Genomic DNA, 276,423 nt, shown 5'->3' on the forward strand with positions numbered 1-276,423 from the left:
TGCTCCTGCTGCTGCTTTAAAAAGTGTGTCTCAAATCATAGCGCACGGACACTGAGAATCTCCCCGGTGTGAGTGAGGGAGGCCGACCTTGCTCGGGATTCCGAGGCAAGTGGAGCCACAGTTCCTGCGATCACTGTTACATTGCTTCTATAGCTTCATTTTGGTGATTTCGAAAACGTTTTGGTTTAGCCATATTTGTTTGTTGTAGTACAGAGTTATACTGATAACTTTAATCTAAATTGTCTTAGGGTTTCGATTTAAAGCTTTCGTGACTGCAGGGATTCATATTCTTGGTTCTTTTGGTAAAGTCGCGTAGAAGGGAAATAATAAAACAATAAAATTATTACGACGTTTCGATTGCAACACAAGTAATCATCATCAGGTGTGGTTTTATTGTTTTATTTTTATTATTTTATTATTTCGCTTCTACGTGACTTTACCGAAAGAACCAAGAATATGTCTTAGGGTTGTTATTGTTTGACTTGCATCCCACTGGGATTTTTGCACACATCATTGATATACGGTGCTTTTTCTGGAAGACTTTGCTGTTTTTTCCTGGATGTTTCTGTTGCGTGTAGTCACTTTAAGATGTTCCTTGTTCATGTTTGTGTTTGTTGCGGTTGCACCCGAGTCAAGAGCCGCATGGCTCACAGGGCTCCACCTAACACATGAACTGAGCTGCCACTAGAGTAGCCCACCCAGCGACCCGTGTCTCCAGCAAGCACGCCACGCCTGGCCTGCTGACGAGACACTGCATCTCAAAGCCGGTGCCACCATGTCGCGTTTGCTTGGCGTTGCACCAAAAGCCGCTGACACGATGCACTCCTGGAAAGCCGTGCGCCTAACGGCACGTGTCAAGTAGTAATCGCCTTTTGTATTTGTGTGTGTTTGTGTTCATCTGGTGGAACGGACACATGAGGTGTCTGCTGCGGGCGCATCTCGTCAGCAGGCGTGACGACCGGGGCTGGAGGGTGACATTCCACTCAGGAATGCCGCCTGGTGAAGATTGCCTCTTGCACGGAGGGAGGAGGAGGAGGGAGGAGGGGGAGGTGGCGCTGTGAGTGAAACATTTCGCGCACACGCCGGAGTGGGATGAGTTCCTCTTATTGGCGGCGTCTCTCGGCGTCTCTCGCCCTCCTCGTCTGCCTCTGCTCCGCTGGCGATGTCCGCCTACGTGGTGACCGTGGCCACGGGCACGCAGTACTTCGCGGGTACCGACGACTACGTGTACATCACGCTGGTGGGAGCCAGAAGGTCCACTGACAAGCACCTGCTCGACAAGCCGTGGTACAACGACTTCGAGAATGGCGCGGTGAGTGGGGATGGGCTCGCTCACAGCCACTTGCCGCTCGCAACCCGATACAGGGGGGGGTGGGTCTTTGTAGGCATTTGTGTCCGTATAGGTGTGCGTGTGTGTCTGTCCTTGCAGGTATAGTTGTGTGTGTAGGTGTAGCTGTGTGTGTATAGGTATAGTTGTGTGTGTAGGTGTAGCTGTGTGTGTGTAGGTGTAGCTGTGTGTCAGAGGCGTAGCTAGGGGGGGGGGCAGAGGGGTACATATGTCCACGGGCGCCAAGGTAAAGGGGCGCCAAAATGAGGCTTACAACGTTACATAACTTATTGCGGCGGGCGCGGCAGCCTGAAACTGCTGCGTGTGTAGGTGTAGCTGTGTGTGTGTGTAGGTGTAGCTGTGTGTGTGTGTGTAGGTGTAGCTGTGTGTGTAGGTGTAGCTGTGTGTAGGTGTAGCTGTGTGTGTGTAGGTGTAGCTGTGTGTAGGTGTAGCTGTGTGTGTGTGTAGGTGTAGCTGTGTGTGTGGGTGTAGCTGTGTGTAGGTGTAGCTGTGTGTGTGTGTAGGTGTAGCTGTGTGTGTGTAGGTGTAGCTGTGTGTAGGTGTAGCTGTGTGTGTGTGTAGGTGTAGCTGTGTGTAGGTGTAGCTGTGTGTGTGTGTAGGTGTAGGTGTGTGTAGGTGTAGCTGTGTGTGTGTGTGTAGGTGTAGCTGTGTGTGTGTAGGTGTAGCTGTGTGTAGGTGTAGCTGTGTGTGTGTAGGTGTAGCTGTGTGTGTGGGTGTAGCTGTGTGTAGGTGTAGCTGTGTGTGTGTGTAGGTGTAGCTGTGTGTGTGTAGGTGTAGCTGTGTGTAGGTGTAGCTGTGTGTGTGTGTAGGTGTAGCTGTGTGTAGGTGTAGCTGTGTGTGTGTGTAGGTGTAGCTGTGTGTGTGTAGGTGTAGCTGTGTGTGTGTGTAGGTGTAGCTGTGTGTGTGTAGGTGTAGCTGTGTGTAGGTGTAGCTGTGTGGGGGGATAGAAAGGCAGGGATAGTGGGGGGGGGGGGGGTAGAGAGGGGGATAGGGGGGGCAAAGGGGGGGGGGGGGCTCCATGGGCGCGGCACGGGCTGCAGCAGAGATGGAGGCTGTTGTTGGTGCACGAGGATGTGGAGCTGAGTCGACTTGCCGATGACCGGTAGCCAGCGGCCTCAAGATCGGCCTCTGCAGAGGTGGAGGAAGTTGGTGAAGGACGCCACTGCTGCTGCTGCTGGGCACTTGGAGGCGGTCGCCCTCCAGCAACGACGGAGGGCAGAGGGGGCGACGCTCACAACAACGAGTGGAGCGCCGGGCGACTAAACGCAGCGAGTTGGCACAGAGGGATGCTGATGCGTCTGCCGATCAGTCGACCCATGGCACGTGCTGGGTCTGTCCCGTGACCTCGTGGCCAGCGAGTCTTCGACACTTCACGTGGCCTCAAAGTGCACCTAGCCTGGCACCTGCGCCGTGGTGACGTCACCGCCACTTAGCTGTGAACGGTGGTGGTGGTTGTTGTTGTGGTTGTTGTTGTGGTGGTGGTTGTTGTGTTTGTGCAGCTGGAGGTGTGGAGAGCGGTAGCGCGCTGCACCACGAACCCGGGTTCGATTCCCGCTCATGGCCAACACCAGTGACGATTATCTGAACCGGTACTGTACCGGGCTTCCCCTAGGTCGACTCAGCCTCAAATGAGTACAGTATCTGGTGTGGTGCGTAAAGACTGCGGAGACAAAGGCGGCTGGGGCGTGGTTGCTGGTCACTCACCCCTCGTGTGCTCACGAGCAGCACTTGCCCCAACAGCCTGGTAAAGGCTACACGGGGGAACTGTATCTCTGTTAACCACGTGCATGCTGCATGTCTTGGCATCAATGTGCTTCAGAGTTGCCTCTGCTGTGAATATTCGGTCTAAAATAATCATCATAACTATTCTAGCAAATCGCCAGATGACGCTGGATGTGATTGCCAGCGAAACGTCGTACTCAAACATTTTTAATGTTGTGGATTCACTCGTCAAGATACCGGTGGGCTAAAGTAGTGAACTATTTGTCTTTTGTCAACGTGACACTTTTTTACTGATTGGCCATGTTGGGTGGTGGAGGGTTACGACACATTTATACTTGCGCGATCTAACCCAACAACCTTTATTATGAATAATGTTGGTCGCGTTAAACTAGAACAGTGATTATGAGCTGCAATATCCGTGAATGATAAACCTCAAGCTCAATGGTGCAACTTCCCTCGCCAACCGCGGCCACTCCGTCGGTTCCGTTTCGTTGCGCATGGCCGTCTCGGGGCGACTCCTCTGCTGGCTTCATCACAGTCCAGTCGGGGCTGGAGTGGGTCTCCCTTCCCACCGCAGACCAAACCCGGGCACGTTCCTCAGTCAGCCTGGGTCTAACAAATGCGTTGCAGTAAACTGTGATGGAGTTCAACGCAATAATATCAATGACATTCCTGCCAAGTTGGTTTTGTTTAACGAGACATGAGTGACCTGGATCTGTGCCCTTGCTAAAGGAGGCTATTCTGGTCTCCACGGAACTTGTTATGAGATCTAGGCAAGCAAAGGTCGATGAATAAAACATAATAGCCTGGAGAAAATAATTCCATCCAACCTTGATTTGAAACTTTCGTGACTGCAGGAATTACTCTTTGGTTCTTTCGGTAAAGTCATGTAGGAAAGAAAATAAATAAATAATAGGATGCGACGTTTCGATCGCAACACAAGCAACCATCATCAGGTAGAAAACAAACCTAGTGAACTTAGAAATACAATGCAATACAACACAGAGAGTCGGCTAACACAACAGTCAGCACCTCACCTGGTTGATGACGTTCTTCCAAAGATTGCTAAATTTGAGAGACAAAACACAGACACGGAGACACACAGACAGACACACAAGCAGAGAGCGACAACACAGAGACACACAGAGAGAGGCACACAACATAGACCAGAGTAATTCCATCCAGTTTATTTCATACAGCCTTCTTCATAAACATCTCCATGCCACAAATTAAATTTAAAAAAATTCCACTTTTTTGGTTTCAGCATTGCCATGGTGACCACGTGGCCCTGCCCATTAGTTACTACTTCAGCACGCCCGTGTGTTGGAGATTAAAACTCACAAAATGTAGAATTATAATAACTAATTGGCGGGTTTTGTTTGCGTGCCAAACCTTACGAAATGGCGTTGTCGAGTGGTGGCGGGTTTAACAAAACATTTATATTTACGCGATCTAACCCAAAACAACTATTAAATTGGTCGCGAAAGCATACGTGTTCAACTGCGTGAAACAAGATTGGTATGAATGGTTGTATTCCTGAAATACAAACCCTTATGAAGTACTCGTTAGATAGTTTATCGTTAGATAGTTTACTCTTGTTGACTCGCTACTCCTTCGAAGTGGTCTCTCCTGTCCACCATCAGCGCAGCCCCAAGCGTAATGCTGTGCACCTCGTGATGTACTCCTGAATGGCTGCTGGTGGTCTTGCTGCTGCGTCACGCTCCCATGTGTTTTTGGGTTGTACCGCACGCACGTTCGCTTGGAATGACCTTCCCCAAGAAGCTCCCAGCACGTGGAACAAAACGTTGGACATGCGCCAGGGCACTCGACGGCTATTAATATCACAAAGATGTACGTGAAACACATTTGTAATGACACAACGGTCTAATTACAAATTCCCTTCACTTTCTCACTCTCTACTGATACCTGCCATATTGGTGCACTAGGCCCATCCCTAACCACCGCCATTGCATGGAAGCGATGTGTGCAGCCTGCAGCCACAATGCTTCTCGCAAACCTGCCTCGTCTGCATAGCCTCGAGGGGCAAATCATTTACTGTGATTGGCGGATTTCTACTCCTGTATACGGATAATAGAATACTCATGAAAGTAAGGTGCGTCCCAATCTCTGGAGCCATTTAGATTTAAATAATACATCTCAGATATTCTGACGTCCCGGGAAAGCGGGCACCATGGGCGTAAAATATAACGTCACGAAACCTAGAGCGCACTCTGGGGAGAAAGTTGAGTTGTATCATTGCTACAATAAACACTCTGGAGCAGTTTGATATTCAGTGTCCCGTCGACAAAGTCAGGCTTGCTCGAATCTATAGTGGTAAATACCAGATGTTTATAGGCAAGGACCCTCTCGGTCTGTTGGACATGGGGCCTAGTTCGACGCAAAGACTTTGTATTGTTTGGAGGTTCAGGATTTTCCTACGAGCGAATAGTTCCAGGCGGCCATTGGTTGAGGATTACAGTCACTGGTTATCTGCTCGTTCTATATGGACCACTGTGCGTGTGTGGTGGCCGTGGGTGTTGTGCTGAGCAGGGACGCAACGTTTGCTCGCTCTCTCACAACGCCCACGGTGGCCCCAGCAATGCAATGTCCCACACCTCGCAGACCAATCATCGCCTGCTCGAGTACTGTCCAGGAGTAAGGCTTCCAGGGACAGTCTATCGCACACCTACAACGTCAAAGTCGTGTCGATTACACAACTCGGCACGTTCGTCAGTAACACCGTCACCTTCACGGGAAAAAAATATTTACTGACGTTTCGAGCAATAAGCAAAAAGGCACCCACGTTGGGAGTCAACCCAGGAACCTCTTGCTGCCGCCCTATAAAAAAGGAAGCTGACAAAGGAGGAAATTCGAATTTCGCAAAGCCACTGTGGCGTCAGAGAGACACTGCACATCCTGGCTGCTGAACCTCAGATATCCTTACACCGAGTCGACACGCACAGAGCATTGATTCATATCCCAGAGGCCCTAATTATACCACATCAGCTGTTAGCAGGCACCTCGTCAGGTAGTCAAGGCTGCATGACATTGGCGGTGTGGCCAGCACAATACCCAGCCACCTTTGTCTCCCCAGTGTTGACGTTCTCTCGCCAGAGCAGCTACAAATTTGAGGCCGATCCTGCCTACGAGAGGTTCAGAAGTTGATCCCAGGACACTGGGAAAGCACTGAAATGCTAATCGCAGTGCCACCCTCTGGTACAGGGATCCAAGTGTAATAAACCTTCTTGAGACGGCTTCAGGAATCAGTCCTTTTTATTTTCAACTTCCACAGTTACACTTCACACACTCCCCGTTGCTGACAGACAACGGAAAGCGGGCAGACTTCCCGCCAAGTCCCCACCGCGCACGTGGCACCCAGAGCCCCGTACACGCGTGACTCCTGCTCTTGTCGTTCCCAAGTCTGCCCCCGACTCCTCTGTCTCCCTCTCTCTCTTAATCCCTTCGTCACGTGGTACCCCCCAGCCAATCCTCCGTAGACAGCGTTGACCGTTCCCTGTCAATCCCGGGACCACGCCTCTGATCCGGCTTCCCATTAGCTGAGGCCCCGATTGGCCAGGCCAATCACCCCTGCTAACATGCCGTGATCACGCCGAGGCCATGCTCCCTGGCTCACCCCTTATTGGCTACAAAGCGGGACCGGCAAGCCAATCCCCACGTGAACCCTCTATGGCTGTTATTACACAAGTAATTACAGTATATGCCATGGAGTGGTGGCTCAGTGGTTAGCGCTGTGCTATTGTAGCAGACACTCTCCTCACCAACACGCCGATATGGGGTCAGGGTTCCAGTCCGTTACTCACAGCTCCCTCCTTCATCCACCACTCTCTCTCCTGCCGCCACTCCAACTCAAGTTGACTCTGATGCCAACTGCGTGTTTTCGCGATTGTGCTGCAGTGTGTCTCTCCGATGTGCTTGCTGCGTGTTGCTTGTCCGACGTTTCACCCCACATGGCTGGGAGCATTTTAGGAACTGAAGAGGTTCGCAAAATACATGGGAAAGCAAATCACTTACGACTTCACCGAGCCTCATCAGCCTGTTAAATAATTACCGTGTATCCCACATAACCCACTCACTAGTCAACCTACTGTTGCCAGGTTCCCACTTGGAAACGGTGGGCGCCATGGAGACGAGATGTTAGCTACCTCGCCTGGTATACAGGAGGTCGTGGGTTCAATCCTGACTTTGATGCTTGCTGTATATTTGGAGTTTGCATATTCGCGTGGATTTTCCTTAGGGTCCTCTGGATTTCCCTCCACGTTTAGAATCAACGTGCTTTTAAAAGTAATTGGCTGCTATACATTTGCACACGACAAGCCACTGCGTTGAGCTATCATTTGTGGCCAGGTCGCTTCTGAAAAAGAGCTATACAGCTCATTGGGCCTTTACCTGGTAAAATAAAAATAAAGTTTAATTTTAGTATCGTTAGTACTTGGTACATTTAAAAAATTCGCACCATTTGTTTCAACTGCCGCTTCGGGAGATCGAACCGGCGACCAGCGGGTTGCGAGCTCCAGCGCGCCGACCGCTGCGCCGCTGCTCATCGTGCCTGTGTCTGGTCCCGGCATTCCCTGCTGGCCTATGTTCCCCGCAGCCGTTTTGGGGGGGCTCTTTTGCATGTCCAGCGCTCGTAACAAGCGTCCGTGCCATAGGTGGACTCATACACGCTGGAGGCCGAGGAAGAGCTCGGGGACATCCTGCTCGTGAAAATTCAGAAGCGCGGTTTCATCTTCGGCGACGACTGGTACTGCAAGTACGTCCACGTGAAGACCCCGAAGGGAGAGCACATGGAGTACCCCTGCTACAGGTGGTTCATCGACGACAAGGAGATCGTGCTTCGCGAGGGCAAAGGTCGGTGCCGCGCGGAATTATCATCACCACCATAATCGTCATCACAGTTCGAACAAGGAAGCCTCACCGAACGTCCTGACTTTTTCAGGAGGATCCCGCCAAGTTTTTTTCCAGGATAGGGCGATGATTGCTGTGTTTTCCAAATGAGTAATTTTCGAGCCGGTAGTCCAGCGCTGTGGGAGGCAGCGAGGGTTGGTGGATCACACAGATGTTGTGCAACTCCCTTCCCATGGACATCGAGGGCGCGCCATACCCTGGTTCTCCAGGAGAAGGCGGTACAGCAAGTGTTGACTAATTTACATTTGTTCCAGCTGTATGAGACAGAGCGTTGCCCTCTCGCATGCATGGGCTTTCTCCGGGTGCTCCAGTTTCCTCCGACATGTCTAAACACTCATTTAATTGAGTTAAAACATCAGACTATCTATGCTCCTCCATGTGTTGCAGATTGTGCGGTGTAGTGAGATGCAGTTTGCATGAATGATGCTGCAATATAAACGCTTTGATTTAAATAAAAAAGTGGTACTTGGTGCGATTCCTATTTCTTTTGGGCTATACCACATGCGGAGGCGAGATGTTAACTGCCTCTCCTGGTATACAGGAGATTGTCGGTTCAATCCTAGCTCTGATGCCTGTATATTTGGAGTTTCCATGTTCTCCCCGTGGTCACGTGGATTTTTCTCCGGGTCCTCCAGTTTTTTCCTCCACATTTAGAAAATGGGTTTAGAGTATTTTGCTGCTATAAATCTCCAAATAAGCCACTTCGTTGGGCTATCATTTGTGGCCAGGTCACTTCTAAAAAAAGAGCTATATAACTCAGTGGGCCTTACCTAGTCAAATAAAAAGTTTTAAAATAAAGTTTTGTATTTATGCCAAAATTCTTGCCATAAACCTCCACCAACTGACAATATTGTCACATTTACAAAGATATTATTTGTACATGGCCAAAGTAGATTTCCAATTCTGAACAATAAAACTCCCCCTCCTCACCCGTTGCTTGAGACTTCTCACGACTGAATTTTACACCAACGTACCTCGACATTTTACTCAAAACTCTTTGAGCTTCATCAGCTTATGAACTCGGAAATCGAGCGAGGCTGCATGACCAGTGTGACTCTGCTCTTGAAGTACCGGCCGTGACATCACCAACTTGCTAAGGAATGGCTCATCTCCACTGGTTCGTAGTTGGCTACATTATTAGTTGGTTAAAGGGTTGATGCACGGCGTGCGGTGTCTGTGTGCAGCCCGACTAGCGCATCAGGACACGCTCCAGGTGCTCAAGCAGCAGCGTCTGCGCGAGCTGGAGGAGCGGCAGCAGCTCTACCGGTCAGCACCGCCTCCTCTCGCGCACTTACTCGCGAACACAGCACCCGCTGCGCCGCCACACGACGGCAGGGAACCGGTGACGCTCGTGGCAAGAAGATCCTGGGTTCAATTCCCGGCTCAGGCACCTTTCTGTGTAGAGTTTATATGTTCTCCCCTGTTCTGTACAGTGTGTGAGTGTGTGAGAGTGTATGAGTGTGTATGTGAGTGTATGTATTTGGAGTATGAATGTTCTTCCCCCGTTTTCCATGAGTTTCCTCTGAGTTGTCCGGTTTCCTCCATCGCAAAGAAACCAAACATAATGTAAATGGTATTTGCCAAAAAATCTCAGTGCTAAAAATTCTGCAATTTTCTTAATTGGGATTACACATTGAAGCAAAATCTCCCCCTCCTCTCGAAAACGTGCCAGGACCCTTCTGAAAAAGAGTTGAGACTTGGTGAGACTTCCCTGGGTAAAACAGCATCAAAATAACAATAATCAGGGTCAGAACTGTTGGGCTATGTGATACGGTAGGAAGGTGTCCTCTGTGAACATTGTGGGACCTGTTCAGTGCAAAACAATATATCTGTACAAAATCTCATTCAGTCATGGAATTAAAACACGTCAGTTCATGATTACAAACACCAGAACACATTTATGCTATATAAAGAATAGTTAAATTATAAAACTGTTGCTGTGACTCGTAATTTGTAAATCTCTCCGAGTGAAGACGCTCGTGCGTGTGACTGTAAATCCGAAAGCCTTCGCTCACGGCACGCTCCCTACGTGCGCAGGTGGCAGGAGTGGCAGCCTGGCTTCCTGGGCAGCATTGATGTGGCGCGCCACAGGGACCTGCCACGGGACATCCAGTTTGACAGCGAGAAAGGAATCGACTTCCTCCTCAACTACACCAAAGCGTACGTCGCGTTGCGGCCACGCGGGCACGGTCAGGGCACGACCGGGCACGGAGCCTTTAGGCGTGCTAGAGTTTTATCACGCGATAGATTGGCACGGGCCCCCACGCACCCCTCGCACATGAGCAGCTTGAAGATGGTGGCAAGTCATACTGGAAGCGAGAGTTGTGGGGGGGCAGCACTCGCACCACAGATAACGCGCGAGTGCCCCCCCAAACTCACATGCCCCCCCTCCGCACTGCCCACCAGACTCCAGAGCGCCGACACTGCGATGCCACTGCCCCCCACCCCAACCTCGTGGTTGCTGCGGCCTGATCATGCTGCAACAGAAATAGTGCCACGGAGAAAGGCGTTTTTCGCTAGCCATAAGCAACTTGAGAAAAATATTTGGCTCCAAAAAAACTTAAGGGGCCACAGATTCATAAAAAAAGAGAAATTGTGGTGAGGCAAATATCAGCTCAAAACAAATGGAAGTAGAGCAAGTCGATGTATCTCCATCTGTTTCCATTTGTACAGGGAAAGAGAAGTACTTCCCTCTTGCGCGTGGGCTTTCTCCAGGTGCTCTGGTTTCCTCCAACTTGTGTAAACACTTCTTGATGGTGTTGGCAAAACATCCCAACGGTGGACCACAGAGCTGGGGCACCTGTTTAAGGAATTCTGGCCCACATAAGGGGCCATTCATAAATGACGTCACGCGATTTTGGGCGATTTTTTTACCCCCCCCCCTCCTCATCACACGGCATTACAAAAAGTCAGACCCCCCCTCAAATATGACGTCACAAAGCTCTGCCCCCACCCCCCCCCCAAAACCATATTTCCATTTTGAAAATAACACATGCTTCAAATCTCTTTAAACTATTGTCATTGGAGTGCGTATTTAATGTGGCGCTGCACTCTGATGTTGTAGGAGAAAACATTTATTATAAAGGAGGCGTTGGAAAGCTTAAATTTAGTATAAAATTCACTTGAAAATATTCAACGTCTAACTAAAACTGCAGATGTTCAGAATATTATATTGAAATTATCTTATAATTATAAAATATTAAAAGTAATTATAACTATAAAAAATACTTGAAACTTTGTAGTAGAACGAAGCAAAATGGAGAGTACAATTATAACAATCATATATTCATTCCACAGAATAAAAAGCCCTGGTAGAATCATTAGAATCAAAATGTTTAATAACAATCATTAAAAAATGTTCCAAATGGATGCTTCTCCATTCTCCCATGGAGAAGCAAAATGATCCTCCATGTGTAGGACTTGAGATGACACGCGCCACGCGTTTGGTTGCTATGCGAGCATGCAGCGGACAGTGGGGGCAACTGAGGACATACAGTTGTTGTTGCGCCAATTAAGGGGTGAGGTCATTAAGAGACGCCACAGGTGTTAAGAGTAACTGAGGACGCAGGCCGGTGATTGGTCGAGAGGGTAAGTGTCTGGGACTGGCGTCGGGGTGTCTACGAAAACAACATCACGGGACATCACGTGAGGCTGGGGACCATGGGGGCGAAGGGAGGAGCGGGGGATGACATAACTAATTGGGACTAATTGGTTCGGGGGATAAAGGCAGAGCGTAGCGGAGATACGGGAGTCATTGTTAGTGTCGGAGTCCAGTAGGAGTCAGCGTTGGAGTTGGTGCCTAGGACAAGAGTGTATAGCAGAGGTGTGGACTCGAGTCATGTGACTTGGACTCGAGTCAGACTCGAGTCATGAATTTGATGACTTGCGACTCGACTTGGACTTGCATAACAATGACTTTGTCCCACCTATGAGATGTGGACTCGAGTCATGTGACTTGGACTCGAGTCACAAGACTCGAGTCATGAATTTGATGACTTGCGACTCGACTTGGACTTGCATAACAATGACTTTGTCCCACCTCTGGTGTATAGTATAGGGTAGCAGTGGACAAGAGTGTATAGTATAGGGTAGCAGTGGACAAGAGTGTATAGTATAAGGTAGCAGTGGACAAGAGTGTATAGTATAGGGCAGGGGTCGGCAACCTACGGCTCTGGAGCCGCATGCGGCTCTTTACGGGCTGCTTCTTGACAATATGTACGTATGTACAGTATGTACTCAGATGCATTGCGGCTCTTGAAATACTGAATTTTGTACCGAATTGGAAAGAAATGGCTCTTCTTGTTATTTTGGTTGCCGACCCCTGGTATAGGGTAACAGTGGACAAGAGTGTATAGTAGGAGATAGCAGTGGACCAAGAGAATACAGTATACGGTAGCAGTGGAGAGAGAGTACGGAGTAGCAAGGACGGAGCGAGTAGAGCGTAGAAGCAGCAGAGTAACGGACCTTGGTGGAGAGAGAGAGCGAGCGAACGGAGGGACATTGAGTGGGGTTGATGAGGAATTGTACATTGAAGAGTATGGAGGAACATTGAACGATGCTGTTGGAGATGTGAACTATATGCGAAATAAAAGGAACGAGAAAGACAAAGAAGTTGTTGCGTCAGTAAGAGTCCTACACATGGAATAAATAATAATGAAAGTAAAAAAAGTAGTTGTTATAACAATCTATATTTATTTAAAGTTGCACATTTTAATGTGAGGTCACATTTCTCAACCCCCCCCCCCCCTTGTCACACATCGTCACAAATGTCTGACCCCCCCCCCCCCTAGTGCGTGACGTCATTTATGGACGGCCCTGAATGAATGAACGTGTTGAACTTGTTAATTTGCATATGGTTTTGTGTTCCTCTGTGAAGGATGGAGAACCTGTGTGTCAATCAGTTCATGCACATGTTCCAGTCGTCCTGGAGTGACTTTGCCGACTACGAGAAAATCTTTGTGAGAATAAAAAACACCATATCTGGTGAGACCTCTCTTCATCAGGGGCACACAAACACCACGGACATTTAGAAACGGCTGACACATCATTTTATTGTAAACATTTTATTCAGCTGCCATTAGTCCACCAATAGCTAAATCAATTGTTGTACTGTACGATGCTCCAATCTCTACACTCCCCAACGTCACTGACTCGCATGGACCAAACTCGTGAAACAAGTTCATTAAGTGCAGCCCGTCAAAAAGCTGGCCTGCTAAAGCAATGCGTCAAACTCCTAGCCAATCAATCTGCATCATCCGCAACCTCCAAGTAGCACACATTCATCACCCCTGTATTTATTCCTGCGATTGTTTGTACCCTTCTACCCCCATTCACGTTGTTAATGAATGCACAGTTAAGAACATGAAGCAATACGGGAGACTAAAATACAACCTTGACGAACACCCGCGCCAAATATCAACCCATCATGCCTCACCACCTATGTCTACACAGAGCCAGAAACACAGCAAACTTATTATTCTTAAGCAGCCGACATGCCAAATAAAGTGCACGTTTTGACCTGGTTAAATTAAATTGGGCCTTAGCCTGCAGGTTGCGACTGTATTACGCTCCGAAATGCCACAACAGGAAACAGAAAACACTTGTAAGGAAATGCTGTGTGCGAGTCACAGGCGAAGTCTACAAGCTCGAGGTCTGTGCGTGGTTTCTAGGGGTGACGTCATCAACCCCACCACCTCAGCCAATAAGCTGCCAGGAACATTACCCCCACGCAACATGGCCGCCGTGAAGTCACTCACGCAACATGGCAGCCGACGTAATTGCTTGGCTGAGGTAAACACATTTTTAAAATCAAACCTGTCAACCCCTTATCAGAGCCTATCTTATTACAGACCAATTCAGATCTTATTGGTCACCCCGTGCCCTTATAAATCTCAACGTGCATCCGACAAAGTTCCAGCGCAAGGGAGAAACACAAACAGATAAAACATTGTGTTGCCCGTATTGAAACGACCGTACCCGCGTATGGACCTCAAAACTCAATTTATCTGTACAAGAATACGGGTAAACCGTATGGGTTGACAGGTATTAATTGTATGCTATTAATTATTAACACAACATTATATTATTGATGCCAATCAAATGTTGTATTTTTAAATAATGTGCACGAAATAACAGCAGTCCAGGGTTTGCTCACATTGAAACAATTCTGCTGGGAGACATTCACTCCCCAAGGGGCCGAGTGGCTGCTGGGAGACATTCACTCCCCAAGGGGCAGAGTGGCTGCTGGGAGACATTCACTGACCGAGGGGCAGAGTGGCTGCTGGGAGACATTCACTCCCCAAGGGGCAGAGTGGCTGCTGGGAGACATTCACTCCCCAAGGGGCAGAGTGGCTGCTGGGAGACATTCACTCCCCAAGGGGCAGAGTGGCTGCTGGGAGACATTCACTGACCGAGGGGCAGAGTGGCTGCTGGGAGACATTCACTCCTCAAGGGGCCGAGTGGCTGCTGGGAGACATTCACTCCCCAAGGGGCCGAGTGGCTGCTGGGAGACATTCACTCCCCAAGGGGCAGAGTGGCTGCTGGGAGACATTCACTGCCCGAGGGGCCGAGTGGCTGCTGGGAGACATTCACTCCCCAAGGGGCAGAGTGGCTGCTGGGAGACATTCACTCCCCAAGGGGCAGAGTGGCTGCTGGGAGACATTCACTCCCCAAGGGGCAGAGTGGCTGCTGGGAGACATTCACTGCCCAAGGGGCCGAGTGGCTGCTGGGAGACATTCACTCCCCAAGGGGCAGAGTGGCTGCTGGGAGACATTCACTCCCCAAGGGGCAGAGTGGCTGCTGGGAGACATTCACTCCCCAAGGGGCAGAGTGGCTGCTGGGAGACATTCACTGCCCAAGGGGCAGAGTGGCTGCTGGGAGACATTCACTCCCCAAGGGGCAGAGTGGCTGCTGGGAGACATTCACTCCCCAAGGGGCAGAGTGGCTGCTGGGAGACATTCACTGCCCAAGGGGCCGAGTGGCTGCTGGGAGACATTCACTCCCCAAGGGGCAGAGTGGCTGCTGGGAGACATTCACTGCCCGAGGGGCAGAGTGGCTGCTGGGAGACATTCACTCCCCAAGGGGCAGAGTGGCTGCTGGGAGACATTCACTGCCCGAGGGGCAGAGTGGCTGCTGGGAGACATTCACTGCCCGAGGGGCAGAGTGGCTGCTGGGAGACATTCACTGCCCAAGGGGCAGAGTGGCTGCTGGGAGACATTCACTGCCCGAGGGGCAGAGTGGCTGCTGGGAGACATTCACTGCCCAAGGGGCAGAGTGGCTGCTGGGAGACATTCACTGCCCAAGGGGCAGAGTGGCTGCTGGGAGACATTCACTGCCCGAGGGGCAGAGTGGCTGCTGGGAGACATTCACTCCCCAAGGGGCAGAGTGGCTGCTGGGAGACATTCACTGCCCAAGGGGCAGAGTGGCTGCTGGGAGACATTCACTGCCCGAGGGGCAGAGTGGCTGCTGGGAGACATTCACTGCCCAAGGGGCAGAGTGGCTGCTGGGAGACATTCACTCCCCAAGGGGCAGAGTGGCTGCTGGGAGACATTCACTGCCCGAGGGGCAGAGTGGCTGCTGGGACGCGTCCCAGCGAAACTCTTCTTGTTGTGTGTGGATCTTCTGCCGGTACATCCTCAGTGGAGTCTCCACAACGGCGCGAACGATTGTGTTGCATTACGGTATTGCGGTTGTCTTCAGCGGGCAGCTACTCATCCTAATGGACTCTGGTTAAAGGCGCAGACCTGCAATCTCTTGCTCATGCCACTGCTGCGGAAGGTCCATTTGCTAGAGGGAGTCAAAGGAGGGCCGCTCAAGAGGTTAATGTGTTGGCCTACTCGTCCACGCTGGCCACACATCTTGGGAACAGATGGGAACTGGGGTAGGACTTTAAGATGGAATCAAACCAGCGACTTGTGGATTGCGATTCCAGTTTGCGAACCATGGACACCATGTAGATTGAATAATACCCAGTGTGCGATCCATGGACACCACTTAGATACACCGTGTGCGGCACTAGATCTCTCAGCCTCATCCAGACCACAAAAATAACTGTGGCCAATTTGTTGTTTAGACCACCGACTCAAAGAATGGAGAAAATGTGGCCATCCCAACAGATTTGAATCATTTAGATGACAGCGACATCCCACGTGCTGTGACGTGGTAATACAAAGGGCGGTGTTGATTGAACGTGTGCCCGTGCGTTTCCAGAGTATGTCATGAAGCACTGGCAGGAGGACTTCATGTTTGGCTACCAGTTTCTGAACGGCTGCAATCCCGTCGTCTTCAAGAAGTGCACCGAGATCCCTGAGAAACTGCCGGTCACTCACGAGATGGTGGAAGCGTGTCTGGAGCGCTCCATCTCCCTGGAGGAGGAGGCAAAGGTGCGTGGGTGACTGCAGCACAGCGGCCACCATCGCCAACGCACATCGTGTCACCGTCATTCGTTGTTGTTGTTTACGGGCAGACCTCGACTTACGAGCGAGTTTTGTTCCTGTGACCCGTTCGTAAGTCGACGGTTCGTAAGTTGAAACACAAATGTCCTCCATTTATATGCACATACGGTCAATTATAAAATGTGTTACGGTTCAACAAAAAAGGGAAGCAGTGTTAAATTCATAAGTAGAATGATTGTAAATGTGCATCTAACACTGTAAGAAGATACTGTATAGTAAATCAAACATAAAATAAAGTAACATAAATAGAAAATATATCTGTTTTGTTTTCACCTATCTTGAGTCCCGATGCCGACTTTCTTGTCAAAAGGGGCGCAATGAATCCCCACAATTACACACACACAGAGACACACACAGAGACACACACAGAGACACACACAGAGAGAGACACAGAGACACACACAGAGACACACACGGAGACACACAGAGACACACACAGATACACACAGAGACACACACAGAGACACACACGAACACACAGAGACACACACGAACGCACAGAGACACACACAGAAACACACACACACACAGAGACACACACAGAGATACACACACAGAGACACACACACAGAGAGACACACACGGAGACACGCACGGAGGCACACACAGAGACACACACTTTCACACACAGAGAGAGACACACAGAGACACACAAAGAGACACACACACTTTCACACACGCACACACGAACACACAAACACTCCCCCGAGGCTGACTCGTTCCATCTAACGGATGATCTCTCTGCTGATCATCCGTTCCACGGTTCAGTTTGAAAGTGCGAGTTCGTGTTTTAAGTCGATGGGTTTTAAGTAGAAATTCGAAGACTGCCCGAATTGTGCTCGTTTACTCATGGGATGCCTCACCGAGTCTCAGGTCTTTTTTCACAATGTTCCTGCCAAGTGTTTTCACAGTAGGGGGTTGCTGCTGCTGTGTAAACCCCAATTGAGTGACTTGCAGTTAAACATTATTTTTAAGGTTTACGAAATGTAACCACTCCCAGCAGGACAATGGCGCGTGTCAACGACAATAGATTGCCAGTGAGATAACAGACAGTTACCAAACGAATTGTGAGGCTTGTTTATACTCAGCAGGAAAGCATCTCCTGGTTCTCGAGACTTTACTTCAGGAGGGTCTTCTGCTTAGTTTTTGCAGTCAGGGGTGATGTTGCTGCTGCCGCTGCTTCTGTATGTAATCCCAATTTGCGTAATTTTCAACATTGGGATGTTTGCCCAATGCCAGTTACACTGTATGGTTTTTTTTGCATTGGGAAGAAACTGCAGAACCCAGCGGAAGCCCATGCAGAACAGGGGGAGACAGAGATGATATACAAACTCCACGGAAATAGGTGCCCGAGTCAGGAGCTGAACCCAAGGGCGTCTTGCTGTGCGACACAAGCATTAGGCGCCACCCTCGTCCCCATAGGTGACATAGCCGACTGCACTAATTGACACATTGTTGTGTAATTGCACTGCGTGGGTTTCCGCAGTTCCACACAGCTGCCCAGTGTGATTGCTGGCCATACCATGCACTGTTTGGCATAATGTCCGACGTTTCGCTCCACGCTCTGGTAGCTGCTTCAGGAACTGAATTCAGGCGGTTGTTCCTCTTGGGAAAGGGTTGCATGTCGTGCGTCGGGATCACTTGGTGGCCCATGCTTGCGTGCTTTTCAGCAAGGGAATATCTTCATCGCCGACTACAGCATCATGGACGGAATCCAGGCCAATGCCACTGACCCGTGCACGATGCAGTACGTGGCGGCGCCCATCTGCCTCTTGTACAACAACGTCAACAAGAAGTTAGTTCCCATCGCCATCCAGGTGAGGGCGACGCCATCTCCTCTCTACATCACGCTCCCGCTCAGACGCTGAGCTCCTTCAACTGTAACCATCTCCCAGATGAACTAAAACATTCTACCAGTCTCAACTCGTTTAAAGCATGGCACAGGCGACTCTCACAGCTGGAGTGGCGAGCTGTTACATCCCTTGCCTAGCATGTTGGTGAACTTGGGTTCGATCCCGACCCAGGCGATGCCTGCGTGCATGTTCTCTCCGAGGTCGCGTAGATTTTCTCCAGGTCCCCAGTTTTGCCCCCCACATTTTGAAACATGCGTTTAGGTTATTTGGCTCCTATAAATTCCCACATATGACACTTTGATGAGCTATTATATGTGGCAAACTTACTGGTGATTGATTTTGATAGCGTTTAAGTGTTGTGTAAAACTAATTATTACTGGCCAAGACTGATTAGAGAATCGATTGAAATTGAGAGAAACAGAAATAACTTTAATCGCTCTGACAGCTACAGGCTTAGTGCGGCCTGGAAGCGTATTATTAAATAATACATATTACAATTCCTTATAGGGAAACACATACTAATTAACTGATTACTAACGCAGTATATAATTACAATAACACACATTGCAACTAATTACTAATCTACAATGTATTAATAATCATAATACTTAACTGATTACTAATCTATTATATAACCCCCCCTCACCTTTAATTTCTGCACTTGATTGGTTATAGTAATTGGGTTCAGTTAAATAATACACATTAACACTAATTACTAATCTACAACTGCCTCATGCCTGCAAGCCGTGACTCTCGGGTGGGAATCTCCTCGGCCTGTTGGCTGTTACTGCGGCCGCGAGGGCAGTGGACAGAGCTCCCGCGGGCTCCGCACAGACGGCCCCTTCCTTGGCAATGGAGCAGAAATCATAGCTGCCCCCGTTCCGGCTTTTCGCAGAAATTAAGTCACTTTTGAGTTGTTTTGGGCCGTGGGGATTGCTTAGGCACAGGCTCCCAAGCTGGTGTGAGGACCACCACTGTTCCACGCCATGGATGCCCAATAATTGCGCGGGTGGGGTGGCGTTGTGGTGACACGCGAGAGGGACCTGGGTTGGATTCCCGACCTGGGCACTTTCTGCGTGCATTTTTTAATGTTCTCCCCCCTGGATGTTTTGGTTTCCTGCCACGGCAAAATAAAAACCAACGTTAACTGGTATTGGCCAAAAATGCCAATGGTGGAACATGAGCTTGCACATTATTTAATTGGGATTGGCACGTAGAAATATCGCCCTCTTCTGCAAAAAAACTTGGCAGGACCCTTCTTAGATGAGTTGAGACTCAGCAAGGCTTTCCTGGGTAAATAATCAAAATACATAAATCTGTAACAGCAGTATTTCTCGTCCTGTTATCCACAATGTTTACATGCACTGGTGAGCCACGGATATTTTAAATAATCATCGATAACAATGTAATTAAAGTCATTTAGGAATGATATCATTTATTCTATTCACAGGTATCTTACGACTATAATTCAATTTATGGTACGTACTTTTATACAAATATTTCTGCTTGTATATGTCTGCCCAACAGCTGCAGCAGACCCCAGGCTCAGACAACCCCATCTTCCTGCCAACCGACTCCAACAACGATTGGATGTTGGCCAAGATGTGGGCGAGGTCCTGTGACTTCCACGTGCACCAGACGGTGTCCCACTTGCTGCACACACACCTCATCTCCGAGGTGTTCGGGATCGCCATGTTCCGACAGCTGCCGGCCGTCCACCCCATCTTTAAGGTGCCACGCTGCTAAACGCACCGAGACGACTTGTTGTTGTGTGCTGCCACCACGGTCGTGCGCTTATCCGGTGCCAGGCACGTGATGATGATATAGCCGGCCAGTTAATAGACCACGGCATGCCATGGTGATGATGTGTCCCAATGTGTAACCTTGGCGTAGCCTCCCATGGTGCACGGCTCTGCTACCAGGAGCCCACAGACCAATAGGCGCTCTACAGTCTGCATCTCACCGCAGTCACACAGGCCAGTGTATGTTGACTCTTGACCTGCTGATTCGCATTCCAGGTGAGTGGCTGGGTGGGTGAGTGTGTGAGTGGGTGGCTGCTGCTGTTTTTGTGTAATTCCTGGTACACCTCACTGTTCGGCCTCGTTAAGTCGATGCGCTGCGAGCATCAACTAAACGAATGGACAGACAATAACAATAATAAGCTACGCAGCACCACAAGTGGTGCAGAGAACCGCGGTCCCATGGAGTTTGTAAATGCGCGTTGCAGACCCGTGCTTGCCTGTGGATACTCAACACTTCCAGGCCGCAATTCGTAAATTGGGAAACAGATAATAAACCGTGTGCACATGATTTTCCGCGGTTGGCAAGTCCGTGTTTGGCGAGGGATTGCTGTATAACTCCTTACTCGTTGTGCTCCCCATACCATGCACGCAGGAATGTGTTTGGGTACACTGGTACGCATGCAAACGAGTCTCCAGACGCAGTGCGGCTGTGTAAACAAGTGTCATAATAAATAATAATACATCAAAGCCGTTGAGAAACAAACATTCTGGCCTCGAATTGCAACAAGCAGCAGCATCAGCTGGTTGTGTGTGAAGGAGATGCCGGCATCGACCTGCAGCGGAGCATGCGCTTGTCCCTACAGCTGCTGGTGCATCACACGCGCTTCACCATCGCCATCAACACAAAAGCCAGGGAGGAGCTCATCTGCAAGTGTGGCCTCTTCGACAAGGTAGCGACGGGGGTCTGGCGCATCCTACAGCCCACCGCAGTCCACCGACAGGCAGTCTCCCTGCACCGCCACCATCACCGCTCCACTTCCGAGCTCGCTGGTGGGCAAAGGCCGAGCAGTTTGAGCAAAACTTGACGCTACGTTGATGTTGAATTAAGTCGTAAGAATTCTCCAGCCACTTTTGAGGAGGAGCTCTTTTGGTGAGAACTTGATCATTACATTGGCACTCGTAAATAAGCATAAGTGTAGCAATCGTGTTGGGTGGTAGAGGGCTCGTGACAATCATTTTGGTATAAAACTACTGCTGTACATGGCCTAACCCAAACACAAATATGGGTTAGTCGCATTCCACTTAACACAAAAATATCTGGAATCTGGACACGAGCAAGCCGGGAATTGGGACCATACTGGGAAAGGCGACCAACAACACAAATAGACAAAACCGCTCTGGCCAGAATGTGCGCAATGAGCGTGGCGCTCACAGCGATGGCTCTCGTGCGCTAGATCGCTCCTCTAAATCACTTGCAAGCATTTGAGTTCCTGTTATAGCCATTTAACTTCTTTTAAAATCCATTTAGTTTACTTAAACACTACATACATATACAAAAAAAGTGATAGGGCAAACAGGTGATCACCAGGCGATGTGATGAACCGATGCGATCCGGGGTGAACCTGTTCCCTTGGACGCTCCCGTCACCCACGTGCTCCGCGACTGCTCTCTGGGAGATGTTCACATCGAAGTTGCGTTTGTTCTACGGGACCTTTGCTTCCAGTGTTAAGATTATGATAAAAAGAAGACATGGCAATAGAGGCTGTCTCTGGTGTAGGCCAATCAGTTTCGAGGACAATGCACACATTATCTAAGCATGTGTGTTTGCATGTTTTATCACAAGTAAAAACTAATAACTGTTTTATTTTACCAGGTAAGGGCCACTGAGCTATGTAGCTCTTTTTCAAAAGCGACGTGGCCACAAATGAGAGCTCAATTAAGTGGATTATCCTCACGTGGAAATTGATTGCAGCCAAATACTCTAAACGCACGTTTCTAAATGTGGCGGGAAAACCCGAAGGACCTGGAGGAAAATTTACGTGACTGTAGGGAGAACATGCAAATTGCAAATATACAGCAGGCGTCAGGGTCAGAATCAAACCCACGAGACCTGGACACCAGGCGAGGTCGTTAACATCTCATGCAGACTTAATGCTTTGTAATAGGTGTTTATTTGGTGTTATAACATTTTAATACCTCCTGTTTTATTACCAAAAATCGTTTTCTTCTCTCATTTGATTAAATGTTACATTTTATATATCGGTTGTGCAAATAACTATTTTAACAACCATCCTGATGATGTAAACAGATTATTTGGTTGTTCTGCTTTTCCAGTGATGCAGACACTCCTCTGATTTGCACGGTTGGCTACGTACGGTGTGAAAGAAGTTCAACATACATACAAACTTTTGCCAATAAGACTTGTCTTAAAAGACAAAATATATCATAGGCAACGTTTTGGGCAATGGCCATTTTTATTTGTATGTGCCATGGAGAAGGTCCATGGCCGGAAATATCATCTATTAAATATTTTTCTTTTAAGGTCACACACACCACAGTGTTTCTGACAAACGTGTTGAGTTTCTAAACACTGCATTCCTGTGCTAACACCGTCTGCGCCCTGCGTGTTACAGGCGAATGCAACAGGGGGAGGCGGCCACGTGCAGCTCGTGCAGAGGGCTGTGAAGGAACTAAGATACGAACATCTGCAGTTTCCCAAGAACATCCAGATGCGTGGCGTGGACAGTGAGGAGAGCCTTCCCTATTACTTCTACCGCAAAGATGGCCAGCAAGTCTGGAACTGCACGGCACAGTAAGGGCGATATACACGAGGCCGAACCGGCGTCATTACCATTAGATCGTCTCAATCCTGGAGTACGCATCCCACCTCGCGCATTTCCATCATTATCCTCAGCACCGTGGGCTGTCACCGCGAGCAACAGCGTCGTATCGTACCCCACCGAGTCCAGTTGTGGAGCATTGTGGCTCATAAATCAAATACAAACTGTAATAGACACTAATAGCCAATTGCAAGACAAATCAATCATGGACGCTTCGCCTGCAGCAAAGGGATACATGGTCCATGGCAGTATGTGCTATCGCATTACCATTCCTACCCACTACTCACTCATTCCCAGGTGTGCATACTTTCATGAGTTCATGAATGCAGAGACTCCAACCTGGATCCCTCAATTTGACATTTGAGCCGCGAGGGAATTCTTCTCCCTGACAATGCTGCTGCTGCTCACACAGCGGGTCGGTGTGACGCCACTTCACTCGTGGTGATCACGCGGCGTGAATGTGAAGAGCAATGAATAGAGGAGTGCGGTGGCGCGCGCAACGCGGCGCGGTGGTGGCGATGCACGTTCGCCTGTAATCCAGTTCCGTGGAGGCAGTGAGGGTTGGTGGATCACCGCACAAATGTTGTGAAACTCTCTTCCCGTGGCTTTCAAGGTGCCATACTCTGACTCCCCAGAAGAAAGCAGTGCAGCAAGTGGACTAATCGCCATCTGTTTCCATCTGTACGGAGACATAGCATTGCCCCCTCCCATGCGTGGGTTTCCTCCCACTTGTATAAACACTCATCATTCATTGGCTGAAAACAACTTAACAAAATCCTCCTGCAAAAGTTCGACGACTCAGTGTGGCTTTCCTGGGTAATTAATTAATACAAAAAATTCCGAAAAATTCCCAAACTTCTGTTGTCCATCTGTTAACTTCCCTCCACCCCCACCCCCCACTCCAGAATCTTTTGATTTACCTCATCGATCTCTTAAGTCCCCCTCGTTTTCCTATTCAAACCCGCTAGGCAATCAAGTGGCCCTTAGCCAATCCGGACATTAAAGCCGAGTGATCCAATCAGGGCTAACCAGGCTCTGAACACCGCTGGTGAACACTTCCTGCGCCACTTAAAGTGACAGAGCTGGTGAAGATGCTTGTGGGCGGGCGGCTCTCATTAGGTGGGGATCGCCTCTGGGCGTCCCTGACACATGCAAAGCATTATGGGAGTTGTGCCTTCCTGCTGCTTATGAGCAGCACCTGCACGTGCTGTTAAATCTCTTGAGCTGGTGGTCGAGACAAGGCAGAGAGCATTGCACATGTGATGTGGCTCTCACATAGCAGGCACACGTGGCCAATGGGTGGGCGTTATGCTTCCCTGCTGGGTGTTAGCAGCGCCTGTGCGTGATGCTACTGATATTTGTGTCTGGCCTGCGCTCGTTCCCCTCCTGCGGTGGGGTTTGTCATCATGAACACAGAGGGCTGGGTTTGCATAAAGCCGAGTGTACGTTGCAGGTTTGTGAAGGAAGTGCTTGCCGTCTACTACCCCGACGACAAGACCGTCAAAATGGACTCCGAGGTGCAGGCCTGGATCAACGACATCTTTGTCTACGGGTTCCGGAACAACAAGGATTCAGGTAGACGGAGCTCCCTGCATCGTGATTCGTAGTGTCGACAGCAAATACACACGTTGTGCACGGCTCCTTTCTCCTCGATTGGCATCACACGCACAGCGATCATCGCCCCTTTACTGGCAGACTCATGCCCATTTTTAGGCCAGCTGATAAAATCACCTTTTGATCAGGGACAGATACCACCGGGGGGGGGGGGGGGGGGTCCCTTACAAATGTGTTGAGGTGAGATGTGATGCAAGTGACCTATCACGTATGCGGCGCTCCGAAACATCCCGGTGTAAAAGAGGGTGATGATCAGACGTAAGTCATTGTTGTTATTCCTTACTACAATCCATATCGCTGCATGCGATCGTCAATCACTATGTTTCGACGCATGGCCCAGGACCTTCTGAGGGGTTCCAGGAGGGGGCGTGGTTAAGGGCGGAGCCGGGCAGGTGGCACGTGGAGATCGGCCCAGGACCTCCTGGAAGGTTCTAGAAGTTGGCATGGCCGAGGACGGAGCCAGGCCACGCTGAGGGGCATAAAAGGGAAGCCCCGAGGCTGAATCAGGGCTGTCTACAGGTGGAATGGAACCCGAGGTGCTACGTCTTCGTCTCCGGCGTCGTGGGTCGGACAGCTTGTTGGCTGCTTTGACCCGTAATTAGTTATCCTGTGTGTGAACAGTGTGTAAGATATATAGTGTAGAATAAACGTTGTTGCCAATGGCAGAACCAGTATTTTCAGGTAGAGGGGGCAACCCCTCCAGCAATGAAAAATTATAGGAGTTATTAGTAAGGACTTGTCCCTTGCTTTTTATTCGACACGTGTGCGGTGATGGCGCGGCCATCGATCGAGGGTCAAATTCGAACCGCGTTGTGCGATCGGCATCGCGCTCGCTGAAGGTGTTGATGCCTTCAGGGAAGTCGTGTCCTGTATACGCAACTACGCACAATTCTGTAAGTCACTTATAACTGCTTTGCCGTTACTTATTACCAATTATGGACTCAGACTATTGTCCTATCGTCTCATAGAGTCCCTGGCACCTAATAATATGCTACACCGTGGTAGTGGGGGTCGCAAAATGCCGATTTACTACTAATAAACCCCAATGATCCGATCGAAATTAGGGATTTCGACGGGATCATTGGGGGGGCACGTGCCAACCCCCCCCCCCCCCCACATGCTCCGCCAGTGGTTGTTTCCTCCTAAAAGTGTCTCACAAGTGACTCACTACTTTAGCTGGATATTGGGGTATATTGCTGTGGATACAAGTGCCACATTGGCGTGTTGCAGGAATCCCCCAGTCGTTTGAAACACTGGAGGAGCTGGAGTTGTTCATCACCACGGTGATATTTGCCACATCAGCGAATCATGCCGCTGTCAACTTTGGGCAGGTGAGAGCTTTGCACGAACATTTCTGGCAAAACATTTTACTGCACATAATTAAATACCGAGTGGTCCCAAAGAACCACTTGGTATTACATTTTTTCTGGGCTCACTGACCCAGTGCTTAGCATTAGTAGTTCATTTGGACTTCTTTTAGGCAAGGTCTTTAGAAGTTATTTCTTTTGAGAAACTGTTGCACATCAGTTACAAAATTCGTGTGAAAGTTAAACTAAATATTGTTGACAGTCATTGTTCTCATCATTTTCATTGGCAATGCTGCTGTAAAGGACAGATGTCAAACTCTCCGTATATTTTCACTGATCTCACGTAAATCTCTGTACAAATCACATTCATAATCCACATCCCACACGACACGAGCAGTGCCGATGCGCTTACTCGATTTGCTCGGCCACGTTGCCCAGCGGAGTACCATAGCGTCGCTTCCAGCAGTGTGGCTCGGGTGGCTAAATTGATGATTTATTCGGGTAAGGGTGTTGAAGGGCAGCGCCGTCCTACGACGCAGGTTGATGAGCTCGACGGGTTCTGTGGGACACTGCAGTCGTTATTGTGCATCAATTTGTGAGTGTCGGTGGGGCAGGAATGCGCTGCTCCAACCCGTCTCATCCGCTTTGCAGACCGAGCGCGATTGGTTGGCTCGACCAGCAGGTGGAGTGAGCGTGCCGTCACCATTCACGGCCCCAAATTCCAGTCAGCCCTCTCCCAGCTGCTGATTGGTCACAGGGTATTTTGTGCAATGGAGCTCCACCCATTCCAAAGGGTGAAATGTGGCAAAAAACTATCACGTGAATTTGGTTGAATTAATTTTGCCAAGTTACCGCACAATGCTGAAATTAAGAAAGTGTGCGGAGTCAAACTCCACTTGATCAAGTCCCCGGTGTTGCCGTTGTGTTGTGCGTTCTCAGTACGACTGGTATTCCTGGATCCCGAACGCCTCTCCAACGATGAGACAACCTCCACCGACTGAGAAGGGAGTGACAACCATGGACTACATCATCGCCAGCCTGGCTGACCGCGGTCGCTCCTGCTGGCACCTTGGTGCAGTCTGGGCCCTCAGCCAGTTTCAGGAGAATGAGGTGGGTGGGAACTTTACCATGACAACTCATACGAAATCAAGAGAGTTGAACATTCAACATAAAAAAAAATCCAAACAGCGTATTCTCCAGATTATTAAGATGCTCTGGAAAGTAAGATGCACCCTAAATTTGTGTCCGATGTAAAAATATTGCACACGCAGCGACCAGGTTATAATACGCATCCAAAGTGTGTCGTAGAATCCAGTATACAGTTTCACATTCTGGCTGTGCCATCAGCCCTGGGTCTGTAAAAACACTGACAACTTATCCAAATAATTCTCACTGACAATTTCTGGACCATCTTGACAGCTGTTCCTGAAAAATGTCACAAAGAGGGTTACCATATATGCTATGTTGTGTGGCCACCAGTCAGATTTGGTGCAATACAGAGGTCGCCGGCACGATCTCCTCGCGTGGCAGTTCGAGCAACTGTGCAAGTTCATGAAATCCCCACCGCCTGTGTGTGCCCAGCTGTGCAGAGGGGTACGGCACAGTCAGTCGATTGGCAGGCCACGTGTGGTGGAATAAAGTGTGGGCATTCCCACCTCTTCCAAGATGGTCTGTCCATTGTGGAAGAGTAGGCCAAAATACCCACTCGAGGGCATCTCGAGAGCGGTCTCCAGTGGAGGCCCTTCCACCAGCAGAACACCTCAAATTAGCACGGTTGACTATGTACGGTGCAAAAGAAGTTCAGCATACATACAGTGGGTGTTAGCAGTCAATTGCAGGGCTGCATCTTTACCTCTTGCCTTTGCTGCAGTATTATGAAGATAAACCTTGCACTGAACCAACATCATGGGCACATCTGCCATCTACAAATGTCTCACTGGGGTCAGTGGGGAATTTTTAAAAGGACTTTTTCAATTTTCTTTCATTTCCAGATTTTCTTGGGTAATTACCCCGACCAGCACTTCACAGAGATGCCAATCCTGGAGGCCATCGCGAGGTTCAAGGTGCGCCTCCAGGAAATCACCTCCAGCATCACGGAGAGGAACCGGGGGAAGAAGCTTCCCTACTACTACTTCTCTCCAGACCGCATCCCCAACAGCGTTGCCGTCTAATGGCAGCCTCACCGAGGGTCGCCACCTTGCCTGGGTTTGATCCGGACAGTCCAAGAATTGGCATCTGTGTTCGGGCCGCGGGAATTGTTGTGTTGTTGAACTTTATTATTAATATCATCTAGAGGACAGTTTTGATAGACCTTGGTGCTGGCTGAGCAATACATCTGGGTTTGGCCTACAGTGACAAAGGCGGCAACCCGAGTCCCATCACGCACGGCACACACCGTGGCTAATTCAAATGTAACGTCCATCATCTGAAACAATTCTCACCGTTCATTCTAGACTTGAAGTTTTCGTGACTGCAAGGATTCAAACAAAACACGACGTTTCGGGCGCAACACAAGCGTCCGTCATCAGGCGGGGACAACCACAGCGAGAACAACCGCTGAAGTGATGACTGTGACAAGGGATTATATAGCTGAGGGGGGGGACCAGGCTGAGTGTGGGGGCGGGGCGTGGGCTGGAGGAGAGCGGCCAGGGTGGTCCGAGAGCTCGACCTAAAGGGCGACCTCAAGCTGTGACACGTTGGGGGGGGGGGGGGGGGGGGTTGGGAGGGGTTGGGGGAGAAACCCTGCACGGCAAATTGCCAAGTGATGGGAGTGAGCAGGGCTGGGAGTAAAAGACTGGAGATGCAGATATGAATATAAACTATAAGGCAGCTTCTAGTTTATATTCATATCTGCATCTCCATCACTTGGAAATTTGCCGTGCAGTGTTTCGAGCCTGCAGAGTATTTCTCCAACCCCCCCCCCCCAAATCGTCACAGCTTGAGGTCGCCCTTTAGGTCGAGCTCTAGGACCACCCTGGCCGCTCTCCTCCAGCCCACGCCCCGCCCCCACACTCACCCTGACTCCCCCCCCCCCCCCCTTAGCTATATAATCCCTTGTCACAGTCATCACTTCAGCGGTTGTTTTCGCTGTGGTTGTCCCCGCCTGATGACGGACGCTTGTGTTGCGCCCGAAACGTCGTGTTTTGTTTTATTTGTATTTTCTCTGCCTACGTGATTTTACCGAAAGAACCAAGAGTATAATTCTCACCGTGACATTGTGCAACCACTGAATATATATACAGTACGAGCTTCACTACCCGGCTTCGCCCAAGACTTGGATTCTTGTCTTGGATTATTACACGGCCTACGCGGAGGGTGGGGGGGGTGACGTCAGCAGCTGCCGCATGCGGGTGACATCACAGATGTGACGTCACCACTCACTTGCCGTGCAAAATATATCCATTATTGCACCCCCCCCCCCCTCTAAATACAAAAGTTTATTTTTATACTTTTTGCATTGTGTACAGCCTGGAAGCTACCCACATGCCAAATTTGTTGCATGTCGGGAAGTATGCTAAACATTTCGAACAGACACATTAACAAATTTCCCTTTTATATATCAATAGATGTGCCTGGCGTAGTTACGTCTCATGCAGACAGCACAGTGGCGGCTCATGGTAACCTCTACCTCGAGGCCCAACTTCCCCTCCCAGCATCCATCACGCAGTGGCTGAATTTACTTTATTGGACTGCATAATAATAATAATGCAAGAAAATAAGAATATGCAACTATACATGAAAACAAATATAGTTTCCGTTTTGATTTATAAAAAATGCTGTTTTACTTGCTTCATTTCTCAATGTTCTAACATAAAATTGTCAAACTAATTTACGGACGAGTCGATTCCCTTGTTAACCTTACGCTCTTCGTGTGGCTGATGTTGATTTAGAGCAGCAGATAAAATGTTACTTTGCAGTGGTTGAGCCAAATAACTGTGTCAGAAATAGCGGGGTGGTGCAACCGCTGTGATAATGCCTCCATCGTCTTTGTGATTTGGAAAGTCGTTCGATGTTCCATGGTTCTGTTCTGGGAGACCACAGTCGCTGCACACAGCGGCAAGTTCAACATTGTTCACTTGTGCTTCAAGTGTCTGTGGCCTCATAAGCTTCGCAGTAGGTCGAAGCTAAGGATCTTCGTATCGTTGATTCTTTCACGAGGTGTTTGTGACTTGTTGTGAACTCCATTCGGATTTTTAAGCATCATTGGGGTTCAAGCTGCATCGTTGAAGGTTTAAGCGTTTAGGTCAAAACTGTTTGGACGACATCAATCGGTGGTGAGGGCTACTGTTGAAATCCTGGTGGATGGGGAGAAGTTTTACCTGAACCAAGCACGTGTTTTGTAGCTAGAATCTGATATTTGTTTGGTGTTTATGTATGTGACATATCTTTAGCATCAATTGTGTCAATGAAAAATCCAATACATTCACCTTAAAAGGAAATATGTAACACGCAACATTTTGGGCAATGGCCATTCCCCATCAACAGTTGCACCACTGCCAACGCGGCATAACCAAATAAAAAATGTATCAATGGCCTCATCTAGATTGTAAGTTTTCGTGACAGCAGGGATCCATACTCTTTGGTTCTTTCGGTAAAGTCACGTGGGTAGAAAATAAATTAAATCAGGTGGAACAACTACAGCAAGAAACAATTGCTGAAGTGGGCAAAAGTTGCTGCTGCAACAAGAGGCCATATAGGCAAGGAAGGGGGAGGAGCAAGTGGGGATAGATAAAGGGGGAGGGGGTGCGAGAACGTTTAAAGGACGAGCAGACAAAATGCGGGGGGGGGGCTGAAGAAAGTGGAGATGCGGTTATAAGGGGGGGGTAGGGGAAGTGGGGCGCTGCTGGAGGGAGTGCAGGAGGGCGAGCACGGCAAAATGCCTGGTGGGGGGGGGGGGTATGTGCTCCTCCTCCTCTTGCCTATTTGCCTGTACGGCCTCTTGTTACAGCAGCAGTCCTTTGCCCACTTCAGCAATTGTTTCTTGCTGTGGTTGTCCCACCTGATGACGGACGCTTGTGTTGCGCCCGAAACGTCGTGATTTAATGTATTTTATACCGTGACTTTACCGAAAGAACCAAAGAGTATGTATCAATGGCCTGTTTTCAAAAGACATTGCCTCGTGAAAGCCAAAGCAACTGTTGCTGTTTCCACCACCAATGGGAAGAGGGCCAGCTCAGGTCACCACGAGTGATGATGGGAACTCGGCATCGGTTCACATTCCCATTGATACTCGAATAGCCCTCCCATTGACCATACACGTATGGCCAGGTGTCCCTCGCTTCGTTAAACTTCACATCAGGGCTGTGTTTTAAAAGAATGCTGAGCAGAAATTACAAAAGATTGATATTCAAGTAATAACTGTTAAACATTTGTCATTCTACTGCTGGATGAAGGCCTCCCTCTCCACATTGTGTTGATGGAGATTCACGTAGGAAAAAATAATAAAAAATAAAATAATAATAAATGAAAATAAATCAATTAAATCACGACGTTTCGGCGGCAACACAAGCTTCCTTCATCAGGTGTAAAAAAGGCACAGCAAAATAACTGTAGCGAGTAATTATTTTATTTGTATTCTTTTTTACCTACGTGACTTTACCGAAAAAACCTACGAGTATGAATCCTTGCAGTCACGAAAGCTTCAAATCTAGAATTGATGGAGATTGTTTGATCATACTTCGCCACACGGGTCAGTGCCGATTGGTGGAATGGCAGCAACCAACACAGTTCACTTATTACTTGCCATTGACGTTACCGTGGCCAGGAATTGAGCTGGGGAACCAGGTAAGCACTGCACCACCACTCAACCTGTAGAACTGAAGGATCTACTCGGGTAGGGAACTATGGGAAGCTTCTATGATGCATTTAGAATGCGGATTTGTTGAGACTCGTGATTCACGATCCACGTGCACTTCACCGCCAACTTTAGTGCCCCTCAGTGGTTCGAGACCGAGTTTGGCACAAAACTTCCATTTGCGTCTCCTGAGCAGCTCCCACCATTGGGGACAGTCTGCCATCTCCAGGGTACACGGGGCATGATTCTCGCTCCGGTCCCAAGTCCGATTCTGGCTCCAAGGACCTGGTCATGGTTACAGCTCCAGTTGCAGCCATGGTCCCAAACCTGGTCTCAACCCTCGCCCTGGTCTCTGCTCCCCGGGACCGGTTTTAGCTCCAGGAAAGGGCCCAGGAACTGTCACGGGGCCAGAACCTAGACGAGGGCTGTGACCTGGTTCAAGAGTCTACCGGGACTGGAGCCAATGACATGTTTTTTACCAGTCACTCTTTTAATGGCCACTCTTTTTCAACCGGTCACTTTTTTTATTGCCATTTCTTTTTTTACTGGCCATTTTTTTTGACCAGTCACTAGTTTTTTTAAAGGCCACTCTTTTTTTGACCTGTCACTTTTTTTAATGGCCACTCTTCAACGGGTCACTTTTTTTTACTGGCCAAAACAAGTGGCCATTTGTTTACATATATAAAACTGGCATAAACACTCTCACTCTGCACTCTCATGCTCACATGTCCTTTGGATTGCACTGTCATGCTCACATGCCCTACAGTCAATCTACCACAATCGCTGGCCCCACCATCTTGCCCGATGTGGCAACCCTCCCCCCCCTCCCCCGCTCGGGTCAATATAATGCCTCGTCCACAGCAGTCTGATTCTCTCACCTGAAGACGGTCGCTTGTTGTTGCGATCGAAACGTCGTGATCTATTGTTTTATACCTACGTGACTTTACCGAAAGAACCAAAGAGTATGGATCAGTGTTATGTACTTGGGCTCCCATAGGGTTCAGTGCTACTCATTGGGTCGATGGGCTCTTCCCTGCTCACTTGCCATTACTGTAGGAATCCTGGTTAGTTTCTTAGTAATAAGCTTAAATTCAACAGGTCACCATGTCTGATCTGAGGTCGCACCGCGACGCGCAAGTCACGGGGGGGCTCACACACGGAGAGCGCCCGAGGGCCGGCCCGCACACACGAGCGCGACGGGGCTCAGCACAGACGCACATCTCCAGCATGTGCGAGGCCACCGGACGCGTCCACCGCCTTCAGGCCTCTCTGCTGCTGCCACCGTTGAGCGCGGCAGGCGCGGCGCCACCCGCCGCTGCGTCAGTCCGCTGCCTCTCCCCTTCAGGGAACGAGGTGCACAAGAGCGCCGCGACACCCCAGTTGCACACCACCCACTTTTGAGCAGGAGGGCGATTGATAAATGGGTGACCCTCAGACAGGCGTGGCCCCGGGAAGGAACCCCTAGGACCGCAATGTGCGTTCAAAGTATCGATGATCAATGTGTCCTGCAATTCACATTACTTCTCGCAGCTGGCTGCGTTCTTCATCGATGCACGAGTCGAGTGATCCACCGCCAAGTCGTCATTGGCTCGCAGGTTCTCCCCCTCTCCTCTCACAAGCGCAAGGCAGGGAGAAAGGGGGGGGGGGAGGGAGAAAGGGGGGGGGACTGGGGGTCCTTGACTATGCTCTTGAACTTCAGTATGACCTTCTGGGTCAAATTCTCCAAATAGATAGGCCACAAGCCCCAGATTTAAGAGAAGCATTGGCAGCCAAAGGCCTTTTTTAACATTACTTCTCTGTGGCCTTGTCTTACATATCGTGTAACAGCAAACTTGGATCCTCTGTGACTGAGGATTTTATGCAGCATCATCCACTGAGCTATGGCTGGCTCCACTGATGGAAGTAGCATTAAAGCCTCCTCTGGTCATTATTGTACTGCTTCTCGACCACCCCAGGAATTAAGAAAACATTCCCAGCTTTCCCCATCTAATGGTGCGGCATGTCTGGCATATGCTGATCCAAGGGGAAGCACTTGGCTTTTAAGGGAGCTGGTTCATCATAGACCGGTTGCATATTTAGCTTTATATGTTTTATCTACTGCCTGAGTGAGTAGGTAAAACTTCCAAGCCTATCAACAACGGCTTTCTCTACAGCTCTATGTCCTCATGGAGGAAATGCTTCGCCAAATGCCTCATCCCCTGCTGTGTTAGACTCATCTTTCATTTCTAGATAGGGCACCTCATCCAAGTCATCCCCCTCTACCCTAGAACCCTTCTTAACAGAGTGGTAAAAAAACTCCACGATAGGACGAACTTGTGTCCCTATTAACTTTAGACGGAGTGCCTCTGCTTTCTCACGTATGTTAAAGCCACTTGATTGAGACGAAATATTTTTTGATGCACCAAGCAGCAGAAACTCTTTTACATGGACGAATGCAGAGGGAGCCACATGGGTTGGTCAGTTCACCCACATCCACCTCACCCACGTCCTGCCCCTAGGGGAATAATTCGTCAAATTCTTTGATTGATTCATTACATGTTTGGGGTGTTTTGTACAAGATGGATTTCATTGGTGATCAGAGCGTGTCAGTGACCACCGCATGAATAATCACTCATGAGCATTTGTAGAGAAATGTGTGGGTGCTGTTTATTTCATGAATGCCACTCATTTGATTTCCAGTTTATCCCCGAGTGGTATTAGAAAGCATCTCTTATGACCCCAAAGTGGCCCCACAACACCAACGGGACCCGAGGCAGAGTAAACAAAACTAAACTTTTTTTATTTTACCAGGTAAGGCCCACTGAGCTATGTAGCTTCTTTTCAGAAGCAACCTGGCCACAGATCATAGCTCGACCAAGTGGCTTATCACGTGGAAATATATGGCAGGCAAATACTCTAAACGCACGTTGATTCTAAATGTGGCGGGAGAAAACCAGAGGACCTGGATAAAAATACACGCAATCACAGGGAGAGAGACACGCAAACTCCAAATATACACCAGGCGTCAGGCTTGGGATCGAACCCACGACCTTTTGTATACCAGGAGAGGTAGTTAACATCTCGCCACCATTGCACCCCACTCGGTGGGCCAGCTGAAATTGGTGTGCTCATGGGCACAGGCGGGAGGATTGTTGTGGTGCCATGTCAGCTTCTCTGCGAGAAGTGGTCCAGGGCAGCCCTTAGCTCTGGGTCAACAGCTGTCAGCCACGCCTGCAGTGAACACCAAGACACGGAAACAACAAGATGACAGGTCTTCACCTGTCACAAGCTCCTCTTGCTCAAGACATAATGAAGGCCATCCGCATGGGATTCACAGTAAAGAGGTTTTGAAAGTATTTTCTATTTTGATGTAATATTATCTTAACGTAATTTATATAGCGCCTTAACCGAGGCTCTTTACAGAGGGTTAAGAAGGGTGTACAACGCGTGTGTGTAACGGTGGAGATGAGGTGAATAGAATAAATGAGAGAGGAAGCAATGGGGGCGAGTCCGTAATGATGCATGAAATTGATGACGGTAAATGATAATGAATGGATAATGAATGGATTGAGTGAATATAGTTTGTTTTGATGTTCAAGGCCCTGAAGGGGATTGTCTCCCATACACCTCATTCATCTGCTGAAACTTACTCCGATGTGCAGCGACGTCAGTCCGTGGGTAACAAGAAAACCTGGGGGTGTGACTTGGACAAAGTTGCGATCAATAAGAGCCTTCACAGCAGCCATGAACCTCATTTGTGGAACGCTCTTCTCTAGCACATTAGAAACTCGCAGTCCGTTGAGTCTTTTGAGTATCGTTTTGAAACATATTCCGTTTCTCTTGCGTACCCATCTGTGTAGGTTATGTGCTTTTTACATGGGTTTTTTTTCTTTTTAGTTTTATTTTACAGGGTTTTTTGTTTGTTTAGGGTTTGCATTGAGTTTTATTTCAAGGGTTTTTATTCAGTTGTATATAAGTGCTTTAAAAATTCTGGTTTATTTTATCTGAAGCGAAGTGTGGGCTTTTTTTAATGGTGCTGCATACTCTTTGGTTCTTTCGGTAAAGTCACGTAGGTATAAAATAAAATAGATCACGACGTTTCGCGCGCAACACAAGCGTCCGTCATCAGGTGGGAAAGCGTGGTCTGCTGCTGATGCAGACTGTTTTAAAAGGTTTGAAATGGGTGTAGCCCAAGGGTCATAAAGAAGTGGCCGGGTCTAGTGATGTTAATGTGAGAAATTAGCATGTAAATGGGCACGGAAGTAGCGATGATACGGACGCTTGTGTTGCGCCCGAAACGTCGTGATCTATTTTATTTTATACCTACGTGACTTTACGGAAAGCTTCAAAATCAAGATTACTACGTCTCATGGCAAGACACCAATAGCATGATTTGGATTACATTTCTAACATGTAAAAAATGTGGCTGGTGGATTAAGATGCGGCTGACAAGACTTGCCTCTTGTGAGCGCGCTGGACAGGGGCACCGGGGAATGAGCCTCAAAAGCAGCTGCTTGCTCCTGTGAATCAGATCCAATGGCAGGAACTGCGGACAGGAGACAAGTTTGGTGAGAATGAAGGAGAAAAACTGAGTCAGAATACTGAAGTCCCTCGCTTAATGCTTTTTAATCCGTTCCACGAAAACTACGGTTAACTGAAATAACTGTTAATCGAATTCATTTTTCAGTTTAAAATAAGTAAAAATCCCCGAGTCTGCAAGAGAGCTGTTTCCAATGCCATCACAGAAAGCGTAATGTAAACAAAGCCAATTGAGGTCTTACCGCTCACGAATGGGCGTCGCTGATTGGATGAGGGCATGGCTCAGGCCTACTTTTGAGCACTCGGATTGGCCGAAATTGGCGCCCACGTGCATAGCGTGAACGTACCGCTCGTCAAAATGTTAACGTGAGTCGATACCATGGGGGGGGAGTCCTATGCGAGGCGAAAAGTTCACCTATAAACCGTTCACCGATGTCACTGTTAACCGAGGGACGACTGTATTACAGTGAGAATGATTGTGGCAGGGTGGCACGGTGGTAAGACTGGTGCTTCATAGCAAGGAGGGCCTGGGGTTGATTCTCAACTCGAGCCCCTGTGTGGAGTGTGTTTGTTCTGCCCCTCTTCTGCATGGGTTTCCTCAGGGTTGTCGACTTCCCCCCCATCCCCCATAGATATTGGCCAACATTTCCAATGCTATGAAAAATAAGAATAGGTTTTACCCTTTCTGGCAATACAACAGGAGTTGTGTTAAGATGTTTAAACACCAAATAGATATATTTTGCAAGGAATCAAGTCTGCATTAACCACACGTACTTGTGGTAATAATATCTGCATTGTCTTTTAAACTGATTGGCCTACACCAGAGAGAGCCTTCAGAATGGCCTTGTCTCACCACCAGTGTCAGACCAGAGAACACCAAAAGGCGAACAGTACAGAGACCATGCACGCGTCAGAGCACTCACAGCTTGGGTTGTGCAGTGATATCAAGAGACCTGTTTTGGCAGTGTCGAAGTATGACAAAAAAAATTAAGGTTTATCCAATGCTGAAAAACTACCTGCAAAATGTGTCAATTGGGATTACACATGGTATCACTGCCGCCAGGTGAACAAACTAATTCTTTATATTGGCCATGGATGCCTAAAGGTATAACATTTAAAATCAATGTTTCAGCGTTTCCACAACTGTTTGTCTAAAAGTCTGTACCATAAAATGTTTATATTCTTTGGGTCTTCGGTAAAGTCACGTAGATAGGTTCAAATTAATACAAATAAAAGAAACAAACAACGACGAATGAGGGGGAAAGCTACTGCAGTAGACGGTCAAGAACAGTCTACCTCAGCAGCTTCCCCACTCTTTCTTCCTCCTGATTACGATCGCCTGTGGTGTGATCGAAACGTCGTAGTTTTTATTTTATTAATTTGAACCTATCTACGTGACTTTACCGAAAGACCCAAAGAATATGAATTCCTGCACTCATGAAAGCTTTAAGTCAAGATCACAAAATATTTCACAACCATAAGAGCAGAGAGCATTCATCCTGAAGAACTCCGTTGAAATGCCATTGTATAAAGTGCGAGTGAGCCTCATTGTGGAGCTGGATATTTTAAAAAAATGCCAATTGGACGGACGCATCATAAGTGCGTCTGTGTGACGTCACCTTCCGGGGCCGTCCCCTTTCGCGACATCGTGAGGCTCTTGCGTCGAGTTCGAGAAGGAAATTTCACCTCCGGCAAGTCCGACGGCAAGACAACAGTCCATGAGCGGTGGGTGGACGAGTGAGTGAGTAATGAGCGAAATGGAACAACACACCGTGTCAGACAAATGCAGGCTGCCTGTGCTCTCTCTCTGCGGGGATGCGAAGAGGGAGGCGAGGGATGAGTGCATCTCCACGGCCACCACCAGGAGGTCCACGTCAGTCACAGTTGGCTGCAGAGCCGGTTCGGAGCGCCCCTCTGGCCACGTGGCCACAAGAGCCTCCAGCAAGCTGCCCAGCACCAGAAATAGTCCCGTAACGAGAGCACAAGTTCATACAACACCTTGCTACTATGACACTCGCTTACCCAGGAGAGCCTCACCTGGGTGTTAAAGAATAATGTGCATGAGTAATGCACATGGGTGATATATATGTAATGACCGAGGCAACAGACCACTTACCTCACATAAGCTTACATGTCAATGGACAGTCAGGAAGTAAATCAAGGCCTCCGATTGGTGCAGGGAGGCCTCAAAGACGATTGGTTAGGATACGAGATTCAAATGAATTGGAGAAATTAAAACGTAAAAGGCGGGGAATTAAGGTTGACCGTAGGGGCGACGATTGACAACCGTTGGAGGAGGAGGACGAGGATTGGCTGAGGGAAATGGGGTCAGCGAAGCTTCCAGAAAGGGGGCTCAGACAATATAACAAGTGAGTTACTTCTGAGACACTATAAAATAGTCGTACCATAGGTAATCCTTATTGAAGTATGGTGGTCTGTATAAGCATGCATTTAAAATTGTATTATTTGATTATTTGCTTCCAAGCAACACTAAGTCGGTAGCAATCCGAACGATTCCATTTTTTTTTATTTCTTTCAATTTCGATAGATTTTAAAATTATTTTTGGCCATTAGTAACTCTTTTGTTGGCACACGTATTCTGCTACTGCTGACAGTTGTATTTGGGAGTATTTCATATTTATTTGGTGTTCTTTTAGTCGCGTGCTGATCATTCGTCCTGTTTGCCAAACATAGCATTTGCCACAAGTGCAATTAATCCGCTACACCTTCTGTTGATAGCGTCGGTAATACAGCTTTTGTACCAGATATTACTGGTAGGAACCTCCTGGTTACACCAGCCCACAGGGGATTATTGTGTCCGTCGTGCAGGGAGGGGCTGGGTGGGGAGGGGAGGGTGGGGAGGGGCTGGGTGCGGAGGGTGGGGCTGGGTGGAGAGGGGAGGGTGGGGAGGGGCTGGGTGGGGAGGGGCTGGGTGGGGAGGGGAGGGTAGAGAGGGGCTGGGTGGGGAGGGTGGGGCTGGGTGGGAGGTGGGAGGGGTGGGGCTGGGTGGGGAGGGGCTGGTCACCCCGTGGTGCCCTTATAAAACTCAACGTTCAACCTACTCACGTCGGCTTGTGCCCGCCCTCACAGTCGGGCATATTTGCGGAATACACCACACCGCCGTTGACCCTGGCCATTGACCGAGCAACCCAACGTTCCTACCAGCTCCCTCGGCAGGAATGTGTTAATTTCTGTATTATCTGTACCGTACCAAATCTGCCTCGGATGTTTTGTTTTTCCAAACATCTGGCGAGTTTATCAGCTCCTCCTTCAATGTACGGTATTTTAATAGTTTTAATTACTTCTAAATTATAAGTGGACTAAAAATGGCAAAATGGCCACAAATTCAGTTCTGTTGAGCTGGTGGTCTTCATAAAAGCCAAGAGCTTTTATACATAAAATGCTGCGACACATATTGTGTCGTTAAGTAAACAGAGAAAGTAATGACAGACATGGAGTAGCAAGACTGTGGTCATATGATACCTTAAGAAGATCACCGGGGCTCCCTTAAGCAGCGCATCCGAGTTGAGGCTTCTCCATCGCACAAAGTCCAACCTGGACTCCACTGCTGCACGGGGAGAGAGTGAGGCAAGGTTCAGGGAACAATGTCCGAGAGGATGCACATCTAGGAGATGAAATTATGAAATCAGTTTGTGTGAACTGACCCCTTAATCTCCCCCTCATAACAATCGCCATCGCCACTAAGTGGTGGTGACGTGACGACGGCGCTTGTGCCAGGCTATGTGCACTTTATAACCTCCATAACCACCACTACTGCTCCTGTTCCCTTCTTCGTATTCTCCTTAAATGGCGACCAATCATTCCCCCAATTCATTCAATTCATTCATCATCATTACCTTCATCAATTTCGATTTCACCGAATTCACGCATCATCACGGACTCGCCCCCATTGCTTCCTCTTTCATCAATTCTATTCACCTCATCTCCACCGTTGCACACACACACACACGTTGTACACCCTTCTTAACTCTCTGTAAAATGCCTTGGTTAAAGCGCTATATAAAATATGTTAAGACAAGATGGACTGTTGTGTTGCGGGCTCGTGAGAAGTGGCAGTGGGCCTGGGAAGGTGTTCATCCAGCTCCTGGTTGACGATGGTGAAAGGCGAGGGGGAGTTTGACTTAAGGTGAGAGGTTTAAGATTGTAAATAGAGAAAGGAGTTCAGATCCACTTCGTTGAAATGTCATTTGTGATATCCAGGTCGCTTCTGAAAAAGAGCGACATTGCTCAGTGGGCCTTGCGTGGTAAAATAAAAAATAGTTTCGAGTTTAGTTTCAACCTCCACGATGTGTCAAGGATTACGGGATCCACAATATGGGCCTCCATATCACTGTGGATTCTTGGCATTATGCTGTAATCGTTATTTTACCTCAATACAGTGATCCCTCGGTTTACGATGACATCGATTAATGATATTTCAATTCACGATCCGCCTCCCATAAGGTCCCATATTTTCTAGTAACGATATGTTTTGCAATATCACGCGGCCGCCAATTTCAGCCATGTTTTCCTTTATCCATGTTTCTATTAATATTAATACTTTAATAAGTTATTATAACGTTTATTTATTAAAATTACGTATTTAAATATTAGAAACCATGTTTTTATGGTTAAAAAGGTCAACTTCCAATCGTCTTGGAACAAATTAAGCCTTTAACGTGCATTTCCAAAATTCAATTAATGATCATTTCGATTAATAATGATTTCTGTGGAACCAATTAATACCGTTAACTGAGGGACCACTGTACAGGCATACCTCTAATAGCGCTGCCGCTATTTTGCTATTCCAATATTTTGTCTTAAAGGAAAGTTCCTGCATGGATCAGCCCATACGTGGTCTTGTGGAACCTGAATCGAGGCGTCTATTATACCGATTTTGCTCACAGTCGATCCGACAGCCACGTCAAAGTATCGATTCATCGAGGGTTAATCACTGTATCAATTCATTGGCAATCCGTGGCTAGAGTAATCCCATTGGTTAGTAAGGCATCCAGCAGACAAACGATGGGAGCAGTGTGGAATTCCAGACCACAGTGGCTGGAGGAGAGACAATGGTTTAGAGCAAGAAAATCTCTGCAAGTCGTGATTTTAATTAAGCTCTAAGTGCAGGAAGACACTGGCCCATTAATCCAAAAAACATGGCAATGGTGGTCTCTGCGGAGCTGTTTGTGTTGCCTTCAGATTTAAGGTGGTGGGCGCTGGATGGTAATGTGGCATTGTCCATGGCCACTGACATACTAAATTATAAAAGACCGTCGATGACGCCGAGCCCATCAATCTCTCTGCGCACGACAAACTTTATTAAGTCGGCAGGGGGCAGGCGCTCAGACAGTCACGTGTTAACTTGGTGACAAAGTCGTCAGCTCCTTGAGAGTAACACTTTGTTCCCAGGGTGTTGCAGCGGCGCTTCGCAGCGGTTCCCACAGAGACGTCGCACAGCCCGAGCCATTTGGCCACCTGAGCCACAACTTTAAACAATTTAAATAACAAAACGAGCACTCGCCTTCAGACTTAAAGAATGAAACCCACGAGACTCCTCTCCTGCCAAGCTCCAGTGCGAGGACATTCAGCTCCACGAGCTTCTCTCTCCAGATGTCTTCTGTGAACTGTGGAGAAAAACACACGATTATTTATTATATTATTACGCTTGTTCAGCCAGCAAAGCCTTATTGAGTCTCAATACTTCTCTTTGAGATAGGTCCTGCCAAGTTTTCACAGGAGGGTAACGATGCCGCTGTGTGGTGCAATCCCAATTGAGCAATTTACAGGTAAAGTGATTCTTCAGGATGGCAACCTTGGCCAAATGCGAGTTACCGTTGCAGACTTTTAGCTGTGAGAGGAAACCAGAAAACCTGGGGGAAATCACGTGCTGAACAGGAGGGTGACATACAAACTCCACACAGTGAGGGGCCCGAGTCAGGAATCGAACCTAGGCCCTTCTTGCCCCATTGTCATTTCATGTTGCTGTGCACGGCGCCCAACAATTTGCTCCACATGCTGGGGATCTTCTTCGGTCCCTGAAGAAATATCTCATGACAGGTGGAGTGCAAAGTCAGCCATGCCCAGACAACACATGGGGGAGTTAGAGATGGCACAACCGTGATAACAAATATATATAAACACAATGCCCTTCAACTCTCAGTGATCAGTGTCAACACGACATTGGGTGTGATTCACATGTTGACAGAAATCGGTTTAAGCGTAGGCAGAGCACTCCATCTCAAGTTTGTTTTATCAGGAGATGACTCAAGAGACCAGGATGAGTTGTCATATTGCCTGGATCGGCAATATGACAACGCATGAACATCACAGCCAAGTACAACAATGAACCAAATAGAAATTAGACATAAAAACAAACAAGAACTTTACAGAACATGGATAAGATCACAGACATGTATAAACCCACTGCTGTACTGAAATATCATGGCCATCCCACAGCCCAGCATGTTTTACAAATCTACGCGACTCAATGCAACTTGTGTTGTCTTCAGCCATCTTCGATCCAAGAGTTGGCCGCACCATGGGCCATCTCGCGATTGTCCGTAGTGCTGTTTGGGGAAATAAGATGGGAGGTCCCCTCATCTTTCCATCTCGCAGTAAGGAAGCATTTTACCAGTTGAACTAGATATGCCTTTCCATCTTCACAAGCTGGCCGTTACCAAAACATGTCGTCCTCCGCCCAACTCGTGATAGAAAACATGCCCAAGTCTTCGCCGCCCACGTGAGCCAACTATTTTCAGAGTTCCTGTTGAGCCTGTCCACCTTGCGTAACGCCCTAGGTGGTACTTCAGTCACAGACTATCACACCCCTGATGGCATCGCCTCAACAGGCAATCTCTTACTTAGCTGTTCACCCCTTCACGACGTTGAGGTGTGGGTCGGACATGGAATAGGATGCAACTGGTATTGGTACAAAAAAACCCCAACACAGGCTGAGCACTACCCGACTGTGTTTATCACTTGCTGCAATACCTCGCACACGGCTGTGCTGCAGATCTGGTCAGTCCTTCTTCCACCCTACATCCACACGATCACGGAAGAGCACCTTCATCGCCATGCTGCTGCTGCTGATGTCGGGTAACGAGGCAAACCCTGAACCAGGTCTCCTCAACGATGGATTGGTCAACGCACGCTCCATAGTCACAAGAAGGCACTCAAGTGTCACCATGTGATTTTATCTGACATCCTTTAGGGATCTCTCTTACCACCACCACCACCACCCACCACCACCACCACCACGTGTTAGCTGTGAAGACGAGCCACTGGCTCTGTGTCTCATGACTGAGAGCTGGGGATAGGCCAAATCAAGATACAATCCTCAGTCTGCAGTGCACCCTTTTTGTATCGTTATTCCTGATTGGGCCAAGTCGTTTAACAGTGTGAGAATCCAGTAGCCGAGCGGGTGGCAAAAAAGGGATCTCAGAGGTGTCTCTGAGATCTGTGCTCCCATGGCCCCGTTCTCTCGCACAAAGGGTTGCACTGTTTTACAAGAAATCCGAATTGGATGCTTTGTCTCATGCTGCTAATCAGACAATTGGGATAAATCGAGGGACATTAAACAAATTCTCGTTTAAAGTCAGTATCTTCCTAATTCAGATAGGACACCCACTGGTGGCCCTGAGCCAGTGGTGGAAATTTAATTCCACGGTTGTATGGCAGGGGCCAGTTTGTCCACGGCACAACTGCTACCGACTCCCAAAAAGTGGTGCCATATTCTATTCACCCGAAAAAGATGATTGGCCGAGTTGACTCCGAATGGGGATATACAAGATCCTAGACTTCCAAGTGCAAGTCGGGGATCTGTGCCCTCAGTCCCCCCTGATGATCGCACGGCGGGGAAACTCACCCTGGAGCAGAGGGTGAGGCTCAGCGAGTCACCGAGGGCGAGCTGAAAAAGAGCCACGAGGACCTGGCGGGAGGGAGAGACGAACAGAGAGGGGCCACTGTGGAGGTCCCAGCAACGCGGTTCCAGCAACGAGGTCCCAGCAATGAGGTCCCACCAACAAGGTCACAGCAACACGGTCACAGCAATGAGGTCCCAGCAATGAAGTCCCAGCTACAAGGTCCCAGCAACAAGGTCCCAGCAACACGGTCCCAGCAACAAGGTCCCAGCAACAAGGTCCCAGCAACAAGGTCCCAGCAACACGGTCACAGCAACAAGGTCCCAGCAACAAGGTCCCAGCAACACGGTCACAGCAACAAGGTCCCAGCAACAAGGTCCCAGCAACAGGGTCCCAGCAACAAGGTCCCAGCAACACGGTCACAGCAACAAGGTCCCAGCAACAAGGTCCCAGCAACACGGTCACAGCAACAAGGTCCCAGCAACAAGGTCCCAGCAACAGGGTCCCAGCAACAAGGTCCCAGCAACACGGTCACAGCAACAAGGTCCCAGCAACAAGGTCACAGCAACAAGGTCCCAGCAATGAGGTCCCAGCAACAAGGTCCCAGCAACAAGGTCCCAGCAACACGGTCACAGCAACAAGGTCCCAGCAACAAGGTCCCAGCAATGAGGTCCCAGCAATACGGTCACAGCAACACGGTCACAGCAACAAGGTCCCAGCAATGAGGTCCCAGCAACACGGTCACAGCAACAAGGTCCCAGCAACAAGGTCCCAGCAACACGGTCCCAGCAACAAGGTCCCAGCAACAAGGTCCCAGCAATGAGGTCCCAGCAATACGGTCACAGCAACACGGTCACAGCAACAAGGTCCCAGCAATGAGGTCCCAGCAACACGGTCACAGCAACAAGGTCCCAGCAACAAGGTCCCAGCAACACGGTCCCAGCAACACGGTCCCTGCAACAAGGTCCCAGCAATGAGGTCCCAGCAACACGGTCACAACAACATGGTCCCAGCAACAAGAGCCAAGGGTACCACACACGCATTGCCAGAGCAGAGATTCACAGCCATGATCACCGCCAATGCAAGTCTACTTACTACACATGCAAAACTTCCAAACGTGCTTAAGGTTAAATATGCGACCGTACCATTGCTGAAAGCACTTCCATTTGAGAGAGCTCTCCAGAAGCACTTTTGAGAGTATTTGGGAATACTCTGCCAAACCTCTATTGTGGATGATATTGGTCGCGAAAGCCTACGTGTTAAACTGACTAACCTCTATGGGGAGGATACTTTTCTTCAAACCAGAAAATTGGAAAAACTCCGAATTAAGCGGATGAAGCTGTTGTCTTCACTGGCGTTCTTCAAAAGATGCAGAGATTCAAAAGTAATACCATATGCAGTTAAAGTAACTCATCACATGAAGTCACCTAAAGCAAATCAAATATGACATAAAGCTCGTGAATTGTTGCTAAAAGAGAGAATACAGCACAATAGAAATGAACTAAGTCCCATTTCTAAATCACTTATGCCCTTGCACGTAAAAATGGGTAAGTGCCTCTACAGATCACTGGAATATAATCGACACAATTACACAGCAATCAGCTGATAATAAAGTAACATTTTCTAAACAAAACAGTTATCAACATGACTAACGTTGAATTATCCAGCAATATGGTTTCAGTCCTGTCTAAAGGTCTTAACGTTGCTGTTGCCCCACGTACAATCTCTGTCGATGAGATAATTGCTGAAGTGGAATCAGCAGTTAGATATCTCCCCATAATCAAGCCAAGATGACTTGGCATGAGGTTGCAAAAACTGAGAACAGCAAATTGCCAAAAACAAATATTAACTTCAGTGAAGCAAAAGCCTTAAGAGAATTGAGAGAAAATAAAGATATCCAAATTCTTGCTACTGATAAGGGCCGATCAACTGTAGTGATGCCATGTGAGGACTACGATAATAAAATCAAAGATTAAACGAGACCCAACCAGCACCATGGAACATAAAACAACGGCAATCATTGGCAAGTCATCAATTCCCAAGGAGGAGCAATACCTGATCAAACCAAGGGCATCAAAACCACCAAGACTTTATGGGCTATCAAAAATTCACAAACCTGATGTCCCATTAAGACCCATAGTTAGTACAATAGGCTCTGCCACATACAAATTAGCACAATATGTAACGAATCAAATACAGCCCTATATCGGTAGGACCTCTTCGTTCATCAACATCTCGTAAATATAATTCAAGATATTAAGTTTAACCCTAATGATATTCTCGTAAGATTTGATGTGACCTCTCTGTTCACGAGGGTTCCGGTCAACGAGTCAATTAAATTACTCGACACTCTGGTAACGAACAAAGGTTTAGCCAAAGATATCCCAAGACAAGCTGAACGCTGTCTAAAGAACACATTTCTTGTGGAAAGGTGACTTCTATAAACAAAAGGAAGGAGCAGCAATGGGCTCTCCATTGTCTCCTGTGATAGCAAATGTGTACATGTGTAGTGGCATAGAATAGTAGTGTAGTGGCATAGAAGAGTAGTGTAGTGCTGGCTGCTGGCAGGGAAGGGGATCCGCGGCTTACGGCAGCTCTGACGTCAGCAGGCCAGGATATACACCGGAACGGGATCTAAGGGAAAGGTCACAGAAGGGGCACACCAAGAACCCGCTGGTAGGTTCTAGAAAGGGGGCATGGCCAGGGGCGGAGCCAGGCCACGCTGACAGTATAAGATGGGCCCCTGTGGGAGACCTCGGGGCGGTTGTGTGGAGAGGGATCCCCGTCGTGCTGCTGAAGTCTTGTCACCGTTCTTCTCGTCGTCGTCACCATCATTCTTGTCGTTATCTTCATCATCCTTCTCGTCGTCGTCACCATCCTTCTTGTCGTCATCTTCACCATCCTTCTTGTCGTCGTCACCATCCTTGTCGTCATCTTCACCATCATTCTTCTCGTCATCTTCACCATCATTCTTGTCGTCATCTTCACCATCATTCTTCTCGTCATCTTCACCATCCTTCTTGTCGTCATCTTCACCATCCTTCTTGTCGTCATCTTCACCATCATTCTTGTCGTCATCTTCACCATCATTCTTGTCGTCATCTTCACCATCATTCTTATCGTCATCTTCACCATCCTTCTTGTCGTCATCTTCACCATCATTCTTGTCGTCATCTTCACCATCCTTCTTGTCGTCATCTTCACCATCATTCTTGTCGTCATCTTCACCATCATTCTTCTCGTCATCTTCACCATCATTCTTGTCGTCATCTTCACCATCATTCTTGTCGTCATCTTCACCATCATTCTTGTCGTCATCTTCACAATCATTCTTCTCGTCATCTTCACCATCCTTCTTGTCGTCATCTTCACCATCATTCTTCTCGTCATCTTCACCATCCTTCTTGTCGTCATCTTCACCATCATTCTTGTCGTCATCTTCACCATCATTCTTGTCGTCATCTTCACAATCATTCTTGTCGTCATCTTCACCATCATTCTTGTCGTCGTCTTCACCATCCTTCTTGTCGTCATCTTCACCATCATTCTTGTCGTCATCTTCACCATCATTCTTGTCATCTTCACCATCATTCTTGTCGTCATCTTCACCATCATTCTTCTCGTCATCTTCACCATCCTTCTTGTCGTCATCACCATCCTTCTTGTCGTCATCTTCACCATCATTCTTGTCGTCATCTTCACCATCATTCTTGTCGTCATCTTCACCATCATTCTTGTCATCATCTTCCCCATTCTTCTTGTCGTCATCTTCACCATCATTCTTATCATCATCTTCACCATCATTCTTGTCGTCATCTTCACCATCCTTCTTGTCGTCATCTTCACCATCATTCTTGTCGTCATCTTCACCATCATTCTTGTCGTCATCTTCACCATCATTCTTGTCGTCATCTTCACAATCATTCTTCTCGTCATCTTCACCATCCTTCTTGTCGTCATCTTCACCATCATTCTTCTCGTCATCTTCACCATCCTTCTTGTCGTCATCTTCACCATCATTCTTGTCGTCATCTTCACCATCATTCTTGTCGTCATCTTCACAATCATTCTTGTCGTCATCTTCACCATCATTCTTGTCGTCGTCTTCACCATCCTTCTTGTCGTCATCTTCACCATCATTCTTGTCGTCATCTTCACCATCATTCTTGTCATCTTCACCATCATTCTTGTCGTCATCTTCACCATCATTCTTCTCGTCATCTTCACCATCCTTCTTGTCGTCATCACCATCCTTCTTGTCGTCATCTTCACCATCATTCTTGTCGTCATCTTCACCATCATTCTTATCATCATCTTCACCATCATTCTTGTCATCTTCACCATCATTCTTGCCGTCATCTTCACCATCATTCTTGTCGTCGTCTTCACTATCATTCTTGTCGTCGTCTTCACCATCCTTCTTGTCGTCATCTTCACCATCATTCTTGTCGTCATCTTCACCATCATTCTTGTCATCTTCACCATCATTCTTGTCGTCATCTTCACCATCATTCTTCTCGTCATCTTCACCATCCTTCTTGTCGTCATCACCATCCTTCTTGTCGTCATCTTCACCATCATTCTTGTCGTCATCTTCACCATCATTCTTGTCGTCATCTTCACCATCATTCTTGTCATCATCTTCCCCATTCTTCTTGTCGTCATCTTCACCATCATTCTTATCATCATCTTCACCATCATTCTTGTCGTCATCTTCACCATCCTTCTTGTCGTCATCTTCACCATCATTCTTGTCGTCATCTTCACCATCATTCTTGTCGTCATCTTCACCATCATTCTTGTCGTCATCTTCACAATCATTCTTCTCGTCATCTTCACCATCCTTCTTGTCGTCATCTTCACCATCATTCTTCTCGTCATCTTCACCATCCTTCTTGTCGTCATCTTCACCATCATTCTTGTCGTCATCTTCACCATCATTCTTGTCGTCATCTTCACAATCATTCTTGTCGTCATCTTCACCATCATTCTTGTCGTCGTCTTCACCATCCTTCTTGTCGTCATCTTCACCATCATTCTTGTCGTCATCTTCACCATCATTCTTGTCATCTTCACCATCATTCTTGTCGTCATCTTCACCATCATTCTTCTCGTCATCTTCACCATCCTTCTTGTCGTCATCACCATCCTTCTTGTCGTCATCTTCACCATCATTCTTGTCGTCATCTTCACCATCATTCTTATCATCATCTTCACCATCATTCTTGTCATCTTCACCATCATTCTTGCCGTCATCTTCACCATCATTCTTGTCGTCGTCTTCACTATCATTCTTGTCGTCGTCTTCACCATCCTTCTTGTCGTCATCTTCACCATCCTTCTTGTCGTCATCTTCACCATCATTCTTGTCGTCATCTTCACCATCATTCTTGTCATCATCTTCCCCATTCTTCTTGTCGTCATCTTCACCATCATTCTTATCATCATCTTCACCATCATTCTTGTCATCTTCACCATCATTCTTGCCGTCATCTTCACCATCATTCTTGTCGTCGTCTTCACTATCATTCTTGTCGTCGTCTTCACCATCCTTCTTGTCGTCATCTTCACCATCATTCTTGTCGTCATCTTCACCATCATTCTTGTCGTCATCTTCACCATGATTCTTGTCGTCATCTTCACCATCATTCTTGTCATCTTCACCATCATTCTTGTCGTCATCTTCACCATCATTCTTGTCGTCGTCTTCACCATCATTCTTGTCTTCATCTTCACCATCATTCTTGTCATCGTCTTCACCATCATTCTTGTCGTCGTCTTCACCATCATTCTTGTCGTCATCTTCACCATCATTCTTGTCGTCATCTTCACCATCATTCTTGTCATCATCTTCCCCATTCTTCTTGTCGTCATCTTCACCATCCTTCTTGTCGTCATCTTCACCATCATTCTTGTCGTCGTCTCCGTCTTCACCATCTCGGGGCGTCACCAGTCAGGCAGCCTACCAACTGTCCTGACTGAGTAGCGTCGCCGACAATAGACGGACTAATTCTTTACCCCAATGGTGCTTGTTAATAAAGAAGTGCCTCCAAGTCTTATCGTCTCCCAGTTAGTCACTACATTTGGTGTCAGAAGTGCTAAAGTAAAACAAGAAATTTGTGATCCCCTCAACAGCCCCAGAACCTTGAACTCCGCTGATGTCTCCCGAGGCGGTGATGCCTGCGGAGCAGCAGGAGAGGGACGTCGGCCCCTTGCAGCCGCCGGTCAGAGAAGGGTGGCGCGACCTCACTGGGCGCCTCGCGGGCCTGCTCTCTGTCGCAGCGGAGCGGTCGTCCAGCTCGGGTCACGCGGCGCCTGCCAGAGATGCTGCAGCACGAGGCAGCAGGCGGACGGGACTCAACTTTCGCTGTGCCCTGTCTTTTGGGCACCGATTTTCTCGGGAGGATGCCCCTTAAGATTCTTGTTGATCAAGGTTGTATTGAATTGCCGTCGGGACGGCGGTCGGCCTTCCCGAGGTCTCCGACCCGGTTAGAAAGGGCCAACGCCACGGTTCAGGCCCTGGCAAAAGAAACTGTTACGGTTCCTCCAGGTGCTCAGATGTTGGTGCCCTTGAGATTGCGAAAGTAACTTGAAGGGGTCCTCTTTTCACCCCTTCGAAGAAGGCGATTCAGGGTCTCGCGTTGGTGGGGGCCCAAACTATAGTAAGAGGGGACCAGGAGCCCTTTTTGCAAGTGCTGAACGTCAGGCTGGGGGCTGCGGTGGTCCGAGCGGGTACAGTTTTGGCCCACGCAACGGCCGTGCGATGCGAGGAGGCCTGCGAGGGGGCTGCAGAGGTCGTTGCCATGGTGGAGCGGGGAGGCAAGTCGGATGGGGCTTGGATAGACGCGTTGTGTGGGGAAAACTCTAAATTGTCCGGGGAACAACGGGGCGAGTTGCGTGCCTTGCTCCGAGAATGAGGATATTTTTAGCCAGGAGAAAAATGTGATATTGGCCGCACGTCACTATTGCAACATCGCATCGACACGAATAACGCTGCTCCAATGTGGCAGAATTCGTACAGGCTCAGTCCCAAGGAGAAGGGCCAAGTTCACCAGGCAGTTGACAAAATGTTGCCCTTGGACATTATCTCCCCTTCCGCCAGTCCATGGGGGGCTCCCGACTTCTGTAAATTGAATAAACTTTCTGTGGCGGACGCGTACCTGCTCTCCCAGATGGATGACTCCTTGGACGGCTTGTCGGGTTCACGGTTTTTCTCGACCCTCGACTTGTTGTCGGGGTTTTGGCAACTGCCCTTGGATGAAGGATCCAGGCTTAAAACCGCGTTCTGGACACCAACTGGGTCTTCACTCTGCTCCGGCCACGTTTCAGCGGCTGATGGAATTGGTCTTGGCAGGTCTTCAATGGGACTCGTGCCTCATTTACTTGGACGACGTAATTGTGTTCGGGTGCACGTTTAAGGAGCATCTGCAGCGTTTGTGGTCAGTATTTAGCAGGGTGCGAGCGGCCAATCTCAAATGAAAATCACAGAAGTGCCATCTTTTACAAAGATCGGTGCGGTATTTTGGCCACATTGTTAGTGATTCCGGGATAGCCACGGATCCCGACAAAATGCATGCATGCACACATGGCCAACCCTCACGTCGGTGGGTGAAGTCCGCAGTTTTGTCGGGTTCGTGTTGTATTATCGCCGGTTCGTCCCCAAGTTCGCGACGATCGCTAAGCTCCTCCAAGCACTCACTTCCAAGGGCCAGAGATTTCGGTGGGGGGAGGAGGCCGTGTTTGTCATGCTGCGCGATGGCCTCGCCAATGCGCCTCCCCCCCCCCCCCTTGGATACCCCGATTTCTCTCTGCCCTTTGTGTTGGATACGGACGCCAGCGACACCGGAATCGGCACTGTACTGTCCCAGGTCGTGAACGGTGCAGAGAGGGTTGTGGCCTATGGGAGCTGTGTGCTGTCCCCCGCAGAGCAGCGTTACTGCGTGACGCGCAGATATTTGTTGGCCAGAGTGCACTTTGTGCAGCAGTATAGGCCGTACCTTTACGGATGGAACTTTGTCGTGCGAACAGACCATTCAGCTCTTCAATATGCCTTATGGGTTGACCAGCCTTCCGGCCAACTTTCCCGCTGGTGAGAGATTTTGCAGGACTACTCCTTCACGGTCACCTACAAGAAGAGTGTACGGCACTGCAACGCGGATGCGCTGTCCCGGTTACCACCGAGGGACCAGTGTGCATGTCTAATGGGTGCCGGCTGATGTAACCATCGGCTGCGGAATTGCCGTGCACTGTTGTGGTGTCCGTAGATGGACCACCACCCGTGACAACTGCTCCTTGTGACGACACAATTGGTCTCACGCATTGGGACGAGGGGTAGTAAAAATGTGCCAGCGGGAATGTCCCTTATAGCCCTCCATGACGGGCTTTTGATGAGGTGGGATGAGGAGCTGCAAAGTTTTTGCATTGTGGTGCCGACTGCTCTGCGGGGTAAACTTAAATGGGCTGTCCACGTGAAATTAATGCACCTTGGGGCGCGTACAACTTTGCTGACACTGAAGCGTGACTTCTTTTGGCCCGGGATAACGGACGACGTGTACCACATGGTCAGTGCATGTGTAGTGGTGGTGTTGACGCGCGCCGACAGTGAGAGATCACGGGGCGGCGCGGGGTGCGTGGTTGTGCGCGCTGACACAAGGTGGGAAATAGGATCGTGGGCAGCGCGCAGTGATTGGTCAACTGGGGTGGGTGCTCTCAGCGACGTCCGCATGAGGGACTATAAAGGGGGACGCGCGGGAGCACTCGGGAAGTTGTTAACCAGTTGAAGATCGAAGACGGAGTTGAAGAGGTAGGGCCCTGAGACCCCTAGTCCCGCTGTCCTTGTAAGGGCCGGGGCCCTGTGTGGCTCGGAGGCGAGACTGTGGGACCCGTGGTCTGACGTCCATGTGGGACGAGGCTGTGGGACCCAGAGTCGAGACGGACACCCCAGCCGGGTGGGTTCCGAGAAGCTACGGGCGTAAGAGCCCGTGTGGGTGTAGCCAGGGGAACCCCGTGGGTTAGGCTGCAGTTAGCCACCCGTGTAATATAAGTTGGTGTTAATAAAGAGTGTGCTACCCGTAAGGTCGTCTCCCGTCAAGTTACTACATTACACATGTACTGACGGCGCACGCCGCAAGCCGCCGTGACAATCCATCGCGGTGTCTCGTATTAACGAGCTCGTTGCTCTGGACATCCTTGGGCCGTTTCCCGCCACTCAGAGGGGAAACAAAACCCTCCTCGTCGGGGTGGAACACCTGTCCCGGTGGCCGGTGGCGTGGCCTATGCCAGATCAGTCGGCCACATCCATTGCGGACGCATTTTTATATGGTTACGTTTTGGACAAAGTGGCCCCGAAACAACTTCTTACGGATCAGGGGCGAACAAAAAAAAAAATCTGGACAATCGTCCTACTATCCCCAGACGGACGGGATGGTAGAGCGCTTGCACAGGACTCTCACGTCCATGTTGTGCTAACAGGTTAATGAGGCACAGTCAGACTGGGACTTACACATTCTAGGTGTCCTGGCCACGTATAGGATGGCCCCTCACACCTCAACAGGATTCTCCCCGTTTTACCTCATGTATGGGAGGGAAAGTGACCCCCCATGGAGGCTTAGTTGGGCATGGACTTGGGCAAAGAGAAGGCCGTTATGCCCACGCCCATGCAGGTCATGACTAAATGGCTGACGGAGGTGTGAGAGGCGTCTCGGGGATTCAGCTAAACTTGTAGGGCAACGGGAGTCCGGGACCCCATGGACCGCTGGGGGCAAGACGTGGGGTTGCATTGTCCCCAGGTGCCCCTGAGTACGTCCCCCAAATTGCACCAGCCGTGGCAGGGCCCTGTTGAGGTGATTGGAGTCAAGAGGCCGCAGTGCGTGCATATAAAGGTTGGTCGCCGGCGCTGGTTTGTGCACCCGTCACGGTTGAAACCCTATATTCCGCCCTGTGTTGACAGTTCATCTCCACCTCCTGAGTGCCGGGTGTCTGACGTGTCCGACAAGCTGGGGCGAGCGAGCCTGGAGGTTACGCCTCAGAAGAATTCCATTGTATCGCCCGCAGGATTCCAGCGCCTGACGCCCTTGAGGAGTGGCTCAAGAAGAAGCACATTAAGGTCCTGGAGTGGTCTAGCCAGTCTCCAGACCTTAATCCCATAGAAAATCTGTGGAGGGAGCTGAAGGTTCGAGTTTCCAAACGTCAGCCTCGAAACCTTAATGACTTGGAGAAGATCTGCAAAGAGGAGTGGGACAAAATCCCTCCAGAGATGTGTGCAAACCTGGTGGCCAACTACAAGAAACGTCTGACCTCTGTGATTGCCAACAAGCGTTTTGCCACCATTTTCAGTAAAGTCACGTAAGTAAAAAATGAAATAAAAATTAATGAAAAATAAAATAATAATAAATCACGACGTTTCGGAGGCAACACAAGTCTCCGTCATCAGGTGGGACCGTCACAGCCAGATTTGCTGTATCAAGTGAGGCAGGGATTCCAAGATGCAAGTTCTTAAATACAAGTTAGGGGGAGGAGAGGGGGGGAGCTTATCAGAATGTGGTAGCCAATGAATGGAGCATATCGGGAGGGGGGGGGGGGGCGGGGCTAAAAGAGAGCACGAGGTACACGAGGTGCACGTAGACGTGGACGTGTTTGTGCGCAAGTCCCTGTTGGTGAGCATGATAACGTATTGGAAGGGGGGGGGGGGCTAAAAGAGAGCACGAGGTGCACGTGTACGTGGACATGCCTGTGCACAAGTACCTGTTGGTGCACATGATAGAAGAGAACGAAAATGCCCATGTTGTTTATACCAGTGTTGGCTGACAATAAAGAGAGTACTGTTAAACGCTGGGGATGTTAACACTCGGTAAAGTAAAATAGTGCTTGTCAGATAAGATGGTCCAAAAATGTGTAGTTAAATCTTATTTGCATGGTTAATAACATCTTTCCAATGATTACTAAGTTTGTACCCATCATCACGGTTGAAATTATGTCTGTTTGTATATCTGAATGGCTTCGTGTACAAACCTTTGATGGTAGCCAGAGGGTTTGCAGAGCACCTTGGTCTCGGAAAAACCAATATCATGAGAGCCCACCGCGTTGTAGCAATGATCGGCAACGGCGGAAGACTCAATTTTGCCGTGTTTCAAATCTGACTTGTGCTCGCGGACACGATCAGAGACATGACGTTTCGTTTCCCCAATGTAACAATCACCACAGCTGCAACTCAGTTTATAGACTCCAGGGTATTGCAAATCAGGGATGACATCCTTCACAGATGGAATTAGATCACGGATTTTATGTACTGTACTGAATCGGACTTGGATCTTATATTTGCTTAGAATTTTGGAGATCTTTTTGGTCACGCATGCTATGTATGGCAACGTGATAGTTTTGATCGGAGTTTCAAGTGGCTGTTTCTGTATGGTGGGAGAAACAGCTTGGCGGATGGTGCGGTCAGAGTATCCGTTCATCCTGAAGGCCCGATGTACATGTCTTAATTCACTGGCCAGGTGGTGTTGGTCAGAAATGCCATGAGCTCTGTGATATAGCGTTTTGATGAGAGAATTCTTTTGAGATGGGTGGTGGTGGGAATCCGGTTTCAAGTAGGAATCTGTGTAGGTGGCTTTTCTGTAGACAGAATGTCCCAAGGATCCATCAGGTCTCCTCTCAAACAGAATGGTAGTTTGCCATCTTTCTCCACTTCCATGATGAATCTGATGGATGGGTGTCTGGAATTGATGTGGTCCAAGAAGTGGTTCAATGCTGGGAGGCCATGTTTTGCAGAGGGGTCAAATACTTATTTCCCTCATTAAAATGCAAATCAATTTATAAAAATTTTGACATGCGTTTTTCTGGATTTTGTTGTTGTTATTCTGTCTCTCACTGTTCAAATAAACCTACCATTAAAATTATAGACTGATAATTTCTTTGTCAGTGGGCAAATGTACAAAATCAGCAGGGGATCAAATACTTTTTCCCTCACTGTAACAATTACAACCATTCACACAGCCACATAACTAAACTGGGATCTGGAACTAGAATAACGCTCTGTGGTTAACGTGGAGATCTCTTGTGCGGGTAAACGTCTCCACGTGCGACGCTCCGCGCGCCATGTAACTCACGCGCACGCACTCACGTTCACCGACAGGATGCTCGTCTGCCGCAGAATGGCTGCGGCTGCCATCCCGGCCACTCGGTGCAGCGCTACGGCCCAGGCCCACGCTCCGTCTCCGGGGACATCTACGGTGACAGTGGAGCCAACACAGCCCTGCACGAGCCTGAAAAAGGGCACAAAGACACGGCAAGCTCAGGTAGCCCACAGCTGGGACATCATCATCACCACTCTGCTGTCCGGATATGGAACTGCCTCTCTGAACACATTGTTGGCAAAATAACCGATTCTGGTCTTCAGGCGTTCAGATGCCGAGCACATGGACATATCCTAACTTCACCACACGCCTTGCAGGACCGAGTCTTTGAGCTGCAGTAAACCAATTATTATGCCGATCCGATGACATAATGTCTGATATGGCTGTGTTCACAATTGCACCCAATAAAACAATCCTCATGATCATTATATCATATTGATACTGCGCTCTCATGCAGTGCAGCTCATTACACCAGAGCGCACAAGGGTATTTGAGATCATGAATCTTTATATACATGTAGAGTTTCTCTGATTATTTTACAGAGGATAAGCGACTTATATCACATCTCAAACATTTATTATATTTACCAGGAAAGGACCACTGAGCAATTTCGCTCTTTTTTCAGAAACAATGTGGCCACAAATGATAGCTCAACAAAGTGCCTTATCACGTAAAAATGTATAGCAGCCAAATACTCTAAACGCATGTTTATAAATGTGGAGAGAAAAACCGGAGGAGCCGGAGAAAACGGACGCGACCATGGGGAGAAAGACGTGCAAACTCCAAATATTAGGGTCAGGATCAAACCCATCAACTTCTGTATACATCTCGCCTCTGTTGTGCCCAAATGATCCAGGATGCAATGCTAAAATATAAATACTTGCACATATATTACGACTAACATTTAGTACAGTATATGCTCGTGTGATGTAAGAGAATAAAGTTTAGATGGAAGCATATTATATAATTTTTACGACGTAGAATTGTAATGTATTACTTGCTGTTAGTAACTCAGCTTATTGTAGAGTATAGTAAGTATACTGATGGTGCTATGCAGTTTATACTTTAGTTTTTTATGTAGTTTATACTTTAGTTTTCTACGTGGTTGCTTAGTAACTGCAGCTACATATCATTAACATTCCTTTCCTTTGTGAATGCTACTCCCTGCACCCCCCCTTGGTGCTGCTGATCCTGCATAATGCATGGGCATAATATGACTTTGAAACCCCCCCGCCCACCTCCTACGCATTTTCCATGAATAATGCTAAATTCCTCTTCATATGCACATTCTTTTTGTTAAGGCACTCTTCCACCTCCAACCCAGTTTATATATAAGCTCCTAGCTTGGTAGTGTCTCATTCTTCACCTGAAGACGGCTGCTTGCGTTGTAGCCGAAACGTCGTGAGAATTATTTCATTTTATTATGTTTTATTTTTATTATTTTATTACTTCCCTTCTACGTGACTTTACCGAAAGAACCAAGAAGATAACATTTATCCATAAAGCAAAGACGAAGAGCAATATAAATATAATGCGAATTAGAGTTTTCACGCAGGAAACCAGACTGAGTGGAAGACTATTTTAGGAGGGTCCTGCATTCGAATGTTTGAGTTTGGCCAATCCAGTATTGATTTGGATTTGTGTGAGAGGAAAACAAAGAGATGTTAACTACCTCACCTGGTATACAAGAGGCCGTGGGTTCGAGTTAACATCTCCTAGCCACCCCAAGTGGCACCTGTCCCCTGTGCTGCACAAGGTGGCTCGGCACCGGCCTACAAGGGGGCACTCGTGTGGCAGGAGGCTGACAATGATTGGTGATATATGTCATCACAAATTTGAGTGATTTTTGCGGGAATTTTTTTTGAAATTTGCAAATGTGGACCGTGATGCTGAACACACACAAATTGCCTACTCCCCCATTTCATATGACATCACGGGATCTTTAACGTCCACACTGTGAAACAGACAACGCGTAGAATTTCACGGTTAAAAAACACTGCAGTCAGGCCTGCCGGATTAAACACCACAAATGTCCGTAACAAGCGGCGAACGTGCTACCACCGGACTACGTCACCACCCAATACAGTACGGACAGTACGCACGACAACGTTCTTAATGACGTCTTAACTCTGCTGCAGGGGTGCGGATCGTGTGCCCAGCGATTTAAATTCGCAAAGCCAACAGTTACTTGTCAAGTGCCAATTAGGAACAGCCCACACACAATATTTATTCTGTCTCTGTGAGCATCTGATCGGGTCCTGGAGAATGTTTTCAATAACACTGCATTGATAATTTTTGAGTTGTACTCAGGCAATTATGGTCACAACAAGGAGCACTGCATGCTCCGACACTCATTGTTATTTTTCACATTATTGGAAAATGCCAAACAAAGTGTTATCCAATGCAGAGGGCGCCATGGTGGCGCGATGTTAACAACCCCACTTGGTATACAGGTCGTGGGTTCGATCCTGACCCTGACGCCTGCTATATATTTGGAGTTTGCATATTCTCCCCGTTGTCGCGTGGATTTTTCTCCGGGTCCTCCGGTTTTTACCTCCACATTTAGAAACGTGCGTTTAGAGTATTTGGCTGCTATACTTGTCCACATGGTAAGGCACTGTTTGTTGAGCTATCATTTGTGGTCAGGTCGTTTCTGAAAAATATCTATATAGCTCAGTGGGCCTTACCTGTGTAATAAAGGACTTGACCACGATATCTGGCTCAGTGTCCTTTATTCGGTCCGTACTGCGTCCCCACACGGCTGTCTCTCTTATTCTCTCTGTGCTGGTTCCGATGTCACTCCAGTCCACATCAGCAGCCCCGCTGCTGTTCTTGTCGCTCTTGCAGCCCCACAGCAGCTCTGCTGCTGTACTCTCACACAGCTCCCTTGGCTGTTCCTGCTGCAGCTCCGACGGCCTCGTGCTGTCTCGCCTTCTCGTCGCTCCTGCGACTCCTGGCAGCCACCCCGCTGCTCCTCACACACAGCCTCACTGCCTATCTCTATCTGCAGCTTTACACCTCCCAGTAGCTCCCTACTGTTCCCAGGGTTGGCTCCCGCTTCTGACGGTGCCCCCTCGGCTCGTACGCCCGCGTGGCCCCACACCTTTCCATTCACACCCCGACTGCCTTCTCCTTCCGGTTTACCCGCTTAAGGACCCCCTACCTTTCACCCACGTCACCTGGCTCCGCCTCCTCGTGACGTCACATCCGGAAGGTCGCTTTCGCCCGCATTACACCACCCTCCCCCATAGAAAAAACCCAGCCGACCTCGGCTGAACAACACCAAAGCGTAATGCGGTGAACCGACCTTCCCCCTTAAAGGACACTAAGCATGCAATATAACAACAAGAACAACACACAAGTAACATCGACGAACGTACGGAAGCATGCGATAAATACGACGGCAAGAACAAGAACAATAACAACATACAATCAACGAAACGTAAGCGATTTGGAACGAGTGCGGGTCGCCGGCCCGTCCCGGACGGTCGGCGGCCCACTTGTAGAACGGGGACGCGATGGAACACGAGAAATGACAGGGGGTAATTCCCCTGCTGCGATTGGAAGTCCACCGACATCTCGTGTCCCTGACGAATCAGTCTTGGCCATATTCGGCGAATGCGCCTGCAGCGGGGTCGGAAGGGTCGCCGGGCTTGAAGGTCCCGCAGCCTTGGCAGGCGCCCTCCGAGCAGGCCCACTCCTCCCCCGCGGTGTCACGGTCGGCCTGTCTGGAACAGGTACGACAGGCGCTCTAGCAAGATCAATGGACGCAGGCGGGGAAGAGTCAGAGTCAGCAGCAACAGACCCCGGCAAGGCAACATTGGGAGATGACGCATCACGTAGGGGAGCAACATATGGTTTCAACCGCGACGTATGAACAAACCAACGGCGAGAACCAAACTGAACGCGCGCCGACTGTGGATTGGGAACCTCAATGAGGCGCACAGGACCATGCCAAGGTTTGTGCAATTTAGGAGAGGTCCCCGGCCGCACCTGCGGGCAATGGAGCCAGGCCAGGTCTCCCACCTTCCAGGGGCACTCCCCCTCAGACCGCCGAGCATACCGCTCGTTCCGGGCCTGGGCTTTGGCCGTAGCCACGCGGGCGTTTTCCCGCGCCTCCGTAACCCGGCGAACCGTGTCCTGAATGTATTCAGGGAGTGGTTTACGAGGTCCCTTCACCCCAGTACCCAATTGCACATCCACCGGAGGCACGTTTTCCCGACCATACATAAGGTAAAACGGCGAATACCCTGTAGCCGCATGGGGCGTCATCCTGTATGCCGAAAGCACTCCGGGGATGTGCAGATCCCAATCCGATTGCTGTTCACTCACAGTATGGCAAAGCATGGCAGACAATGTCCTGTTCAGCCGCTCAACCATACCATCCGTCTGCGGATGGTATGGAGATGTCCGTATCTTCTTAGTCCCAAGGCCTGCGCACACTTCAGCCAATAATTTAGAAGAGAAATTTCGGCCCTGGTCCGTGAGGAGTCTCTCCGGCGCCCCCTTGTCCATAATGTACCCAAACAAAAAGGCGTCGGTGATGGCCGCGGCCGACTGATCGGGCAACGGCCAGGCCATCGGCCAACGGGAGAGATACTCAACCCCTACCAGCAAATATTTATTTCCCCTCGCCGATGGTGGGAAGGGTCCCAATATGTCCAGTGCCACCAATTCATTGACTCGAGACACCTGAATCGACTGGAGAGGCGGCACGTAAGGATGTTTAGGCGGCTTACGCCGGGCGCATTCAGGGCACGCGCGCACGTGCCCTACGACATCTGTCGCCATGCCGTGCCAAAAATAATGACGTTGTAACGTCAACAAAGTCTTCTGCACCCCTAAATGCAATAGTGTGTCACAATGGAGAGTTCTAATCAACTCAAATCGCAAGGACGTTGGTACCACCACACGCCAGCTTTCCTGGAACCTTTCTTGCCACATAAGCAGACCATCTCGGAGAGCGGTTCGCGGCCCCACAGCCGAACTCGGACTCCCCTTGTCCCTCATAGACCGCTTCCGCATGGACAACAACGACTCGTCCATCATCTGTTCCCGAATCCAGACAGACCGCGGCAGATTCAAAACCCCATCAGTCGGTCCCGGTTCCATCGGAGTATCCGACTTCCCGACGGCCAACGTGAGCGGCTGAGGGGGGTTGAGAATCGGCGAAAACCTATGCGTCCCCGACGCACATTTACAAGGGGCGCGCCCTGGTAATCTGGAAAGTGCGTCAGCGTTCGCATGGCGCACTCCCTTCCGATGTTGAATTTGGAAGGAAAACTCCTGCAGCGTGTCCAACCAACGTGCCCACTGTCCCGATGGCTGGTCCATTTTAAGTGCATATTGCAAGGCCGCATGATCCGTACGCACAATAAAAGAACGACCGTAAAGGTACGGTCGAAATTGCCGTAGGAAAAAAACAACCGCCAAAAGTTCTCTACGAGTGACACAGTAGCGTGTTTCCGCAGGCGACAAGACTCGGCTACCATACGCCACGACGCGCTCTACGCCCCCTTTAGACTGTGATAATACCGCCCCAATACCTGTGTCACTCGCGTCCGTATCGAGAATGAAAGGGCGATCAAAATCGGGATAATCCAATGTCGGGGCCGTAGCCAATAGATCGCGCAGACTCCGAAAGGCCGCCTCTTCCGGCTCTCCCCAAACAAATTTCCGTCCTTTACCCGTAAGGAGATGCAAGGGCCTCGCAATCGTCGCAAACCCCGGCACAAATCTTCGGTAATACGAGGCAAATCCCAAAAACCGTCGAACATCCCCCACAGAGGCCGGAGTCGGCCAATCCCGGACACACGCCGTCTTTTCCGGATCCGTGGACACCCCCTCGGCACTCACAATGTGCCCCAAATAACGGACGGACCGTTGCAGTAGGTGGCATTTCTTTGGTTTGAATTTCAAATTGGCAGAGCGCATCCTCGTGAACACTGTCTCCAGCCGCGTTAAATGTTCCTCAAATGTGCGGCTGAACACAATAATATCGTCCAAATATATAAGACACGTCTCCCACTGCAACCCCGTCAAAACGAGCTCCATCAATCTTTGAAACGTAGCAGGGGCCGCATTCAATCCCATCGGGAGGCAGTTGAATTGAAATAACCCCTGCGGCGTACGGAATGCGGTTTTCTCCCGTGAGGACTCGTCAAGGGGAAGCTGCCAAAATCCCGAAGAGAGGTCCAGTGTGGAAAAGAACTTAGCCCCCGACAATGCGTCAAGGGAGTCGTCCATACGCGGCAGGGGGTACGCATCTGCCACCGATATCTTATTCAATTTCCGGAAATCGACACAAAATCTCAAGTTGCCATCCTTTTTCTTAACCAAGACCACAGGAGCGCCCCATGGGCTGTTAGATGGCGATATAATGTCCGCAGCCAACATGTCTTCCACCGCCCCCCGAACGTGTTCTCGCTCCGCTGGACTCATCCGATGTGAATTTAACCGAATAGGGGCAGCGTCGCCCGTCTCAATGTGATGGGAAAGCAACGATGTGCGTCCCAAATCCAAATCGTCGGAGCTGAATACATCCGAATACGTCAGCAACAATTTACGCAGCGCATCACGTTGCCCCACGGACAGGGAAGAATTTTCGTCACATAAGGTAGCGATCCAACGATTATCCGAACCCCTTGGCTCGGAAACACCAGCGACCACTCCTCGGCGATGCGGACAATCGTGCGTCGCAAACGCCGTAGTGGCATGTGCCACAACCGTACCGGCCGGAACACGGATGTTTTCCACCCCCGCATTAAGCACCTGTAAAACCGGTAATTGATCCGGCCGGACGATGGTCTGTGCCCCAACTAACGCCAATCCCGTTGTTATCGTGGCGGATGGTGACAACAAGACCCCTAATGCTCCTAGCCGATTGGGCAGGGGCTTCCGATACCGCAAGGGTATAAGCATCTGTGAACCAGGTGGGATGTCCACAGATGCGACGGACAGCGCCTGCACCTGTACGGCCGAAGCAGGTCGCCCCCAGGGCGACGGCAGAAACGAGATTCGACGGCCCCCCGGCAATTCAATACAATTCTCATTGATTTTAATCAAAATGGGCATCTTAGCCAAAAAATCCGTGCCTAGTAAGCAAGGAACTGCCAAAGATCTCGATATTAACACAACGCCCGAAGCCGACACATCCCCTATAGATATCTTAGCATCCACCTGGCCCACAATCCCCATACTACCCCCGTTTGCAGCGACGCAAGACCCATAAACCGGACGCACAGCCCCCGGCGGAATGCCCAACAGATGGAAAATGACATCCGATATAATAGTCGCAGACGCTCCCGAGTCGACCAAAATGCGCACGTCCACACCTTGTATGGACCCCGGTACAGTGGACGAACCCGTAGCGGCCGCGACAACTCTCCGTGCCAATTTGCGCCACTGCGTAACTGAATGACAAGGCCCCGTCGATGGCCTTTCTTTAACAACAACAATAGGATCGCGCAACACAGGTGGTGGGTGAGGTGTAAAGCCTTGCCGAGTGTCTGGTGCGTGCCGACATGCCTGTTTCGGAGGTTCCTTGGTCGGCTTGTCCGGTGTTGTGGGCTCCTGCTGCGGCGGACCCGGGAAGCGGGCCCAGCAATCTTTGGCGTAATGGCCCCTACGGCCGCAGCGGAAGCAATCGGCCTCGTTGCGCCGAAGCGCAGGTCCTGCATCCCGGCGGCCCCGTCCCGATGGCGTAGCGCGCGGCCCCGGCCTTCCGCGTCCCGGCCATGGAGAGGAGGCAGCCGTCAGCTCCTGTGGACCCCGCTCATCCGGCACATAGATCGCCCTTGTGGGGTCCCACCCCATCGCGCCTCCTTCCTTGACGGGCCCACCCGTCCATGCCGCCACTTGCTTCCAGCGACGGAGATTAAACTGCGCGTCCAGACACTTTGCTGCCGCCCGGGACGTGAGCTTCTCATGCCCACACACAGGCATGGGGATCCCCAGATCCCGAGACAGCTCCAGCATTTTTCCCAATATGAGGGGCTCGAGCAGATCCTGTGGCGTGTCAGGATATGCTGCCATGGCCAGCTCCAACACCGCACCCCTGAACGCCACGGGCGATTCTTCGGGTGCTCGTTGTCGTTGAGCGAATCGCCGATGTGCGTCGTCAGGTGGCTCATAGGCGTCGGCCATTTCCTCAAAAACTCCACATAACGTCTTCTTCTTATCGGCCGTTATGGAACGGAAAAATCGCACAGATTCGTCGTCCAGTAGAGTCGGCAACACTTCCAAGGCCTCCGCATCGGTCCATCTTGCTGAACGAACCGCCGCCAAAAATCGGCAGGCGAAAGCGCTCCAATCGCCCCCGATAGAGAATTCCTTAACCGTAGTAAGGTGGCGACTCCGACTCCTCTTCACGCCGTCTTCCAATGATGGTTGTTGTGGAGGTAAATTCAAAATGGCGTCGGCCCGCGGCGTGGCCAAGATGGCGGTTTGGCGCCGCGGAGCGCGCAAGATGGCGTCTTCTTGCCGCGTGGCCAATGGCGGCGGCAGGGCAGGCAACGTGGCGGCCCGTGGAGCACCTTCTCGTTCCATCGTCGTCCTTGGCGTAACGAGGTGACACAGATGCGCCAGGACGTCCTTGAGTGTCTCCAGTTGTTCTGCCACCTGTTGCCATCTTTGCTCAGCGTCCGATGTTGTTGACGGACCCGCCATCGCGCCGACATCTTCCACGCCCGTCCCCGTGCTCGCCTCAGCAGGGCTCTCCTCCACCACCCCAGCAAAATCCGTGGTCGGAGGGAATTCGTCGTCGTCGGACGAAGAAGCCGATGCTGGCGCCGGGGGAATTTTCTTCCTTACTTGCTTAGACATGCCGTTTCACTTCTGACCCCAGTGTAATAAAGGACTTGACCACGATATCTGGCTCAGTGTCCTTTATTCGGTCCGTACTGCGTCCCCACACGGCTGTCTCTCTTATTCTCTCTGTGCTGGTTCCGATGTCACTCCAGTCCACATCAGCAGCCCCGCTGCTGTTCTTGTCGCTCTTGCAGCCCCACAGCAGCTCCGCTGCTGTACTCTCACACAGCTCCCTTGGCTGTTCCTGCTGCAGCTCCGACGGCCTCGTGCTGTCTCGCCTTCTCGTCGCTCCTGCGACTCCTGGCAGCCACCCCGCTGCTCCTCACACACAGCCTCACTGCCTATCTCTATCTGCAGCTTTACACCTCCCAGTAGCTCCCTACTGTTCCCAGGGTTGGCTCCCGCTTCTGACGGTGCCCCCTCGGCTCGTACGCCCGCGTGGCCCCACACCTTTCCATTCACACCCCGACTGCCTTCTCCTTCCGGTTTACCCGCTTAAGGACCCCCTACCTTTCACCCACGTCACCTGGCTCCGCCTCCTCGTGACGTCACATCCGGAAGGTCGCTTTCGCCCGCATTACACCTGCTAAAATATAAATATTTTTAAAAATAATGTTATAGTGTGCTTACCCACCAAAGGTATTTTGTAAGTCCTATTCAGCCCTCAGAGAGTAAGGAAAAGGTCCCCTACTCTCTACAACAGCACAGCAGAGACAGCCTGACCTCGACAATTAATTGACTGCAGGATGTGACCCTGTAGAGAGATGGAGGGTGATGAGTTAAGAGCTGAGGCGTGCGCTGTGTATGTTGACCTTCTTTCGCATTGTACATAGCCACCCATGCTAATCGGAGTAAGATGGGACAACAAATTAAACACAAAAACCAGTGATGAAGAAATTAGTTTTCAATTTAGAAAACTGGGGTGTCAGAGGCTGGCAAGGGAACGTAATTATCAGGCAAGGCATGCGCCAACTTGAGGGTTGTTCACGAGGCATCGCTCTGGGTCTGTTCCAGATGCCGGGATCTTACTGCTGGGCGCAGGAGTAGGCTTCATCCAGGCAAAGGAGTTCATTGGGCAATCCGGCCTTCCAGGGCGAGTGGCCACATAGCACGGACAGCACTGGCCTCAGCTGAAGCCACCAGCCCTACATACACACACACACACAAAGATCCCCCATGTAGCCTTACCAGACTGTTAGGAGTGAGCGTGGATGGTGTAGTGGTGAGCGTGGATGGTGTAGGGGTGAGTGTGGATGGTGTAAGGGTGAGTGTGGATGGTGTAGGGGTGAGTGTGGATGGTGTAAGGGTGGGCGTGGATGGTGTAGAGGTGAGTGTGGATGGTGTAGGGGTGAGTGTGGATGGTGTAAGGGTGAGTGTGGATGGTGTAGGGGTGAGTGTGGATGGTGTAGAGGTGAGTGTGGATGGTGTAAGGGTGAGAGTGGATGGTGTAGTGGTGAGTGTGGATGGTGTAGTAGTGAGTGTGGATGGTGTAGTGGTGAGCATGGATGGTGTAGGGATGAGTGTGGATGGTGTAGAGGTGAGTGTGGATGGGGTAGAAGTGAGTGTGGATGGTGTAGGGGTGAGTGTGGATGGCGTAGTGGTGAGCATGGATGGTGTAGGGGTGAGTGTGGATGGTGTAGTGGTGAGTGTGGATGGTGTAGGGGTGAGTGTGGATGGTGTAGTGGTGAGCGTGGATGGTGTAGAGGTGAGCGTGCATGGTGTAGTGGTGAGCGTGAATGGTGTAGCGGTGAGCGTGGATGTTGTAGGGGTGAGTGTGGATGGTGTAGAAGTGAGTGTGGATGGTGTAGGGGTGAGTGTGGATGGTGTAGGGGTGAGCGTGGATGGTGTAGGGGTGAGTGTGGATGGTGTAGTGGTGAGTGTGGATGGTGTAGAAGTGAGTGTGGATGGTGTAGGGGTGAGTGTGGATGTTGTAGGGGTGAGTGTGGATGTTGTAGGGGTGAGTGTGGATGGTGGAGGGGTGAGTGTGTATGGTGTAGGGGTGAGTGTGGATGTTGTAGGGGTGAGTGTGGATGTTGTAGGGGTGAGTGTGGATGTTGTAGGGGTGAGTGTGGATGGTGTAGGGGTGAGTGTGGATGTTGTAGGGGTGAGCGTGGATGGTGTAGGGGTGAGTGTGGATGGTGTAGGGGTGAGTGTGGATGTTGTAGGGGTGAGTGTGGATAGTGTAGGGGTGAGCGTGGATGGTGTAGGGGTGAGTGTGGATGGTGTAGGGGTGAGCGTGGATGTTGTAGGGGTGAGTGTGGATGTTGTAGGGGTGAGTGTGGATGGTGGAGGGGTGAGCGTGGATGGTGTAGGGGTGAGTGTGGATGGTGTAGGGGTGAGTGTGGATGTTGTAGGGGTGAGTGTGGATGGTGGAGGGGTGAGCGTGGATGGTGTAGGGGTGAGTGTGGATGGTGGAGGGGTGAGTGCGGATGTTGTAGGGGTGAGCGTGGATGGTGTAGGGGTGAGTGTGGATGGTGTAGGGGTGAGTGTAGATGTTGTAGGGGTGAGTGTGGATGGTGGAGGGGTGAGTGTGGATGGTGGAGGGGTGAGTGTGGATGTTGTAGGGGTGAGTGTGGATGTTGTAGGGGTGAGTGTGGATGTTGTAGGGGTGAGTGTGGATGTTGTAGGGGTGAGTGTGGATGGTGGAGGGGTGAGTGTGGATGGTGGAGGGGTGAGCGTGGAGGGGAGGTGAGCCCCGGTCTCACTGCGATGGAGACGAACAGGAGGGGTGACGACGTCAGCAGCTGGAGCCACGCGGAGGCCGCAGCCTCGTAGCAGTGCGGGGAACGCGAGCACTTGAGCAGTATGCCCTGGGGCACACACACGCATGTCCACAGACGCACGCGTGTCCACACACGCACGCGTGTACACACACGCACGCGTGTACACACACGCACGCGTGTACACACACGCACGCGTGTACACACACGCACGCGTGTACACACACCCACGCATATTAACATACAGCAATCCCTCGCCAAGCGCAGACTTACCAACCGCGGGATTCATGACGTACAGGACACATCGGGTTATTTCATGGATTTTAACACTGGCCTTTAAACATGTAATTGTTTATTATTCAAGTTAAAATTCTATCTAAGATCATTATTCATATTTATTTTTCTTCCTCCTGTGGGGGTCACCTCAAAAGTGGTGTTTAAAAAACTTGCCCAAGAACCCCGAAAGGATTAAAACAAAACACCATTGATGAAGGTTCAAAGATTACATGTGTAATCTTATAAAAACAAGTAATAAATTAACTTAAAAAGAGTATGCATGCATCAATTAATAATGGAAATAGGTTTCAACATTTGCACAAATATATTTCATAACCCCATGTGGTTGTGAAATAATTAAAATAACCTTATGTATCCTCACTTTTGAGGCCATGCTATTTAATCCAGAAGATGTTCTTGCTTGGAGCCGGCGTCCATCCACAATGTTGTGTGGATGCACCGATACCAGAACAGCGTGTTGGTGATTACAAGCCCATGGGCTGTACAGAAGTCTAGCAGCCTCCGACTGTTGTTATTGAGATGATGCAGCCTATGCCTTCCAATTACTCCAGACCAGGTGTGGTTTAAAATTATTGGGATCGTCAGAACCGACCCTGCAGTACAACATAAAAGTTTAATTTAAGCCATTGACAATTAAAATTTTGGCCAAGCGGTAGTATATGTGCCGCGGTGGGGAGATGTGAACTACCTCACCCAGTACACAGGTATTGGGCTTGATCCCGACCCTGACGCCTGTATATTTGGATTTTGCATGTTCTCCCCGTGGTCATGTGGATTTTTCTCCAAGTCCGTTTTTTCCCTTCACATTAAGAAACGTGCGTTTAGAGTATTTGGCTGATATAAATTTCCACGTGATGGTAAGCCACTTCTTTGAGCTATCATTTGCGGCCAGGTCGCTTTTGAAGAAGAGCTATATAGCTCAGTGGGCCTTACCTGGTAAACTAAAAATAGTTAAGTTTTTAAATAGTTAAAAGAAAAGGCTGAACAAGACGTCCCAAAATGTAACCCTGAAGTCAGTGCCACTGGAGTGGTGTTTGGGACGTGTGGCTGCGGATTGCTGATGGTGGCTGTGAGCCAAGGCACTCACTCTCGTGAGATGCAGAGTGATGCTCCGAGGCAGTATGGAGCCCTCGCAGCAGAAAGCCCTCTGAGGACGACACAGCAGCCAACACAGTTAGCACAGCCACGCATACACCCATACACGCATACACCCATACATGCATGCTTACATACAGACATGCACCTACAGCCGGACAGCTTCTACACCAACAACCAAATCCACCTACAGACAACCACAATTACAGGCCGTGTTCTGCGTTTAATTTCTGGCTTCAGGCTATACAAGTGGGCACCTGGGGTACACCGATTGTCATAGGGTTGTTGTTCTTCTTCTTGGTTCTTTCGGTAAAGTCACGTAGAAGGGAAGTAATAAAAGAATAAAAATAAAACATAATAAAAAATTCTCACGACGTTTCGGCCATAACGCAAGCAGCCGTCCTCAGGTGAAAACCAGGTATGTCGAGGCGACAGCGTCTGAATGAAACAGCACACGTGCTTGGAGCATATATATAAGCTGGGTTGGAAGGGGGGAAAAGGGCGCCTTGACAAAAGAATATGCATATCAAGATGAATTTAGCATATTTATGGGAAATGCAGGTATCACATGCATATCAAGAGGAATTTAGCATATTTAAATATGCTAAATTCCTCTTGATATGCATATTCTTTTGTCAAGGCGCCCTTTTCCCCTCTTCCAACCCAGCGCTCCAAGCACGTGTGCTGTTTCATTCAGACGCTGTCGCCTAGACAGACCTGGTTTTCACCTGAGGACGGCTGCTTGCGTTGTGGCCGAAACGTCGTGAGAATTGTTTTATTATGTTTTATTTTTATTATTTTATTACTTCCCTTCTATGTGACTTTACCGAAAGAACCAAGAAGATGAATCCCTGCAGTCACGAAAGCTTTAAATCGAAATTTAGGGTTGTTGTTTTTCACAATAAAGTAAATTTTACAAACACTTTGCTCTGTGCCGTAGTCAACAAGCATTATTGAACTAAAATCGCTGGACCTACGCACATTCCAACACTGGTTTATTATAATGCACGCATTGCTGCTGATCGTTGGCCCCTGCCTCCTATGTTAAGCTGGCCACAGTATGTGTGTACGTGCATTGAGCACGTGTGTGCTTGTGTGTGTGTGTTTGTTATGCGTAGGTCAGTGAGCTTCTCTGCCGGGCAAGGCTGCGTTGGCTGGGTCATGTGGCCGTCATGCCCAACCACCGCATGCCCTAGCAGCTTATGTTTGGCTGGATAGGGGGGGCTCTAAAGGCACGACACAGGCTGGAAAAGAGATGGACTGATGTGGTACATGAGGATGTGGAGCTCCGTGAACTGGTACCGGCAGTATCAAGATCGGCCTCTATGTAGGAAGCTCGTGAAGGACGCTACTGGACAGTTAGAGGCAGTCGTCATCCAACAACAACGAAGGGCACAGGAGCAACGCTCAAAACTTGCTGTATTTGAGCGACGGGCGGCTAAAATGCAGCAAGTTGGCACAAGGAGTGGCACAGGTGGTGCATCTGCCAGTCATTCTCGGGAAATCAACACATGGCACCTGGGTCTGTCCCATAATCTCCTGCCATTCGAGTTCAATTCCCGCTTACTGCCAAGACCAGTGACGATTATATGAATCAGTCTGGGGCCTCCCGTAGGTTGACTCATCATCAAATTAGTACCTGGTGCGGTGTGTAAACATCAGTAATGTCAATAAAATAACATCAATAAACGCAGCCGCACATGGTGTTGGCCACCCACTCCCTCGTGTGCCATGCCAGCCTTCATAGATGCTCACTAACAGCACTTGCCCCAACAGTCCGGTGAGGCTAGACGGGGGAACTTTATCTGTGTCTTTGTATGTGTGTATATTTAACTTCTTTCTCACTGTGCGGAGCCAACCGTGCTAATCAGAGGTGCCGGGGAAGGAAAACAAACTAAACACAAAAGTAGTTATAAAAAAAATTTGTTTTCAATCTAGACGATGATTTAAATGTGCGTAGCTCCAGCGGCTTTCTAATATCGGAAGAAGAGCATTCCAGGTGTCTGTGGAAGCGCGTCTGAAAGTGTTGCGCAATGATGCAGTGACTGTGGAGTGTGTGTGAGACGCCGGTGAGACGAATCTCTGCTCGTACTAATTCGTTGTTGGTCAGGCTGAAGAGGTCACGAAGGCCGGCGTCGTCTCTGGAAGGCCTCGTGAGCAAGGTCTCGGCAGGCAAGCCCAACAGCACCCTGCAACAACGACGACCTTCAGCACCCACCCACCCCACCTGCTGGACAGTGCCCCGCTAAAGCGCCACACACGGAGCACGACACAGTACACTCTACTCAACCTAGCAACACGAAACACAATACGCTTCTTCACTGACGGTCCCACATCGCCACACCCCCTGGGTCCCCCCTCCTCGTACGTGACAACCCCTAGGCATTCTAGATTTGAAGCTTTCGTGACTGCAAGGATTCATACTCCTTGGTTTTTTCGGTAAAGTCACGTAGGTAGGTGGTGGCAGGTTTAACAACACATTTATATTTACGCGATCTAAGCCAACAATCTCTATTATGAATAATACTGGTCGCGAAAGCCCGACTACTACATGTTAAATTGGCCAATAACAGTTACATTGTGCAGTTTTTTGTTGCTCTCGGAGGAAACAGGACAAACGAGAGGAAACCCGTGCAGAACAAGGGGGGTGAGAGAGAGAGAACGTACAAGCGCAACACAGAGAGGTGCCCAAGCTAGGAGTTCAACTCTGCTTCTTGCTGAGGCGGCTCACATCGTTATCATCACACCAAGTGGTCAGATGAAGGTTGCAGCGTTTGCAATTACTTTCTCACAACCCACACGGATGGAGGGCGCCTCCACTCTGAGGTGGGAATTACCCACACTTTACCCTACGACACGCAGATTTGTCAATCGACTGTGGCATATCCATTAATACCGCTGGTGGTGCCACGATGGAGGGCGCCCCAGTGGTGAGATGTTAACTACCTCTCTTGGTATACACGAGGTCGCGGGTTCGATCCAGACCCTAATGACTATATTTGGAGTCTCATTGTTCTCCCCGTGATCCAGTGTATTTTTCTCTGGGTCCTCCGGTTTTCCCCTCCACATTTAGAATCAACGTGCATTTAGAGTATTTGGCGGCTATACATTTCCACGTGATGTGCTATCATTTGTGGCCAAGTCGCTTCTGAAAAAGAGCTAAATAGCACAGTGGGCCTTTCGATTTAAGAAACTTGCGCCATCATTTCAACTGCCGAGCCAGAATATGGAATTGAACTGGCAACCTGTAGTTTGCAAGTCCAGTGTGTAGAAGTAGTATTTAACAATGGAGATAACATCTAGACCCATTAAGACTCAAGACATCAGACATATTCCACAATTTTGGCACGAGAAGTGGTAGGATGGGTGTGTTCATGAGCGGAATCAGCCAAGCATGCATTTAATGGTGGGATTCATCTTCTTGGTTCTTTCGGTAAAGTCACGTAGAAGGGACGTTTCGGCCACAACGCAAGCAGCCGTCCTCAGGTGAAAACCAGGTCTGTCGTGGCGACAGCGTCTGAATGTCGCCTCGACAGACCTGGTTTTCACCTGAGGACGGCTGCTTGCGTTGTGGCCGAAACGTCGTGAGAATTATTTTATTATGTTTTATTTTGATTATTTTATTACTTCCCTTCTACGTGACTTTACCGAAAGAACCAAGAAGATGAATCCCTGCAGTCACGAAAGCTTTAAATCGAAATTTAATGGTGGGATTTTTAAGATTTCAAGTGGAGGATCTGGTGTTCAGTGTTACAGACCCAACATGAAGCTTCAGCATTCATTTACAATATGAAATTGGGACGTCCTAAACTATATAATTATAATTTAGCAGTAACATTTATAGTAATCTTAACTTAATTGAATTACTCACTGGTTAGCTCTATTTTATATTTAAACTCAAACCTTTGACAATGCTTAACCAACGTGGCTCAACTTTGCAACATTTATAACACGAAAAAAATGACCAACATTTGCTTTTGGGAAGAGCTTTCACGAACCTCACAAAGGAGTGCATTAGTGTCTCTTGCTCGGGGGTGGCAAAACTCTCGGCCTGCTGCTGCTGTTGCCCTGCAGCCTGCCACTCGTCTAATTGCTGGATGTTCTCCCTCAGTCCCTCGAGCAGCCAGTGCTGGGGAACTTCCTCGCCCAATGACGTGGACGGAGCCTCCACATCAACCGCCAACTCCTGCACACGTCGCCACAGTGAGGAAGTGAGCCACAGTTGTTTGTGTGTGGTCGGTGCGAGGCGGGCGAGGAGGCTGCGTTAGCTGGGTCACGCAGCCCACATACCCAGCCGCTGCCGCATGCATAAGCGACTGCTGTCTGGCCAGACAGAGGGGGGTAAACTATGTGAGTAGAGGAGGACGAGGAGTTGATTAGACTTGCCGATGACTGGTACAGGTGCTGTCAACATCGGCCTCTGTGGAAGAGGCTCGTGAAGGATGCTATTTGGCAGTTGGAGGCAGTCCCCTCCAGCAGCAGCAGCAGAGTGATACTCACAACAACGAGCAGGTAAACTCGGGTCGCCGGGTTTGTATCGCAGCGCGCTAACCGCTACACGAACGCTCCCCACGCTTTAAAATCCACTGCCGCCACCACAAGCATCGGCACTGACAATAATCATCGCAGCTGGTTATTTGACGACGGGCATCAATGTATATACGAGCTTAGCCAACAGCCACTCGCTGGGCTATTGGTGTTGGGTGACTTCAATAGCCAAAGCATATAATGAATGGGGCTACTAAAAAAAAAAAGAGAAAACTCGAGGAATGGTCTTCGGCACAAGAAATCCCTCACATACGACCCTAAACAGCCAGGCACAATTCAGCGCGGCCTGATGGAATAAGGAGCATAAAACCCAGACTTGAACTTTGTCTCAAAGGACAAAATTGGACAGCGAAATTGGATTACTTATACCGGTCATAACCTTCCAGACCACGGCCGCATTGGCACTTCAAGGGTGACCGTGGCCTGGCTTTGAAAGAGAAACCAAAGTTCAATTGAGGAAGCTGGAGCCGAAGCCTGTAAACTTCAATCCATTCAAAAAGAAATCTGACATCTGAAGTGGTATTGGGAAAAAACTATAATTTGTGGCCAGGTCACTTCTGAAAAATAAGTTAATACCTTAGTAGGCTTTGCTTGGTAGGATGGGGATGGTTTAGTTGTATTTGTTTGTGTTTGGGCGATTTGTTTACCTTTCTTCTACTTTGCACTCTATTGTGTTTCGTGCTGTTTGTTGTTGTAAAATTCTTACCCGCCCCTACTGGACATCTGTGAAAAATATCTTTATCGCTTATCGGGTTCCTATTGCAGTATAAATATGCCGATTCTGATACACACGCCATGTTAGCAACCAGAAACAGACTCTTGAAAGAGTTCATCAGAACTGGTGACCGAGATAAGAGGACACTGCACTGCTCGAGTCCCTGGACTCTATGCGAATGGAAACATTGGAGAGATGTCACCGCAGACTTGGACTTGACTCGCCACAGCTCGTTAAAGCCTGGCAGCCCCCCTCTGCAATCTGGATGCCTCGTGGCCAACAGAGCAGCACAAGCCACAGTGAACGCCGTGGCTTCCCATGCGCTGTCCCTATGAGCCTATCGGGTGCGAAGACCAGAGGGGGGTTATAATGTGGTCATGTAGATTAGAATGGGTCATATTAATCTGAGAAGATGTAGTACCTATTATAATTATCGGTTGGGTTAGTTGGAGTTCATCAACGTATGGTGAATTGCTTTTTGTGTTTAGCTTGTCCTTCCCCGCATCTCCGATTAGCATGGTTGGCAATGTAGGGTGCGAAATAAGTTAAACATATATGCATTCCTTATGTTAATTTGAGAATATGCAGTACATATTACCGGTTGGAATAGTCACAGTTAATCAACATATGATAATTAAATGGTGTATTACTCCCCTACCCCACACCCCTCCCCCTCTCTCCCCCCTTTCTTACCTAAATAACCTCTTTCCATGGCAGCTCTCTCGCCTACTTCAACATTTACTTGCTGTGGTTGTTCCACCTGATGAAGATTGCTTGTGTTGCGATCGAAACGTCGTGATTTGTTTTATTTTATGTTATTTCTACCTACGTGACTTTACCGAAAGAACCAAAGAGTATGTATTCCTGCAATCACGAAAGCTTCAAATCAAGATTAAATGGTGTGTTACTTCATAATACGATTCCAAGCAGTGCCAAGCCTGTAGCTATCAGAATGGTGAAAATAATTTAATTTCTCTCAATTTCAATAGATTCTCGAAATAGCCGTGGCCAGTAATAATTCGTTTTACAGAAAACATAAACATTATCAAAATAAATATAATGTCCTTGTTGGCACGCATGTTTTGCAACTGCCGACAGTTGTGTTTTCGAGAATTTAATATTTATTTGGTGTTCTTTTAGTTTTATGCTAATAATTCGACACAGGAGCAATTAACATTATTCATTGCAATCTACATGATGACATTACCCCCCCTCTGGTCTTCGCACCTGATACGCTCACAGTGATGAAATCACCTTTACTCTATTTAAGACCAAAACAGGAGGACTTCTTCACAATTTTGGCAAATCGCCTGATGAGGCGGGTTGTAATAACCAGCAAAATGGCGCACTCAAATTGTAAATAGTGCAATGAACTCGTAACTAATTGGCACATTTTGTGTCCGGTGGTGGTGGGTTAAAGACACATTTATATTTACGCGATATAACCCAACAAAACCTTTATTGTGGATAATGTTGGTGGTGAAAGCCTCCTCCTATTACTACTACTACGTGTTAAACTCACAGTTTCAAGAATAGCTTGGTGAATATCTGAAATTCTCACAGCGAACGATTCAAGTGGGTATTGATTATCAGATAGTCTCCGCTTTGCGATTGGTGATCGCGGTCGCAATGTGGGATATTCTTAATTGCCCATTGGTTTTGGAGCGGATGACCGCATCTGCCATGCAATTATTCTGATGAGGTTAAGTACAGACCGCCGTTTTCAGGGTAAAATGAAACTGCGAGTAAAGGGAGTGATGTCGGAGCTGCAAAGTGAAGAAGTGCCGAATCAGCAGGAGTGTTGTGAGAGTCGCGTCAGCACCTGCAGCCGGCACAGGAACTCGGAGAAGCAGCTACTGCTGCGATTGCATGGGGAAGTGAGGTCACGACCCCCAGCCTGACTCGGCCTGCACACAGCACACACAACGCACGTGGTAAGAGAGCACGCACTGCCAATCTACACACAGCACGCACTGTCACTCTACACACAGCACGCACTGTCACTCTACACACAGCACACACTGTCACTCTACACACAGCACACACTGTCACTCTACACACAGCACACACTGTCACTCTAAACACAGCACACACTGTCACTCTACACACAGCACACACTGTCACTCTACACACAGCACACACTGTCACTCTACACACAGCACGCACTGTCACTCTACACACAGCACGCACTGTCACTCTACACACAGCACACACTGTCACTACACACAGCACGCACTGTCACTCTACACACAGCACACACTGTCAATCTACACACAGCACGCACTGTCACTCTACACACAGCACACACTGTCACTCTACACACAGCACACACTGTCACTCTACACACAGCACACACTGTCACTCTACACACAGCACGCACTGTCCCTCTACACACAGCACACACTGTCACTCTACACACAGCACACACTGTCACTCTACACACAGCACACACTGTCACTCTACACACAGCACACACTGTCACTCTACACACAGCACACACTGTCACTACACACAGCACATACTGTCACTCTACACACAGCACGCACTGTCACTCTACACACAGCACACACTGTCACTCTACACACAGCACACACTGTCACTCTACACACAGCACGCACTGTCACTCTACACACAGCACGTACTGTAACTCTACACACAGCACGCACTGTCACTCTACACACAGCACGCACTGTCACTCTACACACAGCACACACTGTCACTCTACACACAGCATGCACTGTCACTCTACACACAGCACGCACTGTCACTCTACACATAGCACACACTGTCACTCTACACACAGCACACACTGTCACTCTACACACAGCACACACTGTCACTCTACACACAGCACGCACTGTCACTCTACACACAGCACGCACTGTCACTCTACACACAGCACGCACTGTCACTCTACACACAGCACGCACTGTCACTCTACACACAGCACACACTGTCACTCTACACACAGCACGCACTGTCACTCTACACATAGCACACACTGTCACTCTACACACAGCACGCACTGTCACTCTACACACAGCATGCACTGTCACTCTACACACAGCACGCACTGTCACTCTACACACAGCACGCACTGTCACTCTACACACAGCACGCACTGTCACTCTACACACAGCACGCACTGTCACTCTACACACAGCACACACTGTCACTCTACACACAGCACGCACTGTCACTCTACACACAGCACACACTGTCACTCTACACACAGCACGCACTGTCACTCTACACACAGCACGCACTGTCACTCTACACATAGCACACACTGTCACTCTACACACAGCACACACTGTCACTCTACACACAGCACACACTGTCACTACACACAGCACACACTGTCACTCTACACACAGCACGCACTGTCACTCTACACACAGCACGCACTGTCACTCTACACACAGCACGTACTGTCACTCTACACACAGCACGCACTGTCACTCTACACACAGCACGCACTGTCACTCTACACACAGCACGCACTGTCACTCTACACACAGCACGCACTGTCACTCTACACACAGCACGCACTGTCACTCTACACACAGCACGCACTGTCACTCTACACATAGCACACACTGTCACTCTACACACAGCACACACTGTCACTCTACACACAGCACACACTGTCACTACACACAGCACGCACTGTCACTCTACACACAGCACACACTGTCACTCTACACACAGCACACAATGTCACTCTACACACAGCACACACTGTCACTCTACACACAGCACGCACTGTCACTCTACACACAACACGTACTGTCACTCTACACACAGCACGCACTGTCACTCTACACACAGCACACACTGTCACTCTACACACAACACACACTGTCACTCTACACACAGCACGCACTGTCACTCTACACACAGCACACACTGTCACTCTACACACAACACACACTGTCACTCTACACACAACACACACTGTCACTCTACACACAACACACACTGTCACTACACACAGCACGCACTGTCACTCTACACACAGCACACACTGTCACTCTACACACAGCACACACTGTCACTCTACACACAACACACACTGTCACTCTACACACAACACACACTGTCACTACACACAGCACGCACTGTCACTCTACACACAGCACACACTGTCACTCTACACACAGCACGCACTGTCACTCTACACACAGCACGCACTGTCACTCTACACATAGCACACACTGTCACTCTACACACAGCACACACTGTCACTCTACACACAGCACACACTGTCACTACACACAGCACACACTGTCACTCTACACACAGCACGCACTGTCACTCTACACACAGCACGCACTGTCACTCTACACACAGCACGTACTGTCACTCTACACACAGCACGCACTGTCACTCTACACACAGCACGCACTGTCACTCTACACACAGCACGCACTGTCACTCTACACACAGCACGCACTGTCACTCTACACACAGCACGCACTGTCACTCTACACATAGCACACACTGTCACTCTACACACAGCACACACTGTCACTCTACACACAGCACACACTGTCACTACACACAGCACGCACTGTCACTCTACACACAGCACACACTGTCACTCTACACACAGCACACAATGTCACTCTACACACAGCACACACTGTCACTCTACACACAGCACGCACTGTCACTCTACACACAACACGTACTGTCACTCTACACACAGCACGCACTGTCACTCTACACACAGCACACACTGTCACTCTACACACAACACACACTGTCACTCTACACACAGCACGCACTGTCACTCTACACACAGCACACACTGTCACTCTACACACAACACACACTGTCACTCTACACACAACACACACTGTCACTCTACACACAACACACACTGTCACTACACACAGCACGCACTGTCACTCTACACACAGCACACACTGTCACTCTACACACAGCACACACTGTCACTCTACACACAACACACACTGTCACTCTACACACAACACACACTGTCACTACACACAGCACGCACTGTCACTCTACACACAGCACACACTGTCACTCTACACACAGCACGCACTGTCACTATACACACAGCACACACTGTCACTCTACACACAGCACGCACTGTCACTCTACACACAGCACGCACTGTCACTCTACACACAGCACGCACTGTCACTCTACACACAGCACACACTGTCACTCTACACACAGCACGCACTGTCACTCTACACACAGCACACACTGTCACTACACACAGCACGTACTGTCACTCTACACACAGCACGCACTGTCACTCTACACACAAAACACACTGTCACTCTACACACAGCACACACTGTCACTCTACACACAGCACACACTGTCACTACACACAGCACGTACTGTCACTCTACACACAGCACGCACTGTCACTCTACACACAAAACACACTGTCACTCTACACACAGCACACACTGTCACTCTACATACAGCACACACTGTCACTCTACACACAACACACACTGTCACTCTACACACAGCACGCTCTGTCAGTCTACACACAGCACACACTGCCAATCTACACGCAGCACACACTGTCACTCTACACACAGCACACACTGTCACTCTACACACAGCACACACTGTCACTACACACAGCACGTACTGTCACTCTACACACAGCACGCACTGTCACTCTACACACAAAACACACTGTCACTCTACACACAGCACACACTGTCACTCTACACACAGCACACACTGTCACTCTACACACAGCACGTACTGTCACTCTACACACAGCACACACTGTCGCTCTACACACAGCACGTACTGTCACTCTACACACAGCACGCACTGTCACTCTACACACAGCACGCACTGTCACTCTACACACAGCACACACTGTCACTCTACACACAGCACACACTGTCACTCTACACACAGCACGCACTGTCACTCTACACACAGCACGCACTGTCAATCTACACACAGCACGCACTGTCACTCTACACACAGCACGCACTGTCACTCTACACACAGCACGCACTGTCACTCTACACACAGCACGCACTGTCACTCTACACACAGCACGCACTGTCACTCTACACACAGCACACACTGTCACTCTACACACAGCACGTACTGTCACTCTACACACAGCACGCACTGTCACTCTACACACAGCACGCACTGTCACTCTACACACAGCACACACTGTCACTCTACACACAGCACGCACTGTCACTCTACACACAGCACGCACTGTCACTCTACACATAGCACACACTGTCACTCTACACACAGCACACACTGTCACTACACACAGCACACACTGTCACTCTACACACAGCACGCACTGTCACTCTACACACAGCACGCACTGTCACTCTACACACAGCACGTACTGTCACTCTACACACAGCACACACTGTCACTCTACACACAGCACGCACTGTCACTCTACACACAGCACACACTGTCACTCTACACACAGCACGCACTGTCACTCTACACACAGCACACACTGTCACTCTACACACAGCACACACTGTCACTACACACAGCACGCACTGTCACTCTACACACAGCACACACTGTCACTCTACACACAGCACATAATGTCACTCTACACACAGCACACACTGTCACTCTACACACAGCACGCATTGTCACTCTACACACAACACGTACTGTCACTCTACACACAGCACACACTGTCACTCTACACACAGCACACACTGTCACTCTACACACAGCACGCACTGTCACTCTACACACAACACGTACTGTCACTCTACACACAGCACGCACTGTCACTCTACACACAGCACACACTGTCACTCTACACACAACACACACTGTCACTCTACACACAGCACGCACTGTCACTCTACACACAGCACACACTGTCACTCTACACACAGCACACACTGTCACTCTACACACAACACACACTGTCACTCTACACACAGCACGCACTGTCACTCTACACACAGCACGCACTGTCACTCTACACACAGCACACACTGTCACTCTACACACAACACACACTGTCACTCTACACACAGCACGCACTGTCACTCTACACACAGCACACACTGTCACTCTACACACAACACACACTGTCACTCTACACACAACACACACTGTCACTCTACACACAACACACACTGTCACTCTACACACAACACACACTGTCACTACACACAGCACGCACTGTCACTCTACACACAGCACACACTGTCACTCTACACACAGCACGCACTGTCACTCTACACACAACACACACTGTCACTCTACACACAACACACACTGTCACTACACACAGCACGCACTGTCACTCTACACACAGCACGCACTGTCACTCTACACACAGCACGCACTGTCACTCTACACACAGCACGCACTGTCACTCTACACACAGCACGCACTGTCACTCTACACATAGCACACACTGTCACTCTACACACAGCACACACTGTCACTCTACACACAGCACACACTGTCACTACACACAGCACGCACTGTCACTCTACACACAGCACACACTGTCACTCTACACACAGCACACAATGTCACTCTACACACAGCACACACTGTCACTCTACACACAGCACGCACTGTCACTCTACACACAACACGTACTGTCACTCTACACACAGCACGCACTGTCACTCTACACACAGCACACACTGTCACTCTACACACAACACACACTGTCACTCTACACACAGCACGCACTGTCACTCTACACACAGCACACACTGTCACTCTACACACAACACACACTGTCACTCTACACACAACACACACTGTCACTCTACACACAACACACACTGTCACTACACACAGCACGCACTGTCACTCTACACACAGCACACACTGTCACTCTACACACAGCACACACTGTCACTCTACACACAACACACACTGTCACTCTACACACAACACACACTGTCACTACACACAGCACGCACTGTCACTCTACACACAGCACACACTGTCACTCTACACACAGCACGCACTGTCACTCTACACACAGCACACACTGTCACTCTACACACAGCACGCACTGTCACTCTACACACAGCACGCACTGTCACTCTACACACAGCACGCACTGTCACTCTACACACAGCACACACTGTCACTCTACACACAGCACGCACTGTCACTCTACACACAGCACACACTGTCACTACACACAGCACGTACTGTCACTCTACACACAGCACGCACTGTCACTCTACACACAAAACACACTGTCACTCTACACACAGCACACACTGTCACTCTACACACAGCACACACTGTCACTACACACAGCACGTACTGTCACTCTACACACAGCACGCACTGTCACTCTACACACAAAACACACTGTCACTCTACACACAGCACACACTGTCACTCTACACACAGCACACACTGTCACTCTACACACAACACACACTGTCACTCTACACACAGCACGCTCTGTCAGTCTACACACAGCACACACTGCCAATCTACACGCAGCACACACTGTCACTCTACACACAGCACACACTGTCACTCTACACACAGCACACACTGTCACTACACACAGCACGTACTGTCACTCTACACACAGCACGCACTGTCACTCTACACACAAAACACACTGTCACTCTACACACAGCACACACTGTCACTCTACACACAGCACACACTGTCACTCTACACACAGCACGTACTGTCACTCTACACACAGCACACACTGTCGCTCTACACACAGCACGTACTGTCACTCTACACACAGCACGCACTGTCACTCTACACACAGCACGCACTGTCACTCTACACACAGCACACACTGTCACTCTACACACAGCACACACTGTCACTCTACACACAGCACGCACTGTCACTCTACACACAGCACGCACTGTCACTCTACACACAGCACGCACTGTCACTCTACACACAGCACGCACTGTCACTCTACACACAGCACGCACTGTCACTCTACACACAGCACGCACTGTCACTCTACACACAGCACGCACTGTCACTCTACACACAGCACGCACTGTCACTCTACACACAGCACGTACTGTCACTCTACACACAGCACGCACTGTCACTCTACACACAGCACGCACTGTCACTCTACACACAGCACACACTGTCACTCTACACACAGCACGCACTGTCACTCTACACACAGCACGCACTGTCACTCTACACACAGCACGCACTGTCACTCTACACATAGCACACACTGTCACTCTACACACAGCACACACTGTCACTCTACACACAGCACACACTGTCACTACACACAGCACGCACTGTCACTCTACACACAGCACACACTGTCACTCTACACACAGCACACAATGTCACTCTACACACAGCACACACTGTCACTCTACACACAGCACGCACTGTCACTCTACACACAACACGTACTGTCACTCTACACACAGCACGCACTGTCACTCTACACACAGCACACACTGTCACTCTACACACAACACACACTGTCACTCTACACACAGCACGCACTGTCACTCTACACACAGCACACACTGTCACTCTACACACAACACACACTGTCACTCTACACACAACACACACTGTCACTCTACACACAACACACACTGTCACTACACACAGCACGCACTGTCACTCTACACACAGCACACACTGTCACTCTACACACAGCACACACTGTCACTCTACACACAACACACACTGTCACTCTACACACAACACACACTGTCACTACACACAGCACGCACTGTCACTCTACACACAGCACACACTGTCACTCTACACACAGCACGCACTGTCACTCTACACACAGCACACACTGTCACTCTACACACAGCACGCACTGTCACTCTACACACAGCACGCACTGTCACTCTACACACAGCACGCACTGTCACTCTACACACAGCACACACTGTCACTCTACACACAGCACGCACTGTCACTCTACACACAGCACACACTGTCACTACACACAGCACGTACTGTCACTCTACACACAGCACGCACTGTCACTCTACACACAAAACACACTGTCACTCTACACACAGCACGCACTGTCACTCTACACATAGCACACACTGTCACTCTACACACAGCACACACTGTCACTCTACACACAGCACACACTGTCACTACACACAGCACGCACTGTCACTCTACACACAGCACACACTGTCACTCTACACACAGCACACAATGTCACTCTACACACAGCACACACTGTCACTCTACACACAGCACGCACTGTCACTCTACACACAACACGTACTGTCACTCTACACACAGCACGCACTGTCACTCTACACACAGCACACACTGTCACTCTACACACAACACACACTGTCACTCTACACACAGCACGCACTGTCACTCTACACACAGCACACACTGTCACTCTACACACAACACACACTGTCACTCTACACACAACACACACTGTCACTCTACACACAACACACACTGTCACTACACACAGCACGCACTGTCACTCTACACACAGCACACACTGTCACTCTACACACAGCACACACTGTCACTCTACACACAACACACACTGTCACTCTACACACAACACACACTGTCACTACACACAGCACGCACTGTCACTCTACACACAGCACACACTGTCACTCTACACACAGCACGCACTGTCACTCTACACACAGCACACACTGTCACTCTACACACAGCACGCACTGTCACTCTACACACAGCACGCACTGTCACTCTACACACAGCACGCACTGTCACTCTACACACAGCACACACTGTCACTCTACACACAGCACGCACTGTCACTCTACACACAGCACACACTGTCACTACACACAGCACGTACTGTCACTCTACACACAGCACGCACTGTCACTCTACACACAAAACACACTGTCACTCTACACACAGCACACACTGTCACTCTACACACAGCACACACTGTCACTACACACAGCACGTACTGTCACTCTACACACAGCACGCACTGTCACTCTACACACAAAACACACTGTCACTCTACACACAGCACACACTGTCACTCTACACACAGCACACACTGTCACTCTACACACAACACACACTGTCACTCTACACACAGCACGCTCTGTCAGTCTACACACAGCACACACTGCCAATCTACACGCAGCACACACTGTCACTCTACACACAGCACACACTGTCACTCTACACACAGCACACACTGTCACTACACACAGCACGTACTGTCACTCTACACACAGCACGCACTGTCACTCTACACACAAAACACACTGTCACTCTACACACAGCACACACTGTCACTCTACACACAGCACACACTGTCACTCTACACACAGCACGTACTGTCACTCTACACACAGCACACACTGTCGCTCTACACACAGCACGTACTGTCACTCTACACACAGCACGCACTGTCACTCTACACACAGCACGCACTGTCACTCTACACACAGCACACACTGTCACTCTACACACAGCACACACTGTCACTCTACACACAGCACGCACTGTCACTCTACACACAGCACGCACTGTCACTCTACACACAGCACGCACTGTCACTCTACACACAGCACGCACTGTCACTCTACACACAGCACGCACTGTCACTCTACACACAGCACGCACTGTCACTCTACACACAGCACGCACTGTCACTCTACACACAGCACGCACTGTCACTCTACACACAGCACGTACTGTCACTCTACACACAGCACGCACTGTCACTCTACACACAGCACGCACTGTCACTCTACACACAGCACACACTGTCACTCTACACACAGCACGCACTGTCACTCTACACACAGCACGCACTGTCACTCTACACATAGCACACACTGTCACTCTACACACAGCACACACTGTCACTACACACAGCACACACTGTCACTCTACACACAGCACGCACTGTCACTCTACACACAGCATGCACTGTCACTCTACACACAGCACGTACTGTCACTCTACACACAGCACACACTGTCACTCTACACACAGCACGCACTGTCACTCTACACACAGCACACACTGTCACTCTACACACAGCACGCACTGTCACTCTACACACAGCACACACTGTCACTCTACACACAGCACACACTGTCACTACACACAGCACGCACTGTCACTCTACACACAGCACACACTGTCACTCTACACACAGCACATAATGTCACTCTACACACAGCACACACTGTCACTCTACACACAGCACGCATTGTCACTCTACACACAACACGTACTGTCACTCTACACACAGCACACACTGTCACTCTACACACAGCACACACTGTCACTCTACACACAGCACGCACTGTCACTCTACACACAACACGTACTGTCACTCTACACACAGCACGCACTGTCACTCTACACACAGCACACACTGTCACTCTACACACAACACACACTGTCACTCTACACACAGCACGCACTGTCACTCTACACACAGCACACACTGTCACTCTACACACAACACACACTGTCACTCTACACACAACACACACTGTCACTCTACACACAACACACACTGTCACTACACACAGCACGCACTGTCACTCTACACACAGCACACACTGTCACTCTACACACAGCACGCACTGTCACTCTACACACAACACACACTGTCACTCTACACACAACACACACTGTCACTACACACAGCACGCACTGTCACTCTACACACAGCACACACTGTCACTCTACACACAGCACGCACTGTCACTCTACACACAGCACACACTGTCACTACACACAGCACGTACTGTCACTCTACACACAGCACGCACTGTCACTCTACACACAAAACACACTGTCACTCTACACACAGCACACACTGTCACTCTACACACAGCACACACTGTCACTACACACAGCACGTACTGTCACTCTACACACAGCACGCACTGTCACTCTACACACAAAACACACTGTCACTACACACAGCACACACTGTCACTCTACACACAGCACACACTGTCACTCTACACACAACACACACTGTCACTCTACACACAGCACGCACTGTCAGTCTACACACAGCACACACTGTCACTCTACACACAACACACACTGTCACTCTACACACAGCACGCACTGTCAGTCTACACACAGCACACACTGTCACTCTACACACAGCACACACTGCCACTCTACACACAGCACGCACTGTCAGTCTACACACAGCACACACTGTCACTCTACACACAGCACGCACTGTCAGTCTACACACAGCACACACTGTCACTCTACACACAACACACACTGTCACTCTACACACAGCACGCACTGTCAGTCTACACACAGCACACACTGTCACTCTACACACAGCACGCACTGTCACTCTACACACAGCACACACTGTCACTCTACACACAGCACACACTGTCACTCTACACACAACACACACTGTCACTCTACACACAGCACGCACTGTCAGTCTACACACAGCACACACTGCCAATCTACACGCAGCACTTGTCCACAGGTGTCTCACTGGGCGTGTGTGTGGAGCAGGGTGGACAGGAGGAGCTTGCAGGCCACGTGGTAGGAGCTGCCACAGCCGCCATTGGCCACGGGGCACGGAAGAAATTGAGTGAAGATCTTCCAGCGCTGGTATTCGAACCTGGGCAGGGTGTCATGTTTTTGTTATTGTTTCAACTTCACGTGAGCCTGGTACATCGGTCACAAAAGAAGAGGGGGGGGATCGAGCAAGCAAAAGCCCCGAGATCGACGCCACGCCAGGGCTTGGGTGGATTGGGGTCACTGCCCCACCCAGGTGGGCAGCCTCCAACAGATCAGTGAAAGTTGAAACAGGGGGAAGGGGCGGGAAGGTGAGGAGCGGTGGTGCAGGGGCTAGTGCGCTGTGCTACTAACCCAGCGACCAAATTTAGATTTTCCCTTACGGTGACGATTCTCTAAATCGATTCTGGGCCTCCGCCTAGATCGACTCAGCCCGAAATGAGTACCTGGTGCCGTGTGTAAACATCGCCACTAGGGATACAAAGGCAGCATGGCGTGGTGCTGGCCACCCACCCCCTCGTGCGCCGTGCCGGGCTTCATAGGTGCTGCTCGCTTACAGTACTTGCACCAACAGTTTGTTAAGGCTACACGGGAGATCTTTGTCTTTGGGGGGGAGGGGTAAGGGAAAAGATAATTAACATAAAGGCAAGGGGGACGGCAAAGAAAGGGGAAAAAATGGAAAGTCACGGAATAAAATACCACTGATAAAATAGTTTATACGTGACGTGTGAGCCTGTGAACTTACGTCCCTCAGAGCAATAATCTGCTCCCGACAATTCCCAGAAAAGGAGTCATAACCCCCCTAGGACCCCCCCCCCCCTCTACTTGACCTTCCCTCCCCGCCCCTTACCCATAAGCCTCACGACGGCTGATAGCAAAGGGCACTCAAGGCAGAGGACACATAAAAGAAACGTAACACCCTCTCTCTCTTTCCACGGACAAAACCGAGGCCGTGTGGAGAAGAGTTGGGGGGAGAAGGAGAAGTGAGACAACAAACACAACACAAGCAGCGCAGACTCAACAACTTAAATGAGTTAAAAGCACTGAGGATAAGGACATGGAGAGTACTCGCGCGCATTACTCACCTAATTTAAAAAAATTAACTTTCTATACCGCCGGCCACCGATCCAATGTCATTCTTCACATTTAGCAATCGTGACCCCTTACACGAATAATCTAATCAATGCTCTGTGGTTATTTGGGCTTTGTCCTTCGTTTTGCCCCCCCCCCCCCCCACCGGGCAAAGTGGTGACCTCAGGCCGGCTTGGAAGCAGCCTTCCCGTTGTAGTACCAGGACTGGCATCGTCCACTTCCTTTTGAGACATTATTCCGGCAAGTCTTTGTTGAGAGGATATCTCCCTTTCGACCAGTGGAAGCGCACAAAAGCGCCCCCTTGAGCCGGCGATCGTCTTTGTCCGCTTCTAGAAGATTGCGTCCCTTCAGCCCACTACGACGGAAGCGAGCAGGTCGAGAGAGAACATGGCCACGTCTCAGATGTTCGAGGTAGGCATGGCGAAATTCCCGGTTCTTCTTCTTCCTCGTTGGCCTTGAGAGTCACCCCCAAAGACTTGAGGATGAACTCGGTTGTGAACGCCCCTGCACGTGGCGATGCACGTGTGGCAGAAACTGCGGGGCAATAACCGTTCTCAAATTATTGTTGAATCAATGTCTTGCCCGTAGTGTCCGGCAGGAGGCTTGCAGGTTTCCTGGTTTCGTCCTGCAAATCAATGACCCTGGGAGCACCTTCACCACCACGGTGTTATCCACACGTGGGACCGGCACGAAAGTTTTAGTGTGTACCTCGTCCAGTGCTTAACAGCCTTGAGGCTGAGCATAGTCCGTGAATCTGCTTCTTCAGAGACTCTGGAAGTGTAACAGCTTTATAATGCCTTGCCGGTAGATCCCTGGTGAGGAACGGTCCCGACTAGGACAGCTGCGGTTTTTCCAGTTCTGCGAGCTTGACCTTGTCCCTGGGTCCTATGCCTCAAAGAGCATAGGAGATCTCGTGGGATCCTCCATTTCTCTCTTCTCTCTTTGTCCAACCGTGGCCAGGTGAAGCGCTTCGAGAGCCTTTCTCAGAGCCGTACTATTGGCTTTGCTTTTACAATTTCAGTATGGCCTTTTGGGCCAGTTTCCCTGAAGAGGCCACAGAGAGAAGTGGCGGCCACCAAAAAAATGAGTTTTTACATCACTTTTTACGTGGCCTGGTCCATCTACGACTGAGGGCTTTATGCAACATGATCTGCCAACCGGTCCTTGGCAACCACTCAGGGGAGTGGCATTAAGACCTCACCTTACACTCTGGTCATCTGAGAGGTTGTGTAACCTTTTCTCGACCACTCGTGGCATACCATATCCAATGGCACGCCTCTAAGCTTTATTGAACGCCATTGTGTTTTTCCCACTTTAACTACCACCCACAACCTACAAGCCTGTCGGAAACTATTTTCTCCACAGCTTCACGTTGACAGTGGAAATAAACAGTTGATCATCGATTATCCGGCATGCACATATATCGGACAGTGCCAGGCCAATCTGATTAAACCAGCAAAATCGCTCAAAACACAAGTTGTTGAAACAAGAGCGTAGTAGTATTACATACATTACCCACTGCAGAGTCTTCGAGATTGTAGTAGTAAGTACGGTACAGTAAATACGGAAACTTTTTACAGGATATTTTTTGTCTATTTGTATGTTTATTTATACCAATTTCACATAATAAACATTTTAAATGCTAAACAAAAACATACGCACATCACCTATGCAAGAATGTGTAAAAATAAGCTATTTTAAATAATGATTTAGTAATTATCTGGCATTTTAAAAAATCCAGAGCCCCCTCCCCCCCCCATAAGCCATCGGATAACCGATGATCGACTTTATACAGACATCTGAGGAACACCATTCTTGATCCCACTGAATATTTTTCGACTGATTTTGGTTGCGAGGCTGCCTCATTCGAGCCATCCTCGTCCACCACAGGGCCCCTTTTTAACAGTGGGTTTCTCCCCCCCATCCCCGCTTACCCCCCTTTAGATGTATTATTGGTGTGGGGGCCCGGGGCGCTCTATGGGGGGTCCTGATGGCGGGGACCATTCCAGCTTGAGCACACCCTTAAAGCACCGCCCTGAGGTTGCTCTCTACCCGGGCTTTCTCAAGCTCCAAGGCTTCCTCTTTTGCAGGGCTCACGTACCCCCCCCCCCACTCGGACACGAGCGAGTCTATCGTCCGTACCCGACTCTGGAGCGTGCATACAGCGTACACCATGAGAACACGTGGTACGTGGGGTGTGCATACAGCGTACACGGTGAGAACACGTGGTATACGATGAGCACACAGGAGCACACGGACTACACAGGATATTAAGGGCAAAAAGATAAAGGCCACACGGGGGTACAGAAGTGCTAAAGGGCATGGCCATGGGTGCACTGGTAGACTATGCAGAGGCAGAGTCAAGGAGAGCCAGAACACGCGGAGTGCACAGCGCGTCATGGAAGTTACACGGGGTACATGGAGACACAAAGACTTCGACACCGAGGGGTACGTCAAGAACCAAGTGCTGGGGGTGCGCAGGGAGACAGGGGAGTACTCACCGCTCCGTGTGAGTGAGAAGGTCACGCTCCGAATCAACTCGCAGTTCCATCTGCAGCCACTCGCTGAAGCCGAGCTGTGAACAGAAGGGGAGTGGCGCGTCAGCCTCGCGCTCTTCCCTGGGCACCCCCGAGCCCTCCCCCCCCACCGCCCGGCGAGTCGCCATGCCCTCTCGAACCGTCTGCATCTCAATCGCCCCACTCCAAGATGCAGCTTATCCCTCAGTGTACCCCCAACTCCTTCGCAAACCCCACCATGCCTCAAAGTAACCCACCGTGCCAATGTTGGGAGTGCCGAATGGTGACTGAGATACCATCAGAATCAGAAGTTTATTAGCCAACTATGTAGCCCATTGAGTTATCCCCAGCTCTTTTTTCAAGGATGACTCGGTCAGCAGACCAACACAGCAGCAAGTATTACAAATTTATAAATATACACTATTTTAAATATTTTACAAAAATGAAAATAAAGTTATTATGGGCAGTCCTCGACTTACAAACGGGTTCCGTTCCTGAGCTCCGTTGGCAAGTCGAACGGTTCATGAGTCGGAACACAATGATGTACTTATTTAAATGCACGTAAAGTGTATTACTGTTCAACAACAAATGGACGCTGTGTTAAACTCCTTAAAATAAATATTGTCCATTTGCATGTAATACTGTAATAAATACTGTTTCTTAAATAAAACATACAATAAAGTAAAAAAAAGATGCTGGCTTGCTTGTCAGAAGGGGCGCAATGAGTTCCCACAATTACACACACACGAAAAACAATGATCCCCCGTGTAGCCTTCACAAACTGTTGAGGCAAGCGCTGTTCACGAGCAGCGCCTATGAAGGCCGGCACGGCACACGAGGGGGTGGGTGGCCAGCATCACGCCTGGCTGCCTTTGACTCCCCAGTGGCGATGTTTACACACCGCATCAGGTACTCATTTGAGTTTGAGTCGACCAAGGAGAGGCCCAGGACCCAGCGGGAATCGAACTCGGGTCGCCGGGGTTGGTAGTGCATAGCGCGAACCCTCACACTACCGCTCCCCACACAAGCATGCACGCACGCACACAGACCCAGGTGCCATGGATTCACTGACTGAGATGACTAGCCGATGAATCACATGTGCCCCCTACTGTGTCAACTTGCTGTGTTTTAACCACTCCGCACTCCACTCATTGTTGTGAGTGTTACTCCTCAGCCCTCCGTTGTTGCTGGAGGGCGACTGCCTCCAACTGCCCAGTTGCAGCGTCCTTCATGAGCCTCCTCCACAGAGGCCGATCTTGACACCGCTGGTATCTTCTATATTTGAAGTTTTCGTGACTGCAAGGATCCAGACTCTTTGGTTCTTTCGGTAAAGTCACGTAGGTGAAATAAAAATAAAATAAGAATGAAAACAACAAAATTAATCACGACGTTTCGGGCGCAACACAAGCATCCGTCATCAGGTGGGGACAACCAACAGCGAAAACAGTGGCTGGCTGAGGTGTCATCCGTTGAGGAAGAACTGAAGGCGATCCAGAGTCTGAGACCAGGAAAGGCACTGGGCAGAGATGATCTCCCAAGCGAAATGCTGAAGGAGGGTGGCGTTTGTGCACAGACTGCTCTACATAACATAATAACAACAGTCGTGACTACTGGACGGGTTTGGCAGGATTGGAAGGATGCCCTAGTGGTCCCCCTCTAAGAATGGGGACCGCACAGACTGTAGAAACTACAGGGCCATCTCATTCCTCAGTGTGCCGGGAAAGGTCCGCTGAGGGGAGGCTTGCGGAGCCCCAATGCGGTTTCAAGAAAGGGCGGTCCTGCACAGATGCCATATTTTCTGTCCGTCTGCTACAGCAGAGGTATAGGGAATTCCAACAAGACCTACATCTCTGCTTTATTGAACTGGTCAAGGCCTATGATACCATCAGTAGGCCTGGGCTCTGGGTTGTTCTTTGTGCTTTCAGAGTCCCTAACCCTCTGCTCACGATAATTAAGGACCTTCATGAGGGTGAGCGGGCCGGGGTAAAACTACATGGCCGCGAGTCGGAGCCATTCCCTGTACACCTTGGGGTGCGACAGGGATGTCCTCTGGCTCCCACATTATTTAACATCTATTTCGACCATGTAGTTCGTGAAGCCTTCAATAGCCGTACCAGACGAATTTCCATCTGGTACAGATACAATGGGAGGCTAATCGATGCCCGGGTGCGGTCAAGGGATAGCTCCCTATTGCTCAACCATGTTATTGTAATAAAGGTCGTTGAGGCGACTTTTGGAATCCGGTCTTTTATTCACTTTGCATTACAGCTTTCCTTCACGCTGCTGACAGGCAGCGTGAGAGGGATAGAGAGACGTGCCGCCACGTGGCAACCCGGAGCCCCGCTCACGCATGGCCCCCTCCTCTGTTCGTTCCCGTTCTGACCACGTGTCGTTCGTTTCCACCCCTATTTAATACCCGGGTCACGTGGTACGTTTCCACCAATCCTGGTTAGCCTCCATGGAATATTCCAGACTCCCTCGTAGGCTCCCGAGACCACGCCCCTGACTCATCTCCCCATTGGCTGTGGCCAAAGCCAGCAGAACCAATCCTCTACTTACAGCTGTCACCTTTCCATTACGTCAGGGCCACGCCCCTAGGCTTCCCCCCATTGGCTATGGACCGGCAGAGCCAATCATCATGACGAGTTGTGATATGTCAGTGAACCGGATATATCCTCACATTACATTATGTATGCCGATGATCTGGTAATTGCTGCTCACTCAGAGGAGGAGTTGGAGGCGCTGCTGCTGAACCTGGAGCTTGCCACTAAGAGGTGGGGCCTTACCATCAGCCCCACTAAAACTAAACACCTGCCTGGGTATTTTGTACCATCGGACACTCCACCCCCACAACTCCCAATTGGTGATGGGGCAGTTGTGGAGAGAGTGGAGAGTTTCCCATACCTGAGCAGTGTGCTCATGACCGGCTCCGGTTTAACAGTAGAGGTCTCACTCCGAATCAGTGGAGGGGCAATATCTTTTCATCGGCTGCGTAACGCTGTGTGGAAGCTGCCTGGTCTGTCGCTCCGCACGAAGCTCCAGGTCTTCTCGGCAACAGTCATTCCCTCCCTTCTCTACACTTGCGAAATGTGGACCCCTCGAATGGAACATCTTTGCTGGTTAGAAAGATTTAGGTTGGCCTGCCTACAATCCATCCTGGGTTTAACCAGGCTGGATTGCCTGAGGAGCTGGGCATGCCTAAACAGCTTTTGTTCGGCCGGAACGACGGCGCTAATTGGGCGCGGCACGGGCTAGAGAAGAGATGGAGTGATGTGGTACAGGAGGATGTGGAGCTGAGTGGACTTGCCAATGACTGATATCAGCGGTGTCAAGATCGGCCTCTGTGGAGGAGGCTCATGGAGGACGCTACTGGGCAGTTGGAGGCATTCTCCCTCCAACAGCAACGGAGGGCGGAGGAACGACGCTCACAACATCAAGCGTAGCGCCGGGTGTCTAAAGCACAGCAAGTTGGCACAGTAGGGGGCACAGGTGGAGCATCAGCCAGTCGTCTCAGGCAGTCGACCCGTGGCACCTGGGTTTGCCCAGTGACCTCCTGCCAGCGGGCATTCGACACTTCACGTGGCCTCAAGGTGCACATAGCCTGGCACAAGCGTCGTGGTGACGTCACCGCCACTTAGTGGCAAATGGCTGTTATTGATGTGAAAGGGGAGCGGCAGTATAGTGATTAGTGTGCTGCACTATGAACCCAGCAACTCGAGTTCGATTCCCGCTTACGGTCAACACCAGTGACGATTATGTGAACCGGTTCTGAGCCTCCCCTAGGTTGACTCAGCCTTATATGAGAACCTGCTGCGGTGTGTAAACATCGCCGCTAGGGAGACAAAGGCGGCCGGGCGTGGTGCTGGCCACCCCCTCGTGTGCCGTGCTGGCCTTGATATGTGCTCGCTAACAACACTTGCCCCAATAGTCTGTTAAGGGTATATAAATAACGCGATCTAAACCCAAAAATCGTTGATTATGAACAATATTGGTCGCGAAAGCCTACGTGTTAAGCTGACTAACCTCTATGGGGAGGATACTTTTCTTAAAACCAGAAAATTGGAGAAGCTCCGCATTAAGCGGATGAAATTGATATCTTCATTGGCGTTCCTCAAAAGGTGCAGAGATTCGAAGGTAATACCAAACGCAGTTAAAATAACACATCACATAAAGTCTTCTAAAGCTAACAAAATACTACACAAAGCTAGCGAATTATTATTAATAGAGAGAATACAACACAACAGGAGTGAATTATCCAGCATTTCTGAATCGCTAAAGCATTTACATTTAAATATAAGCAATAGTGTGTCCATGCATGATTGGAATATAATCGATACTATAACACAACAATCGGCTGATAATGTGTTTAATCTAACAAATGCTAACCAAATTAACAAATTTTCTAGACTGTACAATAAACAAATCCCTATTAAAAACGAACAATTTAAAAACAAAACCGTAATGAACTTGACTAACACTGATTTAACCACTGACATGATTTCTGTCCTTTCTAAAGGCCTTAACTTTGCCGTTACCCCACGCACAATTCCAGTGGATGAGATAATTGCTGAGGTAGAATCAGCAGTAAGACTCCTTCCACATAATGAGGCAGAGATGACTAGACACGAGGTTGCCAAAATAATTGAGAATAGTAAAATACCGAAAGTAAATATTAGCTCGAACGAGGCAAAAGCCTTAAGAGAGCTTCGTCTAAATAAAGATATTCAAATCCTAGCAGCTGATAAGGGCCGCACTACTGTAGTGATGTCACGAGCCGATTATGATAATAAAATTAAAGATTTATTAGAGGAAAGTACCTACATTAAAATTAAACGAGATCCAACTAATACTCTGGAACGTAAGACTACTGCAATCATTGCAAATTCATTAATCCCAAAAAAAGAGCAATTCCTAATTAAGCCAAGGGCTTCAAAACCACCTAGACTGTATGGGCTACCAAAGATCCATAAAATCGGCATCCCTTTACGACCCATAGTCAGTACAATTGGCTCTGCCACATATAAATTAGCAAAATATGTAACTAAACAAATACAGCCCTACATCGGTAGGACATCATCATTCATAAGAAATTCAGAACATCTTGTGAATATGATCAAATATATTAAACTTAACCCTAATGATATTTTGGTGAGTTTTGATGTGATTTCGCTATTCACTAAGGTTCCAGTGAGCGAGTCGCTTAAATTACTTGATACACTGGTAAAGAATACAGATTTACCAAAAGATATTCCGAAACTCGCTGACCATTCTTTAAATAACACTTACTTCTTATGGAGAGGTGAATTCTTTAAACAAAGGGAGGGAGCAGCAATGGGCTCTCCTTTATCTCCTGCTATAGCAAATTTGTACATGGAAAACTTTGAAACCAGAGCACTTGCCTTGAGCACATTAAAACCATCCTTTTGGTTTAGATATGTGGATGACACTTTGGTTGTCTGGCCACATGGTAAAGATACACTTAACGATTTTCTAAATCATCTCAATGCACAAAACCCGGCCATTCAGTTCACCATGGAAATGGAGGTGAATAACACACTCCCGTTCCTGGATATTTTACTTGGGCATGGCCTAAATGGTAAAATAACACACAGCGTTTACAGAAAGCAAACGCACACTGATGCCTATCTGAATGCGAAATCGCATCATCACCCAGCTCAGAAATCCTCTCTTATCAAGACGCTCATACATCGGGCTAAAACAGTGTCAGATGATGAAAGTCTAGTGAGAGAGATTAAACATGTTAAAGAAGCACTAAGACAGAATGGCTACAATAATGCTCAAATTAACAGAGCACTAAATGCCAAATCACGATCGCAAAGCAACACTGCTGAAAGCGATCAGATTATTAAAACAATAAAAATACCATTTATCTCAGGAGTAACTGACAAATTAGCCCGTGTTTTGCAAAAGCAAAACATTACAGTAAGATTTGGTACAGTACACAAAATTCAACAACTAGTAACGTGCACTAAAGACGAATTACCTAAATTATCAACAGAAGGTGTATATCGGATTAATTGTGTATGTGGCAGATGCTATATTGGACAGACAGGGCGTAACGTTAGTGTAAGACTAAAAGAACACCAGAGAAATATTAAACTATCGCAAACACAACTGTCGGCAGTGGCAGAACATGCTTGCCAACAGGGACACTCAATTGATTTTGACAACGTTGAAGTGTTGTGTAAAACTAGTTACTACTGGCAAAGACTAATTAGAGAATCCATTGAGATTGAGAGAAACAGAAATAACTTTAATCGCTCAGACAGCTACAGGCTTAGTGCGGCCTGGAAGCGTATTATTAAATAAGATGCATTACAATTCCTTATAAGGGAAACAAGCACTAACTGATTATTAATGTAGCATAATCACAATAGAACACATTCCAAATGATTACTAATCTACAACTCGCATCGTAACAATAGCCTTATTACTAATCAAGTATATAATTACAATAACCCCCCCTCAAATCTTTGCACCTGATGAGTTAATGAGTTAATGATGACGTCACCCTGCTGCTGCTCTATATAAGAACGGGAGACACAGCAGAGCCTCACCATTCTGGCGAATTGCCCGATGATGCTGGATGCAATTACCAGCGAAACGTCGTACTCAAATTGTAAATGTTGTGGTTTCACGCTTCAACACACCGGTGGGCTAAAGCAGTGAACTATTTGTCTTTTGTCAACGTGACACTTTTTTACTGATTGGCCGTGTCGGGTGGTGGAGGGTTACGACACATTTATAAATAACGCGATCTAAACCCAAAAATCGTTGATTATATACGAGGGATCTTTGTCTTTGTGTGTGAAAGGGGGTGTGTGCGCCTGTGTGCGTGCGTGGGGAGTGGTAGTGCAGTTGTAAGCGCGCTGCGCTACCAACCCGGCGACCCGAGTTCGATTCCCGCTCACGACCAACACCAGTGACGATTATTTGAATGGGTCCTAGGTCGACTCAACCTAAAATGAGTACCTGGTGCAGTGTTTAACCGTCACCACTGGGGAGTCAAAGGTGGCCTGGGATGGTGCTGGCCACCCACCCCCTCATGTGCCACAGTGCTGGCCTTCATAGGCGCTGCTCACTCACAAGCACTTGCCCCAACAGACTGAAGGCTACACGGGGGATCGTTGTCTTTGGTGCATGTCTGTGCGTGTGTGCAATTGTGGGGACTCATTGCAAATCAACAATATTTATTCTTATTTATGAGTTTAACACTGCTTCCCTTTGTTGTTGAGCCGTGATCTTTTTTTATTTTATAAAAGTGACCGTATGTGCATTTAAATACAGTGCATTATTGTGTTCTGACTTACAAACCATCTCAGCAGTCGAGGACTGCACGGATGATCTTACAAATCTATTAAGTACATTTGCACCTGCATTGCATCGTGGATGAGGTGTGGTGAGGAGTGTAGAGTGAAGAGTGGTGGGTGAGGAGTGGTGAGTGAGGAGTGGAGAGTGAGGAGTGGTGAGTGAGGAGTGGTGGAGTGGTGAGTGAGGAGTGGTGAGTGAGGAGTGGTGAGTGGTGAGTGAGAAGTGAGGAGTGGTGAGTGAGGAGTGGGGAGTGGTGAGTGAGGAGTGGTCAGTGAGGAGTGGTGAGTGAGGAGTGGAGAGTGGTGAGTGGTGAGTGAGAAGTGAGGATTGGTGAGTGGTGAGTGAGGAGTGGTGAGTGAGGAGTGGAGAGTGGTGAGTGAGGAGTGGTGAGTGAGGAGTGGAGAGTGGTGAGTGAGGAGTGGTGAGTGAGGAGTGGTGAGTGAGGAGTGCAGAGTGAGGAGTGAGGATTGGAGAGTAAGGAGTGAGGAGTGGTGAGTGGAGAGTGAGGAGTGGAGAGTGAGGAGTGGAGAGTGGAGAGTGAGGAGTGGTGAGTGGTGAGTGAGGAGTGGTGAGTGAGGAGTGAGGAGTGGTGAGTGAGGAGTGGTGAGTGAGGAGTGAGGAGTGAGGAGTGGTGAGTGAGGAGTGAGGAGTGGAGAGTGGAGAGTGGAGAGTGAGGAGTGGAGAGTGAGGAGTGAGGAGTGGTGAGTGAGGAGTGAGGAGTGGTGAGTGAGGAGTGGTGAGTGAGGAGTGGTGAGTGGTGAGTGGTGAGTGAGGAGTGGTGAGTGGAGAGTGGAGAGTGAGGAGTGGTGAGTGAGGAGTGGTGAGTGAGGAGTGGTGAGTGGAGAGTGAGGAGTGGAGAGTGGTGAGTGGTGAGTGGAGAGTGAGGAGTGGAGAGTGAAGAGTGGGGAGTGGTGAGTGAGGAGTGGTGAGAGGTGAGTGAAGAGTGGTGAGGAGTGAGGAGTGGAGAGTGGGGAGTGGTGAGTGAGGAGTGGAGAGTGAGGAGTGGTGAGTGAGGAGTGGAGATTGAGGAGTGAGGAGTGGGGAGTGGTGAGTGGTGAGTGAGGAGTGGTGAGTGAGGAGTGGAGAGTGAGGAGTGGTGAGTGAGGAGTGGTGAGTGGAGAGTGGAGAGTGAGGAGTGAGGAGTGGGGAGTGGTGAGTGGTGAGTGAGGAGTGGTGAGTGAGGAGTGGTGAGTGAGGAGTGGAGAGTGAGGAGTGAGGAGTGGGGAGTGGTGAGTGGTGAGTGAGGAGTGGTGAGTGAGGAGTGGAGAGTGAGGAGTGGTGAGTGAGGAGTGGTGAGTGGAGAGTGGAGAGTGAGGAGTGGTCAGTGAAGAGTGGTGAGTGAGGAGTGGTGAGTGAGGAGTGAGGAGTGGTGAGTAGTGGAGAGTGGAGAGTGAGGAGTGGTGAGTGGTGAGTGAGGAGTGGAGAGTGAGGAGTGGTGAGTGAGGAGTGGATAGTGAGGAGTGGTGAGTGAGGAGTGGTGAGTGAGGAGTGGTGAGGAGTGGATAGTGAGGAGTGGTGAGTGAGGAGTGGTGAGTGAGGAGTGGTGAGTGAGGAGTGGAGAGTGGTGAGTGAGGAGTGGAGAGTGAGGAGTGGAGAGTGGGGAGTGGTGAGTGAGGAGTGGTGAGTGGAGAGTGAGGAGTGGAGAGTGGTGAGTGAGGAGTGGAGAGTGAGGAGTGGAGAGTGAGGAGTGGAGAGTGGGGAGTGGTGAGTGAGGAGTGGTGAGTGAGGAGTGAGGAGTGGTGAGTGAGGAGTGGTGAGTGGTGAGTGAGGAGTGGTGAGTGAGGAGTCTCTCACCCGAGGGCCGTGCTGCTCGAGTGAGCGCTGCAGCGGCGATGATGAGGCCAGCGCGCTGCACGCAGCCTGCACACCGGAAGTGTGCGCCAGCTCGCCCAGCTGCGGACACATTGCACCAGAAAGAGATCCCGCGATGTCATTCTAAACAGGCCACGAAGTCACTGATCACGTGCAAAGCGCTCTCCAAGACGCGCCAGCGTGAAGGGCAATCCGTCACAAACAAACGACGAATGATAACGATGAGATTTGTGTGTGTGAGATGAAGCACTGACCACACACACACACACAAACCTTTTGTGTGTGTGTATGTGCGCGCATGGGTGGCCAGCACCACGCCCAACCACCTTTGTCTCCCCATTGACAATGTTTACACACTGCACCAGGTTATCATTTGAAGCTGAGTCGACCTAGGGCAAGCCCAGGACCCATTCAAATAAACGTCACCTGGTGTTGGTCACGACGGCTGCCTTTGACACGTGCTTTCCTCGCCATGGTTGAATCATGACCTCTGTCTTCAACAATAAACCCATCATTCGTGGTAGCGCCTTGTGTGCGTGTGTTTAAACAAATAAACTGATTCACACATACACACATGCAGGGTCTCAATTTACCTGTGGTAAAAAGGGATCAAGGTGCAGGGAGGGAGATCCATCCGCCGATGTCCCCTTATTCCGAGGAAAACTCACTCGATCGGCGAGAAAGAGGAACTGAGACAAAGACGCATCACAAACACACACAGGCGTTACAAACACAGACATCACAGCCACACAGGCGTTACAACCACGGACATCACAGCCACACAGGCACCACAGCCACAGACATCACAAACACACCGGCGTTACAACCACAGACATCACAGCCACACAGGCGTTACAACCACAGACATCACAGCCATAGAGGGATCACAACCGCAGACATCACAGCCACACAGACACCACAGCCACACAGGCGTTACAACCACAGACATCCCAGCCACACAGGCGTTACAACCACAGACATCACAGCCACAGACCCCGCCACAGCCTCGTCGTACCTTCTTCGTGAAGTTCTCGCTCAGCGCGGTCTCCTCGGCGCCGGCAGCGGAAAGAGAGAAGGAGAGCAGTGCCGTGCACAGCCTGGCCAGAGACAGCGTCACTCGCAGAGTCACGGCCTCCACAGACTCAATGTCATCATCCACCATACACGCAGCACAGACGCTCCGATTCTCAGAGGCCAGCCCAGCGCGATAACCTTGCCGCTTTATAGCAAGGGTGGAAACATGGAGCCTACATGCCAGACAGGGCCCACGACGTCATTCGCACGGCCGGCGTTGTCGCTCGCACGGCCCACGACTGCACCTCCGATTAGCACGGTTGGCTACATACGGTGCGAAAGAAGTTCAACATACATACATACACTCACACAGCCGATGATTTCACTCATACGGCCCATGACTTCGGTCCTCATGTGGCCGTGAATTCACTCACACAGACAGCGACTTCCCTCATTTGGCTTGTGGCTATATATTTCACACGGCCTGCAGCCTCATGCCCCAAACAAATTTGAAACGACCTGAAAACAATCCATCACTGCGAGCAGCTTAGTAGTATCATTCTGATACTAGAGAGGAATATCCTCGACCTGGCTATGCATTTCTATTTGAATGCAGTGTGAGTCCTAACAACTGTGTGAATTATTACTGAATAATGCCAAGCTGTGAGCAATTCTGCAGCCCAGAGAAAAGGTATTTGAAATTCCCATTTGACCCTCAGAAAGGAAAGGATTTTCCACCCTGGCCTTACACCACAGTTGTTTACTGGAACTACTTCTCGTAAGCACTTATGACAAAATAATCATGAGCATCGTATCTGTGGAGAATATAAGTAACACAACAAATAAGCAGGCAACACGTCACTTTACTACATCTGTTCTTTCATATCAGCCACCATTTCAGCAGCATTAATTCAACACAAACTCTGGACTGGTGTTTAAAAACAGTCAGTGTCTCATCAGCAGTCAGACTTCCTAACTCGAACTAATGCTGGTAAACTGCCAAATGTTTATAGGCAAGGATTCCTCTCCGTCACATTAAATCCGAGTTTGACGCGACACTCCAAAACACACAACATAATAAAGGATGAGTGGGAAGCTGGTAGAGTTAACAGCTCCCACTGGCTCCACGTGCACCTCTCCCGATTGGCTCACACCACCCCCAATGCATGACTTGCAGCTGTATCACACGATGTGCTATCCTGAATGAGGGGGCGATAAGGGCGATCGCACCCCCCTCCACTCTCTCCCTTAAGACCCTGAACATTGGTGTTGTATTAATATTTACCAGAAAAAATATTTAGATGTTTTAGTAATGTAGGGCGATTTAAGAAGCTACCTCATTATCTTCACTCTTCTCATCGATGTCCCCCACTCCTCTCCCTTCGCAATATGGCACATTTAAAAATAATTATGATCCTCCCCAAAATTCTGTACTTCCTGAGGTTTGGTCCCCTCACGGATCCTGAGGGACTTTTTTTATTTATCTCAAAACACTACATTCCCGAATCTCCGCCTTTATTAAGAATCGCAAACTCACATGCACTGGATTAATGCTCCCTTATGTTACCGGTAGGCGAGGGAGGCTCTCTCAAATTTCCGGAAATGCGACAGGTTCCGTGGGTCTGCACAATGCGAAGCGCTGGCTGGACCCAACGAAGTGGGGGATTGCTGAGAGCTGGGAAGAGGAATCGGCCCAACCATGCCTCCTTAGGTAGGTCTTGCCTTTTTCCGCAAAAAGAAATAGAACTTGGAAGACGAAGCCATTGAGGACAGTCTCATCGGCGCTAATGAGCTGCAAAGATGGTAGAAATCCCCCTACCCCCCCAACCCCCCTTACACAGAAGACGGACGTAATGGGAGAAGCCTTTTATGATAGTAGGGGGCAAAAGTCATAATACGGGGCACAGTTGGAGGGATCGGAAAATGGTTAGTGATCTTTGTCTGTGGGGGGAGGAGGAGGGGTGCCTTCTGATAAGACGCAGGCTGATTAACAATGTCCCTAACTGTTTTGTTTATACACACACGTGGTGTCATGTTAAATTACTCACACAGACACGTTGTGACAAGTTACCTGCTTACACCAGTCCACCCAATCATAGATTGGCTGTAAGTGGCCAAAGGCTAAATATTAGATTAGGCTTATCCCTCACATTTAAATCTTCGTCTTCCCCCTAACGCGAGGTCTCTCTCTCGACTCATTCGAGTTGGGAAGCCCTCTGAGGTTTCCTCCTGGATTGTCGTGGGACATTTCCTGCACTGAACGCGGATGGAGAGGGAACGGGGAGGGGACTCGTCGTGTAGGAGCTGGACCCAGGGCCGCACCGATGCCACTCACCGCAACGAGAGGAGCATCTCCACGGCGGAGCTGCAGGGCAGCGCCGCGGCCACGCTCTCCGTGAACGGCACGGCCTGCAGGAGTGGCTCTGCAGGGTCGGTGGCAGTGGATGCAGGCAGGGCCGTCACGAGCGGGAAGGCGCTGCGGTGCCGGTGTACGAGCGCCAGCAAAGCGGCCAGGCCCAGTATGTGGCAATCGCTTAGCTGCTGGCCCTGAGCACACACGATCCATAGCACAAGCCTTCTATAGCACACACACACACATCACAGGACATGCCTTCGATAACACACACACCATCCCGTAGCATACATCCTAAGAGCACGCACCCTCTAATAGCGTATGAGATTAGGTTTTAAACTGTATAAAACCTAATCTCACACATCCACTAACAGCACACACACATTCCAGATTTGAAGCTTTCGTGACTGCAAGGATTCATACTCTTAGTTCTTTCGGTAAAGTCACGTAGGTAAAAAATTTAATTTAAATTAATAAAAATAAAAATCACGACGTTTCGGAGGCAACAAAAGTCTCCGTCATCAGGTGGGACCGTCACAGCCAGATTTGCTGCATCAAGTGAGTAAGTACACACACACCCCAGTAACATACCCTGCATATATGGTACACCCAATCCCCAGCACACACCTTCGAACAGCGCAATCAATCCAGAGCACAACCCATCAATAGCACATGCCCAATAGCACACACTCCCATAGCACATTTTCTCCAATAAAACACCCCCTCCAGTAATACTAGATATGTGATGATGATGATACTGAGTTCGGTGATGATCAGGATAATAAGGGTCATAAAGTGGTTAGTGATGAGGTTAGTGATGATGTAAGTCATGAGGAGGAGGTGGAACCTGTTTGAGGAGGAGGGCCCACACTCTGCTGAGTAGCGGCTTGTGAAGCCAGCTCAGGCCCGCGAGCATCAACACGAACCGGCAACTCCAGTCAGGCAGCCTGCAGCACAACACACAGGACGGGCGCAGCATAGTACACACAGCACGGTGCAGCATAGCACATCGCAGTAGAGCATCGTACACATAGCACGGTTCAGCATAGTACACACAATACAGCTTAGTACACACAGCCCGGTAGAGCAAAGTACACATTGCATGATAAGCGTTGTACAAAGAGCACGGTACAGCATCATACATCATACACACAGCAGAGTACAGCTTAGTACACACAGTAGGATACAGCATCGTACACACAGCAGACCACGGTAATTAAGTTCACGTTTCGGGGCGGTGTGCCACTCCCTCACCTGAAGTCGTGGTGCATGGCGCAGACACCGGTCACCGCCTTGCAGAAGCTGTTGAGAAGCAGGTCGACCAACTGTGGGAGAGAGAGAGAAAAACAACAACAGGAAGTAACTGGCATTGGCCAAATGTCTCAATGCTGCAAAATCACCTCCAAGTGGCTCGGTTGGGATGAGAGAGAGCAACATCACCCACTTCTAAATCACTCGACTGGGATGAGAGAGAGCAACATCACCCACTTCTAAATTACTCGACTGGTATGCAAGATAGCAACATCAGCCACTTCTAAAACAAAGTATTGAGATTCAGTGGGGCTGCTCTCCCTTGTAAACGAGCCCGACAATAATAATAACTGCGGTGGAGAGTGACGGCGTAACATGACGTGCACCCGCTATCCCTGCTACTCGGCCACAGATGAAGGTGTGGAAGACCTCGCAACTTGTTCAATGATCCCCAAGGGTTGCACCAAGCAAGTGCATGGAAGAGGTCTTGGACAATTAAGATGGAATTTATGACAGTTTCTTTCTAAATAGCAACGAATACCCCAACTTATGTCATTACATAAAACTGTTGAAGAGCAGAGGACGAGGAGCTGAAGAGAGACCATGGACACTGTCAAGGTCTGAACTCTGGAGTTGAGTTGATACAGTAGATCATCGGTTATCCAGCAGCTTCGGGGGGAAGGGGGTGCCGGATTTTCAAAAACGAGCGGATAATCACTACATCATTTTACAAAATGGCTTATTTAGCACATTCTTGTATGACATTGTTTTTAGTTATTTATATGTTTTTTTAAGTGTTTAAAATTTGTTTACGATTTGACATTATCATAAATAAACATATGAATAAAACAATCCTACCGTTACTGTATTTACTGTACCATACTTATCATTCCAATCTCGAAGACTCTGCACGGGGCGATGTCCGTACTGCTACGCCCTTGTTGCAACGACATGGGTTGGACGATCGCCGTGCTGATGCAGGCTTCAGACCGGTGCTCCGGCGAACGCCGAATTCACGCACTTTTGGCCAGATCACACTGTATATTTTCAGTTTTTATGACTGTAGTTATTAGTCATGAAAATTGTATATACATGCAGTATTTTCATTTTTTAGGTTGTATGTACTGGATGTACTGTATAACCTACTGTATATAGCATTTGCTCCTTTTTCTTTGTCACACACGGTGCCGATGGCCGGACTGGTTGCTGCCTTTGGAGCGATTTTGCCGATTTCGCCGGATCAGCCTGGGACCAATGGTGGAGCCAGGATTTTCAGGTGGGGGGGGGCAACCCCTCCAGCAATGAAAAATGACAGAGGAGTTGTTAGTAAAGACTTGTCTCTTGCTTTTTATTTGACGCGTGTGCGGCGATGGCGCAACCATCGATCGAGGGTCGAATTCGAACCGTGTGTGATCGGCATCGCGCTCGCTGAAGGTGTTGATGCCTTCAGGGAAGTCGTGGACTGTATACGCAACTGCGCACAATTCTGCGAGTCACTTATAACCGCTTTGCCGTTACTTATTGCCAATTATTGACTCAGACTATTGTCCTATCATAATATGCTACAGGGTGGCAGTGGGGGTCACAAAATGCCGATTTATTACTAATAAACCCCAATAATCCGATCAAAATTAGGAATCGGATCATTGGGGGGGCACGTGCCACCCCACCCCCACCCCCCGTGGCTCCGCCAGTGCCTGAGACCCCTGAATAATGTTGGAAGCCGAATAATCGCGTGCTGGATAATCGATGAACTGTAAGTCCAGAATGAGCTGGAATGAGGTGGGGACATTAAAAGACCAATTTTTATCATATGCATGATCATTGCACATTTCGATTAGCACGGTTGACTACGTACGGCGCGAAAGAAGTCCAACATTTGTATGTAGTGAGTCACTTCGGAGACACGAGTTAGGAGGCAACAACGTTTATTCTACACTATATAACCCCGTTACACACGGGACTACAATATGCCTATCTCTTACACACCGTTACACACGGGATAACTATAAACGGGTCAGAGCAGCCAACGTGCCGTCTGACCTGACATCAGAGAAAGAGATGAAGACGTAGCACCTCGGGTTCACTTCACCTGCAGACAGCCCCGCTCTTCGATCTGGGCTTCCCTTTTATCTCTCTCGGCGCGGCCTAGCTCCGCCCTCGGCCACGCCCCCTTCTGGAACGTTCCCGAAGGTTCCAGGTCACCTTGCTCGTGCCACCTGCCCGGCTCCGCCCTTAACCACGCCCCCTTCAGGAACCCTCCAGAAGATTCCCGGCTACACTTCCGGTGTCCCCTCGGTCACCTTTGCCCCACATTCCTCACCCTGGCCCATCGCGTGCTTCACCCGAGGCCGGGGTGACTCATCCTCATATGCCCCCTTCTGCCAGCAGCCCGCACCAGCTCCCTAGTGACCAATTACGTGGCATTCACTCGCTGTGCTGGCGGAGTGGCTGCTATCCCCTACTCTGTCGGTAGGACTCATCAGCCTCTCTCTGCAATCACCCAGTACCATGCACCCGAGCAACCCACTGTGTGGTACTGCATGGTGTGCTAGCCTCTACACCCATATTTCCTCATTCTACTGTACTTAGTGCTACGCGCCGTAGTGATCCGTTCTATATCACTACACGTACACAACGCACCCCACTCTAGACAATGACATATGTGCATTATTCTCCAGGTAGCTCACCGGCAGAGCGAGCAGCTCCCTATCTGAAGGTTGTAAGTTCCAATCCTCCCGGATCGATAAATAAAAAAACACTTTGTGGAAAAGGCATAAGCAGATGTCCCAAGAATAGACTCCATACCTCGCCATAAGAATGCGGATTTCTTTTCTGACTGGCTTAGGGCTATAAACGGGAGAGGAGCAATCACCTCATTGCTCATTTGAGCAGGGGACTCGCTTTAACTTGAATGACTTTGTCCTGCATTGTTTGGACCTCAGGGGAGGTGGCCATGCTAATCCCCAGGCGTCGTCACCTGCGGTGCCCATTGCCCACCTGAAGGTGCTCCTTGGCAACGGGGCCCAGGCGGAGCTCCCGGGGAGGATCGGCCCCATGCAGCTCCCGCAGGTACTCCTCCACACGCAGCACGAGATGTGACACTGCTGCTCGCGTGCAACATCACGGAAAGCACCACGATACAGCACCACGACGCAGCACCATGTTACACCACTAAGTTACAGCACCACTATACACACCACTATACACACCACTATACAGAACCACGACGCAGCACCACGACGCAGCACCACTATACACCCCACTACGTTACACCACTACACACACCACTATACAGCACTATGTTACACCACTAAGTTACAGCACCACGATACATCACCACTATACACCCCACTACGTTACACCACTACACACACAACTATACAGCACCACTATACACCTCACGACGCAGTACCACTATACACACCACTACATTACATCACTACACACACCACGATACAGCACCACGACGCAGCACCATGTTACACTACTAAGTTACAGCACCACTATACACCCCACTATACACACCACTATACACACCACTATACAGAACCACGATACACACCCCACTACATTACAGCCCCACTATACAGAGCACTATACACACCACTACACAGCACCACATTGCAGCACTACACATCATCACATTACAGCACTATACAGCACCAGGTTATAACGAGAGAATACCGTACATCTCTGGAAAGCTTATTGAGCTACGTGGTCAAAGAAGACATTGAGTAGCATAGGGGGGTCCAGTGGACATCCCTGTTGCACCCCAAGGTGAACAGAAAATGGCTCTGATACCCAGCCACACAACTTTATTCGGGCCTGCCCACAATACTGCATTTCCCAGTGGGTCTTACTTGGCATTGATCAATGGCATACACGAAATATTTATTTAATTTTACCAGGTACAGACCATTGAGCTACATAGCTCTTTTCAGAAGCGACCTGGCTATCACAAATGATAGCCCAATGAAGTGGCTTATCATCATGTGGAAATGTATATCAGCCAAATACTATAATACATGATTGTGAGCAGAGGGTCTGCAACTCAGAAAGCACGAAGAATAACCCATAGCCATGGTCTATACACAAATACATACAGAGATCCTCCACATAGCCTTCCAACACTGTTGAGGCAAGGTGCTGCTAAATGTATGTACAACTTCTTTCACACCGTACGTAGCCAACCGTGCTAATTAGGTGCAGGGGAAGGTCAACAAACGGAACACAAAAAGCAGTTGTAAAGAAATTAGTGCTCCATCTATATTTAAAAGTGTCTTGGTCTCCCCAGCGCTGACGTTCACACACCACACTAAGTACCCATTAAAGGCTGAGTCAACCTATGGGAGGCGCAGGATCAGTTCATATATATAGGTCACTCAAGAGTGGTCAGGCGCAGGAATCAATCATGGGTCGCCAAGTTCCTAGCAGAGTGGGGCAACTACTGCACCACCACTAACCACCACAAGGATAAACAATTCCCCACAATGGAAATAAACAAAGACAAAGATCCCCCGTGTAGCCTTCACAGACTGTTGGGGCAAGTGCTGTAAGCGAGCACCTATGAAGGCCGGCACGGCACACGAGGGGGTGGGTGGCCAGCACCACGCCCGAACCCCTTTGTCTTCCCAGTGGCGATGTTTACACACCGCAGCAGGTACTCATTTGAGGCTGAGTCGACCTGGGGGAGGCCCAGGACCGATTCAGATAATTATCACTGGTGTTGGCTGTAAGCGGGAATCGAACTCGGGTCGATGGGTTCGTAGCACAGCGCGCGAACCGCTACACTACTGCTCCCCACCCAATGCAAAAAAAACGCACACACACGGGCACGCACACACACATGCACACACCCACATGCACACACACACACACATGCACACACACACATGCACGCACACGCACACACGCACACGGGCATGGGTGCTGACCATCCTGTGTGTCCGGGCTCCTGGCTGCAAGGGAGGCGACAGAGGGGAGTGACTCCAGGCTCTGCCGCACGACGTCCATCGGTTCAGAGGGAACTCCTCCCACGGGCAACGTGTCTGTGACAAAAACAACATCAGCACCAAGGTAAATCACAAAAACTCACTCGCATACAACTCAATACTCCTCATGTCGTATGGCAAGGTAAACATTGAAACAGACGTGTACATCGAAGTCATTAAGCCTTTGTGGAGGCTTGGTGGATATTGGCGATACTGCTTCGCGAATAGGCGGTGTTGGACAGTGTTGGATTATGTGATCCATGATCTAGCTTTGATGACTGCGGACTGATCTTCGTTTTCCCATTTGATGGAGGAGGTGACAGCATCTGCCACGCCATGTTCTGCACTGATTTAAGGCTGAGCACTGAACCATGGGAAGAGGTTGTTCGTGATGAGTGCGTTGCTCTACAATTCACGCCACTGTTCCTTCAGGCAACTGCGAGATGAGCAGGGGTGGGAGGGGGTTTGGAAGCTCCTGGTGGATAGGTAAGTTCCAGATCGTCCAGGATGCACTGGGTATATTCAGCAGGTCTGGGCATCTCTTTGGTTCTGATACAGGTGGATTAATTCGGCCCAGTGTGGGGCAAGCATTGCACGGGGGTTAATCAAACATCCTGCTTGCGGTGCCCATTGCAGAGTTGAGTTGTGGATCCAAGGGCTTTGCGAGTGTACAGGGGATCAGTGCTCTGTGGTTGAATAGACCAGCAGCGCCAATGCCGCTGCTGTGCGTGCATTTGCGCCCCCCCCCCCCCCCACCATGTGGTGCCCGCTCGGTCTCTCTGTGAGACTCAACCCAGACCATGGGGTTTGTTGAAGGCCCCTTTGAGGTGGCTTCTGAAGCTGCGGCTTCTATTCAGTCTGAGGTGTTTTGGGCTGGCTTCACGTTTTACCTTCCGCCCATAATAAGGTCACTGTCAAGCGGATGGCAGCCTTGTCGTTCAGATGGGAAGGTGTTGCCAGTCTTGACCATGTTGGAGAGTGGCATCCGGGGTCTTGAGGTCGCCTGTGAGAGTGTGGCCGATGGGAGACTAGTGGCTGTTGTTGTGCCTTGGACTGTACCACAAGTGCAATGTCGTCCGCATAAATTAATATACGGGATGCCGTCCTGATGATGCTGCTCGTGATTACGTTGAAAAGCAGTGGGGAGTGAGCACAGAGCCTTGCTGGAGGACATTGTTGAATGTCATTGCTCTGCTGGCCTCTATATATAGATGCACGCAATACAGTACCAGCAATTTTTCGAGTAAGACTCCGATGAAATGTACGGTTTTACTGGCATTTGATGAGCCTAGATACTTTAGCTACGTTGCCACACTGTGTCATCACAGACAGATGATAAATCCATTCATACCACGGCTGTTTTCTGTTTCCATCGAAAACCAGCCTCAACTTGGCTTGTGAGAGCAAGGATCTGGTCACAGCTACTAACAGGCTGGCTTAAAACCGGCGAGTTTCTTCGGGCCAGAAGCGCCTTCTACAAAGGGTTACTTGCGGTGGAGAGGAGTGAGATGGGTTGATAACTGGTGGTATTGTCTAGTAGTTGTTCCGGACTGCAGGATGGCAAGGACGATGTCCTCCTCCTCATACGTGCTGGGGATCCCCATGCTAATCGGTGGATGACTGTGAAGAGATCTACCCAGCCACTATCTTTGCTTTGGTTCACATATTTTTGGAGAAACTTTGGGTAAATCCCAATCCGGGCCAAGCAGCTCTCTGCTTCTTGGTGACCGATATTGTCACGTTGTGGAGTTCAACGGCCCCCAGATGTCACCGTAATGTTCAGGCTTTGCAGCTGAAGTGCACAAAGTCAAAAGTTTCCACATTTCTCATGCCACCTTTCCAATCGGGTAGTCGAATGTTCATTGGAGCGTGGCCACTCTTCTTTCCAAACTCCTTCAGGAGTCTTTACAACACTGGAAGCCAGCATGGGCTGTAGAGTGTTCCTCAACTCACTCGAGATAACATTGGTGGTATTGGCCTTCAGTGCTTCAACTAACTGGTTACATTTCTCGATTTAAAGCTTTCGTGACTGCAGGGATTCATCTTCTTGGTTCTTTCGGTAAAGTCACGTAGAAGGGAAGTAATAAAATAATAAAAATAAAACATAATAAAATAAAATAATTCTCACGACGTTTCGGCTACAATGCAAGCAGCTGTCTTCAGGTGAAGAATGAGACACTACCAAGCTAGGAGCTTATATATAAGCTGGGTTGCAGGTGGAAGAGCGCCTTAACAAAATTAATGTGCATATCAAGAGGAATTTAGCATATTCATGGGAAATGCGTAGGAGGTGGGTGGGTGGGTTTCATAGTCATATTATGCCCATGCATTATGCAGGACCAGCAGCACCAAGGGAGGGTGCAGGGAGTAGCATTAATTCGTTTCGCATTAGAAGAAGTTACAGCAGCAGATGTTAGTGTAAATGCGTTTGGTATTACCTTAGAGTCGCGGCATCTCTTCAGGAAGGTGAGAGACTCGATTAGCTGAGCCTTCTTATCACGGAGCTTGTTGAAGGATCTCAAAGTTATGTGGAAACCCTCCCCGTAGAGGCGGTTAAATTTCGATTTAAAGCTTTCGTGACTGCAGGGATTCATCTTCTTGGTTCTTTCGGTAAAGTCACTCCCCACGCTCGCCATCCCGCTCCCCACGCTCGCCATCCCGCTCCCCACGCTCGCCATCCCGCTCCCCACGCTCGCCATCCCGCTCCCCACGCTCGCCATCCCGCTCTCCACGCTCGCCATCCCGCTCCCCACGCTCGCCATCCCGCTCCCCACGCTCGCCATCCCTCTCCCCACGCTCGCCATCCCGCTCCCCACGCTCGCCATCCCACTCCACCCGCTCGCCATCCCGCTCCCCACGCTCGCCATCCCGCTCCCCACACTCGCCATCCCGCTCACCACGCTCGCCATCCCGCTCACCACGCTCGCCATCCCACTCCCCACGCTTGCCATCCCACTCCACCCGCTCGCCAATCCTCTGCCGTAATTGCCCCACTGCTTGTACTCACCCTGCTGCCCGTGCTGCTGCTGCTGGATCTCGGCCATGCTGCATGCCTCCACGTAGGCTCTGAACATGTGGCTGGGAATCTTGTCGGCTCTGAGGGCGGGGGGCGGTAGGGTGTAAAGTGACCATACGGTCGCATCATCTCGCTTAACGAGAGAGACGTTCCGCGGGAACTGCTCGGTAAGCGAAAGCTCGTTAAACGATCGTCGTTTTCCCACCGACTCACTCTCCCCCCTTCATGTTAAAAGCTGAGCCAGCTACGTTTAAGCCCCCAACATTCTCCACTCTTGAACATCTTCTTGGAACACAAGAAATACAAATGACTGTATTATTTTAAAATAAAGTAACACCACATTTAGCACTTACAACACATGAAGAACCAGTGCAAGATCCCCCGTATAGCCTGAACAGATTGTTGGGCCAAGTGCGAGCACCTATTAAGGCCGGTACTGCACACGAGGGGTGCGTGGCCAGCACCACGCCCGGCCGCCTTCATCTCACCAGTGGCGATGATGTTTACACACCGCACCAGGTACTCATTTGAGTCCGAGTCTTCCTAGGTGAGGCCCAGGACCTGTTCTGATAATCATCACCAGCATTGGCCCCGAGCGGGAATCGACTCGGGTCGCCAGGCTCGTAGCTCCGCGCGCTAACCGTTGCACCACCGCTCCCCACACACTCCCATTACGATGCTACCACGAGGCCCCCACCTGAATCATGGCACAGAACAGGAGACTGGTAAACAGCTGCGGGCCGTGGCGCGCTGTATTACGATACTGTAGCACTGTTATACCACAGCGTCCCCTGCCGCCACGGGATGCATTTGATCGTTGATCGAACAAATTTGGGCTATAATTTTTCATTGTTAGCGAATTCTCATAAAAAAGAAAAGAAAGCTCGTTAAGCAGGAAACGCCTGTGTTGTTATTTTGCACGTTTAGTCAGGAAAGCCTTACCGAGTCTCAACACTTGACTTAAAGCTTTCGTGACAGCATCATCGGGCAAATCGCCTGATGATGCTGGATGTAATTACCAGCGAAAGGTCATACTCAAATTGTAAATGTTGTGAATTCACTTTTCAACACACCGGTGGGCTGACCTAGTAACTATTTGTCTTTTTGTTTACGTGACAAATCCCTGACTGATTGGCCTTGTCGGGTGGTGGAGGGTTTCGACATATTTATACTTATGGAATGTAACCCAAAAACCTTGATTATGAACAGTACGTAAAATTCGTGATCTGATCCCATCTTGATTTAAAGCTTTCGCGACTGCAGGGATTCATCTTCTTGGTTCTTTCGGTAAAGTCACGTAGAAGGGATGTAATAAAATAATACAAATAAAACAGGTCCGTCGAGGCGACAGAGTCATTCAGACTCTGTCGCCTCGATGGACCTGGTTTTCACCTGAGGACGGCTGCTTGCGTTGTGGCCAAAACGTCGTGAGAATAATTTTATTATGTTTTATTTTTATGATTTTATTACTTCCCTTCTACGTGACTTTACCGAAAGAACCAAGAAGACTGATCCCATCTGTGAAGGTTAGGATTCCTGACATGCAATACCCTGGCATCTACAAACTAAGCTGTGTCTGCCGCAGCAGTTACATTGGGGAAACTAAGCGACATGTTTCGGACCGTGTTGGTGAGCATAAGGCAGATCTGAAACACGGTATGACCAACATGTCGGCCGTGGCTGATCAATGTTTTAATGCGGTGGGCTCACACGAAATTGATTTCTCTAAGATGAAGGTACTTTGTAAGCCCACTGGCTATCAACAAAGATTTGTTCTTGAATCCATCCATATATACAGACACAGACACAATTTCAACCGAGAGGATGGGTACAAACTCAGCAATCATTGGAAGGACGTCATAAACCAGTTTAAGTCGTAACTGGCTGTGATGTTTCTATCCTGCCACATTCCGATGTTAGTTTTTATTTCTTTTTTTATTTTTTCCCCGTGGCTTTGGCTCTCCGATTTTACATGAACATCTTAAATTTATCACACCTACATAGCCACACCTCCGCGCGCTCGCCATGGAGACCGCTCTCCGATTTTACATTAACATGCTAATCTCTCACATTAACATCACTAACCCCGCCCACTTCGTTTAAGACCCTTGGGCTACACCCAGTATTAATCCGTACCAAGTGCAAACAGTGAGGTCCCCCCTTCGGTTTACGATGCCATCGATTCACAATCCATATTTTCTATTTGCGATAATTTTCAACTCACGATGTTTTATATCATGCAGCCACCAATTTAGGCCAATCGAAATTCTCCTAAGTGGACTCAGCAGCAGACCTCAGCCAATCAGCGACCTGCCCTTTATTTGCATTTTGAGAGCAATTGGCTAGCTTACCAATGTTTAATGTGCGCTGCTTGGAAACAGCTCTCTATGAATACGTAAGCCATCTATTTTCTTAGCCTAAGGTAAGCATTTAAATTTTATGTTGTATTTATGCACATTTTTAAGCTCCATGTATTAATTATATATCCATTTGTATTAATAGGAATGCTTTAATATGTTCTTAAAACGTTTATTTATTAAAATTACGTGTTTAGATATTATAAACTATGTTTTTAGGGTGAAAATTATTACCTTCTGATCGTCTTCGAACAAATTAAGCCTTCACATCGTATTTCCTATAGTTTATTCCCGATCATTTTAATTAGCGATAGTTTTCGTGGAACCAATTAATACCGCTAACAAGAGACGACTGTAACAAGTACATGGTGGTATTTGCACTCGTGTAAAACCCTGGCTGCCCGGGCTCAGAGGGCAGCCAGGGTCCAGCTCGCTCATAGGTCCATGCTCAGCCTCAATGTCAATGAAAAGGTGCACAAAAACAAAACAGCAATCCCACGTTCAGTCAAGCGTATGCATATGTTAGTGTATTATTGAACAGACTAAACAATACAAAGCGAGGACGTGTCTGTGGGAGTGCGTTGAGGACTGCGGGGAGCGGAGGGTTAGTCCGCTGTGCTACAAACCCAGCAAGCCGGGTTCGATTCCCGCTCACGGCCACCATCAGTGATGAATATCTGAACCGATCCGGGGCCTCCCCAAACTCGACTCGGCCTCAAATGACTCCCTAGTCCGGGGTGTGTAAAAACTCCATGAATGAGTCGACAGGCATGTAGGTGACATGGTCATCCTGCATCTTAAGTGGACTGACTCGGCATCACAAATAACGTGCATTGCCATTAGCCATGCTATTAGCCTGGCTCGGTTCAGATGTATCAGCAGACAAGGGAGTCTATGTAGTAAATGTTCGCGATGGACCGCACCTCCTCATGGCCTCGATGAAGACCATGCGAACATCTGGGTCATCAGGAAGCTGTGACGGCAGCATACAGAAGAAACGCCATGAATAATAATCCAACACGACACCAACTTTGCTCCGTCTCAGCAGACTGTGGGTCAACATCGGGTCACAATTCCAAAGTGGACAAATGGTTAAGGTGCTCAGTGACAAATAAATATAATTTACAGCTGTTTTGAAGTGATAGGAAGCATGTCGCCATTGGCAAAGACGTGCATTGCAATGTACAAAAGCTATCTTCCTTATCTGGACCACCATTGCAAAATAATTGAATGTGTGGCCAATTTGTTAATCACACCCCTAACTCAAAACAGTTGAGAAATGGGGTCATCTAAATGTTCTTGTTGCGATTGGTTTTCTCATCGTTACAGATTATAATTAGACTGAAAACTAATTTCTTTAAAACTGCTTGTTGTGTTTAGTTTGTTGTCCTTCCCCTGCACCACCGATTAGCGCGGTTCGCTACGTACGGTGCCAAAGAATTTCGATTTAAAGCTTTTGTGACTGCAGGGATTCATCTTCTTGGTTCTTTCGGTAAAGTCACGTAGAATGGAAATAATAAAATAATATAATAAAACATAATAAGATAATTTTCACGACGTTTCGGCCACAACGCAACCAGCCGTCCTCAGGTGAAAACCAGGTCTGTCGAAACGTCGTGAAAATTATCTTATAATGTTTTATTTGATTATTTTCATTCTACGTGACTTTACCGAAAGAACCAAGAAGGTGCCAAAGAAGTTCAACATACACACAAAGTCATAGGCCGTACCCGGCACGCGAGCCTTAGAATCCCCCGCCCCTGGCCTGCAGTCACAGGGATGATGGAACTCGGGAACAGAAGCACATTGGTCAGGCGCCCCACGAGCATCGAGCCACAAGACCAGCCTTCTTTCCCAGCCTCACCAGAAACGAGTCCAACAAAGTCGCGACGGACCTCCGGACGCAACGGCTTAACTTACAGGGCGCGTTTTCAGCAGCGCTGGCAAGAAGCGCATCTGGAAATATGGCCTCCTGAAAATGCTGGAAACAAAATGAAGAACATTGATATGAGACAGACAGGGTGCTCTTGTAAGCACAATGCTTGAGAGAGAGAGAATTTTATATTGCTAACCCAAGTGGGACATGATAGTGATGTAAAGTGAAAAAACTGTGTGAAACATCGCTCTGCCAGAACCGAGACAACGTGTAATACAGCAAAGAACTTAACACAGAGTAAGTAGAACACAGCACTCATTACGTCTCGCATCACACAGCGCTCATCATCACATTACAGAAAATAGAACTCATCACACGTAGGCTTTCGCAACCAATATTATTCATAATAAAGGTTTTTGGGTTAGATTGCGTTATTTATAAATGTGTCGCAACCCTCCACCACCCGACACGGCCAATCAGTAAAAAATGTATCACGTTGACAAAAGACAAATAGTTCACTACTTTAACCCACCGGTGTGTTGAAGAGTGGATCCACAACATTTACAATTTTGAGTACGACGTTGTTTCGCTGGTAATTACATCCAGCATTATCGGGCGATTTGCCAGAATAGTGGTATGAATCCTTCGACCATCTGACACAGCCAAACTGGTTAAACAATCACGTGTGCAAGAAATTAATGGACCAATTATATATTTCGATTTAAAGCTTTCGTGACTGCAGGAATTCATCTTCTTGGTTCTTTCGGTAAAGTCACGTAAAAGGGAAATAATAAAATAATACAAATAAAACATAATAAAATCATTCTCACGACCTTCTTGGTTCTTTCGGTAAAGTCACGTAGAAGGGAAGTAATAAAATAATAAAAATAAAACATAATAAAACAATTCTCACGACGTTTCGGCCACAACGCAAGCAGCCATCCTCAGGCGAAGAATGAAACACCCCAAGCTTGGAGCGTATATTTAAGCTGGGTTAGAGGGGGGGGAGGTGGGAAGAAGAGCGCCTAAACAAAATAATTTGCATATCAAGAGGAATTCAGCATATGGAAAATGCGTAGGAGGTGGGCGGGGGGGGTTCCAAATCAATACTATGCCCGTGCATTATGCAGGATTAGCAGCATCAAAGGGGGGGGGGGAAGGGGGGGAGCATTAACAAAGGAAAGGAATGTTAATAGTATGTAGCTGTAGTTACTAAACAACCACGTAAAAAACTACAGTATAAACTGCATGACAAACTAAAGTATAAACTACATAGCATCATCAGTAAACTTACTATACTCTACAATAAGCTGAGTTACTAACAGTAAGTAATACATGAAAAATTCTACGTTGTAAAAAATTATATAATATGCTTCCATCTAAACTTTATTCTCTTACATCACACGCGTCTATACCGTACTATATACTTCCATAGGCAAAACCAACATTAAATTACATACTGTATTGCTATAAACCACCCTATACCTTATACATTTTTAATATAACACTATGTATTATTCTACCCACCCTAATGTGTATCAAAATGGTTTATTACGTCCTTCCAGTGATTGCTAAGCCAGAATCCATCTTCTCGGTTAAAATTGTCTCTGTGTTTGTAAATGTGGATCGCCTCATGTACGAATCTCTCATGATAGCCAGATGGCTTGCAGAGAACCTCTGTCTTGGAGAAGTCAATGTCATGTGAGCCCACTGAGTTGTAACAGTGATCTGCCACGGCTGAGGTGTTTGTCCTACAGTGTTTCAGGTCAGCTTTATGTTCACGGATGCGGTCCGAGACATGTCGTTTGGTTTCCCCAATGTAACTGCTACCACAGAGGCAACTTAGTTTGTAGACACCAGGGTACTGTATGTCTGGAACCACATCTTTTACAGACGGTACCAGATCACGGATTTTATGTACTGTGTTGAATCGGACCTGGATCTTGTGTTTAATCAGGATTTTGGAGATCTTTTTTGTGACCCCAGCAATGTAGGGTAAGGTGATGGTCTTGAAAGGCTCCTCAACAGGATCTTTCTTGGTGGTTGGAGTGATGGCTTTGCGGATTGTGTAGTCGGAGTAACCATTAGCCTTAAGAGCTTGGCGTACGTGTTTGAGTTCACTGGAAATGTGTTCATGGTCGGAGATGCATTGGGCTCTATGATATAGAGTCTTGATGAGAGAATTCTTCTGGGATGGATGGTGGTGGGAATCCGGTTTTAGATAAGCATCCGTGTGGGTGGCTTTCCTGTAGACAGAGTGGCTCATTGAACCATCAGGTCTCCTTTTGATTAGGACATCCAAAAAGGGTAGCTTGCCATCATTTTCGACTTCCATGGTGAATCTGATGGCTGGGTGTATGGAATTGATATGGTCGAGAAATTGGTCTAGAGCAGGCCGGCCATGTGGCCAGATGACAAAAGTGTCGTCTACGTACCTCTTCCATAAGGTCGGGCGTAGAGTCGCAGTCTGGATGGCGTCCGTCTCAAATTTCTCCATGAAGATGTTGGCTACAACCGGAGATAAGGGGGAGCCCATTGGGGTGCCCTCAATTTGCTTGTAGAAGGTTCCATTCCAGGTGAAGTATGTATTGGTTAAGCAGTGTCTCACCAGGGGGGGTACCCCAGCATTCAGTCCTTGATGAACCAAGTCTTCAATGATTGCGATGGTGTCAGGCACAGGCACCTTGGTGAACAAGGAAACCACATCAAAACTGACAAGCAGGTCGTCTGGGGACAGGGCAATCCCCTTGATTGTTGATACCAGGTCAGTAGAGTTTAGTACTGCAGAGGTGGTTTTTCCAGTGAAAGGCCGTAGGATTTCGGACAAAAAACGAGCCAGTTTGTAAGTCGGGGAGTTGATAGTAGAGACAATGGGACGAAGAGGTGTATCTTCTTTATGTATCTTTGGCAAGCCGTACAATCTTGGTGGCCTGGCTGCAGAAGGTTTCAACGAGAACTGTTTGGTCTGATCAATTAATGCGGTTGAAGCAGAAATGATGTTGTTGGTTTTGGAGACGAGGCTGTTGGTGGGGTCTCTTTTTATTTTTGTATAGCTGCCATCGGTGAGTAGTTCTTGAATTTTGTTGTTGTATTCTATTTTGTCCATGATGACAGTGGCATTGCCTTTGTCGGCTGAGAGGATGACAATGTCATCCCTCTTTTTTAATTGAGCTAATTCAAAACGCTCATCTTTGCTGATGTTGCTAGCTGGCATCTTAGCGTTTTTGAGGGTTACAGAGATTTCCGATCTTGCTACGTCTGCAGCGATGTGACTCAAGCCCTTGAGAGCTACATCTACTCGAGCAATTATATCATTAACTGGTATGTGTCTAGGTGTGACTGCAAAGTTTAGTCCTTTAGCTAAAACGGATTTCAAACCTTCAGAAATAGGACTGTTACTGCGATTAATTACGACTTTGTTAACATCTAGCTTTTCAATGTGTGGGTCCGGTTTCTTGTTTGAGAGGCGGTTGAATTTGGAAATCAAGTTGTCCTTACATTTAGTCGACATAGCGGCAGCTGAAGAGGCAGTCATTTTTTCCACATGTTCCCAATCCGATGTGGACATTGTTGCACTCAAGGATAAGTGTGATTTGTAGAGTGTCTTGTCTAACTGATCTAGTTCGGTGCGCGTAAGTCTGATTTTCTCTGAGATAAGAGCTAAGCTAGTTCTAGACAGAATTCGTTTCGCATTAGAAGAAGTTACAGCAGCAGATGTTAGTGTAAATGCGTTCGGTATTACCTTAGAGTCGCGGCATCTCTTCAGAAAGGTGAGAGACTCGATTAGCTGAGCCTTCTTGTCCCGGAGCTTGTTGAAGGATCTCAAAGTTATGTGGAAACCCTCCCCGTAGAGGCGGTTAAATTTCGATTTAAAGCTTTCGTGACTGCAGGGATTCATCTTCTTGGTTCTTTCGGTAAAGTCACGTAGAAGGGAAGTAATAAAATAATAAAAATAAAACATAATAAAACAATTCTCACGACGTTTCGGCCACAACGCAAGCAGCCATCCTCAGGCGAAGAATGAAACACCCCAAGCTTGGAGCGTATATTTAAGCTGGGTTAGAGGGGGGGGAGGTGGGAAGAAGAGCGCCTAAACAAAATAATTTGCATATCAAGAGGAATTCAGCATATGGAAAATGCGTAGGAGGTGGGCGGGGGGGGTTCCAAATCAATACTATGCCCGTGCATTATGCAGGATTAGCAGCATCAAAGGGGGGGGGGGAAGGGGGGGAGCATTAACAAAGGAAAGGAATGTTAATAGTATGTAGCTGTAGTTACTAAACAACCACGTAAAAAACTACAGTATAAACTGCATGACAAACTAAAGTATAAACTACATAGCATCATCAGTAAACTTACTATACTCTACAATAAGCTGAGTTACTAACAGTAAGTAATACATGAAAAATTCTACGTTGTAAAAAATTATATAATATGCTTCCATCTAAACTTTATTCTCTTACATCACACGCGTCTATACCGTACTATATACTTCCATAGGCAAAACCAACATTAAATTACATACTGTATTGCTATAAACCACCCTATACCTTATACATTTTTAATATAACACTATGTATTATTCTACCCACCCTAATGTGTATCAAAATGGTTTATTACGTCCTTCCAGTGATTGCTAAGCCAGAATCCATCTTCTCGGTTAAAATTGTCTCTGTGTTTGTAAATGTGGATCGCCTCATGTACGAATCTCTCATGATAGCCAGATGGCTTGCAGAGAACCTCTGTCTTGGAGAAGTCAATGTCATGTGAGCCCACTGAGTTGTAACAGTGATCTGCCACGGCTGAGGTGTTTGTCCTACAGTGTTTCAGGTCAGCTTTATGTTCACGGATGCGGTCCGAGACATGTCGTTTGGTTTCCCCAATGTAACTGCTACCACAGAGGCTACTTAGTTTGTAGACACCAGGGTACTGTATGTCTGGAACCACATCTTTTACAGACGGTACCAGATCACGGATTTTATGTACTGTGTTGAATCGGACCTGGATCTTGTGTTTAATCAGGATTTTGGAGATCTTTTTTGTGACCCCAGCAATGTAGGGTAAGGTGATGGTCTTGAAAGGCTCCTCAACAGGATCTTTCTTGGTGGTTGGAGTGATGGCTTTGCGGATTGTGTAGTCGGAGTAACCATTAGCCTTAAGAGCTTGGCGTACGTGTTTGAGTTCACTGGAAATGTGTTCATGGTCGGAGATGCATTGGGCTCTATGATATAGAGTCTTGATGAGAGAATTCTTCTGGGATGGATGGTGGTGGGAATCCGGTTTTAGATAAGCATCCGTGTGGGTGGCTTTCCTGTAGACAGAGTGGCTCATTGAACCATCAGGTCTCCTTTTGATTAGGACATCCAAAAAGGGTAGCTTTTTGGATGTCCTAATCAATGGCAGCTATACAAAAATAAAAAGAGACCCCACCAACAGCCTCGTCTCCAAAACCAACAACATCATTTCTGCTTCAACCGCATTAATTGATCAGACCAAACAGTTCTCGTTGAAACCTTCTGCAGCCAGGCCACCAAGATTGTACGGCTTGCCAAAGATACATAAAGAAGATACACCTCTTCGTCCCATTGTCTCTACTATCAACTCCCCGACTTACAAACTGGCTCGTTTTTTGTCCGAAATCCTACGGCCTTTCACTGGAAAAACCACCTCTGCAGTACTAAACTCTACTGACCTGGTATCAACAATCAAGGGGATTGCCCTGTCCCCAGACGACCTGCTTGTCAGTTTTGATGTGGTTTCCTTGTTCACCAAGGTGCCTGTGCCTGACACCATCGCAATCATTGAAGACTTGGTTCATCAAGGACTGAATGCTGGGGTACCCCCCCTGGTGAGACACTGCTTAACCAATACATACTTCACCTGGAATGGAACCTTCTACAAGCAAATTGAGGGCACCCCAATGGGCTCCCCCTTATCTCCGGTTGTAGCCAACATCTTCATGGAGAAATTTGAGACGGACGCCATCCAGACTGCGACTCTACGCCCGACCTTATGGAAGAGGTACGTAGACGACACTTTTGTCATCTGGCCACATGGCCGGCCTGCTCTAGACCAATTTCTCGACCATATCAATTCCATACACCCAGCCATCAGATTCACCATGGAAGTCGAAAATGATGGCAAGCTACCCTTTTTGGATGTCCTAATCAAAAGGAGACCTGATGGTTCAATGAGCCACTCTGTCTACAGGAAAGCCACCCACACGGATGCTTATCTAAAACCGGATTCCCACCACCATCCATCCCAGAAGAATTCTCTCATCAAGACTCTATATCATAGAGCCCAATGCATCTCCGACCATGAACACATTTCCAGTGAACTCAAACACGTACGCCAAGCTCTTAAGGCTAATGGTTACTCCGACTACACAATCCGCAAAGCCATCACTCCAACCACCAAGAAAGATCCTGTTGAGGAGCCTTTCAAGACCATCACCTTACCCTACATTGCTGGGGTCACAAAAAAGATCTCCAAAATCCTGATTAAACACAAGATCCAGGTCCGATTCAACACAGTACATAAAATCCGTGATCTGGTACCGTCTGTAAAAGATGTGGTTCCAGACATACAGTACCCTGGTGTCTACAAACTAAGTTGCCTCTGTGGTAGCAGTTACATTGGGGAAACCAAACGACATGTCTCGGACCGCATCCGTGAACATAAAGCTGACCTGAAACACTGTAGGACAAACACCTCAGCCGTGGCAGATCACTGTTACAACTCAGTGGGCTCACATGACATTGACTTCTCCAAGACAGAGGTTCTCTGCAAGCCATCTGGCTATCATGAGAGATTCGTACATGAGGCGATCCACATTTACAAACACAGAGACAATTTTAACCGAGAAGATGGATTCTGGCTTAGCAATCACTGGAAGGACGTAATAAACCATTTTGATACACATTAGGGTGGGTAGAATAATACATAGTGTTATATTAAAAATGTATAAGGTATAGGGTGGTTTATAGCAATACAGTATGTAATTTAATGTTGGTTTTGCCTATGGAAGTATATAGTACGGTATAGACGCGTGTGATGTAAGAGAATAAAGTTTAGATGGAAGCATATTATATAATTTTTTACAACGTAGAATTTTTCATGTATTACTTACTGTTAGTAACTCAGCTTATTGTAGAGTATAGTAAGTTTACTGATGATGCTATGTAGTTTATACTTTAGTTTGTCATGCAGTTTATACTGTAGTTTTTTACGTGGTTGTTTAGTAACTACAGCTACATACTATTAACATTCCTTTCCTTTGTTAATGCTCCCCCCCTTCCCCCCCCCCCTTTGATGCTGCTAATCCTGCATAATGCACGGGCATAGTATTGATTTGGAACCCCCCCCGCCCACCTCCTACGCATTTTCCATATGCTGAATTCCTCTTGATATGCAAATTATTTTGTTTAGGCGCTCTTCTTCCCACCTCCCCCCCCTCTAACCCAGCTTAAATATACGCTCCAAGCTTGGGGTGTTTCATTCTTCGCCTGAGGATGGCTGCTTGCGTTGTGGCCGAAACGTCGTGAGAATTGTTTTATTATGTTTTATTTTTATTATTTTATTACTTCCCTTCTACGTGACTTTACCGAAAGAACCAAGAAGATGAATCCCTGCAGTCACGAAAGCTTTAAATCGAAACATTCTCACGACGTTTCGGCCACAACTCAAGCAGCCGTCCTCAGGTGAAGAACAGGTCTGTCGGGAAGACAGCGTCTATCTGTCTTCCCGACAGACCTTATTTTATTATTTCCCTTCTACGTGACTTTACCGAAAAAACCAAGAAGACGATTATATATTGTTTCAACTCACCAGTAATTTGATAAACAATTCTCACGATCAAATTAAGCAGAAATGATATTGTCTCCAAAAACAAAAGTGTTTGCGATGATTCCGAACAAAGATTATTGTTATATTTCAAAGATTAAACCGGTCCACAGTTGTCTCACTCGCCTGCCGAGGTTTAAAATGCAGCCAGAGTTGTTACTGCTTGGTCTAAAAGGTGGCTGTGTGCATGAAACGACAGTATGATGACAAAACAGAGTGTGCTGGGAGTACAAATCCTATGGTCACAATTGCACATTTTGCTTTCCAGAAGACACTTTTTGTAGGGTTGGTATTATTATTACTCCCTATATTAATTTATTACACGTATTTACCCATACAAGCGTCACTAAATCTGAAGACTATTTCAGGAGGGTCCTGCCACATTTTTTTGCAATGTGAAATCCCAATCGAATAATTGGACAGTGAGTTTTCAGAATTGAGACGATTGGCCAATTCCAGTTAGATTATGTTTATTTTTTACTCTAGGAAGAAACTGGAAAACCTGTAGGAAACCCATGCAAGAAAGAGAGAACATACAAACTCCACACAGAGAGGTGCTCAAGTTAGCAATCGAATCCAAGGCATGAGTGTCACTATTGTGCCACCATGTTGCCATATGGAGCCCTGACAGGAATGGGTGACCACGGACTCACCTCGCCTCCATGACACTAGACGGGATCTTTCCCGTGCGCTCAAATGCCACCAGCGTCTTCTCCACGTCATCCTCCATGCGATGGGCGCCCTGACAGACACACCACAGGAGTATGACACTACAACATCATCACACACTGCGTTGCTTTTTGTGTTCAGTTTGTTGTCCTTTCCCCGCACCTCTGATTATCACGGTTGGCTATGTACGGTGCAAAAGAGGTTCAACATACATTGATACAAACAGGAAAGACACTGCAGGTTTCTGCATCATAACCCACTCGGACATTAAAGTCACTGAACAGGATGACTATCCCGAGGGGCCACTTTAGCTAGCACCTATGACAGGAGGTCATAGACTCATCGGCCTTGTCTGTAACCCACCACTGATGTTCATCTTCGGTGGGGGCGTAAGTCACCACCACCAATTTTGCCTCCTGTTGATGGGGAGGCATATCTACGTATAGGAGTCTGTGTGTTCGTGTGTAGGAGTCTGTGTGTACATGTGTAGGAGTCTGTGTGCACAAGTGTACGAGTCTGTGTATACGTGTGTACGAGTCTGTGCGTACGTGTGTACGAGTCTGTGTGTACGTGTGGCTGTGGAGTGTGTGTGTAAGTCTGTGTAACTTGTGCTGCCGAAAGTTACCCACCGATCCGTCCTGCACGCGACGGTCCTCGACTGGGTCAGCGTAGAGGCCCATCTCCTCTATGGACTCCTGGAACCACACGGACGTGAAGCCAAAGAAGAGTGGGATGCTCCATAGGAGTTCACAACAACACAAAACAGAGGTGGTATGCAGCATTGCACGTACAACACCTCTCGGCCTTATGCAGACCACCCAGGTACAGAGAAATGAACGTGTGGCCACATTGTCATTTGGGCGACCAACTCAAAGAGTTGAGAAAATGTCACGGTCCCAACAGGCAGCAGGTTAACAAAGACCCAACTATGGACCCAGGTTCAACCTCATGAGGACACATCAAGGCAGTACAATCATCAATGTTCTGCACTACCATATGCATGTGGGAGCCCCATATATGTGTAGTGACATCGCTGGATGTCAACATGCTGTGGGGGCAGTACCGGCCCTAGAAGGGCACGGCGTGCAGTGTAGCAACATCGCCGGATACCACAATGTTGTGGGTGTAGTACCGGCTCTAGAGGGGCACGGTGTGCGCTGAATAATAGCGCTGGATGGCACCATGCTTTAAGTGCAGTGCCGGCCTTACAGGACAGGGTGTGTGGGTGCCGACCAAAGGATGAGGTTGTGTAAGGCCATGGCACTCTGGTTGACCCAGGAGGACACGTGACTGGTTAAGTTGACAAAGGGGGCCCCAAGTGGGGGCTAGGGGGTGGTCATGTGATTGGGACCCAGATCCTTCCCGAGGATTCTGGAAGGTGGATGTGGCCAAGGGCGGAGTCGGCCACGCCACAGAGAATACAAGCCGGGTCACGATAGGGACCAGGTTGTTGTTCATCCTGGAAGAAACCCTTAGTCTACTTTCTCCATTCAACGAGTCTCCAACAAGTAGACGCGGGCCGAAGCTGTTGGTCCCCGTCCATAGTAGCAGTTACGTTGTAACTAGTAACTTAGCCGGGTGGTAACCACCAGGCTAACTACACCAGTTACGTTGTAACTAGTGTAGTTAGCCGGGTGGTCACCACCTTAAGTTGTTATGCAGTTAAGGAGAAGTTACCCCGTGTGTTGGAACTGAATAAATGTGTCGTGAGTCCAACTGAGTCGCAGATGTTTCTCTTTAGAGGCAACACATTTATTATAACATCAACACGTTAACACAAAGGGGTAATTGCCCCTTTACCAGATACACCCTTGGGTGGTGACCACCCAGCTAACTGCCCTATACGGAGGAGTTACAGCTACGAAGGGTCTGACCCTAACTCGGGTCCCGGCCACGTGTTGATGCCTGTAGAGCTTCCAGCTTGTAGACGTGGAGCTTCCAGCTTGTAGGACGTAGAGCTTCAGCTTGTAGGACGTGGAGCTTCCAGCTTGTAGGACGTGGAGCTTCCAGCTTGTAGACGTGGAGCTTCCAGCTTGTAGGACGTGGAGCTTCCAGCTTGCAGATGTGGAGCTTCCAGCTTGTAGGATGTAGAGCGTCCAGCTTGTAGAATGCGGTGACCCCGGTCCCTCTCAGGGATCCACCTTATATCTTCCTGGTCGGGGCCGCTCTGCCCTCGGCCCCTTCCGCCTTCTCGAGCGTTCTAGCTTCCTCTCGATCCCCCTCGAGAGCTCTCCCTGGACACGTGATCACCCCCTTCTCTGTGGACACTCCGGATCATGTGTCTACGGGGTCAACCAGAGTGCCTGGGGCAACCCTGCCCCTGGCCCGACACTCTCCCACTCCTCCTTGTGGGAGCCCGCACTGCACGCTACGCGTTGTGCCCGCGCTATCCCAGCGCTCACCAAGCCCCACTAGGGCTGTTCTACGGGGTGTACGCGATGACGGTGCATCGCACGCCATGCTGTCCTAGAGCCGGCCTCACACAGCAACCCACCCCAGTGCTGTCCGCGGCGTAAGAACGTCACACAGTGACATCCCCGATGTCACTACAAACGTGTTGCATCCAAATCTACGTCTGCGACTCAGTTGAACCCACATTTCTCAACTCCCTTGAATTGATGATCTAAACTTCTAAATTACTACTTCGAGTCATGAGAGTTTGGCTTTGTGTGAGAGAAAAGCGGAGAAACCAGAGGGTACCAGGCATGCACAGGAGGGGGCCCACACTCAGAGATCCGCACAAGCAAGATTCAGGAATAGACACGCCTGTGCGTTCATCACCATGCCACCTGGCAACCCCAACACACTGCAGCAGCTGCTACTGGCAAGCAGCCTCCACGCGAACAACGAGCAGCTCGGCGAAACTGCTGGCCGTCGTGGCCGTGCAGAGTTAGCATCGTTTATCTCAAAGTGCAGTCCTGGGGGATGAATAAAAAGCAAAGTCACGGATAACCGCGACATCTCCCCTACTAAATTACACTGTGAGTGGCTGGGTGTGAGTGTGCAGGGTGGTGATGTGAGTGGTTGGGTGTGAGTGTGCAGGGTGACACCAAGTGGCTGGGTGTGAGTGTGCAGGGTGACACTGTGAGTGGCTGGGTGTGAGTGTGCAGGGTGACACTGTGAGTGGCTGGGTGTGAGTGTGCAGGGTGACATTGAGCGGCTGGGTGGGAGTGTGCAGGGTGACACTGTGAGTGGCTGGGTGTGAGTGTGCAGGGTGACACTGTGAGTGGCTGGGTGTGAGTGTGCAGGGTGACACTGTGAGTGGCTGGGTGTGAGTGTGCAGGGTGGTGATGTGAGTGGCTGGGTGTGAGTGTGCAGGGTGACACTGTGAGTGGCTGGGTGTGAGTGTGCAGGGTGACACTGTGAGTGGCTGGGTGTGAGTGTGCAGGGTGGTGATGCGAGTGGCTGGGTGTGAGTGTGCAGGGTGACACTGTGAGTGGCTGGGTGTGAGTGTGCAGGCTGACACTGTGAGTGGCTGGGTGTGAGTGTGCAGGGTGGTGATGTGAGTGGCTGGGTGTGAGTGTGCAGGGTGGTGATATGAGTGGCTGGGTGTGAGTGTGCAGGGTGATACTGTGAGTGGCTGGGTGTGAGTGTGCAGGGTGACACTGTGAGTGGCTGGGTGTGAGTGTGCAGGGTGACACTGTGAGTGGCTGGGTGTGAGTGTGCAGGGTGGTGATGTGAGTGGCTGGGTGTGAGTGTGCAGGGTGATACTGTGAGTGGCTGGGTGTGAGTGTGCAGGGTGACACTGTGAGTGGTTGGGTGTGAGTGTGCAGGGTGGTGATGTGAGTGGCTGGGTGTGAGTGTGCAGGGTGACACTGTGAGTGGCTGGGTGAGAGTGTGCAGGGTGACACTGAGTGGCTGGGTGTGAGTGTGCAGGGTGACACTGAGTGGCTGGGTGTGAGTGTGCAGGGTGACACTGTGAGTGGCTGGGTGTGAGTGTGCAGGGTGACACTGAGTGGCTGGGTGTGAGTGTGCAGGGTGACACTGTGAGTGGCTGGGTGTGAGTGTGCAGGGTGACACTGTGAGTGGCTGGGTGTGAGTGTGCAGGGTGGTGATGTGAGTGGCTGGGTGTGAGTGTGCAGGCTGGTGATGTGAGTGGCTGGGTGTGAGTGTGCAGGGTGACACTGTGAGTGGCTGGGTGTGAGTGTGCAGGCTGACACTGTGAGTGGCTGGGTGTGAGTGTGCAGGGTGGTGATGTGAGTGGCTGGGTGTGAGTGTGCAGGGTGGTGATGTGAGTGGCTGGGTGTGAGTGTGCAGGGTGACGCTGTGAGTGGCTGGGTGTGAGTGTGCAGGGTGACACTGAGTGGCTGGGTGTGAGTGTGCAGGGTGGTGATGTGAGTGGCTGGGTGTGAGTGTGCAGGCTGGTGATGTGAGTGGCTGGGTGTGAGTGTGCAGGGTGACACTGTGAGTGGCTGGGTGTGAGTGTGCAGGCTGACACTGTGAGTGGCTGGGTGTGAGTGTGCAGGGTGGTGATGTGAGTGGCTGGGTGTGAGTGTGCAGGGTGGTGATGTGAGTGGCTGGGTGTGAGTGTGCAGGGTGACGCTGTGAGTGGCTGGGTGTGAGTGTGCAGGGTGACACTGAGTGGCTGGGTGTGAGTGTGCAGGGTGACAATGTGAGTGGCTGGGTGTGAGTGTGCAGGGTGGTGATGTGAGTGGCTGGGTGTGAGTGTGCAGGGTGATACTGTGAGTGGCTGGGTGTGAGTGTGCAGGGTGACAATGTGAGTGGCTGGGTGTGAGTGTGCAGGGTGGTGATGTGAGTAGCTGGGTGAGTGTGCAGGGTGACACTGTGAGTGGCTGGGTGTGAGTGTGCAGGGTGACACTGAGTGGCTGGGTGTGAGTGTGCAGGGTGACACTGAGTGGCTGGGTGTGAGTGTGCAGGGTGACACTGTGAGTGGCTGGGTGTGAGTGTGCAGGGTGACACTGTGAGTGGCTGGGTGTGAGTGTGCAGGGTGGTGATGTGAGTGGGTGTGAGTGTGCAGGGTGACACTGAGTGGCTGGGTGTGAGTGTGCAGGGTGACGCTGCGAGTGGCTGGGTGTGAGTGTGCAGGGTGACGCTGTGAGTGGCTGGGTGTGAGTGTGCAGGGTGGTGATGTGAGTGGCTGGGTGTGAGTGTGCAGGGTGACACTGAATGGCTGGGTGTGAGTGTGCAGGGTGACACTGTGAGTGTGCAGGGTGACACTGAGTGGCTGGGTGTGAGTGTGCAGGGTGACACTGAGTGGCTGGGTGTGAGTGTGCAGGGTGGTGATGTGAGTAGTCGCCACGAGGTGAGTGAAGAACCCCAAAAACGCGAACGTGCACACGGGACACCGAGTTTCTCACACCTTGAGGTCGACAAGCCTGGTCCTCGCCAGGGACACGTATTCCATCAGCGCAGCGCGTTGCTTCAGCTCCACAAACGGGGGGTTTAGGATGTGAATCTTCCCACGAGAAGGAGGAAAAACAACAATCACGGCACTGCATAGTGTGGCTTAGCGAAGAGCAATTCAGAGATCAATATCCCTCGTGTGAATTGCTGCTGCTGCCACCGCCGCCGCTGCTGTGCCTCCCATTGAATTTGCAAAGTGGTTTACAATGCGCACATTGACTAAGGATGATGTGCTCCACAGCTCGCTGTGCACAGGAGGGTTTGGTCAGTTTCTCCGCTGTCATGTTCCCGGCTTCCTTTCCAACTCCTGGAGGCGCCGGGCGACGAGATGATGGGGTGTGCATATTCGGCCAGGTCACATGCTCAACTGTTCTCGGGAAGCTTGGCACACCACGTGGGTTTCAGTGGTGGGATCGGATGCTAGCCGCATGTTCTTAGCAAACAATAGTTTGAAGCACGGAAACAAAAAAACACTTTTACCACCGCCATCATCAGCCGTGAACACGACCTCGTGACAGAGAAACGTACAGCAGGATGACGTTTCAGTCAAGAGCTCTTCTCTGATATTTAGAAAGCAAGGGGCAGCCAGAACAGACTTGATTCACCCTCAACAGTGAAACAAATACCGAGGCTCGTCATCCTAACCGCTACAATTTTGTAATCTGCGATTCCCCTTGCGAGCCGCACAATAGCGTCTTGCTATTACCCGTGGCACTGTGAAAAGCAAAGAGTGCCATTGCCCAGATTCTCCACAGACCATAGATCCTGTTACCTGCAGGATATCATGATGGAATCACTGCCATGTGACACTACTATCTATAAAACATATCGGTAATAAGAGGTCTCCCTTTTTATCAATTTCATTTGCACCATAACAGCCGGCATTTAACCTGTTTCAACTCTAACCTGCTAGGATAGTCGCATTTTCACCAACTCTTTTGAGTTGATGATCTATAAAACATTGCCACACACCCATCATCAATAAATGCTTCTGTTGCGATGGGTTTTCTCATCATTTACAGATTTAAAACTAATGCCCGGCCCACGCTGATCAATGGTCTCGGTAATGGTGAGCCAATGGATCAGCACGTGGCGTCAAAGCTTCCCCAGCATTCGTGTGCAGACAACTCGGAGAGGTGGCCCATTGGGTGGCGCATTCGCCACTTGTCGCAGAGCTTCTCGGGTTGAATCCCGGCGGCCACCCTGGTTGCATACGATGAATTCACCTTAAATGCACTCCGTCTGTTTCACACTGAATGTCATAGATACCCTGACATTCTATTTTTGTTTATTTTACCAGGTAAGGGCAATTGAGCTATGTAGCTCTTTTTCAGAAGTGCCCCGATGATAGCTCAACAAAGTGGCACATCACATGGAAATGTAATGCCGCCAAATACTTTTAAGCGCACGGAGAAAAATCCACGTGACCACGGGGAGAGACACATGCAAACTACAAATATACAACAGGCATCAAGGTTCGGGATGGAACCCACGACCTCCTGCATACCAGGCGAGGGAGTTAACATCTAACCACCACGGTGCTCCGAATTGGCCATTAGAAACAAATTGGCCATTGTGCCAAGCATCATGGTTAAAATTGCCAATTTCGAAAAAATTCCCTGCAAATGACTCAATTGGGATTACGCATGGACATCATTGCCCTCCACTGACAGCCTCACGTCCACTTTCAGACCAGTGCCAAGTCACCTCGTTGTGCCACATCGGGAGAGCTGCCACTGGTGGGGGGGGGGCTTTGAATGTTTACGAGCCGAGATGTAAGTAGCTTCGAGAGGCATTTAAGGCAATACCCTATGAACATAAAGACTGTTATACATAAGAGGTTTTTTAAATTAAATCCTGTAAATAGAAATGCGTCGTTAAACTCGCCACCACCCGACAAAGCCAATTACGAAGGTTTGTCATGTAAACAAAACATGCCAATTCGTTACTAGTTCAGCACACCCGTGAGTTAGAGAATAAACCCACAACATTTACAATTCGAGTACCGGTAATAATAACCAACCTAATCAGGCCTACGTGTTAAACTGACAGAATATTGTTTGTGATTATTGTGACCCCTCTGCTCGACTCACCTTGAGGTAGTGCGGAGGCTCAAATGGCACCAGCTCCGACAGGAACTTGAGGAGGAACAGCAGCGACTTCTTGCTGCCCACGTGGAACCCTTTGGCGTCACCGAAAGAGCTCTGGAGACAGCAACGCCCGAGCGAGAATCAAATCCCTGACGACGCTGCATTCACAGATGGCTCCCAGCGGCGCCCACCGGCCACAACAAGTAAACTCCTCCGCACGCAGCCATCGAGCATCTCCAGCAACTGGGATCCAGCTTGGGGCAATGGGGGGTGATCTTAACCCCCCGACCCCCGCCGCCTTGGAACCCCAAAACGTGGCATTGTATTAATATTTACCAGAGAACATGTGTTTTTGTTAATAATGCAGGGCCCTATTAATTGAAATGTCATGAGCGCAGAGGTCTGACTCTGCCCGTGTGGCTCACTCAGAGAAGCCGCGAGTGCTGCACACAGCTCGGAGTTAAAACCCTGGGACGCTTTGCAAAGGAAGGGAAATTATTGCACGGGTGAAACGCCACCACCATGAACGCTCCGCCACCACCAGGCAAATAATCTTTTATTTTTTAAAAATCGCTAACGTCTCACCTCTGATATGTTGTCGTCATCTACCATAATCAATCCACTGCTGGATGAAGGCCTCAACTAGGCTGCTGCCACCACTACGAATGTAATAAGTCACCAAGCACCGATACATGGAGCTGATTTTATTTCTCCATCTCCTCACTGCACTGCCTCTCAGATCCATTGCATCGTTATTCTTGACCACCGGCCATTGTCCATTCGTACGACGCGTCCCACCCGAACCAACACATCTTTCTTTCCTGTTAGAATGAGATTATGAATCTGCGTATGGTCACTAATCAATCCATCATGAGTTCCATTCTCCATCTCTCCGTGTAAATGCAAGTATGCTAAACTAATTATGTCAGGATATGAAAAGGCCGGGGAGACTTATTCATGGTATGTAGACACGTATCGCGAACGTTCACGTGCATTAAAAAAACATGAAATGTTTATCTCGTGCGTCCGAAACCCAATGTGTGCCTGTAGATTCCGTGTCAGACTGGGGAACAACTGATTCTCAAGAGGAAAAAAATAAGCAGACAACAAGCCTCCCTCACATAGATTTCGGTCCACATAAAAAAAAGAGCATTTTCTACACATCCCATCAGTCACACAGCCCCCAGCATTGCTTCGACATAAACAAACTCTGCATCGTTTTTGACCTCAGCAGGATTGGTTCGATATGAAAAATAATAAAACCTCTATTTTATAAAGCGCCTTTCATATTGAAACATCTCAAAGCCCTCTACATCAAAAATAAACGACACACAAGTATAGATAAAATATAAGCAAAATAGAAATCTAAAATTCTAGATTTGAAGCTTTCGTGACTGCAAGGAATCATATTCTTAGGTTTTTTCGGTAAAGTCCCGTAGGTAAAACATCAAAATTAATGAAAATAAAATAAAATAAAAACAAAAATCACGACGTTTCGGAGGCAAGACAAGTCTCCGTCATCAGGTGGGACCGTCACAGCCGAATTAGCTGCATCAAGTGAGGCAATGATTCAAGAAGTAATCCCTTATAAGCAAGTTGAAGGGGGGAGGAGAGGGGGGGGAGCTCATCAGAATGTGGTAGCCAATGAATGGAACGTATCGGGAGGGAGGGGGGCGGGGCTCAAAGACAGCACGGAGTACTAAGTACAACGCATCGGGAGGGGGGGGGGAGCGGGGCCAAAACAATGGACGACGGCTTGGACGCGGTTGCTGCTGCACACGCCAACACAATGGACAGAGAGGGGGGAGGGGGAGGTCTGATACACATGATAGACAAAAGAACGAAAATGCCCATGTTTATACCAATGCTGGCTGAACAATGAAGAGAGCACTGCCAAAAAATAACTGGGGATGTTAACACTCGGTAAAGTAAAGTAAAATAGTGCCTGTCAGATAAGATGGTCCAAAAAAGTGTAATTAAGTCTTTTTTGCGTGGTTGATAACATCTTTCCAATGATTACTAAGTTTGTACCCATCATCACGGTTGAAATTATGTCTGTGTTTGTATATTTGTATGGCTTCGTGTACAAACCTTTGATGGTAGCCGGGAGGTTTGCAGAGAACCTTGGTCTCGGAAAAGACAATTTCATGAGAGCCCACCGAGTTGTAGCAATGATCAGCAACGGCAGAAGAATCAGTTCTGCCGTGTTTCAGATCTGACTTGTGCTCGCGGACACGATCAGAAACATGACGTTTCGTTTCTCCAATGTAGCAATCACCACAAATGCAACTCAATTTGTAGACTCCAGGATACTGTAAGTCAGGAACGACATCCTTCACAGATGGAATCAGATCACGGATTTTATGCACTGTACTGAATCGGACTTGGATCTTATGTTTGTTTAGAATTTTGGAGATCTTTTTGGTCACGCCTGCTATGTATGGTAACGTGATGGTTTTGGTCGGAGTTTCAAGTGGCTGTTTCTGTGTGGTGGGAGAGACAGCTTGGCGGATAGTACGGTCAGAGTATCCGTTCATCCTGAGGGCCCGATGTACATGTCTTAATTCACCGGTCAGGTGGTGTTTGTCAGAAATGCCATGGGCTCTGTGGTATAGCGTTTTGATGAGAGAATTCTTTTGAGATGGGTGGTGGTGGGAATCCGGTTTCAAGTAGGAATCTGTGGGTGGCTTTCCTGTAGACAGAATGTCCCAAGGATCCGTCAGGCCTCCTCTCAAACAGAATATCCAAGAATGGTAGTTTACCGTGTTTCTCCACTTCCATGGTGAATCTGATGGATGGGTGTCTAGAATTGATGTGGTCCAAGAAGTGGTTCAATGCTGGGAGGCCATGTGGCCAGATGACGAAAGTGTCATCCACATACCTCTTTCACAGCGAAGGACGCAGGGTAGATGTCTGGATGGCGTCTGATTCAAACTTTTCCATGAACATGTTGGCTATAACTGGTGACAAAGGGGAGCCCATAGGGGTACCCTCATTCTGTTTGTAGAAGGTGCCATTCCAGGTAAAATAGGTGTTGGTGAGGCAATGCCTAACCAGCGCAGGTGCATCAGAATTCAATCCATGTTGGACTAAGTCCTCAATTATTGTTAGGGTGTCCGGTACTGGGACTTTGGTAAACAAAGATACTACATCAAAGCTGACGAGGATGTCATCAGGAGATAGTACCATGTCCTTAACCATAGAGACTAATTGGGTTGAGTTGAGTACTGCCGAAGAGGTCTTGCCTGTGAAAGGGAGCAGAGTACCTGATAGAAAACGGGCTAGTTTGTACGTAGGAGAGTTTATCGTCGACACAATGGGTCGTAGCGGGGTGCCTTCCTTATGGATTTTGGGAAGACCATAGACCGTGATTAATCAGAGTAACATCCCAATTTCTGACACTCTAAAAACGGTACTGGCCAAAGGACTAAATTTCGCCGTCACCCCTAAATATATACCAGTAGAGGATATGATTTCTCAGATTGATGTAGCCCTCAGAGGCATAGGACACATCCATGCGGATGTAGCAAGAGCTGAAATAGCTACTATTCTTAAGAATGCTAAGAAACCCACTTGTAACATTAGCAAAAACGAACGCTCTGAACTCGCGGACCTAAAAAAGAGAGATGATATAGTCATCCTCTCGGCAGACAAGGGCAATGCCACGGTCATCATGGATAAAGATTCATACAACAACAAAATCCTGGACCTTCTTAATGATGGGAGTTACTCCAAAATTAAAAACGATCCCACTAAAAGCCTAACGACGAAAACCAACAGTATCATCACGAGTTCGACTTCCCTAATCGAGCCAAGCAAACGTCCCTCTCTAAAACCATCGGCGGCAAGACCTCCCAGACTCTATGGTCTTCCCAAAATCCATAAGGAAGGCACCCCGCTACGACCCATTGTGTCGACGATAAACTCTCCTACGTACAAACTAGCCCGTTTTCTATCAGGTACTCTGCTCCCTTTCACAGGCAAGACCTCTTCGGCAGTACTCAACTCAACCCAATTAGTCTCTATGGTTAAGGACATGGTACTATCTCCTGATGACATCCTCGTCAGCTTTGATGTAGTATCTTTGTTTACCAAAGTCCCAGTACCGGACACCCTAACAATAATTGAGGACTTAGTCCAACATGGATTGAATTCTGATGCACCTGCGCTGGTTAGGCATTGCCTCACCAACACCTATTTTACCTGGAATGGCACCTTCTACAAACAGAATGAGGGTACCCCTATGGGCTCCCCTTTGTCACCAGTTATAGCCAACATGTTCATGGAAAAGTTTGAATCAGACGCCATCCAGACATCTACCCTGCGTCCTTCCCTGTGGAAGAGGTATGTAGATGACACTTTCGTCATCTGGCCACATGGCCTCCCAGCATTGAACCACTTCTTGGACCACATCAATTCTAGACACCCATCCATCAGATTCACCATGGAAGTGGAGAAACACGGTAAACTACCATTCTTGGATATTCTGTTTGAGAGGAGGCCTGACGGATCCTTGGGACATTCTGTCTACAGGAAAGCCACCCACACAGATTCCTACTTGAAACCGGATTCCCACCACCACCCATCTCAAAAGAATTCTCTCATCAAAACGCTATACCACAGAGCCCATGGCATTTCTGACAAACACCACCTGACCGGTGAATTAAGACATGTACATCGGGCCCTCAGGATGAACGGATACTCTGACCGTACTATCCGCCAAGCTGTCTCTCCCACCACACAGAAACAGCCACTTGAAACTCCGACCAAAACCATCACGTTACCATACATAGCAGGCGTGACCAAAAAGATCTCCAAAATTCTAAACAAACATAAGATCCAAGTCCGATTCAGTACAGTGCATAAAATCCGTGATCTGATTCCATCTGTGAAGGATGTCGTTCCTGACTTACAGTATCCTGGAGTCTACAAATTGAGTTGCATTTGTGGTGATTGCTACATTGGAGAAACGAAACGTCATGTTTCTGATCGTGTCCGCGAGCACAAGTCAGATCTGAAACACGGCAGAACTGATTCTTCTGCCGTTGCCGATCATTGCTACAACTCGGTGGGCTCTCATGAAATTGTCTTTTCCGAGACCAAGGTTCTCTGCAAACCTCCCGGCTACCATCAAAGGTTTGTACACGAAGCCATACAAATATACAAACACAGACATAATTTCAACCGTGATGATGGGTACAAACTTAGTAATCATTGGAAAGATGTTATCAACCACGCAAAAAAGACTTAATTACACTTTTTTGAACCATCTTATCTGACAGGCACTATTTTACTTTACTTTACCGAGTGTTAACATCCCCAGTTATTTTTTGGCAGTGCTCTCTTCATTGTTCAGCCAGCATTGGTATAAACATGGGCATTTTCGTTCTTTTGTCTATCATGTGTATCAGACCTCCCCCTCCCCCCTCTCTGTCCATTGTGTTGGCGTGTGCAGCAACAACCGCGTCCAAGCCGTCGTCCAAGCAGTCGTCCATTGTTTTGGCCCCGCTCCCCCCCCCTCCCCCTCCCGATGCGTTGTACTTAGTACTCCGTGCTGTCTTTGAGCCCCGCCCCCCTCCCTCCCGATACGTTCCATTCATTGGCTACCACATTCTGATGAGCTCCCCCCCCCCCTCTCCTCCCCCCTTCAACTTGCTTATAAGGGATTACTTCTTGAATCATTGCCTCACTTGATGCAGCTAATTCGGCTGTGACGGTCCCACCTGATGACGGAGACTTGTCTTGCCTCCGAAACGTCGTGATTTTTCTTTTTATTTTATTTTATTTTCATTAATTTTGATGTTTTACCTACGTGACTTTACCGAAAAAACCTAAGAATATGATTCCTTGCAGTCACGAAAGCTTCAAATCTAGAATTAATGCCCTCTACGGGGAGGAATTCCACCTATCTGTTAGAGTTTTTAACAGACGAGACAAGAAGTCACAGCTTCTCGAGACGCTGGCCTTCCTCAAGAGATGCCGAGATAACAAGGTAATACCCATCGCTTTCACACTTACATCCGCTGCTGTGTCCTCACCGAACTCTAAACAGATCTTATTTAAAGCTAGCCTATCACTAATCTCGGAGAGAATAAGGTTTCTCCGATCTGAACTCGATAATTTAGACAAGACTCTCTTACAAACACATTTAATGTTAACACAAAAAATGTCACCTTCTGATTGGAACCACGTTGATAACATGACTTCTGCTTCTGCTGACTCAATGTCAGCCAAATGCAAAGCTAACCTGATTTCTAAATTCAACCTCCTATCTAAGAAGAAACCAGAGCCACACATCGCAAAGCTGGATGTTAACAAGACCGTGATTAATCAGAGTAACATCCCAATTTCTGACACTCTAAAAACGGTACTGGCCAAAGGACTAAATTTCGCCGTCACCCCTAAATATATACCAGTAGAGGATATGATTTCTCAGATTGATGTAGCCCTCAGAGGCATAGGACACATCCATGCGGATGTAGCAAGAGCTGAAATAGCTACTATTCTTAAGAATGCTAAGAAACCCACTAGTAACATCATCAAAAACGAACGCTCTGAACTCGCGGACCTAAAAAAGAGAGATGATATAGTCATCCTCTCGGCAGACAAGGGCAATGCCACGGTCATCATGGATAAAGATTCATACAACAACAAAATCCTGGACCTTCTTAATGATGGGAGTTACTCCAAAATTAAAAACGATCCCACTAAAAGCCTAACGACGAAAGCCAACAGTATCATCACGAGTTTGACTTCCCTAATCGAACCAAGCAAACGTCCCTCTCTAAAACCATCGGCGGCAAGACCTCCCAGACTCTATGGTCTTCCCAAAATCCATAAGGAAGGCACCCCGCTACGACCCATTGTGTCGACGATAAACTCTCCTACGTACAAACTAGCCCGTTTTCTATCAGATACTCTGCTCCCTTTCACAGGCAAGACCTCTTCGGCAGTACTCAACTCAACCCAATTAGTCTCTATGGTTAAGGACATGGTACTATCTCCTGATGACATCCTCGTCAGCTTTGATGTAGTATCTTTGTTTACCAAAGTCCCAGTACCGGACACCCTAACAATAATTGAGGACTTAGTCCAACATGGATTGAATTCTGATGCACCTGCGCTGGTTAGGCATTGCCTCACCAACACCTATTTTACCTGGAATGGCACCTTCTACAAACAGAATGAGGGTACCCCTATGGGCTCCCCTTTGTCACCAGTTATAGCCAACATGTTCATGGAAAAGTTTGAATCAGACGCCATCCAGACATCTACCCTGCGTCCTTCCCTGTGGAAGAGGTATGTGGATGACACTTTCGTCATCTGGCCACATGGCCTCCCAGCATTGAACCACTTCTTGGACCACATCAATTCTAGACACCCATCCATCAGATTCACCATGGAAGTGGAGAAACACGGTAAACTACCATTCTTGGATATTCTGTTTGAGAGGAGGCCTGACGGATCCTTGGGACATTCTGTCTACAGGAAAGCCACCCACACAGATTCCTACTTGAAACCTGATTCCCACCACCACCCATCTCAAAAGAATTCTCTCATCAAAACGCTATACCACAGAGCCCATGGCATTTCTGACAAACACCACCTGACCGGTGAATTAAGACATGTACATCGGGCCCTCAGGATGAACGGATACTCTGACCGTACTATCCGCCAAGCTGTCTCTCCCACCACACAGAAACAGCCACTTGAAACTCCGACCAAAACCATCACGTTACCATACATAGCAGGCGTGACCAAAAAGATCTCCAAAATTCTAAACAAACATAAGATCCAAGTCCGATTCAGTACAGTGCATAAAATCCGTGATCTGATTCCATCTGTGAAGGATGTCGTTCCTGACTTACAGTATCCTGGAGTCTACAAATTGAGTTGCATTTGTGGTGATTGCTACATTGGAGAAAAGAAACGTCATGTTTCTGATCGTGTCCGCGAGCACAAGTCAGATCTGAAACACGGCAGAACTGATTCTTCTGCCGTTGCCGATCATTGCTACAACTCGGTGGGCTCTCATGAAATTGTCTTTTCCGAGACCAAGGTTCTCTGCAAACCTCCCGGCTACCATCAAAGGTTTGTACACGAAGCCATACAAATATACAAACACAGACATAATTTCAACCGTGATGATGGGTACAAACTTAGTAATCATTGGAAAGATGTTATCAACCACGCAAAAAAGACTTAATTACACTTTTTTGGACCATCTTATCTGACAGGCACTATTTTACTTTACTTTACCGAGTGTTAACATCCCCAGTTATTTTTTGGCAGTGCTCTCTTCATTGTTCAGCCAGCATTGGTATAAACATGGGCATTTTCGTTCTTTTGTCTATCATGTGTATCAGACCTCCCCTCCCCCCTCTCTGTCCATTGTGTTGGCGTGTGCAGCAGCAACCGCGTCCAAGCCGTCGTCCATTGTTTTGGCCCCCCTCCCCCTCCCGATGCGTTGTACTTAGTACTCCGTGCTGTCTTTGAGCCCCGCCCCCCTCCCTCCCGATACGTTCCATTCATTGGCTACCACATTCTGATGAGCTCTCCCCCCCCCCTCTCCTCCCCCCTTCAACTTGCTTATAAGAGATTACTTCTTGAATCATTGCCTCACTTGATGCAGCTAATTCGGCTGTGACGGTCCCACCTGATGACGGAGACTTGTGTTGCCTCCGAAACGTCGTGATTTTTGTTTTTATTTTATTTTATTTTCATTAATTTTGATGTTTTACCTACGTGACTTTACCGAAAAAACCTAAGAAATAGAAATCTAAAAACAATATCAATGACGACACTCGAAATAAAAAAAAACTCTGAGAAAAGCGAATAATAATAATAATAATAAAGACTTACCCAGTAAGGCCCACAGAGCTATAAAGCTATTTTTAAGAACCGACGTCAGAAGCGCAAATGATCATTTAACAAAGAGGCTTATCACGTGGAATTTTCTAGCAGCCAAATACTGTAAATGCATGTTTATAAATGTGGAGGGAAAAACCAGGGGATCCGGAGAAAAATCCACACGACCACGGGGAGAGAAACACACAAACTCCAAATATACCACAGGCATCAGGGTCAGGATGAAACCCACGACCTCCTGTATACCAGGCGAGGTAGTTAACATCTCGCCGCCACAGGGCCCGCAATAACAACAAATACAGAGTAATCAAATCAGACAACAAAACTGGTTTTCAAATCTTAAGTTACGGGAAAAATTCTGCACAAGTGGGTAAGTTTTAAGACGCAATAAAAAAAGTGAAACAGACTCAGAATCTGTCCTAGGAAGGGGGATTCCACAATCACGGAGCCTGGCTGCAGCAGGCTATACGTGTCTCCCATTCAACATCAACACCACCACCACAGTCTTGTCTTTGTAATGATGAGTAGACCAGAATCAGCAGATCTAAGTTTTCTCAGTGGTATATAAAAGTAGAGCAGATTGGCCAGAGGGAGCCAGTGCAGGGACAAAAGACTAGGAATCATATGTGGGCATACAATTTAGATCTGGTTAAAACCCAGGCTGCTGACTTTTAAATATTTTTTTATCTATTTAAATCCCTTTTTAGAAATGCCAGCAAGCAAGGCATTACAGTAATCCAACCTATATGAAAAAAAGTCAAGAACCAGCTTCTCAGCATCAGGAATGGACAGCATAGGTCTTAGTCGAGGTATGTTGGTAATTTTCAGTCGATCATCGATCACATTCCTGCGGAGAGAGCTGGTAGGAACGTTGGGTTGCTTGGTCAATGGCCAGGGTCAACGGCGGCGTGGTGTATTCCGAAAATATGCCCGACTGTGAGGGCGGGCACAAGCCAGCGTGAGTAGGTTAAACGTTGAGTTTTATAAGGGAACCAAGGCATGACCAGCGCCTCCCCACCCAGCCCCACCCCTCCCACCCAGCCACACCCAGCTCCACCCTCCCCACCCAGCCCTTCCCTCCCCACCCTCCCCACCCAGCCCCTCCCCACCCATTTTTGGATGCACGAGGGACAGACACAATAATCCCCTGTGGGCTGGTGGAAACAGGTGGTTCCTTACCAGTATTATCCAGTGGCTTAGGAGGGAAGGGGGCGCCAGATTTAAAAAAACGCCGGAAAATCACAATTATTTAAATTAACTAATTTTTGCATATTCTTGCATAACATTATGTTTTTAGGTGTTGTGTATATGTTTTTTTAGTATTTTAAATTTGTTTACGATATGACATTGGCCTGAATAAAACTCTTTTTTTCAAATATCCTCCTGTAGAAAGTTACCATATTTACTGCACTGTACTTACCACTCCAATATCGAAGACTCTGCATGGGGTGATGTAATATTCATTGTTCTGTGATGTCTGTTTATTGCTCGCTAACGCAATCGAACGCGTTGCTTTCATAGTGACATAGAAATCGGTCACTTAGCAGCACAGCGCTGGCTGCTGGCAGGGAAGGGGGTCTACAGCTACAGCAGCCCTGACTGACAGCAGGTCACGTGATAGACCAGAGAGGGATGTAGGGGAAAGGTCACGGAAGGGGCACATCAAGAACCCGCTAGTAGGTTCCAGAAGGGGGCGTGGCCTGGGCGGAGCCAGGCCACGCTGACAGTGCAAGAGGGGCCCCGGGAGGGGACCTCGGGGCTGTTGTGTGGAGTGGGATCCCGTCGTGCTGCTGGAGTCTTCGCCTCCGTCTCCATCTTCACCGTCTCGGCGTCGCCAGTCAGCCAGTCAGGCAGTCTACCAGCTGTCCTGACTGGGAACCGTAGTTACCCAGTGTGAACTGTTAAGGCCGTTTAATAAACAGAGTGTCTCCTACTCTTAGTGTCCCTGAGTCAGTCACTACACTTTGAAGGAGGAGCCTACTTGTACGTATGCTCTTGGTTTAGAAAAACCATGTGTTTGACGATTGCCAGACTGATGCAGCCTTTACTCCGACGCTCTGGCGAACCCCGAATTCCACATACTTTTCACCGGATCGCACTGTATATTTTCTCTTGACTTAAAGCTTTCGTGACTGCAGGAATTCATTCGGTAAAGTCACGTAGATACCTGAAGATGATTGCTTGTGTTGCGATCGAAACGCCGTGATTTAAAAAAAAATTTCTATCTACGCGACTTTACCGAAAGACCCAAAGAATATGTATATTTTCTGTTATTATTAGTTATTAGTCACGAAAATTTAACAAGAGCAGTATTTTCATTGGTTAAGTTTTTGTATGTAGTGGATAATGTACTGTACATAATATTTGATACTGAAATCAAGAATAGCTACCTTTTGTTTGTCACGCACATGGTGCCGATTGCAGGACAAGTTACAGCCTTCGGAAAGGGTTTCCAGCGATCGCCAGACTGCACGCCGGATTCGCTGGATCAGCCCGGAACTCACCTGGAACCACCGCGTGTAGCTGGCTGACCCCCCAGCGTTACCCAGCGCTGCCTGGCGTGCCAGCAGCAGCGCCAGAACGAGGCTCTCCACCTCGTAGCTGCAGAACGCCTGCGTCAGCAGCCTCCGCAGCATGTCTGCAGGGTAGGAGCCGTAGGCACAGAGTTACGGGCTACAGTAGGGATCATTCTCTTACCGAGCGCCCCAAGAGGACTTTCAGGCAGTTTTGCCAAGCCGCACATTCCTTTTCTTCTTTTGTATGGCCTATGAAAGAACGATTAGACATTCAGTTGTTAAGTGATTTACCCATTCGGATTTGGTGGTAGGGTGACTCAGTGGAAACACTAGTGCCTCATGGCAAGTAGTATGTATGTTTTCCCCCTGTTCTCCAGAGTGTGAGTGTGTATGTGTGAGGTTGTGTGTGAAGGACACTGCTACTGGCCAGTTGGAGGCAGTGGCCCTCCAACAACAACGGAGGGCAGAGGAGCGATGCTCACAACAACGATCGGAGTGCCGGGCAGCTAAAATGCAGCAAGTTCGCACAATAGGGGGTACAACTGGTGCATCTGCCAGTCATCTCAGTTAGCCAACCGATGGCACCTGGATCTGCCCCGTGACCTCCTGTCAGCGAGCCTTCGACACTTCACGTGGCCTCAAAGTGCACCTGGCCTGGCACCGGCGCCGTGGTGACGTCACCGCCACTTAGTGGCAAATGGCGGGTATTGGTGTGTGTTAGTTTGAGTGCCTGTACGTCCCCCCCTGTTCTGTATGGATTTCCTACGAGTTATCTGGTTTCCGCCCATCGCATGTGCGTGCATTTAGCGATGGGAGGGTGTTTGGCCAACTGGTATTGGCCAAACATCCCAATGCTGAAAAATTACCCAGAAATTACTGAATTAAGAATGCACACTTGGCAGGACCCTCTTGAATCAGTCTTGAGAAACTCGTGGAGGCTTTTCTGGATAAACAAGTTGCAATATCAATCATAACCCACAGTACACGGTCTGCTTATATGCTTACCGCTTTGATTGAAATATTTTTCTCCCACCAAGTATATACAGTAAACCTTCTCTATCCACGAGGGTTATGTTCTTGAAAATGCTCTCGAATGCATAAACCGTGGTCAACAGGAAAAAAGGGCAACGTTCCTGGTACGAGTGAACATGGGGGGGGGGGGGTAAATGTTTAATGTTTAATAATAATTACCACAAAAAATAATACTTTACAAAGAACAATGTTTTTTTTTATTACCTTTGATGATGGTAATTTGACGACGATGGAGATGGTAGTGATGAATTCAGGAGGATGACTCAACGAGAGATAAAGGTGTTTGATAACAACGCCACAGAGTTTGTTATCATTTTAGCACTCTGGGGGAGGGCTCGCTGAAACACACTTTCTCTGATTGCATTTTGTGTTCTTTTTGATGGACCTCACAGTCAACTCGTTTATACCAAAATGTATAAACGAGTCGACTTGTAGTACGTATAAAGTAAAAGTGCACACTGGCGAGTTCTGAGCGAGATGAGTGCGAGACTTGAGGACGAAGCGGGCAGCAGAGGGGGCGTGCCCAATCTTGGCGGCAGACCGTTTCAAATGTAGCAACAAGATCCTGCACCTCCCCGGTATGGGTGGTCTGTAGGCACTACGTACAACTCTTAAATACTGGAATCTGGCGGGTAGCGAATAGGGAATTGGTATACATTTAGTAACTCGCGAATCCAGAACTCGAGCATAGTGATGGTTTTTTTATTAGTATTTTTGTATTATTGGGTGCAATTGTGAACAGACATATCAGACATTAAGTACATCTAATCGGCATAACCACTGGTTCACTCCAGGTCAAAGACTCAGTCCTACACGGCGTGTGGTAAAGTGAGGAGATGTCTTGGCTTTGTTTCTGGTAGCAATTGAGAGTAGGGTTCAATGGTTACTGACCCTTCACCCCCAGGCACACTTGAGCAGTATGGTGGATGTATAACACGATACGTGACCTGATCTGAAAGCATCCGAAGACTCGTAACAGATCGTGCTCAGGAATGAGCCACTCGGTCAGTGCCGGATTAAGCTAGTGCGGGGCCAGTAGCATATGTTATAAAGGGGCTATAAATTTACTACTATAATGAGCCAAGAATGTCTGTGTCCCGCGCGTGACGTCACTCCACATCGACCAGCCCTCCTCATTAATAATCATGAACAGGGGACGTCCTCCAAATGAACACCCCCCCTCTATTAATAATAATTAGCGGGTGACGTGATTCCACATGGGGGGGCGAGGCGCCTCCTCCTCCCTCCTCAGCGTCAACTTACAACCCTCACTACAAAGGCAGAACCCTCACGTCACGCGATCTCTGTAACACTGTTGAGACGTAGAAGTAAAAAGGACGTCATGATGAACAAGAGATTATAACCTTAAAATTAAATAAGTCTGTCACCGCGAACTTACAAATTACACACAAATTGATGCAATGAATATCACGTCGCGGTCTGCTTTTCGCTTGCAAGTTTCAGATTAACTGCAATACACCCGTCCTTGGACGGGCAAAAGGCTAGTTTAAAATAAACACGTAAACATTCAAACACAAATTTTTTACTTGCATAGTAAAGTAATTGTATTTTTTCATTTTCTATACAGCCAGATAATACGACAAATCGCTAACCTGAAACACCCAGTCATTCATAAAAGCTGTAGGCAGTATAGTACTATAGTAATAGAGCAAGTGCAGAGTCACTGAACCGGAATTGATAGCTCAAAAGCATTTAGCGCGGGGCCCTTGAAAGTGCGGGTCCCGTAGCATATGCTACTTTTGATACTAGGATAATCCAGCACTGCACTCGGTCAAGGGTGGGGGTGACCAGCGTGTTTGTTCTCTACCCCCACTACCCCTACTGTAGTCGCTGATGCTTTGGGGCAATGAACCTTCCTCATAGCTACACGTCGAAGGGTGTGCTACGAAGGAGGGCAATTCCCAAAATGTCACCCCAGATTTTTCCCTATGAAGGTAAATGTAATTCACGAATTATTTTTTTATTATTCTGGCTGGGGCATGCGATGACGACAGTGGTTAAATCAATCAGGAGGTGCACAGAGAATCCGCAGGCTCACAGACAAAAGACACGGGGATAAAGCCAGACAGGTGGCCGAAACATATGGCCACACATAGACAACGACGCTAAAAGAACCGAACAGTAAGATACACACACAGCCAGACAAGTCAACCCCGCTTGACATTGTGCCCTGTACAGGTGTCTCTCACACAATTACAAAACACACAGAAACACACAGGCTGGGCAAGAAGGCGATATGACCCAGAATTTTGAGGTTCAGGGTTCAGTCTCCTGGCTGTACCAAATGGGGTTTGACCAGGAGACGTCAGAGACGCCTCTCCCCCACCCCCGAAGCCTCCAGCACGAGCTTAGTGTGATCTTTTCTGGACGTTTTTTTGGTAATTTAGTTTGAATGTGGAGGGGTCACCAGCCCCCCCTCACACCCTTCCAGAGCCCCCGTTGGCCACTGTGGCGACTGCGAACACCACGAGGGGAATGGACGATTTATATCCCCCCCCCCCCCCGTGGCATTGCTCACAGCCACCACAGCGTCACCAACCGGCAGGAACAGAGGTGGGGGTTGTTTTACCAGCTGAAGAAGACGAACACGCACGCAGATACACACACAGCTAACAAAACAGATAAAATTATAATTACAGAAACGTCCAGAAAGACAAATTGCCAGCCAGCCATAGAGACACAGACAACAAGACACAAAAAGAGAAAGACAAAGCCTTAACAGTCTGTTGCGGCAAAGGCTGTTAGCGAGCGCCTATGAAGGCTGGAATGGCACACAAGCGGGCGGGTGGCCAGCACCACTCAAGGCTGCCTTTGTCTCCCTAGTGGCGATGTTTAGACACCGTATCAGGTACTCATTTGAGGCCGAGTCGACCTTGGGGAGGCCCAGAACTAGTTCAGATAATCGTCACTGGTGTTAGCCGCGAGCGGGCATCGGACTCAGGTCGCCGGGTTCATAGCGCAGCGCGCTCACCGCTACACTCCCGCTTTCCACCACAAGACACATGCACACACTCACACAAACAACAAGACACACTCACACGCAACAAGACATGAACACAAACTCATACAGACAACAAGATAAACACAGACGCAGATGTACACAGAAAATAAGAAACAAATAGAGAGGTGTGCGTGCCTTGCAGCAGGACGTGGGCCTTTGGGAAGCACGCGAGCAGTGCGGAGACGCAGGACAACACGGCCGGCCAGTTCAACTCCTGTGTGCCCAGGATGCTCTCAAACTGAGATATCAGCTCCTCCACACCGAACGGTAGCATCAGCTATGGGAGCACAGGAACAGCACGCAGCCGCACAACGGTTATAGCGGAGTCACAGCACAGTCAGAGCAAAGACAAAGATCTCCCCCCATATTCTGGAAAGACTGTTGGGGCAAGTGCTGTTCGCGAGCATCTATGAAGACCAGAATGGCACACGAGGGGGTGGGTGGCCAGCACCACGCCCGACCGCCTTTGTCTCCCCAGTGGTGATGTTTACACACTACATCAGGTACTCATTCGAGGCCGAGTCGACCTAGGAGCAGCCCATGACCAGTTCAGATAATCATCACTGGTGTTGGCCGTGGGCGGGAATCAAACTCAGGTCGCCGGGTTTGTAGCGCAGCGCGCTAACCAATACACTACCGCTCCCCAAAGTCACAGTACAGCACGCAGCATAGTGAGATATTCATGGCAGAGACACGCAGACTGGCTAAGAGACACATTAAGAGGCAAGCAGAAAGGCAGAGACAGAGACAGGTATAACCAAAACACGTAGCGGCCGAGAGACAGCCATGCAGACGAGTAGACAGATTGGACAAAAGACATAGGGACACACAGGCAGACAAGCAGACAGGCATGATGAAATGATAAACATGCAAGACAGACCGACTGACTGACACACACAGACTTATAGACAAACGTACGCACAAGGACAGACAAAACCTGCTGGCATACAGCGAGGGAGACACGCTCATAGAACAAAGACACACAGAGAGACTAGGTGTGGAGGTAATGAATGCCTGTAACCCAGTGACGTGGAGACAGCGTTGTTGGATTGTACCGAGGTCATGTACAAGAGATGCTAAGTCGCCATTGAGGGCAGTACAGAAAGTGGGTTGGTGACCAATTTGTGAGGAGTGTTTGTACTCCACACGATTCGGTTTTCTCTGGGGAAATTATTTTTTTCCTTCCACACATAGAACCGCACGTGAAGGAGGATTTTGTCTGATTGGCTCACAGTGACATCACATTTACCCCTCTGTTTAAGACCGAAGGAGGAGGATTAATCCATAATTCTGGCTGTCGCCTGATGAGGCCGGATGTAATTACCGTTGAAACGTCGTACTCGAATGGTCAATGTTGTGAGTTTACTCTCTAACACACAACTGGTGCGCTGGACAAGTAATTAATTGCCATGTTTTGTTTACGTGACAAACCTCACTATTTGGCTGTGTTAGGTAGTGAGAGGTTTAACGACACATTTATATTGACGCAATCTAACCCAAAAAACCTCTATTGTGGACACGTGAAGGACACGTGAAGGACACGTGAAGGACACGTGAAGGACACGTGAAGGACACGTGAAGGAGATGCATCGCTACAGCAGTCCGGGTCCTCCCGTGTCCTCACAACACGGTGCTGCTTCCAAAACCATTTCCGGTTCCGTCAACAGTTGACGAGTTCTTATTGCGACGCTTAATCCAGGAAACGTAAGGTTCTGACCCGACCCCTTACTGGACATCTGTGAAAAAGAGCTTTATAGCTCATCAGATTCCTCCAGTAGAAATAAATACATATTCTGAATCTGATATTCTGAAAACCTCACTGAGCCTCAAGACTTATTTTCAGGAGAATCCTACCAAACTTTCACAGTAGAGGGGCAAGGTTGCTGCTGTGTGTAATGCCAATTAAGTAATTTGTAAGGTCATTTTTCAGTCATAGGATGTTTAAAATGTGTTTTTTTTAAGTTACAGGAAGAAATCGGAGAACCCAGAAGAAACCCAGGCAGAACAGGAGGAGAACATATAAATTCCATATAGAAAGTAGCCCGAGACGGGAATCGAACCCAAACCACACCGAGGCAAATTATATGTATTTGCGGTATGGATGGCTCGGTGCAAAAGCATGTTAGAGGTTGAATGAAGAATGACCGATGAATAAACGTTCACACTTACCTGTCTATAAATATCAAAAAGAAACGGCGGCATCTTTGCAAAGCTCCACTCTGCCTGCCGAGACACAGCGTCGGCAACTGCACACAGAGCGCACGAAATACACACAGCCAACCACACACATACAGTCAACCACGCACACACACAGCCAACCACGCACACACCATCAACCAACCATACAGTCAACCACACATACACAGTCAACCACGCACACACCATCAACCAACCATACAGTCAACCACACACATACACAGTCAACCACGCACACACAGAGCCAACCATGCACACACACAGCCAACCACGCACACATACAGTCAACCATGCACACACACAGCTAACCACGCACACACAGAGCCAACCATGCACACACACAGCCAACCACGCACACATACAGTCAACCATGCACACACACAGCTAACCACGCACACATACAGTCAACCACGCACACACCATCAACCAACCATACAGTCAACCACACACATACACAGTCAACCACGCACACACAGAGCCAACCATGCACACACACAGCCAACCACACACATACAGTCAACCACGCACGCAGTCAACCACGCACACACAGTCAACCAACCATACACAGAGTCATGATAATGTGCACACCCAGCAAAGCCACAAACACATGCACACACTCGGCAATTGGTGCGTTTCCCCCGTGTGTGGATGAGTGTGCATTGACTTCTTCCTTCGTATGGGTGATTTAGATGCAGAGCAACAGCTACAATTTCATGTCCAGGTGGTTAAACCAGATATCCACGTCAGGAGTGAGCGGAGAGTATCGCTGTATTGTCTCCTTCGTATTTGTGGATCGGGCATTGCGTTGTTATATGTTGAATGGTCTGTTCTGGATGACCACAGTCGTAGACTGAAGAGTTTTTCACTTTCCATTTGTGCATCAGGTATCTGCATCTGCCATGGTTTGTGCAGTGCATGTGGTTTAGGGTTGACCATGAGCTTCGTGGAAAATCAAACCCAGAGATCACCTGCGTTGGGTCTTTCACAAGGTGTCTGTCTGCAACTTCTTTGAACTCCATTCAGCTCTCCAAACTTCATCGGGGTTGAACTCGGATTGTTGAAGCTCATGGGTCCAAAAGGGCTTACGTGACTTCAAGCGATGACGAGGGACGTTATGGAGGTCCTGATTAATTGGAAGACAACCGTTTTCCTCGATTCGTAGAACTTCCTGGAGGGTTGCAGTGTTGTGGTGGGGGGAGATTTGTGACAGCACGGGCAGCCAGAGTGTTGGGGTCGACTTGAGGGTTCCTGTATTACACCGCATTGCAGTGTTCAGCTTGGACATGAACAAGTCGCGCGTGACCACAGTACTCGGCTACAGGGCACAAAAGGTGCCCTCATTGATGTCCGTAGGCTCCCCAGCTTGTGCTTGCCAGTTTCTGAACCAGGTTGACCTTGTTTTGGTCTTGACAGCTACCTTTTCAGGTAGTCGTGGAAGGTTCGCATATGGTCTAGCTTCACTCTGAAATAGGTTGGAGTGAGGTCGTGTTGCACAGTATTGCCGCAGGTCACTTTCAGAGTGTGCTTGGTGCTGCCTATTGTCAAGATTAAATCCTGTGACTGTTGTTTTGTGGGGATTTGGCTTGAGCCTCAATTTCTGGAAATATTCCCCCATGGTGGTTAGATCTTGGTTCAGAGTGGATCCGATGTTGTTGAAAGTGGCTGCTTGCGTTGCCAGGGCACGGTCATCCGCATAAACAAATTTGCATGACCCAGTTGGTGGCATGTCACTTGTGTAGACGTTGAAGATCGATGACGCGAGTACTGAACCTTGTGGCAATCCATTGTTGAGGAACCGGGGTGAGCTGTTATTTGTTGCCCATATAGACACGCAGTTGCCTATTGCTCATTATCATCTATATCAGGATTATTGTTTTGAGGCAGGGAATGGTCTTTGCGAGCTTCAACATCAAGCCCTTAATCCAGACTGTGCCGTAGGCCAATGATAAGTCAACAAAGGCTGCGCCGGTCTTGGATTTCTTCCGGAATCCAGCCTCGATGTGTGTCGCAAGGGCCAAAACTTGGTCACAGCAGCTGCATCCAGGCCAGAATCCCACTTGTTTTTCAAGGATCACCGACTCAATGAGGGGGCTGATTCTCTGAGGATGATGCATTCCAGGAGTTTAAATGTCATGCACATGAGTGATATCGGTCTATAGCTTCCTGGGTAGTTGGTTGACTTGCTGTGTTTAGGTATGGTAATGACCATCGCCTCCCGCCATGCTTTTGGGATGCATCCGGTTTTCATGGTTTTTGTGTACAGTTTTGCCAGCCATTGGAGTCCCCTAGTGTCTAAGTGATGGAGGAATTGTGGGGGGGATCGCATCTCGGCTGACAGCCTTGCCTTTCTTCATTGCACCCAGACCCTCCCTCGCTTCCTCTGTGCTAATGGTGGTGGAGTATTACGAAGAAATTGAGGCCATTGTCTGGTGTATTGGCAATGGATCTCTCACGTGATGTTTTTTTTGAGCTGTCCTTTTGTGTACTCCACTAGATTGGAGGCTATTGAGATTGGCAGGACTCTTGCAGTCCAGTATTCTGTTGGTTTAGCAGCACTCAGGCATCATACTAGAGCCCAGGCATGGTGGCTTGTGTTTGTGAAGTCCAGGCCTTCAAATAATTAATCCACCGCTGGTGCCTGGCTGAGTCTAAAGGCTTTCCAACCTGTGGGCTGCCTGATTGGTTGTACTGTCGGAGCAAGTCCTGGGTCTCTTTTGTCACGGGGAGTAAGTGGATTCTTTCCAGAAGCCTCGGGAATGCTCTTCGTGGCGGCTGCAGCAAGGAAGCAAATAAACGGTGATAGCATTCTGGTATTGTGGGAGATCGACTCTCCACTGTCTACCGTCTCCTTATAGTGGTCCCAGTCGGCTTTGACCAGGTTGCACCTTGGTAATCGTTGACACAATCACAAGGATTTCAATGCCAATATGGGCAATGACTGATGGGCCTATGTTGACTTCTGGGGAAGCTTGGGAGTATTTTGCAGGACGTGTGAAGTGTGCACCCACTTTGATCTTTGGAAACGATGGTGGTAATGTCAGGGTTGTAGTCGCATTGTCAGCGAGCAGAGTGGAAGGTTGCTTGCTGCTTGGGATCGAAAACCAGGTGCAGATCATCGGCGGAAATCCAGTCGGTGAGGTCTTTGCCGTCGGCCTGATCTACAACTGCATAGCCCCACAGAGTATGCTGGGATTGATGCACTTGGGAGTGCTGGCCTTGGCCACTTTGAATTAGGGGCACTGTACACGTCAGTGAAATGCAGCTCTCCTATCTTGATGCTGGAGGTGTAGGTGGCTTCTTTTTCAGTTGGTGGGAAGGCATAGAACTCTGTGATGGTGTTCTTCATGTATATGTCCAAGCCTTATTACGGGTGGTAGTTGCTACGGTCGTGACGTTGTTATGCATGGATGATAAGCCACTTTGTTGAGCTATTATTTGTGGCCAGGTCGCTTCTAAAAAATAAGTGGATACCTCAGTGGGCTTTGCCTGGTAGGATGGGGATGGTTTAGTTTTATTTATATGTTTTCAGTAATTTGTTTATCTTTCTTGTACTTTGTACTACTATCGTGTTTTTGTATTGTCTGTTGTAACGTTCTTACCCGCCCCTACTGGATAGCTGTGAAAAAGAGCTTCAAGCTCATCGGATGCCTCCAGTATTAATAAATATTGTCATTCTGAGACGTCTCGGAAGGGGTGGGGGCATACCCACACTTGACCCCACCGCACGCAACCTGTCAATCGTGACTGTGGGAGGGATTAAAGAAAATCCCGCACCAAAGGATGGAATTGAACCGGTGACTTCTGGATTTTTGCAAGTCCAATGTTGCTGACCATTACACCATCGCAGCTCCATTCATTTCTCAATTAACATGGGCGGACGCGTTGTGTTTATTGTGAGACGTTTCTAAAGGCGTGGCAAAACGGTGACCAGCGTCTTAGCGGTGCTTTTTATCAGGCATAAAAAAGCGATACTCACAACCGTGACCGACCTCATCGACGTACGCCGAATGAGGTGGCTACATTTAACATCAAAGCTCAAGACCTATTTGTTTGTTGTAGCCTTCTGATTTGACGCTGGCATCTTTTGATTATTTAACAATTTAATTAAATGTTTCCCTTCTCTTTATGTAATGTAATCATTCTACGAGTATTCTTTTGTCTTTGTAAATATTTGTTTAATCATCTTAACTTGGGTGATGTGGCCTTAATCTTTGTGGCACGAACGGCGCTCTACAAACGACGACGATGATGATTATTATAACTACAGTGAGCGGTCACTCGGTGAACCCGCTTGCAGCGTGCCGTGAACATCCACACGAAGCCCGGTGCACATAGAACCTTTGAGCCGGGGGTCGTGGCTGAGGAGGAGAGAGAGGTGGTGCGAGCAGAACGCGCGCAGTGCGGGGAGAGGCACGGAAGGACTCAGGGCGACGAGCTCCCAGGGGTTCAGCCTGGACACACAGGACACACGGCAGTGAGCGGCAGGGAGCAGAGATGACCACTCATAGGCAATCTCTCAAAGGCAACCTCACACAGACAGAATCCCTCTCTCAGACATAGATCAAATTCCCCATTATAGCCTCAAAAGACTTTTGACGCAGTTGCTGTGAGTACGTATGAAGGCCGGCACAGCACAGGAGGGGGTGGGTGGCGAGCACCACGCCCGGCCACCTTGGTATCCCAAGCAGCGATGTTTACACACTGTACCAGGCTCTCATTTGAGGCCAAGTCCACCTAGGAGTAGGCCAAAGGACCATGTCAGATAATTGTCACTGGTGTTGGTAGTGAGCGGGAATCCAACTCGGGTGGCAGCACGCTCACTGCTAAACTACCGTTCCCCATAAAGCCCTCACTGGCAACTACTCATGATGAACTTTTCATGACCAACCTCTCATAGACAAACTATCACATTTACTGCTAGACAACCACTCAAATACAACTCACAATCACTCATACACAACCACCCACAGACACTCAAGACAGAAACTACTACATATAGTAAACTTTCGATTATTCGTGTACCGTTTATCCGATTTGCGGGTTTAAACGGCACCCGAGATTTTTATATAAATTAATAACTTATGGAGTTTTCCCTTAAACCCAAATTAATCATCCATCTAAAAACAGTAATACATTGTTATTATAAGAAATGTTAATAACAAGCCACGTGCTTAAACAGAACAAATATCCACTCTGGTTAATACGAAATCCACGTAATCGCCTCCACAGTAGAGTAGTTGCATATCTTTACAACAGTGGGTGGAATTTGATTGATGTTGATTGGCATGGCTCTGCTATCATCCACTTAGTGGGCCGAGTCTTTTGCGCGGGAGAAGGGAAAGTGTTATCACTGAGCACACGCATCGCCTTTTGTAATCAAACAAGATCAATGCATTCTTTACTACAATTTTCTTTATTCATTAACAAACAACATTTTCTTAACTTAAACATCATTTATATCTATATTAGTGATTTTTTGCATAGAAATCCACGGAAAATTTATATATTTTTTATTATCCTCGATTTTGAATTATCCGCAGCAGTCCTTCCTATCAAGTTTATCTCTAGATTTGAAGCTTTCGTGACTGCAATGAATCATATTCTTAGGTTTTTTCGGTAAAGTCACGTAGGTAAAAACATTAAAAAGTAAAATAAAATAAAAATAAAAATCACGACGTTTCGGAGGCAACACAAGCTTCCGTCTTCAGGTGGTACCGTCACAGCCACGACAGCTGTATCAAGTAAATGAGAGATTGCAGGAGTTACCACTGCGTTTATATAATGGTTGGAGAAGGTGGTGGGGCAAGGGCCGCATACTTATTATTAATATGGTAAGGCGAGGTTTGAGACTAAGAATAGACTGCATAACAAAGGCTGAGCCTTTGTTTATGGAGAGGTGCGGTTTGTGACTCAACCTGTAACAGGGAGTGCACCACTAAACATAGTTAAACAGTAATGGTTGTCTGTCAAATAAGGTTGGCAAATAAGTGTAGTTAAATCTTTTTTGCATGGTTAATCACATCTTTCCAATGATTACTCAGTTTGTAACCGTCATCACGGTTGAAATTATGTCTGTGTTTGTATATTTGTATGGCTTCGTGTACAAACCTTTGATGGTAGCCAGGAGGTTTGCAGAGAACCTTGGTCTCGGAAAATACAATTTCATGAGAGCCCACCGAGTTGTAGCAATGATCGGCAACGGCCGAAGAATCAGTTCTGCCGTGTTTCAGATCTGACTTGTGCTCGCGGACACGATCAGAAACATGACGTTTCGTTTCTCCAATGTAGCAATCACCACAAATGCAACTCAATTTGTAGACTCCAGGATACTGTAAGTCAGGAACGACATCCTTCACAGATGGAATCAAATCCCGGATTTTATGCACTGTACTGAATCGGACTTGGATCTTATGTTTGTTTAGAATTTTGGAGATCTTTTTGGTCACGCCTGCTATGTATGGCAACGTGATAGTTTTGGTCGGAGTTTCATGTGGCTGTTTCTGTATGGTGGGTGAGACAGCTTGGCGGATAGTGCGGTCAGAGTATCCGTTCATCCTGAGGGCCCGATGTACATGTCTTAATTCACCGGCCAGGTGGTGTTGGTCAGCAATGCCATGGGCTCTGTGGTATAGCGTTTTGATGAGAAAATTCTTTTGAGATGGGTGGTGGTGGGAATCCGGTTTCAAGTAGGAATCTGTGTGGGTGGCTTTCCTGTAGACAGAATGTCCCAAGGATCCGTCAGGCCTCCTCTCAAACAAAATACTACCATTCTTGGATATTCTGTTTGAGAGGAGGCCTGACGGATCCTTGGGACATTCTGTCTACAGGAAAGCCACCCACACAGATTCCTACTTGAAACCGGATTCCCACCACCACCCATCTCAAAAGAATTCTCTCATCAAAACGCTATACCACAGAGCCCATGGCATTGCTGACCAACACCACCTGGCCGGTGAATTAAGACATGTACATCGGGCCCTCAGGATGAACGGATACTCTGACCGCACTATCCGCCAAGCTGTCTCTCCCACCATACAGAAACAGCCACATGAAACTCCGACCAAAACTATCACGTTGCCATACATAGCAGGCGTGACCAAAAAGATCTCCAAAATTCTAAACAAACATAAGATCCAAGTCCGATTCAGTACAGTGCATAAAATCCGTGATTTGATTCCATCTGTGAAGGATGTCGTTCCTGACTTACAGTATCCTGGAGTCTACAAATTGAGTTGCATTTGTGGTGATTGCTACATTGGAGAAACGAAACGTCATGTTTCTGATCGTGTCCGCGAGCACAAGTCAGATCTGAAACACGGCAGAACTGATTCTTCGGCCGTTGCCGATCATTGCTACAACTCGGTGGGCTCTCATGAAATTGTATTTTCCGAGACCAAGGTTCTCTGCAAACCTCCTGGCTACCATCAAAGGTTTGTACACGAAGCCATACAAATATACAAACACAGACATAATTTCAACCGTGATGACGGTTACAAACTGAGTAATCATTGGAAAGATGTGATTAACCATGCAAAAAAGATTTAACTACACTTATTTGCCAACCTTATTTGACAGACAACCATTACTGTTTAACCATGTTTAGTGGTGCACTCCCTGTTACAGGTTGAGTCACAAACCGCACCTCTCCATAAACAAAGGCTCAGCCTTTGTTATGCAGTCTATTCTTAGTCTCAAACCTCACCTTACCATATTAATAATAAGTATGCGGCCCTTGCCCCACCACCTTCTCCAACCATTATATAAACGCAGTGGTAACTCCTGCAATCTCTCATTTACTTGATACAGCTGTCGTGGCTGTGACGGTACCACCTGAAGACGGAAGCTTGTGTTGCCTCCGAAACGTCGTGATTTTTATTTTCATTTTATTTTACTTTATAATGTTTTTACCTACGTGACTTTACCGAAAAAACCTAAGAATATCAAGTTTATCGTTCTAACGTGGGGAAAAGAGACGATTGTGACCTGCAGTGTGTTGGTTGAACAATTTGGACAAGATTAAATAATCAGTGTCTGGCAGACTGAGTGAAGGAATCAAGAAGGGAAGTTACATGGCAGTAGCAATACAATTGTGACAAGGAGGCGACTGATCACTGATGAGCGAGTGACTGGAGTGAATTGGTGAGTGCTTCAACCACCCCAAGCGGGGGGCAGGGCGGGGGGAGTGGGGGGGACGGGGGGGGGCGGAGGGGGGCGGGGGGCTCGGGGGGTGCGGGGGGTGCGGGGGGGGGGGAAGTTTTTTTTCTTTCCCTGTCGCGGCACTCACCTGGGAAGGCGTCGAGCTGGGGCCGGCGGTGGCGCGCCGCTCACGAGCTCCGCCGTGCAGCCTGCCGGGCACAGAGACGCTGTGAGGGTGATGCCCATGCACGGCGCCGGCACCGCTGCAGACTTCCAGGGGACTGCGGCTGCCAGGCCGTCACCGTCGTGAAACCCGTAAAGAATCTATCGGAGAGCAGTCTGTCTGTCTATGGTCTAGAGACCCAATAGAAACTAGTCTGTTTGTCTATTGTCCAAGGACCCCAGAAACCAGTCTGTCTGTTGTCTCGAGTCCCCATCAAAGACAGGTCTGTCACTCTGCTGTACTCACCGTGTAGGAGTAGATCCAGTATCTGAACGCAAACCTGTGCACGCAGTGCAGAATTCGAGCATAAGTCGCGATGGTATCACGCAAAACGTCGACGCAACTCATGGAGATTACTGTCGGTGGTTAGATCACGTTATATTGTATTCATGAGTCTTATTCCTGTTTATTAGATGGTCACACAATTTACAAATAGGCATACTCTCAAGCAGAAACAGGGAATCTGGACTGTGCTGGACCATTAATGCTTAAACAGAATGGAGCTGTAAACAGTTGACAAATAGTGTAGCTGTACTGGGCTGATGATTTGTAATTTTACTAAAACCGCTGCAGTGTTTTATTATTATTACGCTTCATAATAAACGTTTTTGAGTTAGATCGCGTTATTTATAAATGTGTCGTAACCCTTCACCACCCAACACGGCCAAACGGTAAAAAAGTGTCACGTCGACAAAAGACAAATAGTTCACTTCAGCCCACCGGTGTGTTGAAGAGTGATTCAACATCCTTTCCAATTTTTGAGAACGACGTTTCGCTGGTAATTACATCCAGCATCATCGGGCAATTTGCCAGAATGGTGAAGTCCTCCACTTGCTCCCGGTCTTAAATAGAGCAGCAGCAGGGTGACGTCATCATTTAACTCATTCAGGTGCAGTGATTTGAGGCGGGGAGGGTATTGTAATTATATAATAGATTGATAATGAGTCAATTGTTATTAATTAGTATATGTTTCCCCTATAAGGAATTGTAATTGTAATACATATTTTATTTAATAATACGCTTCCAGGCCGCACGAAGCCTGTAGCTGTCAGAGCGATTAAAGTTATTTCTATTTCTCTCAATTTCAATGGATTCTCTAATGAGTCTTGGCCAGTAATAATTCGTTCTACACAACACTTCAACGTTATCAAAATCAATTGAGTGTCCTTGTTGACAAGAATGTTTTGCCACTGCCGACAGTTGTGTTTGAGATCATTTACTATTTCTTTGGTGTTCTTTTAGTCTTACGCTGATGTTACGTCCAATCTGACCAATATAGCATCTGCCACATAAACAATTAATCCGATATACACCTTGTTAGTAATTTAGGCAATTCGTCTTTAGTGCAAGATACTAGTTTTTTTATTTTGTGTACTGTACCAAATTTTACTTTAATATTTTGCTTTTGCAAAACACGGGCTAATTTATCAGTTACTCCTAAGATATATGGTATTTTAACTGTTGTAACAATCTGATCACTTTCAGCAGTGTTGCTTTGCGTTCGTGATTTGGCATTCAGTGCTGTTAATTTGAGCATTATTGTAGCCATTATGTCGTAGTGCTTCCTTAACATATTTAATTTCTCTCACTAGACTTTCACCATCTGACACTGTTTTAGCCCAATGTATGAGTGTCTTGATAAGAGAGGATTTCTAAGCTGGGTGATGTGAATCTGTATTCAGATAGGCATCAGTGTGCGTTCGCTTTCGGTAAACGCTGAATGTTATTTTGACATTTAGACCATGTCCAAGCAAAATATCCAGGAATGGGAGTGTGTTATTCACCTCCATTTCCATGGTGAACTGGATGGCCGGGTTTTGTGCATTGAGATGATTCAGAAAATCATTAAGTGTATCTTTACCATGTGGCCATGTTTTAAGAAAAGTCTCACCACATGTTAAGATTTATTTAGTCCGGTTCCACCAAGTTTTCGCAATTGGGGGGGGGGGGGGGGGGCGATATAGCCACATGCAATCCTAATAGAGAAAAATCTGCAAACCCTAAAGTTTTGTGATGCTTGGCCAATATCAGTTACATATGTAGTGACATCGCTGGATGGGTGTAGTACCGACCCTACAGGACAGGGTGTGTGGGTGCCGACCAAAGGATGAGGTTGTGTGAGGCCATGGCACTCTGGTTGACCCGGGAGGACACGTGACCGGTTAAGTCTTACAAAGGGGCCCCAAGCGGGGGCTAGGGGGGGTCACGTGATCAGGACCCAGATCCTTCCCGAGGATTCTGGAAGGTGGACGAGGCCAAGGGTGGAGCCGGCCACGCCACAGAGACTATGAGCCGGGTCCCGAGAGGGGTGGTTGTTCATCCTGGAAGAAACCTTCGTCTACGTTCTCCGTTCAACGAGTCTCCAAGATGTGGACTCGGGCCGAAGCTGTTGGTCCCGGTCCGTAGTAGCAGTTGCGTTGTAACTAGTGTAGTTAGCCGGGTGGTCACCACCTGGCTAACTACACCAGTCACGTGGTAACTAGTGTAGCTAGCCTGGTGGTCACCACCTGGCTAACTACACCAGTCACGTTGTAACTAGTGTTGTTAGCCTGGTGGTCACCACCATAGGTTGTTATTCTGTTCAGGGGAAAGTTACCCCGTGTGTTGGAACTGAATAAATGTGTTGTCTCCAAGTCAACTTCTGCGACTCAGTGTTAAGATGTTAAAACACCAAACTGAAACCTTTTGCAAGAAATCATGTCTCTGGTGTGGACCAATCAGTTTCAAAGACAATGCAAAACATGTTTTTTCTTGCATGTTCACCACAATTATACGTAGTTCAATGCAGACATGATTCCTTGAAATAGGTTTCAGTTTGGTGTCTTAACATCCCAACACCTGTTTTATTGCCAGAAAGGGTAAACCCCATTCTTATATCTTGATACTGGCAAGGGAGGCCCCATGAAATATCGGTTACATTGCATTTTGTTTTAGTAATGGGAGTAAACTGGAGACTTTGGGACATTCATGCAGAACATGGAGAGAACATACAAACTCCACTGACAAAAGGCAGGCACCCTGGTCAGGAATCGAACCCAGGTACCTCCTGGCGTGAGGCACGAGTGTTCGTGTTACAAAGGTTACCCCCCCCCCACTGCGCCACCATTCTCCCAATTTCCTCCCACACTCGTCAACTGACCAAACAGGACCCTCATGAAATGAGTCTTCAGACTCTGGCAAGGCTTGCCACCATAGATGAGAGACTGTTGTTGTATTACTGATGTAGCCGGTGTGAGCTCGCCTTCGATGAATCACACGTATAATTGTGCACTCTGATAGTTGCTACGCAGAACCAGGTGCGTTTTTATTTTTATTCTAAGTGAATGCAACAGTGATCAGGGATTGGACCCAGAGCCCCCAAGTGCTCATTAGAGTACGGGGCATGTCGCCAATAGAGATTTTGGTGGATTTCGACATGAGAAATTGAACTGCGATGTTGTGACAAGGAGGGGGTCTCTGATCACTATGGCAGATACAAACAATTGCCCTTCTAAAGAAGACTTTTGAAATAAACTTTTGCCGTTTCACAAACCTCTGGTGCCCATCTGTTGTGGCGTGGCCCCACTTCTTCGGAGGACAGAACACAGAGTCACTACTCATCGTCTCCAAACTTTATAATTTGTATCGTTGTTGTTGCTATTTAACCAACCTGTCCCCCACTTTGAAAGGATTCACGATGGGAGAGGGGACAGGGCGGACCGGCTACACTGAGCAGGGTAGAGCAACTCCCAACCAGGGTCGATAAAAATGAGTACCACCTTTAAAAGAAATCAGGAGTTCTTCCATGGAGAGACTAGCCAGTGAGACACTTAAGACATTTTAGTGCTTAGGGTAAGCAGAGGCTACATTGCACTTAAGAACCCTATGATAAATTAAAGCAGGAAGGAAAAACCAGCTCACCGACTTTACGGCAATCAAGAAAAACTGTCTGTGGCTCCGATGGATGTTTAATATGATCAGTGCTATGAAATGTCGAGATTTAAAGGAAATAGGAGTTTTAGCCAGTGTTGTTTAGATTCAGTGTGGCGAGTGACATGCGTTCTATTCCAGGCCACGGGTAACACCAGTTGTGAGTGATATCAGAACCAGTCCCAGGACCCTGCCTACATAGCCTAAGCTTTAAAATAGAGTACATGAAGCCGTGTGTGTGAACTTCTGCAATAGGGAGACAAAAGCGGCCAGATGTGGTGTTGGCAACACCAAGCCGTCGTGCACCATTCTGGCCTCATGAAGTCATCACAAACAGTACTTTCACTCTTCTCTTTGCAAACTGACCGACGAAGTGAAGTATGTTCAAACAACTCCCACAGCCCAAAGCCCACATCCACTGGCAGAGCCAGTGTGGGGGCGGTGGGGTGGCACGTGCCCCCCCAATTATCTGATCGAAATCCCTAATTTCGATCGGATCATTGGGGTTTAAATATTAATAAATCGGCATTTTGCGACCCCCACTGCCACTGTGTAGCATATTATTAGGTGCCAGGGACTCTATGAAATGATAGGACAATAGTCTGAGTCCATCATTGGCAATAAGTAACGGCAAAGCGGTTATAAGCGACTCACAGAATTGCGCGCAGTTGCGTATACAGTACATGGCTTCCCTGAAGGCATTCACCTTCAGCGAGCGTGATGCCGATCACACACAGTTCGAATAAAAAGCAAGGGACAAGTCCTTACTTACTAACAACTCCTCTATCATTTTTCATTGCTGGAGGGGTAGCCCCCCCTACCTGAAAATCCTGGCTCCGCCATTGCCCATATCCAGCAGCGAATTAACAAAAGGGGCTGTCGATGTACGTGTTTATAATTGTGGTGTAGTGAGTGGGCCATCCCGTAGTGTGACTGGCTCAACAGAACAACTAGTCCCTCTTGCTGCAGAGAGCCAAAGCATCTTGACCTGGCCACGGCTGCTATATCCCAAGAGCAAAATAAAATCTCCATTCTCCAACACCAGATTCACAAGTCACTCCCACCGCTGCCACTCAAGCAAGCTCCGCATTTCCCAACGAGCCATGGTCAGCGCGAGTCCGGCGCAAGCAGGAGGCCCACGCTGCCCCCGTCAGCAGGGTGGGCAGAGCGCTCACTGACCTGTTGACCTGTCTCCTGGCCGGCATCTCCATACGCAACCCGGACCAGTTCGACCACCAGCCCTGCTCAGCACAGATCGCACACGGGCACAGGAAACCACACCACTCAATGTTACACCACGGAGCGGTCCTCTGCAGCAGAGCTGTGCGAGTGTAAGTGCGGGGCGAGGGGTTGTGAGCGCACGGCGTTCAGTCTAGGTTCATTAATTGACCCTGTCACCAAGTATGACATGATTCAAAGGTTTATTCAGTCGACTGAGACTTGCTAAAAGAGGTCAATATTGACCGTTGATTTGGGTCCATTGAATCGAGGAACCGTCAGACCAAGTCTAGGGCACGAGTCAAATCTGCGTTTGAAACACGGAGCCAGCCAATCGTCATTAGGCTGGGTGCTGCTATACGGCAAAAGACTGGAGCTTTAGTGCGGCCTGGAAGCGTATTATCAAATAAATACAATTACAATTCCTTATAAGGGAAACAAATACCAATGAATAATAATTGAATGATTACCAATCTATATAATTACAATACCCTCCCCCTCCTTTCCTCGAATCACTGCACCAGATTGAATTGAATTAAATGATGATGTCACCCTGATGCTGCTCTATTTAAGACCGGAAGCAACAGGAGAGCTTCACCATTCTTGCCCGATGAAACTGATTGTAATTATCAGCGAAACGTCGTACTACTCAAATTTTAAAATGCTGTTGATTCTCTCTTCAACACACCGGTGGGCTAAAGAAGTCAATTAATTTGTCCTTTGAAAACGTGACACATTTTTTACTGATTGGCCGTGTCGGGTGGTGGAGGGTTAGGACACATTTATAAATAACGCGATCTGACCCAAAAACCTATATTATGAATATTATGAAGCTTTGTGTTCAGTTGCTCATATAATGTTCGTCTTCCGACTGCTTTGACATCACGAGAGTTGATTTTGATGCACCATCACCACCACCCCCGCAATATTTTCTGACTGGGGGTTGCGAATTATGGGAAAATAAATCATTATTGCGGAATTTTTTTACTTTTCATTTTCATACCGCGCACCCACCGGTGTACTGCCAATGCGTTCAAATGTGTAAAACCTTTGAACGTCACCGAGCCGGCTTGAGTGGTGTCCACAACTCAAACCCCAACCACCCAGGAGCAACGTGGGAATTCCTGTGGGGGAGGAGCCCAACTCACCCTGGGCTCGGTGGACATCAGGGACCCCACCACAACCGCTCTCGTTAGCGAGCGTTGTGCACCACGCACACCCACGTCCAGAAAGCAACTATTACTATTTTACAATTTGTTAATTCGAAACATATGGGGCTCTGGCCTTGGCGAATGTTCCAATATTCCGAATGATAAGTGAAGATGATCCTGTCGAAATCTGAAAACATACAAATCTTTGGATTTTAGACTTAACAAAAAGAGTGAAAGTTGTGAATTATTTTAGGCCTATTTAAATACACCAATATTTTTGTTCTATAATTAAAATGACCTTTCCTGTTAAACAGGTTATGACAGCAGATTGTCATCAATAGATAATTTTTCTTCCGATTTTAGGTTCGTGGCTCAAATGAAAATGTCAAAAAAGTTATGAGTTTAATTTTAAAAACGAGAATTCTTAAAAACGTCTCAATGAAGTTCAATGGCTGGATACTAACCGCGAGCGGACAGACGTGTGGTGTAAACCGTGTCGAGCTCAAACCCAAATCTTGCGAATAAAACAAGCGCTTATAATAAATGTGCAAAAAAAACTTCAGTCGTCCAATGTTTGAAAAATACAAAGAGTGCTGAGCGTGTACAAGTTGTTGACACCATGTCGGCTGCACATCTTAGTCAAGAAGATAGATCAATTCGTCCACTTGACCAATGGCAACAGAAAGCAAATATAGAACAGTTCCGAGCTCTTTAGAATATTTTTTACGTTTTTTTTCGAACATGCACGTCCTATTCGAAACTACGAAGATATTGCACTTTTAAAGCTGCTCGGTGTAAACGTCGCAAGTGCTTATTACGGTGATATGTAGGGAGTGCACGGCTTATTAACATAATCACAGACGTGATTAATTAATTCAGCCTTTCAAGAAAACCTAAAATGAGCTGAATTCTGGGATCTTCTTTTTCATGGATTAGATATATAACTAAAACAGAGGGGGAAACTGTGTGCGTCATGAGTGTCTCGAACAACAGAGAATGTTCTTCCGACTTCCTTGGTTTGATTCGGACAAGATGCAAAATGCTTAGTCCAAGAAAGTGTGAATGGAATTGTGAACCTATTTGGCATTTCGGGATAAGGGGGTGAATGGAAGAAAAAAAACTAGTATTGGTGTAGCACAGATAAAGCCCAAATAAACATCGGCATCTACAACAGAGTTGTACCAACATTACAACTCAACATTACACAACAGGGTTGCCATAGGGGCCTCCCTTGTTCATATTCTGTGCACTGCACATACGCTCGGACGCTGATAAAAATCAGCCGATCGTTTGGTTCCATACTGCGAGATATTGAATCGCTGCGTTCTAAGAGTACCGAGTTTCAAATTTTCAATAACAAAAAGTAGAAACATAAAAAAACTATATGAAGAAAAAAGTAATTTCTTTTGTAAAGCTGGGAAAGTTTCACAATATCAGGTGGTCTGCATGGAGGCTATTACCAATCATTCAGATCCAGGTTTCCACAACTGATGGACAGGGATATATACAATGAATTTGTTTGGTATGTTTTCACCATTTGGCAGCAATTTAAAAGAAACTTTTCTCACATTACGGCATGGAAGACTGACCAAAGGAGAACATAAACATGAGCTCATGGGGAGCAGTTGGACAATTTACAGCATTACTTGAAAGTGACAGGAAATACAGGAAAGGAACAGCTACAGATGCCAGTAGGGGACAAAGTCGATATTTTTAGATATTCAATTGTTGAATTTGAAACCAGATTTGAATCTCTGGATTCATGCAACGAAGCTTCTGGTGTTTGAGCCTTCAACCTCGCCAACAAGACATGAAAAGCCATCCACACTTTTGACAACCAAGTACTTAGTGACACGATTCAGAATATAAAGCCACTGTGTTAGTTGATACAGGAAATGGTTGCGTTTAAAGCGACCAGGAAAACGCCTGGCAGCTTCTTCGGTCTGATTTGGTCAATATTGTGATAACAGCAATGAAGACTCCTATTTGAATATTCATACACTTCTGTTGTTTTCTCTTACACTGCTATTAAGCAGTGCTGTTTGTAAGCAAGGTGTTTCACAAAATAAAACAAATACAGTACAGATCATTAAGGTTTGTTTTGCTAGATCGCTTAAGTATAAACATGTTGTTAAATCTGCCACCACCTGACAGTCAATTAGTAAGGGTTGTCACGTAAACAGAACGTGCTAATTAGTAACTAGTTGAAACGTAGGCTTTCACGAACAATATCATCCATAATACAGGTTTCTGTTAACATGACAACCCTTACTAATACCTGTAAAATTAATTAGTAACGAGTTCAGCACACTGGTGCGTTGCAGAGTAATTACCGGCAAAACGTCGTACTCGAATTGTAAATGTTAAACAAGATCAAACAAATACATTCTGTATAACCAATGCTGCTTGAGACAAATTACTTTGGACAAATTACTTATTAAAAAGTAAAGGCAAGTGAAAAAAACGTCAAAATAAATTGGCAGTGATCGTTATGGGAGTTTAAGGTAGCAGACAGGGGGAACGTATCATCAGGGGGAAGCGATCTCGCGTCATCGCTCCAAGGGTCCGCACCTTGCAGCGTCTCGCGCCGAGGGCTCTCGGTGCCGCCGGGCACGACGCTCAGCAGCTCCAGCAGCGAGGAGGCCACGCAGCTCCGCACTACGGCTGCTGCATCGTCGCTCCAGCTGGCTCCAAACAAAGACAAAGATCCCCTGTATAGCCATTAACAAACTGTTGGGACAAGTGCTGTTAGCGAACAGCACCTATGAAGGGTGGCATGGCGCACGAGGGGGTGGGTGACCAACACCGCGCCCGTCTGCCTTTGTCTCCCTAGTGGCGATGTTTACACATCGCACTGGGTACTCTTTTGAGGCCAAGTCCACCTAGGAGTAGACCAAAGGACCAGTTCAGATAATCGTTTCTCTTTCAGCCCTGCCCACCCCCCCAACACGTTCCATTCATTGGCTACCACATTCAGATAACCCCCTCCCTCCTCCCCCCTTAACTTGTATTTAAGAGCTTGTCTCTTGGAATTTTGCCTCCCTTGATACAGTAAATCTAGCTGTGACGGTCCCACCTGATGACGGGGACTTGTGTTGCCTCCAAAACGTCGTGATTTATAATTTTATTTCTATTATTATTTCTGTTATTTTTATTATTCATTATTTATTTTTACCTATGTGACTTTACCGAAAAAACCTAAGAGTATGAATCCTTGCAGTCATGAAAGCTTCAAATCTAGAATCGTCACTGGTGTTGCCCGGGAGCGGGAATCAAACTCGGGTCGCTGGGCTCACAGCACAGCATGGCTAACCGCGACACCACTGCTCCCCAGCTGGTTCGACACACGCACGCGTACACACACACGTGCGTGCACCCTCATTAGCACCGCTCAAAAGTACACGTTCATTTAATTTTTCATTCGTTTACCCAGGAAGCCTCGAGTGAGTCGTAATATTCTCTCTGAGGAATGTTCTGCCAGGTTTTCGCAGTCGAGGGGGCGATGTTGCTATGTGCAATCCTAACCGAGCAAATCTGCGAGTAACCCTTAAAAGCATTGTGATGTTTGGCCAATAACGGTTATATTATATGTTTATTTTAGCAATGGGAGGAAACTGATGACTGGAGGACATCCATGCAACATACGAACTCCACTCAGAAAGGCGCCCTAGTCAGGAACCAAACCCAGGCACCTCCTGGCGTGAGGCACGAGTGTTCATGTTACACTGCACCAAAATACCAAGCCGGGTGGCGGCACACGACACTGCCACATCACCATGGAGGTGGAGTTGGTGGATCGTGCCTTGATCATCACGGCTACTCGTCAGCTATAGATGACCACAATTCAAATCCTAGCACTTTCTTGCATATGATGAGAACCCCATTGCAACATGAAAGGGGACAAAGGATAGAAACAAATACATTTAACAGCACGTAAGGTGTGCTGCTTACAGACAGCAGCAAGGTACGACTCCCATCCACATGCCTTGCATGTCATGTGACCACCACAATGATTTTTTGTTTAATTATCCAAGTGAACAGGTCGCACGCAAGGACAATAATGGGCCAAGTAAGCAAGGGCAAATCCATCTCCCCCCCCCCCACTACTGATGTTCACAACCTCACAGCCACAGACTACTTATTTTTGACCGAGTCGACCTAGGGCAAGCCGGTGCCAGATTCAAATATGCCTTTGTTCTCTCAAGAAGTGCTTGGTCACTACAAGAAACCCAACTTTCTTTTTCTCGATAAAAACTTAAATCACTTGGGAATCCCCCCCTTGTCTTTGCATGGTTCAACTAGTCAACTCACTTATGGTGAGCTGAATGAATAATCGGTGCGTTAAACGCTTTTCACATACAACAACTTTATTTGACTGTCAGGCGGTAAAGGGTTTTAAGGTAGCAATTTGGCCAGACGGTTACGTGACTCAACCCAAAAAAATCAACGTTGATGGGTGATTTTGGCTAACAGGGCCAATGGCATGCTGGCGATTTCCCTCTTACTGGGTATGAGGGAATAAAAGCAAAGGTCACTCTACTGGCAATCAATAAATATAATAAACAGCTGATTAAACTGATGATTCTTAACGGAAATGAGGCCCTCTCACACGAGCTGGTGGGGTTGCATTACACCAATTACCGGCAATGAGAATGAGATTGGTGCAAAACCGCAAAAACACAAAGAGTCGCGTGTTTTTTATCCCGCACTCGTGATTCCTTAAAAATGAGGAAACCTTCAAGCTGACAACAGAGCCGAGGAAAGGGCAGCATTGCACCGATGATCCCAAATTCGATGCTGAAGTGAGAGGGTTGGATACAGTGTGGGGGGAGTCGCTCCACCTGGCCAGGGAGTGGTGCAAGGGGACGACATCCGCTACGTGAAGGCGCCACAGCAGCTCCATCGGCACACACCCCAGCTGGGAACCACGTACAGAAAGACACGAACAAAACAAAGATCCCCCATATAGCCTGCAACAGACTGTTGGGGCAAGTGCTGTTCGCGAGTAGTACCGATGAAGGCCGGCATGGCACACCAGGGTTGGGTGGCCAACTCCACGCCCGGCTGCCTTCGTCTCCCCAGTGGTGATGTTTACACACCGCACCAGGTACTCATAGAAGGCCGAGTCAACCTAGAGGAGGCCCATTACCAATTCAGACATTCAACAATAATGTTGGCTTTGATTGGGATTCAAACTCGGGCCGCCGGGTCCAGCGCATCACCACAATACTACCACTCCCCACAGGTATGGAATGATGATCACGACTTATTATTTTATCAAAGCGCCCTCCTATAAGCTGGGACATCTAAATATACTACTATACTATTTAAATTTTATCAGGTAAGACCCACTGAGCTATATAGCTCCTTTTCAGAAGCATCCTGGCCACAAATGATAGCTCAACGAAGTGGCTTATAACCATGTGGAAATGAACAGCAGCCAAATACTATAAAAGCGTGATGTTGATTATAAAAGTGGAGGGAAAATCGGAGGACCCAGAGAAAAATCCACGCGACCACGGTGAGAGACACGCAAATTCCGAACATACAACAGGCTTTAGGGTTGGGATCAAACCCACGACCTCCTGTATCCCAGGCGCTTTACTTCACATCCCATTTCAAACATTTGAAAAGGGCACCCCCAGGAACAGCTACCCCTGGGTACATGAGGTCACTCGGCACAGTGTTGGGGGGCCGGGGGGGAGTTAGCACAGTGCTGCTCACCTGTTGCTGCTGCAGATGATGCAGGAAGTGAGGCCGGCTGAGCCCCGTGCTCGTCAGCAGCTGTGAGCACGCGCCCAGCACCGCCACAAGCCTCGTCTGCGGACAGCGGTGAACAGCACGAGCCATTGCAGCGGCGACTACGGACTCCATCCACCCCAACGCAGGGCTAACTGTGAACACGGCTTGTCTGACGCAGGGCTAACTGTGAACACAGCTTGTCTGATGCAGGGCTAACTGTGAACACGGCTTGTCTGATGCAGGGCTAACTGTGAACATGGCTTGTCTGATGCAGGGCTAACTGTGAACACAGCTTGTCTGATGCAGGGCTAACTGTGAACACGGCTTGTCTGACGCAGGGCTAACTGTGAACACAGCTTGTCTGATGCAGGGCTAACTGTGAACACGGCTTGTCTGATGCAGGGCTAACTGTGAACACAGCTTGTCTGATGCAGGGCTAACTGTGAACACGGCTTGTCTGACGCAGGGCTAACTGTGAACACAGCTTGTCTGATGCAGGGCTAACTGTGAACACAGCTTGTCTGATGCAGGGCTAACTGTGAACACGGCTTGTCTGACGCAGGGCTAACTGTGAACACAGCTTGTCTGATGCAGGGCTAACTGTGAACACAGCTTGTCTGATGCAGGGCTAACTGTGAACACGGCTTGTCTGATGCAGGGCTAACTGTGAACACGGCTTGTCTGATGCAGGGCTAACTGTGAACACGGCTTGTCTGATGCAGGGCTAACTGTGAACACAGCTTGTCTGATGCAGGGCTAACTGTGAACACGGCTTGTCTGACGCAGGGCTAACTGTGAACACGGCTTGTCTGATGCAGGGCTAACTGTGAACACGGCTTGTCTGACGCAGGGCTAACTGTGAACACGGCTTGTCTGATGCAGGGCTAACTGTGAACACGGCTTGTCTGACGCAGGGCTAACTGTGAACACAGCTTGTCTGATGCAGGACTAACTGTGAACACAGCTTGTCTGATGCAGGGCTAACTGTGAACACGGCTTGTCTGACGCAGGGCTAACTGTGAACACGGCTTGTCTGATGCAGGGCTAACTGTGAACACAGCTTGTCTGATGCAGGGCTAACTGTGAACACGGCTTGTCTGATGCAGGGCTAACTGTGAACACAGCTTGTCTGATGCAGGGCTAACTGTGAACACAGCTTGTCTGATGCAGGGCTAACTGTGAACACGGCTTGTCTGATGCAGGGCTAACTGTGAACACGGCTTGTCTGATGCAGGGCTAACTGTGAACACGGCTTGTCTGACGCAGGGCTAACTGTGAACACAGCTTGTCTGATGCAGGGCTAACTGTGAACACGGCTTGTCTGACGCAGGGCTAACTGTGAACACAGCATGGCTGATGCAGGGCTAACTGTGAACACGGCTTGTCTGACGCAGGGCTAACTGTGAACACAGCTTGTCTGATGCAGGGCTAACTGTGAACACGGCTTGTCTGATGCAGGGCTAACTGTGAACACGGCTTGTCTGATGCAGGGCTAACTGTGAACACGGCTTGTCTGATGCAGGGCTAACTGTGAACACGGCTTGTCTGATGCAGGGCTAACTGTGAACACGGCTTGTCTGATGCAGGGCTAACTGTGAACACGGCTTGTCTGATGCAGGGCTAACTGTGAACACGGCTTGTCTGATGCAGGGCTAACTGTGAACACGGCTTGTCTGATGCAGGGCTAACTGTGAACACGGCTTGTCTGACGCAGGGCTAACTGTGAACACGGCTTTGTGTGACGCAGGGCTAACTGTGAACACGGCTTGTCTGATGCAGGGCTAACTGTGAACACAGCTTGTCTGATGCAGGGCTAACTGTGAACACAGCTTGTCTGATGCAGGGCTAACTGTGAACACGGCTTGTCTGATGCAGGGCTAACTGTGAACATGGCTTGACTGATGCAGGGCTAACTGTGAACACGGATTGTCTGATGCAGGGCTAACTGTGAACATGGCTTGTCTGACGCAGGGCTAACTGTGAACACGGCTTGTCTGACGCAGGGCTAACTGTGAACACGGCTTGTCTGATGCAGGGCTAACTGTGAACACAGCTTGTCTGATGCAGGGCTAACTGTGAACACAGCTTGTCTAATGCAGGGCTAACTGTGAACACGGCTTGTCTGATGCAGGGCTAACTGTGAACATGGCTTGACTGATGCAGGGCTAACTGTGAACACGGCTTGTCTGATGCAGGGCTAACTGTGAACACGGCTTGTCTGATGCAGGGCTAACTGTGAACACGGCTTGTCTGATGCAGGGCTAACTGTGAACATGGCTTGACTGATGCAGGGCTAACTGTGAACACGGCTTGTCTGATGCAGGGCTAACTGTGAACACGGCTTGTCTGATGCAGGGCTAACTGTGAACACAGCTTGTCTGATGCAGGGCTAACTGTGAACACAGCTTGTCTAATGCAGGGCTAACTGTGAACACGGCTTGTCTGATGCAGGGCTAACTGTGAACATGGCTTGACTGATGCAGGGCTAACTGTGAACACGGCTTGTCTGATGCAGGGCTAACTGTGAACACGGCTTGTCTGATGCAGGGCTAACTGTGAACACGGCTTGTCTGATGCAGGGCTAACTGTGAACATGGCTTGACTGATGCAGGGCTAACTGTGAACACGGCTTGTCTGATGCAGGGCTAACTGTGAACACGGCTTGTCTGATGCAGGGCTAACTGTGAACACAGCTTGTCTGATGCAGGGCTAACTGTGAACACGGCTTGTCTGACGCAGGGCTAACTGTGAACACAGCTTGTCTGATGCAGGGCTAACTGTGAACACGGCTTGTCTGACGCAGGGCTAACTGTGAACACAGCTTGTCTGATGCAGGGCTAACTGTGAACACGGCTTGTCTGACGCAGGGCTAACTGTGAACACAGCTTGTCTGATGCAGGACTAACTGTGAACACAGCTTGTCTGATGCAGGGCTAACTGTGAACACGGCTTGTCTGACGCAGGGCTAACTGTGAACACGGCTTGTCTGATGCAGGGCTAACTGTGAACACAGCTTGTCTGATGCAGGGCTAACTGTGAACACGGCTTGTCTGATGCAGGGCTAACTGTGAACACAGCTTGTCCGATGCAGGGCTAACTGTGAACACAGCTTGTCTGATGCAGGGCTAACTGTGAACACGGCTTGTCTGATGCAGAGCTAACTGTGAACATGGCTTGACTGATGCAGGGCTAACTGTGAACACGGCTTGTGTGATGCAGGGCTAACTGTGAACACGGCTTGTCTGATGCAGGGCTAACTGTGAACACGGCTTGTCTGATGCAGGGCTAACTGTGAACACAGCTTGTCTGATGCAGGGCTAACTGTGAACACGGCTTGTCTGACGCAGGGCTAACTGTGAACACAGCTTGTCTGATGCAGGGCTAACTGTGAACACGGCTTGTCTGACGCAGGGCTAACTGTGAACACAGCTTGTCTGATGCAGGGCTAACTGTGAACACGGCTTGTCTGACGCAGGGCTAACTGTGAACACAGCTTGTCTGATGCAGGACTAACTGTGAACACAGCTTGTCTGATGCAGGGCTAACTGTGAACACGGCTTGTCTGACGCAGGGCTAACTGTGAACACGGCTTGTCTGATGCAGGGCTAACTGTGAACACAGCTTGTCTGATGCAGGGCTAACTGTGAACACGGCTTGTCTGATGCAGGGCTAACTGTGAACACAGCTTGTCTGATGCAGGGCTAACTGTGAACACAGCTTGTCTGATGCAGGGCTAACTGTGAACACGGCTTGTCTGACGCAGGGCTAACTGTGAACACGGCTTGTCTGATGCAGGGCTAACTGTGAACACAGCTTGTCTGATGCAGGGCTAACTGTGAACACGGCTTGTCTGATGCAGGGCTAACTGTGAACACAGCTTGTCTGATGCAGGGCTAACTGTGAACACGGCTTGTCTGATGCAGGGCTAACTGTGAACACAGCTTGTCTGATGCAGGGCTAACTGTGAACACGGCTTGTCTGACGCAGGGCTAACTGTGAACACAGCTTGTCTGATGCAGGGCTAACTGTGAACACGGCTTGTCTGATGCAGGGCTAACTGTGAACACAGCTTGTCTGATGCAGGGCTAACTGTGAACACGGCTTGTCTGACGCAGGGCTAACTGTGAACACAGCTTGTCTGATGCAGGACTAACTGTGAACACAGCTTGTCTGATGCAGGGCTAACTGTGAACACGGCTTGTCTGACGCAGGGCTAACTGTGAACACGGCTTGTCTGATGCAGGGCTAACTGTGAACACAGCTTGTCTGATGCAGGGCTAACTGTGAACACGGCTTGTCTGATGCAGGGCTAACTGTGAACACAGCTTGTCTGATGCAGGGCTAACTGTGAACACAGCTTGTCTGATGCAGGGCTAACTGTGAACACGGCTTGTCTGATGCAGGGCTAACTGTGAACACGGCTTGTCTGATGCAGGGCTAACTGTGAACACGGCTTGTCTGATGCAGGGCTAACTGTGAACACGGCTTGTCTGATGCAGGGCTAACTGTGAACACGGCTTGTCTGATGCAGGGCTAACTGTGAACACGGCTTGTCTGATGCAGGGCTAACTGTGAACACGGCTTGTCTGATGCAGGGCTAACTGTGAACACGGCTTGTCTGATGCAGGGCTAACTGTGAACACGGCTTGTCTGACGCAGGGCTAACTGTGAACACGGCTTTGTGTGACGCAGGGCTAACTGTGAACACGGCTTGTCTGATGCAGGGCTAACTGTGAACACAGCTTGTCTGATGCAGGGCTAACTGTGAACACAGCTTGTCTGATGCAGGACTAACTGTGAACACGGCTTGTCTGATGCAGGGCTAACTGTGAACATGGCTTGACTGATGCAGGGCTAACTGTGAACACGGATTGTCTGATGCAGGGCTAACTGTGAACATGGCTTGTCTGACGCAGGGCTAACTGTGAACACGGCTTGTCTGACGCAGGGCTAACTGTGAACACGGCTTGTCTGATGCAGGGCTAACTGTGAACACAGCTTGTCTGATGCAGGGCTAACTGTGAACACAGCTTGTCTAATGCAGGGCTAACTGTGAACACGGCTTGTCTGATGCAGGGCTAACTGTGAACATGGCTTGACTGATGCAGGGCTAACTGTGAACACGGCTTGTCTGATGCAGGGCTAACTGTGAACACGGCTTGTCTGATGCAGGGCTAACTGTGAACACAGCTTGTCTGATGCAGGGCTAACTGTGAACACGGCTTGTCTGACGCAGGGCTAACTGTGAACACAGCTTGTCTGATGCAGGGCTAACTGTGAACACGGCTTGTCTGACGCAGGGCTAACTGTGAACACAGCTTGTCTGATGCAGGGCTAACTGTGAACACGGCTTGTCTGACGCAGGGCTAACTGTGAACACAGCTTGTCTGATGCAGGACTAACTGTGAACACAGCTTGTCTGATGCAGGGCTAACTGTGAACACGGCTTGTCTGACGCAGGGCTAACTGTGAACACGGCTTGTCTGATGCAGGGCTAACTGTGAACACAGCTTGTCTGATGCAGGGCTAACTGTGAACACGGCTTGTCTGATGCAGGGCTAACTGTGAACACAGCTTGTCCGATGCAGGGCTAACTGTGAACACAGCTTGTCTGATGCAGGGCTAACTGTGAACACGGCTTGTCTGATGCAGGGCTAACTGTGAACATGGCTTGACTGATGCAGGGCTAACTGTGAACACGGCTTGTGTGATGCAGGGCTAACTGTGAACACGGCTTGTCTGATGCAGGGCTAACTGTGAACACGGCTTGTCTGATGCAGGGCTAACTGTGAACACAGCTTGTCTGATGCAGGGCTAACTGTGAACACGGCTTGTCTGACGCAGGGCTAACTGTGAACACAGCTTGTCTGATGCAGGGCTAACTGTGAACACGGCTTGTCTGACGCAGGGCTAACTGTGAACACAGCTTGTCTGATGCAGGGCTAACTGTGAACACGGCTTGTCTGACGCAGGGCTAACTGTGAACACAGCTTGTCTGATGCAGGACTAACTGTGAACACAGCTTGTCTGATGCAGGGCTAACTGTGAACACGGCTTGTCTGACGCAGGGCTAACTGTGAACACGGCTTGTCTGATGCAGGGCTAACTGTGAACACAGCTTGTCTGATGCAGGGCTAACTGTGAACACGGCTTGTCTGATGCAGGGCTAACTGTGAACACAGCTTGTCTGATGCAGGGCTAACTGTGAACACAGCTTGTCTGATGCAGGGCTAACTGTGAACACGGCTTGTCTGACGCAGGGCTAACTGTGAACACGGCTTGTCTGATGCAGGGCTAACTGTGAACACAGCTTGTCTGATGCAGGGCTAACTGTGAACACGGCTTGTCTGATGCAGGGCTAACTGTGAACACAGCTTGTCTGATGCAGGGCTAACTGTGAACACGGCTTGTCTGATGCAGGGCTAACTGTGAACACAGCTTGTCTGATGCAGGGCTAACTGTGAACACGGCTTGTCTGACGCAGGGCTAACTGTGAACACAGCTTGTCTGATGCAGGGCTAACTGTGAACACGGCTTGTCTGACGCAGGGCTAACTGTGAACACAGCTTGTCTGATGCAGGGCTAACTGTGAACACGGCTTGTCTGACGCAGGGCTAACTGTGAACACAGCTTGTCTGATGCAGGACTAACTGTGAACACAGCTTGTCTGATGCAGGGCTAACTGTGAACACGGCTTGTCTGACGCAGGGCTAACTGTGAACACGGCTTGTCTGATGCAGGGCTAACTGTGAACACAGCTTGTCTGATGCAGGGCTAACTGTGAACACGGCTTGTCTGATGCAGGGCTAACTGTGAACACAGCTTGTCTGATGCAGGGCTAACTGTGAACACAGCTTGTCTGATGCAGGGCTAACTGTGAACACGGCTTGTCTGATGCAGGGCTAACTGTGAACACGGCTTGTCTGATGCAGGGCTAACTGTGAACACGGCTTGTCTGACGCAGGGCTAACTGTGAACACAGCTTGTCTGATGCAGGGCTAACTGTGAACACGGCTTGTCTGACGCAGGGCTAACTGTGAACACAGCTTGTCTGATGCAGGACTAACTGTGAACACAGCTTGTCTGATGCAGGGCTAACTGTGAACACGGCTTGTCTGACGCAGGGCTAACTGTGAACACGGCTTGTCTGACGCAGGGCTAACTGTGAACACGGCTTGTCTGATGCAGGGCTAACTGTGAACACAGCTTGTCTGATGCAGGGCTAACTGTGAACACGGCTTGTCTGATGCAGGGCTAACTGTGAACACAGCTTGTCTGATGCAGGGCTAACTGTGAACACAGCTTGTCTGATGCAGGGCTAACTGTGAACACGGCTTGTCTGACGCAGGGCTAACTGTGAACACAGCTTGTCTGATGCAGGGCTAACTGTGAACACGGCTTGTCTGACGCAGGGCTAACTGTGAACACAGCTTGTCTGATGCAGGACTAACTGTGAACACAGCTTGTCTGACGCAGGGCTAACTGTGAACACGGCTTGTCTGACGCAGGGCTAACTGTGAACACGGCTTGTCTGATGCAGGGCTAACTGTGAACACAGCTTGTCTGATGCAGGGCTAACTGTGAACACGGCTTGTCTGATGCAGGGCTAACTGTGAACACAGCTTGTCTGATGCAGGGCTAACTGTGAACACAGCTTGTCTGATGCAGGGCTAACTGTGAACACGGCTTGTCTGATGCAGGGCTAACTGTGAACACGGCTTGTCTGATGCAGGGCTAACTGTGAACACGGCTTGTCTGACGCAGGGCTGACTGTGAACACGGCTTTGTGTGACGCAGGGCTAACTGTGAACACGGCTTGTCTGATGCAGGGCTAACTGTGAACACAGCTTGTCTGATGCAGGGCTAACTGTGAACACAGCTTGTCTGATGCAGGGCTAACTGTGAACACGGCTTGTCTGATGCAGGGCTAACTGTGAACATGGCTTGACTGATGCAGGGCTAACTGTGAACACGGATTGTCTGATGCAGGGCTAACTTTGAACATGGCTTGTCTGACGCAGGGCTAACTGTGAACACGGCTTGTCTGACGCAGGGCTAACTGTGAACACGGCTTGTCTGATGCAGGGCTAACTGTGAACATGGCTTGACTGATGCAGGGCTAACTGTGAACACGGCTTGTCTGATGCAGGGCTAACTGTGAACACGGCTTGTCTGATGCAGGGCTAACTGTGAACACAGCTTGTCTGATGCAGGGCTAACTGTGAACACGGCTTGTCTGACGCAGGGCTAACTGTGAACACAGCTTGTCTGATGCAGGGCTAACTGTGAACACGGCTTGTCTGACGCAGGGCTAACTGTGAACACAGCTTGTCTGATGCAGGGCTAACTGTGAACACGGCTTGTCTGACGCAGGGCTAACTGTGAACACAGCTTGTCTGATGCAGGACTAACTGTGAACACAGCTTGTCTGATGCAGGGCTAACTGTGAACACGGCTTGTCTGACGCAGGGCTAACTGTGAACACGGCTTGTCTGATGCAGGGCTAACTGTGAACACAGCTTGTCTGATGCAGGGCTAACTGTGAACACGGCTTGTCTGATGCAGGGCTAACTGTGAACACAGCTTGTCTGATGCAGGGCTAACTGTGAACACAGCTTGTCTGATGCAGGGCTAACTGTGAACACGGCTTGTCTGATGCAGGGCTAACTGTGAACATGGCTTGACTGATGCAGGGCTAACTGTGAACACGGCTTGTCTGATGCAGGGCTAACTGTGAACACGGCTTGTCTGATGCAGGGCTAACTGTGAACACGGCTTGTCTGACGCAGGGCTAACTGTGAACACAGCTTGTCTGATGCAGGGCTAACTGTGAACACGGCTTGTCTGACGCAGGGCTAACTGTGAACACAGCTTGTCTGATGCAGGGCTAACTGTGAACACGGCTTGTCTGACGCAGGGCTAACTGTGAACACAGCTTGTCTGATGCAGGGCTAACTGTGAACACGGCTTGTCTGACGCAGGGCTAACTGTGAACACAGCTTGTCTGATGCAGGACTAACTGTGAACACAGCTTGTCTGATGCAGGGCTAACTGTGAACACGGCTTGTCTGACGCAGGGCTAACTGTGAACACGGCTTGTCTGACGCAGGGCTAACTGTGAACACGGCTTGTCTGATGCAGGGCTAACTGTGAACACGGCTTGTCTGACGCAGGGCTAACTGTGAACACAGCTTGTCTGATGCAGGGCTAACTGTGAACACAGCTTGTCTGATGCAGGGCTAACTGTGAACACGGCTTGTCTGATGCAGGGCTAACTGTGAACATGGCTTGTCTGATGCAGGGCTAACTGTGAACACGGCTTGTCTGATGCAGGGCTAACTGTGAACATGGCTTGTCTGACGCAGGGCTAACTGTGAACATGGCTTGTCTGATGCAGGGCTAACTGTGAACACGGCTTGTCTGATGCAGGGCTAACTGTGAACACGGCTTGTCTGATGCAGGGCTAACTGTGAACACGGCTTGTCTGACGCAGGGCTAACTGTGAACACAGCGTGTCTGATGCAGGGCTAACTGTGAACACGGCTTGTCTGATGCAGGGCTAACTGTGAACACGGCTTGTCTGAAGCAGGGCTAACTGTGAACACGGCTTGTCTGATGCAGGGCTAACTGTGAACACGGCTTGTCTGACGCAGGGCTAACTGTGAACATGGCTTGTCTGATGCAGGGCTAACTGTGAACACAGCTTGTCTGATGCAGGGCTAACTGTGAACACAGCTTGTCTGATGCAGGGCTAACTGTGAACACAGCTTGTGTGATGCAGGGCTAACTGTGAACACGGCTTGTCTGACGCAGGGCTAACTGTGAACACAGCTTGTCTGATGCAGGGCTAACTGTGAACACGGCTTGTCTGACGCAGGGCTAACTGTGAACACAGCTTGTCTGATTCAGGACTAACTGTGAACACAGCTTGTCTGATGCAGGGCTAACTGTGAACACGGCTTGTCTGATGCAGGGCTAACTGTGAACACGGCTTGTCTGACGCAGGGTTAAACTGTGAACACGGCTTGTCTGACGCAGGGCTAACTGTGAACACGGCTTGTCTGATGCAGGGCTAACTGTGAACACAGCTTGTCTGATGCAGGGCTAACTGTGAACACAGCTTGTCTGATGCAGGGCTAACTGTGAACACGGCTTGTCTGATGCAGGGCTAACTGTGAACACGGCTTGTCTGATGCAGGGCTAACTGTGAACACGGCTTGTCTGATGCAGGGCTAACTGTGAACACGGCTTGTCTGACGCAGGGCTAACTGTGAACACGGCTTGTCTGATGCAGGGCTAACTGTGAACACGGCTTGTCTGATGCAGGGCTAACTGTGAACATGGCTTGTCTGATGCAGGGCTAACTGTGAACACGGCTTGTCTGATGCAGGGCTAACTGTGAACACGGCTTGTCTGATGCAGGGCTAACTGTGAACACGGCTTGTCTGATGCAGGGCTAACTGTGAACACGGCTTGTCTGATGCAGGGCTAACTGTGAACACGGCTTGTCTGACGCAGGGCTAACTGTGAACACGGCTTTGTGTGACGCAGGGCTAACTGTGAACACGGCTTGTCTGATGCAGGGCTAACTGTGAACACAGCTTGTCTGATGCAGGGCTAACTGTGAACACAGCTTGTCTGACGCAGGGGCGAATATGAACCAGTTGAGTCCAGTCTTCATAATGACGAGTGAGTAAGAGTGTTTGGTTCAGTGATTGGTTCAGTGAGTGTATGAGTGCAAGTTGTTGAAGAAGCAAGTGCGTGAGCGAGTGGGTGTAATGCACTTACACCCAACAGTCTGTTCAGGCTATATGGAGGATCTTTGTTTTCATATGAATGAGTTGGTGAGTGTGACTACAGGCAGTCCTCGGCTTACAAACACCTACATTTACGAACCAGGTTCCATGAGATGTTTTGTTAAGATCGACTTAAAATGCAAACTCGCACTTGCAAACTGAACCGCAAAAAGATATTGTTCAGCAGAGCGATTCTGCACGAGATGTAACAAGTCAGCCTTGCATGGGAAGGGTTTGTGTGTGTGTGGTGCATCTGCCAATCATCTCAGTCAGTCAACCCATGGCACCTGGATCTGTCCTGTGACCTGCCAACAGGCATTAGACACTTCACGTGGCCTTAAAGTGCACATGGCCTGGCACAAGCGCCATGGTGACGTCACCACCACTTAGTGGTGAGTGGTGAATGGCGATTGTTGTTGTTGTGTGTTTAAGTGTGTGCGTGTACGCTTGTGCGTGCCCCCACGTGTGTGTGTGTGTAGGAGCGGTAGTTCAATGGTTACCGTGCTGTACTACCAACCCGGCGACCAGAGTTCAATTCCCACTCACGACAAAGACCAGTGACGATTATCTGAATCGGTCCTGGGCCTACCCGAGGTCAACTCAGCCTCAAATGGGTACCTAATGCAGTGTAAACATCGCCACTGGCGAGTCAAAGGCTGCCTAGCATGGTGCTGGCCACCCGCTCCCTCGTGTGCCATACCGTGCCGGCCTTCACAGGCACAGCTCGCTAACAGCACTTGCCATAACAGCCTGTGAAGGCTTCATGGGGGATCTTTGTCATTGGTGTATCTGTGTGTGCGCGTGCGTGCCCAGGATTCAAGGTAAGTGAAAATAAAACAGATTTTTTTTTCTATTCATGTTACCTTATTTAGTGTTTTATTTACTATACAATATTTATTACAGTATTAGATGCGCAGTACAATATTTCTTCTTAGTTAGGAATTTAACACTGCTTCCCTTTGTTGTTGAATCGTCCCACATTGTATAAACACTTACCGTATGTGCATTTAAATACAGTACCCTGCAAAGGGGACGAGATGAATTAGTGTGAGTGTGAGAAAGTTGCTAAATAAGTCCGTTTGTGAATGAATGAGTGTATGAGTGTATGAATGAGTTGCGTGCGAGTGAGTGAGCTAATGAGTGTCAGTTTGACAAAGTGTGCGAGTTATTGACTGTGTGCAAGCTGTTGAATGCGAGTGAGTGATGAGTGGACGCTCACTCTCTGCTCGGGCTCCAGCAGCGCCTGACACTTGGTGTGGTCTTGTGGGGTGTGGGTCGTGTCGCTCCGTGTGGGCTTGCGCACTCCCAGAATGCTCAGCATTTCGGCAGCCAGGAGCTTTGCGGCCAGGACATCACCACAGAGACCTGTGGCTGCTACTTGCTCCTGAACGATCTCCTGCATCCCTGAAACTAGAGGTGATGCTTCAATGATGAATACAAAACTGCGCGTGTCACTCACCACTGCCATGATCTCTTTCCCCACCCCCCACCCCAAGTTATTCTAACCATCCTCAATTAAACAAATATATTAGAGCAGATCATGGAAAAACGTTGCATATGTGATCATAAAGAAGTAGTTGTGATGGGTGTGTGCAGGATAGAGGGCGGCAGGTTACCGAGACTGGCATCGGTGTGGTACCTCGAGCCCAGTAACCAAAGGGACAACCTAAAGGCAGATGTTGGGAGACTACAAGAGCAGACCTTTGAGCTCGGATGTTCACCGTGCAACGGTTGCGAGATCTGGTGAACGGAAAGCAATGGGTGCAGTGTGTTGGCCACAGTTGCCTCCTGATCTTTGAGTTGTTCACCTCTAGATGACACGGAGACCCCTGGGTTTGCACTGTGGACAACTGTACCTGCACTGCCGATGACCACAGGGGCCTTCAAATGTCCAGGATCCGTGCCCAAAATGTCATTGCCTAAACCAAGGTCTGCAATCTTGACACAACAAAAAACAAGAAAACGTAATATTTTTCAAGTGCATTTAGGCAATGTAAAGCTGTGCTAAGCCCAGCAATATTTTTTGTTGCAGTCATTTGTAACCAGGCAGAGATCAACTAACTTTACTTCAGAACCTAGTTTAATCGTGTGCGGCTGACACCCAGTTTCAAACTCAGGATTTCAGTGGTGCTGGTTCACCACCCGCTAGAACACCAATTCAGTCAATAGCAGTTGAACAATATATTCCTTAATCTTCTAACGTTATCTATTCCCTCATACGCACAGCAGTTTTTCTATGGGTACTATGGTTTCAAGGTGGAGTGGAGGCACATCGGTTAGGGCACTGATAAGAACTCAGCATCCCGAATCCAATTCCCGCGCATGACTAACAGCATTGGCAAGTGACATACGCAAGTCCTGATGCACCTTTCCCCTCAAACACTCTCAACCCTTTCACCAACCACCAAGGACCAGCGTGGTAAAGTATGCTAAAAAAAATCCCCATGACCACCACAGTAAGCGGATCCTTTCATGCAGGAGAAAAGTGACAAAGTGTTGTAATCAAATAAAATCTGCTTTCCTCCCACACAAAACTAAATACTAATTAATGTAACTGACCAAAAAATGCAATACAGGGCCCACCTGAGAAAAAGTCTTCATCCTCTGTAAGACTTTATAGGGTAAATAAAATGGCATGATTGTTGTTACCATTATAATTATACTTGCAACCGTGCACACAAGGCTCTCAGTGAACTCGGACGCAGCAAACGTAAAGGGTGAGGATCACAATGTAAGACACCGGAGGACGCGGAGAGGAGAGAGGTGGAACAGGGTGCTGGGAACGCGAACGACAGATGCAGAATGGTGCCACAGATGCAGAATGGTGCCACAGATGCAGAATGGTGCCACAGATGCAGAATGGTGCCACAGATACATGTGCGCTATTTTTTAAAATATTTTCTTTATTCACATTTTCGGCACAATGATACATTCCAGCAATAAACATGTACGCTCTTATTCAGATAGCTCACCGTTGTATGTATGTGTGTATGTTTGTAAACTTCTTTCGCACCATACATAGCCAACCATGCTAATCGGAGGTGCGCGGGGAAAGGTCAAACTTAACACAAAAAGCAGTTTTAAATAAATTAGTTTTCAACCTGGATGTAAAAGTGCATAGCGCCCAGTGGCTTCATAATATCGTAAGGAAGCGCGTTCCAGACGGCCACAGAAGCGCATCTGAAAGCACGCGATGCAGTGACCGTCTTTGTTCAATGGCTAGCCAAAAATCCGCTGCGAGGATGAGCGGAGTTCGTGTGATGATGGTGTATGCTCCTTGACGAGATCAGTAAAGGTATTGTGGTTCATTTGTGGCAAGCGCCTTGCGTGTACTGAGCGCGGCCTCATAACTTATTCGTTTGGCAACCGGAAGGCAACTCAGCTCGGCAAGCACTGGGCAGACACGGTCAGATCTCGCGGTACCAAGCCATGACACGTGCCAAAGAATTGTACACACGCTGCAGCTTGGTCAGGTTGACATTTTATGGAGTTAGCTGTTCTTTTATTAATACTGTACAAACATGAGGGGTGGAACATGAGGAGGGGGGGGGCAGAGATTTGGCTAATATGGGAGGTCAAAGGGCTGTGCGTCTGGGCTGAGTGGGGGAAGATCTCGCAAAGTGAACACAAGGGCGCTCGCTCACCTCCTTAAACAGGAGGTCAACCTCCACGTGGCTGGTCACCAGCTGCTGCACGCTCCTCCTCAGTTGTTCAGCGTCCATAGGCGACCCGAACCCCTTCCCGTGCACCGCCTTCATGCCCAGGATCGTAGCCAGCCTCCCTGCACCGTCAGCGCAGACACCAGCAGCTTGCAAAGTACCACAATTGTCGTCATCTCCACTGGCGCCTTGGGGTTTGTCTCAGATACAACTTGTGCGTGGCGTGCTGCCAAGACATACATCGGCGACCGTTATGCAGACAATTAATTTGGGTTTGCCAACTTTTCCACTGTAAACCAATAACAGATGTTGGTTTTTTTTCGGTCAACCCAAGGGACATCAGAACTGGGTTGCAAATCGCAATAAAGTTCACAACTCCGCTGCGAGATCTGGGCACAAGTGAACTCCTGTCACCCGAAGAGACCCCAAGCAGCTGGCCACCCAACGAAGATTCGGTCTCACCCAGTGTCACCTTCACTCATCAAAGCTAAGAAATCATGTGTTTATAACTTGTTTCGCACCATACGTAGCCAACCGTGCTAAGTTTGCAACCAACATAGCCTCTAAAGCACAATAACGATACTTTGTATACAGCATCATCAGTATATTATTGATGATGCAGTAAACAGTATATTGTGTACCGCGTCCTCGTGCGGTACATCTCAAGTCGGCACAATCCCAAAATGTCCAAAATAAGTGACGTCACGAGTAGTGCTATCACGAGTGACTGCACGTACAGTGAGTGCCGTCACGAGTGACTGTACGTACAATAGGTGCTGCCACGAGAGTGACTTACGTACAGTAGGTGCTGTCACGAGTGACTTACGTACAGTGAGTGCTGTCACGAGAGTGACTGTACGTACAGTGGGTGCTGCCACGAGTGACTATACGTACAGTGAGTGCTGTGTACCGCGCGTCGCTTCCAAAAAACGCGCGGGAAAATTGCGCGAGCTCGGAGCCCCTCCCCCTCGCCCGGAGCCCCTCCCCCTCGCCCGGAGCCCCTCCCCCTCGCCCGGAGCCCCTCCCCCTCGCCCGGAGCCCCTCCACCTCGCCCGGAGCCCCTCCCCCTCGCCCGGAGCCCCTCCCCCTCGCCCGGAGCCCCTCCCCCTCGCCCGGAGCCCCTCCCCCTCGCCCGGAGCCCCTCCCCCTCGCCCGGAGCCCCTCCCCCTCGCCCGGAGCCCCTCGCCCGGAGCCCCTCCCCCTCGCCCGGAGCCCCTCCCCCTCGCCCGGAGCCCCTCCCCTCGCCCCTCCCCCTCGCCCGGAGCCCCTCCCCCTCGCCCGGAGCCCCTCCCCCTCGCCCGGATCCCCTCCCCCTCGCCCGGATCCCCTCCCCTTCGCCCGGATCCCCTTCCCCTCGCCCGGATCCCCTCCCCTTCGCCCGGATCCCCTCCCCCTCGCCCGGATCTCCTCCCCCTCGCCCGGAGCCCCTCCCCCTCGCCCGGATCTCCTCCCCCTCGTCCGGATCTCCTCCCGCTCGCCCGGATCCCCTCCCCCTCGCCCGGATCTCCTCCCCCTCGCCCGGAGCCCCTCCCCCTCGCCCGGATCTCCTCCCCCTCGCCCGGATCTCCTCCCCCTCGTCCGGATCTCCTCCCGCTCGCCCGGATCTCCTCCCCCTCGCCCGGATCTCCTCCCCCTCGTCCGGATCTCCTCCCCCTCGCCCGGATCCCCTCCCCCTCGCCCGGATCTCCTCCCGCTCGCCCGGATCCCCTCCCCCTCGCCCGGATCTCCTCCCCCTCGCCCGGATCTCCTCCCCCTCGCCCGGATCTCCTCCCCCTCGTCCGGATCTCCTCCCGCTCGCCCGGATCTCCTCCCCCTCCCCCGGATCTCCTCCCCCTCCCCCGGATCTCCTCCCCCTCCCCCGGATCTCCTCCCGCTCGCCCGGAGCCCCTCGCCCGGAGCCCCTCGCCCGGAGCCCCTCCCCCTCGCCCGGAGCCCCTCCCCCTCGCCCGGAGCCCCTCCCCCTCGCCCGGAGCCCCTCCCCCTCGCCCGGAGCCCCTCCCCCTCGCCCGGAGCCCCTCCACCTCGCCCGGAGCCCCTCGCCCGGAGCCCCTCGCCCGGAGCCCCTCCCCCTCGCCCGGAGCCCCTCGCCCGGAGCCCCTCGCCCGGAGCCCCTCCCCCTCGCCCGGAGCCCCTCCCCCTCGCCCGGAGCCCCTCCCCCTCGCCCGGAGCCCCTCCCCCTCGCCCGGAGCCCCTCCCCCTCGCCCGGAGCCCCTCCCCCTCGCCCGGAGCCCCTCCCCCTCGCCCGGAGCCCCTCCCCCTCGCCCGGAGCCCCTCCCCCTCGCCCGGAGCCCCTCCCCCTCGCCGGGAGCCCCTCCCCCTCGCCCGGAGCCCCTCCCCCTCGCCCGGAGCCCCTCCCCCTCGCCCGGAGCCCCTCGCCCGGAGCCCCTCCCCCTCGCCCGGAGCCCCTCCCCCTCGCCCGGAGCCCCTCCCCTCGCCCCTCCCCCTCGCCCGGAGCCCCTCCCCCTCGCCCGGAGCCCCTCCCCCTCGCCCGGATCCCCTCCCCCTCGCCCGGATCCCCTCCCCTTCGCCCGGATCCCCTTCCCCTCGCCCGGATCCCCTCCCCTTCGCCCGGATCCCCTCCCCCTCGCCCGGATCTCCTCCCCCTCGCCCGGATCTCCTCCCCCTCGCCCGGATCTCCTCCCCCTCGCCCGGATCTCCTCCCCCTCGTCCGGATCCCCTCCCGCTCGCCCGGATCCCCTCCCCCTCGCCCGGATCTCCTCCCCCTCGCCCGGATCTCCTCCCCCTCGCCCGGATCTCCTCCCCCTCGTCCGGATCTCCTCCCGCTCGCCCGGATCTCCTCCCCCTCGCCCGGATCTCCTCCCCCTCGCCCGGATCTCCTCCCCCTCATCCGGATCTCCTCCCCCTCGCCCGGATCCCCTCCCCCTCGCCCGGATCTCCTCCCCCTCGTCCGGATCTCCTCCCGCTCGCCCGGATCCCCTCCCCCTCGCCCGGATCTCCTCCCCCTCGCCCGGATCTCCTCCCCCTCGCCCGGATCTCCTCCCCCTCGCCCGGATCTCCTCCCCCTCGTCCGGATCTCCTCCCGCTCGCCCGGATCTCCTCCCCCTCCCCCGGATCTCCTCCCCCTCCCCCGGATCTCCTCCCCCTCCCCCGGATCTCCTCCCGCTCGCCCGGAGCCCCTCGCCCGGAGCCCCTCGCCCGGAGCCCCTCCCCCTCGCCCGGAGCCCCTCCCCCTCGCCCGGAGCCCCTCCCCCTCGCCCGGAGCCCCTCCCCCTCGCCCGGAGCCCCTCCCCCTCGCCCGGAGCCCCTCCCCCTCGCCCGGAGCCCCTCCCCCTCGCCCGGAGCCCCTCCCCCTCGCCCGGAGCCCCTCCCCCTCGCCCGGAGCCCCTCCCCCTCGCCCGGAGCCCCTCCCCCTCGCCCGGAGCCCCTCGCCCGGAGCCCCTCGCCCGGAGCCCCTCCCCCTCGCCCGGAGCCCCTCGCCCGGAGCCCCTCCCCCTCGCCCGGAGCCCCCTCCCCCTCGCCCGGAGCCCCTCCCCCTCGCCCGGAGCCCCTCCCCCTCGCCCGGAGCCCCTCCCCCTCGCCCGGAGCCCCTCCCCCTCGCCCGGAGCCCCTCCCCCTCGCCCGGAGCCCCTCCCCCTCGCCCGGAGCCCCTCCCCCTCGCCCGGAGCCCCTCCCCCTCGCCCCTCCCCCTCGCCCGGAGCCCCTCCCCCTCGCCCGGAGCCCCTCCCCCTCGCCCGGAGCCCCTCGCCCGGAGCCCCTCGCCCGGAGCCCCTCGCCCGGAGCCCCTCCCCCTCGCTCGGAGCTCCTTGCCCGGAGCCCCTCCCCCTCGCCCGGAGCCCCTCCCCCTCGCCCGGAGCCCCTCCTTGACCCCCTCGGCACGGGGGGGGGGGCTCCCTGAGCGGCGGCCTCACAGAGCAGCAGCAGCAGCTCAACCGTTGCCTGGACACTAAGTCTCCTCGACATCAACAACGTCCAGGGCGCGTTTTATGTAACCCTTAAGGCGAAGTTTACCCGCATGACGAGAGCCTGAACCCCTCACCACCCCCCCCCCCACCTTACCCCCCCTCACCACACCCCTCCTCACCCCCCCTCACCTTCCCTCACCTCACCCCCCTCACCTCACCCCCCTCACCTCACCTCACCCCCCTCACCTCACCCCTCCCCACCTCACCACACCCCCCTCACCACACCCCCTCACAACCCCCTCACCACACCCCCCTCACCTCACCCCCCCTAACCGGAGCCCCTCCCCCTAACCTCACCTTCCTCACCTCACCCCCCTCACTCTCCTCACCTCAACCCCCTCACCACGCCCCCCTCACCATACCCCCCCTCACCACACCCCCCTCACCACACCCCCCTAACCTCACCCCCCCCTCACCTCACCTCACCCCCCTCACCATACCCCCCTCACCACACCCCCCTCACCACACCCCCCTAACCTGACCCTCCTCACCTCACCCCCCTCACCATACCCCCCTCACCACACCCCCCTCACCACTCCCCCCTCACCACACCCCCCTCACCTCACCCCCCTCACCACACCCCCCTCACCTCACCCCCCTCACCACACCCCCCCTAACCTCACCCCCCTCACCTCACCTCACCCCTCTCACCACACCCCCTCACCACACCCCCTCACCTCACCTCACCCCCCTAACCACACCCCCCTCACCTCACCCCCCTCACCATACCCCCCTCACCACACCCCCCTCACCACACCCCCCTAACCTGACCCTCCTCACCTCACCCCCCTCACCATACCCCCCTCACTACACCCCCCTCACCACTCCCCCCCTCACCACACCCCCCTCACCTCACCCCCCTCACCACACCCCCCTCACCTCACCCCCCCTCACCACACCCCCCTCACCACACCCCCCTAACCTCACCCCCCTCACCTCACCTCACCCCCCTCACCACACCCCCTCACCACACCCCCTCACCTCACCTCACCCCCCTAACCACACCCCCCTCACCTCACCCCCCTCACCATACCCCCCTCACCACACCCCCCTCACCACACCCCCCTAACCTGACCCTCCTCATCTCACCCCCCTCACCACACCCCCCTCACCACTCCCCCCCTCACCACTCCCCCCTCACCACTCCCCCCTCACCTCACCCCCCTCACCACACCCCCCTCACCACACCCCCCAACCTCACCCCCCTCACCTCACCTCACCCCCCTCACCATACCCCCCTCACCACACCCCCCTCACCACACCCCCCTCACCTGACCCTCCTCACCTCACCCCCCTCACCACACCCCCCTCACCTCACCCCCCTCACCACACCTCACCCCCCCCAACCACACCCCCTCACCACACCCCCTCACCTCACCTCACCCCCCTAACCACACCCCCCTCACCACACCCCCCCTCACCATACCCCCCCTCACCACACCCCCCTCACCTTACCCCCCTCACCACACCCCCCTCACCACACCCCCCTCACCTCACCCCCCTCACCTCACCTCACCCCCCTCACCATACCCCCTCACCACACCCCCCTCACCTCACCTCACCCCCCTCACCACACCCCCCTCACCACACCCCCCTCACCTCACCTCACCCCCCTCACCACACCCCCCTAACCTCACCTCACCCCCCTCACCATACTCACCATACCCCCCTCGCCACACCCCCCCGCACCACCCCCCCTAACCTCACCAAACCCCCTCACCTCACCACACCCCCCTCACCTCACCCCTCTGATCGCTCTCACCTCACCCCCCTCACCTCACCCCCCCCCCCCTAGTGGGAGTGTTTAGAGAATGCGTCGCTGTGGTCGTGCCAGCAACTGGAGACGCCGGGAGGACCTCCACGTCGCTCTGTGCTGCCGGCGATCGACACCCGCCTGAGGATGTTGTTACTTCAAGACCGAGTTACCTTTAAATCTCACTCAGCCCGAATAGACGGAGCACGGCAAGGAGGAGTAACCTCTGCGGTGGTCCTCATCCTAACATTTATATCGCGCCTTAAGACGCTTTAGAGAGTTAAGAAGAGTGAACAACGCGTGTGTAACGGTGGGGGAAGCAATGGGAGCGAGTCCTTGATGCGCGAATTCGTTTAAAGCGAAATTGACGACGGTAATGATAAATGGATGTAATGAATGGGGGGTGAGTGGTAGCCATGGCATGAGAATACGAAGAGGGAATGGCAGCGGCGGTGGTGGTTATGAGTGGGAGATTGAAGGGATCGTGGTGAGCTTCGGGACACACGAGTGAGGTTTGAGCGAATGCGACTGCGTAATGTGACGGAGGAGTTTGGTCCGGTATGGGGGGGGGGGGTGTGGATTGAGCAAGAGGAACAGAGGAGGAGACGGCAAAGATTGCACGCGGGGGAAACTCTCACCCCGACACCTCGCACAGGGCCCGGGTCACTCCGCAGCGTCCCCGTCCCCCGCAGGCGCCGGGTGCCTAGTCGAGCTCCCAGCCTCTCGCCCTCGGCAGCAGCAGCCAGCAGCCAGCCAGCAGCCAGCCCATCGTGTGCCCGCCTGTGCTAGGGCTCATCCCCCCCCCTCCTCCCCCCGCCGTAATTGTCGCGCCACTAATTAGACCCAATCTGCATGCGCCATCAAGGGGACCCAGTTGGGACTTCAGGCACGGGGTGGCCAATGTTTATATATCAACAGCTCGCTCTCGAACTCGTTCTCCCACCCGTAAATACAACCTCGTCCGTTCCCAGCTCAGTGCCGCTGAATGGCTGAACAGCAGCAACAAAGTACATGCCACATTTACAATGCTGCTGCTGCTACCATTGCCAAGTAAAGTATCGAACACTGATCTTAAAGCTTTCGTGACTGCAGGAATTCATATTCTTGGGTCTTACGGTAAAGCCACGTAGATAGAAAAAATAATACTGGTAGGAACGAAGTGGACCAGCCACCAATAGATTATTTCGTCCGTCCGACCGTGTAGCAACATCGCCCCCTACTACAAACACTTGTCGCCCCCTACTGCAAACACTTGGCATGACCCTACAAAAACCTTTAGACTCAGTGAGGCTTTCCTGGCTAAACAAGTGTAACATTCCCTTATAATTCCCTGAGATAGCTTTTAATTAAAACTTTGAAATTCAAATTTTACTCACAGCGCCCTAAAGCCTACAGCTAGGCCTAAAGCCTACAACTAGGCCTGAAACTCTCCCTTCGCATCCTACCCCCGCGTGTGTGAAAGGGAGTTAATGTTTAAAAATGTTACATTCCCTCATGTTTTTCAATAGAAACATTTACATTTAAAGCTTTTACATTAATAATTAAAACATTTCAATTAAAAATTAACTCACGGCGCCCTAAAGCCTACGGCTAGGCCTAAAGCCTAGAACTAGGCCTGAAACTCTCCCTTCGTATCGTACCCCTGCGTGTGTGAAAGGGAGTTAATGTTTAACAATGTTACATTCCCTCATGTTTTTAAATAGAAACATTTAAATTTACATTTCAATTAAAAATTAACTCACGGCGCCCTAAAGCCTACGGCTAGGCCTAAAGCCTAGAACTAGGCCTGAAACTCTCCCTTCGTATCGTACCCCCGCGTGTGTGAAAGGGAGTTAATGTTTAACAATGTTACATTCCCTCATGTTTTTAAATAGAAACATTTAAATTTAAAGCTTTTACATAAATAATTAAAACATTTAAATTAAAAATTAACTCACAGCGCCCTAAAGCCTACAGCTAGGCCTAAAGCCTAGAACTAGGCCTCAATCTCTCCCTTCGTATGGTCCGATTAGGTGTAGCAACATCGCCCCCTACTGCAAACACTTGGCAGGACCCTACAAAAATCTTTTGACTCAGTGGGGCTTTCCTGGCTAAACAAGTGTAATAATACATTATGTTTATATTCTTTGGTTATTCGTTCCTACCAGCCCACCCCGCAGGGTCCTGTTAAAAATGCGGCTTTACCGAAAGACGCAAGAATATCTCGCACTGCCCCACACCTTTAAAGATCAGCTGTGGTACCGTTCAATAACCTAGTGACGAGTATCTGCATCGGTGCAGGGCCTCTGTGATGCCGCCGCCACGAAGCCGTTCAGCAGGCGCCCCATCTACGACCTCGCCACCACCAAGCGACGGAGCCGACCCCGCGTCCCCCTCACCTCACCTCACATGAACACACCCGCACGCATTTCCCCCCACCCATAGAGCTCCGAGGGGAGGTCACCTGGCCGACCGGTTTTTATCCGAGAAGCCCTTATCGGGATTAAACTTTCATGGTTTCCGGCGACCAGGGAATTGGACGACCTCCCCCGACGCTACTTTGCACCGCGGTGCTGCGACCGGCCTTAAGATTGCAAGGTCGCAGCGAGGGGCCACTCGGCCACCGCGGGTGAAACGCATCCCACACACCCCACACACGCAAGTATCGACGGGGCAGGCAGAGGGAATAAGCATTGTGATGGAGGAGCATCATTAGAAAACACGCAGTGCATCTGAATTGCATAATCAGGCACCCCCGCACAGGGAGCGGAGGGACGGCATAATTACGCTCGGGCACGCAGGCACCATTGTTAGGGGAGTAAAGGATAAGGCTGTTAGTATGAGTAATCGGGAGAGCGGGGTCACGCGGGGAGCCGTGCACAAATTCCCACGGCGCACCTTTGTGACGTACGCCGCCGCATGAACTGCAATAATGGGGGGGCCTGCGTGAGAAAGGGATTGATTGGAATTTGCGCCGCGCAGGTCGCTCATTGATTAGCATAACAAAAGCGCCGTGGAGGCGCCGCGGAGCCGCCGTGCTCGTGCAAGGGGGGCGCGAGCCATTGTTTAGAGTTTACGCCGCGCGGACAGAGGATTAATTAGCATAGCGAAGGCGCACGGTACGTGGGAAGGGGGTAGGGGCCTGAGTCCGGGAATTAGGATAAAAAGGGAGCGTAGCGAGGTAGAGCTCTCTCTTACTCCGAGAAGCCAGTGTCCAAGACGGCCCCCAGCTCTGCCCTCCGGACGTCCGTGCGACGTGTCGAGGCAAGCAGCGAGGAAAACCCACGGAACGTCGAGTGCCTCAAACCGTGAGTAAGGAGGTAAAAGTATTTCGTGAACGATAAATAGGGAATAGGTCCCGGGTTAGTAGAGTAGGCAGCCTCGTCGATTCATACTGACTCAACAACCAGTCCCAGGTAGCAGATAATAAATCATTAATAGCTGATCGTGGCCTCGTGTGATCTCGTGTTATAAGTGTGAACGCGTGTGGTACTGTGTATGCGTAAGCTCGCAGCGTGCGTAATCGGCGTACCCCAGGTGCGCGATCATAACGTGAGCGGCCAGCGGGCGGCGAGCGCGGCGCAGAGCGGCGCAAGAGTGGGAATCGCGTGTGGAGCTGTATGTGTGTGTGCGCGCACGTTCACGACGTGTATAATACAGGTGCGCGATCCTAACGTGAGTGGTCAGTGTTGAGTGAGTGCCGCGCAGAGCTGTGTGTGGGTGTGCGCGTACGTAATTAACCATGCCTACTACGCGGACCCGCGGGGGAGGGGAATCCTCGAGCGACGGCTCTCACCCCATGGGTGAAGAACCCAGCAGCGGTTCGCCTAGCAGCGAGGGGGCGAGTAATGAGGTTAACCCGGCCGTTAGGGTTATTGAGGAAGGGATCTCGGGGGCGAGCGACCCCCACATATTGGTGTCAGAAACGGGACGATCCCCCGCACCCCCAAGGGAAAGAGGCCCCCCAACCCAGATTAAAATCAAATGCACATTTACGGGCAAAGGAATTCCATCATGGAAATCGTTTGCCCGCAGCATCAGGGGGGCTAAAAAAGTTAATGGGTGGTCAGATGAGGAGGCGTTGCAGCAGTTAGAGCTACATTTAGATGGGCGGGCAGCTGACTTTGTGGAAGCTTTGCCCGCAAGCGCACAAACTCAGTGGGAAAAATTAATGTGCGAACTCGAACGGCGCTTCGGCGCCTATGACGAGGAGGATGCGCAGGCGGCCTTAGAGGCACGCCGTCGCCAACCCTGCGAGGATCTACGAGATTACGCCGAGGATGTACGCATGTTGACCCAGCTCGCGTACCCAGAGTACGAGGCCAAAATAATTGAGGGCCTCGCCGCCGGTAAAATCCAGCGATATTTGGCACACACCCCGTGGTGGCAGCCAAATGTCAACGGTACACGCCTCTCCTTTAACACCCTCGTCGAGCGCGCGCGCAAATGCGAGAAACTCTCGGGTGAGCGCGCGCAGCCTCGAGGGAGGGGACGAGAGTGCGCCGTAGCGAGCCTACTCTCCGACGAGGAGAAAGAGATCGCCATCGCAGTAAGGGGACGGGCAAGGGAGCCCCAGAGACCCAGCGAGAAAACCCCGGGGTGGGTAGCTGGGTTACAGGCCGGTATGGGAGATATGATAAACCAAGTAGGTGAGAGGGTAACCCAAGTAGACGATAAAATGAGCCGAAATATGGTTAAGCTACAGTGTACCGTTGAGACTGAGATGGGGGAACTACGCTCGACAGTAGGGGGGCTGGCTGGGAGGGTAGCCCAATTAGAGTCCGATATGGGACAACTGCGTACTGGGGGAGGGAGAGGGAACGCACAGGGGACCCGCTACGGAGCCGCCCCCCCTCCCCGGACATGTTATATGTGCGATCGCCGAGGGCATCTAGTGAGAGACTGTCCTGAAATCACCCGAGCTAGGCAGACGCGGGGGTTAAACTCCAACGCCTCCTAGTGAGCGGACCAACTAGGGGTGCAATCGACGCGGTCCCGATACAAATAGACGATAATGAGAATAATGGCGAGCGAGTGATCTCCACACAGGTTCCAGCAACAACGCCCACGGAAACGGTGACTCATGGCGACTGGCTACGGGAGCTGGTGGCAGGGATCACGGGGGCCACGTCGCTGGTGGAAGGGGAGGTGAACGGAATGCGTACCCGAATCCTGCTGGCCACGGGGGCGGTGGCCTCGCTCGTGAGCGCAGCGCACTGCAGCGCGATCGGGGTCGACGTGCATCACCTGCAGGCACCGGACCGCGCGCTGCACACGGCGAGCGGAGCCGGAATGGGGCTGCTGGGGAGAGCCACCCTAGAGGTCCGCATAGGCAGCCAGGTGTGCACCCAGGAGTTCTACGTGTCGAGTGCGTTGTGTCACGAGTGTATTGCAGGCACCGACCTCTTAGAAAAGCTGAGACTCAACGTGCAACCCCGCCAGCGATGCGCCACCATGGAGAGCAACGGCGAGCGGATTCCATTCCTGGGACGAGAACCAACGCGCCCCCGCTTCGCACCTGTGGCCGCTATCCTGGCGACGGCAGTCACCATTGGGCCGCTCACCGAGATGCTGGTGCCGGTGGCAACATCCCCCACCGACCCCGCGCTCCGACCATCAGGGGAGGTAATGCTAACTCCTCACCCGGAGTTGGCAAAACGGTATGGGGTCGTGGGATCCGCCACGTTGGTAAACGCAGATGGGGACCGATTGTTTATGCGGATGTTTAACCCGCACAATACCCCAGCGATACTGCGACGGCGCACCCCGATCGCCACTGTACACCCCCTGCACGCACGCCACTCTGACGAATCGGTGTTCGCACTCTGGGCTGAGGACCCCGGTCGTTCGGAGGGTGACCAGGACCTGGCCTGGCGAGTCGGCCCGACTCCCCGAGCCGAGGTCGTCCCCCTGCTCGACGCGTTACATGTGCCATGGGCGGATTTACCTAAGGGAGAGGCCGATCGGCTGCGCGAGTTACTGCGGGAGTATGCCGACGTGTTCAGTGAACACGAATCGGACGTGGGTCGGACCGACCTTGTTAAGCACCAAATTGACACCGGTGCAGCCCGACCCATCAAACTCCCTGCGTACCGAGTGGGCGCACCCGAACGCGCACAAATCAAAGAGGCGGTTGGGGACATGCTTCGCGATAACATTATTCAGCCCTCGGCGAGCCCCTGGTCAGCCCCGGTGGTACTAGTAACGAAAAAGGATGGGTCAACCCGGTTCTGCGTTGATTACCGTAAACTGAACGCCGTCACGCTCGGCGACGCCTTCCCCATACCCCGCATCGACGACACTTTTGACAGCCTCGCCGGAGCGCGATATTTTTCCACCCTCGATCTCGCGTCCGGGTACTGGCAGGTGGAGATGGCGGAGGAGGATCGGCCGAAAACCGCATTCACCACCCCGATGGGGCTATTCGAGTTTCGAGTACTCCCGTTCGCACTCACCAATGCGCCCGCGACGTTCCAGCGGCTGATGGAGTTGGTGATGCGGGGCTTGCAATGGGAACAGTGCCTGATTTACTTGGACGATGTGATAGTGTTCAGTAGATCTTTGTCTGAGCATTGGTCCAGGTTACGAGAGGTATTCCAGCGACTGCAAGCGGCTCATCTCAAGCTCAAGCCACGTAAGTGTTACATCGCACAACGCGAGGTGGGGTACCTCGGGCACCGCGTTAGCGAGGCAGGCGTGCACACCGATCCAGAGAAGGTGCGCGCTGTAGTGGAGTGGCCACGGCCAAGGAATCTGACGGAGATCAGATCATTTTTGGGGCTCGCCACATATTATCGTCGATTTGTAAAGGGATTCAGCGAGATTGCACGCCCCCTCACCCAACTCACTTCCCCTAAGCACCCCTATCAGTGGACGGGGGCCTGCCAGACGGCCTTCACCACTCTCAAAAACCACCTCACCCACGCCCCCACCCTCGCTTTCCCCGATTTTACCACCGATTTTATTTTGGACACCGACGCCTGCAGCAGCGGGCTGGGCGCGGTGTTGTCACAGGTGCAGGACGGAACGGAACGAGTAATCGCGTACGCCAGCCGGACCTTGAGTGGGGCCGAGCTGAACTATTGTGTGACCCGCCAAGAGTTGTACGCCGTGATTTTCGCATGTAAGCAGTTCCGGCCGTATTTGTACGGCAGGAAATGTCGCGTACGCACTGACCATTATGCTCTGCAGTTTCTTCTTACATTCAAGGAGCCGCGGGGGCAGATGGCTCGGTGGCTGGCGCAGTTGCAGGAGTACAACCTGCAAATCGAGTACCGGGCTGGCCGGACGCATGCAAACGCGGACGCCTTGTCGAGGCGGCCCACGGTGTACGCCGAGACAAGGGCGGAGGAGGCCTGCCCGTGTTTCACGGGGGGAAGCTGCCTGCAGGCAACGGACCCCCGAGAGGCCGCGGCCACTGATCCCCCCCCAGCGAGAGAGAGTGCAGTGTGCGCCACAGAGACCCCCGCAGGTGGCACCGAGGATCCCGTCGGCCGCCCGGCAAGCGCGGGACCCACGGCTCGGGGCCCGGCGAACCACCCCGCCCCGATCGGACGGATCCAAGAGGACGTCGGCTGCGCCTTCCCGGGCCTGAACGACGAGCAGCTGAGACAGACCCAACAGCGGGATCCGGATCTGGCGGCGGTGGAGGCGGCGCTGCAGGAGGAGAAGAGCGCCCTACCAGGACCCTGGAGCGGTTTGTATGCCCGGTTGTGTGTGCGGAACGGAGTGGTACGGGAGTTGACCGAGGCCGGTCAGCCGGGGTGCGTCTGTGTTCCTGCCCAGGTGCGACCCCAGCTGCTACGGCTGGTGCATGACCACCCGCTCGGGGGCCATGACAGGGAACGACGCACTCGAGAGACCCTGCGTCGCCAGTATCTCTGGCCCAAATTGGCACAAGACGTGGCCGCCTGGGTACAGGGCTGCCGCGCCTGTCAGCAGTGCGGGCCGAAACCGGCACGATACCAGGTACCCCTAAGGCCGTTCCGCGTCAGCTGCACGAATCAGCTGGTCGGGATCGACCTACAGGGACCATTCCCACGATCCCATCGAGGCAACCGGTATATCCTCGTAGCAGTGGAGTATTTCACCCGCTACCCCGTGGCAGTGGCCATCCCTGATAAAACGGCCTTGGTGGTGGCCCGAGCATTCGTAGAGCATTACGTACTTAAGCATGGGATCCCCGAACGAGTCCTCACCGACCAGGGTAGCGAGTTCGAGGCTGAGTTGTTTCAAGCGCTGTGCCGAGAATTCGGAATCCAGAAGGACCGAACCACAGCCTACCACCCCCAGGCGAACGGTATGGTGGAGCGCATGAATCAGACCTTAGGGGGGAAGCTCAAACGTATGACGGCCGCCCATCAACGGGATTGGGACGAACACCTCCCCTACGCCCTGTTCGCCTACACCACCACTGTGCACACATCGACGGGACAAACCCCGTTCCTAATGATGTTTGGTCGTGAGTCTCGTTTACCCGCAGATCTGCTGTTCGGCGTTCCCCCACCCCAAACGGAGGAAGGGAGCCGACCCGTCGAGCACCTGATGGAGACCCTACGAGGGGTCCGGGGCCGGGCCTACCCGCACGGGGAGGCTGCGCATCGGCGACAGGAGCAGAGCACACTGGCGGGGACCATGGACCGTGGTGCGGCAAATCTCCCCCTGGACGGTATTGATCCAAGGTGGAGAGAGAGGACGCGAAACGGTGGTTAACGTCCACCGTTTAAAATCATGGAGAGCAGCTCCGGCGGAGGAGATCCCCGCCGCCGGAGTACCGCGGACCCACGGGACCCCCACCCCACCCGGGCTCGAGGGCCTCGCGCACTACATGGGCCCCGCCGGACCCCCAGTCCCGAGGCGCCCCGACCCCGCCAGGGGACGGCGTGGACGACGGCCCCTAAACCCCTCCGCTTCTGAGTTTGTACCCCAGCCCGCAGGTACCGAGGGACAGGGAGAGCCACTGGAGTGGAGGAGGAGGCCGCCGCAGGAGCTGCAGAGGACGGAGCCACCCGCCCCGAGACCAGCCACGAGGTCCGGACGGACCCCCCGGACCCCGCAGCGTTTCCTCGTGGGCGCGGCTCAAGCAAGGTGCTCCAGTCAACCCGGGACGGGGACCAGCACCTCGGGGGGCTATGTGATGCCGCCGCTCAGCAGGCGCCCCATCTACGACCTCGCCACCACCAAGCGACGGAGCCGACCCCGCGTCCCCCTCACCTCACCTCACATGAACACACCCGCACGCATTTCCCCCCCACCCATAGAGCTCCGAGGGGAGGTCACCTGGCCGACCGGTTTTTATCCGAGAAGCCCTTATCGGGATTAAACTTTCACGGTTTCCGGCGACCAGGGAATTGGACGACCTCCCCCGACGCTACTTTGCACCGCGACCGGCCTTAAGATTGCAAGGTCGCAGCGAGGGGCCACTCGGCCACCGCGGGTGAAACGCATCCCACACACCCCACACACGCAAGTATCGACGGGGCAGGCAGAGGGAATAAGCATTGTGATGGAGGAGCATCATTAGAAAACACGCAGCGCATTTGAATTGCATAATCAGGCACCCCCGCACAGGGAGCGGAGGGACGGCATAATTACGCTCGGGCACGCAGGCACCATTGTTAGGGGAGTAAAGGATAAGGCTGTTAGTATGAGTAATCGGGAGAGCGGGGTCACGCGGGGAGCCGTGCACAAATTCCCACGGCGCACCTTTGTGACGTACGCCGCCGCATGAACTGCAATAATGGGGGGGCCTGCGTGAGAAAGGGATTGATTGGAATTTGCGCCGCGCAGGTCGCTCATTGATTAGCATAACAAAAGCGCCGTGGAGGCGCCGCGGAGCCGCCGTGCTCGTGCAAGGGGGGCGCGAGCCATTGTTTAGAGTTTACGCCGCGCGGACAGAGGATTAATTAGCATAGCGAAGGCGCACGGTACGTGGGAAGGGGGTAGGGGCCTGAGTCCGGGAATTAGGATAAAAAGGGAGCGTAGCGAGGTAGAGCTCTCTCTTACTCCGAGAAGCCAGCGTCCAAGACGGCCCCCAGCTCTGCCCTCCGGACGTCCGTGCGATGTGTCGAGGCAAGCAGCGAGGAAAACCCACGGAACGTCGAGTGCCTCAAACCGTGAGTAAGGAGGTAAAAGTATTTCGTGAACGATAAATAGGGAATAGGTCCCGGGTTAGTAGAGTAGGCAGCCTCGTCGATTCATACTGACTCAACAACCAGTCCCAGGTAGCAGACAATAAATCATTAATAGCTGATCGTGGCCTCGTGTGATCTCGTGTTATAAGTGTGAACGCGTGTGGTACTGTGTATGCGTAAGCTCGCGGCGTGCGTAATCGGCGTACCCCAGGTGCGCGATCATAACGTGAGTGGTCAGTGTTGAGTGAGTGCCGCGCAGAGCTGTGTGTGGGTGTGCGCGTACGTAATTAACCATGCCTACTACGCGGACCCGCGGGGGAGGGGAATCCTCGAGCGACGGCTCTCACCCCATGGTTCACCATGGAGGTCCAGCAGCGGTTCGCCTAGCAGCGAGGGGGCGAGTAATGAGGTTAACCCGGCCGTTAGGGGTATTGAGGGAGGGATCTCGGGGGCGAGCGACCCCCACACCTCCCCTAGGTCGACTCGGCCTCATGAATACATGGTGGGATGCGCAAATATCGCCACCGTGGAGACAAAGGCGGCCGGGCGTGGTGCTGACCACCACCACCCTCCCGTGTGCCGTCCCATCAGCACGCTCACAGCACTCGCCGCAACAGTCTGTTACGACTATGGGGGGAGGGTCTTTCTTATTAACGACACATTTAGACTTACGCAATTTAACCCCCCAAAACCTTTATTATTAATTATCAACGTGTTTTTTTTATAACTGTCTATGCCATGTGTTTAAATAAACTCTACATCCCTGGTGTCGACTTCCTGAACTCGGACATCGGATCGGTAACCAAAACAAGAAGATAAAACATTTTTCGAATCGAACCAAAAAAATGAACATTTCAAGAGGCGCAATGCACTCGGAGAGACGGTGGGCTCCTTGGTGAAGAGCGTCACGAAGACAGTCACTTGAAGCGTCGCAGATTTCCCACCCCTGCCCATGGTAAACTGGACTTCCATGGTGAACTGTACTCCCAAGGTGAACTGGACTCCCATGGTGAACTGGACTTTCATGATGAACAGGACTTTCATAGTGAACTGGACTTCCATGGTGAACTGGACTTGCATGGTAAACAGGACTTCCATGATGAACTGGACTCCCATGGTAAACTGGACTTCCATGGTAAACTGAACTTCCATGGTGAACTAGACTTCCATGGTGAGCAGGATTGTTATGGTAAAATGAACGTCCATGGTGAAATGGACTTCCATGGTAAACTGGACTTCCATGGTGAACTGGATTTCCACGCTGGGCCGGATCAAGGCGTGGGGGCTTTAGGAGCTGCAGCCCAGGGGCCTCCACCAGCTGGAGGACCTCCAGAGATGAAGTGAAAAGTTATTTCATTTGTGAATGCTGAATCAAAGTATAAGTACCATATAAGTCGCACTTTTTTTCTCTAAAAACTGTTCCCAAAATATACATGCGACCTATATGGCGAAGGTAGGCAAAATATTTGCTCTAGGCCTAAGACAGACATCTACTTTTAGCATTGACATTGAAAAAAAGAAACTTGAAAGCACCCAAAATACTACTACTAATATAATTTCATGGCGTTTTTATTAAATTAACAATGTTTTTCAATTGTTTCACCCTTTCATATTAATCATGTCGGAGAAGAAGAGGTTTGAGAGTGGAGCAAGCAAAAGAAAAAGACACCAAGAGAAGACGTGGAAGCATGAAGAACTGCTCAGTAAATATCCAAACTTATTTGATCTTGGGTTCAAACGCAAGGCAGCAGCAGAACAGCAAACAACAAATGCATCCAATGATGGCAAAATGACTGAGGCACTCGAAGTTCAAGTTGTCTGTGACGATGCCAATGCCGCAGGAGTTGATGCTGAGCTTGTCCACCAGAAGAAAGATGACCTGGGATCTGAGTATCAAGATAACATTGGTTTGTGGACAAACTCAAATATAACAAAGTAGGTACGTGACTTTTGGTGTAAACAAGGTCCCGTGGAGTGCCAGCACCATGATGATCACTTTTCTTTATCCGAAAGACAATTATCTGATCAGAAAAGAAATGTTCTTGTTCATTTATATTCAGAAAACATATAACTGGAGATAAAATTAAAAAGGGAATAGCTAATGTATTCTCCCTCAACAGGAAATGTATATTGCTTTGCTTGCGTTCTCTTTGATGGTATACATGTGTAGGACTCGTACTCTCGTTGTCTTTCTCGTCTCGTTTATTCACGCGTAGAGTTCACACCTCCTCATCATCGCTCCGTATCTCTCCGTTGCTCCGATGCACAACCCGCCATTAACAACACTTCATGTCTCCCCGTTCCTACCGTACACTGTATTCTCTCTATCCAATGCTACCGGACACTGTTCTCTCTATCCACTGCTACCGTACACTGTGTTCTCTCTATCCATCGTATCTATTCCTGCTCACTGCTGCTCCGTCTCTCTTCCGGGCACCAACCACTCCAGCTCCAATCCCAACTAAGACTCCCGTCTCTCCGTTACGCTGTGCCCTTTATCCCCGCACCAATCAGTCCCAATCAATGATCTCATCCCCTGCTTTGCTACTCGCCCCCAGGCCCCCAGCCTCACGTGACCATGTTATTGCCACCAGGCCGGCGCCGGTCATTAGCCACTCACCCTCCTGACCAATCACCGGCCTGCGTCCTCAGTCACCCCTAACACCTGTCGCGTCTCTTAACGACCCCCCTTAATGCCACGACAACAACAACCGTGTCCTCAGATGCTCCCACTGTACTCTGCTCGCTTGCCTAGCATCAGAACGTGTGGCGCGTGATATTTCAAGTCCTACACATGGATAAAAAAACAAGTTTTCCGATGGTGGATTTTCAGACTGGAAACATGCCTCTACATGGAATACAAAACATGAGAACAGTTCTGGACATCGTACCTCTATGATGACGTGGATTTCTAGACAAAAAGCACTTGGACGAATTGATTCAATATTGGAAATCCAATTCACAAAGGATAAAGAATACTGGCCAAAAGTACTGCAAAGAGTAGTTTCAACTCTAAAGTTTCTCTCATCTTGTGGATTAGCCTTTTGTGGTGATACAGAAGTACTTAATTCTCAACAGAATGGCAACTACCTTGGGATACTTGAATTAATTGCTGAGTATGATCCTTTTCTTAGTTCTCATATAGCAAAAAATTGCAATCAAGGATGAGGAAAAGCTTAATATCTATTTTCAACAATATGTGAGGAAGTCAGAGATTATGGGAAATAAATTATTGAAAACCATTGTAGAAGAAACCAAGGAAGCCAAATACTTTTCTCTAAGTGTTGATTCAACACTAGACATATCTCACACTAATAAGTTGACTAGTTATTCACTGTTGGAATATCAGATAATAAGGTTGTTGAACGTTTTCTCACTTTCATTCCCATTGCAGGTCACACTGGAGAAGCTCTTGCCAACATTGTCTTGAAATTATTTGAACAAATTGGAATTGATGTAGCTCATCTAAGAGGACAGTCTTATGGCAACGAATCAAACATGTCAGGATGGCTTTAAGCACATATTATGAATATCAATCATCTTGCACATTACATTACATGTGCTGCACACTCCCTTAATTTGGTAGGTTTATGTGCTGTGGAAAGCGACATTGGGGCAGTTTCATTCTTTGGTCTTATACAAAAACTTTGCAATTTATTTTCTGGTTCAACTCACCGTTGGTCAGTGATGCTCAAGTGCCTTGAAGCTGAAAGTGGAAGAGAATCTACATTGGTAGTTAAAAGAGCATCAGATACTAGATGGTTTACAAGGGCCGATGCCACAAAAGCATTGTATAAAGGCTACAGCTGTTTTCACGAAGCTTTAAAGTTAATCTCAGAAGATGGAAATCAGAAAGCTGACACGTAATGAAGCAAACACTAGACTCAAGCAGCTATCAAAGTTGGAAACAGTTATCTTGGCAGACTTCTGGGGTGTCATACTCGAGGTCCAATCAAGTCAGCAAACCACTTCAAAATACAGAATACTGTAACGAACAAAAACGAGAGCATTGGAAAAGAAAACGAATCGATGATGGTAATGCTGAAGATGTTGCTTTGCGAGGAAGACAGAAGTTTAAGGTGGAAATATGTCTATCCATCATAGACAATATTATACTCGGCTCTTTCTCATCGCATTGAAGCATGTAAAAATGTTCATTGATTATTGGGGTGTCTGGTCGAATTTCCAGTAATGAATGATGAAGACATTTCAACAGCAGCAGCCAAGTTTCAGAAGATTTACTCGGATGACATCGAGCCTGAATTTGTGCAAGAATTCTGAACTTCGGGAACTTTGTTGGGCAATTTAATGAATTCAGGGACAAGCATGAAACACTACAAGCTTCTAATATTTACACCCTTGTAGTAAACAATGAATTACATTCTTCATTCCCTAATGTTGAAATAGCACCACGGATTTACTTGTGTTTAATGATAACTAATGCGACTGGAGAGAGGAGTTTCTCCTAGATTGAACATCTAAATAATGTACACAGATTGGCAATGGCACAAGAACGACCGAACAGACTTGCTCTCATGGCAATTGAAAACGATGTTCTCAATAACTTACAATTTACTGATGTTTTGGAAAAAAAAATTCCAAGAAATTACGCAAAGCAAATGTTTTAATTTGATTTGTTAGCCTTGTAAAAATAAATTTTATTTTTCTTTAACTTTGTTTTCCTTTTGAAAATATTACTGGGAGCCTCACAGTACATGTAGCCCAGGGACCTACACAATCTTAATCCAGCCCTGATTCCACGGTGAACTGGACTCCCATGGGGAACAGGACTTCCATGGTGAACTGGACCTCCATGGTGAACTGGATTCACATGGTGAACTGGACTCCCATGGTAAACTGGACCTCCATGGTGAACTGGATTCCCATGGTGAACTGGACTCCCATGGTAAACTGGACTTCCATGGTGAACTGGACCTCCATGGTGAACTGGATTCCCATGGTGAACTGGACTCCCATGGTAAACTGGACCTCCATGGTGAACTGGATTCCCATGGTGAACTGGACTCCCATGGTGAACTGGACCTCCATGGTGAACTGGACTCCCATGGTAAACTGGACCTCCATGGTGAACTGGACTTCCAGTCAGGGGTTGGCGACTATAAATGTCAAAAGCCACACTGCAGTCCATTAACGAGCCACCACAGGCGGCTCCGGAGCCACATGTTGCCAGCCCCTGCTCTAGGGGAAGGACGGGGTGGAGGGGGGGCTAAATGTCTGAATGAACGATCTTATACAATCAATGCCCACTGGGAGGAAAATCCCTGAAGGGGTTTTCAAGTGAAGCCTCACTCTCTTGTTAAACGCTGGGGTAGCGTCCACTGTACTTGACTTGCGTTGAGAGCAGTGGCTCAATCTTTACTGCAGACTTGCACTCCCATTTGGTTCCGAATCATAAATTTTGTTTATGTTAATAAATTTAGGTTTGATGAAACAAAGTAGGTGTACTTACGTGCTCGCGCTTAATTCTAAAAAAATTGGCAGTCTCACCTCCCCCAGGAGATCCATGCACCCCAGGTTAACAACCACTGGGTTAGAGTGTGTGGCTGCTATAAATGTCCACGTGATAAGCCACTTCCTTAAGCTATAATTTGTGGCCAGGTCACTTCTGAAAAAGAGCTGTAGAGCTCAGTGGGCCTTACCTGGTAAAGGAAAAAATAGTTTTAGTAGCTTATAGTTTGTGTCCCTCCCACACCGATTCCCCGTTGTCCATGGAACCCTTGCGCATAACTTGCGTTCTGCTTTCATTCATCTTGAGCCCAGCTGTGCCCGACCCCTGTTTGTTCAGCGACTTAATAATTTAATTTCTCAATTTCCATCGGTTGTTAGTTATAATGACCCGTGTCATCGGCAAATCTGACATGGTTCAACCCATTTCTCCATTTGCGTTCGTGTCTTTATGAACTCTGATCCGATTGCGGGAAAAATATCGTTCCAGGTTTCTGCGACTTTCCCTGGCAGCGACTTCTCCTCTTCCACTTTGCACGATAGCTCCCATCCAACAACCGACACAGACTCCTTTCCATGTTGTTGGTACACGACTCGATGAACTGAAAATAGGATGCCAAGGTCAAGGTTGGAGTGTCGGCACTGATGACGTAGCAAGGCCTCCCAGTCGTTGATACAAGGAATGACAATGATGCACTCTGATGTTGCGATTGGTTTCTGTGTTTTTTCAGCAGTGTATTTCTAACAAAGCCAATACCGCGTTCGTGGAGTTTTGTCAGCACTTGTGCCGTGCCAACGGAATGTGGAACGATCCCGTGTGAGCCAGTCTTGTTTCCTGGAGAGCTGCGACGTTGATGTCGAACTTGTTCGTAAGCTCTCGGTCATACGCCGCCGTTTAACTGACATTTTCAATTCCTTGCAGATTATCTATCAATCCAGGAACAATGTTCTGACATTCCAGCTCCCCGAGCCTAAACATTATTTTATTTTTTGGGCTGCTCCGCGAGTGTGAAAGCTGCAAAAATCTGGGCATTGGTATGGGGGCACAGAATTGGCCGGCATCTGAGCTCCCCCCTCGACCCCATCAACTAAATCCCCAGGAAGGGCAACCACCAGCACAATCTGGAGTCGGCTTAATTGCAGGGGAACGCATGTAACAGTCTACCCACCGCCTAAGGGGTGCCCCCCCCAAATCAAGTTTTCTGTCAGGGTGGACTCGAGCCTTCAGCCTTCCCATGTCTTTGAGCAAGATAAGCTCTCTTGTCGAATATGGTAGACGTCTAACACTACGGCGGGCCAATCTTCTGCTGCCCGTCTGGATAGTCAACCACTCGGGTCGCACGTACAGACCCGCCATGAACGGGGATGATCGATTGCTCAGGAACAGTCTGTTATTTGTCTATTCATGACACTGCGTGTGTCGTGTGCGCGCGCGCGGGAGAGTATTTGTATGCAATTGTTTGGGTGTCTCGTTTGTATGTGGCTGTGTATCTGTTTGTTTGTGAGAGCGTGCGTGTAGACGGAATAGTGGACTTAAGGGTGGCGTCGCTGCCTCTACTTTGCCATGCAACTTACGCGATTTCTCTTGCGTACAAATCCCGTCTGGAATAAGAGATAGGAGACGAGCCTTAGCCCCAGGAATCTGACTTTTGTATCAATTGTCCGAGCCCTACAGTAAATTACACCCTGCCTTTTCGGTAGGAGTTTCCTCAGCAAGAGTGGGAGGTCTCCATCCACGGGAGCCAAGCCTCTCCACGCCGAGTCCTTCGGGGGGGCCTCTGTTCTCGTTGTCAGCAGCCTACGTGTCTCCGAGTGGTCACCATATTGACAGCTTTGGTATCCAACACCATTCCTTGCATTTGTAATGCGGAAGGGCAGATAGATACGTGGAGGCGTAATGTGTGCTGTTATATTCTCCACAATTGTTGGGCATCAGTTCCACGTGTGCCCTCTGCTGGACACATGTAATAAGGACTGCATCACCAGAGGGCACAGCAGTACAATAGTCCCGCGGTTAACGTTTTTAATCCGTTACACAAGAAATACTGTTAACCAAAATCACTTAATCGAATTCATTTATAAGTTTAAAATTAGTAAAAATCACTGATTCTGCAAGAGCTGTTCCCACTGCCAAAACAAAGTATATAATGTAAACAAAGCCAGCCGAGGTCGAACCGCTCATGAATGGGTGTCGCTGATTGGCTGTGGGCATGGCTCAGCCCACTTACGAGCGCTCGGATTGGCCGAAATTGGCACCCGCGTGCATAGCGTGAACGTACCGCTCGTCAAAATGTTAACGTGAGTCGAAACGATGGGGTCCTATGGGAGGCGAAACGTTCACTGAAATAACATTAACCATGGCAATGTTAACCGAGGGACGACTGTATAGGGCAGGGGTCTGCAACCTTTAAGACATAAAGAGCCACTTAGACCCGTTTCCGAAGGAAAAAATAAACTAGGAGCCGCAAAACCATTGCAACATTTAAAACAAATATAACACTGCATATATTGTTTCTTACCTTATTGCTATATACAGGATCGTGCAGTCAGCTGTCAATCTGAATAAAAAAAGGACTTTTTCACTTAACAATGTAAAATATATTTTTGCAAATTAATAGCTAAATTACCTGGTTAATGGGATTTTTGCTCCTGAACCTCAGTGCACAGTGTCTGCACATCAGGGCTGTAAGACGTCACCTTCATTTTCACACAGGCTTGCAAGCTGTCATCTGTGAGGCGTGATCGATGTTTGTTTTTAATATAGTTCATGTTGGAGAAGACCTGCTCACATACATATGTGGAGCCGAAGATCGACAGGACTCCAAATGCATACTTTTTCATGTTTATATAAGTGTTGGGGATGGCATTCCATGTTTCGAATACAAGTTTGTCCTGTTTGGGAAGATTTTCAATATCACTCCATTTATGATTCTGAGCCAGAATGGCCTTCTGACGGGCAACATCCTCAAGAGTAGCGGTCAAGCATTTGAACTTGGACACCCATATATCTTTGTCGGCTATATCGGCCAGTTCCATCTCAAGATCAGGTTGACTTACACCTGCAAATGCAGTCATATTCAATAGGGATGGATCGATCGCCAGGGGAGTGACAGGGAAGGATAATGTCGTTTTTTCCTCTCTGAACTCACAGAATCGTTTCCCAAACGAACTTTGCATTGTGGTGATTGCAGACTTGAAATATTCCAAATTTATCGTATCATGACTTTGTTTGAACTCTCTCAAAGAGGGAAAGTGAGACAGTGTACCTCTCTGTAAATCTTTGACAAACACTATCAACTTGCGCTCGAATGCCAAAACCTCCTCCAGCATGTGCAGGGCTGTGCCTCCTTTCCCCTGAAGGGTTGTATTTAGCGTGTTTAGATGTGCTGTCATGTCTACCATAAAATGTAATTTTTCCAGCCACTCTGGCTGTTCCAGCTCAGCAAAGGTGAGCTCTTTGCTGCCCAGGAAGGTTTTTACTTCTTCCAAACATGTGACAAAGCAACGGCAACGTTATTGCCTGTCACCGGGCGGGCAGTGTGGAGCGGAGCGGCAACCTGTCAGCAGCGGCAACGCCAGAGCAGGTGTCACAGTGCGCCTCCTCCCCTCGCTAGCATCCGCCCCGGAGCCGCGGTCAAGGTTCAAAAGAGCCGCATGCGGCTCCGGAGCCGCAGGTTGCCGACCCCTGGTATAGGGAAACTGTAGGAGTCGCTGTAGGTTTCTGCCCAAATTACATTTTTCATTTGCATTTGGCTTTTCCAAGTCTGGGCAGCAGTACAGTTTAAAATAACTTGGCGAGCGAAATGGCGATTTACGCAGTTTCGTCTTTTATTTCATGATTATAAACAACCACAACACACATCACCCATCTGTCCATTCAGAATACATTCTCTCCGGATGTCCTTCACCCACGTTTGCTACGGTAGAATTGAACTCGGATCATATTTGCGTACCCAAGTTGCCTTCACGCTCGAAACAATAAAAAACATACCACGTACAGTTATTTGTGAACCGAACAAATTGTACAAAACGCTCCGTCCATCCAGTCTCCAAGGTTGTCCATCAACGTGTGCAGACGGACCCAGGGGATTTGTGCAGCACTTAAAACGAACCTATTTTTTATTTTACCAGGAAAGGCCCCACTGAGCTATATAGCTCATTGTCAGAAGTTTACCTGGCCACAAATGATAGCTCATTGAAGTGGCTTATCATCATGTGGAAATTTTCAGCAGCCAAATACTATAAAAGTATGTTTCTAAATGTGGAGGGAAAAACCGAAGGACCTGGAGAAAAATCCACGTGACCACGGGGAGAATATTCAAACTCCAAATATACAGCAGGCGTCAGGGCTGGGATTGAACCCACGACCTGCATACCAGGCGAGGTAGTTAACATCTCACCACCGCGGCAGTATCAGAGTGGATGGAGGCCGCTGCGCTGCTGATAGTCGCGGTAGTACTGCAACATGTCCGTCGAGATGCGAGGCGTCACGATGCTGACAGCCCCGTGGAAGTGTCTGACCGCGATGCTCGTTGCTGACATATCCTCAGAGAGTGCCAACATCGCAGCTTCTCGGCATACGCACACCAACTGTCAAGTGCACAACAACGATCAGTAAACAACGCACATCGTCAATGGAGAGCGCGATTGCGCCAATGACAAAAAGGGACTTGTCCTGTCATGGGGAAGACGAAGATTTCCTCAAATGGCTCGCTGACTCAACAGGAGGACTAACCTGGAAAAACCAGGAAAGGTGGCAACCCTGATTAGATGTTGCGTTTATACAACTGATAAGTTCGGTTTAAGACGTACGATTGTGATGAAAAATAAGAATAGGTTTTTACCCTTTCTGGCAACAAAACAGGAGGTATAAAGATGTTTAAACACCAAACATATACCTTTTGCAAGGCATCAAGTCTGCGAGTCTTCATTAACTACGCATACTTGTGGAAAAACATGCAAACAATGTTTGAACATCTTGACACCCCGGACGGGGTGCAGGGTGCGTGGTAGGTAAGGGGGCCGTGACGCACAAACCCGCCACTTTCTATTAATTTTTGATTCAGGACTTTTTCAAGCCTCTTATAATTTTGTTGACGGACAAATGGCCAGACAAGCGGAACGGCCGGGCTTTCACAATAGCTTGGTACTTGTGTATGTATATGTTATGTTTTTAAGATAAGTTTTTAAATATATTTCCCCCCTCGGGCAATGCCGGTTACTTCTGGCTAGTTATTATATAAATGCAAAGGATTGATATTTATTACGTATTAAAGGTTTTAGAGTTGTTACATTAAACGATAACAACGCGAAACGTTACCTCAGCTCCGGAGTAGCCATGCGTGTCTCTTGCCAGTGCATCCACGCACACGTCGGGTGCCAGCGGAACCCCTTTCAGCCTGAGACGGAGGATCTCCGCTCGCGCGGTGAAGTCCGGCAGTGGCACGTACAAGATGCGGTCGATCCGTCCTGGACGCAGCAGCGCCTAAGAGGGGCAAGGGCAGCACGACGCTGGCGGCGACCGTTCGGCACCGCGACGAAACGTCGGGCCGTCGCATTGAAACAAACGCGTGGCAGCACGACCCCAAAAACTCAGCAGAAGAGATGCGCAGGACACACGCGGAACCTGCAAAGTGGTATTGGTATTTTCCTGCTGATTAACATAACGTAGATTCTCGATTATCCACGCTAATGACAGGCAAGACCGCCACGGATAATTCAAAACCGCGGATAATTAAAAAATAATATCCATTTTCCGCTGATCTCTATGCCAAAAACCACTAATATAGATATACATTGTTTAAATTAAGAAAATTCAGAACCAATACTAAGAATCGACCGATCGATGCATGTGGTCAGTGATAACACTTTGCTGCTCCTGTGCAGAAGACTCCAGGCCACTAAGTGGATAGCAGCAGAGCCAAGGCAATCAACATCAATCAAACTCCACCCACCGTTGTAAAGATCTGCAACTACTGTACTGTAGAGGCCATCGCGTGGATTTCGGATTAACCAGAGCAAATATTGTTCGGTTTAAGCACGTGACTTGTAATAAACATTTCCAAGAATAACAATGTACAACTGATTTTAGATAATTACTTTGGGCTTAAGGGAAAATCCACAAGTTATTAATTTGTCAAAATCTCAGGTGCCCGGTTAATCCGCAAATCGGATACATCGCACGCGGATAATCAAGAGTCTACTGTACACTCTTTCTGTTTCCGACAACGAATGATCATCTAACCCTAGCAAGCCACGGTGGCAGTGGTGGCGATACCTGGTCGATTGCGTCCGGACGGTTGGTGGCCGCGATGACGACGACGTCGTTCAGCGGCTGGATGCCGTCCATCTCCGTGAGCATCTGAGCCAGGACCCGGTCGGAGACGCCCGAGCTGCCCGCAGAGCTGCGAGATGCAAACACGACACAGAACAAGGTGCTGCTACAAGGTCACCCTCCTTCCTTTCAGGTTCGCTGGAGTAGTCGGTGCCATTTAATATTTATATTCAATGCAAAGTGATAATACACACAAGCCGTTCACCAGTGGGAATTCAACAAACGGAGCTTGCAGGCACACTTGGAGAGGTGCTCTTTGTTGAACTCTCCGCGCATGGAGAACATTCACCAACAATGTTAACGGAGCAGATGTCACGTCGGTTTACTGCTGTGTGCCAATACCGCGGCGTATGTCGAGAGGTGCAACGACAAATATCGAATTCTGTCAGCGACGTAAGTGACTGGGCTTGAGGCGACACAAAATCAAGCAGTGGTGTCAATAAAGCGACTCAAGCATTTAGCAAAACAACGTAAAAAGAGGGGAGAGGTATTTGTGTAAATCAAGTCGTACAGAACGTTGTCTGACCTTCCCCTATGTCCGGCCAACACGTCTATCTCGTCAAAGAAGAGAATGCTGGGAGCCGCAGCACGTGCTTTGCGGAACACCTGGAGCAGCAGCAGCACACAAGGGGGGGGGGGGGGCACGACGATGCAAATGTGACGGTGAAACACTCCGGCGAATACGGGTAGACGACGGGCAGCGTTGCTCAGAGTGCGTAGTTTTGTTCGACAGGGAGCCCCGTGGCAACGGTCTCCTGCGATTAAATTAAAATGGGCAGCTGGCACGGGGGGGGGAGGGTGCGGGGCGGGTCCCAGGGCTCCGTGCGGAGGCGGTGGCCATGCGGAGACACGCGAGAGATGCGAATGCAGCAGCCTAGGCCGAAGCGAGAATATCAGAGTGGGTCTACACTGGTCAAGATCCCTGAGCGAAGCGATGCGAATTAGACATCGGAAAAACAGTTATAAACATACATTAACACGTGAAAATTAATTAAGCAATATCAAAAATGTAAACAATCGGATGCAATGATTTTTAGAGGTATAAATATCTCCACTGATAAGTTATTTATCAGTGAACTCACAAAATAATGTAGCATTACCTCTCTGACTGCTCTTTCTGACTCTCCCACCCATTTGCTGAGCAGCTCTGCACCCTGCGAAGGAAAATCACAGTTAATGGACGTACGATACTATGTTTCGATTTAAAGCTTTCGTGACTGCAGGGATTCATCTTCTTGGTTCTTTCGGTAAAGTCACGTAGACTTTACCGAAAGAACCAAGAAGACAGTACTATGTGTTAATTTTTCAACGTAGAAAGGCATCCGTCGACTTGAGATAAACGTGAGCAAGTCAACAGCGATGCGAAACAAAGTAATAACTTCTCCAAAACACAGCCATGTCTCACACTCATTCACCTCTCCATTTCATTGTTACAAACGCAATCCCCCTTTCACCGATTGCCACAGATGTACGCATTCTGATGGGCATTCCAGTCATATCAACTACCTCGCTTGGTATACAGAAGGTCGTGGGTTCGATCCCGACCCACGATCCCGACGCTTCTTTCCCCTTGGTCGCGTGGATTTTCTCCGGGTCTTCCAGTTTTTCCTTCAATATTTTGAATCAACATGATTTTTGAGTATTTGGTTGCTCTAAACGATAAGCCACTTGGTTGAGTTGTCATTTGTGGCCAGGTTGCTTCTGACAAAAGAGCTACACAGCTCAGTGGTCCTTACCTGGTAAAATAAAACATAGTTTTAGTCACTTATAGTTTTAGTGTCCCTCCCACGCCGATTCCCCGTTGTCCACTGAACCCCTTGCGCGTAACTTTTGTTCTGCTCTTATTCATCTTGAGCCCAGCTGTGCCCGACCAAGTTTGTTCAGAGACTCGATAGTTGAATTGCTCAATTTCCACCTGTTGTTAGTTCTAAAATTACCCATGCCATCGACGGATCTGTCATGGTTAAAACCATTTCTCCATTTGCGTCCATGCCTTTATTAACTCCGATCCGATTGCAGGAAAAATATCACCCGAGGTTCCTGTGACTTTCCCTGGCCGAGACTCCTCTTCTTCTGCTTTGCATAGCTCCCATCCACCAAACGACGCAGACTCGCAGGGCGAAGTGTGATTGACCGACGCTCCTCAGGCGTGACAAGCTTTACACGCGGACGCAGAGCCACGCACCTTAATTGAGATGAAGTTGAGGTGGCTCTCTGTCGCCAAGGCCCTGGCGATCATCGTTTTCGAGCAGCCGGGCGGCCCATAGAGCAGCAGGCCACGGGGAGGCGTAACGCCCAACCGCATGAAGGCCTCGGGGTGGGCCAGAGGCCACTCTATGGCCTGCCTGAGTCTCGTCTTCACATCTTCCAGCCCACCGATGTCTCCCCATTGTACCTGTCGGTTGAACAATTGGGATTCGAGGCAGATGTGAAATAACACGCAAGTTTGATTTACATGGTGTCACATTGGCACAGCATGATTGTCTGGGGGGGAATTGATTTGCGTTGTGACCTACAGTGTGGCGAGCGGGTGAGTGAGAGTTCAAGATGATGCTGCTTGGTTGTGGTGGTGGAAAAGTGTGGATGGGATTAAAGTCGGTCGGGTAGACCGGAGTGAGAGCAGGGAAGAGAGAACGAATTGGAACCATATCGGCAGCAGCCTCGAAACGCGAGGGAAGCGGGCCAATGAGGGCGACGCATCGCGAGGCAAATGCACGCGGGGACAAAAACACAACTCACGGCGGGGACGTCAACGGTCACTTCTCTCATGGCACTCGGCCGCACATCCTTGAGTGCTCTCCACAGGTCGCCTGTGGTTAACATCGCCGTGGCGCAGAGCGAAGCGTCACTCGGGTCACTCTCGTGACGCCGGGCGCGCCGCAGTGCCTGCATCCCTGAAGGCACGGCCACACACACCACACACACCGCAAAACAAAGAACAACGATCCCCCATATAGCCTTAACAAACTGTTGGGGCAAGTGCTGTTAGCGAGCACCGATAAAGGCTGGCATGGCACATGAGAGGATGGGTGGCGAACACCACGCCCGACCGCCTTTGTCTCCCCAGGACCGGTTGTGATGATCGTCACTGGTGTTGGACATGAGTAGGAATCGAACTAGGGTTGTCGGGTTGGTAGCGCGCCGCGCTAACATCTACACGAACGTGCGGTCACACAAGCGCACACACAAAAACACACACCCACCACGTATACAAATGCGTCAACTAGGGTGCCTCATTCCAATGTTTTTGTTTTCAACGCTCCGAATAGAAGCCACCCTCCTGTAGATTCACGATGCCGATTCATCACGCACCGGTGGGCCATCCTTGCTCATCTGGGGTGACCGTTTGAGATGTTCCCAATCGTCGACTTTCTTGCTACCATGTTCATGCTCCCATTCCGTTGTCACGCCTTCCCAATCACGTTCGTCTTTAGTTCCGTAATTTCTCTCTTTCCTTCACGGTTCTACAGAGTTGTGTGCAGTCTCCATTTGGCTCAACACCTTCACTCACTTTCCGATCTCACATTTTCTTCGGCGTGCTCGAAGTGATCGTGTCAGATAATGTGGCCTCTTCTTTATTTTTCACCCCCCCCCCACACCTTCAATGCTCCATATTATGTGATGGTGCTCGTAATCTCAATACAATCATTCAGGTCGTGCTACCCATAATCAGGTTGCCTCCCTAAAGATTGGTGATCGTGTCGTTTAGAACCAAGTCAGAAACTGTCCGTGTTCTCAGCCTTGTTCTTGCCTGCCATTGGTTTTGCAATACGGATAGATTACTATTTCTATTGTGCGCAGCAACACAACTGTTTCCTGTGTTGTGTATTATAAAGTTCAGCTAAAACTAGGGCACAACATCCAACAGAAAGGGCCCTTGCCTATAAAATATCTGGCAGTTCTCCAGCACGCTTGTGACCGTGCTTGTCACTGTGTGGTACCGGGGCTTACGAAGCCACGGCAGGAAATGTGTTGTCATTATGGGCAGCCCGGGTTACGGGATGCAGTACCAGCCCTAGCGGGGCTTGGGTGACCGCTGGTTAGCGCGGAGGCACCGCGAGCAGTGTGCGGTGCAAGCTCCCGGTGAGGGAGCGTCAGTCAGCCAGGGTTACGTTGGGGCATGATACGCTGGTTGACCTGCCGACACGTGACCGGATGATATTGGAGGGGGGCCACCGGTGAACGGGGGCTGCTGGGTGGTCACGTGGTCCAAAGGAGCTCTCGGGAACCTTCCAGAAGGAGCTCGAGAGGCCTGGAATGTGGGCGGGGCCTGCCCCAGAATGTGGGCGGAGCCAGCCCCAGCCCAGGGGGATATAACGGAGGCCCCGTGAGGAGCTCAGGGTTCTTCGTGTGCTGGTGTCAAGAATATTCACGTCAGGGAGAAGAAGCCTCTAGCCACGCGGTCCGGGACCCAGCTCGTGGTCTGGGCCGGGATAGCGAACTGCGTCTAGTTCTGCCGTAGCGTGGTGAGATTGGCATTCGAGACTCGAGTGTAGATTGTGTTATGTTACGTACCGTTGTGTAAATAAATAGTGTTGCTCCTAAGATAACGTCTGCGACTCAGTTGGACTCACTACACTTGTGTTGAACCAATGCTGCTGAAATGTTGCACACACAGTCAGGGCCGTGTGGCTGATGGGATGGATTTTATTTATATTCGTGGCACGGCAATGGGCATCAACATCACTGCCCGGGTGCAGAGATCGGCAGACAATGGGGGAAACTCCGTGCCGCAGTCAAAAACCAGACCAATGTTTGTTTCTTTTATCAGGTAAGGCCCCACTGAGCTATGTGGCTCTTTTACAGAAGTGACCTGGCCATCACAAATGATAGCTCGACGAAATGGCTCATCATCACGTGGTAATGTATTGCAGCCAAATACTGTTTAAGCACGTTTCTAAATGTGGAGGGTAAAAACCGGACGACCCGGAGAAAAATCCATGGGACCACGGGGAGAGAGAACATGCAAACTCCAGATAAGCAGGCGAAGCCACGACCTCCTGTAGGCGAGGTGAGGTAGTTAACATCTCACCACCATTAAAACAGCCAGACACTTGAGGGCACAATTTTAGAGAGATCGAGTCTAGAGAATGACACACACATACACACGCTGTAGTTATGTTCACGTGTGTGCATGTAAATAATCATTGCTCACAGGGGTTACGAGTGAAGGGCAGAGCAATGCCTTCACTGTGGACAGTGAACCTAACCGAGTAACTGAATACATTAAAAGACAATACCTTGTCACGAGCAAAGCGAATGTTGATCAAATTTACTGAAAATCGTGCAGCGTAAATGCAAATGTACGACCACCTTCACCAAATATTGCAAGGTCAACATTTCAACCAAGTGTTGAATGGCACACCAGACTGTTTCGTCTCGTCCACATGGTGGTATACAACCACCACACTACAGGTCACAACAACACACTCACTCACCTTGTCACCACACTGCAGTTTACAACAACTCATCCACTCGCTCACCCACTCACCACACTGCAGCTCAGAAGTCACTCACCCACTCACCACACTGCAGGTCACAGCGAGTTCTCATTCCGTTCTTCCCTCGCACTTCTCCACCTTGGAATTCCCTCCCATCGTCTCTTCCCCCCACCCGCCAAACCCTTATGATTATCACAACGTTGCTCCATTCAAGAAACGCGTTGCACCCTATTTATCGCTTTACAAATTTGACGGCACTTTTTTTGTTGCCGGCCGCTCGTGAGCCTTTTGGGGAGCCTACACTCGTCAATGTGTGCCCCAACGCTCGCTCTCTCTCTCCGCACGGTGCTGGTGCATGCGCCCCCACCTCCTTCCTTGAGTAGCGCCGTCAGGTCGGCGCCGGTGTAGGCGTGAGTGGCGCGCGCCAGCGCCGCAACCTCCGGGCCCGTCACCACATGCGGCAGCCCCGTCCGCCCCAGCAGCCGTTCCAAGATGGCCCGGCGGCCCGTGGCGTCGGGCGGCGGCACCTCCAGCTCACGATCGAAGCGTCCCGGGCGGCGCAGAGCTGGGTCGATGGCATGGAGGCGGTTGGTGGCGGCCAGTACGAGCAGCTGCCCGCGGCTGCGCTCCTTCGCGACGCGCGGGGGACGTTCGTTTAAAGCACCCGAGAAATTTGCGCAGCGACGCTGGGCTCGTTGAGGCCAACGTCGCCAGAAGGGACGGTGGGACAACGACGACGACGACGGTCCAGAATAATAATAACGATGGAGCGGCGACGGCCAAGGAATGGACGAGTTTCGAGAAAACGGCCGCCGAGGAGATGGACCAATTTTAAATGAGGTGCAGGGGCTGGATGGATTGTTACATCACAAAATCGTGAGAGGTGGCAGCAGCTTTGGATGGCCTTCATCCAGCATGGCTAATGATGAATACACAAACTTGATTGGAAGCTTTAGTGACTGCAGGAACTACTCTTTGGTTCTTTTGGTAAAGCCACGTAGAAAGAAAATAAATTAAATAATAGAATACAACGTTTCTATTGCAACACAAGCAATCGTCATCAGGTAAGAATTAATGAGAAAACAAACCTAGTCAACTTAGAAATACAATGCAACACAACACAGAGTCGGCTAACACAACAGTCAACACCCCACCTGGTTGATTACGTTGTTCCAAAGATTGCTAAATTTGAGAAAGAGACAAAACACAGACACGGAGACACACAGACAGACACACAAACAGAGAGAGACAACGCAGAGAAAGACACACACATAGACACACAGAGACAAATAGACCTATAAAAGGCTTGCATAGGTCCATTAGCTCTTTCTCTCCCCCGGCCGCTACGGGGTGGATTTCCACACAACTCTCTCATTGACATGCTAATTTCTCTACCCCCCCCCTCTCTCTGCCCCCATCTCTCTCTATTTAAGCCCTCGACACAGAGGTGTTGTTTCTCTGTGTTGTCTCTCTCTGCTTGTATGCCTTTATTTAATTTATTTTTCTTTCTACGTGACTTTACCGAAAGAACCAAATAATAATTCCTGCAGTCACGAAAGCTCTAAATTAAGTTTGAACCACCCCTACGGGGAGGATTTAAGTTTGTTTTCTCTCTCTGTCTCTGTGTTGTCTCTCTCTGCTTGTGTGTCTGTCTATGTGTCTCCGTGTCTGTGCCACATGCCCTCCCGCATGGCCTTATGGGAATTATTTTATTTCATGTTTTCTTACGATTCTATTCCAATGACGTACGCGTACACCTGCACATTCATCTGTCATCGATGACCCGGAGGAAGAGAGGGAGGATGGGCTGAGCCCCTTTTACAACCACGGATTTTCCTACTGTGGCCCTTTCCAGGACCCTAACCCCGCTGATTGATGAGGGATTGTACAAAAATAACTACATTTTACACATACCATCAACCACACAGATTTCTGGGAGCGTGTAAATTCAGCAGCATCGCTTCAACATAACCAACTCTGGAGCGGTGTGGACGGTCAGTGTCTTGCTTGAAGCAGTACTAGTGACCTGGCATACGCCCATCGCTAAACTCTTTTAACAACACAAAATAATCAGTGGCATCGTACAGAATTTAAGTAATAAACTTAAATAATAAGATCGTGTGCCTCCTTCCTCCCTACATCTAACAGTGTTTTAACGCAGAGTCAACACAGCAAGTTGAACAAACTCCTCACCGAGCCGAGTCCATCCATGAGGGTGAGCAACGTGGCCACGACGCGTCTCCCCACGTCGTCCCCTCCTCCGCCACCATCGCCGCGGGCGGGGCACAGCGCGTCCAGCTCGTCGATGAACACCAGAGCTGGGGGGCTGCACCACACAGCGCAGCAGCAGCAATGCACCAACAACAATCCAGCAGCAAAAACGCAGCAACGGAGCAACAACGTGACAGCGCAGCAGCAAAAACACAACAGCAATGCAGCAACAACGCAGCAACGGCGCAACAACGGGACAGTGCAGCAGCAATAACGCCGCAACAACGCGGCAGCGCAGCAGCAGCAACAACGCAGCAGCAGCAGTAGCAACACAGCAGCAGCAGCAACACAGCAGCGCAGCAACGAGCAGCAACAACACACAGCTCAGCCTTCATCTTATCGCAGCCGCCAACACAGCAGACTAACTCGCAACGTGGAAAAAATGAATTCGGCTAAACGTTAACCGCAAACCTACAAAGGTTAATCAGGTCCCCCTACTGTGGCGATTACGTTTTACTTTCTCTGTCTTGGTCAAAAGAATCACAACAGAGAAATGCAGCAGAAAACGTCAATCACATGCGGGGGGCTCTGTCAGTGAAAGGGGCCGCACGGGCTCATAAGCTTGCGCAGCACGGGACGAACACTCGTGGCATCGCGGAAGTTCGCCGGCTCCGTGTGTGTGTGCGCAGGGCGATGCGGGGAGACGCACGCTCCACATACTTCAAGGAAGCCTCCTGAAACACCTTCCTCAGTCGGGCCTCGCTCTCTCCATAAAACCTGTTGAGAGAAATTGTGAGATTGCACACCGCACGCGCCACACCACATTGTGCCGCACTAGGGGCTGTAACAGCAAGGCATTTCTGAACGTGGTTAATTTCGATCAATCGACGAAATACGCCACAGTCTTGTGCGCGTTTATGCAGGGGCCCGCTGGTCTCATGGGCGCCAGTCGGCGCGGGAGAACGTCCATAAACACGGAGCGCACGTTCGTACCGATTGAAGATTTCGGGCCCATTGACGAGGTAGAAATGAGCGCGCGTCTCGTGCGCCACGGCCTGGGCGATCATCGTCTTGCCGGTCCCGGGGGAGCCGTGCAGGATGACCCCGCGTGGCGGACACACGCCTGCGCGAGCCACAGCGGCGACGTGAGCACGATGCGCGACGCAACAACTGCTTCTCCACGCGCGGGTTGCACATAATCGGGTGGGAACTCGTGAGGCCAGGAAAGGGTCGTGTGTCTGCTGAGTGAGTCGGGTCACGAAATTATAAGCTTGACGCCCAGGGTGAGGAACTGTTTCAATATTCATAAAATCAATCAATCGCTCGATCTCTCTGGCCTTTGCGCTCTGTGTGTTGAGAAGGTGCGTTGCTCGAAAACAGTGTGATAAGGACAAACGTGTTAAGTTCATTTGTCATTTGCGCTCACGCACCGCTGCTACCATCGCAGCAGCATCGGCAAATAAACTGCTCAAATAAAAGAGAGCCTCCCTTTCATGGAACGGCTAACCAGCTCGGGTTTAATTTTTTTCATTAAGCAAGGAACGACAAATTGTTGGAATCTCAACTCGCGGATTCGGGGGCCGCGCAAGTTTGAAAGCTAAAACGAGCGTCGGCGAGTTAACGCGGTGCCTGCGGTTTGGACGACACGGTGGTGCTGGGCTGCCTCTCACCCAGCTGCGTGAACACCTCCGGATGCAGGAGGGGCAGCTCGATGTCTTCTCTTATCGCCTGCAGCTGCGGGCCCAAGCCTCCGATGTCCGCATACGTCACGGGCTGCTGCTGCTGCTGGAGCACCGTTGTGCTCGGAGCATTGCCCAACTCCACCTTGACACGCGTTCCCTTCGAGATGCAGAAGAGATCCCCCACGTGGAACTTCACGCAGAAGCACGGCGCGGTTTTCACGACGTCGAAAGCGGCGTCTTGGCAAGGTGGCAGCGACGCGTCGGAGCCCGGCGGAGGATGAACAGCATCTGCTTTGCTGTCGGGCGACCACGAGGTTTCCGGCGACGTTTGCAATGCCATGTCCTCAAGACGTGCGCATATGTTTCCTTCAAACGCATTTTCATCGAAAGCAGGGACCCCTTCGCTCTCCGAAGACGCGCTCACGGGCCCTGGCACGCCGGTAACTGGGACTTCCTGTTGCAGTGGGGGACTACGGCCACTTGAATTGCTCCCGCTGGGCTCCGCTTCAAAACAACTGGCGTAGTTTGGGTCAACATCCTTCTCCGCGCCACCGCCTTGTCCCCGGACGGCCACCACCTGCAGGTCGTAAGGTCGCCCGAAGTAGTTGAAGCTCAACACGTTTCGGGGCAGGAGCACTTTCCCTTCTTCCAAGCGACAGGAGACAACCACGGCACAAATGGAACAAAAGTCAATAACAGAAAAACGACGACGACTTTTCCATCGCAACACAAGCGGTCGTCTTCAGGAAAAGTGGGGTTAGCTTCCAAGGCAAACTGTTTATAAGGGTTTGAAATGGGCGTAGCCCAAATGTCAGCAGCCAATGATAATGTAAGTGGTGGGCAGCCAACCGACGGTGGTTGGTTTTCCACCAATCAAAGGGCTGCCAGGTGAAAATTAGCATGTTAAACAGAGATTAGCATGTTAATGGCAGATCACAGAGCCGCAACCAAGGCGAAGTGACTGTGAAAGCGCAAGTTTGAAAAGGGCGTAAAGCACAACTAACATCGGAAGGTGGTAGGATGGGAACATCACAGCCAATTATGACTTAAACTGGTTGATAACGTCCTTCCAATGATTGCTCAGTTTGTACCCATCTTCTCGGTTGAAATTGTGTCTGTGTCTATATATATGGATGGTTTCATGAACAAATCTTTGTTGATAGCCAGTGGGCTTGCAAAGTACCTTCGTCTTAGATAAATCTATTTCGTGTGAGCCCACCGCAGTAAAACAATGATCAGCCACGGCCGAGATATTGGTCCTACCATGTTTCAGATCTGCCTTATGTGCACGAACACGGTCTGAGACATGTCACTTAGTTTCCCCAATGTAACTACTGCCGCGCAGACAGCTTAGTTTGTAGACACCAGGGTATTGCATGTCAAGGATCACATCCTTCACAGATGGGATCAGATCACGAATTTTGTGTACTGTGTTAAATCCAACCTGGATCTTGTTTGCTCATGATTTTGGAAATATTTTTAGTGACCCCTGCTATGTATGGCAAGGTGATGGTTTTGATTGGGTCCTCAGATGGTTATTTCCCAACGGTTGGGGTGATAGCTTTATGGATTGTGAGTCTGAATATCCATTCATCTTGAGAGCTTGGTGTACACGTTACAGTTCACTGGCTAGATGATGACGGTCGGAAATACATCGTGCTCTATGGTGTAGAGTTTTGATGAGTGAATTATTCTGGGATGGATGGTGGGAGTCAGGTTTTAGGTAGGCATCCGTATGGGTGGCTTTCCTGTAGACAGTGTCCCATTGAGCCATCTGGTCTCTTTTCTATTAAAACATCCAAGAATGGTAACTTGCCATCCTTTTCCACCTCCATGATGAATTTGATGGCTGGGTGTATGGAATTGATGTGGTTGAGAAATTCAGAGCTGGTCGGCCATGTGGCCAGATGACGAACGTGTCATCTACGTACCTCTTCCACAAGGACGGATGTAGAGTGGATGCCTGGATGGCATCCATCTCAAATTTTCAATGAAAACATTGGCTACAACTGGAGATACGGGAGAACCCATTGGGGTACCTTCAACTTCGTAAAAAGGGTGTCAGTTTTGTTGCCAGATAAAAGGGTAAAAAACCAATTATCATGCCTTCAACTTGTTTGTAGAATGTGATATTCCAGGTGAAGTAAGTGTTGGTGAGGCAGTGTCTTATCAGGGCCGGTACATCAGCATTCAGTCCTTGTTGGACCAAATCTTCAATCATTGCAATGGTGTCAAGCACAAGAACTTTGGTAAACAAAGAGACCACATCGAAACTAACGACCAAATCACCTGGAGATAGTGAGATGTACTTAATTAACGATACCAAGTGAGCTGAGGTGAGTACAGCTGAGGTGGTCTTACCAGTGAATGGTTGTACAGATAGAAATAGAGCCAGTTTGTAGGTGGGTGAGTCAATGGTGGAGACGATAGGATTTTTGGTAAGCCATACAATCTGGGTGGTCTAGCAGCAGAGGGTTTTAAGGAAAACCGCTTGGTTGGTTCGATCAAAGATGTTGAATCAGTGATATTGTTGGTTTCTGTAACGAGGCGGTTGGTGGGATCTCTTTTAAATTTGGTATAGCTACCGTCATTAAATAGGTCCTGAATTTTGTTATTGTAAGACCTGATGGCTCGTTGGGACACTGTCTATAGGAAAGCCACCCACACGGATTCCTATCAAAAGCCTGACTCCCACCACCATCCAGCCCAGAAGAACTCCCTCATCAAAACGCTACACACCATAGGGCCCGTTGCATCTCCGACCAGCACCACCTAGCTAGTGAGCTTGAGCACGTACGCCAGGCTCTCAGGAGAATATTCTGACCGCACAATCCGCAAAGCTGCATCGTCAACCATGGGTAGCGAACCATCTGAGGTCCCAATCAAAACCATCACCTTGCCATACATAGCAGGGGTCACCAAAAGGATTTCCAAAATCTTGAACAAACACAAGATCCAAGTTCGGTTCAATACAGTACACAAAATCCGTGATTTGATCTCATCGGTGAAGGATGCTATTCCGGGACATGCAATGTCCTGGTGTCTATAAGCTGAGTTGTGGCAGTTACATTGGTGAAACGAAGCGACATGTCTCAGACCGGGTTCGCGAACACAAAGCGGATTTGAAACATGGTAGTACCAACACCTCGGCGGTGGTGGATCATTGTTTCAACGCTGTGGGCACACATGACATTGTTTTTTCCGAAACCAAGGTGCTCTGAAAACCCTCGGGCTACCGTCAGAGATTTGTTCATGAAGCCATCCAGATATACAAACACAGACAAAACTTTAATCGAGAAGATGGATTCAGATTGAGCAATCATTGGAAGGACGTGATAAACCACGTCAAGTTTTAACTGCTGTGATTCTCACTCTTACACCCATGCTGTTTTCGTCTACTAATTCAAGCTCATGGACATCCTAATTTCTCCAGCCCCCACCCGTCCCTGCACGCCACAAACCCTCCCCGTGAACTCCTGCAGCCACGACTCTACAAAACCCCAACCCCCCCTTCCCCCCCTCCCGTGCCTATATAAAGCCACAACAGCAGATCATTCTTTCTCACCTGATGACGGACGCTTGTGTTGCAACCGAAACGTCGTGTTCTTTTATTATTTTTTCTATCTACGTGACTTGACTGAAAGAACCAGAAAGTATGGATTCCTGCAGTTATTTCCTTTTAACCGATCTATGCGACTTTACCCCCACTTTTCCTGAAGACGACCGCTTGTGTTGCAATCGAAACGTCGTAGTTTTTTGTTCTTTTTTGTTATTTTCTTTGAACCTATCTATGTGATTCATATTCTTAGGTTTTTTCGGTAAAGTCACGTAGGTAAAACATTTAAATTAATTCCACCTGAAGACGGAAGCTTGTGTTGCCTCTGAAACGTCGTGATTTTTATTTTATTTTACTTTTATTAATTTTAATGTTTAACCTACGTGACTTTACCGGAAAAAACCTAAGAATATGAATCCTTGCAGTCACGAAAGCTTCAAATCTAGAACTATCTATGTGACTTTACCGAAAGACCCAAGAATATGAATTCCTGCAGTCACTGTAGAGTTAGAATATATTGCTAGAGTCAGTAGACACTACTATAAAGTAAGTATAGATACTACTACAGTCAGTATATACTACTGTAGTGATAGTATACACTACTACAGTCAGTATATACTACTGTAGTGATAGTAGCTACTACTACAGTCAGTATATACTACTGTAGTGATAGTAGATACTACTAGTCAGTATATACTACTGTAGTGTTAGTATTCACTACTACAGTCAGTATATACTACTGTAGTGATAGTAGATACTACTATTAAGTCGGTAGATACTACTATAGAGTTAGTAGATACTACTTTAGTCAATATATACTACTGTATTTAAGAGCTACTGCTATATCGGGACCACGCCGCTGGCTCGGTCCTGTTCGGCCCTGATAAGGACGGCGAACCAGGGGAGTCCAGGGCTCTAGCTAAGACGTCTTCAGTCTTCACTGGTCAGCTTAACAAGAACCCCGAGCCCTCCGATACATCCCCTTTGATACCCAACCCCCCGCTGAGGGGTGGGGCCCCCCCGGGGTGCCTGGCGCGGACGTCGTAGAGAGCACCTCCCCGTGCACTCACGTAGCCCCGCCCACTGTGTTTGTTTGCCATAAGCTGCCATGCATAACGGGCTCTCTCTCTAACACCCCTACACTACTATAGAGTCGTTAGATACTACCGTAGAGTCGGTAGATACTGCTACAGAGCCAGTAGATAATACTATAGAGTTAGTAGTTACTATTATGTTCAGTAGATACGATTATAGAGTCGTAGGTACTACTGTAGAGTCAGTAGATACTACTGTACTCAGCAGATACTATTAGAGTCAGTAGATACAACTACAGAGTCAGCAGACACTACTGTAGAGCCATATACTATATAGTCCCTAGATACTACTCACTCTATTGTATGTAGGATATGTAGGTATATATTCCTACGGGGGGGTACAAATATATTTTTATGGGGGGTGAGGTCGACAATTTGTGGAAGCCTTTTAGATCAACTATTTACCCCCCCCAATTTCTATTACTTTTTGGACCTCGTAATTTTGTTGACAAATCGAATGCTGGGCTTTCACAATAACTTCGTATTTGTGTATGTATATGTTATGTTTTTAAGAGAATACAAGTTTTTAAATAAAAAAATTCCCCCGGGCAACGCCGGGTACTTCCCGCTAGTTATAAATTCAATTATAAACATTTAACTGACAAAGACAGACACACACAGCCACACATGGCATGAGTCTTGACCTCCTACCCCACCACTCTCTCCATCCCACGTGCTTTGGGCAGGTGGGGGTGGTCTCCCAACACCCCCTGCCAAGCTCAGCCCTGCTGAGCGTCCAAGACCTGAGGAGACCGGATGCATTCCAGGTTCCTTGATTCGAGGCGCCGATTACCAGTATGCCGATATTAACAACTTAAAATAAACTAAACTATTACACTATTTTTTATTTGATTTCACCAGGTAAGGACCACTGAGCTACATAGCTCTTTTTCAGAAGCGACCTGGCTATCACAAATTATAGCTCAATGAAGTTGCTTATAACGTCGAAATTTTATGACAAACCAAATACTCTAAACACATGTTGATTCTAAATGTGGAGGGAAAAAACTGGAGGACCCGGAGAAAAATCCATGCGACCATCAGGAGAACATGCAAACTCCAAATCTACAGGCATCGGCGTCGAGATCAAACTCAGGACCTCCTGTATACCAAGCGAGTAGATAACATCTCGTCACCGTAAAGTGAAACAACCTTTGCTCTTCAAGTGAATACACATTAATGGTTGCACTGATGACCCTTATGGTGAAGGATGGATGGTGTGTGGAGGATCAGCGCGTTTACCAAAGTGCTGCATGATGAAGTGGGGCAGGTCGGCAGGCAGCTTCGCGTGGTGCTCGCCGTGCCTGTGAACAAAGCGAGTTCACGCAGACGCGTGAGCCCAGCCACCCGCCTCCCTCAACGCGACGGGAGAGGCGATGCAACACGGCGCCAGCACGTTCACCGCTCGTTCCAGAGGTTCACAATTCAGATGTGGCAGGTCGCCCCGGTTAATGCTGCGGGTGTGTTAAGGATACAACACTACGCGCCCTCGCGGTTCACGGTGGACATTAAAGATGCCGTGACGTCATTCTGAGAGGAGTGGGCCATTGTGTGCCGGCGTCATGGTCCACAGTTTCCAAATTAGAAAAATCACCAGCACAGTTATTTCACTGGAAATCACACGCAGCGATCGTCGACCCCTTTTGGAAGAAAACTGGGCAGAACCCTCCTCAATTTTAAATATATTCTGACAAGTTAAGTTAATTTTAGTTTTGCTTAAACACACTGAAATGACGATAGTCACACGAGCTTGCAAAGCTGGAACAGCTGCAGTGCGATGGTGTGAAGTATAGCTATGGACGGGTCTCAGCGGAGTTCGACGAGGAGACGCGTTTTCTCCGGTACTCGTGGCGATGCGACAAACAGAGTTGTGCAATTGGACCAAAGAAAACGGAGGCTTTTATTTGCAAGCATGGGAAGCCCAAAACTCATCATCCCGCCATTACCTACGCATGATGGGGACGTCCGCGATGATGATAGAAGCGTCACAAGCGAACGCCGTCGTCGCTGCCGTCATTGTTACCGACGCGGGAAACGAGCACTGGCATCGTCGGTCGTTTGGTACACCCGGAGATGGAGGGGCTATTGTTGTTTGTCGTTGAATTTACAAGGATATTTTGCTTTGTTATGTTGTGATTTACGAAGCTGTACAATATACGTTCCAGCAGGACTGGACAGAGACAAGTGCCGGTGGTGTTGTAAAACCATCCAGGATGTAATTAAAAAATAGTTATTCTCCTATAATGCGGTAGTAGTTGCGTTCCCGAAGATCACCGTGTGGAAAAATCGCGTTATAATAAATATATAGGGTAAAGCACAGTCCTTGATAACACGTGAGATGCATACGCAGGCTGAACAAAGACTGAGGCGTGTGGGGCGCATCTAGAAGCATGCAGCAGCATCTCGCCTTGTGTGATGCTAATAAGTACAACTGTTTATTCCTACTTGCGCGCGATATCAAATTCACATCCGGGTTATACAAAAAAATGTGTTCCCTGATACATTCATCACGTTATGAAAACCACACGCGGCATTATAGAACAAGACTGCAAATCCATTTTCCCCAGCGAAGTGCGCCGGCGCAAGCTTCGAACCTCATCACGAGTTCCAGGAGCTGGGCGGGCAGCACGGGCCCCGTGATCGGCTGCACGCAGACCTCCTGTCCAGGGGCGATGCGCAGGCTGGCGAGGGCGCGGGGCTGCAACCGTATGCGGCCCGTGGGTACACCGCTTGCCGGCCATGCCACACACACCTTCGCACGTCCAGCACGCAGAGGCAGATACGGTCAGTTCAAGCAAGGTCTTGTGTTTAGATGTCAACTACCTCTCCTGTTATACAGAAGCTCGTGGGTTCAATCCCGACCCTGATGCCTGCATATTTGGAGTTTGCATGTCTCTCTCCTGGAGGTCGCGTGGATTTTTCTCCAGGTCCTCCGGTTCTTCCCTTCACATATAGAATCAACAATGTTTAGAGTATTTGGGCTGCTATAAATTTCCAAATGATGAGCCCACTTCTTTGAGCTCTCATTTGTGATAGCCAGTTCGCTTCTGAAAAAGAGCTACACAGCTCAGTGGGGACTTACCAGGTAAATAAAGAAGTTTTGTTTTTAGTTTAGATCAAGAGGTCGTGGTGGCCCATGCCGCCGATGAAACGCAGAGGTGTCAACGAGAGGCTTCGGCATGCCGGGCGCGATTGTGAAGAACCGCAAGCAGAGCCTGGCCAGGTTGACTCGGCCCACTTTCCCTTTTGGGGGGGGGGGGGCTCATAAAATATGTACCACTTTGCGTGGAGGCCAACGGTGGTTGCGCTAGAGAGAGGCTTGCGCCCCGTGCCGTAGGCACGTGCAATGTCTGGCAGTGCAGCGAGGCTTGTAAATAGGAGACGAACAGGAAACCCACGTGGGTACGAATGCGCCTGAATAAAGAATTGAATTGGTGCAGAACAAGAAGCATTGCTGAGGAGTGGCGAGATGTTAACTACCTCGCCTGGTATACATAAAGTCGTGGGTTCGATCCCGACCCTGACGCCTGTAGCTGTATATTTGGAGTTTGCATGCCTCTCGCCTCATGGACGTGTGGATTTTTCTCGGTGTCCTCTGGTTTTCCCTCCACATGCGGTTAAGAATGTTTGGCTGCTCTAAATGTCCACATAAGCCACTTCACTGGGATTTCATTTGTAGATAGGTCACTTCTGAAAAGAGCTACGTAGCTCATCGGGCCTTGCCTGGTAAAACAAAAAATATTTAAGTTTAAGTTTGCTTGGCAAGGAGGGGCTCTCTCTCGCTTACACTCCCACACGCTCGCTCTCTCTCTCTTATGCTCTCCCTCTTTCACTCTCTATCGCACTCTCTCTCATGCTCGCTCTCTTCCGCACTCCACACACTCTCTTTCTCTCATTCTCGCTCTCTCGCTCACCGTCTGCGCGTGTGGACTGCACAACAGCGCAGGTCGCCCGATGCTGAGTCGGCGCTGAGTCATGGTGGCCACTGAGAGTTGAGCCAAGTCCCCTCGGCACAGCAGCGGCAACAACAACGCCGTCTCTAAAAAACAACAACCACCTTCAACAACAATACCACCACCAGGGGCATCGCCGTGCCTTGGGTACAGGCGAATCGGGGCGACCGCCCCGGACCCCGCGCTTTGAGGGGGTCCGGGAATTCGATGTCGCGGTGTCAGATGTGATAAGTCTGGTTTAGTTTGAAAGCGTCGGGGGCCTACACGACGCACGGTGGAGGATAAAAGACACACACGTAGGTAGAAGGGAGGCACACGGGGAGGGGGGGGGCACACGGGGAGGGGGGGGGAGGCACACGGAGAGGGGGAAGCACACGGGGAGGGGGAGGCACACGGGGAGGGGGGGGGGCACACGGGGAGGGGGGGGGGGCACACGGGGAGGGGGAGGCACACGGGGAGGGGAGGGGGCACACGGGGAGGGGGGCACACGGGGAGGGGGAGGCACACGGGGAGGGGGGGCACACGGGGAGGGGGGGGGGCACACGGGGAGGGGGGAGGCACACGGGGAGGGGGAGGCACACGGGGAGGGGGGGGCACACGGGGAGGGGGGGGGCACACGGGGAGGGGGGGAGGCACACGGGGAGGGGGGGAGGCACACGGGGAGGGGGGGGGGCACACGGGGAGGGGGGGAGGCACACGGGGAGGGGGGGGGGAGGCACAGGGGAGGGGGGGGGGAGGCACAGGGGAGGGGGGGGGGAGGCACAGGGGAGGGGGGGGGGAGGCACACGGGGAGGGGGGGGGGCACACGGGGAGGGGGGGAGGCACACGGGGAGGGGGGGGGAGGCACACGGGGAGGGGGGGGAGGCACACGGGGAGGGGGGGGGCACACGGGGAGGGGGGGGCACACGGGGAGGGGGGGCACACGGGGAGGGGAGGGGAGGCACACGGGGAGGGGGGGGAGGCACACGGGGAGGGGGGGAGGCACACGGGGAGGGGGGGGGAGGCACAGGGGAGGGGGAGGGAGGCACAGGGGAGGGGGGGGGAGGCACAGGGGAAGGGGGGGCACACGGGGAGGGGGGGGAGGCACACGGGGAGGGGGGGGGCACACGGGGAGGGGGGGGAGGCACAGGGGGAGGGAGGCACAGGGGGAGGGGGAGGCACAGGGGGAGGGGGAGGCACAGGGGGAGGGGGAGGCACAGGGGGAGGGGGGGGCACAGGGGGAGGGGGGGAGGCACAGGGGGAGGGGGGGAGGCACAGGGGGAGGGGGGGCACAGGGGGAGGGGGGGAGGCACACGGGGAGGGGGGGGAGGCACACGGGGAGGGGGGGGAGGCACACGGGGAGGGGGGGAGGCACAGGGGGAGGGGGGGAGGCACAGGGGGAGGGGGGGGAGGCACAGGGGGAGGGGGGGGAGGCACAGGGGGAGGGGGGGGGAGGCACAGGGGGAGGGGGGGGGAGGCACAGGGGGAGGGGGGGGGAGGCACAGGGGGAGGGGGGAGGCACAGGGGGAGGGGGGGCACAGGGGGAGGGGAGGGGGAGACACGGGGAGAGGGAGGGGGAGACACGGGGAGAGGGGGGGGAGACACGGGGAGAGGGGGGGGGAGACACGGGGAGAGGGGGGGAGACACGGGGAGAGGGGGGGGAGACACGGGGAGAGGGAGGGGGAGACACGGGGAGAGGGGGGGAGACACGGGGAGAGGGAGGGGGAGACACGGGGAGAGGGGGGGGAGACACGGGGAGAGGGGGGGAGACACGGGGAGAGGGGGGGGAGACACGGGGAGAGGGGGGGGAGACACGGGGAGAGGGGGGGAGACACGGGGAGAGGGGGGGGGAGACACGGGGAGAGGGGGGGAGACACGGGGAGAGGGGGGGAGACACGGGGAGAGGGGGGGGAGACACGGGGAGAGGGAGGGGGAGACACGGGGAGAGGGGGGGGAGACACGGGGAGAGGGGGGGGAGACACGGGGAGAGGGGGGGAGACACGGGGAGAGGGGGGGAGACACGGGGAGAGGGGGGCACAGGGGGAGGGGAGGGGGAGACACGGGGAGAGGGGGGGGAGACACGGGGAGAGGGGGGGGAGACACGGGGAGAGGGAGGGGGAGACACGGGGAGAGGGGGGGGAGACACGGGGAGAGGGGGGGGGGAGACACGAGGACGGGAGGGGAGTAGATAAACGTGGGAGAGAGACAGAGAGACACACGTGGTAGAGAGAGACACACACGTGGTAGAGAGAGACACACGTGGTAGAGAGAGACACACGTGGTAGAGAGACACACACGTGGTAGAGAGAGACACACGTGGTAGAGAGACACACACGTGGTAGAGAGAGACACGTGGTAGAGAGAGACACACGTGGTAGAGAGACACACACGTGGTAGAGAGAGACACACGTGGTAGAGAGAGACACACCGTGGTCTCCGCGTTGCTGCCATTCCGCCACCGTGAGTCTCCCGCACTGCGCCGCAGCGCCGATCTCCTTCCCCCCCGGCCCCCCCTCCGCCGCCCCCTCCTCCTCCTCCTGGACCCCGCGCGTCGCCTCCTCCAGCGGCTTTGCGCAGCGCGGAGTTCCGCGGCTTCTCCTGCGCGCCGACATTGCGGTGCCGCGGTGACGTTGACGCAGGCCGGAGCGCAGAGAGGAGACGGGCAATGACGTCACCTAGGGCATAGGGCACATGGGGAGAGGAGACGGCGGGACAATGACGTCACCGCAGCACAGAGCGCGGCACGGCGACGTCACTTTTCAGCTCGTGCCGCTGTGACCTCATCCCGAGAGCGCTCCGTGCCCAGCAGCCCGTGGTGGTGGTATTGAGGGTGATGTGTATGGTAGGATTGAGGATGATGGTGGTGGGATTGAGGATGATGATGGTAGGATTGAGGATGATGGTGGTGGGATTGAGGATGATGGTGGTGGGATTGAGGATGATGATGGTGGGATTGAGGATGATGATGGTGGGATTGAGGATGATGGTGGTGGGATTGAGGATGATGGTGGTGGGATTGAGGATGATGATGGTGGGATTGAGGATGATGATGGTGGGATTGAGGATGATGGTGGTGGGATTGAGGATGATGGTGGTGGGATTGAGGATGATGATGGTGGGATTGAGGATGATGGTGGTGGGATTGAGGATGATGGTGATGGGATTGAGGATGATGGTGGGATTGAGGATGATGGTGATGGGATTGAGGATGATGATGGTGGGATTGAGGATTATGGTAGTGGGATTGAGGATGATGGTGGTGGGATTGAGGATGATGGTGGTGGGATTGAGGATGATGGTGGTGGGATTGAGGATGATGGTGGTGGGATTGAGGATGATGGTGGTGGGATTGAGGATGATGGTGGTGGGATTGAGGATGATGGTGGTGGAATTGAGGATGATGATGGTGGGATTGAGGATGATGGTGGGATTGAGGATGATGGTGGTGGGATTGAGGATGATGATGGTGGGATTGAGGATGATGGTGGGATTGAGGATGATAATGGTGGGATTGAGGATGATGATGGTGGGATTGAGGATGATGATGGTGGGATTGAGGATGATGATGGTGGGATTGAGGATGATGATGGTGGGATTGAGGATGATGATGGTGGGATTGAGGATGATGATGGTGGTATTGAGGATGATGGTGGGATTGAGGATGATGATGGTGGGATTGAGGATGATGATGGTGGGATTGAGGATGATGATGGTGGGATTGAGGATGATGATGGTGGGATTGAGGATGATGATGGTGGGATTGAGGATGATGGTGGTGGGATTGAGGATGATGATGGTGGGATTGAGGATGATGATGGTGGGATTGAGGATGATGGTGGTGGGATTGAGGAGGATGATGATGGTGGTATTGAGGATGATGGTGGGATTGAGGATGATGATGGTGGAATTGAGGATGATGATGGTGGGATTGAGGATGATGGTGGGATTGAGGATGATGGTGGTGGGATTGAGGATGATGATGGTGGGATTGAGGATGATGGTGGGATTGAGGATGATAATGGTGGGATTGCGGATGATGATGGTGGGATTGAGGATGATGGTGGTGGGATTGAGGATGATGATGGTGGTATTGAGGATGATGGTGGGATTGAGGATGATGATGGTGGGATTGAGGATGATGATGGTGGGATTGAGGATGATGGTGGCGGGATTGAGGATGATGATGGTGGGATTGAGGATGATGATGGTGGGATTGAGGATGATGATGGTGGGATTGAGGATGATGATGGTGGTATTGAGGATGATGGTGGGATTGAGGATGATGATGGTGGGATTGAGGATGATGATGGTGGGATTGAGGATGATGGTGGTGGGATTAAGGATGATGATGATGATGGGATTGAGGATGATGGTGGTGGGATTGAGGATGATGGTGGTGGGATTGAGGATGATGATGGTGGGATTGAGGATGATGATGGTGGGATTGAGGATGATGATGGTGGGATTGAGGATGATGATGGTGGGATTGATGATGGTGATGGGATTGAGGATGATGGTGGGATTGAGGATGATGGTTATGGGATTGAGGATGATGATGGTGGGATTGAGGATTATGGTAGTGGGATTGAGGATGATGGTGGTGGGATTGAGGATGATGGTGGTGGGATTGAGGATGATGGTGGTGGGATTGAGGATGATGGTGGTGGGATTGAGGATGATGGTGGTGGGATTGAGGATGATGGTGGTGGAATTGAGGATGATGATGGTGGGATTGAGGATGATGGTGGGATTGAGGATGATGGTGGTGGGATTGAGGATGATGATGGTGGGATTGAGGATGATGGTGGGATTGAGGATGATAATGGTGGGATTCCGGATGATGATGGTGGGATTGAGGATGATGGTGGTGGGATTGAGGATGATGATGGTGGTATTGAGGATGATGGTGGGATTGAGGATGATGATGGTGGGATTGAGGATGATGGTGGGATTGAGGATGATGGTGGTGGGATTGAGGATGATGATGGTGGGATTGAGGATGATGATGGTGGGATTGAGGATGATGATGGTGGGATTGAGGATGATGATGGTGGTATTGAGGATGATGGTGGGATTGAGGATGATGATGGTGGGATTGAGGATGATGATGGTGGGATTGAGGATGATGATGGTGGGATTGAGGATGATGATGGTGGGATTGAGGATGATGGTGGTGGGATTAAGGATGATGATGATGATGGGATTGAGGATGATGGTGGTGGGATTGAGGATGATGGTGGTGGGATTGAGGATGATGATGGTGGGATTGAGGATGATGATGGTGGGATTGAGGATGATGATGGTGGGATTGAGGATGATGATGGTGGGATTGAGGATGATGATGGTGGGATTGATGATGGTGATGGGATTGAGGATGATGGTGGGATTGAGGATGATGGTTATGGGATTGAGGATGATGATGGTGGGATTGAGGATTATGGTAGTGGGATTGAGGATGATGGTGGTGGGATTGAGGATGATGGTGGTGGGATTGAGGATGATGGTGGTGGGATTGAGGATGATGGTGGTGGGATTGAGGATGATGGTGGTGGGATTGAGGATGATGGTGGTGGAATTGAGGATGATGATGGTGGGATTGAGGATGATGGTGGGATTGAGGATGATGGTGGTGGGATTGAGGATGATGATGGTGGGATTGAGGATGATGGTGGGATTGAGGATGATAATGGTGGGATTCCGGATGATGATGGTGGGATTGAGGATGATGGTGGTGGGATTGAGGATGATGATGGTGGTATTGAGGATGATGGTGGGATTGAGGATGATGATGGTGGGATTGAGGATGATGATGGTGGGATTGAGGATGATGGTGGTGGGATTGAGGATGATGATGGTGGGATTGAGGATGATGATGGTGGGATTGAGGATGATGATGGTGGGATTGAGGATGATGGTGGTGGTATTGAGGATGATGGTGGGATTGAGGATGATGATGGTGGGATTGAGGATGATGATGGTGGGATTGAGGATGATGGTGGGATTGAGGATGATGATGGTGGGATTGAGGATGATGATGGTGGGATTGAGGATGATGATGGTGGGATTGAGGATGATGGTGGTGGGATTGAGGATGATGATGGTGGGATTGAGGATGATGATGGTGGTATTGAAGATGATGGTGGGATTGAGGATGATGGTGGTGGGATTGAGGATGATGGTGGTGGGATTGAGGATGATGATGGTGGGATTGTGGATGATGATGGTGGGATTGAGGATGATGGTGGTGGGATTGAGGATGATGGTGGTGGTATTGAGGATGATGGTGGGATTGAGGATGATGATGGTGGGATTGAGGATGATGATGGTGGGATTGAGGATGATGGTGGTGGGATTGAGGATGATGATGGTGGTGGGATTGAGGATGATGATGGTGGTATTGAGGATGATGGTGGGATTGAGGATGATGATCGTGGAATTGAGGATGATGATGGTGGGATTGAGGATGATGGTGGGATTGAGGATGATGGTGGAGGGATTGAGGATGATGATGGTGGGATTGAGGATGATGGTGGGATTGAGGATGATAATGGTGGGATTGCGGATGATGATGGTGGGATTGAGGATGATGGTGGTGGGATTGAGGATGATGGTGGTGGTATTGAGGATGATGGTGGGATTGAGGATGATGATGGTGGGATTGAGGATGATGATGGTGGGATTGAGGATGATGGTGGCGGGATTGAGGATGATGATGGTGGGATTGAGGATGATGATGGTGGGATTGAAGATGATGATGGTGGGATTGAGGATGATGGTGGTGGGATTAAGGATGATGATGATGATGGGATTGAGGATGATGGTGGTGGGATTGAGGATGATGGTGGTGGGATTGAGGATGATGATGGTGGGATTGAGGATGATGATGGTGGGATTGAGGATGATGATGGTGGGATTGAGGATGATGATGGTGGGATTGAGGATGATGATGGTGGGATTGATGATGGTGATGGGATTGAGGATGATGGTGGGATTGAGGATGATGGTTATGGGATTGAGGATGATGATGGTGGGATTGAGGATTATGGTAGTGGGATTGAGGATGATGGTGGTGGGATTGAGGATGATGGTGGTGGGATTGAGGATGATGGTGGTGGGATTGAGGATGATGGTGGTGGGATTGAGGATGATGGTGGTGGGATTGAGGATGATGGTGGTGGGATTGAGGATGATGGTGGTGGAATTGAGGATGATGATGGTGGGATTGAGGATGATGGTGGGATTGAGGATGATGGTGGTGGGATTGAGGATGATGATGGTGGGATTGAGGATGATGGTGGGATTGAGGATGATAATGGTGGGATTCCGGATGATGATGGTGGGATTGAGGATGATGGTGGTGGGATTGAGGATGATAATGGTGGGATTCCGGATGATGATGGTGGGATTGAGGATGATGGTGGTGGGATTGAGGATGATGATGGTGGTATTGAGGATGATGGTGGGATTGAGGATGATGATGGTGGGATTGAGGATGATGATGGTGGGATTGAGGATGATGGTGGTGGGATTGAGGATGATGATGGTGGGATTGAGGATGATGATGGTGGGATTGAGGATGATGATGGTGGGATTGAGGATGATGATGGTGGTATTGAGGATGATGGTGGGATTGAGGATGATGATGGTGGGATTGAGGATGATGATGGTGGGATTGAGGATGATGGTGGGATTGAGGATGATGATGGTGGGATTGAGGATGATGATGGTGGGATTGAGGATGATGATGGTGGGATTGAGGATGATGGTGGTGGGATTGAGGATGATGATGGTGGGATTGAGGATGATGATGGTGGTATTGAAGATGATGGTGATGGGATTGAGGATGATGGTGGGATTGAGGATGATGGTTATGGGATTGAGGATGATGATGGTGGGATTGAGGATTATGGTAGTGGGATTGAGGATGATGGTGGTGGAATTGAGGATGATGGTGGTGGGATTGAGGATGATGGTGGTGGGATTGAGGATGATGGTGGTGGGATTGAGGATGATGGTGGTGGGATTGAGGATGATGGTGGTGGGATTGAGGATGATGGTGGTGGAATTGAGGATGATGATGGTGGGATTGAGGATGATGGTGGGATTGAGGATGATGGTGGTGGGATTGAGGATGATGATGGTGGGATTGAGGATGATGGTGGGATTGAGGATGATAATGGTGGGATTCCGGATGATGATGGTGGGATTGAGGATGATGGTGGTGGGATTGAGGATGATGATGGTGGTATTGAGGATGATGGTGGGATTGAGGATGATGATGGTGGGATTGAGGATGATGATGGTGGGATTGAGGATGATGGTGGTGGGATTGAGGATGATGATGGTGGGATTGAGGATGATGATGGTGGGATTGAGGATGATGATGGTGGGATTGAGGATGATGATGGTGGTATTGAGGATGATGGTGGGATTGAGGATGATGATGGTGGTGGGATTGAGGATGATGATGGTGGGATTGAGGATGATGGTGGGATTGAGGATGATGATGGTGGGATTGAGGATGATGATGGTGGGATTGAGGATGATGATGGTGGGATTGAGGATGATGGTGGTGGGATTGAGGATGATGATGGTGGGATTGAGGATGATGATGGTGGTATTGAAGATGATGGTGGGATTGAGGATGATGGTGGTGGGATTGAGGATGATGGTGGTGGGATTGAGGATGATGATGGTGGGATTGCGGATGATGATGGTGGGATTGAGGATGATGGTGGTGGGATTGAGGATGATGGTGGTGGTATTGAGGATGATGGTGGGATTGAGGATGATGATGGTGGGATTGAGGATGATGATGGTGGGATTGAGGATGATGGTGGTGGGATTGAGGATGATGATGGTGGTGGGATTGAGGATGATGATGGTGGTATTGAGGATGATGGTGGGATTGAGGATGATGATCGTGGAATTGAGGATGATGATGGTGGGATTGAGGATGATGGTGGGATTGAGGATGATGGTGGAGGGATTGAGGATGATGATGGTGGGATTGAGGATGATGGTGGGATTGAGGATGATAATGGTGGGATTGCGGATGATGATGGTGGGATTGAGGATGATGGTGGTGGGATTGAGGATGATGATGGTGGTATTGAGGATGATGGTGGGATTGAGGATGATGATGGTGGGATTGAGGATGATGATGGTGGGATTGAGGATGATGGTGGCGGGATTGAGGATGATGATGGTGGGATTGAGGATGATGATGGTGGGATTGAGGATGATGATGGTGGGATTGAGGATGATGATGGTGGTATTGAGGATGATGGTGGGATTGAGGATGATGATGGTGGGATTGAGGATGATGATGGTGGGATTGAGGATGATGGTGGGATTGAGGATGATGATGGTGGGATTGAGGATGATGGTGGTGGGATTGAGGATGATGATGGTGGGATTAAGGATGATGGTGGTGGGATTGAGGATGATGGTGATGGGATTGAGGATGATGATGGTGGGATTGAGGCTGATGATGGTGGGATTGAGGATGATGATGGTGGGATTGAGGATGATGATGGTGGGATTGAGGATGATGATGGTGGGATTGAGGATGATGGTGGTGGGATTGAGGATGATGATGGTGGGATTGAGGATGATGATGGTGGTATTGAAGATGATGGTGGGATTGAGGATGATGGTGGTGGGATTGAGGATGATGATGGTGGGATGGATGATGATGGTGGGATTGCGGATGATGATGGTGGGATTGAGGATGATGGTGGTGGGATTGAGGATGATGATGGTGGTATTGAGGATGATGGTGGGATTGAGGATGATGATGGTGGGATTGAGGAGGATGATGGTGGGATTGAGGATGATGATGGTGGGATTGAGGATGATGATGATGGGATTGAGGATGATGATGGTGGGATTGAGGATGATGATGGTGGGATTGAGGATGATGATGGTGGGATTGAGGATGATGGTGGGATTGAGGATGATGATGGTGGGATTGAGGATGATGATGGTGGGATTGAGGATGATGGTGGGATTGAGGATGATGGTGGGATTGAGGATGATGATGGTGGGATTGAGGATGATGGTGGTGGGATTGAGGATGATGATGGTGGGATTAAGGATGATGGTGGTGGGATTGAAGATGATGGTGGAATTGAGGATGATGGTGGTGGGATTGAGGATGATGGTGGTGGGATTGAGGATGATGATGGTGGTATTGAGGATGATGGTGGGATTGAGGATGATGGTGGGATTGAGGATGATGATGGTGGGATTGAGGATGATGATGGTGGGATTGAGGATGATGATGGTGGGATTGAGGATGATGGTGGTGGGATTGAGGATGATGGTGGTGGGATTGAGGATGATGGTGGGATTGAGGATGATGGTGGGATTGAGGATGATGGTGGTGGGATTGAGGATGATGATGGTGGGATTGAGGATGATGATGGTGGAATTGCGGATGATGATGGTGAGATTGAGGATGATGGTGGTGGGATTGAGGATGATGATGGTGGTATTGAGGATGATGGTGGGATTGAGGATGATGATGGTGGGATTGAGGATGATGGTGGTGGGATTGAGGATGATGGTGATGGGATTGAGGATGATGATGGTGGGATTGAGGCTGATGATGGTGGGATTGAGGATGATGATGGTGGGATTGAGGATGATGGTGGGATTGAGGATGATGGTGGTGGAATTGAGGATGATGATGGTGGGATTGAGGATGATGGTGATGGGATTGAGGATGATGATGGTGGGATTAAGGATGATGGTAGTGGGATTGAGGATGATGATGATGGTGGGATTGAAGATGATGATGATGATGGGATTAAGGATGATGGTGGTGGGATTGAGGATGATGATGATGATGGTGGGATTGAGGATGATGGTGGTGGGATTGAGGATGATGATGGTGGGATTGAGGATGATGATGATGGTGGGATTGAGGATGATGATGATGGTGGGATTGAGGATGATGATGATGGTGGGATTGAGGATGATGATGGTGGGATTGAGGATGATGGTGGTGGGATTGAGGATGATGATGGTGGGATTGATGATGATGATGATGGTGGGATTGAGGATGATGGTGGTATTGAAGATGATGGTGGGATTGAGGATGATGATGGTGGGAATGAGGATGATGGTGGTGGGATTAAGGATGATGATGATGATGGGATTGAGGATGATGGTGGTGGGATTGAGGATGATGATGGTGGGATTGAGGATGATGATGGTGGGATTGAGGATGATGATGGTGGGATTGAGGGCGATCATGATGATGGGATTGATGGCGGTGTTTCTTTCCATCATTATTTAGTTTTGTTCTCTTTAGCTCTCATTATGCCACGAGGTTATTTAACGGCTTCTCTTCACGTAGGGCGCCTTGATACCTTGTGAAAGGCGCCACCTTGTACGTGCATGTCATTATGAATACTATTACTGCGGTGTATTTGATTCCAGAGTCTCAGGCAGAGGTCGCAACCGGGTACCCGATACCCGTACCCTACCCGATACCCGGCTACCCGTACCCGGCCAGGTACGGGTACCCGTTTGCGACTCTGGTGCGGCCGGGTACGGGTAGGCCCTGAGTCACTGGTGAGTAACTGTTTGTCACTCATTTCGGGTAGGGTACGGATACTGGTAGGGTACGGGTACCCATTTGCGACCCTGGTGCGGCCGAGTACGGGTAAGGAATCAAAACCCGTTTTGCGACCTCTGGTCTCAGGACTCTACTTGAGGATACTACCAAGTATTCGCAGTAGGGGGCGATGTTGGTGCTGCTGCTATGTGATCCCAAGATTTGGGATGTTTGGCCAGAAATTCCACATTCCTATGGGGGGAAGGGGGGACAGGATGATGGATGAGCTGAGTTGACCACCGGCTTGGATTTGAACTGGTACCCGTCCGATTGCGAATCTTGAGAACTTTCCATCTTCACGTTTTTACCACGAAGGTGCTGTCGTGTTTCACAGTCTGCAGTGGTTTCCTAGTTGCGGGCGGTTGCTCTGGGGTTTTTTTCGTTCTCAATTTATTGATCTGGAGTGTCATTTAAAAAAAAAATTATCTGCTAATTATCCACTATGAACACACACGGTGCATAGTGTTATAGTGTTTAGGCTTTCGCGCCCAATATTCATGATAAAAGTTATTTTGGATTAGATCACGTAAATATAAATGTGTCGTTAACCGACCACCCGACACAGCCAATTAGTAAGCTGTCACATAGACAAAAACGTGCCAATTAGTTACTACTTCAGCTCTGGCGGACTTAACAGCCGGAGACAATGTGTACCCTTGGTCTCCTGCTCCCCGCATTCATAGCAGGCTGTCACGTAGTAGTATGCCCCATCGATGTTCGGAAGCGGCACACATCCCCTGGTCGCACCAAAAGCGGTTGAACTGAACTCGGAATAACACTGGCGGACAGAGTAGAACACAGACATTCGGCATAAACAGCTCATTGCAAGACTCATCACACCTTCTGGCTTTGACATTCCTCGAAGACACTGGTGGTGCAACCATCAATCGCATCAGAACATGAACAGGCAGATGCGCGTCTCTCCATAAATGGAAAATGAAAGACGAGCCGAGCTTGTGCAATTGTGGCCATGTGACCAAATCTATGGACCGTATAGTAGGCCACTGTTAATCTCCGCTCCATGAATGGAGGAATATCAAATCTACACGAACTCTCTCCTGAAGCCCTCTCGTGGATAGAACATCTAGACATAGGAATTTAGCTCCTGAACATATTGCCGAACAGAACGATAGAACTACATAAATGTAACAACACAAACATGTGTATTCCACGTTCAAAAGCTCCTCAGCCTTATCCAGAAAACAAGCATGTTGTGTACACCACCAACTCAAAAAGTCGAGAAAATGTGGCCAACAGGGAAAGTGGCCATCCCAACAGTTGTTGTCCAGATGTTAACTACCTCGCCTGGTGTACAGGGGGCAGTGGGCTCAATCCCGACCCTGACGCATGTGTTTGGAGTTTGCATGTTCTCCCCGTGGTCACGTGGATTTTTTTCCATGTCCTGCGGTTTTTCCCTCCACATATAGAAACACGCATTTTGAGTATTTGGCTGCAATACATTGACACAAGCCACCTCGTTGAGCTATCATGTATAGCCAGGTCACTTCTGAAAAAGAGCTATATAGCTCAGTGGGCCTTACGGGGTAAAATACAAATAGTTTTGTTTCAACTCTTGGAGTTAGTAGTCTTCGCTATAAAATGGCCACGCATTAAGTTCTGTTGAGCTGGTGGTCTGGATAAGGCCGATAGCCATAAGAGGTTTTTTTGGGTTAGATCAAGTGAACATAAATTTGTCATTAAAGTAAGGTTTGTCACATAAACAAAACGTGGCAATTGGTTGCTAGTTCAGCACACCGGTGTGTTGGAGAGTAAACCCACTACAACATTTACAATTTGAGAACCGTGACATTTCGACAGTAATTACAACTAGCATCAGGCGGGAGCCAGAGTTGTTTAACGAAACCTTTATATCTACGCGATGGAACGAAAAAACCTCTTATGGATATTGGTCGTGAAAGCTTACGTGTTAATAAGGCCGATTGCGTTTGTACATGCAATGTGCTGCACATCTCTCTGTGTTGTTAAATGTTTTTGGCTGCACTCCGTGCTTGTTGCGATCGGTTTTCTTGTAATTTCCAGGTTTGAACTCGCTGCAGTTGGGGAAGTCTCTGCACTTCTGATGTGCACGATGCAGCGGTGATCTGCAGGTCTTCACCACGAGGACTGGCGACGTCAGCTCCCAGCAACCTGCACTGCCTTCCAATGGCTCGAGTCGAATGTTCTCGCTCTCACACACGCAGTCCTAAATGACTTGCTGAAACCTCAACCTCAAACATCACCTCGGGCCCTATGCTCAGTTTTCAATTTACAGCCCTTTTGTCAACCCACTGCTGGATGAAGGCCTCTCCACGCCGTGCCGGTTGTGTTGGGTTGAAGGGGTGCAGTAACCGGCCTTGATACATAATTGAACTCTGGTTGCCGGGGTTCGTAGTGCATGCTCAAACCAGTGTGCCACCACCCCACTCCACCTCAAGTCTCGATGTAGCACCACGGACTCTTGAGATCCTCTTGAATGGCAATCGTCTCAAGTCCCCAGACGCTTCCTTAGTTGAGAGAGCCAGGATTCTGCAACTTCCTGCCAGTTGTGATGAATATATTACTGAAACCAAAGGCAGACTTTTTGGAAGCAATGCAAGGCCGTTCTGTTAGCCCGCATTTGCGATTCAGACGGTGCTTGACTTGTGTGTATGAGAGTATTGCAAGGTTCTCTGGGCGACCACAATGAAGGCAAAATATGCCAGGAAAAGAACAGAAATGCATAACTCGTGTTAACCATTTTGTTACAGTATGTACATTTATTATTAAAAAGGCCTTACAAAGTACAATGAAGCTGTGAAAGACAGCCCACATTTGCCCGATTTTAAACCACAAAACCCATCTAGAAACCGTTTATCAGAAGTTCCAAGCTAAGGTCGGAGGAAAAATATGGGAGCATTGTCCAGCATGTTCAGCGCCTCTGCCATCCCCAACTCGTACCAAAAATGTACTTTAAAAAAACTCATCCAATTAGATCTCACATCTAAACAGAATAATACTAATGATCACCTCTACATTGATATGGCGCTTGCTGGCATGGTCCAGCAACGCAAAGTGCCTGACATCACATTCCATCTCAAACATTTGAAAGGGAACCCCCAGTGGCAGCTGCCCCTGTGTGGCAGGTGACTCATTACCAGACTGCCCCCCCCCCCTCCACTGAAATTAGTCTGCTAGTTGAAGGTGACTGTGTGCTGTGATAATTCCAATTTCGTAATTTGTGGATAAATTAGCTAATTTTAACCACGATGGCAGCACACAGTGGCCCTGCTCTCTTCGAATGACATCAGATGATTTATTAGATGGTCCACTGTTTACACACTAGCCATATTCACCAGGGCGGCCTGTTGGGTTTGGACCACAAAACCTCTGCAACAAGGGGGGCAAACATGCTATAGATGTGTTGTCATGGTTTTGCCACTAACTCAACCATTTATTTCTGCTATGAGACCTCCTTTAGCAGTGGCAAAATATAGTAATAGCTTTTTACCCTTTCAACTGGTACAAAAACTGACACCTTTATACAAGGCATCATGTTTGCAATAACCACGTCTGTAGCCACCAGTCACAGCAGGGGGCTTCACCGCTCAGAACCTCATCGACGTTGGATGGTCAAGGGTTAACAATGAGAATTTAGGCATGAAACTACCACATGCCCCGAGCCAAATAAAATACCAGTAATGTTGGGACTACTCCAACTACAGCGCCTACAGATGCTGATGGTATTTAGGTGCTGTCTAAATTAAAATCGTTCTGATTAAAATAATATATTTTGGAACATTCTAAATTCATATTCTTTGGGTCTTTCGGTAAGGCCACGTACATAGAAAAAATAATAAAAATATCACAACGTTTCGATCGCAACACAAGCAATCGTCATCAGGTGAAAAAATAGCGAGAGCTGCTGAGGCAGGATGTTATAAAGGTTTGAGATGGGTGTAGCCCAAGGGTCATAAGCAAAGTGGGCGGGGCGAGTGATGACATTTTTAAGTAAATGTAAGATCGCAGAGCTGAGCTACCTCCAGGACGATAAAGCTGCGGAGGTGGCCATTGTATTGTGAGAGACAGCATGTCAATGTAAGATCGTAGAGCCACCGCAACATCAAGGAAAATAAGCAACGGTGGCTGTGTTAGTGAGACATTTAACCTGTTAATGTAAATACATTTAACCTTTTGTTTGCATTTTGACTGCTTGTGTTGTGATTATTGCAAACATGATGCCTTGTATAAAGGTGTCAGTTTTTGTACCAGTTGAAAGGGTAGAAACCTATTACTATTACCATTTATTTCTGCTTTCGTAAATTTTCACGTGGAAATTAGCAAGAGTCCTCTCTAGTTCTTCCTTAGTGGCCAGCCCAATAATGATTAAAATGTATTCTCCTAATCTATGCCCTGTGTTGTTTGAAATATTCCTTCCTTTTCACCGATGTAGACCTAACACCTGTGCCACTGTCTCAATTGCAGCCATTTAAAATCCTTCCCATAGCATTTGCGGTTCTGAGTCGAGTTCTGCCAAGTGCTGGTTTGATTTCCGTCACTAGTGTTGCCAATCTGAATTGCGTCGCCCTTTGGGGATCATCAACTCCACTGTTTGAGTGTCCGCGTGCATCTCGCGCTGGTTTACCTGCTAATTCCTCACCGCATTCACAACTTGCTTGCCATCTGAACTAATTTCCCCAGCCCTGCACACCTTAATTTTGAAAACCCTTTCCTCCGTACCCTTTTAGTGGTCATCACACATGGTCTGTCAGCGGCCTTAGCGTTAGAGACCGGCGATGTTCACCGCCCGACTCCATTTTCAGAGTTAACCTTTATGTGGTACTGTGCCAGCTCCTCAGCGGAAATTACATCTGGGGCACCGCTCATAAGGTCGTGACCACGGAAGGATTTGGGAAAGGCGATGACATCTCGAATGCTGGCAGATCCCACGACGATGGCCACCAGTCGATCGAGACCTGGGACGGAGACGCGGGCAGTCGTTACTCAACACGGTTGAAAACAAACTGCACACACCAAACCACGCGCGGCCGAGCGGACTGCATCAAAAAACATTGCTGTGATTAAAGCACGTGCGTTAAGTGGTTTGGTCCGTAATTGCAGGGTGTTTTGGATGCAGAACCCGTTCTTCCTTAACTATGCTATTCCAACCACAACACATTTACACCTGCAGACGGGTCTGCTTATGGACACGTGCCAATTGAGGCGATCACTTCCTGCACCACATGGTGGCCAATCGGGCGTGACCAGAGCTAAGGTCCCATACTGTGTAATCCCTTCTTGCAATTGTTGCTGCATATTTTATATCTAACGAGGAGATTAAATAAACCCACTGAGATGCACAAAACACCTTTGCCTCGAATGCAAGGGTGACCTGGGAGCACGACACTCTGGGAGACCTGGACATTATCATTCTCTCCGCTCTCTTGTCAATTCGTTGGGATTATCGTCACCCTTGGGTTTGCTGTCGCCAGGCAAGCAGCTCCCCGCTTATGAGGAGAGACAACGGGTGGATTGTGCCGTGACGAGCAACCGAGCGGCGCCGTGACCGGACGGATGGCTCGGCGCTACAGTGAACGGCACGCAATCGGAAGATTGCGGAGTTCAATTCCTGGTCGGGGATTGAATCCGGCCAATCATCCCTCCGTGGTAGATAAAATAACTACCGCGGTGCTTGCCTTTATGGGTAGATTCGACCCCCACCACTGGAATGTGGAATTTCCACTAACGGCCCGGGAGCTGTAAACGGGAGATTCCTCAATGCCCACATGAGCAGGACATGGCTGCCACCTCTCTGACGGGGCGCGTCTGCTCCGCACACACTGCTCCGCACCACAGGTTTCTCCAGTTTCCCTGACGCAACTTAAAACCCCCACAACAATGGAACTAGTGTTGGCCACACATCCCCATGCTGAACAACGATCTGAGAGTCACTCATTTAGGATTACTTGTCGCAACATCGCCCCCCCCCCCTGGTGCGAAAACTTGGCAGGTATTCTGAATATTCCTCTCGGGACTCGGCGAGACTTTCCGTGGTAAAACAAACATTCTGTATAGTTGCACAGTCGTCCCTCGGTTCATGCGACGACTGGATTTGTTTGGCTGCCGTCAGCCGAGAGAGGATGTACGATTGCGTTGGGCAGGGAGGTACGAGACGCCATCCCCACCTTCACCCCCCCCCCCCCCAATCATACGGCACGCCAGATGGGGGGGCTGCACGCGAGTGAATGCGACGTTCCGCGTCGTCCCGGCACACGGAGCTTACCCAAGGCGATGCCGCCGTGAGGCGGCGCTCCGGACTCCAACGCCTCCAGCAGGTGCCTGAGCAGCTCCACGTCCTCCTGCGCTCGACCACACGGCAGTCGCACACAGCCACAGCAGTCAGCCATAGCAGTCACACACAGTCACACACACGCAGTCACACACGCAGTCACACACACAGTCACAAACACAGTCACACACACAGTCACACAGTCACACAACAACAACAACCGCCATTCGCCACTAAGTGGCGGTGACGTCACCACGACGCTTGTGCCAGGCCAAGTGCACCTTGAAGCCACGTGAAGTGTCGAACGCCCGTTGGCAGGAGGTCACGGAGCAGTCTCACACACACAGTCACACACACAGTCATACACACAGTCACACACACACACAGTCACACACACACAGTCACACAGTCACACAGCCACAGCAGTCGTGCTCACACTCCCAATATAGGACCAGAGAGTGTGGGAAATTGTTGGTGGGTTCTGGCTGCCTTCCTTGTCTGTGGTTTCCCATGCTTTTGCATGAAAACCGTATTTTGACATTAAATTTGAATGAATGACATCAGAGGATATGCAAATAAGATTATTGTAATTAACGGAACAGTATTTACCTAGGTGGAATTACATTTAATGGTAACGGCCATCACAATGCATGCATGTCACGTCAAAACCGCCTTCACACCCATGGCAGTGTGTGGTAAACACAGCCATAGAATCCGGCACGGCACACCCACAGGCAGAACCTGGAGCCAAAACACAAAGTGGGCGTGCCGCCGTGACGTTGCCTCTGGGTTGAGTCCCTGCCGTGCTGCTCGCCAGCCCGCACACTGCGCATGGAACAGCCCCGTCAGGAGATGCAATCCTCCAGGCCGGCTCGCAGGAACGAGAAGCGCGCGAGGAAAGGGTGCTCGCACCGCGACGCTGGAACACGCGGCGCCGGTGAGAGCGTTTTATCGGAATGCCTTTTGTGCCGGACCACGCGGCAGCGGGCCGCACGTTGCTCCCCTGGCCAGAGCTCCCGGCCGTCGGACCCCGCATTTCTCACTGCACCATGGCGCACAGGGCCACGGATCATTGGATCCGTATCAGAGGCCGCCGTACGTCCCTGCTCACGCAGCACGGGGCCCTCCAGGCGGCGGAGTCGTCCGAGCAGCCCGCGGTGGAGTGATTCCCATGGCAGAAGCGGCAAACAAAAGCACGCGGCGGTTTGCCATCGATACCGCCGAACCTCATCACCGACGCGTTCTATGCTCCGCCAGATTCATCAGCTGCTGCACAAGATGGCACGTGACCTCCCTGACCTGCCCTGACAGTCTCCCACCATCCGGTCTTAGGTCTTCCCCTACGACTTGCAGAGACCGCTCCAACAGTTGACTTAAGAATAAGCCTTCCCCGTCACGTGCACGCGCCTGACCCAGCGCAATCGTATCGACAGCACTCGCCAACCACGTTCACCTTGCAGACGTCCGCATTGCTTAATCCCATCTTTCCAATACACTTCCAGCCTCAAGACACCTGGGCTCAAATGCCAACAACTCTTTTTCGGATCCAGATCCTCAATGCATAAAGTAACAAATAAAGCAAGCACTTCTGCAGCATTCAGTAAGTGAATAAATGTGGCAAGCCCACTCCTGTACTTAGATGAATACTAACAGCAGTAGCTACCAAAACTGGTCATTTCAGACAGTTAAAAGGGGGCACATGAAGGCCCGGCCGTGCCCTGCGTGCTCTCCCATTCTGGGACCGACCTTGAGCACGTCGTGCAGGACGTGCTTCTGCAGAGCGGCGTCGTGGATGCGGATGGAGCCTCCGCCAATTTCGCTGCCGTTCAGCACCAGGTCGTAGTGCTGACCTCTCACCTGCAATGGCAGAAGTCGCACCGTAGCCATGCCATCAGTCGCACAACGGAATCAATATATCGATCGGACCTTTTTTCCAGTATCAAGAATGATGCTGACAAAAAAGTCCCATAGATATAGCTGCTCGACCCAAGCAAGAAATGCTCCGATACCTTGCATTGTCTCTGCACTGTTCGCCTTTTGGTGTTCTCTGGTCTGACGCTGGTGACACGAGGCGATAAAGAAGGCTCTCTGGTGGAGCCCAATCAGTTTCAAAGACAATGCATATATTTTCACATTTGTTTGCATTTTTTGCCACAAATGTGTGGTTAATGCAGACTTGATGCCTTGAAAAAGGTTTCTATTTGATGTTTAAACATGTTAAGACAATTCCTGTCTTATTGCCAGAAAGGGTAAAATCTAGGAATCAATGTAAAGTTTAACACATAATAATCGTGCCCATTATAAATATCGATGCGCTCTTTATCGTGTAATTTGTCTCATATGTCCTGTCTAGCTCATTCCCGCTTGGTGGAGCGGCGACGTGGTGGTCCGGCGGTAGCGCTGCGTTCCCCACTCGTCGCACAGGTTCAACGCTTCAAACCCAGCGGCCGCGCCCCCCATTATTCCTGCAGTGTGAAGTAGTCACCGTACAAATACTACGCCGCCACCTGCTTCTCAGCGGACGTTAAAGATCCCCTCACGTTGTTTACAAGGGGGGAGCCCATCGAGTGCCGGGGTCTGGGGTCCAAATTTGCCAAATAAAAATAATTCAACTGCACAATTACCCAGTTGCTCAATTGTGATGGCACACACGGCAGCAGCGACCATCACCCCCTACCGGTAGCAGACCCACACCCCCAGCTTGCTCGTGCAAATGAGACGCATCCTGGTCAATCAAAATTAAGTTGAACTTGTACCATTAGTCTGAAGGTAATGCCTGCATGTTACTTTGTGGTGAGTTGAGGGAAATTCCTCAGACGAATCCTAACTACGGTGTTACGACACTGGTGATATCATGGTCGTCGAACTGAACATGCAGTTCCTCTGCACACGCAATATTTATCAGACGCCGTTGACATCCGTTCTTACAGAGCTGCGTCCCAGCCAATGCGTTCATCACGCTTTGATTCATTCATTGATTCACGATTCTTATGCTCGTAATACGACCATTGAATCATGCGTCGAAGAATTCAATCATCTAGGGCAACAGGCTGGCGGCGTAGTGATGACACTCGCGCCGCACAAGAAGCACGGCCTGGGTTCGATTCCCGACTCAAATGCCTCTCTGTGTGGAGCGTGTATTCTCTCTCTCCCTGTTCTGAATTAATTTCAGAACAGGGAATTTTCCAGTTTCTTCCCATAGCTAAAAAAAACCCACAAACACTGTGACTGGCATTGGTGAAAAAAACATCTCAATTCTAAAAAGTTACCAGCAAGTTATTCAGCTGGGAATGTACACAGCAACATCGCCCCCTAGTGTGTGAACTTGGCAGCAGAAGTCTCCTGAAGCAAGAGTCTTGAAAGACTCGGTGAGGCTTTCCTGGGTTAATGGTATTTTACAAAAAATATATTGAGTAATACGTGGGTGTGCTTTGCAGGGGCTGGGACGTACATCCTGAGGCCTGGCGTAAATGAGGTCCGCGTCGTCCGGGTGTGGAGCTGTGAACGGGTGGTGAGCAGACTCCAGCGAGCCGCTGCTGCGCTCCTCCTCTCGTGGCAGGAAGAGAGGGAAGTCCACAACCCACAGGAAGCGCAAGTCCTTGGGGTTACGCAGCACCTGCCCCTTCGCTTCCAAGATGTTGGCACATTTCAGCCGCAGCAGTCCCAGCGCCAAACACTGCCGGGAGACGGAGACCAGAACGAGGGGCGTAAACATAAATGAATGTGTCAGGTGGTGGCAGGTTTAATGTGTCGTTAAATCCGGCACCACTCGACACAGCCAGCCAATTAGTAAGTTTTGTCACGTAAACAAAACATTAGTAACGTTTGTTTAGTGACACATTTACATTTTACGCGATCTAATACACAAAAAAACTTACTAATTGGAATGTTTTGTTTAGTGACAAACTTTACTAATTGGCTGTGTCAGGTGGAAGCGTGTTTAACGACACATTTATAGTTACACAATCGAACACAAAAAACTTTTATGATGGATAACATTGGTTGCGAAAGCATACTACGTGTTGATCTATTATTAGTCTAGCAGGCTTGGGTGTTTAGGCAAAGAGAACATAAAGCGGCTCGGGAAAATGAACATTCGTCATGAAAATAATTTGGTTGTGTTTGCTGCGATTCCTCTTTGCTTCACGGCTTTACTTAGTTGTCATAGAATTACTTTTGTCATTGGTGACCGACACGAGCCACACTATATCCTGCCCACTCGAGTTCTCACCCGGTTAAACAAAATATACTTGATACTTTATTTGTTGAAATATTGGTAAATATTGATATTCAAATATGTTGAACAGACGCATCGGGTTTGTACCACGTGCAAATACTGAATTAGGAAATCTGCCAAACATTCAAATGGCCCTCTTGAAAAAGCACTGCCACTCAGATAAATGTGAATGTCTACATCATAAAGCGGCTGTTCAGTAAGTGCGCGAGTGCCTAAGAACTAGACCGCTCCACAAATCCCAATGACTGAGGAGTTATTCGAAATCTTGTGCTATTTATCAGAATATTTATTTATTCTGGAAGAATCCGATGAGCTATAAAAGCTCTCTTTCACAGATGCCCAGTAGGGGCACTGAGTAATAACGTTACAACAACAAACAATAAAAAAACATAAGTAGTGCAAAGTACAAGAAAGGTAAGCAAGTCACCCAAACACATACAAGTAAAACTAAACCATCCCCATACTCTCCCTAATCTCCCCCCATTAACACAACTGATGTGCTTGCGTCCGGGGATGGAATTCCTTTCCAGCTCAGACCCCGCTTGCTTGCCCATCGCCACATATATAACCTCTTGTTGTAACAGCTCTCTCGCTGGTTCAGCAGCTCCACTGCTGGATTATTTTTCCGCCTGAGGACGACCGCTTGTGTTGCGATTGAAGCGTCGTGATTTATTATTTTTGGTTTTATTTAATTTTATTATTTTTCTACTTAAATTACTTTACCGAAAGAACCAAAGAGTATGCATCCCCATACTACCAGGCAAAACCCTATGAGATATTAACTTATTTTTGAGAAGTTAGAAAAGATCTTTGATGGATAATGCAACTAATTCGGCCAAATTATTAACAGCCCTTGCGTTGCTCATCTGCTCTACCATTTACAATAACCTTGCACACGCAACACAAGCCCATGTAAGAATTATACGACAGAAATGCGTGCGTTCTGTCAGCATCAAGGAATTTACATGAAATGTTAAAACGATGAAATTGCGATGGAGAAATGCGTGAGGGCTAAGTGAAGCTGAGCAGCGGTTGTGGTCTCTAGAAGACGCACGGTCAGTTGCTCACAAGCGGAGAGAGCGGGAGCTAGGGACCACCATCTCCACCGCCTGGCTCAACACCGCCCCTGCAGCTTCACCGAACAGGAAACCAGTCTCAGTGCGTCCACTCACTACAGCTGTCTAATTTAAACTAAAACACCCCACATCTCATATGCAAGCTTTCACGACCACTTTTGTTTGGGGGGGGAGGGGGGCCTTGGCCGACACCCGTTAACTAAACCTGAGAACCTACTTTATCTACTTTGACGTTGCATAGCTCCCCAGATTCAAACCGACAATCTCAGCAGCGCGGATTCACTTGGACATCGCCCCACCTCGGCCGAGGGCTTGATAATCTTGGATTTAAATTCAAACCGTGCGGGTAAAGGCGGATCGCAACAGTCCAGCGCACGGTGGTTTGTCGCGTGGCACGAGATCATTTCCTACAGTTGCCAAACGTTTTGATTCTACAGCTGGATTGTGCCAGACACGGTGAATACGTACCACAGAGAGTGTGTTTCCTGCAGCCACGATCACGACATCTCCTGGCTGAGCCCCGGTGAGTCGAGATATTTCCTCCTTCTCCGAACTCGATACAAACTTTGCCAATGAAGACTTCCAAGTGCCGTCAGCGTTCAATGTTATCACATTCACCCTCTGCACACAGACATGGGCAGAGAAACCCACAAAAGAAAAATAATTCATTGCATGAGGATGATGATGATGTTCCAGAATGAGTTCGATTTCTTCTGTAAAGCACTTGTTTTTGCTCCAATTGTTGTTTGGTTGTTTTTGCTTCGATTTTTATTCACTTCACAATTGTACTTGTGTTCACAATTAGCTTTTTATACTGGAAGAATCTGATGAGCTATGAAGCTCTTTTTCCCAGACATGCAGTAGGGGCGGGTAAAAACGTTACAACAACAAAGAATGCAATAACACGATAGGAGTGAAAAGTACAAGAAAGGTAAACAAATCACTCAAACACATACAACTTAACCATCCCCATCCTACCAGATAAAGCCCACTGAGGTATTAACTTATTTTTCAGAAGTGACCTGGCCACAAATGATAGCTCAACAAAGTTGGCTGGCCATCATTTGGACATTTATAGCACCTTGGTTGACCCAGGTCATTCTTGCAAATTAAAACTCTATCGTGGCACCTCGAATCCCCAGGTAATTAAACGAATTGACTTGAAATTTGAGGCATCACACCTGAAGAGCTAACCACAGCCCTGAGCTGCATAACATGAAGAGAGCCCCTGGACTTATGTGAAATACCGTATTTTTCCCGCATATAGCCCGCATACGCATATAACCCGCATACGCATATACCTCGCAAAAATAGCGTTTTGTGTAAAACAAATTTCAGATAGTCCGCATCGTCATATACCCCGCATGTATTCATATCTTTAACGTCGTTACCGCAGTTTAATTTCATCATATTAATACAAAGTTTACATTTGTATAGTGCTCAGCTAATAGCAGCGGCCAAAGGGACTCAGCAATTATGATTCCACGTCTGGTAGACGCTTGTTAAGGCCCTTCCTATTGTGCAATATAAACATTGTACAAACAAATCGAATAATTTGAAACGTGATAACATGTGCAATTTTAGTGTTAGTGGTTTATTCAGCAGTGCTTTAGTCAAAGGTAAGTGTTGCATAGTGGATAGTCCTACCATGAAAAAATGTAACGAGTTAAGACAAATCACGGCCAAACAGCCACAGGAGCAATCAGATGTTTAAAAGGTTCCTCTACTATTGCCCACAAAATAGACCTAACCACCACACACTCTAGGATAGTCTACTGGGTATCAGTTTTGCTGTGAAGGAAGTGTTTTAAACTCCGGTACAGGTGTTGATGGCAAAATAAATTAACCTTTGTACTGGTCGCCTTTTGATGTTCTCTGGTCAAACAATGGTGAGACAACGCCGTAAAGAAGGCTGTCTCTGGTGTAAGCCAATCAGTTTCCAAGACAATGCATATATTATAAGAGCATGGTTGTTTTCATGTTTTGTTGCCACAAGTATGTGTGGTTAATGCAGACTTGATGCCTTGCAACAGTGGTGTTTGAACATCTTAACACCTCCTGTTATATTGCCAGAGAGGGTAAAAGCTATTCACATTTTTCATCATAAATTAACCTCTTTGTTAGTACCTGGCCAAACTGGCTCTGCGCCGTATCCATGAACATTTCAATATCTTTACGGTTCAGGAAATCCTGCAAATACAAACATGAAATACCAAGCGTTAATAATTATTCTGTGAGTGAATCAGAAACAATATTTTTAGGATAGGCCACGTAATGATCTGGCCAAATCTGTGTGGTGAAGACCCTCCACCACATGACAACAGCAACAGCAAAAGAAACTCTCACGGGTTACAAGCGTTTAACAGCGCGCCGATTATGATTGTGTCAGCTGCCAGCCGGTTATTGTAAGAGCGATTCTCAAAACCAGATTTAGCAGCTGTGGGATATATTTGAGTGCATGTGTAAATGTCACTCCTGACACGCACATGAGAGGAACAAATAAGGTACAGGGACAAATAAACATTGAAACTCCTCTCTACAATTGCATTGCTTCAAAATTAAACCGTGATGTGTTAATTTCTATAAGATTGTCTGTGTGCATGTGAGAGTGTATATGCGGCGGGCGTGGTGCTGGCCACCAACCCCCTCGTGTGCCGTGCCAGCCTTAATAGGTGCTCGCTAACAGCACTTGCCCCAAAAGTATGTGAAGGCTATACGAGGGATCTTTGTCTCTGTTGTGTTCACAGTTGGTGCATCTGTAATGTAGTAACTTGACGGGAGACGACCTTACGGGTAGCACACTCTTTATTAACACCAACTTATTACACGGGTGGCTAACTGCAGCCTAACTCACAGGGTTCCCCTGGCTACACCCACACGGGCTCTTACGCCCCGTAGCTTCTCGGAACCCACCCGGCTGGGGTATCCGTCTCGACTCTGGGTCCCACAGCCTCGTCCCACATGGACGTCAGACCACGGGTCCCACAGTCTCGCCTCCGAGCCACACAGGGTCCCGGCCCTTACAAGGACAGCGGGACTAGGGGTCTCAGGGCCCTACCTCTTCAACTCCGTCTTCGATCTTCAACTGGTTATCAACTCCCCGAGTGCTCCTGCGCGTCCCCCTTTATAGTCCCTCATGCGGACGTCGCTGAGAGCACCCACCCCAGTTGACCAATCACTGCGCGCTGCCCACGATCCTATTTCCCACCTTGTGTCAGCGCGCACAACCACGCACCCTGCGCCGCCCCGTGATCTCTCACTGTCGGCGCGCGTCAACACCACCACTACATCACCCCCTACCACATAGCTCGCAGCCGACCCGGCTGCTATAAAAAAAATATTTATTACCCCCCCCCCCCCCCGTGTGTGCCCCGTAACACAAGCAACAATCACAACAACACAACACAACAATAACTCCGCCATCCGCAAGAATCAGAACATGGCACCGCAACAACAAGAACAATATGTACAATATGTACAACCCGGCGAGCGACAACAATAAATGTGTATGCAAAAAAAAATTACTCGTGCAGCGTCCCTTCATTTCCGAGCGCCCCTTGAACGGGACACTATACCGGGCAGAAGAGGAACGCGGCGGCGAGCTGCAATCTCGGGCCCTCCCCTCCTTTTTTTTTTTCATGAAAAGTGTCGTGTCTTAGCACGAGACCGCCTGGCCGGTCCGTCGTACGGCACCAGACGCGGTTGACCGTCCGGTGGTGCCGGCAGTCCAGGAAGGCACGGGGCAGGCATCGGAGATCCGCGCGTGCCTCGGGGTTCCGGTTCACGACGGTCAACAGCCGTCAAGTCCGAGACACCTGGGAGTGGGTCAGGTGGAGACACGTGAGGATCAGACTGCGACACATACCCCCCCGAGTCGACGGCCACATCACACGCTCGGTCGTTACAGCACAAAAGGAGGTCATGCGATGCCGTGAAGGGTTTCAGCCGGGAGGGGTGTACGTACCAACGGCGTTTTTCCCATTTAATCTGGATACTCTGGGGTCGTGCAATACGCACGATTTCCACGGGTCCCCTCCATGGTCTCAACAATTTAGGGGACGTAGCCAACGGTGCATGTGGGCAGTGCAGCCAGGCCTTATCGCCTGGTTTCCAATCGTGCGTATACACCTTTCGTGCATGCAATCTTTCGTTAGCGATCTGGCGAGACCTTGAATTCAACCTCGCAGCCTCTCGCGCTTCAGCCAGTTTGGCGATATTAAATTTGATGTGGTCGGCCAATTTAGATTTCGCACGTGGCTGGGAAATCCCCAGTTGGACATCCATGGCCGGATCGGCCTCCCGCCCATACATGAGAAAAAATGTGGAAAACCCCGTCGCCGCATGGGGGGCCATTCGATAGGCCGCGAGTACCCCAGGTACCTGTAAGTCCCAATCAACCTGATCGTTGCAGACCTGTTGGCACAGCATAGAAGTAATCGTCCTGTTTAGACGTTCAACCATTCCATCAGTCTGCGGGTGGTACGGGGAGGTACGCACTTTCTTCGTACCCAACAGGTCGCACACCTCGCGCAACAAAACGCTCGAAAAATTCTTTCCTTGGTCCGTCAGCAAGCGTTCGGGGGCGCCTTTGTCCAAAACATAGCCCTGGACAAAGGCGTCCGCCACTGCCGCAGCCGACTGGTTGGCGAGTGGCCACGCCATGGGCCATCGGGTGAAGTATTCGACGCCAACCAGCAGGTACTTGTTACCCCTAGGTGTAGTGGGAAAGGGCCCCAAGATATCGAGCGCAACCAGTTCGTTCGTGCGCGAAACCTGAATGGATTGTAGCGGTGGATTAGCCGCTATTTGTGGCGGTTTTCTTTGAGCGCACCCCACACATCCCTTGAGGATGTTTGCCACGTCGCTCCCCATACCCGGCCAAAAAACGATCGCTAGCAATTCACGACGTGTTACACAGTAGCGTTGTTCCGCAGGTGACAAAACTCTGCTACCGTAGGCGACCACCCGTTTGACCCCCCCGACCACCTGTGAGAGCACTCCCCCGATACCCGTGTTACTGGCATCCGTGTCAAGCAGGAACGGTTGCGTGAAATCGGGGTAACACAAGGGAGGAGCCCGCACCAAGGCGTCCCGAAGGGAGCAGAACGCAGCCTCCTCTTCCGGCCCCCAGTGAAACATTACCCCTTTAGCCGTCAAAGCGTGTAGGGGCCTGGCTATGGTGGCAAAATGTTCGACAAAACGGCGGTAGTAGGAGGCGAATCCTATGAAGCTGCGGACTACAGTGACTGAGGTTGGCGTTGGCCACGAGCTGACGCAGTGCGTCTTAGCAGGGTCTGTAGAGATCCCTGAACGGCCAACGATATGCCCCAAGTACCTGACCGATTCCCGAAGCAGGTGACATTTAGCCGGTTTAAATTTTAATTTAGCGGAACGCATCCTGAGGAACACCCCTCTCAATCGCTGGAGGTGCTCCTCGAAAGTCCGGCTGAAAACGATATCATCGAGGTAAATCAAACAGGTGTCCCATTGGAGTCCTGACAAAACCAATTCCATGAGCCTCTGGAACGTGGCGGGAGCGGAATGTAAGCCCATGGGCAATCGATTGAATTCAAATAGGCCTCCTGGTGTCCAGAAAGCGGTCTTTGGTTTCGATTCCTCATCGAGGGGCAATTGCCAAAATCCCGAAAGCAGGTCAAGCGTCGAAAAAAACTGTGCTCCCGCCAAGGCATCCAGCGACTCATCCATCCTGGGGAGTGGATACGCGTCGGCCATGGAGATTTTATTTAGGCGGTGGAAATCCACACAAAACCGCAAGGACCCGTCCTGTTTTTTAACAAGGACGATGGGAGCACCCCACGGACTGGAAGAGGGCGAAATGATGTCGGCAGCCAACATGTCATTAACAGCCGACTGCACATGCTCCTTCTCGGCTGGGCTGAGCCGGAAGGGATTCTGCCGAATAGGGGCCGCGTCACCCGTCGCTATGTGGTGGCGCAACAGGTCCGTGCAGCCAATATCGTACTTGTGTCTGCTAAACACGTCAGCGAATTCGAGTAGCAGGCCCCTCAACGCTCCCAACTGCACACTAGACAAGTTACTAGACCCAGCACACAACGAGTCCAACCATTCTGTCCCCTCCTCCAATGGAGGATGCGTATCGAGGCTAGAATCCGCATGTGCAACGAGCTGTTCATCGACGGGTAGCGGCGCCGCGTGAGCCAGCACCATGCCCTGTGTAATTACAGCTGGCCGCGATCCCGTATTCAGAACCATAACGAACGGATCCCTGTCCGCCCGCACCATGGTCTGAGCTACCGCTAAGTCGAGGCCCCCAACAGCTCTGTTTGACGGCCCCAACAGAACACCTTGTTCCGCCGCATCCACCCCGAGGGGTTTTCGCAATCGAAGGGGTACCAACATTTGCGATCCCGGGGGCACCCGCGCAGTCTGAGTTGCCAGCGCCTGAACCGTAGCACAAACCGTGCGTATTTTGGTAGGACTCGTTAAAAATGCAACCCGCCGACCCGATGGAAGCTCAATGCAGGCCTGATCGACGAGAATTTTAATGGGCATTTTAGCCAGAAAGTCCGTACCCAGTAAACAAGGAACTGCCAGAGATGATGACACAAAAATAGGACCCGCCAATTTGATATCGCCAATACAAATAGTCGCCCGAATCTGTCCGATGATTCCCAAAGAACCCCCGTTGGCCGCGTAAAACGGTACGTCCACCGGAAGAAGGGGTCGACTTTGGACGGGGAGGATGTTATAAATAAGGTCCGAAATGATAGTGGCCGACGCACCCGTGTCCACCAGCACCCGGACCTCAACCCCGTCAATAAAACCCGTTACTACGGACGACCCGGCCGACGCAGCCACTATCCTGTGGGCCAACTCGGACCATTTGACTGCTCCCGGGCCGTGTACGAACCCCCCTCGCCGAACCGAATCCCCGGTACCCATACGCGGTCTCCCCACCGCGAAGCGGCGACCCGAGTGTGCCGTGTATGTGGACCGAGCGTGTGGGGTGCCGCGACTTGCCGGGGTTAGCTGGGACGACTTGGGGCCTTGGTCGTCGTCCGGACGTGGTCCCGTGGCGCGCTGACGCGGAGCCCGGCACCCGGACGCGACGTGACCCCGAAGGCCGCAGTTGTAACACATGACAAGGGACGTCGTAGGTTTCGGTTGCTCCAGCTTGCGGGACGATCGTATGGGCGAACGACCTCCCGATCTCCACTCCCCCGGCCTCGACACGGTGAAGGCCTCCTCCCGAGCCATAGCAGTCTGAGGCTCGGCAACCGTCGCGGCAGGTGTCGCGATCCCCGCCGATGCACAGACGACCGCCCGCTTGCGCTTGAGGACCTCGTGTGCGTGGATACCTGTAGCAACCCCCAAGGAGCAGATGTCCATTTCGTCCGCCGTATTGATGGGGACTCCCAGGTCGTGAGCCAACGCCAGCAGCTGCTCTGTCACCATGGCGTCCTTCCCCTCCTTGTCCATACGGGGAAAAGCGGCGTCCGCCAGGGCGAGCAGCGCCGTGCGATAGGCAAGCGTAGTTTCTCCAACCATCTTACGCCGTTCGTAGAACTGGTGGCGACAGGTCGAGGGCGGTCCGAACACCTTAGCCATGAGATGTAGTGCGGCCTGGAGCGTTGAGCGGGACGACCTCGGGGCGGATGTGAAGGCCGCAAGTGCGTCGTCATCGAGCATCGCCGGCAGCGCGCGTAGGGCAGTGGTGTCGGACCACCCCGACATCTCTTGATGTGCGAGGAACCTTCGTTGGAAGGCCCCCCAGTCGCCCCCGTCTGCCTTGAACGCCGTCAGCGCGGGCAGTCTTTGTTGGAAGACCTGGTCGTCGTCCTCCGATGAATGCTTTTTCCCGCGCGCCGCTGTGGTTGACGAAAATGTCGGCTCCGTCGGCAGGCGCATGGTGGAGAGTTTTGGCGCGCGCCGATGACGCGGGCTGTGTAGAGTGGAGGTCCCCGACCACGTGGTGTCCACGCTTCCCGCCAATCGATGGTGGACCCTCAAAAATGGCGCCAACTTCAAAACTTTCGGCGCGGAGCGCGTTCTGGCGGGATCCCTCCGGCCGCGCTCCCTCCTCCACCCTCGTAGTCGTCCTCCCGCCTGCTGAAACGGTGATTTCTGCCAAAATTGAAGTGGCGGCGAGCAGCAACTCCGCCAGGCGGGAGTGTGCATCCTGTAGGCCGGTGTCGGAGGCGAGCGGAGCATCGGCCATCGCCGCGAAGTGCTGCATCGGCGGCAACTCTTCGTCCTCGCCTTCCGAGGCTTGTGGCTCCGGTACGTCGTCGTCTTCCCGATCTCGCTCGTGGGTACGGGTAGTCTTCCTAGTATCCATCCTTTTGAAGACAGGTTTACTTCTGACGCCAGTTGTAATGTAGTAACTTGACGGGAGACGACCTTACGGGTAGCACACTCTTTATTAACACCAACTTATTACACGGGTGGCTAACTGCAGCCTAACCCACGGGGTTCCCCTGGCTACACCCACACGGGCTCTTACGCCCCGTAGCTTCTCGGAACCCACCCGGCTGGGGTGTCCGTCTCGACTCTGGGTCCCACAGCCTCGTCCCACATGGACGTCAGACCACGGGTCCCACAGTCTCGCCTCCGAGCCACACAGGGTCCCGGCCCTTACAAGGACAGCGGGACTAGGGGTCTCAGGGCCCTACCTCTTCAACTCCGTCTTCGATCTTCAACTGGTTATCAACTCCCCAGGTGCTCCCGCGCGTCCCCCTTTATAGTCCCTCATGCGGACATCGCTGAGAGCACCCACCCCAGTTGACCAATCACTGCGCGCTGCCCATGATCCTATTTCCCACCTTGTGTCAGCGCGCACAACCACGCACCCTGCGCCGCCCCGTGATCTCTCACTGTCGGCGCGCGTCAACACCACCACTACACATCTACCAGTCACGGTGGGTTCGATCTCAAGCCTGACGCCTGCTGTACATTTGGAGTTTGCGTGTTCTCCCCTTCGTCTCGTGTTTTTTCTCCGGGTCCTCCGGTTTTTCCCTCCACATTTAGAAACTTGCGTTTCCACTTGATAAGTCACTTTGTTGGGCTCTCATTTCTGAAAAAGAGCTAGATAGCTCAGTGGGCCTTAACTGCTAAAATAAAAAGTTTAGTTTGGTCGTCTCAGTGAATCAACCCATGGCACCTGAGGTCTATCCCGTGACCTCCTGCCAGCGGGCGTTCGACACTTCACGTGGCCTTAACATACACATGGCCTGGCACAAGCGCCGTGGTGATGTCATCCCCACTTCGTGGCAAATAGCGGTCGTTGTTGTTGTTGTGTGTGTGTGTGAGAACGCACGTGTGTGGACATGAGTAATGGCGGACTTAAAGCGGTTCCCGACAGCCCCAAATTTCTCACGGAAATTTTACGCAATTTCATGAGCATAATGCTCGTGTGGCACGACAGCAAGAACAAGTTATAGCTTACGCTGCCACCCGGCACACGCAGGGCACGTGCGCTGCACTCCTTCCCTGCCAGTGCCGCTTGCAAGAAGGAGATCTGGGTGCTGCGCAGAGCTTCACTGATGTTCACCAACTGTTCAATGGACAGCAAATAAAACAACACCGGCTAAATGCTACTCTAGACGATAACACAAACGATGAGAAATATTACACATTTGTAGCGATCCAATTTTTAGTGACCAAAGTTGTGCAGTTAAAAAAAAATGAACGTGTGCATGATACCAGGTCACCCTTTTCACGTGCCTCCGTGGGTTTATTTCATTGCTGGGGTTAAATAAAGGATGGGACAAAGGCAGGCACGAGAGTTCTGCAGCTGACCTGCATGTCGAATCTGGTATCGGGCTTGTCGGTGCCATATAGCGCGATGGCCTGCTGGTACGTAAGCGCGGGGAACGGAGGTGGCGTGCCCATCAAGCCCCTGGGCAAACTGTGCACCAGCAGACCCTCCACCAGCCTCTGAATGTCTTGCTGCTCCACGAACGACATCTCGATGTCCACCTGCCAAAAACAGACATTTGTGCACATGAGGTTTCAATCAGCCACATGACCTTCTGGGAGTGAATAATTTCAGAACCATTGGTTTAATCAGTGTCTCATCAGCAAATCAGGCTTGCTTGTGTGGTGACTGACTCAGAGACACTAAGAGTAGGAGGCACTGTTTATTAACAGCCTTAACAGTTCACACTTCGTAACTACAGCTCCCAGTCAGGACAGCTGGCAGACTGCCTGACTGACGACGCCGAGATGGTGAAGACTGAGACAGCGACAAAGACTCCAGCAGCACGACAAGATCCCACTCCAAACGACAGCCCCAAGCTCTCGCTCGGGGCCTCCTTTTATGCTCCCAGCGGTGGCCTCGCTCCGCCCCGGCCATACCCACTCTCTAGAAACTACTAGCGGGTTCCCGGGCTTCCCCCACGTGCCCCTTTTGTAAAATTTCCCCTACATCCCTCTCTCTGGTCTATCACGTGGCCTGCTGTCAGTCAGGGCTGCTGTAACTGCAGATCCCCTTCCCTGCCAGCAACAAGCGCTAAGCTTCTAAGTGACAGATTCTATGTAACGACACTTGCACCAATGTTGATGGACTGACAGAAAGTTTGCAGGCAAGGATCCTCTCTGTTAGACATGAGTTCCATAGAAAACAAATACAACAGGTGACACCAATGAACTTAATATTTTCAAAGATGAGCAGCACCTTGATTTACAAGTTCTAGTTTATTGTATGTTGAACTTATGTTGTACTGTACATAACCAACCGTGCTAATTGGAGGTACGTGGGAAGGACAACAAACTAAGCACAAAAAGCAGTCCTAATGAAGTTTTCAATCAAGATTTCAAAGTGCATAGCTCCAGTAGCTTCCTAATATCGGAAGAGCGATCCAGACGGCCGCAGAAGCGCATCTGAAAGTGAACGATGCAGTGACCGTCCTTGGTTGATGGCTAGCCAAAAGCCGCTATGAGGATGACCAGAGTTTGCATGATGGTTTATGCTCCTTGATGAGATCAACAAGGTATTGTGGTTCATTTGTGGTAAGCACTTGCGACCTTATAATGTTGCGACCTTGTAATGTATTTACTGGGCAACCAGAAGCGAATGCAGCTAGCAGTGGAGGACTGCTGCTGCTGCCGAACGTTCGTGGACCCAGCGGCCTCCGTAAAGGGGCTGATGGCATGAAAAGTCTGAAGAGTCTTGTGTCGGTGAGACTCATGTCCTACCCCAAAGGCCCAATATTTAAGAGTGACATTGGCAAGACAGGAGCAGAGCATCATTCAGACGCTGTCTTTCCGACAGCCCTGTTCGTCACCTGAGGACGGCTGCTTGCGTTGTGGATGAAACGTCGTGAGAATTGTATTTTATTATGTTTTATTTTTATTATTTTATTATTTCCCTTCTACGTGACTTTACCGAAAGAACCAAGAAGATTGGCAAGACACACAAGGTAAATATGATCAAACTAAAGATAACCCTTTTTGTACACAAGGCATTGATTTTGGATTCACCTGTGTGAACTCGGGCTGCCGGTCCGGTTTTGAGCCTTCATCTCTGTAGCACCTTGCAATCTGGAAATACCTTCACACCGCACGACGCAAACGGACAGCGCGCATGGACACCGCGGCGTGCGTTCAGTTGCAGTCGACGGCGCCCACCGGGCAGCAACACCCACGTGGTGTCTGCAGCCATGAGGTTTTAGTTGCCACCGAGGGACTGGTAAGCACTGACGCAGAGCAACCGACTCAAAGCGCCACGAGTTTAAAATCCCACCTGGGCACCCCCCACCCATCCCTGCAGGGTTGGTACAATGGAGTGCCACTCTTTGGGAGTCGTCAACAGCTATCCCATCAGGAGGGCAGCCCCGGCCATGAAAATGTGATGATTACTTCACTAGCCCATGGGCACTTTAACCAGTCACTCTCGTGTGACCGGGCATGAGCCACTGGCAATAAAAGCGTCTTCGTAATGCGGGTTACAAAGCAAGCGCAACACACAGTCCAACCCGGTCAAACACCGCCAGACAGGAAATATAAATATTACACACGTACATTAGGGGTGACACTTTGAGCAATGACTGGTCTTCATAGCACATGCTATGAAGAAGGGCCGATTGCCTGAAACGTCACGTGTTGAATATTTTGACGATTTACTCAAAAACGAACGCCAGCGCCACGCGAGCAGCGGCTGACAGTTCCCGGTGTGGGCAGCGCGCACCTGTCGATCCCCCCCACCATGAGCAGCTGCTTGAACTGCTGGGGGCTCTGCGGCAGGCAATAGAAGCGGCCGGGCTCCCGGGACGGCACCACGAATTCCTTCGCCCCCTGCGCCAGGCAGCGTGCAAGCGAGCGGGGCGAATCGTACGTACAGGTTTGCGCTCGACACAAAGGTAAGCACTCGCATCCTTGTGCGCAATGGAGGTCACACAATAATTAAGCGAGTGATTCGCCTCCTTCACACGTCAGTCCCTCCGCGTAAAGAAATGAAAGTGTGATTAACGCATCACATCAGCTGCATGACCTACTGGGAGTGCATAATGTGAGCAGCGTTTATTCAATACAAGAAAGCTCTCGACCGGTTTCAACATTCAGTGCCACACCAGGAGAGTCAGGCTTAGTCTGAACCAATGCTGGCGAACTGCCAGATGTTTACAGGCAAGGCCGCTCTCTGTTAGATATGGGTCTTAGGTCAACACAAAATCATTTAACACATAAAACAGGTCTAAAGTTTGCTTGTGTTGAATCAATGCTAAAAATAATGCACTCCCAGCAGACTGTGTGGCTGATGGGATGTGTAGTATGTATTTATTCACGTGCAGGGACAGGTATGGGAGGGCAGGAGTATTGCCTGCTTATTGCTTGCTTCTCATATTCACCACAACTGACGGTCACGATGGTTGCGTTCTACATAATGGGCAGGCGTTCATTACAAATAAAGGCCGCGGTTTTCCTGGTGCCGAGAGCGAAGGGTGGAGACGTTTCCGGCGACTCGCCCTCATCGTTGAGATGTGCTCGCTTTACGTCGGCCCGTCTACCATTGTTTCGCTACAAAGTCGCCAATCAACTACGACCCACATACGCATTTAACGTCACGTGGTCTCGCTCAGACGTCACCGCCAGTGGGCACAAAGGGACGGCGGTGAACTTAAATTTTGCCGTGGACTGTTCCCAGTCAAGTCAACAAGAATGTGATTCAGTTATTTTCCTCATTATGAGCTTGTAAACCCCACAACACGACTAACATAATTAACTCCTTACCCTTTAAATGTCGAGGTGACCCCTATTGTTACAACGGATATGCATCGAAGACAAAATATTTATGACCAAAATAAGTATGAGAAGTAGGTTCCCGTCGAGTTGAGGACTCACCCCCGGTGTTCTCTTGAATAACGTCGGAGTTTCCACGTCCACAAAACCTAGGTGGAGAGATCTCCATTCCGTCACAGCCACAAGCAACTCCCCCGTAACACAAACGGACTCGCAACACACCAATAACACCAATAACAATACCAAAACCAACGCTCGCCACTAAGTGACGGTGACGTTACCACGGCGCCTGTGCCGTGTCAGACACGCAAACACTTTTAAGAACGTAACAACAACACATCGTAAAAAATACAATTCTGGCAAAATATTTTTCCAAACAATTATCCCATGGAACGACAATGTATCAGAACTTCAGAAGGTCTAATTATATTACGTGGTTTAATCTGAGCAGATGACTTCATAACCCACTCCACTTGAAGAAGTTATCACATAATTCTTTGTTTATTGGCCACATCAATAGATTGGAAGCACTAAGGTGATGCCACCTCAAGCAGGTCATACAAACAAGTAAGATAAAGAAAAATGCGTTTCGAGTATTTTGCTGCGAAACATTTCCAGATGATAAACCACTTTGTTGAGCTATCATTTGTGGCCAGATCACTTCTGAAAAAGATTTATATAACTCAGTGGGGCTTACCGTCGTAAATTAAAACATTGTTAAGTTTATATATGTGGTCTGGGTTCGTGTACTAAGACATATTTAATTCACACCAGCGACAGGCGCTACGTGTCGTAACGGATTCGCGTCGAACTAGGACCCACACACCGAACGAAGAGTTTGCTTTCACCCAAGATTCAAATGCGCCGAGATTGACGGAATGTGTCGGTGCACCTGCGAGATGGTTCCACATTGAAGCAGCTCTGCGTGTGGCCGTGAAGCGGCTTGAAGGCACCGCTGAGATCGCTCGCCCAGCCCCATGCATATTTACCGTGGATATTGCAGAGGTAATCCCGCATCCTCATCACCATGTCCGAGCGCGTCCTCAGGTTGTGCTGCATCTGACTGCTGCGCAAATCCAAGTAGCGGTACTTCATTCTCAAGGCTTCAGATTTCTGTGACACAAAAAGTAGCTGTTAACAAAGACAACGTCGACTTATTTTTCTTTAAATACGTAATGGTTAAGTTACAGGTGTCATGAACAATGGGTCAAAACCATTTCCTATGGCCTCCACCTTCACATTCTCCACAGTAACAACCAAGATGTCCAGAAAATCTGGATTGGCATTAAAGGGTGGCCCTGCTAATGTGACTCTGCATGATGCAACGAGTCAATAATTTGCTTGTATTGAACCAATGTTGCTGAAATTATGCACTCTCAAATCGGCGGTGCGGCTGATGGGATGAGTAAAAAATTACTTTGATGTGGATACGTGAAGAAGGTGTCACGGCTGCTCGTTTGCGCCTTGTGACTATTGCAAGGCAGGACGGGACAGAATCGTGTATCGTTGTCTGCCATTTATGTCATCGTAACGAATAGGTGCAGGTGTCGGCAAGACCTTCGTAAAGTCATGTATTTCGAAGGGGAGAGTCTTGCTGTGGTTGAGAAGGCGCGCCCCCTGTACCTTCACCTCCACCGCCCCTGTCGCCATGTTCTGTCACACACGGCGCGGCGCCTCCGTTACCTCGCTCCACGAGCCTCACACCGCGTGACTGTTCGAAGAGTAAAGGCAATCGTGACCAAACATTCACGCATTTCACATAAACGTGGTCACTCGAGCACTTTTGTTAGTTGGCGCTCAAAGCAGTGTGAACAGTAGAAATGCAGATACCGGAGACCATAAACATGGTAAGTCATGGGGTGGTAATTCAAACCATCCAAGGACGCCATTCGCATGTTAATTTACTTGACAGCAAAACCCACACAGCAGTAGCAGCAGAATTGCCCATCGGAGCCAACACAAAGCAACCGGCTGTGGCCATAGCAAGAGACTTAATGCGTAGGGAGGTTTCGTTTTGCGGAAAGCCTCACTCGCCTACAGGAAACAGTAATTAAAATCCAACACTTTCTGTGACTTGTGATAAACCCGGCACAACAGGAGAATGCGTGCAGGCTTGGGAGTCCCCATACTCTAGAGGTAAGCCCTCTCCATATGCAGGCTCCCAAAGGCACAAGGCAACAGTGAACATTCATGACTGTGCTGTACAGAATAAGAACAAAACTGGTCTACAGTTGTCTCTTCGCTTCACTGCTGCCTAAAGGGACACGCACATTATCAACACTTTTGAGTTGGTGGTCTAGACAAAACTATGGTCGACCAAATCAGCTATTTTGAGCTGGTGGTCTGGACAAGGCTGAGAGCATTGCACATCTAATGTGGCCGTCACATGGCAAATGCGCAGAGTGTATGGACGGACGTCGTGCCTCCATGCTGCGTGAGCTGCACCTGTGCGTGCCGCCACTGATGTTTGTGTCTGAGGTGCACACATTCTCCTCCCGCGATGGGGTTTCCCACCGTGCACACAAAGGGCTGAGTTTGGATTATGAGTACGGATCTAGAAGTGTATTAGACAGACGCACCGCCCAGTCTGCAATTTGAACGAATATATACTAAGGAAACCTGACAATATATTCAAAATGTTAGAATTATGCGAATTACTTATTTGTCAGATTCGACGCTGCGGAGAGAAATAACGACACCTTTGCACGGGTTCTCAGGTTACGTTTTTTTCGTGGATTTGCTTTTCCTGACAGATGGAACACGTGCTGCGAGACTCACGGGGTTGCTCTGCCCAGGCGGACGACGGACAACGACGCCGCTGACACTCACCACCGACTCCACGGGCACCTCAAACAGGCACAACCTGAGGGCTGAGAATGCCTGCATAACACATTTGCAACACATCGCATTGTTAGAAAATGCAAATGGGAACCCATCATATCAGCAGTCATCTGCGTGGCCTCAACGTCACGCTAACTGATAAGAGGCAGAATGGCTAAACGTCACTGTAACAACAAGTGCATTATTGATTATTCGGCATGCAATCATCAGGCTCCCAACATTATCCGGGGGTCCCGGACCAATCTGGCAAAACCGGAAAAAAATACTCCAAAGGCTGTAACTAGTCTGGCGATCGGCACTGTGTGTGACGGCGATCGGCACCATGTGTGTGACAAAAAAAGTAGCTATGCTTGATTTTAGTGTCAAATATTATGCATAGTACATTTTACACTACATACAAATTAAACTATTAAAATACTGCACGTATATACATCACCCCATGCAGAGTCTTCAAGATTGAAGTGGTATGGTATAGTAAATACAGTAGCTTTTAAAAGTGGGATGTTTATTTGTCTATTTGTATGTTTATTTATGCCAATGGCATGTAGTAAACAAATTTAAAACACTAAAATCCATAATACAACATCTAAAAACATGTCATGCAAGAATATGCAAAAATAAGCAATTTTGAATAATGATGATTGATTATCTGGCGTTTTTTTAAATCCGGCACCCTTCCCCCCCGAAGCTACCAGATAACTGGTGATCTCCTGTATTTAGTAGTGACAAGAGCTGAAATTAATCTCTTTAATGCACAATCACATCTTGTGTGGCTCACCTCTCCCTCGGGCACCACCAGCTGGGTCAGTCCTTGGAAATCCCTCAGCACCACAAACTGCACGTTTCTGTTCAACGCAACATCCACGATGAAGACAAGCCATCCACCCATACCGTGAGCTGTCACCCGGCAACAGTCGCAACAACAGAGCTGTTATGCTATCCTTACCTAGTTTAGAGATTCACATTTAGTTTGTTAAACACAGACGATGCAAAACGATCAGCCTTGTAAATCGAGTCCTCGACATGGGTGGAGCGATCAACGGGCGACGTTCAGAGCAACCACGGTAGTAGCGATGAAGAGAGATAAGGAGGTGACTGACCGCCGGGGTGAGTGACTTAAGTAAATTAGTGAGGGTCGGTTCATCAGTCAACCTGACGGAACGCGCTCAAGTCGTTTTCAGAAAGGTGAAACACGCACGACAGGGTGGAACATTACGTGAAGAGTCAAAGTTTCCTCGAAGCTACTAGTGGTCGTTTCAAGCAGTGGCACTTGCTGCTACTCACCTCTGGTACTGAATCCACCCGAACAGAGTGACCTCCTGACCCACGTGCTCCAAGCCTAGCTCGCCGCACGTATGTGTCCGTCTCAAGAAGCTGTTGACACCTGCAGGTTCAGTAGCAGACACAAGGTGCGTACATTTCTATACAATTCACATCAGAGTGTTTTTTTGCTCAAATGAGCATTTAGGTGGGGGGCTCATCCCCTGTGTAGAGCCCTGAGCAAGTGGTGGAGATTACATATTCCTATGGTGAGAGAAAGTTTATCCAAATGACGATCACTGTAGAACAACGATGCGACGATAAAAGTTACAAATTCCCAACGAGGCAGGCAAAGCAAACGGGCTCTCACCGAGGCTACACAACCACCAGGAGATCTTTTTTTCTCAAAATGTGCTTGGAGTAATAAATGCCACAAGATCATTATAATGAGTTTTATATTTATATACGGCGCTCACTCAAGGCGCTTGACATAAGTTGACAAAACGACAATTGAATGTAGTTGACAGGGGCGTTACTCTACGTGAATTGAGGAACGAGTGGCAGCGTTTGAGATGAAAGTGTTCATCAACAGTCCAGACATCACCGATGATGTAGTCATTTTAAGAGCCAATGGTAATTAACTCGAGAACACGACCAAATAACTTGACGAAGGCACAGGTTATAATATGATGGGGTTCAAGATAAATATTGGCAGAACCTGACAGAATGAGTTCACTGGACGTTCATACAATGACCATTTAGTGGAAACCTGGAGTGTCTAAAATAACCACGCGCTCTGTGTGTGCGTGACTACATGGGCCTGAACCACCTTAAGTGCGGCACGCAACCGTGAATCGGCGTTTCGAATGTCACTGGCTGGCTTCAGTGAAGGCGAGAATGTGCGGCAGGGTGCAGGAGGAGTCGGCAAGACGCTCACGGGCTGATCAGCGCCGCCTCGCGCTCGTTTAGAAAGGGCCTCTCACCATAGTCACAACCACAATCACACACACACAGATAACACCCCCCACACACACACACAGGGGTAACCACCCCCCCACACACACACAGGGTAAACCCCCCCCCCCACAGGGTAACACCCCCCCCAAAGGGTAACACCCCCCCCCCCCCCACATGGAAAACACACACACACACACACACAGGGTAACAACAACAACCGCCATTCGCCACTAAGTGGCGGTGATGTCACCACGACGCTTGTGCCAGGCCAAGTGTACCTTGAGGCCACGTGAAGTGTCGAACGCCCGCTGGCAGGAGGTCACGGGGCAGACCCAGGTGCCACGGGTCGACTGACCGAGATGACCGAGATGACTGGCTGATGGACCACCTGTGCCCCCTACTGTACCAACTCGCTGTGCTTTAGCCACCCGGCGCTCCGCTCGTTGTTGTGAGCGTCGCTCCTCCGCCCTCCGTTGTTGTTGGAGGGCGACTGCCTCCAACGAGCCTCCTCCACTGAGGCCGATCTTGACACCGCTGGTACCAGTCATCGGCAAGTCCACTCAGCTCCACGTCTTCCTGTACCACATCACTCCATCTCTTCTGTAGCCCGTGCCGCGCCCGTTTAGCCCCCTCGATCCGGCCGAACAAAAGCTGTTTAGGCATGCGGTAGCTGGGCATGCGGGCTACATGACCCAGCCAACGCAGCCTTGCCTGCCGGAGGAGCTCACCGATGGGACTTTGCCCAGATCTTTCAAGGATTTGTGAGCTCCTCACACAATCCAGCCTGGTTAAACCCAGGATGGATCGTAGGCAGGCCAGCCTAAATGTTTCCAACCGACGAAGATGCTCCATTAGGGGGGTCCACGTTTCGCAAGCGTAGAGAAGGGAGGGAATGACCGTGGCCGAGAAGACCTGAAGCTTCGTGCGGAGCGACAGACCAGGTAGCTTCCACACAGCGTTACGCAACCGATGAAAATATATTGCCGCTCTACTGATTCGGAGTGAGTCCTCTGCTGATAAACTGGAGCCGGTCATAAGCACACTGCCCAGGTATGGGAAACTCTCCACCCTCTCCACAACTGCCCCATCACCGATTGGGAGTTGTGGGGGTGGAGTGTCCGATGGTACAAAATACCCAGGCAGGTGCTTAGTTTTGGTGGGGCTGATGGAAAGGCCCCACCTCCTAGTGGCACGCTCCAGTCTCAGCAGCAGCGTCTCCAACTCCTCTTCTGAATGAGCAGCTATTACCAAATAATCGGCATACATAACGTGGTTGACCAATAGGGAGCCATCCCTTGATCGCACCCGGGCGTCGATCAGTCTCCCATTATATCTGTACCAAACGGAAATTCCCCCGGTACAGCTATTGAAGGCTTCATGAACTACGCAGTCGAAATAGATGTTAAATAATGTGGGAGCCAGAGGACATCCCTGTCGCACCCCAAGGTGTACAGCGAAAAGCCTCCGACTCCCGGCCACGTAGTTTTACCCGGGCCCGCTCACCATCATGAAGGTCCTTAATGATCATGAGCAGAGGGTCAGGGACTCCGAAAGCATGAAGAACAACCCAGAGCCCAGGCCTACTGATGGTATCATAGGCCTTGACCAGGTCAATAAAGCAGAGATGTAGGTCTTGTTGGAATTCCCTACACCTCTGCTGTAGCAGACGGACAGAAAATATGGCATCTGAAACCGCATTGGGGTTCCGCAAGCCTCTCCTCAGCGTGCCTAGCAAGGCGATGTTGAATAATCCTTGCCAGGAGCTTTCCCGGCACACTGAGGAGTGAGATGCCCCTGTAGTTGTTGCAGTCTGTGCGGTCCCCCTTCTTAAAGAGGGGGACCACCAGGGCATCCTTCCAATCCTGCGGTACCCGTCCAGCGGTCCAGACTGTTGTTATGATGTCATATAGGGCAGTCTGTGCACAAGCGCCACCCTCCCTCAGCATTTCGCTTGGGAGATCATCTCTGCCCGGTGCCTTTCCTGGTCTCAGACTCCAGATCGCCTTCAGTACTTCCTCAACAGATGGCACCTCAGCCAGCCACTCACAGGGGGTGACCTCCTCCAATATTTGAGGCACCGCAGCCTCAGCAGGGTTATCCCCACTTTGTGCCATGATGTTTTCCTGGCTGAGAGATTTTCCCTCCCCCAGGACCTCACAGAAATGCTCAGCAAATCTGCAAACCTGTTCCTGGGGGTCGGAGATTGGATCACCGTTTTTTTCCCTAATGATGGTAATAGGTGTGGCGCTGCAGGTTACTTTTTTGATGGAGTTAAATAGTGATTTGTGATCGCGGGCCACTGAGGCAGATTCCATCTCCTCAGCAACCCGCGACCACCACCCATCCTTGCAGCACCTTACGGCTCTCCGAACCTCCGAGCGAAGGCTGCGTTAAACCTCCTCATTCTCTGACGTGGGATGCTGTAGCCGATGAGAGTGGGCCTGTCGCTTTTTCTTAATTAACCTGAACACCTCCTCTGTCAGCCAGGGTTTCTGGGGAGGTCTGGACCGCGTACCCAAAGCAGCCATTGCAGCTTCATGAGTCACAGTCTTAAACCTCGCCCATTTACCCTCGACATCAGGTGGAGTGGGGGACGATGCCAACCCCAGCTGCAAGCGATGATGAAATTCTCGCTTGCAACTTTCATCAGCTAACTGAGACCAGGCCACTTTTGGTTGGAATGGGATCCTGGGTGTACACCCACCACCGGAGTGGAAGAATGGCAGGCGCATCTTACAGATGACTAGTCGATGGTCAGAGGGCAGATCAGCTCCACGGTAGGTCCTGGTGTCAAGGACATGGACTCGCATCCCCCCCCCCCACACACACACAGGGGTAACCCCCCCCCCACACACAGGGGTAACCCCTCCCCACACACAGGGGTAACCCCTCCCCACACACACAGGGGTAGCCCCCCCCCTCCCCACACAGGGTAACACCCCCCCCCACAGGGTAACACCCCCCCCACAGGGTAACACCCCCCCCCCCCCCCACAGGGGAAATCCCCCCCCCCCACAGGGGAAACACCCCCCCCCCCCACACAGGGGTAGCCTCACGCAGCTGTCAACCTTCATCCCTTACCTGTCACCCCTCATGTCTCACCTCACACCCTCACCTTTTTGCGTGGTCGCCTCGGCGGCGGTGCTGCTGCTGCAGCTGCTGCTGCTGCAGTGCAAGCTGCAGGCCGCGGCCCGAGCCCAGCCACGCGGGGCTCCCGCGCGTGCGGCCAGGACCCTCAGCCCGGTCCCCGCAGGGAGACGCCGCCTCGCCCTGCACGCGGCCCGCGAGCCGGGCAGACTCGCGGCGACCCAACAGCGGAGCGCGGCGAGCATCGCGCTCAGCCTCGCACGGATCCTCACCACAGCCCCACAGAGCTCCACACAGCCTCGCACGGATCCTCACCACGAGGCTCCACACAGCCTCACGCAATCTCGCACCCCTCCTCACCACCGCTGAGCTCCGCAGGCTCCGCGTGACACCGCTGAGCCCTTCGGGTCGCCTCCCGTGACCCCCACGCCGCCCTCCGTGACCCCCACGCCGCCCCCCACCCCACACGTACGGCTCGTG

General features: G+C 49.8%; 4 protein-coding genes and 1 non-coding gene across 12 annotated transcripts; 1 reads left to right on the forward strand and 4 right to left on the reverse strand.

The window, feature by feature from the left end:
- Window positions 1-882: 882 nt before the first annotated feature.
- ALOX5 (arachidonate 5-lipoxygenase) lies at window positions 883-28,238 on the forward strand. 2 transcript variants are annotated; one of them, XM_078603612.1, is made up of 14 exons: window positions 883-1,312; window positions 7,741-7,939; window positions 9,181-9,262; window positions 10,034-10,156; window positions 12,873-12,979; window positions 16,205-16,377; window positions 18,120-18,266; window positions 19,830-20,033; window positions 20,908-20,994; window positions 22,678-22,856; window positions 24,338-24,459; window positions 25,729-25,829; window positions 26,745-26,915; window positions 27,797-28,238. In XM_078603612.1, the coding sequence occupies exons 1-14, from the start codon at window positions 1,163-1,165 to the stop codon at window positions 27,974-27,976; spliced, it is 2,025 nt and encodes a 674-aa protein (XP_078459738.1). In that variant the 5' UTR covers window positions 883-1,162; the 3' UTR covers window positions 27,977-28,238. The 2 variants fall into 2 exon arrangements, 1 of the variants encoding a protein (XP_078459738.1); XR_013586502.1 differs by lacking the exon at window positions 25,729-25,829 and having other exon boundaries at window positions 27,797-27,912.
- Window positions 28,239-33,024: 4,786 nt separating this feature from the next.
- LOC144724485 (5.8S ribosomal RNA) lies at window positions 33,025-33,181 on the reverse strand. The gene has a single exon (XR_013586505.1). It is a non-coding gene; the product is annotated as a 5.8S ribosomal RNA (ribosomal RNA).
- Window positions 33,182-34,219: 1,038 nt separating this feature from the next.
- Window positions 34,220-192,291, reverse strand: FANCA (FA complementation group A). Of its 7 annotated transcripts, XM_078603618.1 has the most exons (44): window positions 192,187-192,291; window positions 185,858-185,994; window positions 184,070-184,151; window positions 183,433-183,623; window positions 171,400-171,495; window positions 170,517-170,593; window positions 168,247-168,359; window positions 164,486-164,547; window positions 159,644-159,677; window positions 159,323-159,383; window positions 155,377-155,489; window positions 151,012-151,088; window positions 148,978-149,119; window positions 144,777-144,910; window positions 133,408-133,518; window positions 131,271-131,366; window positions 126,580-126,645; window positions 125,935-126,023; window positions 117,481-117,541; window positions 116,484-116,533; window positions 113,195-113,283; window positions 110,131-110,244; window positions 108,194-108,300; window positions 105,197-105,267; window positions 104,790-104,889; window positions 103,925-104,136; window positions 101,591-101,672; window positions 101,169-101,264; window positions 100,558-100,656; window positions 91,417-91,490; window positions 87,798-87,926; window positions 76,119-76,203; window positions 73,032-73,219; window positions 71,126-71,222; window positions 69,026-69,085; window positions 67,627-67,731; window positions 65,951-66,066; window positions 56,101-56,242; window positions 43,985-44,047; window positions 41,642-41,744; window positions 39,601-39,685; window positions 37,889-38,063; window positions 36,038-36,124; window positions 34,220-34,809 (listed from the first exon to the last, which is right to left on the reverse strand). In XM_078603618.1, exons 2-44 carry the CDS (start codon window positions 185,969-185,971, stop codon window positions 34,744-34,746), a joined length of 4,314 nt encoding a protein of 1,437 aa, XP_078459744.1. In that variant the 5' UTR covers window positions 185,972-185,994; window positions 192,187-192,291; the 3' UTR covers window positions 34,220-34,743. The 7 variants fall into 7 exon arrangements, 6 of the variants coding, with proteins under 6 accessions (XP_078459744.1, XP_078459740.1, XP_078459741.1 ...); XM_078603614.1 differs by having other exon boundaries at window positions 34,220-36,124; XM_078603615.1 differs by lacking the exon at window positions 192,187-192,291 and adding an exon at window positions 186,767-186,828 and having other exon boundaries at window positions 34,220-36,124.
- An 18,645-nt stretch (window positions 192,292-210,936) lies between these two features.
- Window positions 210,937-234,111, reverse strand: AFG2A (AAA ATPase AFG2A). Its single transcript, XM_078603619.1, has 16 exons — window positions 233,805-234,111; window positions 231,359-231,483; window positions 230,039-230,196; window positions 228,687-228,748; window positions 222,783-223,439; window positions 222,106-222,235; window positions 221,833-221,889; window positions 221,095-221,227; window positions 219,269-219,530; window positions 216,200-216,354; window positions 215,646-215,855; window positions 214,561-214,614; window positions 213,987-214,066; window positions 213,404-213,530; window positions 212,447-212,611; window positions 210,937-211,716 (listed from the first exon to the last, which is right to left on the reverse strand). The coding sequence occupies exons 1-16, from the start codon at window positions 233,986-233,988 to the stop codon at window positions 211,540-211,542; spliced, it is 2,736 nt and encodes a 911-aa protein (XP_078459745.1). The 5' UTR covers window positions 233,989-234,111; the 3' UTR covers window positions 210,937-211,539.
- An 11,620-nt stretch (window positions 234,112-245,731) lies between these two features.
- DARS2 (aspartyl-tRNA synthetase 2, mitochondrial) lies at window positions 245,732-276,345 on the reverse strand. The gene is made up of 17 exons (XM_078603620.1): window positions 275,972-276,345; window positions 271,924-272,023; window positions 271,418-271,484; window positions 270,577-270,678; window positions 269,356-269,451; window positions 268,788-268,911; window positions 267,901-267,947; window positions 266,750-266,856; window positions 266,044-266,113; window positions 264,361-264,540; window positions 264,008-264,115; window positions 256,708-256,770; window positions 255,049-255,201; window positions 252,719-252,943; window positions 251,014-251,124; window positions 249,262-249,337; window positions 245,732-247,954 (listed from the first exon to the last, which is right to left on the reverse strand). Exons 1-17 carry the CDS (start codon window positions 276,186-276,188, stop codon window positions 247,779-247,781), a joined length of 2,022 nt encoding a protein of 673 aa, XP_078459746.1. The 5' UTR covers window positions 276,189-276,345; the 3' UTR covers window positions 245,732-247,778.
- Between the last annotated feature and the right edge of the window lie 78 nt (window positions 276,346-276,423).

This window comes from Lampetra planeri, chromosome 20, assembly GCF_965212315.1.
Source record: "Lampetra planeri chromosome 20, kcLamPlan1.2.h2, whole genome shotgun sequence".
In the NCBI taxonomy this organism is placed as follows: domain Eukaryota; kingdom Metazoa; phylum Chordata; class Hyperoartia; order Petromyzontiformes; family Petromyzontidae; genus Lampetra; species Lampetra planeri.

What these genes read in the sequence shown, in the direction of transcription:
- ALOX5 (XM_078603612.1), top strand. Translation starts at nt 1,163, where the DNA reads ATGTCCGCCTACGTGGTGACCGTGGCCACGGGCACGCAGTACTTCGCG. An exon ending in TAGTTCCCATCGCCATCCAG is followed by an intron (nt 18,267 to 19,829) that starts GTGAGGGCGACG and finishes TCTGCCCAACAG; the next exon opens with CTGCAGCAGACCCCAGGCTC. An exon ending in GCCAGTTTCAGGAGAATGAG is followed by an intron (nt 26,916 to 27,796) that starts GTGGGTGGGAAC and finishes TTTCATTTCCAG; the next exon opens with ATTTTCTTGGGTAATTACCC.
- FANCA (XM_078603614.1), bottom strand. Translation starts at nt 185,971, where the DNA reads ATGAAGGCGGTGCACGGGAAGGGGTTCGGGTCGCCTATGGACGCTGAA. An exon ending in TTTTTGATATTTATAGACAG is followed by an intron (nt 149,120 to 151,011) that starts GTAAGTGTGAAC and finishes GTGCTCCCATAG; the next exon opens with CTGATGCTACCGTTCGGTGT. An exon ending in GCCATGCACCACGACTTCAG is followed by an intron (nt 104,890 to 105,196) that starts GTGAGGGAGTGG and finishes GTTGTGCTGCAG; the next exon opens with GCTGCCTGACTGGAGTTGCC.
- AFG2A (XM_078603619.1), bottom strand. Translation starts at nt 233,988, where the DNA reads ATGTCGGCGCGCAGGAGAAGCCGCGGAACTCCGCGCTGCGCAAAGCCG. An exon ending in GGCGCTACTCAAGGAAGGAG is followed by an intron (nt 216,355 to 219,268) that starts GTGGGGGCGCAT and finishes CCGTGCCTTCAG; the next exon opens with GGATGCAGGCACTGCGGCGC. An exon ending in ATGGCTACTCCGGAGCTGAG is followed by an intron (nt 211,717 to 212,446) that starts GTAACGTTTCGC and finishes TGCACTTGACAG; the next exon opens with TTGGTGTGCGTATGCCGAGA.
- DARS2 (XM_078603620.1), bottom strand. Translation starts at nt 276,188, where the DNA reads ATGCTCGCCGCGCTCCGCTGTTGGGTCGCCGCGAGTCTGCCCGGCTCG. An exon ending in ATGGTGGGGGGGATCGACAG is followed by an intron (nt 266,114 to 266,749) that starts GTGCGCGCTGCC and finishes TGCGGTGTGAAG; the next exon opens with GTATTTCCAGATTGCAAGGT. An exon ending in TGCGTGTGCCGGGTGGCAGC is followed by an intron (nt 256,771 to 264,007) that starts GTAAGCTATAAC and finishes TTGTATTTGCAG; the next exon opens with GATTTCCTGAACCGTAAAGA.